Here is a 243,793-nt window from a genome sequence, read left to right as displayed (position 1 = left end):
AGCTCATTGGCTGCGTATGCAACATGAACCAATCAGCTTGTCAAGTCGTTTAACACTGTGAATATCATCAGTTATGTTAATACCGTCAGCCTGTGCCATCTAGAGTTTCATGACTGAACTATACATACATGAAGAGTTTATTTGCAAAAACCGATAAAAAAAAAAGCTGATTGCCATGCATTATTCTCCACATATGGCGCGATCTGAACCCTAAACACGTTTTGTCTAAAAAGCCGGTATTGTCCACTTTCAAGGCATCGCGAGTTCACGTTTTACTGCAGAAGCCGACAAGCGCCATTGTAGTTTGTGAACAGAAGCCGATAAGTCCATTTTAGCGAATCAGCACGCTGTATTCAGGTCAGGTGACAAGGCTACTTTCACTTTGAAAGGACGTGCTAGCTGAGAGGAGTTTCGTCAAAGATGACTAAATCGACGAACTTGAACCTGTGATATCTTCTTCAGGGCATAAAAGGAAAATGAAAATAAAAGCTGAAACGTTTTCACGGAAGCTTGTAAACTCAGCGCGTTACAATGGTGAGGGAAAACTCCATGTATTGTGTGTAATCACATCCATACAGTCAATGATTACAATAACAACAACGTTTGTCAGGCATCTACATTGTCATCTGAGGAGATTGCAAAGATTAAACGAGTGTTTTTTTTAACTCTAAAGCATGAAATGTGGAGTTATCTGCTTTTGCTTTTTTCCATGTGGGTTTTTGATGGGCTGTCACTTGAGCCCTGCATGGGCAACCCAAGTGGGGCCCAGATAATTGTGGGGCTCCAATTGGGACCCATGTGTGTTAGCCCATAGGGGCACATGATGGGTCCGTAGTGGGACCATTTTTCATTATATGGGCCCACATGGGTCCCAAATGGCTTCTAATAATTGGGGCCAAGGTGGGCCACATGCAGAACCCTTATGGGGCCCAAATGGCCTATATATGGGGTTTTTGTGGGACCACAATGGGTGAGAATTGGGCCCCATTTATATTTCTTTATTAATTCCTCTGGATAAAGTTAATGTGCTAATATGCAAAATCAACTTTCAAACCACTCCAACTCTGTTACAATGTTTTTTGACCTAATATCAGTTGATTTTATATGGTGCTCAATACATCTTAAATTACACGATAAAACATTTCAACTGTGAAGAAAATGACTTCAACTCAAAGTCTCTAAATCACATTATTGGGAAAAACTAAATATAAAACAAAACAGGATAAAAATAGAATAGGATGAAATGGTATTATTCCTGGGTCTGTGCAGACTTCTCAGCTTCATACCTAAAAAAAACGGTAAAGAAAGAAAAACAGGAAAGGCAATTATTTTAAAATACTTCTAAAACATTCACAAGAGCAATAAAAAGCATGCGTGATTATAATTAAGCCGTGCCAGTACTTCATATTTTTGCCTAAGTAATAAAACTGTCACTTAAAGGGATAATACTAAATGTAATATGAACTAGTTAAAAGTGATTCTATTCAGTTTAGAAATGTAATTATGTGCTAGGAGCTATTTTTGTAGCAAGATAGCCTACACAACAATGCAACGCAGTTTTATTTCAAAAGGTTGTATAACTGTAAAATGTTTATCGTCAAATTAACCGTAACTTACTGGCAACAAGTATCCAGTAGTTGCTGTATTTCATACCACAGTAAAATGACTGTGAAACTAAGTACAGTAGTTTTAAGTGTACTGTACTGTTATTTACTTATTTATTTTTTTATATATTCAATAACACAAGTTATTGCTTTACACCAACAGCTTTATTCATGATTCATCTTTTATATTTCACAGCTGAACTTCAGTGACACAGAATTACCAGCATAATAACCATATTTCATCAATGAACATACATATAGCCAACAAGTAAAATCACAGATAACACATTGTGCCAGTGGAAAATAAATGGTGTAAATATAAAAATAAAAGTTTGAAGGGTTCATGTACTTAATTAGTAATAACAGTAATCAGAGAATGCATATCATCTGAAAACATTTAAAATGGTCTTCTTTATGGCGACGACTCTTCCCGCCTGCCTCACGGTGGTCCAGCTGGTCAGCCAGCGCGACTGCGGGAGGGAAATGCTAGTTAGCACGGCTTAATTGATAAAACAAATGAGAAGACTGCAAGTGTTTTAAAGTATACCTACCTGTACCTATTTAAAGGGATAGTTCACCCAAAAATTAAAATTATGTCATTAATTACTCACTCTCATGTCGTTCTAAACCTGTACGACGTCTGTTCATCTTCGGAACACAAATTAAGATATTTTTGATGCATTCTGAGAGCTCTCTGACCCTCCCATAGACAGAAATGTAATTTACAGACACTTATAATACATGGATCTGGAAACACGGCAGAGGCTGCGCCCACGTCCTCAACCGCCAACTCTCTCTCAAGCCCCATTCGTTGACCAAATAGCTGTCTGACTTACACATCCAACACGTTTGCCCACAAAGATAGCATTTTGAATCTATTATGAAGCAGACGTGCCTGTATGCGCTCACTTTAAAAGCTTGAAGTGGAAACATTAAATATGGGTGATTGCTTTTCATGCAGAAGCATTCAAGAGCATTGAAACTTGTTTTCAGCTTCTGCCCCGTGAATTGTATAAATAAAACATCCTACTGAAAGTTTGCTGGTTAACTGCCAACATTTTCATTTTTTATATAACTGTTTAGCTACGATAGTTCAATTGCGACTGGCTTCGTTAAGTTTCATTAGTGTCAACTCTGCCATTACAGTTACTGAATTTTCAAATTTAAAAAAAATATATATAATATAAAAGCAGCAGTAATTCGGCTAATATAAAATGAAATATAAATATCTTACCTTGATAGATTAGAGATTTTCTTCAAATGAGAAGGGGCGAGAAGACATGCACACCAATCATCCCATGACGCAAGTGCTTTTAGATTATTAAAAAAAAATACCCTTTGAGATGCTTATAAATAAATAAAATGAGATTATTCATAAAGTAAATGTTATTGGATTGTTAATTATAAATAATTATATGTGTGTGTGTATATGTTTGTGTGTGTGTGTGTATGTATACATGTGTGTATACAGTTGTGTTCAGAATAATAGCAGTGTGTTTAAAAAAGCGAGTAAAGCTCAAAATCCTTAATAACTTTTACTTCAATACACACAAATGCATTGGGAACATTGCACATTCTATTCTAAATCAAAATATGAAGAAAAAATTTGCAAATGTGTTTACAGAAGTTTACTTTACAGAAAGTGAAGAAAAATGAATATTAGGCTGTTCAGAAAAATAACAGTGTCTGTATAAACTGTATAAACAAAAAAAATGCTTGAAGATCTTTCTTATGAATGACTGAACTAACATTAAGTTGTATATCCACGGTTTCTGAGAACTGCTTCACATCTGTGTTGCATGGAGTTTGGCACCTGTGAACAGGTATTCCAGGCCAGTACGATTGCACTACATACCACAATTCCTCTGCATTTCTTGGTTTTGCCTCAGAAACAGCATTTTGATGTCACCCCACACGTTTTCTATTGGATTAAAGGGATAGTTCACCCAAAAATGAAAATTTGATGTTTATCTGCGTACCCCCAGGGCATCCAAGATGTAGGTGACTTTGTTTCTTCAGTAACACACAACAAAGGTTTTTAACTCAAACCGTTGCAGTCTATCAGTCATATAATGCCCATCAATGGGCACACAATCTTTAGGAGAAAAATCACAAATTAAACCTTGCACACACAAATCCAAATTAAACCTTGCAGCTCGTGACGATACATTGATGTCCTAAGACACGAAACGACCGGTTTGTGAGAGAAACTGAACATCAATGGCTCAACAGTATTGAGCCATTGATGCGTCACACACCGGATGTTGTGGATGAGCTCAGGATGATTGGACATTGCGGTGTATCAGAGGTAAAAAATGATATAAATACTGTTTAGTTTCTCGCACAAACCGATCGTTTCTTGTCTTAGGACATCAATGTATCGTCACGAGCTGCAAGGTTTAATTTGGATTTGTGTGTACCTGTTTTTTTTTTCTCTCAAAATTGTGTGCCCATTGATTGGCATTATATGACTGACAGACTGCAACGGTTTGAGTTAAAAATCTTTGTTTGTGTTCTACTGAAGAAACAAAGTCACCTATATCTTGGATGCCCTGGGGGTAAGCAGATAAACATCAAATTTTCATTTTTGGGTGAACTATCCCTTTAAGGTCTGGAGATTGGGCTGCCCACTCCATAACGTTAATCTTGTTGGTCTGGAACTAAGATGCTGCTCGCTTACTGGTGTGTTTGGGGTTGTTGTCTTGTTGAAACACCCATTTCAAGGGCATTTCCTCTTTGGCATAAGGCAACATGACTTCTTTAAGTATTTTAATGTACTCAAACTGATCCACGATCCCTGGAATGCAATAAATAGGCCCAACACATAGTATGAGAAACATCCCCATATTATGATGCTTGCGCCACCATGCTTTACTGTCTTCACAGTGTACTGTGGCTTGAATTCAGTGTTTGGGGTTATCTGACAAACTGTCTGTGGACCCTAGATCCAAAAAGAACAAGCTTGCTTCATCAGTCCATAACATATTGTGCCATTTCTCTTTAAGCCAGTCAATGTGTTCTTGGACAAAAGTGTAACCTCTTCATTTTTTCAACAATGGGACTTTGCAGGGGCTTCTTGCCGATAGCTTGGCTTCACATAGGCATCTTGTAATTGTTACAGTACTCGCAGGTAACTTTAGACTTTCTTTGATCACCCTGGAGCTGATCATTTGCTGAGTCTTTGCCATTTTGGCTATTCTTCGATCCATTCGAATGGTAGTTTTCCGTTTTCTTCTACATCTGTCTGGTTTTGGTTGCCATTTTAAATCATTTGATATAATTTTAGCTGAGCAGCCTGTCATTTTCTGCACTTCTTTATGTTTTCCCCTCACAACTTTTTAATCAAAGTATGCTATTCTTTTGAACAATGTCTGGAATGACCCATTTTACTCAGATTTTCAGCGAGAAATGCACTGTACAACATTTGCTGCCTTCATCCTTAAATAAGGGCTTGTTTGACACCTGTTTTTTTCACAGAATGATTTACCTCTCTAATTAAACTCCACACTGCTATTATTTTGAACACACTCTTTTCAATTAATGATTCAGTTACACAGAATCAACAGCATGCATGTCATGACTGTTGGGTCTGTTGGTTTTCTATTTCTCTACCACACCTACTAGTAAAATTTTTGCCATGTAGAAATATAATTTCTACCAAAAACAGTGATTGATCTGGTTAGTGATATTGGACTGCTATTATTTTGAACACAACTGTATATACATGTAAGGTCCACATGATTGGTCCAAGGAAGGTGTCCAATGGTGGCTGAAGTTTCCCTGCGTGTTTGTTCTTTTCAATGCTCAAAGTTCTTTAAGTTAAACTCTAATCTGACTCCATTTCATTACGATCTCAAATTTAAGGCTGAAATGCCAATCGGTTGTTTGTTCATTTCTAATTATTATTATTATTCAGATATTTTATTATTCTATTTCACTCTTTAATCGTATTGAATCACATTAATTTTATTCCTATAACACTGAATCAAGTACCGGCCTGTGTACGGATCTCATATTCACAAACTCGTCAGTCTTGGTTATTAGACAGAGGCGATTGCCTAATATTCTGGATGGCTCGTGCAATACTTAGCTCATTCTAGAATACTTGTATTAGTCCCCATAGATCTGTAAACACTTAATTAAGGTAAGACTATATCTAACCAGAGGTCATGGCCATTACTATAGAACCAAGTTGAGAAACTTAAATTCTTCTAAATAACTTTATATAATCATGTCGTGATTTCTCACGTACACTTAGTTAGAATAATTTTACAATAATCAGAGGTTGAGGCTGACCCGAATTTAGGTTGGTCAACAACACACTGCCTCTACAGTCTAAGTATGCATAACTAATACCAATGTGTTAGCTGGAGCTCTAAAACATTTTAGTCCGTTACTAACCTGAGCGCAGATTTGCAGTGTTATAGACTTGGCACAATTAATTAGAGTCAATTATCTCAGAGTAAGTCAGAATAAATTAAAATGTAACCATTTATTATCAGTCAGGTAGATATGTATTATGCCAATTACATAGCAAATTCAGAGATATCAAATCATATCAATACAAAACATCAAATTCTGAAAGATTAATCTAAGAGTAACAGATGCATACCTGACCTTAGAAAAATACATAGTATGGAGTGTAGAGAGACACACCACACTATGGGCTTTCTGGCTACAGAAATCACTCTGATCTTCTTGCAAGATTTCCTTAAGTATTCTGACCAAGATAAACATTCCCCAAAATGGAGACAGAAACTAACAATTGGAATTTGCATTGATCAAATAGAGTTATCACCTTTTGGGACAGAAGGTAATTTGCATCAAAGACACTGGGAGTAGTCTGTTTTCAGAGTTTTCTAATCTTGATGGCTGCCTGTCCTATTGTTTAAGAGAATGAGACCTTTTACCAGACACACAGAGACCTTTCAAATGACATCAAAACACGAACAGTTGCATTGTTATAAACTCTGATTAAGAAAAGTAGTTTCGCTGATCTCTGTAGTGTAATCATTCATAAGGTGTGAAACTTTTGTCTCTCACAGTTGTGGGTGTGTTGTCTTGAATGAGGATGTGAGGCTTGTTAGACAGTGTTTAAACGTTGATTCTCGCAAGAGTTCTTTGTCTTTTCAGACTGCGGCCCTCCTCTGGTCCAGACAAATGGCATCAGCTTTACAGTTTATCAAAGTGTGAGTATATCTCAGATGATCAACGTGTTTGATCAAAGTGTCTGAGTTTTTATGAGTCAGCAGTAAAGACTTTTACATTAAAAAGTTATAAACACTATAAATGGGAATTATTGTTAGTTTCAACAACAGCTTGAAGCAGCGAACAATTGCACTAAGCAGCAAAATCACCCTTAACAGATGAAAGGATATTAATGTTACAACAAAAATTCTGTATCAGATGCAGGTAATCACACTCACCCAGTCCATCTCTCTCTCATATACTCTACATAATATAGTGAGCTTTTAATACAGTAATACAATAAGCTTTCAATGAAGCAACTCAACGTTCCTTCGTTACTAGTTCTAAAGTGACATTTTAAATTAGTAATGGAGGCTTGGGCTCAGCTGTTAAACTGTCAACTTTAGATTTGAATCCATGGCGGAAGGAAGTAGTTCTGCACAAAAGAGGGCTTTTAAAGACACTGTTATTTTGTTTATGTATTTACACACTTGTGCCGTCGAACTGTTGTATAAACGCAATATCATACCTGTAGACGTGAGATATGGCTGTAAATTGGCACACTGTGATTACCTGCGGCTTCATGCATACGGCCAAATCACAGCTGTGCCAATATACAGCCATATCTCACGTCTACTCGTGTGATATTGCTTACATATATACTGTCACTCAAAAGTTTGGGATCAGTAAGATTTTTTATGTTTTTTAAGGGAGTCTCTTCTGCTCATCAAGGCTGTATTTATTCTATCAATGATACAGAAAAAAAAGCGATTTGTAATATTGGTTTCCTATTTTAATATACTTCAAAATAGAATTTATTTATGTGGCGCAGTGCTGAATTTTCAGCATCATTACTCCAGTCTTCAGTATCTATCTATCTATTTTTTATTTCTGTATTACTTTTGCTACTATGTTCTCAACTACAACAATTATTTAGTAATCCTCGTGTGGTGTCATTATCTGTTTTCTTTTGTTTGCTTACAAAGAATTAATTCTTGACAGTTCTCTCTGAAGTGGTACAATTGTTGTCAGCATAAGTCTGAGAATAAATGTCAGGAAATAGTCCTATTTAAATTCTTTGGTTCACCTCACCTGTTGATAAAAAAATTCTTTATTTATTTTCTGGACAGTCATCTTTGCAACAATATTTTAGCTCTTTGATAAAATCTTTAATAATTTTACTATTTTTCCTATTAATATAGACTTTTTGGTAACTCGATTGCTGGATATTTTCAAGGAACATAATGCCTTTTATGTAAAGAGAAATAACTGGATTTGTTAAATTTCAGTACTTATTTATTCATAAATGCTGTACTGTATGCGCGTATGACGTAAAGGTGTCACCTTTGTGACGATTCATCATCTATGAACTCTTTTGTCCTAACGTGAATTTCAGGGGTATTAAAACGCGCATTATTACTCCTCCCACAACAATGCTGTAGTACGACTCAAACCGGCACGAAGCCACGAAGCCAGAACAGGTTTTTCTTCATGTCCTACTTAGCGTCGCGGTGTTCCTGATAACCCACCAGAAAATAAACCTCACACAGCCACACTGGATTGTCAAACGACGAACAATTGGAGCATAACACGCTTTCAATACGAAACTATTTGTTAATAATAAAAACCGCAAGCATATAAAGGATGAATTCAATACGACAGGTGCCTTCGCGGGTTAAAAGCAAAAGGACAGAAACGATTTTAGGAGCCGAGAGGGAGCATTTCGAAAAACAGCAGGTATGGTAACCTGAATAGTTGATTTGTTTTGCTGCGATGCTAATGGTTAGCGTTCCCATGTGTATACTGTGCTAGCACTGACTACGTTTTACGACATAATGGTGTAAGTTACACTCGCAGAATACGTTATTGTGGACATTATTGCACTATTATTAACACAGCTGCATAGCCACTGTAAGCTACATTACTGCAGTAACTGCGTATTTCCAGAAATGCTGATCTTAAAACGTAAAGGCATTGACGTAAGACAGAATTAATTTATTTAACGATTATTTTTTTAAGTACTAAACTTATTGTCGAAACGAAACAATTGGTTTTCAAACAACTGGCAAGACCAGTTTATATTGACATAACGTCATCCGGGAACTCGCCGAACCTGTCCATACAACTACATTGCGTACATGATAAGAAATCCGGTGTTCAGCGCGTAATGTTAACATTTTTCTGTCTGCAATGATTATCGTTCATTTTATACCAGCACCATTTTAGACCATCTAGCATCTGACAGGCTTACATTTGTGATGCTCATATGCCCTGTAAAAGTAAAAATAAATGGTGCGATGCGATGTAAACTATATCAAAGTAAAATGCAAAAGACGTTTGTCCTGGCCATTTGATTTGTCATAGTTATTTGCAGCTCTTTTAGAGATGTAGGTTAAACCACCGTCATCTTTGTAAAACCAACCAAGCAAAATAACAACTTATGTTTACACAGACAAATGTTTATCTTCCTATTCCAAAAAAAAAAAAGGCATAATGTATTTATGTATTAGGCCTATATTTAGAATCTTGAGCCAGTCAAGATAATTAATTAGAAATCCCTTAAGACCCAATTGAATAAACAAACAAAAAAAGAATCATTATACATACATACATACAGTCATGGCCAAAAGTATTGGCACCCTTGGTAAATATGATCAAGAAAGGCTGTGAAAATTAATCTGCATTGTTAATCCTTTTAATCTTTTATTAAAAAAAAAAAAAAAAATCTAACCTTTCATTGGAGAATAAGAATTTTAAATGGGGGTAAATATCATTATGAAATAAATGTTTTTCTCTAAAACACATTGGCCACAATTAATGGTACCCTTTTATTCAGTACTTTTTGAAACCTCCATTTGCCAGTTTAACAGCTCTAAATTTTCTCCTATAATGCCTGATGAGGTTAGAAAACACCTGACGAGATCAGAGACCATTTTTGTCATCCAGAATCACTCCAGACCCTTTAGATTCCCAGCTCCTTGTTGGTGCTTCTTCTCTTCAGCAGTTCACCCCACTCATTTTCTGCAGGGTTCAGGACAGAGGACTGGAATGGCCATAGCAGAAGCATGGATTTGTGCCCAGTGACCCATTTTTTTGTTGATTTTGAGGTTTGTGTTTGGATTATTGTACGGTTGGAAGATCCAAACATGGCCCATTATAAGATTTCTAACAGAGTCAGTCACTTTTTGATTTTTTTTATCTGTTGGTATTTGATAGAATCAGTGATGCCGTGTGTCTAAACAAGATGTCAAGGACCTTTAGCAGAAATAAAGGCCCACAACAGCAGTATATTTCATTGTACACGTAGGGTACTTTATTTCCCCTGTGTGCACCAAACCCATCTTGAGTGTAAAAAACTCATTTTTTAGTTTCTTCTGACCATAGAAGCCAGTGCCATTTGAAGTTCCAGTTGTGTTTGACAACTGAATATGCTGGAGTTTGTTTTTGGATGAGCTAGGAGGATTATTCTTGAAACCCTCTCGAATAACATGTGGTGATGTAGGGGCTGTTTGACTTTTTGTAAGGTTTTCTGACCCCGAAACTCAACCTTTTTCTGCAATTCTCCAGCTGTGATTCTTGAAGAGTCTTTGGCCACTCAAACTCTCCTTCTCACCGTGCATTATGGATGATATAGACACGTCCACTTCCAGGCAGATTCATTACATTTTCTGTTGATTGGAACTTCTTAATTATTGCCCTGATGGTGGAAATGGGAATTTTCACTGCTCTAGCTCTTTTCTTAAAGCCACTTTCTAATTTGTGAAGCTCAATTATCTTTTGCGTCACATCAGAAATATATTATCTGGTTTTTCTCATTGTGATGGATGATTAATTTGGAATTTGGCCTTTGTTTTCCCTCCTATTTATATTTCTGTGAAACAGGAAGCCATAGCTGGATAATTTCATGTTCATAATCACGCTGGTGTGCTCAAAATTGTGAATATGAATGGGAATATATTTCAGATATATTATACTCATAAGAATTTCTAGGGGTACCAGTAATTGTGTCCAACATGTATTTGAGAGAAAAAACAACAACATTTATTTCATAATGATATTTCCCCCCATTTTAAATTATTATTCTCCAATGAAAGCTTAGAATTTTTTTATTTATTTTTTTTAAATAAAAGATCAAAAGAATTAACAATGCACATTTATTTTCACAGCCTTCTTTGATCATATTTACCAAGGGTACCAACAATTCTGACCACGTGTATATCAATATATATTTTGTCATGCACCTGTTCTGTACATTCTAATGCAAAAATGTACTGATATTGCCACGTTGTTTGTACATATGGCTAATTGCTTAATAATAATTTAAAAAATGCATAGGTCCTCCCTGAACTTCCTTCTGCTCTGTATCTTGCACTCTTATTGGCTGTAGGTCATCGCCGATGTATGTTTCAGAACTCATTTCACACAGCAGGATTGTGAATCGCCGACAGGTCCAGATATTTAGCATGCCAAATATTTCACGGGCGTTGACGATTCTCTCAGATCGCCTCTTTGATAATTCACACTGTGTGACTGTCACTCGCGTGAACGAGCTCCGATTTGCCTCCGATTTCGGGCATTTGTTGGCGATTTCGCAAAACCTGTCGGTGAGTGAAAATCAGGGCAAAAATCGTGCAGTGTGAACTCGGCATAAAGGGGTTGGGACGCTTTCACGCTACAGCCTCATGTGAGAGCCACATCTCTTGAGTGTAACCGGTGTAAACTAGTAGGTGTGTTCAACTTGACACGGCGCTGTGAAGGACCGAGAGAGCTATAGAGAGCAGACTGCTTCGCAGAGCTGGGTAGTAACTGATTACATGTAATCTGGATTATGTAATCAGATTCCAAAAATTAAGTACTTGTAATTAGAGTAAGTTACATTTTAAAATACTTGTAACCAGACTACAGTTACTTTTTTATGGATTACATGATTACATATTTACACAATAGCAATAAATTATTCATAATTAATTGATTCTCCCTAATTTCTCTTTTTCATCTTTTAAATTTTCCTTTCTACAATAGCCTACCGATTATATACATTCAGAAAGTCCAGTTTTGTGGACATTCACACAGTCATTAGTCGGGTGGCGATACAGCATTTGACCACTGGATTTATGAAAATCATTTCAGGTTTATGTTATGTCTTTGGAAGGCTTTTGCCTTTCAAATTCATTAAAATGCACATATTCTTAAAATGCATACAAATTCATTAAAATGCATACAAGTCATGTGGGGAAGTCTTGATCTAATGGTTAGAGAGTCGGACTCATAACCCAAAGGTCGCGGGTTCGAGTCTCGGTACCTGCAGGGATTATAGGTGGGGGGAGTGAATGTACAGCGCTCTCTCCACCCTCAAAACCACGACTGAAGTGACCTTGAGCAAGAACAGAACCCCCAACTGCTCCCCGGCAGCCACCGCAAAAAAATGGCTGCCCAATTCTCCGTGTGTGTATGTGTGTTCACTGCTGTGTGTGCACTTAGGATGGGATAAATGCAGAGCACTAATTCCGAGTATGGGTTACCATACTTGGCCACATGTCACTTTCACTTCACATTATTTCTTATTTACATGTAATGCAGGCATTCCAAAACTTTTTGTCATCTAAAACTTATTCGTCAAATATACTTTAAGTATATAATTTAAGTACCCCTGAAATTTTAAAATAAATATATATTTTTTAAATAGGGCTGTTAAAGACACAATTTTTATGCATTTACACACTCATTCCGTCGAACTGTTGTATACATGCAATATCACACTGAGATATGGCTGTATATACGGCCAAAACACAGCCGTGCCGATATACAGCCATATCTCACTTCTACGAGTGTGAAATTTATATACATATACATATATTCTGTTCAGGTCCTTAAATTAGGCAATCTGGATTTTATATCAAACTTTTGAGGCCACAAATGTCAGTAACTTTGGGGCTGGCCTTTTTGAGGTCTTTTGTATGTGACATGACAGGTTCTTCCTGTTCTATTGTCTTTTTGTTTATTTACTATTTTTACCTCCATCATGTTCAGTGTGTTTATTTATTTACTTAATAGGTAAATACTAGTCTATAGTAAGTAATGGCAGTTTGTGATTTGATTTTGTGAGTCATTTTGAACAGTTCCACCAAATAATGCATTTTTGCTCTAGAAGTAATAGTATATGTCTATAAGTAATTAAGTGAAATAAATAAATGAATGAATGAATGACTGACTGACTGAATGTTTATTGAGGTAAGTCCAGCAATTTTGTTTTGATATTTTAAATAGTTATTTCATGTTAGTCTCTGTATAACAGCTATAATTTCCACGTTAGTTATTCATTTGTTATTACAGGAGAGGGGTAGAATTTGTGTGTGACAAGGCATCATACATTTGGTTAATTATAGGGGGAAAACACAAACACACACAAGATGCTGGAAGGGTGCAATTTTTTATTGAGTTATGCAGACCCGAAAACCTGGTTTGGCAGGTTCTTCTTCCCTTTATTGTGATTTGTACTCCACACATAAGTGTTGTTGCTGGTTGAAAATGGTGAGGAACACAGTCAGTACTAAATGTATGTAAGCAGAGAAAATAAACTTAAGAGCTGACAGTTAGATGGTAGTTTTGTGTTTCTTTTTCAAAAAAGAAAAATAAGCATTAAATATTTTTTTAGAATGTGCTTCCAGTAAGATATGTAAGTTGAAGGGATAGTTCACCACAATTTAAATCATGTCATTATTTATTCACCTTCCCAACTTGTAGAATGTCCTTCTTCCATGAAATAGATGTTAGGCAGAAAGCTAAATGACTGACAGCCTCAGTTATCATCCAATTTATCCACTTTCACTTTTGTTAGTGAATGGTGACAAAGGCTGTCATTCTGTCTAACATTGCCTTCAGCAAATTAAAGTCATACAGGTTTTGAACAACACAAGGGTGAGGGTGTTATCAGATCTTTTTAATAAAACTATTAATTTAAATACACAAAACATCAAAACTTATCTGACACTCAAAAAACTCCATTTTCTTTTCTCACTGACAAGTCAAATATGCCACATAGTTCTGTCTGTTTACTTCACAGCTCTGTGTGTTTTGTGTCAGTTTGCTGTAAGCTCTCACGTGAGCCGCCCTGCATTGACAAATGTTTACAAGCAACATAGTGCCTTTTTGTTACCTCTCTGTTAAGCAGCTATACAGAGGTTGTGAATATATGTAGGCCTCTCGTAGGGATGTCCTTGCACGTGTTATTGTACTCTCAGTGCAGTCTCAGTGTAGGTTGTGTCAGGAGGGGTGTCGAGCATAAAACGTGCCAAATAAATATGCAGTTAATCCACTGTGATGTCCTCTAATGGGAGCAGCAGAAAGTGAGTGAGAGATTGTATGGATATTCTTTTTTCAGGTGGATTAGATGCTGCACATGCAGAGGAAGTTACCTAGAGAAAACAAGGTGTATTTTACACTTCTGAGATAATGCTAACGCAGGGCCTGAATTTCGTTTTTAAAAATGTTAAAGCATGCTGGCAACCTGCTCAAGCATGTTAGCAATATGCTAAGCTAAATCATGTTATTAACATATTATATCAACATGTTAAATCATGAAATGTGTTAAAAATGCTAGCAATGTGTTAAACCATGTTATAGTGTTGTCAAAAGACCCGGTACTTCGGTACCAGTCGGTACTAAAAAAAATGAAAACGTCACGGTACTAGGTTTTTTTAAGTACCGGTGGTACCGAGTAGCCGGTCAACCCGGTTCTTGACGCGATGATTTCCGCGATGCAGAAAACGCGGACGGAATCTCGGAACCTAGTTTAAAAACGGAATTTACAGTTTAACACGGAATGTCATGAAATTTGTCAAAGTAGGTCATTACACTTAAATCAAATCGCGATATGGACTAGTATCTGTAAATATTAAGCCGCAAAAGTCGATTCAAATATGAATCCCACAGTGTGAATGAATGAATGGCAGAGACGTGCGGTTTTGTTACATATGCTGTCGAGGTGATTTCAGCGTCTGCCGTCTAAATGAGGACATAAATACATAAACAACATCTCCAGAACTGCTCTGAGAGTCACTTCACGAGCATTTTACCGTTTCATTTTACTAAACCCAGCGTCATATCATATACACACAAAAAGGTAAAGGTATTCACGGCAACCCGTCAAAATAAAAGTTCGGTTTAGACATTGTGCCAGAAATATATTAGGCTACTATTTAGTAGAATGTATGTCATACTACTACTACTACTACTACTACTGTTTAAAAAATTAATAAAACGTAATTTTTTAAATAAATAATCACACAATATTTCTTCCATATTTTTATTTTAATAGTAAACCCCTTTATTTAGGCCTACCAAAAAATTGAATGTTTAAATTTCATTAATTAAAAGACAAATTAAATTTGGGTGAATCTTGTTTACAGTTTTCCGTACTTTTATTACTTGTGGAAAAACTTGAAACACAATTTTAAATAAGCATAAAGAATGGCATTGATTTTTGTACATTTTATTTTTGTTTGACTTATAGTGTGAAATAGTGTGTTTTTTAATTAGCATGTTTTTGTGTATTGCTTTGGTACCAAAATTGGTACAGAGAACCGTGGATTTTCACTGGTATTGGTACCGAATACAGACATTTTTCTTAAAATGCTAACACATTTTGTCCAATGTAACCTTTGTTTTTATATTGTATAGGCTATTTATATTTGGCAACACACATTTTGTTCTTCTCCATTTCTATCCACATTTTTCCTAACGAGCCTGCTGCAGTTTAAATTATGGGAAGCACTTCCGGTTTTGGGGATGTTTCACTCAAAAAGACTACAACAAATAATTTCAAATCATAAGATTGCGCAACAAATAATCCTTATCCATCATTTTGACTGAATGGACTGTACATTTTCATTCATTTTATATTTTCAGAAATCAGGAAAATAACCTTACGTTTCAGATATTAATGGCATGATACAAAAACAATATAGCTCTTTTTAGCCCACTGCATTATTTTCCTCCTGATTATTTTTATGTTTCCCTTGCATTCTGCTGTAAGTAAATGAAAAAAGACAACATATACTGTGCATTTGTGGTCTGCTCTCCCGATTTAATTCACAATATAAACCTGGAATGCACTAAGACTCCTTTCATTTTTCTCCCCAAATCCTCATGTCTCTTTCCAGGTTTGTTTTCACACGGATGCTGTAAAATGTCATTGTTACAAAATTGTAACAAAGACATATATTACTGTAATGATATTTAACACGTGCGTAATATTGCTGTGGCTAGAAGGAGGATCTTTAAGAGTTATTGGTATGTTGAAAGTAATTTGTTTATGCTTTTACACTTTTAAATTTGCTTTTAATGCTCGATGGTTGAAGGGTGAGTAAAATAATGTCACCTCATTGTACCCAATGTTTTTGAAAATGCTTATTGTGTTCATAGAGCGAACCTTTTGCTGATTGTTTACAGTGTAAACGGAATTTACTCCCATAATTTGGGCAAAGCATCATGGGGCATAAGAAAAAGGTGGATACACTATATGATGTTATTTTCACATGTTTGCACAATTGAATTATCAGTAATTAGAATTAATTTTGAGCAGGAGGATAGAGTATATAAAACTGCAAAATAAATAAATATTCATCAATCAGTAGTTTTGATTTTAGTACTTAAGTACATTAAACATTTATTACTTTTGTACTTTTACCTAAGTAAATTTGAAAAGGAGTACTTAATACTTTTACTGGAGTAATATTTTATTAGGGCAGGAGTGCCCAATCCTGCTCCTGGCGATTGACTGTCCTGCAAAGTTCAGCTCCAACTCTAATCAAACACACCTGCCTTTAATTTTCAAGTGATCCTGAAGATCTTAATTAGTTGCTTCAGGTGTGTTTGATTACAGTTGGAGCTGAACTTTGCAGGACAGTCTATCGCCAGGAGCAGGATTGGGCACCCCTGTATTAGGGTATCTGGGTACTTTTACTCAAGTACTTGATTTGTGTACTTCATCCACCTCTTCATACAAGTGCTAAAACATAACAACAAATGGTAGCATTCACAGTAAAACAATAAAAGGCCCCAAGGACCATGCATTACAGCACTTTTACCAGATAAGAGGTGTTCCTAAACAACACGAAACAGATTGCAATATGATAACTAAGTATAAGTCTAACTGTTGGTTTATACTGTCGGTTTATAATTACCAAACAACATTTAAAATAGATTGCAATCAGGTGTGCGTATATAGTTTTGAAATGGTTTTGAAATATGGCTAAACAAACCATTTGAAAATGAAATGTAGGGGAAACTCTATGGAGTCTTCTGTGAGTATGCAGTGTTCTTGGCAGTTCTTTTCTCTTTCTTTTTTCTTTTCCATAAAGTAGGTTAAAGTATGCCATTCCTTTTACTGAGAACAGTACTGAGACAAACACAGTACTGGCTCAGGTTTCCTTCAGTGTTGGGTGACTGGTGCCTGTTGTTACTATCTGTTTAGTGACCCAAAAAGACAGTAGGCAAAATGAGAAGCATGTGAAACATTTTAGTGGTGTTTGCAAAGCACAGCATCACTATTCTACCGTGCAAAGGCAAAAGACTGTAACTTCGATTTTGGTTATTGATATTTTTGGGACATTCAAGACATCCTTTATCATGTGCATAAGTATCCCCTGCTAAAAACAACAATAGAAGCCCAATAGAAACCATCACAGAAATTCCAATGGTTTCCATTTAAAATACCATTATAAACCATTAGCTTTTTCCAGTAAAACCATTACAAAATTCCTTTTTGTAGTGTTTTGGGCATTTTTCCAATAGGATTTAACATCCCACCAATAGAATTCATCACATACCAGTAGGCACTATTATAATTTCCATTAAAACCAATACAATTCCCATTATAACCATTAAAACCATTACATTTGCTATTGTGTTTTGGGCAGGGTTCTATTGTTTTTTCAGCAGGGTCTTGAGTCAATTTCTTTGTTTTTTCGAGAAAATAATGGGTGGTCTTAACCGTAACTTCGAAAAGCCCCGGAGAAACCAAGGCAGAACACCATATAACACCAGTTACGGCTCTTTGGCTTTGTTTGGAGCGCTCAAAATGAGTTACGGCATTCTTTGTTTAACTGCGCGTCAAAATGAAGTTACGGTTACGGCTTGGAGTTATATGATGTTCTGATAGCACACGTACGTTTGCAAGATGTCTGTTAAAGTAGTTCTACATCCCACTTGAGACCTCGCTCCCACATTTCTTGGAACAGACATTTTACACGGATAGTGTAGGGTGTTAGGAAACCTATTGGATCAAATATACGTGATGAGATTTGAAGTACACTCCTCTTAGTACTCTCTTTCCTTTCCAGAACATCCAGCACTTGTCGCAAGTTAAACACAAAATCATCATGGTCATGCCTCCATATCAATCCCAACACTTTCAATGGAGTGTTGTGCGTCTCTGAATCTGCTGGGCTTTCAATCTGGCCTTTTATCCATCTCGTTCTTAGGTCAGAGGAATTGGCTGTCCATTTCCGTAGCTCCATTCCTGCAGCAGACAAGATGGCCTTTGCTTGTGCTGAGATAAAACAAGTTTCATCCACATCAGGCAAGCTCACAATGAGATCATCCACATACAGTCATTCCTGGAGTAGTGCTACAGTTGTTGGCTGTTCAGACTCATACGGTTTAAGATGAGTTCTAATTGTTGCTGCCAACAGAAAGGGGCTGGATGCAACTCCAAACATAACTCTGTTCATTCTCATGATGCAAGGCTCCCCTTTAGAGTTCTGTGATGAGGGATCGTAGTTCCATAAGAACCTCACAACATCTCTATCCTTTTCTTTCAATCCTATTTGTAGAAAAGCCTTTGCAATATCAGCTGTGAAGGTGACCTTGTGAAGGCGGAATTTAATAAGCACATGAAGTAAGTCTGGGTTCAAGTTAGGCCCGATAAGTAAACCGTCATTGAGGGAGGGTGAACCCTCTTCGTGTGAAAATGCATCAAACACAATTCTCAGTTTGGTTGTTTCCTTATCGTCTCGGATTACTGGATGGTGTGGCATGTAATACTTCACTGTGCTAGCCTGCTCTACAGTTGATGTGTCCTTTACCTCTTCACATATCTCTTGCTGCAGATATTCTTGAATCACATCATTGTATCTCTCATAGAGCACATTGTCAGTTCTAAATCTTTTCTTGAGAGCTTCAAACCTTTTTTCTTGCAACATTACAGTTGTCTTTAAGTTCTGATGTGTCTCTGTCATGTTTCCACGGCAACTCCACTAGGTAGCGCCCGTCTTTAAAGCTCACTGTCTGTTGAAAGGTCTCTAGTGCTTCAGCTTCTTCTACACTAGGTGTTTTGTCATGGACGATGCCGAGAGATTCAGCTTCCCAAAACGCGTGTAACTGCTTTGAGATCTGATTATCTTCTGCTACACTAATGTGCATACATGTTGTTTCCATTTCGCTTGAATTTGAAACAATACCTTGAATGGCCCAGCCAAAGGCGCTGTCCAGAGCCGCAAGGTAATCAGTTAATCTCTCGATCTTCCCAGAAAAAAACCTTCCAGTAGAAATCTGCTCCAATGAGCACTAGAAGTTCTGGGTCAGCACCCTCAAGCGGAAAATCTGCGAGCTGCAGTCCCCTCTCTCTCATCAGTCTTTGAATTTGATCATCAGGTACCTTCATGACAGCTGAGGACACTTGTGGGGTCTCAATAGCTTCAATCTCGATTTTCTGTTGTGTGTTCCACACATTTTCCAAGATCATTTTCACAGTGTTATGCTTGGTCATCACAGAATTGGGAGAGCCAAAGGTGTGGAGGTTCAATAGGTGCGTTTACATGGAGCACTGTAATCGGTTTAAAAGTCCAATCCGAATGAAAATGCTCCATATAAACACCTCAATTGGAATAAAAATGCCCAAACCGAATGAAATTGTAATCGGTTTGAGAGGGGTGGGATAAACCTTTCTATAAACCGAACAAAATTAAAATCCTGCCATGTAAACACTTTAAACCGATTACTTTGCGTCTACATCATCACGAACAGAGGTCGGGTCGTCGAAATAGAGGTCTGCGCGGGACTGTTTTTTAAGTCCCGCTCCCGCGAGGTTATATCCCGCACCCACCCGCTCCCGCGATATATTTACTCTTTGTTCACCCGCTGTCTGCTTTGAATAATTTTCTTCCCGACCCGACCGTTCCCGCTAAATTTAGATCTCGTTTCCAGAATCACACATTTAAATTTCCTCTACTGAAAGAAAGACAGATAGGCTAACAAATAAAAATTTAGTCTGCACAAAACTGTATTTGTTATTTTATTCGTTTCGTCAAGAGTCTTTTATTGACAGCAAAATGTTAAACGAATTTTGTGTCTTAAGACACGAAATTCGTTTAACATTTTGCTGCCAACACAGTACGAAAAAAAAGTGTCACAGAGAAAATAAAAATGTACAAAAATTGTATTCCTTATTTTTATTCGTCTTGTCAGGATACAATTCGTTTAACCTTTACAACACAATATAGGAACAAGTGTCCCAGAGAAAAAAAAAAGATGTAGGTTGTACAAAAATGGCCTATTATAATTTTATTCGTCTTCTCAAAATACTAAATTCGTTTAACATCTTGCTGTAAACACAGTAGCCTAGGAAAAGTGTCGCGGAAGAAAAATAAATAAATAAATTCGACATCTGTCATTTAAAATTATAGGCTAAGCAAAATATAAACAAAACCGAGTTGAGCGCTGAAGGACAGCGCATCCACATTTTGCTCCATCTTTATTCTGCTCTGTCACTCATGGACAACCTGCCTGTTCTGTGGTAGGCTACAGCCTGCTCTGAGCATCCTTATGCATATGCTGCGCACAGACACTCGCAAATAAAACGAAGCACTGTTTCATGCGTGCATAACAGTCCAGTGCAGGCTGTACCGGTGCTTGAATAAAGCACAGATATGCTGTTCTGAAAAGACGTCGGGAACTGGATATTGTTAGACCGCCCGCTCCCGTTCAAATTGCACCAGAGTTACCGACCGCAAACGCGTTTTATTCGTTAATTTAATCCCGCCTTGCAAGAAATCTGAACGGGTCCCGCGGTTCCCGCGGGAATGCAGGCCTCTAGTCGGAAGGTGAACGTGAAGTCGGCAACGGTACATTATGTGATTTGGGGACACCGACACAACAGTAGAGACTGGGTAATAGTGGAGGTATAAAGTTAAAACTTCCATTATACAGTTAAAAACACATTAGAAAGGAGAACGCTTGCTGTGTGACGGACTATCTGCTCTCATGTCCGGAGTGAAAAACAGATCTGAAATGAAGCGCAATTTTCTGCTTTTCAGCTTAGAAACAACACAGTGATGATAGTGAAAGTAGCTCAATGAAAATAAACAACTTGACCAAAAGTTGCCTTTGTCATTTGTATTTGTATAGATGACAGATTCATAATTTCCGATCTGCTTGAATTTATACTTGCTCACGCCATGAATGTTGTACGAAACACGATAGTGATAAAGCAATGCTCCTTTGATTCATTGTTCAGCAACTCTTGGTAAGAAATCGTGTATTTGTTCCATTTAAGTACAGTACAACTTTGTAGTATCAGAGTACAACTCAGAGCTGCATTACAGAGGGGCGTATGATTTCTATGATCGCGTTCTGGCCATATGACTGAGCGCTCGAATGAACGCAAGGGATTCAAATATTAACCGTTTATTCTAAGAAAGTGCAAACAGATATTAAAAATATTAACGTAAATATGGGCGTTTTTTCCTCTGACTTGTTTTTGTTGTCACTGTAGGCTATTAGCATATCCTAAAATCGAAAGCACAGGCACATGTAAACACCATATCGGATTAGATAACGTCTCATGTAAACAGTTCATCGAATCTTTCAATCGGAATGATTTTAATTGGAATGACAAAAAAGTGTACATGTAAACGCACCTAATGTCTCTTGTCTTAGTACTGGCAGCTGCAAACTTCTCACCAGCCTTTTATGAACAAAACTTTGTTGACTACCTCCGTCTGTCAAACACCGTACAATCTTTCTCCTTCCTGGACCCTCAGTCCATGCTTTCACTGTCTGCAACAACACTGTGTTTGGTTCTCTTGATTTGATATTTACTGTACTTGATACAGATGAAACCACAGTGTCTGTCATGCTAGAAGTTTCTGTTTTTTCTTCATATTGTTCGCACACAGACTGATGATGGCAACGACTACAGAGCAGACATGTAACTCCCTGAAAGGTGCTGTATGTAGGATTGACACCCAGTGGTTGAACTAGGTATTGCAGTCCAAATTCAAAATATTTGGAGACGGTTTTTTTCACCCGGCCCCTCCTCCTCAGACTTGACGCACACGCAGGTTGCCAGATTAACGACACAAACACCAATTTTTTTCAATTTATCTTTGCGTGCGGATACTGAGTAATCGGGACAACACTCTGACTTATGGGTTGCGCTGTCACAAAATACACAGATTGTTGGAACTGTAGGGCAAGCTGTGTGCAGCGCAGCAGCTGATGGAGTACTCAGTCTCTTCGGCCGTGATTCACTACCTGGCGCTATCTTGTTGAATGGTTTATGCACAGCATCCCTTTGTATGCAATTGGGTCTTGTGAGTTGCTGTGCTCTTTCTCTGCTCTGAACTTCAAGTTGCAAAAAAGCCATGAACTCAGGTACACTCCATACATCATTTGTGCCAGCCTTTTGTGTATAACTGAGTGCAATGTCATTTGGGATCAGCTGCATCAGAACCGGGCAAAGAAGGCTGCCATAAGAATCACAGTGAATGCCAGCAGACTCTAAGCTGCGAATCTGTATCTCACATTCATCATACAGCTGTCTTAATGCTGTGATGTCATATGATTTTTTTCACAGGAGTTAGGTTCAGCAATTTGGACATATGTGCATTCACTACAAGGTCCTTCCTTCCAAATCTGTCGTTAAGCAATGCAATTGCAGCATCATAGTTACTATCACTCAATGTAAGTCCTGCCACCGCCTTAGCTGCGGCTCCAGGTAAGTAGGATTTTAAGTAGGTGAGCTTTTCTCTCTTACACAGTGCATCATTTAAGTGAATGGCAGTCTCATATTGGTTCCAAAATTCTTGCCAAGCACTTATTTCTCCATCAAATTTGTCAATTATCAACATTGGCAGTTTAACTGACTGTCTATTTTGCGATCTGTCAGCACTGGCACTTACGTCACTTTGACGAGCAGTTGAATCTTTGCTGCACTGAATCAGCCGGGTGGCACATCTTTTCCACAGCACAATACAGTCCTGATATTCCTGCGTGCTTCCAACCTCGTCCTCGAGTTCATCTGTTGGCGTTTCATCCTCTATCCCCTTGTCAAGTTCTGATAAGCTTTCCTCTCTCGTACTCAGCAATGACAACAATTCACGTAATTTCTCACAATCCGAGTCATCCTTGTTGATCTCCTCTTCTATACGAATCAAAATCTTTGTAGTGGAAGCTCTAATTGTTCTGCGTTTCCGCTCGTAGTGTTCAGTCATTTTCACAAGCGTAACCGCGAGCTAATGCCAAACTTCCTTTTAAAGTTTGGTAATAAAGTCAAACTCTCGGGTTTCGGCACCATTATATAGTTTGGAGCGAAAAGATGAGACGGGAACCTTTCTGCTTTGCGGGAACCTTTACTGAACAAAGTTTGTGAGAAAACAAATGTCGATTAAAAAAATTAACAAACATAGATGGCTCGCAGCAGGCCAACGATCCCAGCATACTCCACCCTTCGCCGTCTCTCGCACAGGTGCTCATGGGAAATGTAGTTCGTTTGAATATATTGTGAAGGTTAACAACAATCACAAACAAACTTATACTTATTATTGTTCAGTGTTAATTAACTGCAACTAATAAATTGCAACATGGCGATCAGCAACCAAATATTGATAATGTGGAAGTTACTGCCTTTTGCCTTGGTGTGACTTCTCAATTTTTGCAGACAATGCAAAGACAGAGTACATTAACTTCAAAATAGGGGTTAAAAACTAGTTTGAGCCCACAATTTTTTAATGTAGATAATTTTCATTACTAAAACATCTAATTGCCAAATTTCCAGTGTCCTACCTATAATTAATTTGCCTGGACAAATAAAAAACTTTAAAGTCGTTTGTCTCAGTTTCACACTCTAGCGAGTTAAGGTCTTTTGCCTTTGTAGGGCAGTATTATTATCTCACATTTTATTATTATTTCGCATTCTTATGGAAAATAGTCTTTACATATCACTCTGTAAACTGTAGCTACAGCCTATCAACTATTTAGAATACACTAGTAACTGTGCAATGCTGGGAAGTTAGCCTAAACTTTTGTACAGAGAACTCAAAACATGTTATGGCCAGGGTTGTATGGAACAAGGTTTTTCCATAACAGCCGTTGCTTAAAGTCCCTATTATCACGTGACATAGCAGTGTCAATTACAGCACTTTACTGCCATTCACAAATCTTCTCCTGTGGCTGCCGCGATTGTCTCTAGTGTGTGTGCCATATGCGGGAAAAAGCCATGCTCAGAATCGATTCTGAACATGTTTTTTTTGCTTTTGCATTTGATTGGACAGAAAGTTTGATGAGAAGCTGAAGTGCAGGGTGATGCATAGGCGTAAATCCCATCTGAGGGTTGTCCCCCCTAAAAATATCATTACAAGCGACTCTGTGTATTAAAAATAATATAATGTTCATATACTTAAAATAATTGCGTGAGTAGTAAAACAAAATATATGCAAAAAAACATTTTAAGTTCAGAAATGTTTTGATTCCCCCCTGCCTCACAGTAGTTTGGTCCACTGCCTGCTTTCCTCTTTTACCGATACACACACACGAGTCCGGTGGGAGAGAGCAAGTTCCTTAGTAACAGTTAGTTATGTGTAAGTAACTTAGGCTGTCAAAGCTATTTTATTCTCTTTAAACATCAGGTGAAATGATTCTTTCTCTTTAATACAGATGATGCTGGATCATTAATAAATTAGTCATGACAAAAAAATTATGATATCCGATGTTTTTTCTATGAGCGATTATGAGGTTAACAAGCTTAATACGGTAGCTTGTCACCCACTACAACTAACACGGCGATAAGCCTGTGTGTGAACTGATATTAGGCTAATATTGTAGACCTACCTATGTGTTGGGTTTTGCTCAATATGATGTTAAGTGGCAGATCAGTGGGCTTAATGCAGTTCAATATCTAAAGAGATATAGTCTAAGGCTTTTCACACTTGAAATTGTTAACCCTGGGTCATCCTAAACCCCGGATAAGCGAATCCTGGGTTATCTGTAATCACGTTTCACACTGCTCATACTATGCCTGGGGTTAACTGTCAACCCTGGGTATTCATTAACAGACGTTTCACACTGTACATTCCTAAACCCCGGTTAAAGTTCTTATTTGCATATTTGCGGTGTCACTGTCTCTGATTGGACGAACAGCAGGCAACCTGTTTACACGGCTTTTCCCGCAGGTCATGGTTGCTTGGCAACGGCAGACGCCATGGGAGCGCAAGCTAAAGCGCTTTGGAAAGAAGGAGAAAGTGGCGCGCTTAGCGTTTTAAAACATAGACATGTTTTAAACCCGTTTTTAGGCGCGACGTGAACGGCCTTATGACGCACAAAGGCGAGAAAACAAAGACAAAAGTACAAAAGAAAGAAAACAAGGAGCAAAGTATGTGAATATTTCTTTGAATTTCTTTTAAGTGTGGAGAGACTAACGTTATTGTTTACTTGTACAGTAAGAATAATACCGTCTCCTATTCACTCCAGTTCACAAGCTTTCTCACCGGCTGCAGTTTACATGACGCGCGTTTCCTGTTACTGATGTGGGATGAGCCTCGCTGCTCAATTTCTGATTGGCTGTCTGTTGCCAAGCATCCAGCAGCAACAAGCAAACACCGCTCCGTTTCACACTGAACAAACTTAGCACCGCAATGCGGGGTTAATACCACAAATGCGGTGCTAACCCTGCTCCGGAGCAGGGTTTCATAACCCCGGGTAAAATGCGGTGCTGACACCGCTTTCAAATTACAGGTGTGAAACGTGTCTTTACCCGGGGTTAAAAGCGGTGTTTAGAACGACAATAACCCGGGGTTAAGCGCAGTGTGAAAAGCCTTTCTGTTTCAGATGAAACCTAAAATACTATGGATGACGCAAAATAATAATTATAATATGACCGCGTGGTGAACCATATGAACAGAACTCATATTTAAACACGGTCCATGCTATGTACACATGCTGTGTACGCATAGCTATCCTTACAAGTACAATTTTGGCTGTATTATTTGTGTCCCCTTCAAAAATTGCTCTTGAGAAATTTTATGTTTATTGTCCCCCCCTACTGTTAGATGAAATTTACGCCCCTGGGGTGATGTCATCAAAATCGTTGATCCATATTTGCAAAAGTAAGAGACTGCATGTTTTGAATGCCAATTTTGTCATTGTTTTGGATTACACTATCTTACAGATAACTTTAAGGCTTACATATTCATACTAAAAGCCAGAAAACTTCAATTTGGATTTCACTGGGACTTTAATGCATTGATATACTATATACAAATAGTGTGTTCTTCATTCATTGTCACTGTAATTAACCAAATTATTATTTTTTAATTAGCTCATATGTAAAGAGTTATATAATGCTTTGTTAACAACTTAACCATAAATAGTAACTTTAGACTAGGTCATGAAAAATAGGAAAATGTCATTATGTGCTTTAAACAAGAGATTGACCTTGACCAATTTTACCTATATTTTTCCCGATATTTAAGCGCTTTGCCATTATCATTAAACCTGTTTTTTGGCTCAGGAAGAAAAAGGACAAAAATATGAGCCGAAAATATATGAATGAATGAGGCATTTATATAGTGCTTTATTGTGTATTGCTGTACACCCAAAGCGCTTTACAATCATATGGGGAATCTCTCCTCAAACACCACCAGTGTGCAGCCACAGTACAATGGCGCCAGTGCGCTCACCACACATCAGCCACAGGTGGAGAGGAGAGAGAGAGAGAGCCAATTCAGAGGACGGGGATTGTTAGGAGGCCATGATTGGTAAGGGCCAATGGAGGGAATTTGGCCAGGACACTGGGGATACACCCCTGTTCTTCACGAGAAGTGCCATGGGATTTTTAATGACCACAGAGAGTCAAGGCATTGGCTTAACATCTCATCTGCAGGGTGGTGCTTTTTACAGTATAATGTCCCCGTCACTATACTGGGACTTAAGGACCCACACAGACCACAGGGTGAGCACCCCCTGCTGGTCTCACTAACACCTCTTCCAAAGGCAACCTAGTATTCCCAGGAGGTCTCCCATCCAGGTACTGACCAGGCTCAACCCTGCTTAGCTTCAATGGGCACCCAGTCTTGGGCTGCAGGGTGATATGGCTGTGGCCTAAATTAAAAATAAACATGTTACTGTGATCTATTAAGCATCATAAATTACATAGTTTTGTGTCATATATTGTTGAAAAGGTCTCAACTAGCAGAAGACAACAAGTGTAATTGTTTCAGGTAGAGACCAAACAATTCAAACAAAATTGCAAGTACATGCAAATAGTATACACATGTCTTTTAGGCCATGTTTGTTCCGAAACAGGGCCCTGTATTGTTACAATAGCTGATTTTCCACTGGCGGGCCCGTGTGAGCCAGGGATAACAACAAGCCGGGCAGATACAATAGCCTTAGACTTCAAGCTGTGTTTCCACTGTTTGACCAGTGCTACTCTAAAACCTGCCCTTAACACATCTCCCTGAAACAAACATCACTCAACATTTCAGATGTTCTGAAGAGACAGAACAAATTTGGAAATGGCTATCATACATAAAGTCTCAAATGTGGATGTTAGCTGAGAGCTTGATATGAAAACATGGTCATCACTGCTGCTCATTTCCCATCTCCAAACTCTGATAAAACTCCACCTTTGTTCATCTAAACATCTCCAGTGAGCCTGCTTTAGATCAAGGTATTTGACGGGCAGAAAATCCCTGGCCATTGGCCCAGAGGACACCCCAAGGAGGCCCAATCAATCCCCGGAAGTGAAAACACAACTGGCCCTGGAACGCACAGTAGAAATGGATCGGTTCCTACCAAAATGTGCTTGTGCAGGTCACATATGAATAAAACTATCATCTTATTGGTTGGATATCACTTGTTTATGTTCTGGAATTTCGCTCACAGCGGTTATCCATTAAAATGGATTGTCAAGTCTGCTCCATGGACTACATGTTGTTAGACACACACACACACACACACACACACACACACATGTTGGTATTTGTGGTTTACCGGGACTCAGGCATAATGGTTTTTTATACTGTATTTTCTTCCCACTTTTTGGCGTGTTCGCACTGCAGGAACTAGGAACAGTTTTAGTTCTAGGAACTCTGTTTGGGGGAACTAAATTAGCTCCTACTTCAGAGTAGGGTCTAAAACAGTTATTTAGGAACTACCAACGATTGGCTAAACACATATGAAACACCGGCTACCTGACAATTTTAATAAGCAGAGTAAAAATATTTACTCCACGAACATGGACAAAAGCGATAATAACGTGGTGATAAAGTGATAATTTAGCTACCTGTTATCTGCACATAACAAAAAAACTTAAGATCACAGCGTCCTCCATTCACAGGTTGTTGACATAAATGCCACAAATAAAGATGTCGCTGTCGGCCACTGCAGAGTTCCTGCTACCGGTGTGACTGCAACCAGGAAAACGGCCCGATGGGGAAATTGGTTCTCTAGGAACCACCATGCTGGCAATTTCCTTGAACTGAATTTTTATAACTACGCGATGCGAAAGTGCCTATTATAAAACTTTGTGTCCTGCAACGTGATCTCATGATAATTTGTATGTATTTTACTTAAAATGTGGTTCTACAAAATGTACATTTACTTACGTTTTCACAGACATTAAAACGTGCAATACTGACGTATTTGCAGCATCTAAAAGTACAAATACTTACATATTTTCAACATTTAAACGTACAAAACTGATGTATTGACGACACCTAAAAATGAATAACGTACTTATGAATATTGAAATCATGGCTTTAATTGTATTATTGTCGTTTTTAGCTGAGATATCAATGGCCTTATGTTTTCAATTAAATTAATAAATTGTTTACTTAATGAGATGATAACATTTCGTTCTGTTCTTTGTGATTTCTGCTGCCAGCTCGTTTCGAAGAATACATAATGTTAAACAAGACTACACTAAACCCTTAAAATGAATAACATTTCTGCAATCATTTAACCATTACTTATCCTGTAATATTTACTTTGTTTGCCATGGCACACAAAAGGCGCCTCACACAAATCTACTATATTCCAGGACAGATTTGAAAGCCCCGCCTTAAATGGCCTGACTAATGCAATAAAAGAAATTGTTGTTCTTCACATTGCATGAGATTGGCTATTTGCCTAATTTATATTGAATGTAATAGCACTGTTTAAACCTGATTACTGATGATGCACTGAAATTTCGGCAACCAGAAATATACGATGAAACAATTTTGGAGAGCTGAATTCATTGACTGATAAGGTGATGTTTAATTTGAACTTCTCCAGTGGTGCCTGCTAACTGTCAGCATCTATATTATGAGTAGAACGAATTTTTGTGTAAATTGTTCGTAAAGACATTCTGATGTAAACTTTCGACTTCATGAAAATGTTTGTATTTTCAAGATGTTAAATACGAAAGAAATGCACACCTGCTAGAATATTTCACAAGTTTGTTTGCCCTGACTTTATTTATTTATTAATTTTATTTATTTATTTTTTGTAGCTGAGAGTTGAAAACTGTTAAACTTTGGGTAAAACACAGTGCTTGTAACTGTCACCTTTTACCCAGCTGTAAAATAAATGGAAGAGGGGCAGGACTAATACTACACTGACAAACTATCCTACTTGTACAATGACTGAACAACAATGGAGAAGTTAATATTGCTGGTGACTGCATTTTTATATTTAGTAATATTCTTCAAAATGAGATACTAGTCTCAGTTGGAAAAACGCTGTGCCACCAAAGCGTTCTCAAGTGTCACCAGCTGTCCGTTTTCAGAAAAGAGCCTGGCATAACTAGCTAAAAACGCTTTGGTGGACAAACCAAATATTAATTGAGTATTTATTGTTAGGCGTATGGCCTATTAGTCTTTTTTGCATTTATGCAATATACAGGAGCGAAACCTGAGAAGGTAGTCCTGAAGACTCCACAGTGTTCTCGGACACGTAACTTGCATAGTTGTAATTCATAGGCCGGGATTATGCATACAAGCCCTATTTACGAATGATTGGAACTCATTAACATACATATGTTTAACTATCAAATGTTTATGAAGCATTCGTGAATCCAGAGTTTTCAAGAAGGTCTGTTTTATGTGCAAATTACTTATTACTCACTAATTTACTCATATATATATGTAAGTTTCATGAATGAGCCCAATGTGGATAAGCTACAATATGCAAATATATCAGCTGTGTGGATGCTAGGGCTTGGTTGACAGTATTGATTTCTTGTTTTTATTCAGTCTTCATTTTGATCAACTGAGATCTTTGGGTATTTTTCAGTTAATGTGCAAACACAATTTAGCATTATTTGTAGTGTATCCATCATTCAGTAATCGCAATGCTCTGTTACTTTTGACATGTGAAACACAGTCTGAGCTTTGAAATTCTGTATATTTTATAATGAAATTCAAACAATAAATGTGGTTTTGACACTTTCATTTGGCATGACAGATCGCTGTAGTCACCTCAGTTCAAGCAGCAGTGCTTAGTGCACATGGACCAATCGTCTCTTCCTCTTTACTACAAGTTATATCACAAATAATCATAAATGAACATTAGAAGATGTTGAAAGAAACAGTACAACTTGCTGAAATGTATCATACCTCAAGTAACTGCTTAGTGTTTCAACCATGAAAGATGTCAGTAAAACAGCTTGTAAGCAATATGCTATGTAATGATGTCTCTAGAGAGGAGCATTTTTCTTCCTTTCTTTAAAAATGCAATGTATTAGGGTAAGCGTACCTATTAAGCTCACCAAAATCTACATTGAGTCATTTTTACTGCACAAGATATTGGTTTCAGTACAAGAAGTTGTTAAAATATTAATCTCTCACACAAAAATATTTAATTTTATTTTAAATGACAAAAAGCATTTCAATTAAGATATACATCATTAAATGCAAAAAGTCTGGCTGTGCTTAATGGGTACATTATTGTACCCTTTAAGCACACCCCTGTTTCCATTAAGCTCACATCATGTTTTATTAAAAAATCTTATTTATTTTAAGCAACTTTTTTTAAAGAATAATTGAAAAAAAAATTAAATAAAAAAGTTTTATTTGAAGGTACAAAGTCAATCACAAAAAAAAAAAACACTAAAATCAAGCAACGAGGCATTCAATTTGATCAGTTATATGCTCATAGTGAAGTGTCATTTAAGCACACTGCAACATCTAGACTAGTCCATCTTCAGTGAGGTAACATATTCAAAAAACAAACTATTTACAAAGTAGGTAAGTGTATGAAGCCTAGTTTTTTAAAAATCTGTTCACATTTTAAAAGTCGTGTAGTGTATTCCAGACTTTAGTTGCTTTTGTCCTGGACAGATACGACCTGTTTCTGTTGACTCCTCCTTTGAATGGAAGACATGCCTCTTTCATCTTTGGGCATAAACTATAGTTATGTCTCTATTTTGTCATCTTAAATCTGTTAAAATAAGTTATTAAGCATTTTATTAAGATTGACTTAAATATTTAAAGTCTGTTTATGAAGTATTTACATAGACGTTCAATGTGGAAGAACTTAAAGACTGCACTCTGAGCTTAATGGGAGCAGCAACATTTTTTTAATAAATTTCATGTAATATTTATTAAAATGACAATTTTGCTAAAGAAATAAGCTAGGTCATGTATTAAGTTCACACATTTTAATATGAACAACTATTATTTACAATATCTATGAAATTATAGTTTTTCTTATTGATATCACACTAAAGCTGTGTGATTTTCATAGTAGTGCACCCTTTAAGCTCAGCTTAAAATAATATGCAGTGTAAAACCACAGACCAGCAATAAACTGTCAATTTATAATATTATGGATTTAAAAGTACAAGCCAGTAATGCCTGTGAAGTAATATATTAGCGCAGCACACAATCTTATACAGCTAGTCAGCTAACTGTGTTCTGTAGCATCTGTGCTATGTTGCTAAAATTATCTTTTGGATCTAACTGTAATTATTTCCCACATCCAAGTTCCAGGTTATAATATGCAAAAGTCTAAACATTAATCTCTTAATTGTATAGTAAATAGTGAAACTTACCCAAAATAAAGGCTTAAACATCTAAAAAATGCACATTTAAAGGGCAGCTTAATAGGAACGTTTACCCTACATATTAATTATGTTTTTAATGAACCTGTTGTCTTCATTATTTTGGTTTTCAAATTAATTAAAATTTACATTTGCTTTCAGTGTTTAGGTTAAAAAATTAGTTCTGGGCATCTCTACTTACCACTCACGCAGTGTCTCAACTGTTAGGGAACCTTGTTATCATATCTTTCATAATTATTAGCTGTTTTTAATAAATATAACTAAACCAGGATAATTTCACATAAACACTGCTTTTTATTAAGTTTTAGTTTACAGTTTTAATGGTCATGAAGAAAGATTTATTTATTAAATGTCATACTTACTCAGGCAGTATGTGATTCAGATGGAGAAAAAAACCCTGCAAGAAGTGGCCCTCAAGGGACACAATTCACTAGACCTCCCCCATAGGGCCTTTTATAAAAGTTAGCCAATAGGAAGATCATCTGTCTAAGATTGCGTGCCAGCATTCGGCATCTAACCAACCTAATTCCTCAGGCTGACATGTTTTGTTCTGCACAATCTGCTCTTTGTGCTGTGTATTGCATTCATTTAGTTCTCACAGTTTTGGTGGCAAACTACACAGTCGCACTAGAACTAGATTCGCTCGGAGACCAACATTAAAAGAAATCCACCTTAAATTCTGTGCCTTTTTGTTTTGTGATTTTGTAAAAGATTTGTCAACAACTTAACAATCAGTTGAAAGAAACCAAACTGAAGCAGGGAGATAGAAAACTGATTAGGCAGCAGCCCAGAGTAGTAAAAACACAGTGGTTAAATCTGCCACCGCAACAAGGCCCCAGGTGCACATAAACCACGCCCCATCACATCAACCCACCCTCAAAGAAAACACACATACACACACAGACACAAAAGCAGATTTAATTGGACCTGTTGTAGTCAACAAAATGTAGTTGTTTCATTTAATCTTCATAAAGATTTATGAAGATTTTAAACATAAGACTTTAAATTGTGTGTGTGTGTATGTGTGTATATATATATATATATATATATATATATATATATATATATATATACACACACATACATACAGTAGGGAAAAAAATATTTTATCCCCTACTGATTTTGTACGTTTGCCCACTGACAAAGAAATGATCAGTCTGTAATTTTAATGGTAGGTTTATTTTGACAGTGAGAGACAAAAAAAAAATCCAGAAAAACGCATTTCAAAAAAAGTTATAAATTGATTTGCATTTTAATGAGTCAAATTAGTATTTGACCCCTTCGCAAAACATGACTTGGTACTTGGTGGCAAAACCCTTGTTGGCAATCACAGAGGTCAGACGTTACTTGTAGTTGGCCACCAGGTTTTCACATCTCAGGAAGGATTTTGTCCCACTCCTCTTTGCAGATCCTCTCATTTATGTATATATTACATTATATTCTATGATTCTATATATTGCTTAAAGGGATAGTTCACCCAAAACTGAAAATTACCCCATGATCCCCTCCCCTCCTTTAAGCCATCCTAGGTGTATATGACTTTCTTCTTTCAAATGAATACAATTGGAGTGACATTAAAAGTTAATGGGTGATATTCAATAGTCCAATAAACTGCATCCATCCATCATAAAAAAGTGCTCCAGATGGCTCCAGGGGGTTAATAAAGGCCTCCTGAAGCGAATCAATGCACTTTTGTAAGAACAATATCCAAATTTAAAACTTTATAAACCATAATCTCTAGCTTCTACTATCTGTCGTACTTGCGTTCACGAGAGAGTGGCGTTCCAGCAGATGACGTAGAACGTAGACATAGCGTAAGCACTGGTGAGAATATGCTAGTCTCGCGAGAACCAAGTTTTGTTTACAGCAAAGGAAAACCAATCTCTTCTTGGTTACATCGAAATCCTTTGACATTTTTCTTTACAAATACACATTTTATACTTCTAATTCGTGACCGGTATTTTGTTTTGCTCCTCCTCCTCTTCTCTACGCTTCCGTTCACCCATTCACTGCCATTATAATGCTTGGAAGAGCCAGGACATTTTTTTAATATAATGCTGGTAGTATTCGTCTGAAAGAAGAAAGTCATATGCACTCATACTCATAAGGTGAGTAAATCAGTTGGTAATTTTCATTCTTGGGTGAACTATCGCTTTAAGATTTCAAGTGAATTTTTCGACCTTCCCTAACTGTTTCGAACCGAAGTGCACAGAGTACACATGTGCATCGCAGAGCTAGACAAGACGAGCATTTGAGGTTAAAAAGTATATAAATTGTACTTTATTTATTTATTTTTTTTTAGAAAATAACAGATCGTTTCGCTAGATAAGAACCTTATTCCTCTGCTGCATGTTTAACCTTAATCCGTTGAGCACCATTGAAGGCCATTATACGGAGAAAAATCCTCGAATGTTTTCCTCAAAAAACTTAATTTCTTTGCAATTGAAGAAAGAAAGACATGAACATCTTGAATAACATGGGGGTGAGTAAATTATCAGGATTTTTTTTTTTTTTTTTTTTTGGAAGTGGAGTAATCCTTTAAAGCTAAACATTTCAAAAACACTAATGTTGTGCAACATAATTATTTTATCCTAGGCTTACAAAGCTTTAATAATAAAGTTGTAGATAAAGAACCACTTTCTCAAAAAAAAAAAAAGTTAAACACTTGAAAATTGTTTCAAATAGTAGGTTAGTTTATATTACGTCTTTAATCAGCATCATAAACTAGTGATATTTGACTAAATTGGCCCCTAACTGAAAGGCTTGTAATAGGAGTCAAAAGGTGTATTTAAAATCAAATTTGACAGGCATTATCATGGACACCTATGCAAGTACATGGCCTCGGTGGGAATATTTCAAATGTAATTTTTAAAGTTAATACTCATATTTATAATAATGATGAATTATCAATGTATTCCTGAGGTCATACCATTTGACATATATACCTAAGAATACCTGACCATACCCTAAAAATGTCAAATTATCTCACATTTTAAAGAGAGTTACTAACCTTTGCATGCAGCAGTTAGTATCACCAGAGTTCCTTTTCTGTGATATAATTTCCTGTCATATGATCTTCTTGCTAAATATTAACAAAATGGTTAATTGAATGGTGGTTACACCACCTTGACACTCAAGGAAATTTGACATGACTCACATAATTCCCCAAATTACTTATAATATTTAGAACAATGGTGCTCCATTTACTTTTATTTGCTATTAAATAGTACTAACGTAAGATTATGCCAAACCAGCTGATCTAGTGTTTTATTGAGAATTTCACCTTTTTTAAAGGAGATCAGTTATTTGGTACAAAGTTTTTACGGTTACACCACATTGACATTTTTGCAATCATCCCCCAAATATTATCTCAAAATGAATAAAAACCAGAAAGTTTAGACTTGGCCCGCAAAAAAAAAAAAGAGAATGTATGCAATTAATTTGCACATTTATTTTGAAATTTTAACCCTTTTAAATTTAATTAAACCATATGGACACAAAAAAATTTGCGTCACGTTATTGTTTATATTATTTTATATAGTATAATTTCAAAAGTATTTGAGCGTGTCCTTGTGGATAGGCTCAAATAATATTTGATAACCATGGATAATCAGTTTGACTTTAAAAGGAATCATGGCACTGATATGTGTATATATTCATTAAAGGAAGTGGTTAGTAAATATAATAAGCAAAATTCTACAGTATTTCTGTGTTTTTTAGATGCTTTGAAGGTGTTTGATCAAATTAATCATACTAACCTGTTCATAAAATTACAAGAAAGAGGGGTTCCCCGTTACTTGATAAGGGTTTTACATTACTGGTATCAATCAATGCGAGTAAGATGGGGTGGGAGTGTATCAGCACCTTTTTATATGATGAATGGGGCTCGTCAAGGTGGAATACTGTCTCCTCTTCTTTTTAACTTGTATATGGATGATCTTTCTTTAAAGATAAACGATTGTAAAACTGGATGTGTAATAGGGGATTGTCTTATAAATCATCTGATGTACGCTGATGATTTAGTTATTCTGTCCCCTTGCATTGCGGGATTGCAAGAGTTGCTTCGTATATGTTCAAGCTATGGTGTGCAGTTTGATATAAAATTTAATAGCAAAAAGAGTGTGGTTATGATTGTCAAAACCAAAGAGGACCTTCTAGGTGATCAAGTATTAAATGTGGTGAATAAAATAAAATATTTGGGTCACATTATCAAAGATGATTTGAATGATGACAATGATGTGCAACACCAGTGTTGTAAGTTATATGGACAAGCAAATATGTTGGTTCGTAAATTTCTTGTGTACAGATGAGGTTAAAATAGCTCTTTTTAGAGCTTATTGTACTTCATTGTATACAGCGCACTTGTCATGTAATTATAGTAAAGCTAAAATGAAAAAGCTTCGGGTGGCATTTAACGATGCACTGAGAATTTTGCTTAAGAGTGCAAGTCAGATGTTTGTATATAATAATATTCCTACTCTTCATGCTGTTAAGGAAATATGTGTATAATTTTATGTGTCGATTGAGTAATTCAAGAAATTCAATTATAATGGTTCTAAGTGATCCTACATTAAGTGATGCTAAGTACTCCTCCTCGTATTGGAAGTGCTGGAATGAATGTTTTGTATTATCTTGCATTTTGTTACTTTTGTGGATATGGACCTAAGAGTCTGAAATACAGGAATAATGAAAGCAATAGTGACCACATAATAAAAACAGTTACTCACACTTGTGTGGTGTGACTTTACTGTTGGATCCAATGTAGTCGGCACAGCATTGTCTTTTAGTTTCAATCTTTTTGAAAACCCTCCGTCAAATTGTGCCTTGTTTGTAAATGAAGCGGTAAAATGAAGTGATCAAAGGACCAAGTTCTTACTGGTGCAATCTGGCACTTCATTAAAAATAAAGATCAACAAAAATAAAGTTTATTTTTTATTTTCTGCATAGACCGACGTTTGCCGCTCTTGTCATTTAACTACCATATGTGTGAATTGGTGGGTGGGGCTAAACAGGCAGTGATGTAGAAGCAGGCATTGATCTTCTTCTGCTGATTGGCTTAAATATAAGCTGTTTTTAGACTAACGAGAAAGTTTTGAGTTCCGAAACTTACATGATTTTTTTTTATAGTACAATGACCTCTTAAATGTCAAAAGATCAAGGAAATTTAAGATTATTTCTAACATGGCAATAATAAGTACTGCAGGCTTTCTCCAGGTCTTAATCACTTTATTAAACCAAAATGACAAATGTTTACTTCCAGGAGCCGTGACATACTTCAAAGCTTACAGGTTTTCCATATGTTGTTTGGCCACAACTTATGGAAGTTTGAGTCTCTCAAGTCTGAGCCTCTCAAAGTATTGTAGTGATATCAGATGTTAGATAGCCTAACACGGGGCACCACTAAATTCAGTGATTATAGATTTAAGTAGCACCACCAGTGTAAATATATTAACATTTAGTTTTGGTCATACTATTTTACGGGGGAACCAGCCAAGGAATTGCACCTTGACAATAAAGAACAATCATGGAAGATAACTTTCCACGTGTTGTGCGGAAAAGAGTCTTGCCCTCTTGCCGTTGTTCACTACAGTATACTCAACAGTATGTGGGAATGCAGGTGTTTGGGACGTGCTCTAGAATGTTTCATCTTTGTCCAGTGTCTATGCTATTTTTCTCCAGATGTTATGACCAATAAAAATTGTGTAAATTCTGCACCTTTACATCCTGTGTGGCTGCCCAGGACTATGACAGGTTTGGAAAGACAGAATAAATTAATAACAGAAATTAATTTGTGGGGGGTACTATTCATTTAACAAAACAAAGAAAGACACATTCAATCTCAAGTCACAATGAAAAAAAAAAAATGTTTTTTTTTTCATATTTTTTTTTTCTGTTTCTCTTTTCCTTTTCTCTTCAGCTTAGCAGTATCAGTAAGGCCATAAATTCCACAGAGACGCCACTGAAGGAGAAACATGCACGCAGTATCCTTAATTTAGACATCCATTTATTATTGTTTATTCAACTATTCTCCAACCATGTAGGTCAAATGATGTATGATGAGTATGTTGTGTATACACTGTGCTTGAGATCTTCTCCTTAAATGCATGAACAGGAATTATTTTGGGAACCCACAGAGAGAAGGGGGCCTATACCTTCTGGTCATATGCTGTTGGTCTGCCCCTGCCAAGCAGTGCTATCCTTAGCTGGAAGTTCTTCCATGTATTACACAAAATCTTGCGTGATGGTCACAGAAATGTAAGCATGCTTCCATTTGAATTTTGGAATTATCTATCTCAATCAATTTTTAATTTTATATGTATGTATCTCTCTCTCTCTCTCTCTCTCTCTCTCTCTCTTTTTTTTCCTTTTAACAGTGTCTGCTTGTTTCAGAGACCTAGTGCAAAACACACTGTTAACAGTTATTTGATTTAGATTTTTCATGACAACCAAATATAAGCTGGATATACTGTTCTCCCCAAGGATATCTAATTTACTTAATAGCAGATTATTATTATTTAAATTATTACTTAATCTTAAACTAGCCTAATGACTCTTTTTTTGAGCAGATTGTCTTGTTAATTGTATGATTTGTCTTACCAGACTTTACAAGACTGCATGAGACACTACAGCAGCATTGCTGAGACAGGGTTACTATGGGTAAGTCAAAGTTCATTCACAAATTTCAGAATTCAGAACAAACAAAACTCTTTTTGCCTGGTTTGGCAGAAAATTTGTAATGATTTGTTGTCATTAATTTCGATTGTCAGAGTAACACACGGGACAGACATGGGTATGGACAGCTGGTTTCTCTACATTCCAAACTCCTCTGCACCAAGATAGAGTTTCACACTAAGGTAGATTTCAATACATTTCTTGTGCCCATAATAGGGAAGTTCTAAGCGGCCATGCATTATTATTTTTTTCCTTCTTGTTTTCTCGTGATCTTGACATAACAAAAGTTGTTTTCTCGTTATCACGACTTATTTTTCTCGTGATCTCGACATAACAAAAGTTGTTTTCTTGTTATCACGACTTATTTTTCTTGTGATCTCGACATAACAAAAGTTGTTTTCTCATTATCACAACTTATTTTTTCTCGTCCAGGATGCGAACGTAACCCATTTTTCTTATATCGGTTTTCTATAGGTAAAACGCTTAACGCGTTTAATGCATTGCGTTCTTGTTATGGGCTAATTTGCTTGTTTTTTTTTTTATTATTTGAATGTTTTATTAATGATGTGTTTACTGAGTTTGGTCCTTTAAAAACACTGCCTTTTAAGCCACGTTAAGTGTTGTCCGTACGGTAGCCTATTCTATGAGAGGAAAGCACTCAACGCGTAATTAAACACATTGTGTTCTTATTATGGGCTCATCTTGTGTGTACATAATGAATTACTAATAATGTGTATACTTAGTTTGGTCTTTTAAAAACACTCTCAATATATGCACTCAAGATAGACTAGACTACTTACCCTTCAATGACCTGTCAATAGTCCCATCCCACTGCACCGCAACCCAGTTCTGATGGGGCTTTACAGTAGCCCTCCTTCACATCAAATAAATGTCACTCCCTGATATTTTGTGATGTAAATGTAATATTAAAACATTTATTTCATATTATTATATACAATCCCTTATGAAAATTAACAATGGTATTACTATAGTAAATGTAGGCTATAGTAGGCTAACCGTGGTTTTCATTACCAGTTGTAGCCTATAACCCCAGTTTTACTACAAATACCATGATTAAACTATGGTTAGTGTAACAAAACATGTTTAATTTGTTTTTACCATGGTTTACCTATAATAAAATCTTTTTTTTTTTTGGTTGTAACCACGGTTAATTTTCGTAAGGGATATTTTCATGTTATTTTATATCTTTTTATTTTACGGTGTGTATTTGTGAAAATGATTAGGCTATACGTTTAGCACACACCACATAATGCTGTGCATTTCAAGGCACTTCAGTAGGCCTTTAATGTTACCTATGTTTTGTCAATGTTAAAATTATTTTTAATATATAAATAAAAAAGTATGACAGGCTTTTACTCTAGTCTTTATCACTTTATTAAGATTAAGCAAAACAAAACGACAAACGTTTACTTTCACAAGCCATCACAAATAGGCTTGTAGTAAGCTGTCTCTTGCCTGGAGACTCAATCAGGTAACAAAAAGTATCGGGAAACGACACCTCTGGCCATTCCGTTGAGTCGTTTGTCCAGTCACAGATACCGTACAGACAGTCCGACCCAATATGGCTCAGTTTTTTGACGTATCGTGCTCTGTCGAGCAGCAGAAATGATTTTATGTACACCATTCTGGGTCAACACCATGCTTTTCCAATGAGGGGGAAAGGTTCGTTTTCCCCCACGCTGACTCCGCCCACACAGCTATGACATGACACCGACAAAGTCTATTGTTAAGCATTAATAATTAATTAAGTTTGTTTTGTTCCACATTTCTTTTTTTTACAAAAGTTATTATAACAGTTTACCTCTTTGTTACTGTTAGAGTACATTTATTTGTTTTTCTTAAGTTTCTTTATTACCTTTAATTACCAAATGGTTTAGTCCAAGTAGGAGGGGCTTTGTTTTTTTAAGATGGCCTCTCAGATTAGTTTTTTTTGTGTTTTTGAATTTTCATTGTAAATATATTTGACACACTAGAGGGAAACCTTCATTCGAAACTTTTTTTTTTTAAGGAACGCGTGAAGGTCCACCCTTAAGCAGATCATACAAAAAAAAAGAAAAAAAAAAAGAAGTATGCATGAGATCATACAAATTCATATGAATCAGCCACTAATTCACCAAAATGTAAAACAGTTATGAATTGCCATGAGAGTGTGTTGGGCTCTCCTGTCTAAGCTGATGTGTACATTTGGATACTTTTGTTGCAATAAAACAAAAAAAACTTTTGTTTATTTGATCAAAAAAATATATATATATATGATTTAATGTTTAATGTTGTATATACAGTGGGGCAAAAAAGTATTTAGTCAGCCACCAATTGTGCAAGTTCTCCCACATAAAAAGATGAGAGAGGCCTGTAATTTTCATCATAGGTATACCTCAACTATGAGAGACAAAATGAGAAAAAAAAATCCAGAAAATCACATTGTAGGATTTTTAAAGAATTTATTTGCAAATTATGGTGGAAAATAAGTATTTGGTCAATAACAAAATTTCATCTCAATACTTTGTTATATACCCTTTGTTGGCAATGACAGAGGTCAAACATTTTCTGTAAGTCTTCACAAGGTTTTCACACACTGTTGCTGGTATTTTGGCCCATTCCTCCATGCAGATCTCCTCTAGAGCAGTAATGTTTTGGGGCTGTTGCTGGGCAACACGGACTCAAAAGATTTTCGATGGGGTTGAGATCTGAAGACTGGCTAGGCCACTCCAGGATCTTGAAATGCTTCTTACGAAGCCACTCCTTCGTTGCCCGGGTGGTGTGTTTGGGATCATTGTCATGCTGAAAGACCCAGCCACGTTTCATCTTCAATGCCCTTGCTGATGGAAGGAGGTTTTCACTCAAAATCTCACGATACATGGCCCCATTCATTCTTTCGTTTACACGGATCAGTCGTCCTGGTCCCTTTGCAGAAAAACAGCCCCAAAGCATGATGTTTCCACCCCCATGCTTCACAGTAGGTATGGTGTTCTTTGGATGCAACTCAGCATTCTTTCTCCTCCAAACACGACAAGTTGAGTTTTTACCAAAAAGTTCTATTTTGGTTTCATCTGACCATATGACATTCTCCCAATCCTCTTCTGGATCATCCAAATGCTCTCTAGCAAACTTCAGACGGGCCCGGACATGTACTGGCTTAAGCAGGGGGACACGTCTGGCACTGCAGGATTTGAGGCCTTTGTTACTTTGGTCCCAGCTCTCTGCAGGTCATTCACTATGTCCCCACGTGTGGTTCTGGGATTTTTGCTCACAGTTCTTGTGATCATTTTGACCCCACGGGGTGAGATCTTGCGTGGAGTCCCAGATCGATAGAGATTATCAGTGGTCTTGTATGTCTTCCATTTTCTAATAATTGCTCCCACAGTTGATTTCTTCACACCAAGCTGCTTACCTATTGCAGATTCAGTCTTCCCAGCCTGGTGCAGGTCTACAATTTTGTTTCTGGTGTTCTTTGACAGCTCTTTGGTCTTGGCCTTGGCCATGGTGGAGTTTGGAGTTGGACTGTTTGAGGTTGTGGACAGGTGTCTTTTATACTGATAACAAGTTCAAACAGATGACATTAATACAGGTAACGAGTGGAGGACAGAGGAGCCTCTTAAAGAAGAAGTTACAGGTCTGTGAGAGCCAGAAATCTTGTTTGTTTGTAGGTGACCAAATACTTATTTTACCGAGGAATTTACCAATTAATTCTTTAAAAATTCTACAATGTGATTTTCTGGATTTTTTATTCTCATTTTGTCTCTCATAGTTGAGGTATACCTATGATGAAAATTACAGGCCTCTCTCATCTTTTTAAGTGGGAGAACTTGCACAATTGGTGGCTGACTAAATACTTTTTTGCCCCACTGTATATAAAGTGACCAAAACCATGCACGTGCACCCTCAGATTTTTGAGCCAAGTGGATTTTGAATGCAGGCGAATATTTTTTTGTTTCATACAAGCACACCGGTGTGATTAGAATGTGCAGTGCGGCACAGCATCAGCTACTAAATTCAAATCTGCGTTCGCTGGCTGGCGCTGAGACAGAGACAGAAGTGTTTTTACAGCGCTGCACATTGTAACAATCACACACAATTCTGTTGAGCGTATGAATGCAATGAGCAATCAGAGGCATTCATATGAGTCATCGCTGAAACGCCGGTGTTTTGTTCACTCGCTGGCTAAATGAATTCTGCTCTCTGACAAATTCTCTCATCAGAAACAACAAAGTGCAGATGTGCGTACGATGTAAGTAGGATATTCATTTCAGTGTAAACGGCTTCAGTGGTTATAATGAGAGTTTGAGAGTGCTTGAAAATGTTCTTTGATGTAAATGTTCTTTGCTTTATTTTCTGTACAATGAAAGTGTTATAATTATTAAATTACAAAAATTTTTATCAAATTCACATTAAATATCAAGTCAGTCGTATTAAAAATATTTTATGGCATAACACCCATATCTGGTATTTAAGTAAAAAGTTGGGTTTTTATTAGTGCTGTCAATCGATTAAAAAATGTAATCGCATTAATCACAGTCATGGACTGTGATTAATCATGATTAATCACAATTTTAAAATACTAGGATTTACCTGTAAATGGTGTTGAAAAAGAAATGCATGACAAACTAGTTTAAGGAAGCAGAATCTTTCACACTTCCGCCAGGTATGAGACATAATCCTTATTATTCTTTTATTGTTATTCTTTTGTTTTTATTCTGTCATTATCAGCCTTTTAACTGGCAATAAAACGTTTACCAAGCCACATCGCTTCAATCCCATTATACATTTACCCAACTATTATCAAAAGTATTTCTAAATAAATACAGCAAAACATTTCTTGCGACCTTACGTGAAGTGTTATGACAAAATGCATTATAAAGAAGAATTGGACCTGTTCTGCAGGTGCATTAGAGCTAACATTAGCATCATGCTACATAAGACAATTTATGAGATTAATAGTGCACTTTTACTCAGAACTCACTTGAAACCACCATCGAGTGTTTGTAATAATTTCCTTTTGCGATCACATGTGGAATTTGGTCGTTTACTGTTGTTAAAATATGCTATTTGTAGCCTTTTACAGGTGCATCTCAATAAATTAGAATGTCGTGGAAAAGTTCATTTATTTCAGTAATTCAACTTAAATTGTGAAACTTGTGTATTAAATAAATTCAGTGCACACAGACTGAAGTAGTTTAAGTCTTTGGTTCTTTTAATTGTGATGATTTTGGCTCACATTTAACAAAAACCCACCAATTCACTATCTCAACAAATTAGAATACTTCATAAGACCAATAAAAAAATTAAAATTAGTGAATTGTCGGCCTTCTGGAAAGTATGTTCATTTACTGTATATGTACTCAATACTTGGTAGGGGCTCCTTTTGCTTTAATTACTGCCTCAATTCGGCGTGACGTGGAGGTGATCAGTTTGTGGCACTGCTGAGGTGGTATGGAAGCCCAGCTTTCTTTGACAGTGGCCTTCAGCTCATCTGCATTTTTTGGTCTCTTGTTTCTCATTTTCCTCTTGACAATACCCCATAGATTCTCTATAGGGTTCAGGTCTGGTGAGTTTGCTGGCCAGTCAAGCACACCAACACCATGGTCATTTAACCAACTTTTGGTGCTTTTGGCGGTGTGGGCAGGTGCCAAATCCTGCTGGAAAATGAAATCAGGATCTTTAAAAAGCTGGTCAGCAGAAGGAAGCATGAAGTGCTCCAAAATTTCTTGGTAAACGGGTGCAGTGATTTTGGTTTTCAAAAAACACAATGGACCAACACCAGCAGATGACACTGAACCCCAAATCATCACAGACTGTGGAAACTTAACACTGGACTTCAAGCAACTTGTGCTATGAGCTTCTCCACCCTTCCTCCAGACTCTAGGACCTTGGTTTCCAAATAAAATACAAAACTTGCTCTCATCTGAAAAGAGGACTTTGGACCAGTTCTTCTTCTCCTTAGCCCAGGTAAGATGCCTCTGACGTTGTCTGTGGTTCAGGAGTGGCTTAACAAGAGGAATACGACAACTGTAGCCAAATTCCTTGAGACTTCTGTGTGTGGTGGCTCTTGATGCCTTGACCCCAGCCTCAGACCATTCCTTGTGAAGTTCACCCAAATTCTTGAATCGATGTTGCTTGACAATCCTCATAAGGCTACAGTTCTCTAGGTTGGTTGTGCATCTTTTTTCTTCCACACTTTTTCCTTCCACTCAACTTTCTGTTAACATGCTTGGATACAGCACTCTGTGAACAGCCAGCTTCTTTGACAATGGATATTTGTGGTTTACCCTCCTTGTGAAGAGTGTCAATGATTGTCTTCTGGACAACTGTCAGATCAGCAGTCTTCCATGATTGTGTAGCCTAGTGAACCAAACTGAGAGACCATTTTGAAGGTTCAGGAAACCTTTGCAGGTGTTTTGAGTTGATTAGCTGATTGACATGTCACCATATTCTAATTTGTTGAGATAGTGAATTGGTGGGTTTTTGTTAAATGTGAGCCAAAATCATCACAATTAAAAGAACCAAAGACTTAAACTACTTCAGTCTGTGTGCACTGAATTTATTTAATACACGAGTTTCACAATTTGAGTTGAATTACTGAAATAAATGAACTTTTCCACGACATTCTAATTTATTGAGATGCACCTGTATATCACTGCACAAAGTAGCATTTCAGTTGTACACATTGAAATCCAGAAAATCACATACAGACCATATCTATCGTAATCGTGTGTTTATTATCTAATATAATCTATAGTGGCTGTTGTCATGTTTATTTCTGCTGTGTAAAAGCCTTAACATGTATGCTCTGGCTAAAACTCACGTTGTTTGTGATGTTGCAACTGCCTCTCCGTTACATTCCAAGTATAATACACTTTAGTAAAAGGATATATTTTCATTTTTATTTGTCTATATACACTTTGGGCGGCTGCGGTACATTATAAAAGTAGCCCAAAAAACCACAACACACGACTCTGCCTGCGACTGTATTTTCAAAATAGCCCACTTGTGCCGCTACCCTGGCAACACTGGTTCGCTGTACCCTCATCACACAATGATAGATAACCTTTCGCGCTGCGATGACGGCAAGAAGTTGGGGTCAAACCTTATCAAACGATTAATTTGCATAAAAAAAATATTAACGTGTTAAAATTTTGGGATTAATCGCATGCGTTAACGTTGACACCCCTAGTTTTTTATGCATAGTTAATAGATTACACTATTAGGCTACTGTGCCCATCGCCCATTCTAGATCAACAAACATAAAACTAACTTTTATAATCTATAAAAGTGCAAAATGCATTTACTTACACATATTTGAGAATCAAGATTTCATGATACAGTCAACACGTTTGGGAATATTTTGAATAAAAAGAAGAAAATAAAACAAGCCAATATCAGTTATACAGTGCTATCGTGGCTGCTGTGTGTCACGCATGATGGCCCAAACTGTTTTATTGTGGTTTGTCATCAGACCATTAACTGTTTCATCACTAATTTCAATGCAGTATCTTCATATAATGCTCTGCTTGATTTTGATTTGTATAGTCCAAGTTCCGGTTTTTCTTCCGAGTGTTGCGCTGCATTCAACTTAACCTAGATGCAGGTGACACAAGGCAACACCACTGTTGGTTGTTGTGAGTTGGTTTGGTAGGTCTGAGCTGTTAAGCTACAAACACATTGCCAATAACAATCAGAAGTCTTAGGCAACAAACATATTGATGATAAGACCAGAAAACCTTGAGGCCTGCATAAAATCCTGTTTCTTTATTAATGCAAAGTGCTATTTTTTTAATAGATTTGCTTCCCCTTTGAAATGGCATTCCTTCTCTGATGACGGCAGTTGACTGCTCAGGCTTTAATGGTATAATATATAAGAATTTTGCATTAAAATCCCCCCCCCCCCCAAAAAAAAACAAAAAACAACACCTTTTGTACTTATATTAAATGTTTCCAACACTATTTAAATGAAGAGAAATCTACAGTTTTCACCAGTAAAATCGGTTGCCTTGGAATTATAAGGTTCTGCATTCTGAATGGTTTTGAGATATTGAGCTTCAAAGTTTTTGCATTCCATATAGCAAAAATGATATGGGGAACAAGTCTCTTTCCTAAGCCCCTTTCGCACCGCTTTAGTTCCAGAACTAAAAGTACAGTACTAAAGTACTGGGACGATTTTGCGTGAACTATTCCCGGTACCATTTAAAGGGTTGCATTCGCACCGACAGTGCGTACTAAGAAGTGACGTAAGCCGGTCGACAGCGACGTCATTTGTGCGCGGCGTTCAACAACGAAAACAAAGAAGAACAACGTTAACAACAGGAGGATGGAGGACGCTGTGATCGGAGCTGTGTTTTTGTTGTGTCTTGCGGGGTTCACAATAATGGACATGGAATGTCGACGTATTGAAAGATCAGAAAGGAGTTCAAAAGTGCCTGCACTTCAGAGTCCGTCCATCTATCGCTGTTCTCCATTCTTGCGAAATATAAGTTGATGCGATTTTTACACAGTATGTGTTTACACGCCGTTTCAAATCATGGTGGGTGAGGGCGTTTTCGTACGCGTTTAGCCAATCAGCGTACACATACGTCCTATGGAACTGTTTTAGACCCTACTCTGAAGTAGGAGCTAATTAGTTCCTCCAAACGGAGTTCCGGGAACTAAAACAGTTCCTAGTTCCCGCGGTGCGAACACGCTAAAAAGTGGGTAGTTCCACAATTAGTTCGGGTACTATGAAAAGGTTCCTGCGGTGCGAAAGGGCCTCTACATGAAAATGACAGAGACCCTAAATGTATTCTAAATGTATAATATCAAAATCCTCTCAAATTTTTAAATGCGGATTTTTGGAACAGGTCAAATGCAGATAGAACCTTCTAATTCTAAAAAGTCATTTTCCGCTTGGAATTATAAGGTTGCCTTGCAAAACATTAATTGAAGCAACAATATTCAAGAAATGCAAATAGTTTTTTTATAATTTGTTTTAAAACATAAAACTAGTGTTGTAACAATGTGTCAACATGTATGAGAAAGGTAAATTTAATGCTTGCTTTTATCACATTTATTCCATATTTTTGGACAAATAATTTTTTTCTAAGGTTAAGTTAGGCACAAAGGGCAATACTAAATATTTTGTTCAGTGTTAATGTTAATTTTAGCTAGGATTATAGTGGGTAATTAAACACATTATTGAGGGAACAGTTAAGGCACATACTCTAATCCATCTGTCTGACCAGGACTTTATTCCACAAAAAGCAGGACAGGGAAAATGGCTTTCTGTTTAGATCAGTATGGCTGAGATAACATGCTGACGTTTACTGTTGTAATTAAGACCCCATCATTTAAATTGTTTACTCTTTGATATTTAAGGCTTAATGTTATCAAATTTAAGACATTTTAAGACTTTAAACTGCATGAATATTTCGCCAATCATTACATATTCGGGTCTTTAGCGACCCAGACTTATATCCAGCACGGATGGATCTGTAATTGCTGCAATAGCAAACTCTCCTGATATTTTAAGAACATAAAATAAAATAAAAAAAATAATAATTAAATTAGCATACTTTCTTACCTTTTGAAACTTACAAGGGTTTGATTTGGGCAGATGATTTTACCATCACTGCCATCGTCAGAGCGCATTTCCCCAGTATACATTCAGCATCTGGCTCATATTCACAATCTCAATATATTCTCAAAACTATCATTTTCAGCATCTTCAAAAACAACATTTTGATCGCTATTCACCTCATTCACCATCAAACGACAGTGACTCTTATATTGCATTATGTACAGTAATTGCTCTGCAGTAAAACCATTGAAGCCAGTTCAATTTTTGCAGATGATTATTTGTTTTATGCATTCGCTAATTATGAGTGAAAAATCACGTCATTATTATGTTTTAAACAGTGCCACTTTGTGGAATAAAGGTGAATTGCACTTATTGATTATGCAGACACGTAATTATTGTTGTTTAATATTTAATCTTTCCTGTTGTTACGGAGCAGTCCGGCGACATGACAAAGAACGTTGATCCTGATTGGTCCTCTTGTGTGCATTCGAAGTGCTGATTGGCGGATTCACAGATATAACCTTATAGAACCAAGTTAGAGTTCGACTTTGTAGATAGAACCTTTTTGTTTTCTAAATAAAAAGTCCTAACATGTACAAAACTTAAAAAAAAAACATCACATAATGTAAATAAGTTGTCACAGAATAAGAATATGTGAATAACTCAATTTTGACAAAAATGTTAGATAGAACCTTATAATTCCAAGGCGACGAATTATCCGCGTCATTGCGTCACCTGTCATTGGCGGCATATCCTCCTTCAGCTGTTGGGTTTACAGTGCGCTGCCATGAACATGATTTGTGCCTGCATCCCATTGGATTTATTTCCACCAGCTATGGAGATGAAGATGATCTCAAATGATTCCACAAAGCATTATCAAGCTATGCCATTCCTAGTGTTTTGAATAAGCAACCTCTAGCTGCATAACCTACATTCTGTACATACAACCTTGTTTAAACAACAACCAGATAAGCCTTCAAAACAAACATGTTGCTGATAAGCTTAGCACAGAATTTGGCAATAATAACCACATAAGCCTATAGCAACATGCATGTTATTGCCTTAAGCAACAAGCATGGTACCAGTAACAACTAGATAGCAAGTTGCAGATACCCAGATAGGCTTAAGCACAGTATGCTCTCAATGATAACCAGACAAACCTAAAGCAACAAGCATGTTTCCAGTGACAAGTAACAAGCATGTTGCTGATACCAAGATACAAGCATGTTGCTGATACTGATTGCGACATTACTGGTGGATCCAAAATAGTCAGACTCAGCACGGCATCATCTTTTACTTTCAGTCTTCCTGAAGACCCTGCATCATACTGTCTTGTTTAAAAATGAATCTGTTTTAAAGTAAAACAAACAAACAAAGAGTGTTTCTCTGGCGTGATCTGGAGCTTTTTCATAATTTTACCCAGTGTTTACACCGGATGCGAGTGGTGCAACACGACTATAGACAACAAAACCCCATTATAGTCAGTGATTCTGTCTACACTGGATGTGACATGGATTGACACAACAAAGTAAACAGTAAACTGATGGCCCCTTCTATTTCTGACATACTCCAAGCATTCATGCTGCTTCTGACCTGAAAGGGAAATGGATTCACGACATGACACAACAGCGCTCGCGTCCGATATGGGTATGGTGTTAGGATCACAAGGAAGGCAATTCAAAGACTATTTTTCACAACTTGTCTTACACTACACAGTGTCTTGGAATCTTGTAATGACATCTGTATGGTTCTGTTGATATTCTGAATATTCCTCTCTAGTAAACCACTGAACTGTCTGGACTTCTTGTCCGATTCAAAATGAGATCGAAATGAGAGTAATATGATTATATTAATTCTTAACAATGTCACACTTTTTTTTTTTTTTTCTCAAAACAATTGCATAACACAGTTGTATTCTGATTATTATTATCTAGGTCTATTACAGACTAAACCATTTGCATGACATTTTTAGAAGACAAATTATTGCTTTAATTCAACTGAAAAAAATGGTTCATTTGAAAGGGGTATTCACATATGATCATGGCCATATGGTGAATGATATTGTATGGTATTAAACGATTTTGTGAAATTTGTTGATGATGGTTGATATGCCAGGGAAGAGTATCTTGATATAGGCCAAATGCAAAGCTCATGTGAATAAAAATACGTATTTTTAAGTACATAAAATAAAAAATATGCATTTTGGATTCTAGTGTGTAATCATGAGGATAGTCTCATTTATTTGAATTCAAAATTTCTCTGTGTTCTCTTTGCAGCATTCTGAAATCCCAGCCAGTCTAGAAGCCACAGATGAAGTCCTGGAGCGTACAGCAGGAACAGACATCAATAATGTGTATGTGAAATTCCATTTATTTTGTAATTATTTATTTTGTATTATATCTCAGCAGCAATAGATTTTTGGACTCTTTTTTTCTCATTCTCCTTCTGGACATTCATCGTGTCTTTTTGGTAGGTTTTTTTCCCCCTCACTCACATTCCGTAGTTCTGTGGTCTCCTTTCCAAAAGATTACTGGTTAGAATGAAATAAATAAAGAATCATAGAATTATTTTTATAATAAGTAAACCAACCTACTCCATGGTGGTCCTTCGAAGGCTTTGCTGGCTGCTCCATTGTGGTGGTCTCCTCCACCTGTACCATCATGGAGGTCACCTCATCTTCTTATTCATCCCTTCTGAGATCCATAATCCTCTCCTCTTTCCACTTATTCATTGTTGGGGCATGGGGTGGCTGGGTAATGTCACAAATCATATGTTCTAGGACTCTTGTTTTGATGATTATTGTATGTTCAGGACCTCACCATTATCCAAAATTCTATAATCCTTTTAGCGCTCTTTAGATTTGTTTATATATAATAATATATAATTATAAATTATATCAAGTATATTTGGACAGGCAGCTCAATTACACAACTGTAGCTCTATTTTTATTGCACCTGTAAATGTACTTAGTGTGTTATCTTACTATTGGCAGTGTATGTTCTACACAGCTAACAATAAGACATTAACTAAAATGGTTTCTTTACTTCCTGCTCCAGGTTCCAGCTCACAGTAGAAGTGTTTGATTACATGGATGCAGAGCTTCGATTAGCAGAAGCTGGTGAGTGTTCAGTTTTTATGATTTATATTTAATATGTCCACAACCCTTTTCAAAGCAATAGTTAAATATTGTAACAGTCAGTAGTGGAATACATAATTAATATGTATGAATTATAAAAAGATCATTCTATCTAATAATAATGAAAATAAGAATAATAATGATAATGATAATAATATACTGCTAGTATATTAAATTAAAATATGTCTGAAATGTTTTAGATTTTAATAATAATAAAAAAAAACATTTACATGTTACTTTGTTGCGTGAAATATTTAGTCATTAAATTAAAGACTTTTTGAATATCATTAGGCATCTTAATTTATTTATTTATTTATTTATTTTCTCTTTCCACCCTCGCCTTTGGCTTTGGCTCATCACTGAATTAGCAAATGTGGTTGTAAATGTTTCTGGCAAACCAAAATCAGCCTTATTTTTCTAAGCATATAACCGTGCAGTCATTTTTATTTTTTTCCCCCTCAAAATAATTTGTGTGATTTAGCAAATATACAAATCAGCAGGAAATCAAGTTTAAAAAAAGACATGCTAGATATTGAAGTTCCCTACTTTTAGTTTTCTGTGTGTGTGTGTGAGAGGGGGGGATAATCTTGCATTATCTGGTACTAAGTTAAATTATTCTTTATTATTTATATTTCTAGTGCTTCGCCAGCTCAATATGTCCATTGCTATCTCCACACTGACGTCAGGCCAGTGTAAACTAGCACCTCTTATCCAGGTCATCCAGGACTGCAGTCACCTCTACCACTACACCGTCAAACTGCTCTTCAAACTGCACGCCTGTAAGAGTTCTAGCTCCGTCATGGGCCTAAGATTCATTCCAGTAATAATATTAAAAACTGAATGTTGTTGAAGTTGTAAATGTCTTAATAATAATGAAGCATTGTAGACACTTTCTGGACCTGTTTGTTTACACTCTGGGATAATTAATGTTCTTGTTGATAGGTTTACCAGCAGACACACTTCAGGGACACCGTGAACGCTTCCATGAGCAGTTCCACAGGTACATTCAAGAATTTTCAAATTTGATTAAAGCAGAAATTTTATTTTGACTAGCTATTCTGCAATTACCATACAGAAGTGCTTGCAGGAAACAGAAATGCAGGGAATAGAAAACAAAATGTTACATGTGGATAAATTCATTCCTATAATTCTTGGTTGATTTAACTTTCTCTTTAAGTTCACCCCAAAAGGCTAATTTTCTGATAATTTTCTCACCCTCATGTTCCCTGCAAGAAATGTTATGTTCCCAGAATGTTCTGGTGTCAAGGACGTTGCCTAGACAGTCATGTTGTGGAGTTCTTTAAAGGGTTGGGGGACGTTATTTGACAGACCTTCAATGAACATTCAGGATGTTCTGGGAATGTTTAGGGGACCGTTATTATAGGTCCATTTGTGATCTCGTGTGGATTTTATGTTGTTGAAATATACTATTTATATAGTATATTATATTTAAGTGGGTTGTTTTTAACTTGTATGATTTTCTTTATTCTGTGGAACACCTAAGGAGAAATTCTAAAGACTGGTCACTCTTTTCTGTGTCATTACAATAAATGAGGACTAAAGATTTTCAAACCTAAAAAGGATGCAAATTGTCATAAAACTGGTCCAATATTCCAAGTATGCCAAAGCCATACAATAGCCTTGTGTAAGAAACAGACAAGAATTAAAATTATTATTCACAGAAAAGTTCATGCTCTGAAGAATATTATCAAAATTATTTCTGGTCTTTTTGAACAGAAGATTATCAGTGAATAACAATTTAAATGTATTATACAAAGAATGGTTTCAGAATATTGATATAGCGCCCTGAGCACCCCAACACACTTGTAGCCAATCAGCAATAGAGGGTATATACACTCATGATGGTGGAGGAGAGAGACTGAGCAAGTGGATGATTTCTAGAAAGGCAGATGGGTCATTACCAGGAATATAACTTGAAAAAGAAGGGTTAAGATCAGGCAAGAGTTAGGACCCACGTTAATATTGGAAAAGCTGTTAACACATTTGTTTCTGTTAACAGATGGGCTTCTCTTGTAATTTTGTCTAGCTCAATTAGTGAATGAGGATGAGTAAATAGGGTTGTTTTCTTTTTGTTTTTTTAACTGTCCCTATAAGTCCTTTTAACAAGTTATGAGAATGACTTATCTATGTGTAATACATTATAGATTATTTTTACTATTGTTACTACAAGTTTTTTTTTTTTTTTGCCTTTTTGTTTTCTGTTCTTATGCGCAATTTTTAATGATTAGTAATTATCATCTTTGAATATATATATATATATATATATATTTTTTTTTTTTGCTATGCTTATGCTGTTGTTGTAATATTAGCTATAGTAATAGGACTGATTCATCGATACTTGAGCAGTCTGATGTGCCAGCTCTTAGTCATTGCCTGTGTTGCATAGCGTGTTTGTGAGTTTGGGGGAGGAGCAATGAATGATAGGTGTGGGGTTTTTTAGGGTAGGGTTGTGTTTGTTTGAGTCTCAATTTCAAATATCAACAGTGTTTTTATTTTTTTTGAAATTGCTTACTTCACCTTTAAGTTAAAATATTGTTAGATGAAATATTGTTAGATGAAATGTATACTTGGTGGCAGATATTATTTGCGCCTCAGTTTATTATAGTACATTATAAAACTGCGACAGCGTTTTAGTGCCACTTTAAAAAATAATTAAAAATTAAGATTTCGAGATTAAAGTCATAATATTTTGAGAATAAATTAGAAATTACAAGAATGAAGTTGAAATATTACGAGAATAAAGTCGTAATATTTTGAGAATAAAACAGAAATAATGAGAATAAAATCAAAATATTTTGAAAATAAAGTTGTAGCAACTTTATTTGGACTGGACGGCTCTTTTGTGGGAAACATATGTCATTAATAACTGAGAAGATGTTAACGTATAAAGCATGTATAAAAGGGCCTATATAATTATGTTCACATCCAATCACTTTTCTCGCACCTCACTTAAGTGGAACCCACAGGTTGAAAACTCCATGTTTCGTGAACAGAGCTCGCACAAACTTTCACAAATTCAGCTCCGCTAACTTGACTAATACAAAATTCTGGCATTAAACTCTAGATGGTGCAATCTGATAGGTCTAACTCGGTCTGACTCAATGACATCGTTATTACATGGCACAGCTGATTGGTTCTCTCCTGTATTGGTAGCCAATGAGCTTGCCTCTCAGCATTTAAATATATGACTAGTGCTTGCTGTAGCAGTTGCAGCGTGCTTCAGAAACCCTCCACCTTCCCCAGCTCCACCTGTATAGATCTGCTACTGGGCAATTTATGTATGCTATGGGGGTTATTTCATGTATGTTATATGTGCAGCAACAGTATTTCTTACATGCTCACAGCAGCATGTTGTGGCTGTATTGGCAGTAGCAGCGGCGTAGCAGATCTATTCCGCCAAGGCCAAACATATTAACGCTGTCATGTACATTATCATGCCAATCCCTCCGAGAGTTGTCATGACATAACTAAATTTCACTGCCAGTGTTATCTCCTGATGAATGATATTTACTGTATATGCTCAGTTAAGATTAAGCATTAAAATGTAATACACTCGGTTTTAACTGCAATTCCATCGTATACCCTATCTATCCAATTCCATCAAACTACATTAACAAAATGTGTACTAAAAGATTTTTTAAGTAGTATTAAGCTTACCTTTTGAATGACCGTTGATGTTAGCAAGGCCTTCCGTAGAACTAAGAACTAACTCACTGGCGCAGATGACGTGCTTGCATAAAACATAACTTCAACTACGACATTCACGTAAAAGAAATACAATTTTATTTTCGTAATTTTGACTTTATTCTTAAAATATTTTTACTTTATTCTCATAATATTTTTACTTTATTCTCATAATTTAGACTTTATTCTCATAATTTAGACTTTATTTTCATAATATTTCAACTTTATTCTCATAATTTTTACTTATTATAAAATATAAAATTATAAAATATTATGACTTTAATATCGTAATCTTACATTTTTTTATTTTTTAACATGCCATTAAAACGGCATTGCATAAAACGATATGCAATAATATAAAAACATATTCAGTGTATATGATTATATTTATTAAAATCATAAATTATCTTATAAGGACCTTGCTAGTACCAGTCCTTTAAGCCCATTCCTACACTAGGGATGGGCAGATTGATACTGCAGAATCAATATATCGATACTTACAAGCTACTTACTTGGTATTGATACCTTTGAAAAATATCACAATTATGTGTTTCTGCACCACTTTTAAATGTTTTTTTTTGGCAGAAAGGAGATGTAGTTTGGTGGGGTGCTACTTTTTACCTTTAGAAAAAAAAAATCTAAATCTCAAAAAATTAGAATATCGTGAATAAGTTCTTTTTTTTGTAATTTATTTCAAAAAGTGAAACTTTCATATATTCTAGATTCATAACATGTAAAGTAAAACATTTCAAAAGTTTTTTGTTTTAATTTTGATGATTAGAGCTTACAGCTCTAGGGCTGTCGCGGTTAAGGAATTTCCCTTGCGGTAAGTTTGAGTGGCTCAATAGCGCGGTATGCGGTATTACCGCATATATATACATATATATATATATATATATATATATATATATATATATATATATAATCTGTGTGTGTATGTGTTACGATGTAAGGAGGTCATATTCAGAAACCAATCAAACTGAAACTAAATCACGTCGAAACAGGAAGTGAAGTAAACAGAAGAGAATGACAAAATAACGGTCGACATAACAAAACATAAACCTGACAATAAGATCATTAGTATATTGTTAGCCTATATACATACAGTTAGTTCTGATCCTCGAATCTGACTGACAAGATACTTTTTCTATTGATATTTCACCTGCGTGTTCTAGACGGGCCGTCAGTCAGTGCAGTTTCATTTTTATGCCACAAGGTGGCGTCAAGGAACTGTCTTTGAGTGAGTCTTTAAACCGTTCATTCAACTACACGTTCAAAAGTGCTGATTCATTCAGAGATTTGTAATGAAACACGCTGTTTAAATCATTTTAACTTTGAGCGCCACTTTTAAAGGCTCAGCTGACCAGCAGAGCATCGATGCTAAGACAGATTTCGCTTTCCTTGAACATGACAACCTGTTTTCACAAATATACATGACTCAGCCTGAAGGACAGACGCAGGTAATTGCACGCGATCAGTCGATCTATCTCTCATTCGCACGCAGTCTGTTTAGGCTTGTTAAGTGCAAATTTGCTGAGCCTCTGTGCAAATCAGCATGGTACACATTGTTATCATTACTAATATTCAGTACACATGCACGAAGTGTAAAACAAGAAGGGCGTAACCTCACGAAAAAGAAAACACTGAAATATCGCGGTTGTTGCATTCCTCTGCGGTTATGCTCGTCAATAGCGCGGTATTGCGATATTGCGGTTATCGTGACAGCCCCATACAGCTCATGAAAGTCAAAAATCCAATATCTCAAAATATTACAATATTTACATTTGAGTTTCATTAAATGACTATCCCTACAGTATAAATTCCGGGTAGCTCTTGTTCTTTGAAACCACAATAATGGGGAAGACTGCTGACTTGCCAATGGTCCAGAAGACAATCATTGACACCCTCCACAAAGAGGGTAAGTCACAGAAGGTCATTATTGAAAGGGGTGGCTGTTCACAGAGTACTGTATCAAAGCATATTAAATGCAAAGTTGACTGGAAGGAAGAAATTGGGTAGGAAAAGGTGTGCAAGTAACAGGGATGACAGCAAGCTTGAGAATACTGTCAAGCAAAGCCGATTCAAACACTTGGGAGAGCTTCACAAGGAGTGGACTGAAGCTGGAGTCAGTGCATCAAGAGTCACCAAGCTCAGACATCTTCAGGAAAAGGGCTACCAAGCCACTTCTGAAACAGAAACAACGTCAGAAGCATCTTACCTGGGCTGTGGAGAAAAAGAACTGGACTGTTGTTCAATGGTCCAAAGTCCTCTTTTCAGATAAAAGTAAATTTTGCATTTCATTTGGAAACCAAAGTCTGGAGTCTGGAGGAAGACTGGAAAGGCACAGAATCCAAGCTGCTTGAAGTCCAGTTTGAAGTTTCCGAATCAGTGATGATTTGGGGCCGTGACGTCTGCTGCTGATGCAGCCATCTACCAGGAGATTTTGGAGCACTTTATGCTTCCATCTGCTGACAAACTTTATGGAGATGCTGATTTCCTTTTCCAGCAGGACTTAAGCACCTGCCCACAGTGCCAAAACCACTTCCAAGCGGTTTGCAGACCATGATATTACTATGCTTGATTGGCCAGCCAACATGCCTGACCTGAACCCCATATGGATTCTACGGAATATTTTCAAGAGAAAGATGAGAAAAAGTCGATCCAACAATACAGACGAGCTGAAGGCTCAATAGTGCCTCGGCAGTGCCACAGGCTGGTCGCTTCCATGCCACACCTCACTGATGCTGTAATTTGTGCTAATGGAGCCCCGACCAAGTATTGAGTGCATAAATGAACATACTTTAAAAAACTTGAACGTTTCTGTTTGACAAATGCTTTTTTTGATTGATCTTAGGAAATATTATAATATTTTGAGATACTGGATTTTTGACATTCATGAGCTGTAAGCTCTAATCATCAAAATAAAAACAAAAACACCTTTACTTTACATGTAATGAATCTAGAATATATGAAAGTTTCACTTTTTGAAATAAGTTACCAAAAAAAGAACTTTTTCACGATATTCAAATTTTTTTAGATGCACCTGTACAGCAAGATTTGGTGATATATGATACATGGTATGTTAGTATTTTTATTCACATTTGTAAATTGAAAAATCACATACCATTTATAAACAGTATAGACCATTTCAAGGACGTAAACAATAACAAAGGCGTTGGAACTCTACTGTGCATGTCTGGTCCTGAAGCATTTCCGGTAGCGCCATTTTTAAATCTCAGATCTGTCAAAACAAGCACATACTATTTAAGTCTAGCAAAAACGTAATATTTAAGTTATTTAAAAAATAAATAAATAAACGGTGATTGGAATACCCTAAATATGACTGAGGCGCAAACCTACAAAGAGCATTAAAAGTAGTCTTCCGGACAGTTTAAAGCGGCTCTGACTGATGCTGCCTGTGCGTGTATGCGAGAGATGGCGGTAAATGTATCGCAGTCTGGATGCTTACAATTAACTCCATAGCAGAAAGTTTGGGATCATTTGTTCGTACAATGGATGACATCAGTCTTATGTTTGGTTAAACTGAAGCTAGACAAACGGTGTCACTTACGTGTACTTATCATGGTTTGTCGCCAAGATGTCCGGTGAGCTGATTAGTTGACATTTCACTTGCATTGCTGGGTCAGTCTGTATATCTATGCAAATATTCTTTTCCATATTTATTTGTATAGCGCTTTTCACAATACATATAGTTTCACTGCAGCTTTACAGAACATGCATGTATATTACAACTCTATATGAATGCTAATAAACTAATCACTACATGCCGTTTATTCGTTTTAAAATGTGTGCTTAGTTTGGTTAAGTTTGTTGCTGTGGAACAGTGCGAGAAAGAATTTGAATGCTCTATCAGCCATCATGTTGTCACAAATAAGATGAATGCAATTCAGTGCTGGCTACTGTGTTTTGCACACACCTTTTTATAATTTTTTTTTAAAAGATAAAAGTATAGCCTACATACAGATTAATAAATGCACACACACTAAATACAGTATATATGTGGGTATAAATGTTTTTTATGCACATTTACTGTAAACACGTGTGGGCACTATTACTATTTTTTATGTTTTTCCGAATCAGAATGAGCTTTATTGCCAGGTATGTTTACACATACGAGGAATTTGTTTTCGTGACAGAAGCTTCCACAGTGCAACAGAATGACAGTGACAGGACAAAAAACACAGATAATAAAAAGAAGAATTAAACAATAGAACAAGTAAATAAGGAATTACAATATACACATTGACAATTGCATGTACAGGTATATTATGTGCAATTGAAATGTAGACTAAGTATGTGTGTTAGATAAATAAGTGTATAAATAGTGTATGTTCCACAATTATTGTCAGGTGTTCATGAGATGGATTGTCTGAGGGAAGAAACTGTTTCTGTGCTGGCCGTTCTGGTGCTCAGAGCTCTGTAGCGTCGACCAGACGAGAAAAACAAAACAAAACAGACTTTTTGAAAGAAGTCTCCAATGCTCATCAAGCCTGCATTTAATTGATCAAAAACAGAGACAAAAAGAATCATATTTTGAAATATTATTACAATTTAAAATAACGGTTTTCTATTTTAATGTGCTTTAAAATATAATTTATTTCTGTGATCAAATCTGAATTTACAGCATAATTACTCCAGTTATCAGTGTCACATGATCCTTCAGAAATCATTCTAATATGCTTATTATCGGTGTTTGTGCTGCTTAATATTTTTTATAACCTGTGATAATTTTAGGATTCTTTGAAGAATAAAAGAACAGTATTTATTTAAAATATAAATATTTTGTAACAACATGCTACTACTGTTCAAAAGTTTGGGGTCAGTATTTTTAATTTATTTATTTTTTGAAAGAATATTAATACATGTATTCAGCAAGGATTTAAAATTGATTAAAAAAAGTGATAGTAAGGACATACTGTTAGGAAAGATTTCTATATTTTGAAAATCCCTGCCAGGATTCAATCAATCAATTCTGTATAAAGCATCACAGGTTCCAGAAAAATATTAAGCAGCACAATTTTTTCCAACACTGACAATAACCAAATATCAAATCTGCACATAAGAATGATCTCTGAAGGATCATGTGACAAGACGAGTAAAGGCTGATGAAAATTCAGCTTTGCATCACAGAAATAAATATAAAGAATATTAAAACAAAACCATTATTTTAAAATGTAATAATATTTCACAATATTACTGTTTTTGTCTGTATTTTTGATCAGATAAAATGGAGGCTTGATGAGCATAAGAGACGTCTTTTAAAAACATTAAAAATAGTAATGTGTCTAATAGTAATAAATCTAATACTAATAGTAATGTATAGTGTGACTTTGACCAATACTGCATATAAACAAAAGACATCCTCTCACTTTCAACTGTTTCCACCAAATTTATTAATATGTGATCAATATCAAAAGAAGCAGTCAGTATCTGGCCTGGCCATGAGCAGCTTTAAGTACTACATTGCATTTCATCCTCAAGTTCTCAAACACATCTGGGTGTTCATATGGTCACATGTGGTTTGGCATTGTCCTGTCTCCCTGTAGCACTCAGTGACATTACAGATGATGGCTTTCCTAAAGACAAAAGTAGAAAAACAATTATTTAATTTAATGCACAATATTTAAAAATAATGCTATTATTGTTTAATACATCAGTACATGTTGGAATTAACATTAGACAAGCTTAATAAGTGATGAATTTTTTTTTTTTACCGTTATCTTTTGTAAACTACTGCAGTTAACTGTTGCAACATTCAAGTTTACAGTATACATTTCTATAATGTGTTACGCACTGCATTTATCTGCTGACAAGATAGCTGGACAACTAATGTTAACTCATATTTAATTATAGCCCTCATAATGCTTGCAATAAAACGGAAATAAAAGCTTGGCCTTTTTCACTAAAAAAGAATCAAAATGCTAGGCGCATATGTAAACAATGATGGAAATGCAACGCTGCATCATACTTGAAGAGTTAACGTAAAGAAATACAAATAATCAAATAGGGGGAAAACAATATTTCCTTACCTGAATGGAAATGTTACCTGAGCTGCTAGTTGCTATTCTGCTTCTCGCTTCATTGCTGCAATCCAGGCGCGTTTCTCGCAAATCTAAACCATTTAATTTCCAATTATTTATAAATGAATGTTAGTTCCAGCCCAGAGGGAGCACCCAACCACTGAGCAACAAGGATCTCAATTTTAATTTTGACAATTTAAACAGCACGATTAAATAAATTATCGCAATCCTACTGTGTATCAAGCGCCTGCCGCCATTGTTTTGAATGTGCTCAAACACTAACCGGAAACATCCAAGGACCAAAGACGTCACTTTCTTAAACAGCCAAATAGCCGTTGAAATGGTCTATAGTATCTTATCGATAAAACTGTAACAAAAAGTATCGGTATCATAGAAAAAAGGCACGGTATCACACATCCCTATCCTGCAGCTACCACTTACCCAAACCATATTGAACTTGCTGATCAGTAAAGGTTTCCTTAAAGGTCCAGGAAGGGGTTTAAGCATGGCAACAATATGAGCTAAATGTGTCAAAAGTTAATGTTCCAGTCCCTCCTATCAGTGTGAGGAAACCATGGTTGTATTAAAATCTAAATTCACTATCTTTAGAGTCCACACATTTGCTTCTGTTAAAGGATAAGTTTCTTTTGTAATTTTGTCTAGCTCAATCAGTGAATGAGGATGAGTAAATTATAAGGTTTTTGTCCCTATAAGTCCCTTTAACAAGTTATGAGGGACTTATCTATGTGTTACACATTTTCCTTGATAGAGTAATAGATTATTTACTATTGTTACGACCAGGGCTTGACATTAACACCCGCCAACCCACCAAATGCGGGTGGATTTCAGCTGTGGCAGGTAACGCAGTCACTCCCACTAGTTGAATTCCAATGTTGAATTCTATATAGGCTACAGTAACAGAGCTCGACATTAATGCTCGTCTGGGACAAGTGGATGTTTTGAAGGGGAAAGTGAAAGAAGAGAATTTTACTTGCTCGTCCGGACAACTAATCTGATTAAAACATTTAATTAGGGAAGCACTGAAATTTCGGTGAGAATGATTCGGAATTTATTACATTCAGTGTAAACTGCAATTGATAATGGATAATCAACAGTAAGAACACAGTCGTGCCAGTTAACTTACGCAGCCTGTCTGTGAGAGAATCTCGTGGAGAAATTAAAACAAATGAACACAACTGCACACAGAATAAACATAAAAATGTAACTTAGTTTTTATATTTATAACATACAGCCTAGTTAAGCAAAATTACACAACCAAGAGAGTGAAGTTTTCCCTGAAAACCAAAATTGCAAATTTTACATTTTATGCAAGAGTTAAAACGAGTAGTTAATATTCATTTTAGTTCAACATTTCAATTTGAATTTATTGAAAGGATATATTATCAACATTAACTGTTTTTGCTCAGTTTGGTTAATGAAAATAGTTCTGAACAAAGATCACAGCAGAACAGCATCTCTGAGCAAAACACAGCAGTGTTTCGTTACTAAATGATTCGCGTTTTTGAATCATTTAAGTCAATGATTCAGTGGTCCATTTATAAAGACAGGCACTTGCTTCATTCTTGAACAAATCAGCCATCTGAACGAATTGTTTGAAGGCATGCTTCAATGACTCATATACACATTATTTATGCAGTGTAAATACATTCGTGCTACATTTCTGCTACATTGTACTGTCTGTGTAAATGCATCTGAATGCCTCTCCAGTCACACAGTTTTTTCTGCAGTGAAAAGATCGGTTTTGTAGATACTGATTTCATTTGATTGGTAACAGCCCTATATTGTCTTATTTCATTAAGTGACATTATTAATAAAATGTAAGAATTTGATATGAAAGATGATGCAATGCATTTAATACCTTTAAATAGGCCAAAAAGACCTGGAATTCAACTTAAAAAAAAAAAAAATTGTATGTAGTATTAAGTCATATAAAGCGTAATTTCCCAACAACAAAACTGTGGCCAGTGAAAATGCTGAGTGGCTAGTAAATTTGGAAAACCACTAGCCACAGTGGCTGGTGAGCAAAAAGGTTAATGTTAAGCCTTGTTTCTTTTCTTTTTTCTTTTTCTTTTCTTATGTGCAATTTATAATGATTATTAATTATCATTATGATGTTGAATATATTTATATATTTTTTTTTTAAGCCTCAAAACATTCCTCAATAAAGCTCGAGACATGCTATACTTCAAGAGGCTCATCCAGATACCTAGATTGCCTGATGTAAGGAAATTATCTTTGATTATTATATATTTGTGGCGAGTGGGGCGGGGCCGAGAGCCGTGGGAACGGAGCGAGGCCGGTGGAGTTAATGATAATGAGCGACACCTGCGCCACTCGCCGGTCTCGAATCACGGAGGAGCTCGGAAGGATAAAGGAGGAGTGACGACAGTGGAAGACGAGAGAGGACCAGGTCTTCCACTGTCGTCACTCCTCCTTTTATCCTTCCGGAGCTCCTCCGTGGGACTCGAGACCGGCGAGTGGCGCAGGTGTCGCTCATTATCATTAACTCCACCGGCCTCACTCCGTTCCCACGGCTCTCGGCCCCGCCCCACTCGCCACAATATTGATCTTATATATTGATCTTATTAACAGATACTGCATATGGATCACACTTTACATCCAAGCATTTTTTTGATTATGTATTTTCAAAACCCTTTTTTCTGTTTAAGTCTCCACCCAACTTCCTTCGCGCCTCTGCTCTAGCAGAGCATGTTAAACCCATGGTTGTCATCCCAGATGAAGAAGAGCTTGAGGAGCAGGAAGAGGATGAACCCGAGCCTCTGGTAGATGTTAGGGAGGCGCAGCCTAGCATGGCCTCTCAGCCGCAGGTAATTGCAAGAAACCAATAAGATGTTATACATCTTCATTGTGTTGGCACATTGACATTTTTAGAGGCTGGAGCTTTCTTGAATTTCTTGGCTCTTATTTATGCAGCAACTTGTCCTGTTTTCTTTTTTAAGGGTGATATATTTGATCAAGCATTTGGACCACCAAATGATGGATTTGATGACAGGCAAGTCATATTTGATAATCGTACCATACATAATTTGTTTAATTATGAAGGTGACATTTTGTGATATTTATGGAAAGTTTATACTTTGAAGACATTCTGTATTTCTACAAGTATGTACCTGAAATTTACTCTGTACTTTCTTTGTAACACAGAGACCTCCAAATCGAACATCTGAAACGAGAAATTGAACTTCTGAAATCTGAGCTTGAGAAGATCAAAGGAGAGGTGAGACACTGGCCGTACTATTTTCAAGTACAATATTTAAGCCACAGTCTTTGAGATGAAACAGGACTCTAGACTACCACCTAGACTTTCCAGAATTACACAATTTTCATACACCAGTATCTACGTTCAAACTGGTAATGCCCTAATTAGTGCTGGTTGGATGCTGGGTTGTGTTGTAGGGTAAGTTTTGCTTGCTACACAATAATGTAAGACAGTTTGACTCAAAACATTTTTTTTTAGAAACTAAAAAGTTAAAAAGTTGTATGTGTCACAATCTTTCTGGGAAGAACGTGGAACGAGGAGACGCAGGAGAATACTTTAACAGAGACTTTAATCAAACAAAACGAAGGGATACAACCACTGGAACTCAGGGATGACATATAACACTGGATGCTGGAGACAAGGAAACACAGGGTTTAAGTAATTTAGAACTTAACGAGGAGATTACGGGACACAGATGAAACAAATGGAACTAAATGGGGACCAAACGAGAACAGGAACACTAAATATGGACATGGAGGGAGAAACTAGGTCAGGGAAGGACCAAGGGGAGCAAAACACAAAACAAGACAGGAACACAAGTCTGACAGTATGAAATTAAAAAGTAAAAGAAATTACTTATACTCTTAAAGGGTTAGTTTAAAATTACTGTTGTATTTCATAAATAAGTGCAATAATGTTACATTTTGGCCTAAACACATTTACAGTAGTATAAATACAAATGCTAAAAATAGTTTCATAACCAAAATTACTGTAATTATATTCCATTATACAAAATACATTGTTAATAATATAATAGCATTCAATATGAATATACCACATTACTGCCAAAATACCAGAGTTACAGATAGTGTTCGTACTATAGTAAAGCCATAGTACAATTTTGTAATTTGTGGATTGAAAGTCTTTTTAACTTTTTTTTTTGTTGTTTTTTTTTTACTTTTTATTTATTTATTTTGTAGCTTTTTTATGGCACGTTTATTTTTATTTTTTACTTTCCTGTTTACTTGTTGAGAATGTCAGTGCTGATTAATGTTGTTTTAAACTAGTTTAAATCACAGATACATTTTTGAGAATTCGGTACCAAATTCAAGGCTTATCACTAGAGATACTGTCTATGAGTACGTGCACCTGTAAACTCTAAATTTGCCCTACGTTGTGTGTAAATGGCCCCTGTGATATGGTTCAAATGAGTAGTTCTTTTGTTCTGCTTTTGGAGAGTTTGCTGCTTTGATATTTCTCATAGGCAACACAAATAGCAGAAAGCGAACCACTATTCCACTGCCATTGCACTAGAAAATGTAACCAGAACATTGATAAAAAAAAAATATATGCACTGCACTTATGTATGCACTAAGATCTCACCATTATGGTCTATTGTTTCACCTCTGCCCTGTGTTCAGGCTCAACGCTATATCACACAGCTCAAGTCACAGATCAACAATCTTGAGACAGAACTGGAGGAGCAGCGTGTGCAGAAGCAGCGTGCCCTGGTGGAGAATGAGCAGCTACGCATGGAGTTAGAGGCCCACCGACGCCGCAACACTGAACATGAGAGTATGCAGACCAACTTTGTTGAGGCTGAAAGTAAGTCTGGGCTGCATGTATATAGATATTCTTAATTAAACAAAAATGTGGCAGCTGATTCTAATGACTTTCTCGTATACAGAAAGAGCCCAAGCGACAGAGTTGCGTTATAATAAACTGAAGGAAAAGCATGCTGAACTTGTTGCCAATCATGCTGAACTCCTCCGAAAGGTATGACAAAGAATGCACTGGTTTAAATAAACAATATGCCTCTATATATAAAAAATGTGTTCAAATGATATAGTTGTGAATGTGTCCTTTTTCTTTTGTAGAGTGCAGACACAGTGAAGATGCTGTCAGCCACACAACAGACTCAAGAGGAAATTGAACGAACTAAGCATCAGTTATCCTTTGAGGTAGAAAGAGTCAGACAAGAATCAGACATGAAGGTAAGTGTGCACAAGTCTTTCATCCCTTGAACTGAAACAGCCCTCAAAGACTGATTGTAACATGTTATCCTGCTGCTTTAGGTTGAAGAACAGAGGTTTGATATGGATAAGCTGAGGAGGGAGCTTGAAGGGAAGAATGCAGAGATCCAGAAAGTCAAGAGTTTATTACAGACCTCTAAGAAGGTATAGTATATCTTCCATGTTAATATAACTTTAAAGATGCATTAGCTCTGTTCCAAAACCTAGTGAACTGCCTACATAAACAGCATTTTAAGGCATCACAGGTTTGTTGTACCATTAAGTACCATTAGGCCTGCTTTATATGAGACTGATCTGGTGGTGGGTGAACAGTTGAGGAATTCGACAGATGCCTCATCAGCAGATTGAGGTGCAGTTTATGAAGGTTGTCCAGCCTACAAAGTCTGGAATTGCAATCATCTCACATGACAAATAAATTGCCTGGAGGTGATGTCGGTCTTTCTAGCCTTAAGCTGTTTCCTTCCAGACGTTTGAGACTGTCATATGTAACCCTGGACCACAAAACCAGTCTTAAGTCGCACAGGTATATTTGTAGCAATAGCCAACCATAGATTGTATGGGTCAAAATTATCAATATTTTTTTAATGCCAAAAATCATTAGGATATTAAGTAAAGATCATGTTCCATGAAGATATTTTGTAAATTTCCTATCGTTAATATATCAAAACGTAATTTTTGGTTATTAATATGTATTGTTAAGAACTTCGTTTGGACAACTTTAAAGGCGATTTTCTAAATATTTTATTTATTTTTTGGCACCCTCAGATTTCAGATTTTTTTTTCTTTCTCGGATTTTTCTTGCATCTCAGCCAAATATTGTCCTATCCTAACAAACCATACATCAATGGAAAGCTTTTTTATTCAGCTTTTAGATTATGTATACATCTCAATTTAAAAAAAAAAGACCCTTAAGACTGGTTTTGTGGTCCAGGGTCACATACTGTATGGTCATAAGGACGAACAACATGTTGGTAGTCTCTTACATAAGTCGTCAGAGTGCAATAAATTTTTACCCCATATGGAAGTTAGCACAGAGTATTCTTCTCTGGGCTCAGAACAAAGTCTGAGGGAAAACTACAAATCTGGGAGAAAATCCCAAGGTACAGGTTGAGGCCAGAGAATGGAGGTTACATTTACATTTAGTCATTTAGCAGATGCTTTTATCCAAAGCGACTTACAAATGAGGACAATGGAAGCAATCAAAATCAACAAAAGAGCAATGATATGGAATTCAAGTCGAGTCTCAGTTACCTTAATGTAGTACACGTAGCAAGGTTTTTTTTTTTTTTATATATATAAAGTACGGTGTCCGGGAGGGGCCGTCTTCGGTTCACTTAGTTTTGTCGTGGCCATGGGAACATAAGAAGTCTTTTAATGCCTAAACAAACCTACGTGACTGTTACGTCTCCCTAATTATTTGGCGTCTAGGGATTTTAGGAGGTAACACAAAACAATCAATAAATAAAATATATTAAGCGAAGACACTTTTCCCTGCTATGGAGGTGCGGTGTGTGCAATTAGGAAACAGGCAGAGGCAAAAACGGAGTTAGCATTCTGCATTTAGTTGAAGAATCCATTCAATATTACAGAGTTCCCAATAATGATAATAATATAAACCAATAACCCAACATACCTTCAAAACCAACAAATATCTATTTACAAATAATGAATTAAAGACAACAAAAGTGAGGGACAAGAGCGATGCTAAAGAAAAGAAAATAATAAAACAATCACTCTAACTAGCAGCGATCAAAACTAAGCTAAACCATAAGAATTAAAAGAAAGTAACATCTTCAGCGTAGAACGCCACTAACTACGCTGACTCACAAACATAAATACAAAATTTGGCATCCGCTCATAAACTAGTGTGTTTAGACAACTTTACCCTGCGTGCAATAAGATGTAAGTCACGTGACATGCTGAGCTGGTCCCATCACTATGTGTCGAAGCAGGACGTAGATAAACTCGGAAAACACCGAGAGTCGAGTCACAGCGTAAACGCAGTTAAATAACCAATGAACAGTAAAGTTTCACAAAAGAAAACTCAAACACACAATAACTCAAATTCAGAAAACAACAACAAAACAGGGAGCAAGCACACAAAAGTAAACTTAGGAGAGCAAACAAATGAAAAGCAAACACCCCTCCCGTACTCCCTTCACATCCGGGTCTTTATATGCGCCCACTGACGTCTGATTGGTCCTCAAAGAGTGACGTAGAATTGATGACTGACGGAAGCATGGTCCAATCACAGGTCCTATGAGGTAAGAGGGAAACGAGAGAAAGACAAAGGAGAAAACACCCCTCCCAGAACAATACAGGACGTAACAGTGACCATAGCAACCCGGGATTATCAAAGATGGATCAAACATTTTTATTAACATTAAACATTTCATTTAATATTTGTATATTATTATTAGGTTATATTAACTTGTTAGGGCTATATTTTTATATTTATTTCATATAAATATAATATTTTATTCTTTCCCCTTTCAATTCGTGTATCGCCATAATTACCTAATTAATGTTATGTATAATTATGCTAATTACTACCATATATTTTGCAAATACTGTAAACGCCTGACAATTATGCCAATACTTTATGATTGTAGGCTATTTATGCCAGTGCGTGATTATAAATGAGCGTGTTGTGTTCAACCTTTAAACTGCATTTCCAATAGGCTAGAAATTCCAGTCAACATAATCAAAGCTTTATGTCGAGCATTTATAGTAGGCTTATTTACAAAACTAGTCAGAGCGTTATGTAAAGAGATCAAAATGAAGGGAAAAAACTTCAATAATATAAAAATATAATAGGCTAATAATAGTAATGATGATGATAATAATAGCTAATAATAATATACAAATATTACGGAAAAAGACGATCAGTTAATGGACACACACAGCTAGCAAGACTGGGATGGATAAAAATGTTTTCATGCAGGTCTATTTTATTTTATGTACTTTATGTAACATTTAGCCTATTCATGATAAACTTAATTCGAATGCTGTTTACATCGCGTGCAATTGCCTACAGTCCGGTAGCCAGAGCTGGGTAGTAACTGATTACATGTAATCTGGATTATGTAATCAGAATCCAAAAATTAAGTACTTGTAATTAGAGTAAGTTACATTTTAAAATACTCGTAATCAGACTGCAGTTACTTTTTTATGGATTACATGATTACATATTATTCACACAATAGCAATAAATTATTCATATTTAATTGATTCTCCCTAATTTCTCTTTTTCATCTTTTAAATTTTCCTTTCTAAAATAGTCCAGTTTTGTGGACATTCACACAAAAATCAGTCATTAGTCAGGTGGTGACAGCATTGGACCACTGGATTTACAAAAATCATTTCAGGTTTAAGAAGTGTTTCAACATTGCATCAACTACTGATTAATACATTCATTTTTGTTTGAATTATTACTCTTGAAAGTTTTTTTAACCATGTATTATTAATTATAACTAATTAAAATGCACATCTTCATGTTATTTCATTAGTTACATGTAATGAAGGCATTCCAAAACTTTTTGTCATCTAAACCTTATTCACCGAATATATTTGCTTTAAGTACCCCTGAGATTTTAAAATAAATATTTCAATAATTAAGTATCACATTTGCATGTTCACGGTTTCTTTGATGTTGATTAATGATAACATGGCATGCAGGTAAATAAAATGTTTTAGTAAGTGTTTTATTTAAAACAAAGACTATAGAAATACAAATTTCGCTCCTATACTTATGAATGGGAGAAACTGCAACGTGCAATATGGAGGAATAGTCCCACCTTCTAAATGAAAGAGCCAAATTTCCCATAGAAACCTGACTAGACCAGCCAATTGCGCAGTATAAGCTGGTCTAGCCTGAAAAATAAGCTTTTTAAATGCTATTTGAGCACCAGAAACAACATTCATGAGGCAATTAATTTCAGATTTTTGTTGCTGATTTGACATATGTAATTTAATTGTGAGTTCAGTGAGCAGTTTTTGAGATTTCAAGATTCCCCCATTCATTTAGATAGGTCTTGTACGAGCTGTCTGGAGGCGTTGCAAATATGGCCACCGAGTGAAGAGACTTTCCTCGAAAGGGAGTTTGTTTTAAAATGATTTATTTTTATTTTTTATGATGTAATTAATTGCCAGCTTTTCATTAAACTCACAACCCCCCTGCAGTTCCTTTACGAACCCTAGTTTGGGAAACCTTGATGTAATATAATGTTTAATGCACTTCATGTTGTAAATTACAATGGATGGAACAAGTTTTCTTACTCTTTGCAATTTTTACATCATTACGGTACAAGATAATGCTATTTAAATCAATGTGATAAATGAGTTAAATCAGTAGTAATCTAAAAGTAATCTGATTATATTACCTAAAATGTGTAATGTAACTGATTACGTTACTGACTACAATTTTTGTCATGTAATCTGTAATCAGTAACGGATTACAATTCGTAAGCAATCTACCCAGCTCTGCCGGTAGCCTATGGTCAATATAATAATTTAATCATGTAATAATTTCTATAATAATTAATATAATAATTTCTTAATTCAAAATAAAATATTAATGAATCCCTGATAATCCCGGCTATGGTTTGTTTACACATTAAACTCGTGGCCTCAAAATATGTCGTTCCCACAAATTAATATCTCGTGGCCACGACAAAACTAAGTGAACCGAAGATGGCCCCTCCCGGGCACCGTAAAAAAGGAAACAGATAGAATAGAAAAAGAATAAGCAAGCTAGTGTTAGTTCTTTTTTTGCTTTTTGTTAATTGCATAATAAATAAAAAGAATACAAAAAGAATAAAAAGAATAGAGAAGCTAGTGTTAGTTTTTATTTTTTATTTTTTATTCTTTTTAAGAAAAACAAGCAATTAGTAAATGAATAGAGTGCAAGCCTAAAAGGGGCAAGTTTTTTTTTTTTTTTAAGAATAAAATTAGAATAGAGAGCGCTGGAGTTAGAGGGTCAAATAAAGATGGAAGAGATGTGTTTAGCCAATTCTTGAAGATTAATTCAAATTGAGTTGGGCAGGTCATTCCACCAGGATGGAACATTTAATGTAAAAAGGTTTACTTCCTCAGACCACTGATCCAATGTGGTAATGTTGCTGTGCAAAAGGCAACTAACAGCTACTAAGTCGTGGTGCATTTATTTATGGTTTTTGTTTTAATGTGAGTTTTCAGTGATTTTGTGATGCATAAATTTATGCCATGTGATATCACACAGAAAATGTAAAAGTCAACGTAAAATGGATATTTTGATTTTATGCTTGCATGAATCACCCCAGGAACACTCACTCAATCACTGAAACCGTGGGTTACAAAATCACTGAAATAGGAGTGTCACAAGACCCTTCTATAAGAAAGAAATAGAGCTTGTAAAGAGGGCTGTATAGTCGAGTATCATAGATTAAGAAGTAAAATGAAATGGCAAAGTAAGAGGGCCAAATCAGTTTTATTACTTAGGCTTATTACTGTTTAAATAAAACGGTAAACAGCCAAAGGACATAACTTACACTGAACACAATTATAAACGCAACACTTTTGTTTTTGCCCCTATTTTTCATGAGCTGAACTCAAAGATCTAAGACCTATTTCGCTGTCTAAATCTGTGTTAGTGAGCACTTCTCCTTTGCCGAGAATCCATCCACCTCACAGGTGTGGCATATCAAGATGCTGATTAGACAGCATGATTATTGCACAGGTGTGCCTTAGGTTGGCCACAATAAAAGGTCACTCTAAAAATGGTGTAACAATGCTGTGGTAGTGACAAAACACTGTTCATCACTGGTGGAGTTTATGGTTGTGAAGTGTTGACCGTTCTACCTGCCGCGGGAGTTCACTGCCATTGTTATTGTCGCGGTCTACATTCCACCATGTGCAAACGCTAAGGACGCGCTTCGTGAACTGTACAGCGCCATCAGCGAACAACAAACAAATAACCCCCGATAGCTTTTTCATCATAGCCGGTGACTTCAACCACGCAAACTTAAAGACAATTTTGCCAAAGTTCTACCAACATGTGAACTTTGCAACAAGGGGAAATAACACACTGGACTTTGTTTACACAACAGAAAAGAACGCATACAAAGCCGAACCCCGCCCCCACCTCGGGTACTCGGACCACATCTCTGTTATGCTAATCCCAGCATACAGACCACTTCTCAAACTTGCCAAACCGGTTCTAAAGCAGATCATGGTATGGCCAGAAAATGCTACCTCAGCACTGCAGGACCAGCCTCCCCAACACACTCAATCCGCTCCAGTTTGCATACCACCCAAACCGCTCTACGGACGATGCAATTTCCTCCACCCTCCACCTGGCTCTTACCCACCTAGAAAACAAAGATTCTTATGTTAGAATGCTGTTCATTGACTTCAGCTCAGCATTCAACACAATAATCCCACAACAGCTCATAAATAAACTAAACCTACTGGGCCTTAACAACTCCCTCTGTAATTGGATTCTGGATTTTCTAACCGGAAGACCTCAGTCAGTCCGTGTCGGCCACAACACCTCGAGCACTACCACACTGAGCACAGGTGCCCCACAAGGCTGTGTGCTCAGCCCGCTGCTCTTCACGCTGCTGACCCACGACTGCACTGCCAAGTCCAGCTCCAACCACATCATCAAGTTTGCTGATGACACAACAGTGGTAGGTCTCATCAGCAACAATGATGAAACGCACTAAAGAGAGGAAGTGGCACAGCTGGCGAAATGGTGTGGCACTAACAACCTGTCCCTCAATGTGAGTAAGACAAAGGAGGTTGTGATGGACTTCAGAAGAAACTCCGGTGATCACCCCCCACAGCTCGCCTGTGGAGAGAGTCAGCAGCACTAAATTCCTGGGGGTGCACATCACAGAGGATCTCACCTGGACCACCAACACCATGTCACTCTCCAAGAAGGCACAACAGCGCCTACACTTTCTCCGCCGGCTGAAAAGAGAAAGTCTCCCTCCACCCATCCTCACCACTTTCTACAGGGGCACAATTGAGAGTGTGATGACCAGCTGCATCACTGTCTGGTACGGGAACTGTACTGCAGCAGACCGCAAGACCCTCCAGCGGATAGTGAACACAGCTGCAAGGATCATCGGTGCCCCTCTCCCCTCCATCCTGGACATTTTCCTCACACGATACTCCAGCAAAGCCAACAGTATCGTGAAGGACACACACCCCTCCCACAGTCTCTTCCAGCTCCTACCATCAGGAAGACGGTACCGAAGCATCAGAGCCCGCTCTGCCAGACTGCTCAACAGCTTTTTCCCCCAGGCTGTGGGAACCCTGAACTCAAATCCACAGATACGCCACAGCCATATCACCCTGCAGCCCAAGACTGGTTGCCCACTGAAGCTAAGCAGGGTTGAGCCTGGTCAGTACCTGGATGGGAGACCTCCTGGGAAAGCTAGGTTGCTGTTGGAAGAGGTGTTAGTGAGACCAGCAGGGGGTGCTCACCCTGTGGTCTGTGTGGGTCCTAATGCCCCAGTATAGTGACGGGGACACTATACTGGCAAAAAGCACCGTCTTTCGGATGAGACGTTAAACCGAGGTCCTGACTCTCTGTGGTCACTAAAAATCCCAAATCTCAAATATTGTTCACAAATATGTCTAAATCTGTGTTAGTGAGCACTTCTCCTTTGCCGAGATAATCAATCCACCTCACAGGTGTGGCATATCAAGATGCTGATTAGACAGCATGATTATTGCACAGGTGTGCCTTAGGCCCCATGTAAGCCCCATGAAGGAACTGCCTTAGTCTCCCTCAAACTTATCATTTGTGGAAGGATAAGGATGTCAGCATTTCATGGATCAAAGACTGATCCAATCACCATGTGGTCTTTCATTGATCACAGTTCTTCATTCTTGAGACCTAAGTGTGAACAATCACTCGCTACCTCAGACTGACAAAACCAGTTTTACCTTGTGGAGAGGGAGGTTAACATTATCATACTGTAACCCCCACCCAGGAACTGCTTTGTTCTCCCTAACTCTTATCAAAGTGTGAATGATCATAAATTCCCCTCACAGTTTTGCCATGTGACCAAAGCCACAGGAGGAAAGACACGTCTTCACATGCATTCACACAAAATTGACTAAACCTTCCTCATATCAATTTACAGAACTGTATATACTCAAAGAGTGCTGTGTGTGATACAACAAGGTATGCAACATTACCTATTAATGTATATAGTGTATATATGAATGCAGGAGTCAATGCTCAGCATTACCCATTGGTGTTTGGTCTTCATATTTTCAGCACAATGTGTAGGTTAATCTGGAATTGGTTTGGAAAGTGAATTATGCCAGAGGCATACCTGCCATACCATGGCCACCTCGGACAGCATCAGCCAATCAGAATGCTGGATCTGAAAGGTGCCAACTTGCAATCCCTACCTTCTCAGGGAAGGAATAAAAGGTTCTCTCCAAGACAAAGAGTGTGCTAAGTGGTGTAGTCGACCTGTTGCTAAGACCTTGTGCAAAGATGTTGTTGCACAATTAGGTTCTAAGGAGAAACAAGGAAGTTCTGCAAGAAGCAGAATAGTGCCCCCCAATATTCTGCAACGACCTCAGAATCTTCTCTTCAGCGATCCTCTGCTTGCGAGTTCCAAGTTGCCAGGGTCTTCTCCAACGACTTCAGAAAGTCAACGTCAATGATCCTCCCTCCTGCGTGTTCCAGGTAGTTTGGATCTTCTGTACAGACTTCAGAACCTTCACCTTCAAGGCTCCGGTTTGCGTGTTCCAGACCAAAGAGCCTTCTCGGTGCTTAGGAGTTCATCGTCTGCCAGCGCTTCGTGTTCAAGACTATGAAACGGATCCAACTCCTTTCCTTCCACTGCAATGTCACTTGCATTAATCAATCTTTTTCACTTTATCGATTCACTGTATACATTTAGTCGTTGTTAGTTACTCGTCTATCCCTTTTGTTAATAAAACCCCTTTTATTACACTTGTGTCTTCCTTGTTTTGATAATACAGTGAAAAGGCTCTACAAGTTAACGATATCTCACAAATCCATCAGATTGGTCAGACTACAGCTTCCTATAATTGAAATGTAATTTTTATTTATTCAACATTCTTCCATTATTGTTTTTTATTGTCAAGGTGCAATTCCTTGGCTGGTGCCCTGTAAAAAAATAGTATGACCAAACTAAATATTAATATTAATATTTAAGCACAAAGCCATTACACTGGTGGTGCTACTTAAATCTAAAATCACTGCATTTAGTGGTGCCCCGTGTTAGGCTATCTAACATCTGATTTCGCTACACACATCATATAGCCTACAGGTACATGCTTATAATTCTTCATAAATGAAAAGAACATATTCAAAGCCTTTGCTGTTAAATGTGATTGCCTTTCCTGAAACCTGCAGTGTATATGTAGCTTTTGGTCCTTTTGTAGAAGCATTAAAAATAAAACGCATAGCGTGAACATAAATAAGCACGGGAATGTTCGAAGGCAGCTATCAGCAGATATCGAATTGTATAAGTGAAGAAAATCTATGTAATACAAATAGAAGTGAGGTAAATTGCCTCACTTCTATTTGGGGGAGAAACCTTTCTTGTGCCTGGCTGTTCTGGCATGGCATAGAGAGTCGACTGCCCTGTTGGTTCAGTGGTGGCATTCTGTCAAGAGTGCTTTCCTGTGGGTATGGTCCCAGCCACGTTCAAGGTGTATATTTCAGCATTGCAAAATGTGCTCTCTGTATGAAATGTGCTCCACTGTATGAAATTCTACATTTGTTTTTCACCATCTCAACAGGGTAGGTTTTAGGTAAAAACGAAACATTAAAATAATGCTAATTAATCCCTGTTTTTCGTCCCCGCTGCTGGAGCAGTTTCTGTATGTTAGCATAGCGTTCTTAATTTAAAAAAAAAAATTACAACACATATATACATACATACATACATACATTTATTTATTTATTTGCTTTATTTCCTTTAGGAAGGAGAGCAGCTGAACAGCTCTGTGGCTACACTTCAGACAGAAAAGGATAGACTGTCGCAGTCTATAAGTAAGAAAGATGCTGAGCTCTCCTCCCTGATGAAGGAAGCTCAGCTGAAAGAGTATTCCTTACAGCAGGAGCGAGACAGGACCATCAAGGAGCTTGGAGAACTACAAGGCAAACTCAAAGAGAAGGTACGGACAGATCTAAATCTCTAAACAAAAGTGTGGAAAAAGCATGAAATAAATGAAGCCTTTTTTTTTATTATTTGAGTGCCTATCTAAGATATTTTTGTATTTTTTCTTGCTTATGCTAATAAAGCGATGGATTGATCTGTATTGTGCTAAATTCACTGCATTTGTTTTTAAAATAAATTAAACAGTTATCAAAGTCACAGTTCATATTGTATACAGCTTAAAAACCTACTCAAAACAACCTAGCAACGCCTTAGCAGTCATCCATACACGCTTGAAACCGTCTAGCAACCACCCAGAAAACCTTGACAACCGTATCTATCAATCTATCTGTTTCATTGAATAGAGTTGAAACAATGACCCATAGTTGCATCCTGATTCTTTCTTTAACAATTCAATTCTAAATTGACCCATCAAACAACAGGAGTTTAACGCCATGTATATGCGTTGTTGGCTAAGGGGAGACCCGGGTTCAATTTCGACCTGCATTCCTATCACTCTACACTGTCCTGTAAAAAAAAAAAAAAAATGTTTTTATTGCAAACAGTTATAATTGCTAATTATTATTTGTATTGAACGTAAGTGTTCTTAAAATCTTATGAAAAATATATCCATAATAATACTACATATGTTAGTACTACATGCGTTACATGTGTTTCTTTACGATGTATGGCACACCTTTTTAATATGATAACAGATATAATCAATACGATCAAAAGGAGGAACCATACTCCTCCTCTGGCATAATTTGATGATTGTCCTGTAACTCCTTGCCATGGCAATTATCACACACAAAGTTTGTTCTCCATATGTGTAAGCATTGCATAAATATGCCATCACAATCAGTTTGGCATTATGTTATCAAATTTGTTGATGTGTTAAATGATACCGTTTGTGTCAATGCAAAATGTATCCCTTTTTGCTTGTGTATACCTGACTCATCATGGACTATGATGGTAAATCAGACAAAAACACTGCATCAATCTGTCAGTCGGACTAATGGTTCAGTTTCCTAGAGTCAGTTTCATGTGTTGTATTATATTGCCATCAATTGGCCAGTCTCTTGATTTTTGGACATACTTTATAGAAGTTATAAGCAAGAAATGTAGTCATTGGGCCTCATTCATGAAACACAAGCAGAAATAATTTTTGTGTAAATCGTTCGTAAAGCTGTTCTGATGTAAATTTTCGTATTCATGAAAGTGTTCGTATTTTCAAAATGTTAGTTGGTACGAAAGAAATGTACATCTGCTCCCTACCACATATAAATGGCGCTTAAAACGTTCTGTGTTCTTTTTGGCAAACTGATGACACTAAATTTTGATGCACTGCCATCATATTTTACAAGTTCGTTTGCTCTGGGTTTTTTTATTTTTTTTTATTTTTTTTTTTTATTTTTTTTTGTAACTGAGAGTTGATAAACTGTTTAGCTTTGGGTAAACACAGTGCTTGTCACTGTCACTTTTTACCCAGCCGTCTAATCAATGGAGGAGGGGCGAGACAAATAGCCTACTACACTGACCAATCATCCTACTTTTACAACAACTGAACAACAATAGGGAAGTTAATATTGCTGGTTACTGCATTTTTATATTCAGTAATATTCTTCAAAAATACTAGTAATACGTTACTGCCGTGGATATTCCACATCATAGCAACCAAAGCATCTTAGCTGGAAAAACGCTGTGCCACCAAAGCGTTTTCAAGCGCCACCAGCTGGTCGTTTTAATATACTGGAGCCAAACCTGAGAAAGTAGACCAAAATATTCCACTGCGTTCCTGGGCACGCAATTTGCATAGCGGCAATCATAGGCGGGGATTATGATAATTGTAAATGAGCGTGCACTAGCGCACTATTTACGAATGATTGGATTTCATTAACATACGCATGTTTAACTATCAAATCGGAAGTTTACGAAGCGTTTGTGAATCCGGAGGAGAGTTTTCAGGAAGCTCCGTTTTACGCGCAAATTACTCCAAATTTACTCCTATATTTACGAATTTTTCATGAATGAGGCCCATTTTGTGTACCATACCAAAAGCCCTTTATCCATTTTTTTCGGTGCACAGATAACATGTATTGTTGCAGCCATTGCTATTACTTGGATATGACATTTTATCCACATGCATATTGCGGTATTACTGTTAACGTTAATTTGAATGAAAATAGATTTTTGGAATTCCTGAAAAATGGCATCCCTATTTTGGGTCTACTGTAGCATTATACCCATGTACTAGCATTGTGATCAGGTAGCTTTGTTCAATGTGTTTGTAGTTAAGTCATGAAGAGCAGCTGCAGCAGAAGTTGCTGGATGAGCAGTTTGCACTGCTGCAGGCGACAGTCACCGAGGCTGAGAACATCATTCAGGATGCTGTTGCTACACTAGATGACCCCCTGCACATCAGCTGTTCCAGCTCCCCAGGTAGTGCCACTCATCAAAATAAAACTTTATTTAACAATTGTTTACATGTTATTAACTGAATGGTCTGATTTTAGTTAAATATCAGCTTGATGGTCTGATTTGAGTTAAATATCAACTTGACTGTCACTAGATTACCTCATTAACCGAGCAGAGGCTACGCTCAACTCCATTGATAAGGTGCAAGTGGGCCACTCTGAATATGTGAAGAGTATGAGGGGTATGTTCTGTCTCTTCCTCCCTCTTTCGTTCAGCAATTTGTTTTTGTGTATGTTTGCATTGTCTTTTTATGCTTGCATGTTATTTCTAGTTTCCTTTGTTTTTGGTTCAGATGCTGGGAGTCTTGTTAGGGCTCTTACTAAGTTTTCGCATCTTACTGCTGACACAATAATCAGTGGAAGTGCAACGGCAAACATGGCCCCTACTGACGACGCTGACCGTAAGAGCACACACTTTTACACAAAATTACACTTTGTTGAAAACACTTGCATATGCACAAACCCACAGCTCTGTTGCCATAGACTATGGATAGTGTTTTGTTATGTGTGTATTATGTGGTGGTGGGGGGGTGAATCTCACAAAACCTGTTAAGAACATGTTCAGGTGACATTTTACTCCAAAGTGAAAAGAAATATATATATATATATATATATATATATATATATATATATATATATATATATATATATTATTATTTTTATTTTTATTATTTTTATTTTACTTTATTTTATTTGATAAAAGAATATAATTAATATTAATTATTTAATATATTAAATAAAATAATAGCAATTTTTAACATTAAGAGGACCTTTAATACTTTTTGCAGCATGGCATTATTTCATGACGATTAAGCTCTTAAACTCATTACTGTATTGCGGACATTACATAATTCTCATTGTTTGTAAAGCAAAAATGATAAATTTCATTTAAATTGTACATTATTTTATTAGGGCCTTGCTGATACAATCACATAAATATTTTAAGGTATTTTTTTCACAATATTACATTATATCAGTATTTGAATTAATTTATATGTTCATTTATATAATTTCCTACACATTTGCCATCAGTATGGATTTAATTATGTTTTTGTAAGGCATGAAGATGTACTGAATCATGCTGGATGTATAATTTGTGAGGTAGTTTGCCTTTTTATTTTAATTATTTGGAAAGAAGTGTAGACTTGAAAGTATGGTTGAAAGAGGTGGAGTGGGTCAGGACATGAGGTCAAGTGCAGAACTGGTTCGCAATGACAGCTTCTATGTGTCAACAACAGCTCCTATGTGTCATAAGCATGTGCACAACAGTTCTGACAAGCTTAATTTTCTTTATGATGTGTATGTGTATGTGTGTGTTTTTTTTTTTTTTTATCTTTCTTTTGGGGTTAAATGTGAACCTGAACATATTTTCATGAAATTTCCTCTTATAGAACTTCCAAGGTGTATATTTGTGTCAACATACTGTATGTGTATATGCATGTCTATCTATAGGTTTGACAGAGCACTGTAAGAGTTGTGCCACCCAGAGCCTGCAGTATCTTAGGAATCTTAAATCAAAAGCGTCTCTAAAGGGGGCTGATCCTACATCGATTCAAGCAGTGGTGCAGAAGATTCTTAGAATAGGACAGGTGAGAAATTGCAAGCAGACACACAAGCTCCATTCCAAAACTTAGTAAGCTGTTTTGCTGTCTACTGTCTATATAGGCATCTACTTTAGGCTGCATTTTGTTGCTGTTTTGCTTAGGGTTGTAACGATATCAAAATCTCACGATATGATAATATTGCGATAAGAAGTCCACGATACGATATTTATTGTGCTTATTAAAAAAAAAAGACTGTCCCACTTTATATCAGGTGGCCTTAATTACTATGTACTTACATTTAAATTAATCATTTGGTACAATGCACTTATTGTGTACATACATGTTCTTACATTGTACTTATATTGTTTATAATACCTTTATGTAATTACATCTGTAATTAATTTCTGCAATTGCATTTATAATTACACTGTTGACCCATCCCTTACACCTAAACCCACCCTTAAACCTACCCATACCACTTAACCTGTCCCTAACCTTACCCATATCCCACCTTAATAGCAGCAAAAGTGTTTTGAAATACAATATGAATACAATAAGTACATTGTACTTATTTTAGTACATAGTAGTTAAGGCCACCTAATATAAAGTGTGACCAAAAATACAAATGAAGAATTGGAAAAAAAAAATGAAAATGTTGTACATTTTAAAGTTCAATTCTTCTATTTAATGCACTTTGAGATATCAAAATTAAGAGCTCCAACCCATGTTATTAACTAAGAAAACTTGAGTCAGAAAAAAAGTCAGTGAATTGATTTGTACCTGAACTCAACCCTCCTTTTATTTGTGATATACTGTCTTAGTCTAAATTACATTCACACTGGAGTTTTAGAAAGCAAAATAAATTAGAATATAATAATAACAATAATTACAACAATGACAGTAATAGCTGTATATTGTAAAACAATTGCACTGTAAATTACAATACTTCTTTCCTAGCTTCTACACTTGAAAGAGATATTTTGAAATTGGACTGCAGTAACGTTAGCCATTTAAACTGCTAGCTGTCAGAAATTCATACTGCACTTTTAACACTGCAAAAAATGCTTTTCTTACTTATATTTTTAATCTGGTTTCCAGCCAAAATATCTAAAAATTCTTAAATCAAGACGGATTTTCTAGAGAAGTAAAAATTATTGTCTTGTTTTCAGAAAAAACATGTCAAAATTAAGTGAGTTTTGCTTGAAACAAGCTAAATAATCTGCCAATGGGGTAAAAAATTTAATCTTATATCAAACAGAAAACAAGATTATATTTCTTACCCCTTTGGCAGATTATTTTGCTTGTTTTAAGCAAAAACTCACTTAATTTTAACATGTTTTTTCTGAAAACAAGACAATTATTTTTACTTCTCTAGAAAATCCTTCTTGATTTAAGAATTGTTTTTTGATATTTTGGCTGGAAACAAGACTAAAAATATAAGTAAGAAGAGCACTTTTTGCAGTGAAGCTATTATTTTGACAGAAACGGCAGTAGAGCTTTTATTTTGAAGGAAAACTCCAGCTTCATTGCTTAAAAACACATCTCACTATAAATCTAGTGAAATGCTTTAATCACCTGCAGCAAAAATAAAGTCTAATTGGTGGCTGTTGTGTTCTCAAACGCTCGTTAAACTCACAGCACATGCAATAAACGAGTTCACTATATTCACTGTGAACGGAGCCGTTCTGAGGCGCGGAAAACATTGGATTACGAGCTTAATCACCTAAACCAGGGCTGCCCAACCTTGTTCCTGGAGATCTACCATCCTGCAAAGTTCAACCCCAACCCTGATCAAACACACCTGAACTGGCTAATTAATCTCTTAAGCAGCACTTAATAATTACAGACAGCTGTGTTGGAGCAGGGCTGGAACTGAAGTCTGCAGGATGGTAGATCTCCAGGAACAGGGTTGGGCAGCCCTGACCTAAACAATGTGTGCGCTTCGTTTTAAAACACGCAGCAAGAATACACTTGATAAAGGGATTAAGCCATATTGTGCTTTCGGTTTTAGTTCGTTTGACAGATACTGTGCCAAAGCATAATGGTCCAAAACACAACTTTAAATACCTTTTATGTAAGAATAAGAAGTTTAAATATATTTTAAAAACTACACTTTTTGCCCGGAAGACCTATCGTTTCATTATCGTCATGTGATCCCGGTAATATCAAGACCGTTTTGCTATCGCGATATCACAATATTGATAATATCGTTACATCCCTAGTTTTGCTTTGTCACTGGCTCTTCTGATTGAGAAAAAGAAATGGTAACACTTTATAATAACTACACGCTATGAATCATTAGGTAAGCATTAGTAAATAGTCAGTTCATCCTTTATAAAGCATTGTTCAAACATTAATAGTCATTAGTAAGCAGTTTATAAATACAGCTATAAATGCCTTGTTCTTGATTTAGAAGCACATCTATTACAAAGGAGATTTAAAGGCTCAGTTATTTTCCTAACAGAAAAAAAATAAACAAACACAACACAGAAGGATACAGAACTCAGAAATATTTATTTCAAGATGCAAAAAAATTTAACTGTACAACTGTACACTTTTTTTTATCAAGTGTACAGTTGTACGGTTTCATTTTTTGCATCTTGAAAAAATATTTCTGTGTTCTGTATCCCTCTGTGTTGTGTTTAACTGTTCTGTTTGGAAGATGAATGAGCCTTTAAATCTCCTTTGTAAATGCTTTACAAGGTATAAATAGTCCTCACTTTAGATGAGCTCACAAAAACAGATGGCTGGCCAACTACTAAATGTTTTATAACTACCTGACTTAATCATGAATTACAGCAGGAATATGTGTTAATAAAGCATTTATTAACACACTGAGCAACTATTATCATGTGTCTACATAATAAAATGTATATACTGTATGTACTGTATGTACATTTAAATAGTTTATTAATCATTTCCTGACACTTTCTAAATGATGTTATGAACCACTGACAACTCCTAAATAACTGGTTTGTAAATAACGTAATTTAGAAATGATAAATTAATCATTAATAAAGTATGAAAATACAATTATTAAACATTATAGATATGCTCAAGAACAAAACATGTATAGCTGTATTTGTAAACTGCTTACTAATGCCTATTAATGTTGGAACAATGCTTTATAAAGGATGAATTGACTATTTACTAATGCTTAACTAATGATTCATAGTGTGCAGTTATTATAAAGTGTTACCAAAGAAATAAACCATTTCAGAGTACATACATTTTAAGTGTTATTTGCTGTGCAATACAAGCACACAACGCAGGACAAATTAAATGAAATAGTCTTTAATAATAAATCCACACAGAATAACAGAAAGAATCCAGGAGCAGGGGGTAGCAAAACACAATGATAGTGAAATATCATCAACGCAGTAACCAGCAAGGAACAGAACAGGGAGTACTTATACAAAAGCAAGAGAGGGACTAATGACTTAATTAATGAACACAGGTGAACAGAATGAACTAATCAAGACAACAGGGGAAACTAGGTCAAAGGAACAAAACAGGACAGGAGAACAGAAACACAAATAAAAGTCCATGAGCATTACATTACAGTTCTCCTGGGAGGCGTGTCCTCATGCCGCATAGAGTCCTATGGGGGTGGGGTTATAAAGGAGAGTGAGGAACTAGAGAGGGACAGAAGCAAAAACAGTTCCAAATAATAAGTCCATGGGGGAGTGGAGGATGGGAGGAGCCAGGACGAGGCCAGGAGCAGGAGGAGCCAGATGTTGGTCGAGAGACCAGCCAGGACGAGGCCCCAGGGCAGAGTCAAGGGAGGGAGGAGCCATGGTGGAAAGATGGCAGACGACACCATGGGGATGAGTGATGGATGCAGAGCCATTGGAGGTGGAGACCCAGGTGGAGCAGAGCAGGCGGAGAGCCAGGGTGACAACTGAGACGGGGACCCGGAAGACCATGGCGGGGACCAGACTGAGGACGAAGGCGGAGCTGGAGGGAAGGAGGAGCCTGACATAGCCAGAGGGACAGAGTGAGGAGGAGAAGCCAGAGGAGTCCTGAGGAGGCGGATAGTCAACAACTGACCAAGGTGGAGCCGGAATGACGAAGGAAACAGTCTATTAAATCATCTAAGTTTACATATGTAACCATGGTTCCTTAAGAAGGGAACAAGACACTGCGTCCTCTAGAGGTCGCTATGGGGACACCTTCGGCGTGACCGGTGTGTGAAGCATACATCTAAACACGACAATAACATTGGCCGGCGACAGCCTATGATGCCATTACCAGCACAATCAAAGTATAAAAGGGCATTGGAAGAACGCATCATCCGTTTCTTCATCTGAAGCTCGTGTCCTAAGCATGGCGAGGCATCTAGAGGACGCAGTGTCTCGTTCCCTTCTCAGGGAACCATGGTTACATACTTAACCTAAGATGTTCCCTTCCGAGGGAACTTCGAACCGCATCCTCTAGAGGTCGCCATGGGGAACGGTATACCCACGCTGCCATGCTGAGGGGGGAGTGTATGCCATGCATCAAGGTGAGCACTAAGTGCCAACTCTACCAAAGCTATGGGAGTTGCCCCAAGGACACCCTGACGTCTGTCAGTGACATTATCCCCTACGGCCAAAGGCCTGAGCTGCATACCCCAAAGAACTTGCCTGTTAAGGGCTGGGCTTGAGGAAGCCTGAACCCAGGGCAGAGCTCAAGGCTTGGAATCAGACACAAAGAGATTCCTTTAAGGGGATATGGCCAAGCATCTAAGACCATAATCTAGACCTTGGCCTGTCACCCAGGGGGCTACTATCAGCTCTGGGTTAGCTTGCTCAAAGGAACTGACTCGACAGATCCCTGGTAGCAACAAGGTATCACCATGATACATAAGTGGAGTGGGGCCCAAGGTGAAACCGGGGCCTGAACCAACTCAGAGAAAGGGTACCAGGCTGACAGCGCGTAACCCATACCATACAGGATTTTAGAAAAGTGCGCAAGGTGCCTAGCGTGCACACATACCACAATGTGGATTTCAGAAAGTGCATGGTAACACTTTCTATGAAGCCCATATTTATAATATATTATAAAGGTATTCTTAAGGCATTATAATGAATGCATAATGCATTATAAATAACTCTATAATATGTTGTATCATCTCATGAATATTCATAAGAACTGTTTTAAAGTATTATAATAGTGACTTATTTGTGGTTATAGCTTTTAAGAGTATGATGATTTATAACACACAATGGACACGATCCATCCACTTAAGTTACAATGGATTATATTTCTCATAGTTATAATGTATTATAAGTCTCATATCTTGCCACGTTACTTATGTTACTTTACTTAAAGCAGACAAAGACTACTTATAAGTAATAATAACAATATATATTTTTTCTCAAACAGCCATAAGATCAGATATCAGAACAGATGAATGTGTAATATGACACATTTACTTTGAATTATTATATATTTTTTTTATAATATCAGTTTGATTATTTTGATGGCACCCTTTAGACAGCTGTTGATAAGGAACTCTGCAACTACATGTCAACTAGCAGTCATGAGAGTATTAGTAGTGTGTCTGCTGAATATACTGTATGCTAACACTTTATTTTGATGGTTCCTCAACAGACATACTGAGTATAGGATACTTTCCAAGTATGTGAACATTCTACCTACCCTACCTAAGTCTACTAATACAGTTAGTTTTACATATATATACAGTATATAAACATTGCACTCGAGATGTAGTAAGGTACTGTGCAAATCTTAAATAAACAATGTCAAGCTATGATATAGCCCATTATAAATGAAGTAGATTTAATATGGTGTTCATTGTGTGTTATAAATACTCATACTCTTAAAAGTTATAACCACAAATATGTTTGTATTATAATTATGATTATTCATGAGATTTTATAACACATTATAAGTTTTTTTCTTTTTTTTTCTTAATGCCTTAAGAATACCCTTATATGTATTATAAATATGGGCTTCATAGAAAGTGTTACCAAGTGCACAGAAGCTCAGTGTGTGCACTTACCATAACATGGATTTCAGAACACTGTTACTTAAGGGGAGAGCCTAGCCTAGGAACTGCCTCGACAGGTCCTCGGTAGCAGATGCCCTGCTCAGAAGCATCATCAAGGATACATAAGTAGAGTGGGGCCCGAGGTGAAAAACCGGGGCCTGAGCCAAATCAGAGAAAAGGGTACAAGGCTGGCAGCGCGTAACCCATACCATACAGGATTTTAGAAAAGTGTGCAGAATGCTTAGCGTGCACACTTACCACAATGTGGGTTTTAGAAAGTGCACAGAAGCTCAGCATGTGCACTTACCATAACATGTATTCTAGAAAAACCGTTACTAAGGGTTCGCCGAGGCTGTTTCTTAGACAGGCCTAGAAACCCTATGTGACTATGGCATACTCAGGGAGCAGTTACTTAATTCAGCGGGAGTCCGCATACTCAGAGCGCATGTGGATTGAAAATGGTGTACCTCATAGAAAAAACTCTCCATATGAGGGGAGCATTGCCAACTCAACCATAATTGTTGAGTCACAGGACAGGCTCCGTAGCATTGTGCTCATACATAACTTGAAGGAGCGTAGCACCCAGCTCTCAAACAAAGAGTGGGACACAAATGCTCGACTTGCAATGTGCTCATAGATAACCCTCTAGAGTGAGGGGAGCACTACAAGCTTAATCATAAGAGCAGCATATCGGGGTCAGAAGGCAGCCCAAAAACCTGGCATGACTGCCAACTGGAGCTCTAGAGAGCAGAGGCCCAACTCTCAAAATAGGAGAGCAACTCAGACACTCGGTCTGGGAGCGGTGTGCTCATAGGTGACCCTCTAGGGTGAGGGGAGCACTGCTAAGCTCAACCAACAAAGAGAGAAGCCTAACAGGGAGGCAGAGAGAGGCCGAGAGACAACCTGAAGCTGCAGCTCAATGGAGCTCCAAGGAGCAGAGGACCCAATGATAGCAGACCTCAGATGCTCAATCGGGAGCGGCATGCTCAAAGGTAACCTTCTAAGGTGAGGGGAGCACTGCTAGGCTCGACCAAATAGGGGCAACTCATCAGGGAGGCAGCAAGCCAAACTACCTGATGTCGCTGCCACGGAGCTCAACCTTAGCAAAGAGAGAAGAACCCAGCTCAACCGAAGCAATCAATAACCCAGGGGCAAAGTACCTAGCTCTCAAGTCAAGAGGAGGACTCACATGATCTGCCCAGGAGCGGCAAGCTCATAAAAGAACCTCCTGCAGTGAGGGGAACACTGCCATGTCCGGGGAGCAGATTGACTGCAATGGGACATCAGAAATGGGATCCAGCTTAGAAGGGATGCTTTACACATTCCAACAGGGAGCAACAGGGTCCCACCATTGAGGCAACTGGCCAAGGAGGCAACAAGGATGGGCCTATCAACTCGGTATGGTTGCATATGGAGTTCTCGGGAGCGGTGCTCTCAGCTCTCGAGCTGAGGCGGGCCCTCATAGCTCAAACTGGGAGCGATAGGCTCATAGCTAGCCCTCACAGTGAGGGGAGCACATCCTAGCTCAACCAGAAGGCAGCGCTGAGAGATGAGAGATCGTCAACTGTTACAATCGAACATAGTCTTATGCTCTCTATCTCGATAGAGAGCGTGGGTCCCATTTAACCAGATCCAAAAGAACCTGTAGAAACAACGGGACCAATAACCCATTCATGCATAAAGAGCTACCGCTCCTCAGAACCAAAGCACTGAGGAAGGGTTTCCGAAGAAACACATCTCTCTCATACCTCAGGGAAAGCAGTGTACTTAACCACAGAGGGGTGATTCACTGGTTCAACCATAAGGGCAGTGTCACAGGGAGGTCCAAGTGGGCCTAACCATCTATTAAAACTGCAGAGTGGAGTTAAGGAGTGAAGCCACTCGACGCCTCAGAGAGAGGAACTCTAACTCAGAAAATGTGCATGATGGTTGAGTGGATGACTCAAATCTCAGGAGGCCCCTTGGGGCGAGACATGAGTAGCACATCCTGGCCGGGGCAGCTTCTCGAAGCAAACACCGAGCAATACGTCAGGGAGCACATCACGAAGCATTACAATGCGAAAATGCTCAATCTGAATGGAGGAACCACGAGTCCTGAAGTTGCAGCGCTATACTGGGGACCTGATGACCAAGGAGGCTCCCGCAGAAGCCTAGCGACTTGGCTGCATTAACCCTATAAATCCGACGGGAGCGCCCACGCTCACGTTGCGTGTCTCTGTTTTACAACGAGGAATTCTCCAACTGCTCATCTGCTCCAGATTCCGTTTCTAGTGGGGTTTATTTTTGTTTATTTATGTTTCATGTATTTTTTTTTATTTTATTTTTTTTATACAAGAATAACTGAGATGGTCTTTATGTATTTATTTATTTATTTTTCAATCAACATTGCTCTCAAAAGCAAAATGTTATCTTTTTTACCCCACACTTCAAATGCACTCCATTCATCTGAGGCATGCCACATGCCCCTCTGCATTATTCTAGTCAGGAATTGTCACAAGTGTTATCACAGCCTTTCTGAATTTTTAATTCTGATAAATTACAGATTTTAGAGTAGTGTAACTGATTTATTTGACATTGTCTTTTTTAGTTGTTCAATCAACAATGGAAGCTCTTTTAACATGTCCATTAGTTCCTCATAATATAGTCCAGTGGCCAGTTGCAGCTCTCCCTCAGCGGCAGGAGTGTGGGCAGGCTTCCCTCCAAGCACTCAATCTCCATTAAAACTCCCTCGGGGATGGGCGATGTTGAAGGTTCGTGCACCTGGTCAGACAAATCTAGAGGCTCGGGCTCCAGGGCGATGAACGGCTCAGTCGTGGGTTTTTGTGCTGGCTCTCATGTTGCGACAGGCTTGGGCTCTCCATCTGCGGTGGGCTCTAGCATGTGCAGCGGGATGATGGTTGGCTGGTCTCTGGTTTGGAAGTGCGGCTGGAGATGTCCTCTTCAGCGGGGCAGATGGAGCAATACAGTCAATTTTTCTCCAGCACCTACTCCACGAAAGTGGCGAAGCTCCCTCGAGGACCACACCTGGACAGCTTAGCCTCTGTGGTGGTGTTAAGTCCCACATAATAAAACGTGCATAGACAGCTGTCCAGGTAATGCATCAGGTGAGCGAGGTCTAAGAAATCCCTTGTGTGGTCCTCAAGGGAGCGATCCTCCTGCTTGAGCAGGAGGAACTGGACAGTGGGGACCATGAAACAAAAAAGCAAAAGGAAACAAAAGGGAAAGTGCTGCTAAACTTATTGTTTTGGCCGGTTATTCTGTTACGTGCTGTGCAATATAAACGCACATCACAGGAGAAATCCAATTAAATAGTCTTTAATAATAAGTCCACACAGAATAGCAGAAAGAATCCAGGAGCAGGGAGTAGCACAACACAATGATAGCAAAACAACATCAGCTCAATAACCGGCAAGGAACAGAACACAACAGCGAGTATATATATAAAAGCAAGAGGGGGACTAATGACTTAATGAACACAGGTGAACAGAATAAACTAATCAAGACAACACTAGGAACTAGGAACACTGAGAAACTAGGTCAAAGGAACTAAACAATACAGGAGAACAGGAACAGAAAGAAACACAAATAAAAGTCCATGACCGTTACAATTAAGACATAAGATATATTATATACCATCTGAGGGCTGACAAATATTGGACATTTTTTGTAGCTCTACTGTACCATCTAACCTAATATGCAGTAATTTATATACGCATTTAATTTTTCATACAATTATCACAATTGTTTTTGTTTTTAAATTCTCTTTTTTCCTTCTTTATTTTGTATCATTTTTTTTTCCTTGTACAGGATCTGAAGCCAAAAGGCATAGATGTTGGTAAGGAAGAGCTGGGTGACATGGTGGATAAAGAGATGGCTGCTACCTCTGCTGCTATTGAGGAGGCTGTTAGGAGAATTGATGTGAGTAGAAAGGTTACAACATGATTTATTAGCTGTTTAAAACCTTTTTTATTGCAGCATATTGTGCAGATTTACTCATATTACATTGAAACTTCAAACTATAGACATATTCACAAATCTCTGCTGTACAGTCCAAGTAAAGTTTTGTCACTGGTCAAGTCTCTAGTCTTAAGGCCAAGTTGAGTCTTATGTTCCATTCTTTTGTCACAAGTTCAAGTTAACAATGAAATCCTTTTTGGTAAGAGTTTTCATTATATTGCAGAGTATTTTTTTATACTGTCACAAAATGTAAAGATTTTCTTGTTCATTAAGTCATGAAAGTATATGAGCCCTGAGGGATGCTAGATTTAAAATAGGTCAGTAGCTATTTAAATTATCCAAGTCTTAAGTTTTGCCTCTCAAGTACAGAGGCAACAGCAGTAATTGTTATGGCAGCTGGAACAATACCAGGACCAGGACCAGTTGTGCTAAACTCAAATGCTCAAAACAAGACTTAAACATGCCTGTAGGTAGGGGATCAAGCATGAAAGTGGTAGTTGTCATACCTGAAACCACTGTAACAAGTCAAGCAAAGTCAGGTTGCACAAAATTTAAAAATTAACTACCCCAAAAATTGGACAAACTGGAATAAGTAGTAGGAGAAGATTATGGATGGTATTAAAATTTTTCTAAAAACTCATTACACAGCTGAAAAGAGGCTGTCAACATAATATCATTATTAGCTTTGATCAGACCAGTAGTTTAAAAAAAAAAAGATGTCTGGGATTGTGTTGATGTTCCTGAATAAAACATGCAAAATAAGAAGATCTAACAGATTTAATTTAGCTATAAGGAGCTCCTTCTAAGCAAGATGGTGACTATTTAAGCCTGAAATACACCACTTTCTCACCATTTTTTGTCAATCGTCCTTCTTTAATTGAAGATTGTTGTTACACCAAGGAGCAGAATGGGTATACTTGATTTCACAAATCTTGAGAGGGGCAAATAAATCCAGGTTTGTAGACTGCACATTATTTAGCTGTGATGTTTTATCATCCAAGGACGTTAAGCTCAGTTCAGTGAAAGATGAAACAACAGGAGTTTCAGGAGCAAATCCAGTCTGATCAATTGATTTTCACCCTTGAAACTTAACAGTGCATGATATAGGTACACATGAAAATAATAAATCCAGGTTGAAAAATTCAGCAAAATGGTCAGAAATACCAATATCACTGAAGAAGGCTGAGACACAAACAACTCATTTGCAATCACCAGGGGCCCGTTTCAATAAGGAGGGTCAACCAACTCTTGAGTTTAAACTTGAAAACTGAGTTGATTTACCATGAGATGGGAAACTCAGAGTTTTCGGGTTTCAGAACGGCTGAATTGTGTTAGTTCATTCAACTCTGAGTACGTTGACTCTTGAGTTTAGCGTGTGCACCACGACTATGAAAAGTCATGATTAGTGGAGCTCCGAAATTACGATTCACCACGGCAACAGCACCCGACAAAAAGACGTACTTCCGAGTCAATGCGTAACTTTAATTCTTAATAACTGTTTATAACTTAATAACTGTTATATTATCAGAGGTGAAAACTGTAAATTATTGAACTAATATTCATTTTAATGGTATTCCATGGCAAAAAAAAGGAAAAAGACAGACAAAAGAAACGAGAACGTGGCAGCAGCTAAAAATTAAGTATAAAAACACAATTCAATCAAGGTAAAGCTTTAAGCATGAAAGATTCATGGGTGTAGGCTAAATGACTTTACAAACATTTGACATTAAATATCATTCAGTGTCTATTTCAGTGCGCTGCAACTTTTTCCACATAGTCTAACACTCTTTTCACATAATTAAATATTCTCTAATCCAACCTGTTACATTTCTTAATTAGAGTAGCCGAATAAAATTAACTACTGACTTGTACTCAGTCAACAGCAAGAAGGTAGAGGCTCCCAAAAAGGGGGGAGAACCTGCACCAGCACCACTGACAGATGAAGTATTGGACTATGAAGTATGAAGTATGGTCAAGTATTGGAAGAATTTTAAAATCCAAAAGTAAAAAGAATAACTTTTTGCATTTGTAGGAAATATAGATGACCAAAAAAAAATTGTGAATAATTTGTGTTGATTTAATAGCTGTGTTTACGGCATCTCGTAGCTACCACCCCTTCATCTGGCATCCTTCCATTCCATACAGTAATCAGTTTCATTTTCAGAAGGTGCGATGGTGAAGATATGCTTGTCATCAATGCATCCAACCACATTGGAAATCCTGAATGAAATTCTGATTATTGGGTTACGTCCAGAGGTTACAGAAAGATGTTATCAAGTGAATGTCATTTATCAGATTAGCCTCATTTAACCCGATTTTTACACCACTGACTTACAGTCCTGTGAAACTCCTCTTTGAAGGAAACAATTCTCAGAATGAGTGTGAGAGGGATGAACATTTTCCTTAAAATCTGCATACAGCGGAATTATAATGTGCTCTGCATCTCCAATGTTTTAAAGTGCATTTTTCTAATTTTGCAAATTATCTACCAATGGGGTGAGAAATTAAAAATATTCTTGTTTCTGTTTGCATTAAGATTATTTTTCTTACCCTATGGTGGACAATTTCACATGTTTTACGTAAAATGCACTTTAAAGGAAAATCCCCCAGGAAACAAGATTAAATATCTTAGACCATTTTTCATCTATAGAAAATGCATCTTAAGAATTTTTAGATATTTGTACTTGAAATAACACAAAAATACTCAGTAAGAAAAGGAATTTTGCAGTGTGAATAAATGAATGAGGCATTTAAACATCGCTAACACTTTAAAAAGGGGGAGGAGATGGAAATAAACTGTGGCTCCAGACCAGGTTAGGTTCAGAGTAAGTTACCACGGTAACTGGTAACTCTCTTTCAGAAAGTGACTTGACTTACCCTGCTTTCTCGGGTTTGACAAACCTCCCATTTTGAAATGGAAAACCCAGAGTTTCCCTCATTTCAGGGTTTACATTCTCAGAGTTTTCACTTAACCTCTTTTCTGAAATGGGCCCCTGGTCTAATATCTGACCTTTGCTATGAGTAGAGCCGTTTCTATCCGAGTAAGATTGGAACATTCCAATAGTCCTAAAAAAGTCTTTGGTTATCATGGAATTAGTTTGATGACTGTGTATATTGAATGTGTATATACAGACATCAGTGCTTCCTTAAACTTTGAAGGATTGTTGCAACAATGGTAGATGAGGCAGTGATACTCAAAATAAGACATTTAAAGGACATAATCATTGGTGTAGACACATTGCTGAAGCTAATTTTCAAATTATATGGCATAATAAACAGTCCATGCCTAGGGGGAGCAATGATATTAAAACAAAGTCTGTCATTTTGTTTATGCCAAGTTTCTGATAAAAACAATAAGTCCAGGTTGTTTTTTGTAACAGTATCAGGTGAGATGCCTTATTTATTTATTTATTTATTTACTTGTCATAACACTTGCATGTTGTTGCTCTTTTGTTTGTTTTGATTGCTTCTATTGTCCTCATTTGTAAGTCGCTTTGGATAAAAGCGTCTTCTAAATTACTAAATGTAAATGTAAATTTATAGATTTGATGTAAAATAATGCTGCGTTTAAAGGGCTAGACACTGATAAGGGAGAGTTAGAATCCAAACGGGAAAATTCAACAAAAATTTGTTTTACACTTTTTTTTATTATTATTATTATTTTACTTACCGACTTAATATGAAAATATTTCTCCTTGTAGACCTAAGAACTTTGTTGTTTATGAGTATCTAATCTGAAGTCCAAATCGATTTTTCGATTTGAATCCAGGCCTCAAATTTAAATCTCCATCTGTAATGAACTGGACCTCATTAACCCTACATGGTGTTTTCCAAAACTGTTATGATTAAGCCATGTTTAGCAGTTGTCCACAGGCATTGTGAGTTATAAAGCCTTCTAGATTTGCAAAACAAGGTGAAATTAGACTTTATTATGAATGTACCATTTGGTCAAAAATTCATATTATGATTATTTTGACAAACATTGCAATTGCAGTTTTGACTGTGATTTAATGAACTTTTTTTTATTTTTTATATTATATCACATGGGTATTTTAGCTTTAAAGCAAGGATGATAGGGAAAGTGACAATAAAAATAGAGAGCAGATAGATTTGCAAGTATCAACATTGTCGCTAGCTTTGACAAGTAATTGAGAGAGAGAAAAAAACAAAAACAAAGATTCAAATGTGGTATTTAAGAAAAAAAAATTACAATTACAAAGTTTCAAGTGGTGTCATGGTTATTAGAAATTTTTAACAGGTGATGGAAGAGAGGCCTCCAAGAAGCTTCAGATCTATATTTCCATATTTCTATATTTCAAAGCCTTTCTACATGAAGGGTGGAAGATATTTAAGACAACCAGATCTTGAATAGTGGCCTCGACTTTTTCTTCCAAATGCACAGAATGGATTTATTTATTTTTTTTGCAATCATCATACCATACTGTATAGGCACTCGGAAAACGTGGTTAAGATGCTGCAAGGAGGCTGACCAGCCAAGAACAGCAGTTGCAGGATTAGGGATGCACCGATACCACTTTTTCCAGTACTCGCCCGATACCGATACTTTTATTTTTGGTACTTGTTGATACCGAGTGCCGATACCGATATTTTCATTGCATTTGTAAATTTTTTAAATATTGGGTACAGAAACCAAAAGAGTATGTATAATGTTAGTTGGTTAACTTAATTTATCAAATAGATACAGTCAAACCAAAATTTATTCAGACACTTCAACATTTCTCACATTATCATAGTTTATTTGCTATAGTTTATGGTAGTAAAATATGACAAGAACTCAGAGTTAAACTGTGTCAGAACAAATTCAGCTCAATAATATCAGATAACTTTGATAGAAAGGTATGTGATGGATTACAATCAACCAAAATTATTCAGACAGCTGTTAGTATGACCATATTTACACAACTATCAATACTTTGTCAGGCAACCCTTAGCCTTAATGACAGCCTGTAGTCTCCTGGGCATGCTGTCAACCAGGTTCATGCAAACCTGCATAATTTTTGGTTCCAAATTTGTATCAATTTTATTGGTAGTCCACTGTATGAAGAATTTTTGGATATAATATGTCACAGTTTACTTTATTTTGCTATCCTCACTTACATAAATGAACTATAGTGTCCTGCACCCACTAGTAAAAAATATCAAAAATTATATTTGGTCTCTGAATAATTTTTGGTTTGACTGTATATCCTTCGGTTATTTTCACACTTAATTATGCACATTAAAATGTATTTTACAAGTTTTTGTTACTTTCACTGTTTTTTTTTGCTCTATGGTACATCATCTTTAATTCAATTGCATTAGAGCTGCTAAAATCATGCGTTTTGCTGTAATAATGCAGGGAACCACTTGTTATAAATCTCCTAACTGTGATATTTTCAGAAATAGAAGTCGCGTTTTTCTTTGCTTTTCTTTCTGATGCAGAAACACTCATGAAGCAAGCAAAACATGCATAACGCGCGCACGTATTTGTACTGGTGCAGAATGAGAGGGACAGTACAGCCTAGCGCATTTCACACAGGCTGCTAGTTTCACTTTCGCCAGAAAGTCGTGTATGCTTAAGGTTGAAAATAAATAATTTATTTTATAGTGAATGCCCCTATAAATTGTCTTATATTTACGATTCAGTTTCAATCCAAGTGATGCATGCTATGTGAGCGAACATCAATAAAGATCACAGAAGTGTGCGCGCGCTCTATCTCTCTCTCCCTCCCTCCCTCCATTCTTTCAAAGAGGGGAAGCTCATTTTCGGCCTACATCATAAAAATTGTCCATTTATTTATAGGTAAATTCTGCCCTACGTTCCTTTTCAAGAAAATGCTCTGTGACCCTGTCGTACCAACTAGGTGTCTTTTCCAGTGACGCTAGCCTAGCCTGCTGTATGAATGAATCAATGAACAAACAATCTAAAAAAAAAAGATACTAAACTCGACGGAGGAAATGTGGGAATTAGGTTAAACTGAAACAAGGAATGTGGTGTATAATACGGTTATCACGATACCATAAAAATGTGTTAAGATACTATACCAGCTTAATTTATAATTCAATACTGCAAAATGAATCAAAATTTAATAAATAAATAGATGTAAGTGAAAACAGATAATATTCTCTGAATACTTAATTAATGTGAATGAATGACTGGCTATTGTTATCCATGAAATGATCTAAACAAAACTCATCTTAGCACTGCACAGAAGCTGCATGAAGTGACATTTAGATGTGGCATTTATTCATTTAGACTGTGTTTATAATTGTATAAATAATGTTATGAGATTAATGTTTTAAATACTAAATTCTGAATATAGAAATATGTTGGAAAATAATGTAATATGCCTACTTTTAGACGGGAAACTTAAAAACGGCCAGCAGGTGGCAGAAGTTCGTGATTGAATCACTGAGTCATTCAAACAAGTCTTTCAAAACAGCTGAATCCTTCAGGAGCGAATCAAATGACTGTTTTTATGAATGGCTCAGTGAATCAGTGATTCGCCCAAACCAACACGGATTTGGATTCGAACACAAACAAAACAAAAACAGCACTCTTGCTCATGTCGTATTGCCTAAGTGTCAGGAGCATTTTTTGCTCGCATATCTTGAAATTTCAGAGTTAGCAGCATGTATATTAAAACATAACATTATAAATGAATAAAAACAAAATATAATGACTGATAAGAACCAAGTGCAAAGCCGCTATATGACTGAGCTCGAATATCTTCAGCGTCAGCGACTTTTTATAGTACAAAATCCCTGTCAATCAAACGGAGATGCAGTCTTTCGACAGACCCTCCAATCATCACGCAGAAGCCTGGAGTCCAGGCCAACCCACTCCTCCATTCACCCCCAGAGACACTGAGCATCCGTGGGCGGGACATAATCGCAGCATTTATCCAATGACCATCTAGTTTCGAAGCACTGAAAAAAACTGTTCAAAGCAGCTCCATTGAAGGCAATGGACGCTAGGCTTCAACAGGGAAATGCACTGACGTAAATCGAGTCAGCCGACCTGCTATATGTAGCTGATTCTGAACGAACTCTTCTTTGAGATGAACGTGTTCTAACGCATTTTTAGTCAATAAAATGTTAACACAATAGCACATATTTGACCATTATTTTTTTTACATTATAGGGGAAGCCGAGCTTACCTTGCAGTCTTAAAGAAATCCCCACTGCTCCCTACCTACCGTTAAGTAACTTGTGCATTGTTTTGCTTACTTGTTTTTGACATATCCGACCGAACTACAAATGTTCCAGTGATGTCTGTGAGAAAAGTATATTCACTCGACAAGCTCGCACATCTGTGCCGGCGCCCGCTCAATCCACTCAGCGCTTTGCTTTTCAGTTCGCGCACATCAGCTATAAAGGCATTAATACTGAATGTTTAACATGATTCATTGCATACATCTGCTTCGTAGACATCCTTAATCTCAAATAACTCCATTCTGCTACATGTTGTCCTGTTTGTCTGAATATGGCACTTATCACATGCTGTGAGGTATTGGCGCTTGGTAACGGGGCATTTTAACGAGTACGAGTACAGGAGCTCAGTATCGGGCCCGATACCCAATACCAGTATCGATATCGGTGCATCCCTATGCAGGATCCTAAGGGAAGCTCACATGCATAAGCTGATTTAATAAACATTTAACATTCTTATTTAGCAACTGCTTGGACATCAATGCTACAAAACAAAAAGTCATAAATCACTTACATACAAGTGAAAAAAAAAAAAAAGGGATTGGCCTGAAAAAGTAACAAATAAACGATTGATTGATTGATGGATGGATGGATGGATGGATGAAAGTCATGGAATTATTTATAGCATTATTCATGTTATGTCCTAAAATGCTTTTTTTAATCTTTCCTATTATATATCTTGGATTTTGCTGTTTTTTTGATCATGATTACTGTATAATTGTTTGGATGTATAGGAAATGATGAGTCAAACCAGAAAGGACACAACAGGAGTCCAACTGGAGGTCAATGAGAGGTAACCAGTTGAATTTTTAAAACCAATTGTTATTTTTTTAACTGTGTCACTCATTTAATATACAGAATGCTTTCATGTTTTCGTTTATATGCATTTTGTCTTGTAATTTTTTTTTTCAAGAATCCTAAATAGCTGCACTGATCTTATGAAGGTAAGATTAAAACTTATGGAAATATAGATGATAGAATTTTCTGTTCTATTTACTTCAGTGACATGTTTATTCAGTGAATAATACAAACATCTTCTGTCTGCATCAGGCTACATTTTATTTTAAACATTATGTGTAGCTTTATTTGTCAGTATTACATTGTAATTGCACAAATATGTACTGAGTAATATCACTTAAAAATATGTACTTACTACTTATTTTATTGTTAATACCCTGCAGGCCATCCGTCTTCTGGTGTTGGCATCCACAGACCTGCAGAAGGAGATTGTGGAGAGTGGAAGAGTAAAGTGTTGTTAAAATTACTAATATTATCCTTGTTATTCTTGTTTTATCTTTGTTATCCTTGGTGACCTAAATTTGCACTTTAAAGTCAGTATGAGTGTGTATTTGTCTGTTTCTGATATGCATTTTATGCATGTGTAATTTCTAAAGACAAATCTTCAGGGAGTTTTATTTGAATCTTGTGATGTCACCTGAGTGATACCTCAACATGCATTTCTGATATTTATCTTTCTAGGGTGGAGCTTCGTTGAAAGAATTTTATGCTCGTAACTCGCGCTGGACAGAGGGTCTTATTTCTGCCTCCAAAGCTGTGGGATGGGGTGCAACACAGATGGTGTATGTATCTTTGCTACTGTTTATCAGGGTCAGTTCATCTTGAGTGGCCTATAATTAGTAAAATGGAACTTTAAGCAATCTTTATCATTACATTTTGACTTCTAACAGAAGTTCGAAATAAGAATGTCCAATGTGCCCTAAAGATGGCCACTATGCTTAAACAAAAAAAACAAACAAAACAAAAAACCTGGGTGGTTTTGCAAAAGTTTTGTAGTTAACACAAATACCAGTTAAACAGTGCTGCTATAGCAACAACACTACCATTTTTTTCTTGCTGAGCAGAACCATTCTCTATTGGGCAGATGTTTCAGCCACCTGAATAAAACATTATTTCAGGGATCCATCATTTCAGGCCATTTGAACACCTACAGTAGTTTAAGAACGTCAAGCTATCTCAGGCTGATATAACGTGCATACGTGAACAACCAAAATGACCTCAGACCCCATAACAATCCCACAAGTAGGTCTTTGTCCAGATCTTTGTTTATTTGTTTTTGTTTGTTTTTTAATATCTATCTAATATCATTAATTGTTCATTTGTCATTATATTTTTGGGGATTTGATGCACCACATGACATTAAACTAACTTCTCTTGTAATAAAAAGGTCAAATTATCTAATATTTCAGGACCTTATTGACAGGAGTTGAGAAAAGGGGCTGCCTGTAGACATTTACTTGGCTTTATTAATGTTTGAGCTTTTTATTAGTTGGTCTAGTAGTTTGCTGTGGCATCAACATTGAAATTTAAGAATTGTGAAATTACCATAACCATTTATTAGAAGGTTGCAAAAAAAACTTAATATATATATATATATATATATACAGTCATGGCCAAAAATATCTGCACCCTTGGTAAATATGATCAAAGAAGGCTGTGAAAATTAATCTGCATTTTTAATCCTTTTGATCTTCACAAAAATCTAACCTTTCATTGGATAATAAGAAATTAAAATGGGAAGAAATATCATTATGAAATAAATGTGTTTCTCTAATACACATTGGACACAATTATTGGTACCCCTAGAAATTCTTATGAGTAAAATATCTCTGAAGTATATTCCCATTCATATTCACAATTTTGAGCACTCCAGGGTGATTATGAACATGAAATTATCCAGCCATGGCTTCCTGATTCACAGAAATATAAATAGGAGGGAAAACAAAGCCCAAATTCCCTTAATCATCCATCACAATGAGAAAAACCAAAGAATATATTTCTGATGTGCAGCAAAAGATAATTGAGCTTCACAAATTAGTGAAGTGGCTTTAAGAAAAGAGCTAGAGCAGTGAAAATTCCCATTTCCACCATCAGGGCAATAATTAAGAATTTCCAATCAACATAAAATGTTACGAAACCTGGAAGAGGACGTGTGTCTATATCATCCTAATGCATGGTGAGAAGGAGAGTTTGAGTGGCTAAAGACTCTGCAAGGACCACAGCTGGAGAATTGCAGAAAATAGTTGAGTCTCAGGATCAGAAAACCTTAAAGAAAACACATCACCACATGTTGTTTGGGAGGGTTTCAAGAAAAATTCTCCTAGCTCATCCAAAAACAAACTCCAGCATATTCAGTTATCATACACAACTGGAACTTCAATTGGGACTGGCTTCTATGGTGAGATGAAACAAAAAAATGAGCTTTTTAGCAGCAAACACTCAAGATGGGTTTGGTGAACACAGGGATAAAAAGTACCCCATGTGTACAATGAAATATACTGCTGTATTTTTGATGTTGTGGGCCTATATTTCTGCTGGAGGTCCTGGACATCTTGTTTAGACATATGGCATCATGGATTCTATCAAATACCAACAGATAAAAAATAAATAAGTGACTGACTCTGTTAGAAATCATATAATGGGCCATGTTTGGATCTTCCAACCGTAAAATAATAAAAAAACACAAACCTCAAAAACAACACACAAATGGGTCACTGAGCACAAAACCAAGCTCTGCTATGGCCATTCCAGTCCTCTGACCTGAACCCTACAGAAAATGAGTGGGGTGAACTGAAGAGAAGAAGCACCAACATGGAGCTGGGAATCTAAAGGGTCTGGAGTGATTCTGGATAAAGGAATGGTCTCTGATCTCTTGTCAGGTGTTCTCTAACCTCATCAGGCACTATAGGAGAAAATTTAAAGCTGTTAAACTGGCAAATGGAGGTTTCAAAAAGTATTGAATAAAAGGGTGCCGTTAATTGTGGCCAATGTGTATTAGAGAAAAAAACATTTATTTCATAATGATATTCCCCCCCACCCCCCACCCCCCATTTTAAATCTTATTATCCAATGAAAGGTTAGATTTTTGTGAATTTTTTAAATAAAAAATCAAAAGGATTAACAATGCAGATTAATTTTCACAGCCTTCTTTGATCATATTTACCAAGGGTGCCGATATTTTTGGCCATGACTGTATACTTTATATATAGTTTAGTATATATAATTTAGTTAGTTAGTTGTCCTTAGTCCTAGTTGTCCTTGGTTGTCCACTGTCCTCAAACAGTTTTTATTTTCTCCCACCATGTTGGTTGGACCACAGAACTTTGAGAGAGGATTTGAGATTTTTTTTGAGGGGCAAAAGGGGGTAAAAGTTTATGCCAAGGTGGCCCAAACAAGAATTTCATTCTTCATTATGATATCTGGACATTTGCATTAAGTACAGTATTTGATATGTGTTGTCTTTGTTGAGGATCATAACTTAATAATCAATAACTGAACCAATATGTTTTAGTCACTTCCAGACAGACAGACAGACAGACAGGAGGTGTTTTACAATGGGTATTTTTGTTTTTATTTTTATTAATGAATCTGTGCTTTCCCTTTTTAACAGTGATTCTGCTGATAAAGTGGTGTTGCACACTGGGAAGTATGAGGAGTTGATCGTCTGCTCTCACGAGATTGCTGCTAGTACTGCACAGCTTGTTGCAGCCTCCAAGGTTTCACTTTTATACCAAAATATAATGAGCTATGAATTACAAATCAGTAAATTCCTCTTTCTGTCATTTCAATTTAGATTTCCTATGGGGTATGTTTAATTAATTTCAGATGTCAACTCATAAACTGAAAGGGAGCAAATTCTTTGTGAACTGAAAATCTCTCTAACATGTTCATGTACAGTATATTGTTTTGTTGTTTTCCACCTTAAGTGCTGTATAGAATGGTGGTTTCATATGGAGATGTAAATAAAGATTCGTAAGTAGCCACTAATCTGATCTCATTACCCATTAACATAAGTTAAGTTGAACTCTTGATTGGTTTAAACTAGTTCAATCATTTGGATTTTGTAATCGAATTCTGCCAAAATTCAAATTGTGAATTCTTGCAGCTTCCACCGTGCATCAGTAATTTTGGCAGTGTTGTTTAACCGAGTCTTTTTACACACTGTGATGACATATTACTGGAAAAATTATCATCATACAAAATAATTACAAAATAATTGTAAATTTATATAAATAAATAAAGTGTACATTGGAGCTGCACCATTATTTTTTTTAAAAGATGCTTTTCATCCACATATTGGGCCTCATTCATGAAACACGAGCAGAACGAATTTTTGTGTAAATCGTTCGTAAATCCGTTCAGACGTAAATTTTCAGATTCATGAAAGAGTTCTTATTTTCGAAATGTTAGTTGGTACGAAAGAAATGTACACCTGCTCCGTACCATGTGTAAAACATGCCTAAAACGTTCTGTGTTCTTTTTGGCAAACTGATGACACTGAATTTTGAGGCACTGCCATCATAATATTTTACAAGTTCATTTTCTATGTTTTATTTATTTATTTATTTTATTTTTTTCATGGTTGAGAGTCTATAAACTGTTTAGCTTTGGGTTAAACACAGCGCTTGTCACTGTCACATTTTACCCAGTCATCTAATCAATGGAGGAGGGGCGGGACAAATAGCCTACTACACCGACAAATCATCCTATTTGTACAACAACTGAACAACAATAGAGAAGTTAATATTGCTGGTTACTGCATTTTTATATTCAGTAATATTCTTCAAAATGAGATACTTGTAATACGTTACTGCTGTGGATATTCCACATCATAGCAACCAAAGCGTCTCAGCTGGAAAAATGCTGTGCCACCAAAGCATTTTCAAGCGCCACCAGCTGGCCGTTTTAAGAAGACTTTTTTTCAGGTGGCTAAAAACACTTTGGTGGGCACACGTTATTGAATATTTATTGTTAGGCATATGGCCTATTAGTCTTTTTTGCATTTATGCAATGTACTGGAGCCATACCTGAGAAAGGATTCCAGAATATTCCACTGCGTTCCTGGACACGCAATTTGCGTAGCTGTAATTCATAGGTGGGGATTATACTAATCTTGAATGAGTGTGGATGAGCACCCTATTTACGAATGATTGGAATTCATTAACATGCACACGTTTAACTATCAAATCAGACATTTACGATGCGTTTGTGAATCCGGAGGAGAGTGTTCGGGAAGGTCAGTTTTACGCACAAATTACTCAGAATTTACTCCTATATTTACAAATGTTTCATGAATGAGGCACATTATCTTTATTGATGTTAACTTTCTGTTCCTGCGTTCCTCTGTATTATTATCGTTCTGAAACCGGTTTCTGTAGAAAAAATACCAGTTAATAACTTTATTTTTTAAACTTTTTTTCTTTGCCTATAACAATAATAAAGTACAGTTTTATTATGCCATTTCACCTGAACGGGCAGGGCACACCCTGTGCCTGATAAGCCAGTGTGATGGCATCCACTATCCAGTGGGCCATCCTCTGCTTAGATACGGCATTCCCCTTCTGCCGGCCTCCGAAACAGACAAAGAGCTGATCTGAGGTCCTGAAGCTTTGTGTCCGGTCTACGTACCATCTCAAAGCTCAGACGGGACAAAGCAAAGCTAAGGCTGGGTCTGCCTCCTCCAGGGGCAGCGCTTGCAGGTTCACCACCTGATCCCTGAAGGGAGTAGTGGGAACCTTGGGCGCCTCTTGGCTGGGGCCTCGGTATTACCTGGGAGTCAGACGGCCCAAACTATGGGCACGATTCGTAGACCGAAAAATGTGTGCAGGTCCCCTACCCTCTTGATGGAGGCCAATGCAATCAGTAGCAGAGTTTTCATTGAAAGAAACTTTAGCTCGACTGACTGCAAGGGCTCAAATGGACCCTGCTGTAGTGCTCTGAGCACTAGAGACAGGTCCCAGGAGGGTATAGAGGGAGGCCAAAGAGGATTCAACCTTCTTGCCCCCCTAAGGAACCTGATGACCAGGTCATGCTTCCCTACCGACTTCCCTTCCATGGGGTCGTGGTTAGCAGCAATCGCAGCAACAGACTTTAATGGTGGAGGGAGACAGCATTTGCTCCAACCCTTGCTGCAAATAGGAAAGCACGACTCTGATCGGGCATCTCTGGGGTGGTTCTTGGTGAGAAGAACACCACCACTCGATGAACAGGTTCCACTCTTTCTTCCCTGCCTTAGTCACATTCATATTGATGGCCCATTATGGGAGGCCTTTTGTCTCTTAGGTGTGAATCACTAAATATTCATGGCCATTGTCACTCCCTCGCATAAGGGCATTCTATCACAAAACAGGTTTTACAAATGTTAAATCAATATATTGTTTTCTGTGAACGAGTGAACAGGATAATAAATAATCACATCATTTTGTAGCAAAAACTCTAGGCTACCACATCCAGTTCTCAAAAGTCTTGTGAACAAATATTTTGTATGTGTTTTATAGCCTTATTTCAGTGACTTAAAATTTTTTTTTTTTTCACTAACCACGCATAAACATTTTCTCAAAAACACAAACATGTACTTTCATGCTGCTCACATATCACATATTCTAGCCCAGTTTGTGCTGAATACAGTGTTATCAGACTTTAGCCATTAATATATATTTTTTAAGATACTGAAAAAAAAACACAAATGTCAGGGCATATCAAAACTTCTCCAGGGCCCCAAAACACCCTCAGACCCCAGAGGGTTAATAAAATTAAAATTAAAATACAAAAATACAAAAACTTCTAAATAAATAGGCTAAAGCAGTTATTTTTATTTAGTTAAAAATGGGCCAAAAGAGACCTCCAAACTAGTAGGTTACCAGAAAAAAAAAAAAAAAAAAGACCTTAACGTTTTTGCTCAGAAAATCCCTGCACGATTATAGTAATACATGATAAATATCAAATATGTTATAGCTTGACTACAATTTTTAATACAATGCTACAATAATCAAGGAAATTAAACTTATCATCATGAAATGTGTCTAGGCGATAATGCCAAAAAGAAAGAGAAATATCGAAAAATAGGCATATTTTATTCAAGACATTACTAATAATTATAATAATAATTTGTTACATTTATATAGCGCTTTTCTAGGCACTCAAAGCGCTTTACATAGAAAAGGGGGAATCTCCTCATCCACCTGGATGATGCGATGGCAGCCATATTGCGCCAGAACGTCCACCACACACCAGCTTATTGGTGGAGAGGAGACAGTGATGAAGCCAATCAGTATATGGGGATGATTAGGAGTCCATGATGATCAGAGGCCAATGGGCAAATTTGGCCAGGATGCCAGGGTTACACCCCTACTCTTTTCGAAAGATATCCTGGGATTTTTCTAATGACCACAGAGAGTCAGGACCTCAGTTTAACGTCTCATCCGAAGGACAATGCTTTTTACAGTATAGTGTCCCCGTCACCGCAGGATGAGCACCCCCCTGCTGGTCTCACTAACACCTCTTCCAACAGCAACCTGGTTTTCCCAGGAGGTCTCCCATCCAGATACTGACCAGGCTAAACCCTGCTTAGCTTCAGTGGGCAACCAGACTTGGGCTACAGGGTCATATGGCTACTAGGCTATATGACAACAACATGCATTTATCATTCTTACTACCACCACCAGAATGTCCAACTTAAAGTCCTGCATATAATCAAAATTTTCAATATTAATTTTGTAATTGCACATTGTTAGTGTTAAAGGTGGGGTATGTAATTTTTCAAAAACGCTTTAGAAAACTGAGTTGGGGCCGAGTACCAAAACAAACTTGTAGCCTATCAGCAGTAAGGGGTGTGTCTACTCGTGATGTGGAGGAGAGAGCGCTCATCAATGCACAGGACGGACATGAGCCGAGCCGAGCGACGACAGAAAGATAGAGATGGCGAATAAAAAACAAAACAGGAAATGTCTGCGGAACGATAAGGCAAGAAGTAGGACCCGTGTAAATATTGGACCAGCTTTCTAGCGCTGGAGAGAACTCACAGAGCACAAGGCCTGTGATCGGACACCGAGGTTGCTTTGTTTCTTCTCGATAGGTGAGTAACACAGTGTCTACACTGGACGCACCGCAACAGCTAAAGTCTGCCTACACTGGACGCGACAAAGCAGCCGTAAAAAAAAACCATTTGAAATTTGTGTCAGCACGTCATAAACGGAACGCGACAACAGTTTTCTGTCGGAGATTTGTCGCGTCGCACAGCATCCAGTGTAGACAGCTTCACTTATTATAATGACTTCTATAGTATTTAGCCGCACCACTTGCGTCCGGTGTAGACACGGTGTAACATTGGTTTTGCTTTGTTTCACAGAACTAATCGTTGCATAGGCTACGTATGTGTGGGGCGGAACTATCAAAATAGCGGCGAGACCCTTTTGGGGTAGGGGCGTGTTTGTTTAGGTGATTTCAAATATCAACATTGGCTACCAGAAATCGCTTACCCCATCTTTAAGGTGAACAATTAATCCGTGCAAGGTAATCCTCTGAAAAAAAAAAAATAGTTTGTCCTGGTAATCTTTAATCAAAATCTGATCATCTGTTTCTGCTGTGGAATGGCATTTCTTCTCTGATGACGTCAGATTGATGGCTTGGGCGAACCACGCCCCTTCAGCCATTAGTTAGAGATGGGGAGGAGGAGTGCTAAAATAAAACCTCGCCCTCTATTCAATATTTCTTTTCAGCTGGAAATACATCACTACACTGAAATAATGTCAGCAGTAACTTCCGGTTCATGTGGACTTTAAAATGGGGTTCTATTATTTTTCCTCAACAGTTGTCCTCACAAAACGAAATTCATTTCAAACACAAATTTGATAAGAGTGGAAATTATTAGCAACACCAACATAACAGCAAAGCTGATGTTTTCTGTTAGTTTAAGCACAAACAAAGAAAAGTAAAACTAAAATTTAATGTGGCAATAATTAAGACAAAATTGAACATGGTGTGTGTTTATGGTGCATGCCAGCACGTGCTTGCCCCGTAAGCGCCCTCTGAGACGGTTCAAGGCAAGGCGTATTGCTAACAACTCTAGGCAGGTGATGTACCAGTGCAGTTGGGGGCCCGTCCAAACCCCCGACACTGCATGCCCATCGTATGTGGCCGCTCAGCCGGTGGTAGAGGCATCCGTGTAAACCACAGCATGCCTGGAGACCTGTTCCAGGGGCATTCCTGCATTCCTTCATGAGGTGAAGGTTTGGTGGCAGGCCGGTGTGACTTGGACCCAGTGAGTGCCACGTTGCCACGCCCACCTCGGGACTCGGCCATGGAGCCAGTGTTGAAGCGGTCTCATATGAAGCAGCCCCAGTGGCGTGACTGCCGCTGCAGCTGCCATATGCCCCAGGAGCCTCTGAAACTGTTTCAGTGGGACCGCCGTCCTGCTCTTGAACATATTCAGGCAGTAGTTGAGAATGCGGATGCCATGCTCTTTCAGGGGAACAAGGGCTGCCTCCGCAACTTTCGTGAAGACAAGGGGCGACAGGGACAGCCCGAAGGGCAGGACCTTGTACTGAAATGCTCGTCCTTCGAACGCAAACTGCAAGAATGGTCTGTGGCGCGGAAGGATTGAAACATGAAAGTACGCGTCCTTAAGGTCCATCGCTGCAAACCAATCTCAGGGACGGATACATCCGAAGATGCATTTCTGTATAAGCAACTTGAAGGGTAGCTTGTGAAGGGCCCGGTTTAAGACACGCAGGTCCAAGATTGGTTGAAATCCACCGCCCTTCTTGGGTACAATGAAGTAAGGGCTGTAAAACCCCGTCTTCATATCAAATTTAGGGACCGGCTCTATCGTATCCTTTGCCAGTAGGACTGAGCATTTGTGCTATCTCTGATGTGAAGTGGATGCCCTTGAACTTGGGGGGATGCCGGGCGAACTGAATCGCATAGCCGAGTCTGATGGTCCACAGGAGCCAGCAAGACGGGTTGGGTAGCGCTAGCCAGGCACCCAGATAACGTACAAGCGGGACAAGCGGAAACACAGACGTACCCACAGTAAGGGGCAGCAAGGTGGAACACAGGGACCCAGCTTGGGCAGCTCGTAGGTGGACCGAAGAGGGTTCTACATGTGCGGTGCAATGCTTACCTGGTTCCACGGTTGAGCAGAGGGTATGTGAGTAGGACCTTTGACGACGCTCTCGAACCGCCCTTTGCTGCCTGCTGGCGACAGAGTAGGATGAGTTGGTCGGTCCGCGACTCTCCGTGTCCACCTGGGACCCAGAAATAGAGAAAACTGCTCTAATGTCGAGATTTTTGGAAACAAAAGATCCTCCACCTCACCCTCCTCCAGGAGAGGTGTGTTCAACATCTCCCGAAGAGCAGTTCCCTCCCTCTCTTGGTCGCCCAACCCAGGGCCTCTTGCTATTCTGCTTACCGCCAGGTTTGAAGGGGACCTACGCCCAGCTCCACGGCGCTGCTTGGCTGGAGGCGGATGCAGCACAGGATTGGGGAGGACGCAGGGGGCCGCCCTCGGCGACGAGCAGGGGCGGTGCAGCCGGTGGGACGGGTGGAGGCAGCAGTTGCCTGCCGGGGCAGGACATGTCGGATCACCTCAGTCTGCTCCTTTGCAGCTGAGAACAGCTGGGCAAAGCTCTCGACTGCATCGCCGAAGAGGCTGGTCTGGGACACTGGGGACTTTAGGAACCAAACTTTGTCAGCGTCCCTCATGTCGACCAGACACAGCCAGATGGTGGCGCTCCTGGACATCGCATGACCCAGAGAACTCGCGGTGACCTTTGTCGCTTGGAGCGCGAGGTCAGTTGCGGTTCAGAGCTCTTTCAGAACTTCCAGATCGTGACCACCCTCATGCAGGTCCCTCAGTGCCTTAGTCTTTTTAGGGAAAAAAGCTATTTTAGTGTGCTGAAGTGCACAGGGGAGATGGCTGCCTGCAGCACAAACAGGGGGTAGTGCACTCGACACAGGAAACCACCACCGCTGACGCCCTGTACCGCCAACACCAAGAGCTCCAAAGAGTGCGCTGAACTCGTTCAGCCTCCTTCTCTCAGTAGTGTAGTCAGGAGCAAAACGATGTGATCGCTGGGCTCCGAAGCAAAAAGCTGAGTATGCGTTGCACCTGCTGCCTAATTATACACGCGCTGCGATCAGTCGCATGCCAATGTGCATTGGCTCGTTTAGTTTACACTCGAAGTGGATTGGTCTCTCTAAGTGAGATCCCAATTCGTCGGTCACTGACGTGACTCAAAGTGACTGACTGAAAGGGAACTGTAAAATAAGACGCGGCGCGTCTTGGACGGTGAGGGCGTCGAGGAGAGTTGAAGTCAGGTCAACTTTATGGTAATGAGCTATGACGCAGTTGGGCGGCAACCAATCGGAATGTAGAAGTCCTCCGCTTGAGAGGAGTCCAGAGAACGCAGTCCTGTAAACTTTGGTTCCGACTACATTAGTTCCTAAGCATTTTCACGCTAGAACGCTTGTTTTTCAGCGGGAATGCAATTCATTTGCTCAAAACAACACCGATTTGACCAATTGCATTTAGACTATCACTTAACCACGAACACAAAAAACACACCACACAAATGGCTTTTATAGGTTTATTTCTTTAGCAAACATGCAACTATAATAAAGTTATTTCCATCGATCAATTTCTTACTTTCACAATTAAAATATTTCATGAGGTTAATTTATACCCTACTTGTGGTCAGTCTGCACAAGATCAACATGCTTGTTTCCTTTTCGGCTCCTTTAAATACAAGACTAAACGTTCGATCGTCAGAGCGTCAACGGATCTTTCTACAGCGTCGTTGGCAGGGCGGCCAGAGCGAATTTTGATGCTCTCGCCGGCGGCGGTGTGAACGCACAGTTAGCCGTACTACTTGAATTCGTGATTGGTTGACTGCAAAATTTAAATAATAAATGTAACGAAAAAATAACATTATTAACCGGTTAATGGACATTTTAAATGTTCAATTCTGTTCATTCAGGTTTTCTCCCTTTCTTGTCTCTCTCTCTCTCTCTCTCTCTTTTAAATATATATGTATATTGTACACCCCAGTAGGGCTGTCGCAATAGCCGCAATATCGCAATACCGCACTACTGACAAGCATAACCGCAATGGAATGCGACAACTGCAGCAACCGCGATATTTGAGTGTTTTCTTTTTTCGTAAGGTTATGCCCTTCTCATTTCGTACATGTGTACTAAATATTTAAGTAAGTAATAATAAACATTTTTACCATGCTGATTTGGCTCCGTAGATTTGCACTTAACAAGCCTAAACAGACAGCGAATGAGAGAGAGATCGACTGCGCATGTGCGATTACGTGTGTCTATCCTTCAGTCCGAGCCATGTGTTTGTGAAAATAAGTTGTCATGTCCAAGGAAAGCGAAATCTCTGTATTAGCATTGACGCATTTCTGGACAGCTGAGCCTTTAAAAGTGGCCTTTAAAAATTATTCCAACAGTGTTTCATTACGTTTCTCTTTGAATGAATCAGCGTTTTTGAACGTGTAGTTGAATGAACGGTTTAAACACTCACTGAAAGACATTCCCTTGCCACCACCTTGTGGCGTAATAATGAAACTGCACTCACCAACAGCCCGTCTAGAAAGCACAGGTGAGATATCAACTGAAACTCTCACGTCCAGTCAGATTCGAGGATCAGCACTAACTGTTATACATATAGGCTAACAATAGCCTTACAATCTTATTGTCAGGTTTATGTGCTGTTATGTGTACTGTTATTTTGTCATTCTCTTCTGTTTACTTCACTTCCTGTTTCAATGCTGTTTAGTTTTGGTTTCCTTGATTTCTGAATATGACCTTGTTACATCGTAACACATACACACAAAAAGATATGTATTAAGGGTGTCAATGTTAACTCATTAAACGCAGGCGATTAATCAAACATTTTTAACACATTATTTTTTTACGCAAATTAATCGTTTGATAAGGTTTGACCCCAACTTCTTCCCGTCATCGCAGCGTGGAAGGTTATCTATCATTGTGTAATAAGGGTACAGTGAACCAGTGTTGCCAGGGTAGCGGCACAAGTGGGCTATTTTGAAAATACAGTCGCGGGAAAAATTACAGAGCCGTGGGTTGCGTTTTTTTTGGGCTACTTTTATAATGTACCAAGGTGTATATAGACAAATAAAAATTAAATAAATCCTTTTACTAATATGTATTAAACTTGGAATGTATACCTGGCAACTTAAGAACGGAGAGGCGGTTGTAACATCACAAACAACGTGAGTTTCAGCCAGAGCAAACATGTTAAGGCTTTTACACAGTAGAAATAAACTTGACAACAGCCAAATAGATTATATAAGATAATAAACACACGATTACGATAGGATATTTGGGTAACACTTTATTTAGTTGCTTATTAGCATGCATATTACTAAAATATTAGCCATTTATTAGTACTAATTAAGCACATATTAATGCCTTATTCTACATGACCTTATTCTACATCCATAATCCTACCCAATACCTAAACTTAACAACTACCTTACTATCTATTAATAAGCAGCAAATTAGGAATTTATTGAGGGATAAGTCATAGTTAATAGTGAATAAGTATTCCCTATTCTAAAGTGTTAAAGATATTAGTATGTGATTTTGAGATGAATGTCTACATCTGAAATGCTAATTTGTGCAGTGATATAAAAGGCTATGTAGCATATTTTAACAACAGTAAATGACCAAATTCCACATATGATTGCAAAAGGAAATGATTACAAATACTCGATGGTGGTGAACCATGGAACTTGATGGAGTTCTGAGTAAAAGTGTACTATTAATCTCATAAATTGTCTTATGAAGCATGATGCTAATATTAGCTCTAATGCACCTGCAGAACAGGTCCAATTCTTCTTTATAATGCATTTTGTCATAATACCTAATGTAAGGTCGCAAGAAAATGTTTTGTTGTATTTATTTAGAAATACTTTTGATAATATTTGGGTAAATAATGATAATGGCTGAATAAAAAACAAAAGAATAATGATAAAAGAATAATAATGATTATGTCTCATACCTGGCGGAAGTGTGAAAGGTTCTGTTTCCTTAAACTAGTTTGTCATGCATTTCTTTTTCAACACATTTACAGGTAAATCCTAGTATTTTAAATTTGTGATTAATCATGATTAATCACAGTCCATGACAGTCCATGACTGAGTCACATACACATACATGACTGTGATTTAACGAGATTACATTTTTAATCGATTGACAGCACTAATATATATATATATATATATATATATATATATATATATATATATATATATATGTGTGTGTGTGTGTGTGTGTGTGTGTGTGTGTGTGTGTGTGTGTGCGTGCGCGTTTGTGTGGCGATAATACCGCATATGGCGCTATTGAGCCGCTCAAAATTACTGCAAGGGAAATTCCTTCACTGCGAAAGCCCTACACCCCAATCACCACAAAAAAAAGAGCAAGTAAGTTTCGCTTCAGGGTTGGGCCAAAATAACTATAAAACTATATTCTTTTCCCAAAAAGAATTAATTGTCCTAACTAACTAAATTAATTAATTAATTAATTAAAAAAAAAAAAAATAGTAATAATAATAATACAGGGTCTGAAAAACATGCACACATACAACAGTGTCTCTTGACATAACTTTCTTCTGACTGCAGTAATTCATCTGTCATTTTTCCTCTTGTACATAGTACTAATGAAATGCTTTTTCCTTTTTCTTTTTTTTTTTTTCTCTTTTGCTTCATATCTTTGCCTTTCCATTTACAGGTGAAAGCTGACCGTGGCAGTAAGAAGCTCAGCGTTCTTCAGCAGGCCTCACGCCATGTTAATGAGATGGCTGCTAATGTGGTGGGATCCACCAAGACCGGGCAGGACCAGATCGAGGATAAGGGTCAGTGTGATGTTACAGGGGCTTTTGGGTCATGGTTCCTCATGCTTTTCTTCAATAAGAAATTTATAGTGATGCTATTTATTCACATTGCTTTGTTTTGTTTTTTTTCTCTCATTTCCATATTAAGACACTATGGACTTCTCTGGCATGTCTCTAATTAAGCTCAAAAAAGAAGAAATGGAATCACAGGTTTGTTTAGATTTTTTTCCCCCTGTGGTCACATCACATTCAATTTGGGTAACACTTTATAATAGCTGTACGCTATAAATCATTAGGTAAGCATTAGTAAATAGTCAGTTCATCCTTTATAAAGCATTGTCCCAACATTAATAGTCATTATTAAGCAGTTTATAAATTCAGTTATAAATGCCTTGTTCTTGATTTATAAGCATATCTATTACAAAGGAGATTTAAAGGCCCAGTTATCTTCCGAACAGAAAAAAATAAACACAACACAGAGGGATACAGAACTCAGAAATATTTATTTCAAGATGCAAAAAATAAATAAATAAGTGTACAACTGTACACTTGAATTTTTATTTTATTTTATTTTTTCTATGAAATTGCAGAGGTTTATTTTTCATTTTTTATCAAATGTACAGTTGTACAGTTTCATTTTTTGCATCTTGAAAAAATATTTCTGTGTTCTGTATCCCTCTGTGTTGTGTTTGTTTAACTTTTCTGTTTGGAAGATGGTAACACTATAGAACAAGGAACACTTGTTCACTATTAACTACGACTTTTCCCTCAATAAATTCCTAATTTGCTGCTTATTAATAGTTAGTAAGGTAGTTGTTAAATTTAGGTATTGGGTTGGATTAGGGATGTAGAATAAGGTCATGTAGAATAAGGCATTGATATGTGCTTAATTATTACTAATAAATGGCTAATATTCTAGTAATATGCATGCTAATAAGCAACTAGTTAAGAGACCCTAAAATAAAGTGTTACCTGAAAGATAAATGAGCCTTTAAATCCCCTTTGTAAATGCTTTACCAGGTATAAATAGTCCTCACTTTAGATGAGCTCATAAAAATAGATGGCTGGCACCTACTAAATGTTTTATAACATATTTAGATCTGTGCATTAGTGTGAATGCAGCCTTTTAAAGCTGCAACTAGGGCTGAAACGATTAGTCGACATTATCGACAACGTCGACGATAAAAAATTGTTTTTCTTGTCGAGTAGCCGTTTGATCTCACATGACCTAATGTAAGAGCCTGCAATACTGCGGTTTCGACCAGTGTGGCGCAAGAATGTAATTCATCCCTCCTGGATGCAATTCAAGAGAAGACGACACACCCGAACCGTTTGATGAATATGTAAATATATATTGCGCGTTTTCCTCTCAGTAACAAAATAAACACAACAAAAACTGACAGCAGTGTGAAAGCAGCAGTTAAAAATGCATCTGATTACAACGATGTGGATGTTTGCATGAGCTCTGCAGTTCAGTACTCAAGTAAAGTCCGTTCACATCATGTTTATTTATATAGTACTTTATGCAATAGATAGCTTTAAATCAAGCAGCTTTACGGTATTAAACATGAAAACCCAGAGTCAGTGTCACTTTCAGTTAGAATTACAACTTGATTTTCTGAAATAAAGCAGCTCTCCAGTGTGGAGCTAGCTAATGATAAAATGTTTTTATTAGTGGGGAAAAAATATTTAATTAAAGTGATAGTTTGTTTTACAGAAATCATTATCATAACCCTATACGGTAGGCTATTTTAAGACATTATGTTTTGAATAAAATAGTTTATCCAAAGCATCTCATCAATTACCTTTATTTTGATTCTTATCACTTACAAAAGGAGATGTTAGGCAGAATGATGTGTTACTTTTCCATGTAGCTAATTAAATGGTGAGATAGTGTCTCTGTCTGTCATCTCATTTTGTGTGCCAAATACATCTATTTGTATAATGAATTGGTAACACTTTAACAAATGATACCTTATTGTAATGTATTAATTAACATGAATGAACAATGAACAATACATTTATTAAATTCATGTATTAATCTTTGCTAATGTTGGTTAATAAAAATATAGTTATTCATTGTTTGTTCATGTTAGTTCACAGTGCATTTACCAATGTTAAAAAACACAACTTGTGATTTGTATAAATGCATTAGTAAATACTGAAATTAACATTAACCAAGATTAATAAATGCTGTAGAAGTATTGTTCATTCTTAGTTCATGTTAACTAATGTTAACCAATGAACCTTATTGTAAAGTGTTACCAATTAATTATATAATAATTGTAATTACATAATATGCTTTTCTAAAGCTGAATTGACCTTTATGTTAGAATATGTATAACTTAATATTTTAACTAATTGCAAAAGCTGAATAATCAAAGTCTACTGATTAATCAGTGAAATAATCGACGATTAGTCGATTAATCTGTCTAATAATCGTTAGATTAATCGATTATCAAAATAATCGTTTGTTGCAGCCCTAGCTGCAACTGTGTACGATGTCATCAGTAATAATCAAAACAAACAGCAATAATGCTGAGGAAAAAAGAAAAACCCATAACAATGATTGGCTTTAAACTTTTGTATACTTAAAACACTTTCAGATACTGAAAGTACTTTTTGTTTATCACTTGTCTTTTCCCCCCTTTATTACTTTATATTTTCTTGCATGTTTTGAGGCTATATTTAGTTGGTTAAATTCTTAACAGTTGTTCTTAACAGTTCATTTGTAATTATTTTAAAAAGTAGCCTGCTTATGTAATTTAATAAAAATGCACAAAATAAATTTGATATAAATTTAATATGAAAATGTAGCCCTGTGCCGTAATACTCAAAATTGAGGATAAGACGCATCGTGATATCGAATCAAATCGAATCGTTGACATAAGCGTAATCGAATCGTGAAACCAGTGACGATTGACACCCCTATTGCCCATCCACTTCTTAAAAATTTCAGATGATTGGCATCACAGAGTTTACCAGTATTTTTGTCAACATAATAAGCTTAATAGTATAACTGATTGTTGGCTTTAAGCCAACATATTTATAATGAATAACATTAAAGTCCTTTGTTATGGCCATATGAGCGATTTCCTTGATGTAATTCCGACTGAAGCATATAATACATGATTCCCTTATTTAGGAACGATTGAAAAGGGGCTAATATTTTTCATTAAGTAATACCACTGTTTATAATGAACATTTCCTCTGCTTTTAAGAATCACCAGCTGCCACTGCTTGAAAGTGCTGCAAAAGTACTTGAATTTTACTCTTAAATATTTGTATGAAACTTTATGAACTGTATGAAACTCTTACACCTCAGTAGTTTGGCACATTTGTGAATGCTATTGTTGAAGAAGTTCCTGAAACCAAGCAGTTCTGTGGGTAATCTTGATATAGTGCATATAATGTAACCTATGTTTTTATTTCCTCTCCCAGGTGAAGGTTCTAGAGCTTGAAACCATGTTGGATAATGAACGTCTGCGTTTGGGTGAACTCAGGAAGAAACACTATGAGATAGCAGGTGTCCCTCTAGAGCACTTTGCTCAGGACAACGGTCTGAGAGCCTCTCCACATGTGACTGCTGCCCCGTCTTCTCCCAAACCCTCTAAACCCACTCTAATGAAGAAACCAGCTCTTACACAAAAACCCAACATTCCACCCAAAAGCATGGTAACACTTTTTTTGTAAATGTTGCACTCTTTTCCATCTGTTTACAGTCACTTATTGACTTTGAGGTCTTTTCACATGTTACAGTGAGATGTCGCTGCTAACATGATTAGTATGTCTTTTATGGCTATACTATAAAATTCTATAAAAATTAATTATCTTTAATAGTCATTTTGCAACAAGCAAAGCCATGTATAGAATCATTACAGGCATTCTACTTTGTTTAATTTTCTATATACTTGTACATTTATGAAGGAGTTCCAGATTTGTTGGTCATTTATGTGCATTACACTTCCAATCACGGCCACATAGCTCACCATGTCAAAACAACTAAGACTTTTTTTTCTTTTTTTAAATTTCCAAAAATGTATTATCTGTGGAAAGTACGCTCTTCTTCTTGTTCTCTCACTCACACACACACAGAGACAGTTTTGCCATTTAGAAGCTTTATTGCTTCAAAAATATTAATTAGCCACTGCAACATATACCAATTAACAGCTTCTGTAGAGCTGATACTGCCCAACACTGATAGCCAGGGGAGACACAGGTAATACCACACATAACACACAAAACTTTGTTATTCCAAAATTTTTGTCTGACACACAAAACCAGTTAACAAGTCTTATCTTATAATCAGATAACAAAACTGTATTAGCTAAAAAAAAAAAACCTTATATCAGCCTGAGAGGTTTACACAGAGGTAGCCATGAAATAGTGTGAAGCAAGAGGCAAAAAATGTATTATGTTAGCTGTGTATTATTTTAGCTGTGAATGTTTCAGTGCTCAGACTTACTACTGTACTTCATTCCTACTTCACTTAGACTTCATCTGAACTTTGCCTGAACTGGATTCCATTCTGTACTTTGTCTGACCAGCACAAATTCAACAAGTATTATTATACCAAAGAAAAAAAAAACTATGGAAAATTACTGCTTCACAACATTGTCCTATGACAATAAAAACTGAAATGAAGCCATTCTCTTATCTTTACCTTGTGAACACAAATATTCCTTGAAACAACAGAAAAGTAAATGACATAAAAAGCACTACAAAAGAAAAATCATATAAAATATACAATGTTATTAAAATTACATGAATAAATTATTAAATAATAAATAAATAATAAAAGAAAGAAAGATACACAACACACATATATGGCCAACATGAATGCACACTCAATAAGTAATAAATATTTTCTATTTTTCTTTTCTTTTCTGTTATTGTGTATTTTTGGTCTGCCAAAAGACTTAAACAGTGGAAACTTGTGAAAAAACAAACAAACAAAAAAAACACATTTATATATATATTACTCTATACTAAAGTTTTCTGTTCTTTTCTTACAGTTGAGGTGAGCACATCTGGATGAAGATATTTGAAGACTCGCTGAATCTCAAATCCTCATGCATCCAAAACTTTTGTTAAATCTCCCTATTATCTTTCTTTTTTCCACTTTCTATGTCTGTACACGCAAATGTTTTTCCATATCTTCCATGTAAGACCTTTGCCTTTTTTCCATTTCAGAGTGCCTTAGAGGCTACAGATTATTTTTTATCTTAGATATAGAGCTATAGTACTGGGTGTTCATCATTTAAACAAATTCAAATAATTTAGTTTTTTTTAAATTGCAGATAGTTTGTTTTATTTACATTACACATAGTACGTTATAGGGCAGAATAATGAATAACATCTGGCTTCAAGGGATAATTCACCGAAAATTCTAACATAAACTTAAAAAAAAGTGCCTCTACCTAAATTTTTGCAAAACTCCAAAAATGTATCTATACATTAGTGATGCGCGGATGGAGGTTATATCCACGGGCGCTGCAGATAATCCACAGGTAGGGTAATAAAAAAAAATGCATTCTGATTATTTGCGGGTGGGTGGATAGGATAAATCATTAATGATGCATATATTAACTACATTTTTCTAACATATGAATGTGTTTTAAATATGCTACAGAAATTCAATAAACTGTAAATTAACGTATTAAAATTATTCAACACATTATTTAGTCAGGAGCAGTGAGGGATTTTCTCTGTCTTTTGTTATTTGATTAACATTAATGACAGATGGCACAGCTTTATTAGGCTGCTGTCACAAGACCTATTTCACGGATCCAATACTGATACAAATGCGTTTTCTTTTGCAACTGTTTACATTAACTTAAGACAAAACCAACAGTGCTTATGAGGATACTCGCCAGGATGACCATTTTGACATCTTTTTTTGTGTATTTGGCCACTTAAGCGCAACAAGCTTTGCTTGAAAATAATACATTTTTGTGACGATGCAACAATGACCGATTAGGCAATTGACAATTCTGTCAACTACCGAAACACGAGCTAAAGTCTTGTATCGCAGCGTGCAGCAGCTCTAGATGCACCGATGTGCAGAGAAGGTCAAAGAGAAAGGAACGCGGTACAGCTGAATCACTCACGCTGTTTTCATGAGACTAATTTGATCTGATGGTTTGTGTGGATTTGTTTACTCATCTAACCTACACGCTATATTGAATAAATGTTTTGCAGGAATTTCCCTCATATTAAAGTCGAAAGCTGCGGGAATGAGTAATCCGAAATTCAGGACCTGATTAAACATAATTCTATTATACAGAGATAGATAAAATAGATTTCCATGTCTTTTCCAAAACTTTCTGGGTTTATTTATTTTTCCAAAACTTTCCAGGCCTGGAAATTGCTGTTTTAAAAGTCCATGACTTTTCCAGGTTTTTCATGACTGTACAAACGATCGGGTGCAGTTATCTAAATCAGACAAAAATATAGGTGCAGGCGGGTGGATAATTTATTTGAAGCTGCGGATTCGGGTGATGTTTTAGCATCTGCACATCACTACTATACATACAGTTTGCTGTAGTTTCCAGCTGAAATGAACACTAGAGGCATTAAAACCAGTAATCAATAAAGTGGATCAATAAAATATCATATTCATGCAGTTCCTTGCACAACACTATGTTACTACCTCAAAACACTTTTACAAGTAGTAATATAGTTAACAATTATATTTAAGTGAACTATCCCTTTAAGGTAAGAGATAATGTTATTGTAATGGATTTTTTCCTGTGCATTCACAAACATTATTTTATGGGTAACACTTTACAATAAGGTTAATTCGTTAACAACATTAGTAATCATGAACTAAGAATGAACAATACCTCTACAGCATTTATTAATCTCAATGTTAATTTCAGCATTTAATAATGCATTATTAAAATCACAAGTTGTGTTTGTTAACATTAGTTAATGCACTGTGAACTAACATGAATAAACAATGAACAACTGTATTTTCATTAACTAACATTAACAAAGATTAATAAATAGTGTAATAAATGCATTGCTCATTGTTTGTTCATGTTAGTTAATACATTAACTAATGTTAACAAATGACACATTTTTGTAAAGTGTTACCATTTTATGTGTGATTCTTATAAAATATATTTAAAATGAACTCCATTTTATGATAAACAAAAGGGTATTACTATGTTGGAAAATATTTCTGCAATGTTGTGCATATCTACAAAGTACTGTATAAGCAGAATATTTAATTTGGATTTTTTCCTTTAAATTAGGGTCTTAAAAAAATTATTTTGCTTTTTTGGTCTATTTTAAAATGTGTCAGTGTCTTTACGCATCAGCATCTATATATTAATAACATATTTTAGTCATGTTTGACTCTCCCTTGTGATAAATATAAAATGAACAATAAATATTTTAAAGAAAAATATTTGAAATGGACTAAGTTAAATTAAATTACATTTGTGATCATTTATGTATCCTCCACTACCCTCCACTAATATTGGCACCCTTGGTAAATATGAGCAAAGGTGAAAATAAATCTGCTTCGTTTATTGTGGTGGTAAAGCCGGACCAGAATGTTTGAAAAAGTTTGAAAAGTTTTAAGTTTGATGGTGTTCAGTCTGAAATTGTTTGAAGTTTAAAGCGTTCCAAAGCTTAAATATGATAGATAGATAGACAGACAGACAGACAGACAGACAGACAGACAGATAGATAGATAGATAGATAGATAGGGGTGGTTACTAAAGTGTTGCTATGCGGTTGCTAGGGTACCTGAGGTGGTTGCTAGGGTTTTGATTTGCGGTTGCTAGGGCACTTGAGGTGGTTGCTAGGGTGGTTGCTATGGTACTTGGAGTTGTTGCTAAGTTGTTGCTATGTGGTTTGCTAAGGTGCTCTGGGTGGTTGCTAAGTACAATCAGATGACTGACTTTTAAGCCGACTCCGGTTCGAACATATAAGGCTGAACACTGCTACTGAGAGTTTCTGACATTTTCAGTGTGTGAGATTGTCCTGTTTTGCTGGCTCTTAATGCTCTGCCCCCTTCTGAAAAGGGGGCCGGGAGCATCAGCTCATTTGCATTTAAAGGGCCTAACACAAAAACGGTGTGTTTTGGCTCATACCTTAAAAGTGGCAATTGTAGCAAACTATAAAAAATTATCTGTCAGCTATTTTGAGCTAAATCTTCACATACACACTCTGGGGACATCAGAGACTTATTTTACATCTTATAAAAAGGGGCAAAATAGGTCACCTTTAAAATCCAAAGTTAGAATCTCAGTTAGGGGGTAGGGTTGTGACAGTAAGGAAATTTTCCCGCCGGGGGGAGGGTAGGGGGTTTCCCTCTTTGTCTTGCTTTCCTTCGCTTTTAAATAGGTTGTAAAAGTGGCATGCACATTTTACTTTCACTTTTGAATAAGCGGCAATTCAGCATCAGTTGCTGGAATGCAATTCAAGCAATAACAAAATACAACGTCAAACTCACTCAACCTATATATAAATCATAGATCTTTTATTAACAAAACAAATAAAAATGCACCATGCTATAGGTTATGCTTTATATAAAATAACAAATAACGTACACAAAGTTTAAATAGGTATACAACACTGAAAATAGTAAACACTGTGGAACCAAATAAATAAGAAATGTAAAATGTTTATTAGCAAAATGAATAAGAAAGCTTGGAGGCACAGCATACACATTGATGTCAAATCAAATAAATGACACGAAGTTTAAATAAGGTAAGAATCAGCAAACTAATTCCCACCCCTGTCCAGTTAGTGGTGAGTGCGCTCCAGTGTGACAACAGAGCGCGGGATCATCAGCCTCCAGAACAAAAATAAAACTGTCACAAGTCTTTTGCAATGTGTTTGATTACACACTGGCAAGTACCCACTAGTAGTAAAGCGAAAGAGATGATCAGTTCACATGCACTGCCGCTTCGCTTGATCTGAGGTGTCTAGACAGGGATCTATCACGCCACATAAAAGAGCACCAAAACGGTATTGGACAGAATTTGAAATCTGGACTTTGTTTCATATCAAAAGTAACAACGCACAAAGCTTAGCCTATTGTGATTTATAGGATGGGAGGTGCACTATACGGTTCATTCATCAACTGAAAACAGAAACGATTGGGATTTAAGAATCAATATTGGTTCATAAAAACGAGAAGCTATTAAAATCGAGAAATTTCTTTTTTTTTTACCCAGCCCTAGCATATTTTGTTGTTTTTAGTGGCCTCCGCTGTCACAAAAAATACAAGTAATAGTAATAATAGATTATGATGGAATTTTTACGACCCTGTCCGTCAAAATGACGCAACCTCAGGGTTAACCAAAAACTATTTAAACATCAAAATCATGATACCCTTCAATAATATAATAGAACATAGGCTACAATTAGGTTTATGCATTCCCCATGCATGAAGAAAATAAGGATGCATCCCAGGAGCTCTAAAAGAATGTTATAGAGTGATGAATGCAGCCAAGGAAAACATGAAGAAAAGAAAGTGGAAAATAAAACAGGTAAAAAAAATAAATAAATTATTTACATTTACATATTAAATTGTTGGTAAGCCGACAAGAAAAGTTATTTAGGAAAATTATTATTTTAGTTATTGCATTTAAGACTGCTATACCACGTGCAGCTCAAAAAAAAAAAATATAGCCGCTTTGGGAGACAGGCTACAAGCAAGTGTCGATCAAAAGAGCATATGATCAAATTACATCACTTTAGGGCACACTGCATGTATGCATGGCAACGCTCAGCTGCATAGTGACAGTTAACGGTTCGCCTGGTGATTTCCTCAGACACGGCCTTGAGTTTTAGCTTTCGTCGGCCGAAAAGGTATTTATACTTTTATATTTGTAGACATTAGCTACTGTAACCAATGTGTATCTCGTAATGCTTACATTTTATGAAAAGTTTACCTTTTTAAACGTTTGCTGAAGTTGTCCGTTGTCTAATGTTACATCTCCTTATGTGAACACCTTCGAAGCTAACATTAGCCTGTAAAGCTGAAATGATTAAACGTAAATAATATTGACAGATATTGAACTTAAATATTGAATTTCCATATGGTAAAAATACACACTGAGACGCCTATGAGCAAAAAGCCCATTTGGGACAGCCTATCCTCATATGTGCACTAAATTTCGGACCGCTTGGTCTAAATCCAAATTGACAACAACAACTTTACAAATCTTTTTTCAGTGGATAAATGGTAGTCCTAGACATATTAAATCAATCATAACACTACTGAATGTGTTCATTTTGTTATTTTAGGTTATAAGACAACGGGAATAATTGCCATCGGACTAACCCCACAGCTGACAACCAGACACACACACATACACGGAAAGAGTACTGCAACTTTACAATTGTTCAATTAAAATAAACGTATTTTGTTCCATACGTGTCTGTTGTCTTTGATTAGCCTAAAAGTAAAATAAAATGACATTCAGAGGACTTAAAGTGAAAGTCCCCTAAACGTCCCGAATAGCCGCTGCACGTCCTGTGAACGCCCTCGTGAATGTCCGGAGGACGTCTTCGTGGACGTCCGCTCCATAGATATATATATAAACACTAGATACCTCGTACGCGCTGTTGGCCAATGGAGGTCGACGTCCGCACACGGCGGCCATCTTGCCACAGGGTGCTCGCTCACTCGTAACATTGTGTTGTATGAAGCATGTACTTTTTAAATAACCATAACTTGCTCAATTATCTACCGATTTTCAAACGGTTTGATTTGTTATCAACGTCAGAGATGTAGTTATGACACTGCATACATATGAATAATTATAACAATAGACTTCCATATGAAAATATCCTTGCACCGAACCAGTTAGGTGCAATGAATATTACACACATAAAGTATAAGTTAAATAAATATATAGGCTAATAAAACTAAGTGTACAGAATGGCGACATGACTTATATACACACACACACACTTTTGTAACATGAATATTACTATTATAATAAAACTATTATAATTAAATTATTACGTTTTCTCTTTCTGCCGGATAACAAGCATCTCTGAACTGACCACATTTCAGCCCTCTAAGTTACTTGATATGACTTTAGAAACACAACTGAGCCCTAGTACCAGGTCTTGTAAAGCTGTGTGCAAAAGCAGATCAATACAGAATGAAAATGAGTACTTTAGACCATTATTTGCCAAGGAATGGTCATGCGTATTGTAAAATGCCCAATGGAAACTCCCCATATAGGACTTTTGGTTACCCAAAATGCATACTGACAATAAAAGGCTTACTGTTTGGCAACCTCTTCGTGTAGAATCATAATGAAATTAAATCAAAGGTAACACTCTGATGTTACTTGTACACTATTTGGATTGTATCTAAGGGGTTCTGATATATAAAATAGAATGAATACACAAAATATGGAATAATTGCACAAAAGTCTCTATTTGTAAACCATTATAAAAAGTGTAATTTAGTTGCAAAATATTTACAAATATACAAAAAAGAAATACTGTAGAGAGAACTACACTACTGTTAAAGTGGACAGTAACTTTGAAAACACACTGGCTAATGCCCTTTAAAAAGGACAGTTTTATTATGTTTCTGTCGCATGTTGTTGCTCTGCAATCTGAGGTTTGTAACTTTGGCGATATGGTGCAGCCTTAGCTTCAAAAACAGGGACACAATTAATTTTAAAAGCATATGGTGGTGGCTGTCTATCCCATACTGTGTCTCGCCAATGTGCTCCCCTAGCACAAACACATCCTCTAGACCGATCCTTTTTCGGACAATGTAAACGACCTCAAGCAGTTTGATGGGCTGTGATCGTTTGGTACTGCCTGATGCCTGCCGAATGACCCACTCTGCTGCCCTGACAACCTTCACGGTTCCCTCTGAAGGAATCACCAGACCTCCATTGTTTTTCAAAGCAAGCAGGTGGTAGCTCTGGTCCTTGATGGCAGATGAAGCATGTGTCACCAGGCTGGCACGGCAGACATCGCAGGACAGCTTCTTCAGAGCCCGTCGCACAACAAATCCTGAAATTTGAGTTAATATAGTAATATCATAACTTATAAATATAATCATTAATAAGCATGGGGAAATTAAGGGAAGACTTTTTGGACTATTATGAGATTGTTTCCCCCCAGATTTTGACTATTGGCACTTTCGGTTATAGGGAAAATTTACTTTCAGTTAGCCTTTACCTGAAATGTACACTAGAGCGTTGTCCACAAGACCATCGAAGCGGACAGGAAGGTAGCTGTGGTCATGTACAAGGGCAGGAATGTCTGCAAACGGGGACGGAAGATCTTCTTCTCCTGCTGCAGAGGACATTTCTACAGTTGACAGGCTTGTAGAGGTGGTGTCGATGACAGCTGGTAGGGACTCGGTGTCATCCTGCGCCGTCACATTGCCTCTGCATGGTTTAACAACCCCACACCGGGCCATCAGCTTCCTGAAGATGTACTTGAACTGGCTGGCATTAGGGTTGTTATTCCAGCCACCTTAAAAAAAATAAAAGATATGAGTATAGTACACAGATATTCAATACATGCTTTAAAATGTTTTATGCTTAAAATAAAAATAAATTAGAACTAGCCACCCCTGAATGATCTTTAAACATAAAATAAGTTTAATGGCATTATCATACAATTCAGACTGTATCAGTGATAAATTCTACAAATAGTCAAACACACATGCATTTTACTAAATACTCAAAATGGTTTGTGACACTTCCAGGTACTGTGTATGTCTTCAGAAAACACATTTTACCCAAATATATAATATAAATTATGAACCCTACCAGATGCTCTGATGGAGTTGAAGAGAAGCTCCAAGTGGTCCTGGCTGAACCTGTAGGTTAGGACATATTGCTGTCCTTCAAGCAGCACAGGAACCATCGACATCAAAGTGTCAATGTTTATGATAAAGCCCAGGACAGAGAGGAACCTTCAAAAGCAGATACTGTATTACTATGATGATCCTGCCAAAACAGGAATGCAAACTAATGGTATAGGGTGACTAGTAAAGCTGACTAGTTTGCATCCCTGACCTTACAAGTATAATCAGTGTGAGGTTTAGGATCCTTAAAATTACTTTTAGGACACTAAACCTACTTGAATCAATTGACAACATAACATGCAGAACATCCAATACATACCATTTTGACACCGGCATCTGGGGAGAAAAAAAACTGAATACAAGAGAATTGGAACTGAAACAAATTTGCAGACAGCAAACAAATTGGAGCAAGGGAGTATCATAATAATACGTACCACACCATGAACTTGGCGTAGACAGAAAAGAGCATCTTATGAACTCGATGCAGACAGAACCGAACATCTTACAGGAAAGAGCATCTTATGAACTTGATGCAGATAGGAGGACAGCGCATCTGAACTCGATGCAGAAAATAGATAAACAAAGAGAACAGAGCATCTTATGAACTTATATTATGAACTTGAGGGATGCACTGAAACCAAAGAGTTTTACCTTAGATAATAAAGATTTGTAAATTGACTACTTGTATACATCTAACAAAGAATAAAATAAACCTATGTTTTATAAATCAGCAGTCTCATTCTGATTAATTATAATAAAGAATTTGTACTGGGTATTGGCAACTACAAATGGTGTCACTGCATCACTAATAAAAACAGTCACTATTTTAAAAGACCTCTTTGTTCGGTAAAGGGGTTTGCCATCTTCCATCTTCAAAGTGAGCAAGTACCCCCTGGCTTTTGACAAGAACTCCCTGGTGCTTGTCCAATTCCTAGAACCAAGGGGAGCTTTGAACCCTTTGGCTCTGGGATTGCGACTGTTCAAGATGTCAAACAGCCTGTCTGTCATCTATAAACAAATATCTAAATTAACTGGAAGCATTTAAATCATCACTATAACAGTGTCAACAGGTATCAGATAGTAAACACCAAGTATGAGACAAAGGTTGATTTCTCTCCATTTCCTCTGTGGCTATGCTTTTTAAAATGAAATTGCTGCACTGCTTTAAACCTGAAAATTTGAGATGTGACAATAAGGGTGCTTCTAAGGCAAGAATCTGGTAGGTATAAACAGTTTTATCAAAGTTCTTGCATACTGTTGAATAACTCCTGATTGCCCAAATTGAAAAAAAGAAAAGAAAAAGATAAAGGGTTAATCCTGGTGGCATTCACATTTTAACATTTTAATGTTAAAGGGGTTAAAGCAAATAATCACTCAAATGTTGGAAATGATTTTCGTCAATAATGCAAATCCCTAGCTGCATTACCTCAATGAATTCTGAAGTAGCCTCACAATCGTTGAACTCTGCATAGCCCAACTCTTGCAACGTGCGGAGCGCCACTGCCACAGAGCTACTCAAAGTCTGAGCAGCCAGGGAGACCTTGATTGAGTTAAGGAGAAATGAAGTGCACACTAGTGTTACAAGATACAACAAACATCATAAAAAAAGTAAAAAAAATAAATTAAAAAAAACACAATAAAGCCCTAGAACTATTCCATTACTATTGCAACCTCTACATTAATCATCATACAAACATACCTTCATCTTCTGATTAGCAAAGTTCACATGCTTATCTGTGACTCTGTTGGCAGCATGTAGTCCACTTCTCTTTTGTACATTGTTCAGATGAACTATGTACTTCCAATTGATACTGCCCATTATGCTTCTAATTGGGCTGTATGCCTGCAGAATCAGATTAATTTTTTTCACTGCACATGTCAAAAATGTAAAGCACCATATTCTAGACAATTATATAAATACAAATCAAAATGTATAAAAAGCAGAACAGAGTCCTGAGCAAATATGCACATAAATCTAAGCAACAATGAGCATGTACCTGCAACATATTGCGTGTCAGCTTCAGCATGTGGCAAGCGTCCATCATGACAAAAACATCTTCATGGGTTACTGGATGTGGGAAATGGGTCTTCAAGGGCTCACATGGGTCTGCTTTTAGATCACACCCAAGTTGAGTGCACATACTGAGATTTGATGCATGACCATCCATTGTCATGCACACCACTTTTATCTGTCGACGATGAAGCTCTTCTAATGCATGCTCTACTAAGACTTTCTGTGATTGTGGTGTGAAGGACCTGGTCAAATAATATGCAATTGGAGCTTTCCAATAACCTTGAAGCCCAACCACCATAAACACAAGAACTTCGGAAGCCACGTCAGTCTCATTTAATCGATCCCCCATGTCCACATATCCGAACATGGTTTGTGTCTGAGGATCATACTGGACGTGATTTTTGATGGACATGGCATCCAGCATCAGAGTGACACATCCGTACTTGACCTCATCTTCCTGACGCCGTCTTTCCAGCATGTCCAACATCATTTTATTGAGACCAGGTCTGGCATCAAGAGAGCTCAGCCACCTTAGTAAAATTAAAAAGTAGACATTTAACCACTAACCCAAGCATCCCTATTGTGGACCCTGGACATACAAAAAATAGCTAAAATATCAACATGTATCAGCATGAGACATGAGCTGTTAGATCAGTAAGTTTAACCATTCAGGATAATATTGTCTGGAGTGCTTAATGTAATTCAGTATAAAATTAGACATCATGTAGAATACCTTTGCAATGAACTGGGATGTGGCAATTGAATATGCAAGGTATCTCTCAGGTAATGATATGCCTTTGGACCATGCAGATGGAGCGTAAGGGCAAAATCTCTCTGGGCCTTGGTGTACTCTACACCCTGCCTTGACAGGAGATGAACCGGAAGATCTGAAATTCAATTAGCAAAAGTGAGTCAGTAGGTATCCTAGGAAGTCAACAAAGAACATAAAATACACAAAATATTCAATATAATATTTTTATTTTACCTGAGTAGCATTCAAGGTTGTCTTTCAGCTCTTCATTGATGAGATTTTTCTCCTTCAGTTCTTCCAGAAGAGCCCGCATGCTCATCTTGGCCCTCTTTTCTCTCCTCAAGGCATTACTCTTCTACCGCTGCAGTTTCCTCACTCTCACCGAGGCTTTTTCAAGTTTGGCCTTTATAGCCTTAGGGCAAGCAGGCAATGAATACAAGTGGTCAGTGGCCTGCCGCTTGCGGTTCAAACTCCTCTCTCCCTGTTGTTTTTCCAAAAATACAAATTATATATGGAAATTAATAAGTTACTTTAACAATTCAATCTTCACTTTTAGATGATGTGAGCCTTAATACATGTTTAGGTTCTCCAATTCCCCAACAGAAAACACAACAGCATACATTTAAGAAATTAAATGTTGAAGCGACAAAGCAAGTGAGATAGCCATTAGTTCTCAAACTTTTTACACAGAGTACCACCTCAAATAATATTGGGCTCTTAGACTACTAACAACATATGTCTTTCTGGGTACCACCAAGATAATGGATTTATTAAAAAAAGACACATGATGTTCTCACTTGTTTGCAACAAGCCATATGAGGATCTCATTTGTTTGACATTCCACATGCAAACACTCACAACATCAGGTTGAGGTACATCCTGAGACAAGTCCATTGGCAGGTTGTCTTCCGCTCTTCTAGAGGTGGTTGTGCTTCTTGTTGCCACCAGCTGAAATAAAGTAAAGAAGTTTTGAGTGTCTAAAATGTGTTGTAATAAACTACACATTATATAAAAAAACTAAAGTGACATTTAAACACATATTGATATATCAATCTTATACACCTTGAATTATTGTTGGCCAATGATACACATACCCTTTGAAGATGAGCTGGAAAATCGAAAATACTTGGCACAACACCACCTTTAAGCCGGACAGTCTGCCCCGTCCTGTCAAAGTCCTCGCTCCTGAAGTGTTCACTGCAGAGCAGTGTCCTCTTAGAGGCAACAAATCCGTCCCTTCTCAGGGCAAGTTCCCATTGCCTCCTTATCTGTCCAGTTTTGGGAAACCTTAAAACGTGAGAAATGTACCCAGAAATATAAATTATTGTCTACATTTCCAACCCTTTTTCCTTCTTTCAACATTAAGGGTAAGGACAAAAATACACACCTAACTTATCATACGTTTAGGGTAATTGTATGTAGTCTATGTATGTGTGCGTGTATGTAACTTACTTAAGAATAAGAAAACCACACTAAACAAGTTATAAAAAGATGTGCAAAAGAAACATTCAGCGATTGTGTAAACAAACTTTAAAAAGTTTTGGGTCAAAAACAAAACTATTATGTCATAGCCCTGATGTTACTGTGTAACAGGACCTGTATTGTACATACATACACTAAGTAAATAACGATTATCTCAAATATAATCATAATATTGTCATATCTTACAGGTGAAAGGTGATCCCACGGGCTCTCGTTTCGATACCGCGCTCATTGGAGCATCCGTAGGCTGCACAAAAGTCTGGCATCTTCTCTAATAATCCTGTATCATAATGCAAGATGTTTTTAACTAACCAACCTGATTGAAAATCATGTGCAACTTGAGTTATATTTAAAAGAAAACGTTAGCTAAGCTTATTGTTATTGGCCAGCAACTAACTACAAACACATCAACAAATATTGTACTTTTGACAAAAGAGATTAGTAAAATCATTATTGGTGTCAGTAAATACTTTATAATCAAATAGCACGATTGTGATCTCTGCCTTGATAACTTGCGCGCAAGTAACGTTAGCCGTGATACACAACTATGCTGCACGATTAAGTCGTTTTTCGAAAAGAAAATCTGCAATTTCAACATGTTACAGCATTCAGAATTATAGCCACGTTAATAACGTTTGTAAGAAACCAAACCGTTTGTAAATCCGTCAAGATTTCAGCGAGATAAGAAGATTTATGTTCGTGCTGATCACTCATCTTACCTCAGATACCTCAGAACTTGCCAGAAAGCTTCCCTGTGGCAAGATGGCCGCCCTATGATGCCGGAAGTGACTCCGCCTTAAGAGATCTAGTGTTTATATATATATCTATGGTCCGCTCGACGTCAAGGGGACCCTACATGCTGACATCCGGGGGATATTCGCAGAGGCTGTTTAGAGGACGTCCTGGGGACCTTTTTTGTTAGCTGGGTATCGACCAATTCATAGTTGAGAAAACCAATGTATCTAAACCAATATATACTTGAATAAACCAATATATACTAAACAATACATAATTGAGGAAACCAATATATCTAAACCAATATATACTTGAAGAAAACAATAGATACAGACCAGATACTTGAAGAAACCAATATATAATAACCAATACATAGTTGAGGAAACCGATGTATCTAAACCAATATATAATTGAAAAAAACAAAACAATATAAGCTTAAGTAAGCTGATGTATCTAAGCCAATATACAGTTGAACAAACCAATGTATACCTGAGCCAACTAATGTATCTAAACCCTAATATACTTGAAGAAAATAATATATATACAAACCAATGTATACTTGAAGAAACCAGTGTATACTTGAGGAAACTAGGGCTGTCAAAAAAAAAAATTGAATTTCGAATATTCGTCGAATTTAAAATAAAAATCCACATTCGAATGCAAAACGTTGCATTCGAATTGTTGGGGTGCGTCAGGCAGCCTTATCTGGTGCACGAGATGCGATGGAGATGTAGGTAGGTATCATTGCATTTTAATGCTTCTTATTTAGCCTATCCAGTTGAACCCACTGGATACGTTGTTCATTTAAAATACTGCGGAAAAAGAGAACATCAATGCGGAGATTATGCTGTTTATGTCAAAATTGGAGCCAAGCCATTCACACAGAACGCATATTTATTGCATTTTCTAGTGGGACATCTATCACCGTTGCACTCGTGTCTCGCAAAAGAGAGTCGGATATTTAGAAAGCCATTTAAAATTATTGTAAGTTCAACTTTGAAAAAACATCTCAAAACTTTATGGCACTACCGTTTGCATTTTCGCTTTCGTGAACGCACAGTGACTGCCACATTTCAAATGAAAAGGCAAAGTCCATTTGCAATTGTATTTCCCATGTCTTACAAGTTATGAGCCTGTCATATTTAAATAGCAATATTAATTACCTTCATATCATATTTAAAACCAAATGTGGTAATTAATATTGCTATTTAAATATGACAGGCTCATAACTTGTAAGACATGGGAAATACAATTGCAAATGGACTTTGCCTTTTCATTTGAAATGTGGCAGTCACTGTGCGTTCACGAAAGCGAAAATGCAAACGGTAATTCAAGGTTTGCAATTGCATTTGGATTATGTCACAATTTATGCGCCCACATGTGGAAAACGCAATTGAAAATACAATTTGCAATTGCTTTTGAAAATAGTCCGGAAAATCCTTCCATATTATGCCTTTTAAATTCGAATATAATTCGAATTTTGATCATATTTAAGTACAAAATTCTAATTTAGTTTTTCAGCCATTTTGACAGCCTTAGAGGAAACTGATTTATCTCAACCAATATAGTTGAAACCAATGCATATTTGAGGAGCCCAATGTTTACTTGAACAAACCAATGTATACAGGAGCAAACCCATGTGCATGTGATCAGAACGATGTATCTAAACCAATATATGTCTGGTTATACCTATGTATTATAAACAAATGCGTTTGTCATTAAACCATACATTCAACCAGTGAACCAATCCATATTCACACAATACACATATAGTATTTTCTGAACGGCTTGCCATAGCAAAGGCTATGTTATATTTCTATCTATTTTATCGGTCTTTTTATTTAGCAGTCACTAAAAAAAGTGCACAATAAACACTACAGACCAAATTAAATTGTCCCACTTTTCTGGAAATTTATTCATTTAAGTTGTTAAATGAGTTTTATATTGTAATTTCATGTAATTCATCAATCTATCCTGTAATTTCATAATAATTCATCTATCAGCTACCTCTTGAAGTGGTTGAAAGTGGACAATCTCAAAATGTTTTAGACCCTGCTTACAGCTGTAGTGTTGCCTACTTGCAATGAAATCAATGAAAATGGATCATTATACCAGGTGTAAACAGGGCCTTTGATAGTTAATGCATTTATTAACAGTTAGGGACAAACTAAATCAAATATGCTCAATATAAGAATAAATAGCAGTTACTCTGACTTTGAATTAAACATGAATGATTTAATATTCAATAATTTAAGATCTGCAGCTTTGTGACAAATAATTGGATTATGCATGTTTAATCATGTAATAAGCCACAGGAAGTCATAGTTTACATAGTTACAGCTGATATTAAAACAGCTAAGGGGGTTTTACACACTTTTTACACACTCCGCATCATGCCTAACAACAGCCCTTTTCTGTTCTAAAATGGGGCCATGGGGCTTATTGTTTTTATAAAACAGAAACTAACCACACATCAAATAAAATCTAATAAATTTGTTGATAAATAATTCTTCCTCCAAGCAATGTACTGTAGTTCTTCAGCAATTTTTAGCAGAATGGTTGCCAAGCAACACAGAGACATAGCAACGTGGCAACTGCAGTGGTGCAGTTATACTGATGTAATGAGGTCACAGTTGTGTATTTATAGATTATTTTACAACGTCTTTCAAAGTGGCTCAACCAATAATAATCAAGGACTGGATCTTTTGATTTTTATTGTTTATTTATAAGGTTTAGTCATTGCTACTTTTCTTTTTCGGGACTACAGTATGTAGAGCAGGGGTGCCCAGTCTTGTTCCTAGAGATCTACTATACTTTCCTGCAGAGTTTAGTTTCAAGCCTGCTCCAACACACCTGTCTGTAATTACAAAGTGTTTCTAAAGACCTTATTTGTCTGGTTCAGATATGTTTGATTAGGGTTTGAGCTGAATATTTGTTTATGGTGGGACACTTAACAAATGTTGGTTGTTTTGGTAAACCCAATTAATAATTCTCACTTAGCATCCAATGAAAAGGGATGTTCCATATTTTATATGCAAACTTGCTTTATTTGCTTGTTTTGTATTTACAGTTATGTTTGGGCTCTTTTATGAATCCTTATATGGGGCATTGTAAGTGCATGTTTATTAATATTTTAGTTAATGATTAGTAAACGCATCATTGTGTCATAATCATATTAACTTACTAAAATCTGTTCATGTTCATTATTAAGTTACTATCAAATAAGCATTTATTAGTAATCAATATTCAGCCCAGTTAAGTGACATCATGCAGTGCTAATAAATCACACAGATAACTGATAACTACCATTTGGAGGAGCAAACAAACAGGAGATGCAGGGTGAATGGAAGACACAGCTCGATTGCATTGGTGTTGGTGAGGTTCACCAGTGGAAGTGACCCCCTCCATGCCTGTCTCAGTGGTTCTATGAAACTGGTTGGTCTTGTCTTCTGTTACAGGTGGTTGTTATTTATTATTTATTGACAGAGTCACAGGTGAACACAAACAGGGAAAGTTTCATAATGAAGTGGAGTAGATAGCAATAAACAGGCATAGTTCCAAAAAACAATAACACTTTCTCTTACTGGAAGTCCACAAATGAAAAGCAGAGAATGTGTAGTGTGTAAAGGTTCTGTCAAGGTTGTGGGGTGAGGGGATGGAGCACAGACTCAGTGGTGCAGGAGAATGGGCTTTTTATTAGTAATATAATAAAATAAAACAAACAAACAAACAAACAAAAACTACCCTGTAGTGGAAAACAAGCAGGCAACCAGGCTTGGCAAGGCTGGACAGGACAAGGCAGACAGGACACAACAGGATACATGCGATGACAAACTGGCATAGGACTGCAAACACAAGGAGAATAAATAGAGAGCAAATGAGAATTGGAGTTATCCAATAATCAGGTAACAAGATGGGTGGGGTCAAGACAATTGACATGAGAGCACATGGCACACAGAAAACAAAGACAAAAGCCATGTGCTTACACAAAACTAAAACACAAGCACATGGCCAGCAAAACAAATCACCAGCCATGTGCAAAACAGGACACGAACATGCAGCTAATGAGAATACTCATTGCAGCCGATAAAAACACAAACTGCATGCAACACATGGACACCGCATGCTCACACAACAAGACACGCAGACGAGAGAGCGCATGGCTCGAACACACTCGAAGCCGCGCACTCACATGAAAACGGAACATGACGGGAGTGTCAGGGCTCTGTCACAAAACCGTGAATAACACTAGACCGAAGTGACAGAACCATGGGCGTCGCTAGGCCATTTTTAGGGGGGCTTTAGCACCCCTAAATTTCTGCTCAGCCCCCCTAAAAATCTTGCGATTCTTCCCCTTTAAATTTTAAATGAAATTCGGCTCCTCCCCATCTTTCTGCGCGTTCTTCAATCCACAGACTGCGGTGGCGCAGAGGAGAGGACAAGGTGTGTGTTTATCGATAGATTGTTATAAAACACATCTATGCAGTTCTTTGTCATGAATACAGTTTACAAAAAATCATGGGAGAGCAATCGGTTTCCAATCTACTGTAAAGTTTTCGCTGCATTCACCACTCATCACACCACAGCTGTTTCCTTCAGCGAAAGCCCTTAACACATATGAACACATACTTCATAAAACGATCACGTTATTGCTATTTTCTTTTGAAAATTTAGCTTTCAATATAGAACATAATATTACAGTGCATGTGGCATTAACTACCATACAGTTATGCATAGAAATGATTAAAGACAGTGACCGACAGCACTCAGCCAGTGCACTCATTTTAATTGCATATCAGAGTGATTGACAGAGATTGAAACATTGTGTGTGTGTGTGTGTGTGTTTTGTATTAATTTAAAAAATATATATTTTTATTGTTTGAATTGAATTTATGTAGAACGGTTCTACATTTTTTTTGTAAAAATTTTCAATCAATTTTTTTGTAAATATTTATTTTTTATTATTATACCCTCATTGGGGGCTGAGCCCCCCTAACATGAACATCCTAGAATCGTCCCTGGACAGAACCCTGACAGGTTCACACTCAGATAAGACAAGACAATAATGGTAAGTTGAAGGTGAGTATAAATAGTGTCTGTGGTTAGAGATGTGATGGAAAATAGGTGATGATGATTAATACTCTAATGAATGAGATGGTACTGGCAGAGGAGAACCAGGCAGAGACATGACAGGTACAAGCCACAGTGGGAAGAGAATCACACAAAACAGGTTGAGATCAAATTACTGGTGGCAGTAATTAATGTGTAAAGTATTTGGATCAATAATGGCAAACCATACTTGTGCCATCCAATGGCTGCAGATGGCAAAAGTTTAAATATGACAATATTTAATTATTTACATTTAATTCAACATCAAAATAGTTCATTATTTGCACTAATTACAAGTACTTATCAAGGACAGGAAATTGTCACTGTTTTTCAAAGCAAAAATGTGTTCTGCGTGAATGTCCCTTTAGAAATAAAAATATCATTAGCATTTTAACAGCAGCCTTTGTGCATGAAGGTTTGAAGTCAGTACAAACTTTCATTAGGTCTTGTGTGTTTCATTAGTGATGTGCCATTTTGAGAGCTATGAATTAACCTAACCTTTTTCCTGAGAAAGAGCATTGTATGTGTGTTTTTGGGTCTTGAAGTGACTTTTATTTAGGCGCTAACCTTTGCTGATACCATGCCTTAAAAATGAAGACGACAGAAAGAGATACAGGAGTATTTGGAAAGGAGGAGCAAGAAAGCGATAGGAAAAGCTTCTGATGAGGAAATCATAACATTGATGACTTATAAAGAGAGAGGCAGGATGAGCTTTTAAATGATCCCATGCTGCACTAGCAGCTAAGCATGGAAACAGAGCATCATCAAAAATGCACAAGCACACACGCATAAAGGCACAGAGACACTCACAATTAAACAACACTTGCACATACGCACATGAAGATAGATGCTGTTCACACATCTGAACTGGACATAACTTGCTTGCCCTGCCATCTGCCTACTCTCCTTCTTGTTTACGTATCCTATCTCCAGGTCTGATTTGTTAGCATAATTGCCATTCCACACTCTTTCACAGCTGTCTACCCTCATACAGACTGTCACATGTGTGTGTGTGTGTGTGTGTGTCTGTATATAATTAATGGTGCTTCCTAAGGCAATGAATATTATGCCATGAACATGAGGTCTGTAGAAAGTGGACACCATAGGAAACAGAATATGGCTCTAATGGACATGAATGATCAAATCATTGATCATCAATGATCAAATCTCAAATTGTGTGACTTAAGGAAAAGGAGGAAAGTTTACTGTTTTATTTATTTATTTTTAATGATCATCAATAAATTATTATTTTTGACAGCTGGATGGTAAATGAGCAAAGAATCATTTATTTACATGTAAAGAAGGACCCAACCCATCTTGGGGAAAGTAAACAACTATTACTGGATCATTCCTGGGATTCTGTAATATTTCAGTCCCCCACAGTTTCTAAAGTGGTGGTTCAACAAATTTAATTGTTAGAAGCTTTTCACAAAACTTTGGGATGCCCATTATAATGAATACAAATAATTATTGCATTTTACTATTTTCTGGTATAAAATAATGTCTTATATCTATCTTAAACCAAGCATTTTGTCATGTCCCTGAGGCACATCTCTGAGTTTGTACTTAGAAAATTATTAACAAAATGTGCATAGTGTCTGTGATTTTTGGCAACAATGTAAGCATTTATTTGTGTACCTTTCCTAAAAAAAAAGAAAAATATTTTATAAAAAAACAGACTTTAAAGTTACGTCCCTCAGTCTGAACTCAACCCCGTCACACTAACCATTCTATGCCCAAAATATCCAGGTGTAAATGCCCTCCAAAACGCATTCGAGACGGATATAAATCCGCTCAAACCACTTCAGTAGGTGGTCTGGGCCGCATTCCAGAAGAATCTGTACAAGTGTAAATGCATCTGGTTGTTGAAACCACATATGCTAATTTTAATCCTCCTAAAATATTAAAATAATGAACGTGTGAGAGCGTTTCCCTGCTGAAAAAAACAATAGAACCCTGCCCAAAACACAATAGAAAATGTAATGGTTTTAATGGAAACTATAATGGTGTCTACTGGTATGTGATGGATTCTATTGGTGGGATGTTAAATCCTATTGGAAAAATGAAAAAATAAATGGTTTTACTGAAAAAAGCTAATGGTTTATAATGGTATTTTAATGGAAACCATTAGAATTTCTGTGATGGTTTCTATTGGGCTTCTATTGTTTTGTTTTGTTTTTAGCAGGGTTTATAGGGCAGGCTATATGGTATGTTATAGTCAGATATGACAGCGCTAATGCAACAAGCGTCACCGCGGATGAGTAGCTGAGTACACTTATTTTATTGCTGCCATATATGGTCTACTCTCCTACAAGTCAAGTCAAGTCACCTTTATTTATATAGCGCTTTTAACAATACAGATTGTGTCAAAGCACTTAACAGTATCAAATTGGAGGATAGAGTGTCAGTAATGTATAATGATAAGATTAAACACTCAATTTTCAGTTAAAGGCATTTCTTTATTGAATTCAGAGATGTCATTGTCTAGCTCAGTTTAATTTAAATAGTATCTGTGCAATCAAATCGGTGATAATCGCTAGAAATTAAGAGTCCCCAACTGAGCAAGCCAGAGGCGACAGCGGCAAGGAACCAAAACTCCCTCAGTGACAGAATGGAGAAAAAAACCTTGGGAGAAACCAGGCTCAGTCGAGGGGCCAGTTCTCCTCTATACTATGAGGAGCAGTGGCCATTTTGAGTGAAAAACCACAACCCCGTCACAAATATATGTATTTCTCTTTGTTACGGGGTTGTAAACTTGTGACATAGAAAATAGTAAAATAGACTCGTAACTTGTAAAATAGTCATGGTTTCAGTAAATATATATACTCCAAAATCATGACAACTCATATTTTTGTTTTAAATAGAATTTGTGATGTAATATGTCCACTTAAATGTTGACAAGCATCATACATCAGAAATGTCTCCCACATTTGCAGCAGAAAGACAATGCTGGTCATGCAGATATGTTGACCAAGAAACAAGGGGACAATAAGATAGGGAAAGAAAACCAAAAATTTTAATTTAAGACAATGTATCCCTTCAAATGTGTTACAGTCTTCAACCCCGTCACACCTTGTCACATTAATATTTTTAGAAAAATATAGGGAAGACAATTAAGAACAAAAGTATTTCTTGCTGATTACATCTGACATGTTAAGGGCTAAAACAATACAATTGTGGTTTTAGTTAAAATTTTAAAGAGACTGTAGACACACAATTTGTATATTTTTAGCTTCATTCCTATAAAATTTTGAAATTCATGATATATGTTACATTTGTTATCATTAAATTGCTATGAGGGACATATGAGCAGTGTTTGTTTTATAACAATTTCTGTGTAAAATTCTTTTTAAACCAATCCCAATTTGTCCGTTACGGGGTTGAGAAAAAAAGGTGTCTAAAGCTGAAAAAACTGAAAACAATAAAATGTATTTAATGCCTGAGGTGGGAAAATAAGATTTTTTTGGAGGTTTGATATGTGCCTAATGATGTGGGATATTTAGAAGTTGAATCATATGTAGTTGAAAAAAATGATTATTCCAAGTTGAAATGTTACCGAATCCCAGGAATGATTTAGAACACCCAACAAATCACTTAGCAAAACATGCTACCAATCACACTGCAATTTTTGAATAGAACACCTTAGCAACTGTGTAGCAAATCCAGAGCATCATGATGAACTAACATTTTCTGTTGCCAACAAAATCCTTTACTCAAAGAGAAACAAAATCAGCATTGACTATAACACCACTATAAGCCTTTATAATGCACAGCTTTTTAGTTGGAGCGCAGATAAAATAAGAATCGTATGCCATACATCATACAGATGACGTTTCCTTGGGCTGATAGTCGTGATCGAGGTGCACATGACTTTTAATTCTCTCTTATTTAATTAATTTTATTTATTTGTTTGTTTATTTATTTATGTATTGATTGATTGATTGATTGTTTTTTGATGCCTTTGTTTTCACAATTGATAGAAACAATTGCAGTTGGCAGTATAGAGGTATTGACAAGGTGCTTTATTCTGGCAAGGAAATAAGAAGCTAAGACCATATTTCCTTAAAAAAAAACATGCTTATCTGCCCAAGCTCACCTTGGCAAATACAGTTTGATTAAATCTTCTTTGAGAGTGAAGGAAATGTCATATAAGAAACCCAGAGGGAATTTAGGATATAAACTGACATTTATTTGCAATGCAATACAAAAGAAAAGCCTTAAACTTTAGGATAAATCACAATATAGATATGTAGCTGTCAGATGTTCTGTCAGTTTATATTATATTATCTATCTATCTATCTATCTATCTATCTATCTATCTATCTATCTCCTATATTAGCATATCTAAAATCACCACAATCCTGTATTGACCATAATCTAGTAAGGATTATAGAAAAGGTTGATAATTAAAACTTTAGATTTTCACAGTGCGTGAAGCACATGCCGTATGAAAAGCGATTTAGGAGATGATTGCTATCAGAAAGCAACAGCATTCGCATTATACGAGCACATTCTTCGGTTAATAGATTTCTAATATAACCAGCTGAGGTTCAAGGAAATATTTAGCGGTATGTATCAGTGTGATTCAATTGATTGGAGGCTTTGAGGGACACTAGGCTGTCTTTAATGAAGATGCAGGCTATAACAACCCTGCTGGATCACCAACACACGCAAGGTCATCACTGACATCAAACGGTGTCGTGTCTTCCGTTCTTGAATTTTTCAACGTTTGTGAGACTACCAGAGAAAGGCGCGGTTTAAAAACGACAGTTCACTTAGGCTAATTATTGTTAAAATAAACTGAAATTGCGTAAATAACGTTTTGCTGCTTGTACATCGAATCCGCTGTGAAGATTCAGGCGCTGCCACTCTCGCGCAACACTCACGACGTGAGACGTAGGCTACATCTGTGTTTTCTTCCTGGATACTCCAAGATGATTAAATCGACATCTGCAAGTTATGCTGCTATCGTGCAGAACTGCATTTGTTGTACAACACCATTGGGAGACGATAATTGAGTAGTGCCGGTTTCATTTCATTAGCCTAATACTACAAACGGACTATCCTTCTTTCATCATGATAGATGAGCGAATCATTTGGAGGAACTTTTTCACGCCTACACCCGACGATTTGTCTAGACTTTTGCAAAATGGATCAACCGAGGAACTGATTTGGACCACCACCGTAGCGCACGTAGGACGTCCGGACCCCAGATTTCCGAGTTTATCCACATATCTTGGACTTTTTGTGTGTTTGCTGCTGTTTCTTCTGGCCCTAATGATTGTGATGCTTTACCGGATGAAACACACTATCGCTCCGTTACCGTCAGACGTGGAGAGCGCGGGGCAAACAGAGATGTTTCCTGAGGTAGAGTTACGCGCTGTCTGATGATGTGGATCCAGACGCCTCGCTATCTTTTTTATTTTTTCTATAATAATAATAATAATAATAATAATAATCGATAATGTAACTGTTGACTGCTGGCACCGGTTAGGCTACACAGATTTCGACATTTCATATACAAATCAAAAAAGAAAAGAAAAAGTAATGACCTAGCTGTGAAATTGTTTTGATCGCGGCATATACATTAGCTATCTTAGGAAGACCATTTGATTAATGAGAACCAATGAGCTAATGAGATGCTTAGGACGTAGGCCTATGGTGAGTGTTTGATATGGTAAACGTATATTATTATTATATCATATTTTGCATTGATATTTTGTAGCTTTCAACTTTTAATATTCTAACTTTGCTGTCAATCGTTCAGTTGATACATATGTGTTTACAAAAATAATAATAATAATACAAAAAAAAAAAAAATGTCAGGGTGACAAACCTAAATAAATAATACAATTGTGATTAATGTCTAAAAATGAAAATAAGAAGAAAAAGAAGAATGTGTTGTTGTTTTCGAAATCACTTACTGCCTGAGTAGTTGCTAGTAACTATGTCCAAATTCCATGAAGCCACGGATTTTGTTAATGCCATTTGTTAATGACAGTGAAGTGCTGGTAGGTCACATCATGACAATGACAACATGGCGAATATTGTACGTCTTGATTAAATTCATACTACACTCATACTATATAAAACTGTTTTAATGGTCACAAGTAGCCTAATTACTTATTCAAAAGAAGTACCTACTCAGAGAGCATGCAATTTCAGATGCAGCCTTACTGAATGTGCAGTACAGTAGGCTACATGTGCAGTACAAACGCAATCCAGATGTAATACATGTTAGCTTTTGTCATGTGACCTGTGGCATCAGTTGCAACTCTTACACGCCTCTCCTGTTGCCTCGTCGGATAGTAAAGTGTCCATCGAATGTATATTTAAGAGTATGGTCAAAACTAGTTGGTCATCTGGTTACTCTTCGCCTACTATTTTTTTTTTTGAATGCTATCTATTAGTAATATTACTCTTTTTACATATATAATAGAGAAGTATGCATATTTGGGTGCAGCATGTAATTTATTTATTTGTTTTCCCTCCCAAACCAGTTAAGCACAAACTTCACCCTGTAGACAATTGTATTGGTCAACTTAATCATGCCGTCAAAAAAATCTATCAGGATGTGCTATTAATGCTATACTAAGTTTGTGCTTAATTTCTTTGAAGAAAATGTTTAGACAATATGACCTGCTGAACAGACTACAGACCTATACAAAATTGCTGAAATAGAACATTTTATTTATAATATTTGAAAAGTCAAAAGGGCATTAATATTAATTATATTAGATAATTTAATTTATTGAATCAAATACCCACCCAGCTAATACACAATTTGCAAGTGTGAAATGTAAAGATTTTTATTGTTTCAGGCTTATTAATTCCTATAATATCTTGAAAAATCTCACAAAGTAGTATGCAAATTGAATGGGGAGAAACTGGATATGCTCCAATAGAGAGAAAAGGCAAAACAAATCCAGACTGTCAAACTAGTGCCCATCCAAAGACATATGCTGATGGGCAGGACAGAAGAGGTAAATGAGCACAAATGTCCTCTGGCAACCAACGAAGTAATGCTCATTATTGGCTGATCTCCTGGGGCATTTGTGGTCAAATATCGAGTCAATACTTTATTAGTTGATTTTATGCTAATATGAGATGACAATTGCAGCGTCTCTGTTCAATTTAAGGATACATTGGGCAGGGACGTTAGGGGCTGTTTACACCTGGTCACTTCATGCGTTTTTTCTGATCGGATAGTTATCCGATCCTGAAAAGGCCAGGGCCGGGTTTCCCGATAACGATTGATCTTAGCGCATAAGAGTGTTTTCTACGAGTCATTTTACGAACGTTATTGTTTCACGTGCGTTTCCCAAAAATGCACTTAACACAATCGCAAGTAGCCATGCTTTAAGTGCTACTTAGGAGTCACTATCCGTTGGTCAATTGCTGAAATGTCAATTTATAGAATGGCTCGCAATTGTAATACACGCTCGTTAATTGATATGTTAACCTAATGCTGCGTTCCAGACAGCTCGGATATAATATAATATAATATAATATAATATAATATAATATAATAAATATAATATAATATAATATAATATAATATAATATAATATAATATGTGTAAAAAAAGTACAATATTAATATACTATATATATATATATATATATACTATTGTATATATCTGTAGAGACATCATTTGGTTTTTGTGCATATCAGCAAGCCATTGACAAATTTTTTATGAGTTTATATCCTATTTTTCCCAGTCTTTTAAGCATTTCCTACATTACTTCTTTTAATCTTTTTGTGTGTGTTGTTGTTGTTGTTCAGTCATTTAATTTAGATGCGTTGTTTTTTTTGTTTAGTTTTTTTGGTTATCTGCCCTTTTTAATTATTTAGCCTAATTTCATTTTATATTAAAAAAAAAAAAAAAAAAAAACGATTATAAAATGTGCAATAAAGTACAATCAAAAGCTTTAATTATAATCATATTGCACTTGAATAAAGTTAAAAGTGTAATCTGCCGATTGTCCTGCAGGTGACCTCCTAATTCTGTCTTCTTACGATGCACGTAGGGCTTTACGATTACTCCAGAGTACTTGTAGATCTATGATGATTTTCAAGTGCTATAAGTTACGATGCTTTTGGGAAACGGACTGTAATATTAAGATCAGTCGTACGATTGTTTTTACGAACTTCTTAGGCTTAGGATGCGATCTGTGTAAATGCCCTCTGAAACGCTTTCGACGCATTTAAATCCGATCACTCAAACCACTTCAGGAGGTGGTCTGGGCCGCATTCCAGACGAAACTGGACAAGTGGTTGTTGAAACCACATTTGCTAATTTTACTCCTCCCAAAATATTAAAACAATAAACGTGTGAGAGCGTTTCATAGGCTATATGGCATGTTATGGCACTTTTCCACTGCGACTCGGCTCGGCACGGTTCATAACGTTTCCACTGCAGTTTAGTACCGCTTTAGAGTGGGCGGGATTATTCACGTGTCGTTATAGTTGCGCCGCCCAGCTGCCACGACTCCTGAAAAACTTTTTAAGGGGCCGTTCACATATCGCGTCTTTTGCGCGCTCAAGTTCGTTATTTCAAATGTAGACGCGCGGTATGCGCGCTCATAATGGAAGCGACGCGGTCGCGACGCGCACGCGGTGCGACGCGCTCATTTTTTCCAGGCGCGTCCGCGCCGCATCGAGATAAAACACTCTCAACTTTTCAGAATGCCGCAAGCGCACCGCGGGTCATGTGACAAGAACCAACCAATCAGCTTCCTCACCTTTGCCGTTAATTTGAAACCTCAACAGAAAAATGGAGGAGCAGCTACACCCAAACAATGCGGCGTTTTACTTTTCTTCAGTAAATAAATCTTGTAACAGAGTTACAGCAAGGGTTTTTCGGTGGTGGAAATCCATTGCTGAAATTTCCTTGTTGTAACGGAGAGTGCAGCTGATGGTTGCTTAGCAACGACAGACGCCTCCGGAGTGCAACCGCCAGAGCGCTTTGGAAAAAAGGAGAAAGCGGCGCGCCTAGCGTTTTCCACGCGTTTTTAGGCGCGATATGTGAATGGCCCCTAATTCCGCATCGCTTCATCACGCTCTCGCTGGATCCGCTCCTCAGCTATCAACGAGAGGACAGTCTGTATTTCCTCAACAGACAACCAAACAGCCATGTTTTGGTTGTTAAAAGAAAAGTGCGCTCATTCAAAACAGTTGCGTACGATCCTTCGTTGGCTTTGCTGATTTAAATCTAGCGGGTCTGTTGTGTCTCGTGCCGCAAGTTCAATGACGCAGGCAGTGACGTTTTTCTCCGGGTTGATATTGTTTGAGATGTGCCTCGCCTCGCCTGAAATGTAGGCGCCTGCAGTGAGGGGAGGAGTGAAATAAGCGCAGTCAAGACGGAGAGTTCTGCCCTCTCGAAGTGGAACAGATACCATCAAAGGCAGATATCGCGTTATTCTCACTCATGCACTGTGCTGCTGATAAACATGATATAATTTCAGTTCTGTTGCTTTAATATGAATATAAATATGATGGACACTCAAAGTGCTTGCTATTTAATTCCATACGAAAGGCGTATTTATCATCCATTTTTATTTTAATTCAAACATGTATTTTAGATTTTTATAGAAAATATGACAACAATCACATATCTCACACAGAGATCGCACTGTCATTGTTTGAGAATATTCATGCACAATTTAAATACATAATTGCATGAAATCAGATTTGAAAAAATAAAACATTTTAGAAGAGAATGCAGCATCACGGTTGTCTGAACCAATGAGCATTAAGCTGTGTCCTCGTTTCCCATCATGCTTTTGATCAGCGCAGTCGGTGGAGAGCAACTGCAGGACTGCTCAATCCGACACAGCCGCCTCGCCTCGAGAGTTTTTTGGCACGTCAGCATGACATCAGAGCATAGCTCGGACACTTTTCCAACCGGCATGCATCTCGCGCTGACCACCGGTGATCGGTTCTGCGCAGATTTTGCTCATCTCAAACAAGCCAATTTAAATTAGCTGATAATAAATAAAATGCAGCACCTGCGTATTGCTGTCATTGACGTGAACTCCGTTAAATTTGCATATAGCGCGGGAATTGAAGAACGTTTATGTAGCTAAGTGTAAATGGAAACGTTTTAACAAATCAGATAGATATCCGATCAGAGAAAATGCATTGACCAGATGCAAACAGGCCCTTAGTCTAAAGTAATTTTGAGAATCTGAACAGTATCCTGAATATTTACAAGAAAGCACTGGTTGTGTGTTTAAACACAAGAGGCTTGTTCAGACATTATTTCCAGCACAATTGTGGTTCTTTGCTTTTTTTAATTATTTATATTAAACTCTCAATGCAACAGTCTTTTCTATAGAACATTCCCCCCTTAATTGATTAAGCATTCTTTCATTCATTAAGTAAGGGATAATCAACGGCTAGTTGTGCATTAAACGATTTGAATGCACGACGTGGAGGCGAAGAACCGCCCGACGCGCAGCCTCCCGTTTATGCCATGGTCATTTGCCAGCATTCACATATCAAAGATGTTAATAATATTTGCGCTGCAATATTTGACCAGAACGATAAAAATGACGGTTATTTTCGTCTGTATTACTATTTAACTGTAACTGTATGTTACTATGGTTACCGATGTTTATAGGAAGCGCATTAATATAGAACGTGATTAAACTGACCTGGAACTACCTGTGCGGTTCAACAAATTTAATCAACACCTGCCAGCCAATCAGAATCGAGTATTCAGACAGACCATGGCATAAAACATTAATACATGAATCTGGTTTTAAATAAAATTATATTTATCATTATGAATCAAGTCAACCTAGCTACAATGGGTTTTATAAGTGAAAATGACTTTAAGGGTCAGATCAGAAAACAATTTTACATTGTGACATTTTCTGAATTTTAAGCATTAAACCAGTGATCCTCAAATCTGGCTTACGAGATCCACTTTCCTGCAGAGTTTAGCTCCAACCCTGATCCCCTGATCCCTGCCTTAAACCAATCACTAATATATAAGGTTTGAAGCAAATAGTGCAAAAATGATACTCAGTTTATTATCCTACACAAGCTTGCAAAATCTGACAGCCATTGGGAACACAGGTGTACTCCTGTATCATATTGAATCTCCCTGTATCTTATGTGCTAATGAAATGCTTAATTAATGTGAGCCTGTTTGAAATTAATATTCAAACAACAGTGTTGTTATAGGAGAGTGGGTGGCATGTTTGTGGGGGTATAAGTGCTTCTGAGCTAATGGAACTGCCCTTTGTGTTCTCTAGAGCATGAAAGATAATTGATTGAGAGTGTGCCTGGTTTAGCATCCCTCTTTTTTCTCTTTTCTCAGGATGGGAGTGAAGTATCCATCTATTCTGCTGACTGATCTCATCCAACCCTCATTTGCCACTAACATGTATGGAAGACGGTCATTTTGTGTGCTTGACAGAATATTCGATTGCAAAACAAATGTAAAGATACTGGAGTATATTAATTTATATCAAATGTAATATTGCAATTATCTACTATTTGTCCAGTTCTGAGTGGAGAATGTGAATATGAGTGTGTATATGGGTGAATCTAATGAAGAAGGGAAAAAAAAAGAAAAAAAAGAAATATCTGGGTTGTCTTTCATCCCATAATGAAAAAAGAAAATAAATTATATTTTGCATAAACAAAATTAAGCTGATTTAGGAGCATCAATGTGAAAAAAATGTCAGTACACTTTTTTTTAACTATGATACAGTAGTTAAAACCATCATATGCAGACATAAGTATTTTTAGTAAAATTAGCATAATTTCAATTCAATACAAGCAAAAACTGCCACTACCAATATGTATAATTACTATTGTACTTTACAAATGTTCTTATCTTGACACAATAGACATGATTATCATGACACAATATAATGTTCTTTCTTCTTTTCCTGACCTACCGAAACTGGTGGGTGTGGTTGTTTAATTGTAATGAAAATGACGTCACAGACTAAACTGCTGCCAGTGCCACAGCAGTATCATATAATATTCCAACCACAACAGTACATCAGAGGCAAATCTAAAAGACACTTGTTTTCTAATGTTTAAGTCGGCATTGTTTAAACTGTTTAGTCTTAATTATATTTGAATGCTGAAGTGTCTGAGCATCAGACTTTTCATCTGTGACAACCGATCATATTTTCATTAATAGATTGAGAATAGTTTAATCTTGCTTAGAAGAAAATTGGCCAATATTTAAATCTCTTAATAGAACATTACCGACCAATAAGTCTATTAATTGTATTTGAACACTCAGATGTATGACAACAATATAAATATAGTATAGCTAGATATAAATCCGGAAGAGAATTTGTACTTACATATTGTGATATTGCCCAGTCCTAAAACTTGCTCTTAGACATAACAGTATGACTTTCTGTAAAACTGCTGTAAGGGAAACAGGTCAATTTAGCTCAAAGGGAATAATTTATGATTTTATAGGGAATTTGAACAAAATCACTGTTTTGCAGCTGATCACTGAGCCGGCCAGCGATTCATTGAATGAGCCGTATAACATCAACTCTGCACTGGATATTAAAACCCAAAATATAGTGAAAACACTATTAAATAGCACAGTAACAAGATCGGCAGTTTAAGGCATTAACTTGTAAGCACAAAACACAAGATACTTCTCTTTTCAATATAAATAAGACTTTATTGGATAAATCTAAGTCATGTGAACTAATCTAACACATGAACACATGAACACACGCATTCACACGTTGCAGAAAGAGAGAAAGTGAGGCAAGGATGAGATTAAGAGAATGACAATGTGAAATCCCAAGTTTATAGCAATATGTGCTATTGCATAGACCTGAACAACCATCAATCACTTATTTAACCCTCGCATTGAGTTGCTCAATGAGGCTCAAATTTACATTAAATGCACCAGTTCAGCCCGGAAGTTTGTACTTGTCAATACACAATCATGCAGTGTGTTAGAATAGAATAGAATATACTTTATTGTCCCATTCCTGGGAAATTTGGCTTGGACACCATAAAAGATGGGATCTGAGAGAGGCACTGATTTTTTGCCGATGCCTGTGATATATTTAGCATATTAAATATCTGAACCTGTCTCACAGACCTGGGGTCCATTCTTTGTACGTGAATTACTCAGATAGCTAAATGTTATTGATAGTGGTTTGACATGATCCAGGATTGTTAGGTTCATAGAAACGTTTTTATTTTTTTTATTTTTTAGCTCAAGCCAGTGCTGTAACCACCACAGACATTGAGAGGGACAAGTCCACCCCCAGTAATTAGAAATGGCCAAATTGGTTTACTCAGTTGTTACTCAACTGGATTTTGTTGTTGGCGATTTGATATGATCCAGGATTATTAGGTTTTTCGAAGCTCATCCCAGAGTTGCTGTCATAGCAAGGGGTCCGTAAGCTCAAACCTGCTCGGGAGCAAGCTTACTTCATGTAAATATTATTGTATTATTTTAAGTGAAGGTGATACTGAAAGTCTGTCCCAGCCACTGCTACTTTCTTACTAAGTAGCTTATTAAACCAGGGAAAATAATTTTAAAAGATAATAATTTAAAAAATATTTTTTAAATAATTAAAAATCATGGGTGTCAAAAAAAAAAAAAAAAAAAAAAAAATGTAATTAAAAAAGGTAAGGTAAAGGTAAAGTTTCATTTAAACGTATTAATAGCCATAGAAATGTAGTTCAGGGAACGTAGCCTACATACATTACAATGAAACAAAATATTATATCAAACAGTATTGTCTCTTTTCATTTTCATTTTAACATATTAATAGATTAATAGAATAAAGACCAAAGATTACCTGTAAGATTTACCCAAAACAAATTATACATTATGTTTATCCACTACAGAGACATCAGAGGCAGCGGCAAATGTCAGAAGGACTAGCCGAGTTGAGGTACTCGTCGAGTACTGGGCCAAAGTCCTGAGTTCCTGAGGAAAGTTCCTGTGGTGGAAACGTGTGGTTAAAATGTGGAATGGAGTTTAATCTCCCTCTCCGGGCCCTTGTAATCGTCCTAACCGGTGTGCGGTGTGCATCCACTCATTCAGATTTATGCTGAGGAGCTGAGAAGTATCCCCTCATTCAGCGCAGTTCAAGGTTGTGACATGTAGGATGTTACGTCTCCATTTCCTCCTTCAGGGAACAAGGGTTACATACATAACTTAGATGTTCCCTTCCAGTCAGTCACGTTCGACGTTATGTCGACATAACTGACGGTAGGGGTCCCTATGGAAAATTCCACAACCCGACCTGTGTTACATAAAATTGAAGATGCAATTGCTGACAAGCAAATGTGTCAGAACAGATGCATCTCAATTCGTAACCTTCCCAATGCTCTATAAGCCAGATAAAGCGGGCCTACCAGGAAGCTGAAAGAAAAGTTCTGCATTCTCAAAAATTCTGCTTCCAGCAACCTGACGTGAGAGTGCATCGGCTGCACAATTAAGCTCTACCAGAACGTGAACGGGACGCAGCCATTTGAGCCATGTCTGACTCCAGAGGAGGAGATGGTGGGCAAGTTGCGACATGCAACGAGAGCGAAATCCCCCTTGATGTACACTACCATCACTGTGTTGTCCATACGAATGAGTTCATTCCCTGTAGCAGCGGATGAAGCCGGTGAAGGGCAAGCAGTATTGCCAGCAACTCGAGGCAATTGATATGCCACTGCAGTTGAGGTCTGGTCCAGAAGCCAAATGTTGTGTGCCTGTTGCATACAGCGCCCCAGCCCGTTCTGGAGGCATCTGTCGTGACAACAACATGCCTCGACACCTGTTCTAAGGGCACTCCTGCCCGTAGAAATGCAGGGTCTGACCAAGGGCTGAAGAGGCGTGGACAAACCGGGGTAATACTGACCCAGAGAGTGCCACAGTGCCATGCCCAAATCGGTATCCGACTGTGCAGCCAGTCTCATATGTAACAGCCACAGCAGCGTCACCACAGCTGCAGCTGCCATATGCCCCAGGAGTCTCTGAAATTGTTTTAGAGGAACCGCTGTTCTGCCCCTGAAGGAATTTAGGCAGTTTAGCACTGACTGAGCATGCTTGTTCGTGAGACTCGCTGTCATGTTGACCGAATCCAGCTCCATACCAAGAAAAGAGATGCTCTGCTCAGGGGAGAGTTTGCTCTTTTCCCATTTGTCCCGAAGCACCAGATGACTGAGGTGCTGAAGCACCACATCCCTGTGCTTGCACAACAGATCTCGCAAGTGAGCTCATATAAGCCAGTCATCGAGAGAGGACTTGGATGCCCTTCTCCCAAAGTGGGCACAGGGCACCCTCTGTGACCTTCGTAAAAATGCTCTGACCCTGATATGCTCGGCCCTTGAAAGCAAACCGTAGAAACGGCCTGTATCGAGGCAGAATCGAAACATGAAAGTATGCGTCCTTCAGATCGATAGCTGCAAACCAATCATGATTTCGAACGCATGAAAGAATGAATTTCTGCGTCAACATCTTGAACGGAAGCCTGTAAAAGGACCGGTTCAAGACTCGCAGATCCAGGATAAGTTGTAACTCACGGCTCTTCTTGGGTATGATGAAATAGGGACTGTAGAATCCCGAATTCATCTCGGCCAGAGGGACAGGCTCTATTGCGTCTGTCGCCAACAAGACCGCAACTTCCACAAAGACAGGAGCATCCTTGTCCGTGACAGATGTAAAGAGGCTTGGTGAACTGAATTGTATAGCCGAGTTGGATAAGCCAGCGAGACGGGTTGGGAAGGGCTAACCAAGTTCCCAACTTCTGAACAAGCAGCATCAACGGAATGACTGCCGACGGACCCACGGCGGGGCAGCTGCGCAAAGAAATAGGGCTCAACCCGGGAAACGCAGGGTCCCGAAGTAGAGGCAAGCTGCTTGGAGCAGCACTTACCTGATCCTCCCGATCCCGCAGAGAAGTAACAAGTGGTGTGCGAGGAAGCAAAGCGTCCTGCAACCGCAACCTTTTGTGTGGCAAAATCACGTGCTGAGACTAATTGTGAGGAAGCAACATAAACAGAATTCGGCGTGACAAACCCAGAGATGAAGGAAATTGCTCTTTTACTGAGAATGTGGGTACCAGCGACCCGAAGGTCAGCAGTGGAACTGGAGAAAGCCCCCGACCCTCCCCCGGGGGTGGGGGCTCAGTTATAACATTCCTGACTGTAATCCTCAGGTCTCCCTGGTCTCTAACCAATGCAGTGCCGGAGTCTTTACGACCTGTGGAACTGGACTGGGTAGAGCCTGAGGGAAGTCTCATAATGAATAAGAGCTGCCACCTCAGCATAGCCATGGACATGCGCTCGCAATGCAGGCATGAACCATCCAAGAACGCAATCTCAGCATGCTTATGGCCTAGACATGTAAGACAGCGATCGTGCCCATCCTCGGAGGTAAGGAAACTACCACACCCATAAGCACATGGTCAGAAAGATATCTCAAAAGACACTCACGACTGTGCAAGCTGTAGGAAATTGCTCTTTTAGTTAGAGTGTGCAGGGGAGGACCACAGCACTTACCTGTGCTTTGCAGGACGATGTCTCTGCTGAATGCACAGTTTTCTCTTGGAGAACGCAGCCGAAAACTCCTGCAGCTTCTTCTTTATCCATGTAGAAGTCGAGAGATGCGCTCAAGAAGCGATTGGCTCCGAATCAAAAATCTGAATGAGTGGATGCACACCACCATCTTATATACGCGTATGTACGAGGAGTGGTTTGGCATGCAAATTCCACTCGCCAATTGTCATTGGCCTTTTCTTGTAATGTTCAGATGTGATTGGGGCTCCCAAGTGAGACCCCTAACGTCAGTTATGTCAACATAACGTTGAATGTGACTGGCTGAAAGGAAACACAACTTTAACGCGAAGCCAATCTGATTGACAGATAAACGGCACACTTATTTCAGAGTTGTTTTATATTTTGTGGATATTTCAGCAAACAATTAAGTTTTTTACATTAAGTTAAAGCTAAAGTGTTGGAAATCCCTCTGACATAGTGACTGTACCCTATTGTGACTTAAATTAGTGGCCTTTAAGAATTGTTTGCTTTTTGTTTGTTTGCTGCTCTGGACTTTTCTTATGGTGTTGTGGCTGTGTACAGATGTAAGTTATTTTATGTTTGATCATTTGTATTGTTTGAATTTTGTTATGCAATTTGTTGATTGTTTAACTTAAATTTATTCGTATTTTTGTGTATTTAAGTTTAGAAATCAGTCTGATACACCTATGGAATGACTTATGCGCTGGCATTGGTGAAAATAAAACATGAAAATGGATGTTGTCTCAAGGTGTTTTAACTGACACCCCTTTGTAATACCCGCGTAATACACCAGGTGATGTGTAGAACCTTGTCGAAAAGGACACACAAATATAATCTCATCTCAGCACATTCCAAGAGGAGAATCTTTCGTTTCCCCCTCCACGCTGAGGTCGTAAAATGAATGAATGATCAGCACCACGCTCAAGTGTCTGACCAGCGTCCTGCCATGCGTTCCTTATCATCTCATAAGACCCATTAAAATGATGATAGGTTTGAGGAAGACATCTGGAAGTGTTTAAGAACAGGACCTCACTGTTCCTTCTTATCACGTAGACATAATTCGACTAAACAGCAGTACAAAGAACTTGTATCTGGACACGCTCCAGCACAGACACTCCCGGAACCTCCTGGCTGTTTAACGCATAATTCAATGATGGTATCAACAAGGGAAGACTGTTTTACGACGAGACGTCTGAGCTAAGAAAATCACCAGATTTACACAACGTGACATTCTCATGACCCCCTCGGACATATATACAATAGATATTAAGGTTGTATTTTATGTCATTTATAAACTTGCTGTGTATTGGAACCTATGGTATTTTCTTAACCTGTGACGTATAACTTTTCCTTGTAAAAAGATCACTAGTGTTTAGTATCATATGCTTGGTGTGATTATTCAGAATTTAGGATATCTTAATCTATGCCTTAACCCGTTTAAGTAGACAAAATTAGTATATGTATTCGGTATGCCAAATACATTGTGCTTGATATTGAATGAACGCTTGTTTTGATAGAAATAATGTGGTGTGGGTGAATGTTGACTTTTAGCATCATAAGGCATGATTATAATACTTTATAGAAATCTGCTAGGATATTTCCTACATGTGACATATTTACTAGCAGATAATATATGCACGGAAAGAAGCCGTGTGGGGCGGGGCTCCGCCCTACAGGAACCATCGGATTGGGACAGTCACCCGTGGGTGGACCCAAATCGGGCTGGTTAAAAATAAACACAAAAGCTTTGCTTGCTGCTCGCTGCCTGCTAAAAACTTTGGTCTCGGCTCACTGATCGTGCTGTGAAGCACCTACAGACTTAACATCAGGTCGATCATCCAAGACTTCAACGCTCCGACAAACTTCTGACCGAATAAACTTTCAAAGCCTGAAGCCACGCAAGAACTTCAAAGCATTACAGACAGGCTTCCCCAGTGACGTCACGCAACAGCGACACATCAGCAGCCAATCAGCCTTCGGGGTTCCCTCAAGCAGCTTTCCAGGAACGAACCAGCTGTTCAACTCAACTTACGCAAGTAAACAAACAAACAAACAATCTTCATGTCTTGCTGAGCTGGTTGAATTCATCTTTAAAAGTAAAGGTAAGGTTCTCTGCTTGTGATCTGCCCCGGGTAGATCTTTCTGAAATAGCAAAAGAGTGCTCGACTTGAACTTTCTTCAAATCGCAATGACTAATATATGTGTGTGTGTGTGTGTGAGTATTTTGTTTTGCGTTATCTAGTTTAGTTCATGTATCCTAGATTAGTAGAATAGCAAATAAACTCTCGTTTCATTTATAAAGAATGGTCTGGTGCTGTGATTTTCAAGTTTGAAACTATTTGCCAAAGATCGCGTTACCTGTGCTCAAAATTTACCCAACCAATTCTGTATTATTATCGTGGCCACGAAATAAACAGAAATGCTAGGATATACTGGTTTAATGCTCGCTGGACGAGTCGTTAATAAAGTATAAATTATATGTTTTGATTAATATCAATTAATCAAATCGATATCGAATCTCTATGATTCGATTTCCTAAAGCTAAAATTCTAAATAAAAGCTTAAATGAAGAAGCTAATCCTTACAGTAATGGTGGAGAATAGAAAGCTGGCATAAGTTTGATTTGAAAATTCATAACACCAGAAGCATATTGTTGTATCTTGTCTATTTTTAACCAGAAGAAATAGTGTAGATACAGAGAGACAGTGTTTGTTTGTTTGTTTGTGGCACTGTATGCTTACTTGTGGCACACAAGGTGTTTGAATGAAATAGCAACTTTAGTTGTTTAAAAGAAAATTAACTGCAGTAATTAATATTTGTCTGCTGAGACAAAAAGAAATTGCTCCAAAAGCGCAAAAGAGACAAATGAGCGAATTTCCTCATTCTCTCCTTTATAAGGCCTTTTTATAGTTTTGATTTGCATTGCGTATTCCAATGTTGAAATAATTAAACTATGCTATCTCCCTGGTGTGAGAATATCAGAATAGCTAACTGTTATTTCTCTGCCCTTTGATTCACTAATGTTACAGCTAGTGAACACAACGCGGCGCTCAGAAGGAGTGGCCAAACTCATTCTGTGGGAGAATCATTGATCTTGATCAAATGAAAATTGTGTGATGATAAATCCACTGTGTTTTGGTCTGTCAGAATCGACTGACAGAGGGATTGGGTCCACCGAGGCCTCGATAGCGTTATTGTATTCATTGCAGTACATCTGTACATTAATTTACCTCATTCAAACGAGTGAGAGTGTTCAGAGCCATAAAGATAGAAAATCGAAATAGTGCTTTGTGGTTTTTCAAGTGTGAGATGCACTCACACCTCTGTGTTGTATTGAAACTGTGTATAACTCACATCCGGGTGTGTGTCACCATAGTGACGGCCTAACCCAGGAAGTCCTCAGAGACTCTCTGCGAAAAATTTCTAGTGCGCAGGCTCAGTCCCCGCGCCATTTTGAGCTTTTGTAAACAATAGCATAGCACGAAGCTAAGCTAACTGAAGCCTATGCAGAGCTAGTAGCATTGAGGGCTAGCGATTAGCATATAGCATTTGGTAGCTTGTGGGTTTAAATGCGGTGTGTTTTGCAGTGTGTTTCGAAGTGTTGATGCGACTTATCCATGTGCACCTGAACTTTAACTCATTTTCATATAACTCAGATTTTCATATAATTTATTTTTCTCTTTTGCATTTACTCATTCTATCCATCTCCTCCCATTTAAAAGGACTTTAACGAATTCAAACTTAAACCATTGCGGTGCACTGCAGCTAATTATCATAGGAAGTTATTTAGCGATCTCACCAGTGGGTTAATAAGCATTTGTTTAAGATTTTTAGCGGATATTAGCTTTAATAGCTGTTGGTTTTTATTAGAAATTAATTCTGGGCCTTGGCCTCATTACATTTGATAATACGGTGATGGATTCAATTATAACTACTCTCATGATTTTAAGGACATCAGTGATAAGTTGCTATTGTTAGGTACTTGAAATTGTTAATTTAATTTCATAATTAATCCCAAATTTGAAATTAATTAATTTCATTTCATAGAATAATTTCAGTTCCTGCTTCCACTTAGCAACAATAATCACTGATTCATCTAATCATGAGTGCTATTATAATTTGCCAACATCATTAAGATCTTAATCATTACCTATCAAGAGAAATTTTTAATTTAATTCATAAGTAATTAGGGTGGCACAGATTAATTTGTTCTTTCATGACACAAGGAGGAATTAGTAACTTGTTATGCTTAGGGATACGAAATTAGGAATGTGGAATTTGTAATTTAATTTCATGATTAATTACGAATTGGAAAATTCTAATTTCATTTAATAATTAATTACAGTTCCTGTTTCCATATTGCAATAATATTTGCTAATCAATTTAATGGTAATTGCCCTTCCAATTTTAATGACAGACATAATTAAGTTAGATAATTAACTATCATTATTGCTCTGAAATTTTAAATTCAGCATTGAATTAGGGAAGCTTAAACCCTAATTAACCAATGTATTATTGATTAATTGAATCCTAATCAATCCTATCAATTTAAATGATAACATCATTAAATTGTAATTAGGAACCACAATTTCTAATTTGGAATTTTAATTCAATTCGCAATCAAGTTGGTTCCACCTGTTAGGTCTCGCTCCTTCCGTTATTTAATTAACTATTAATTAAAATTTTATAGGTTTTACCCTTGGCTTATGCCTGATAGTAGATAGCGCCCCCTGGTGCTTGGTTGGTGAAGTGACATTGCCTCCACGGTGGGCCCCGGCCACGGGATTCCGCTGGACTAATTTAATTTCTCACCAAGCCTAGGGCATAAGAACCTTAACCTTCCAATTAGCAGAACCCCAAAAGGAAATTAGGGTTTCCTCAAACTTAGGTCAGTTGTTTTATCCTTTTAAAACAGTAAAACCAATAACCTAAGTGTATTGACTCAACAGCGCCACCACGCTGCCACCCTTGTTACTAGTCCTAGCATTGGGAGCAAACCCTCGCTCTTCTTCTTTTTCTCCCTGCTGCTATTTTCTAATTTGACTAATGCTACTGTTTGTTGGGATTTTGCTTGTAGGAAGATCATGAGCAGAGAACTTCATTAACCCTCTGGGGTCGACAAACGCGTATACGCGTTTTGAGGCAGATTTCCCTGATAAGGCTGAAATGAGCTTGAATTACTCTGCCATTTTTGATCGTACAGATAAGAGCAATACACCATTCGAATCTGTAAGGGGTCTACTTTTATTTGTATACACTCATAATAACAACTAAACTTTGTGCTTTTGAAGAATAAAGAAAACAAACAGGGTGCGCTCTCTGTCTTCTCCGTCTCCGCGAACTGCTTCTTGTAACTCAGCAAATACTTCACACAGAGACATGAGAAATATATCTATAGAAAGCTTGACATGTCTACTCTTAAATGAAGTACGTCTTACCAAAAACAAATATTCTTTGATAAAGTAATCCGTATGAAACCAAGGACATGTCCAGTTTTTCCATCTGGTCTCATTATCTCTAATTAGGTCACGCCCACGCGCTGCTCGCGCTATTATTATTACAAAACTCCACACGAGCCACGCGGCATGTAAATGCCCACACCACCCTAAACAAAGCAGCAACGCGTTCATCCCGGATACTTTTCAGTTTTGGAAGAACACGCTGTGAGGAATAAGCCTTGTATTTACCTCAGAAATGCGCTGAGAGGAAAAAGCCTTGTATTTACCCCCAGAAGACACGCTGAGAGGAAAAAGTTTTGTTTACCTCACAAACAGAACGCAGCTGGAGCCGGCGGCGGAGGGGATCTTTTATACCGAGTAAGTAATGTTTCTTATTGGCATTCGATAATGTGTTGTTGTGACAAAGTTGAACGCATTTACTAGTCTAACTTTTCCCAAACTATAACTCCAGAATAAAATGTGTGAAATCGAGTGCAATTATAAATCATTGCATTTAAATGTTGCACGATGTGAGGATAGTTATATGTTCTATAAACAATGATATAAAAGTAATGTCTAAGAAAGTTTAGACCAATCTTTACTGTGAAGTAGCCTTCTCTGTTTGCAAATACCTGCTCAAACATGTTTATAATAAGCTTAACAATAATAATTTAGTTTCTCAGTTATAAAATGTTGTTTTTGCATTGTATGATAATACATGCAAAGCATGTGCGCATCTATGTTGTAAAATCACGTGGGCAATATTGGTGATTGCTAATGTAATAATATAGTTGCTCCTGATAAGCCTATCAACATGCTCACTAATTTATTTATTAATTTTAGTGTGTGTGTGTGGGGGGCGTTATTTATTTTGAATAGTAACAATATGTAGGCCTATATATTATAATAAATATAATGTACTGTTTTTGCTGTACTTTGGATCAAATAAATGCAGGCTTGCTGAGCTGAAGACACTTAAAAAACAAAACAAAAAACATTACAAATCTTACTGTTTAAATAAATCTTACTGTTTAAATAATTTGACTGGTAGTGTATGTATTGTCACCATGTTTGCTTTGTCTTTGTCCGTTCATTGTGTTGCTTACGTCTGTTTTGTGTTTTCTCATGCAGTTTCTGCTGTCTCCTGTTTTCCTGGGTTCCAGTTTCCTGCCACTATTTTGGATATTGCACCCACGATGTCTTGACTCTTCTGTTGTTTATTTGTTTGTTTGTTCCTAATAAACTGTTTAACTGCGCTCGCAAGTGAATCTCAAGTTATTTTATGTGATAGTTATATGTATACACATTTCTTTTTTCCTCACATTCTTTCTTGTAACTCTTCCCTCTCAGTCACACACCTGACTCAATGGCTCATTATGGAGCTCATTATGTAGGCTTTTGTTTTCTCAGGTGTGAGTCACAGCATTATCCAGGATAGTTCACGCCCTCTCGCATAGACCTTTTCTACTCAAAAAGTGACTTAGAAAATTTAAATCAATATATTGTTTTCTCTGAATGAGTGAGTAAGATTATTTTCAGATCATTTTGAAGTAAAGATTCTAGGCTACAAGATCCAGTTCTCAAAAGTCTTGTGAACAAATGTTCTGTATGTGTTTTATGGCCTTATTTCACTTACTTTAAAATTTTAGTTTTTTTCTAACCACGCATAAACGTTGTTTTCTCAAAAACACAATCACGTACGTACATGCTGCTCACATATTATTACTGTTTAAATTTAGACTTAGACTTTCAAGGGACATTTGCACGCACATCATATTTGATTTGCAAAGCTCCCTGCTGCGAGCTCATTATCATACGAACCAATCAGAGACATTCAATGGCTCTGGAACCAACCAGGTTTAGTCTGTGTTGTTTGAATTTAAACACAAATAAACGTTTTTTTTGTTTTTTCTCATTTCAGATATGATGTTGAAATCCTTGTGGGAATTTCAGAAATATATATTAGAAAATAAAGGCGTCAAGCTTGAACAAATTAATAAACACCTAGCTTATTACAATTAATGTATCATGTAATGAACAACAACCTAATCAACCAAAGTAGCATAACCCATATTAAACAACATATTTTAAATAATGCAACGGTTGATAATATTTGACAAAGGTTTGTACATTGTAAATGTTAAAAATATTTTTTCAAAATATCGTACTTTTCCAAATATTAAAATTATAAATACAAATATTTAAAATATAACCATGTGTAGGCCTACTGCAATATAAAGTACATTAAAAACCTACTAAAAGTGTAATCATTTTGTTATTTTCTTATACAAAGTACACACAAAATATATTTGAAGTAAGAGTAACATAAGTGTGTTTTTTTGTAAATACACTAAAACGTCACTAAAAGTATGCTTGTGTTTAGTATATTCCTTAAAAGTGTAACTAAGAATATATTTATTAACTTAGTAGTTCTACTATACTTTTTAGAAATATAGTAATAGTGTGCTTGTGTTTAGCATATTCCTTAAAAGTGTAATTAAGCATATATTTATTACCAAAGTATTTCTAGTATACTGTTTATAAATACATTAATATATGCTTCTGTTTAGCATATTTCTTAGAAGTATAACTAAGCATATATTTAATACAAAAGTACTTGTAGTATACTTTTTAGAAATATATTAAAATGCAATTCAATATATTTTTAATGCACTTGAAATAAGCATGCTGGGAATACAAATGAACAAATCTTTTTTCGAGTCATTTCGTTCATTTCGTTCATTTTAGCAAAATATAATTCAAATGTTACGTGCTACTTCCCTAAAACATCTACTACTTATGCAAACGTTGATCACACTACACACAATACAAAACTAACTCTATAAGAAACAGAAAAGATTAATTCATTGTTTACCTGGGTCTTCTATTATTAGCTCACCTCACCTCTTATCTGACAAGTCTTCGGGTTTGAGTCGTTCGTTCATCACGTGACAGCCTCATAAGCTAAACCTATGCAGTCAGAGCCGGAAAGAGAATTGATTAGTTGGTCTCCCGAGTCTTTCAAGTCGTTCGTTCTTTTGTCACGTGACGTGACAGCATTGGACAGATAAATTAGTTAATTTACAAGCTTCCTTACAAACGGGTGCATAGTTATTATTATTATTATTTACTCTTACAGTTACGTGATGCGTTTCTGGTCTCAAATTGTAGCTTTTTAATTACAGTTTATAAATGTGAATTTCTTTTCATGATGGTTCTTTTCCATAACACTGAATGTGGTAACAAAGGTAATAAACTAAAGAGTTGGTTATTATTATTATTATTAAGTATTTTTCCCTCAGACTGAATAGGTTTAGCTTATGGGGCTGTCACATGATGAACGAACGACTCAAATCCGAAGACTCGAAACAGGTGAACTAATTCAGTGCAGAACCTATAGGATGTTGCGCATGCGCGACTGAACAAATCACTCTCCGAGATGACTCGTTCTTCCCAAGTCACATTAAAGATTCGTTCAAAAAGAACAAATCGTTCAAAAAGAACAAATCGTTCAAGAACGACCCATCACTAGCTCGCAGCAGAGAGCTTAGTAAATCAGATATGATGTGTGTGCAAATGTCCTTTGAATGTGTATATAAGTCTAAATTTATACAGTATTATATAGAGTGATCGTGTCTCTTTAGGGCGCTTGGAGGAAACCACGCAATTCATATAGATTACTTTGGCGATGTTTTTTTGCGATTAACTTTTTGAAACGTGAACATCTTTGATGAATCTTTTCATCGGAGGAACATAAATCTCTCAGATTTCATTAAAATATCTCCTCTTTTCTTTCGAAGATGTACGAAAGTCTTAGATGGTTTGGAGCATCTTAAGGGTGAGTGATGACATAATTAAAATTGTTTTGGGGGAACTATGAAATTAATTAGAACATATAGCGGTATGTTCTTATTTTTACCAGCTTCTGCAAGCGTGTATGGCGTCTGGCTGTTGGAACTTCACTGTGACTTCAGGTAAGATTTGTATTTAATTAACGTTATTTGTCTGTACCAGTCGTCTTTTTGACAAATTCATTGGCAGAAAAAAATTTATTAAATAAAATTATTCATTATAACATGTACAACATTAACAGTTTTTATTTGCAACATGAAGTGTATTTATTTCTGATTTCCTGAACAATTTGGCTTCATTGTAATGAGGTTAATGATCTTTGAAAAACCATGATTATGAACATACAGTTACTTTGTCTTGAGCTGATCACCCAACTGTGGTAGTGTTGGTTGATTGGTGTTTATATTTGTTCAAGCCTGACAACCTTATCGACTTTATTTTCTAATATATATTTCTCATTACAGATAAGAACAAAGATTAAATTGTAAGAAGGGCTGCTTGTAAGAGCATACAGTACATCTGAAACTGCTGAGGCTGGGAAGGTTTTTGACTATATTTCCGACCAGGTACATTGTTCTGTCATTCTTAAATAGAAAACAAATCACCAATCATCATTTGCCTTTTTTTGTGCGTGTGAGAAATATTAACATTTGTTGTTTTTCAGATCAGCTGTGTAGAACCTGGTCGAAAAGAACGCACACGCATAATCTTAACTCAAGAACATTCCTGAGTCCTTCCTCCATACTGTGTCGTAAAAGTTACAAATGACCAACACAACGCCTAAAGTATCTGACTAAGCTTCCTGTCTGTTCTCCTTATCATCTCATGAAGCTGGGAGGAGAACATCTGGCCATCCTTTGAAGAACAGAATCTTCAATGTTGTTCCTGACCCGTTTACAATAAATAAAGTCGAATAAACAGACAGTACGAAGCACGTGGGATCTGGACATGCTCCAGCACAGACCCTCCCTGAATCCCCTGACTGCTTTTGACCATAATTCAATGATGGTATCAACAAGGAAAGACAGATATACGTTGACCAGACCCAGAGGTGGACAGTAACGAAGTAAATTTACTTGAGTATTGTACTTAAGTACACTTTTTGAGTATCTGTACTTTACTCGAGTATTATTTTTTCTGGAAACTTGCGACTTTAACTTCACTGCATTTGAAAGACAAATATCGTACTTTTTACTCAACTACATTTATATCAAGGTCCCCAAGTAGAAAGTCGTTATATGTAGCAGTTTTTACAATGAATGCATTTTCAGATTCACTTAACTCTTTTTTTTCCTGCGAAAATCCGGCCTGCGATCTGCCAGGACCTTCCTGTGTTGCCAAGTCTTACAGTATTTCTAAGCCTGCAGTTTTCCACCTAGCTTTGAATGGACATTTGGCTGATACTTGTTACGCAAATCTGGCAACCTCGGGATCTTCCCCGCTAAACTAATGTAAACGTCTGCGCTACTGCACAGCTAAAAGCGCTCTAAAAAGGCATGTGTTAACTCATTAAAGCCCTTTGGAAAATTAACCATGTTTTTACTATAGTAACCATAACTATGGTATTTGCAGTAAAATCACAGTATCCACAAATTTACTATTATCTCACTATAGTAACCTATAGTTTGTTTTCTTTTCAATGTTTGCTTTGTTTGTCTAAAATGAACCATATCATAGACTTTAATATCTCTTTGAAAAAGAACTTTGTAACTTTTAAACAAGTATTATAATGAGTTCAATGTAGCTGTAGGAGTGTTAGATAAAAATAAAGATGATTATCTTCATTCAGTTGTTCCATTTTAATATGTTTTGTAACATAAACGCTCTTAATTCCAAAGATAATACAAGCTAATCAGTGTATTCAGTAGGTTGCATTAGTAGCATAAGGTATTGTAAATATACAACAATGCGACAATAAAAAAATGCATTTACTTTTCACTTTTGATACTTAAGTACTTTTAAAAACATGTACTTCCGTACTTTCACTTAAGTAAAAATCTGTCTTTACAACTTTCACTTGTAGTGGAGTAGTATTTGACCAGTGGTATCTGTACTTTCACTCAAGTAAGGAAGTTGTGTACTTTGTCCGCCTCTGACCAGACCTCAACAAACCTACAGCACGGTCATCCCCATGACCTCATAACAAACCCCTTTTCTTCACTGCATTCCAGGAGAATGCTGCCTTTTTTTCTCTTACAATAAAAGAAACTCTATTTACACAGTTTCGTTCAAAAGGACAATTAAGAAAAGACTTCTGCTATTAAAGCAATATACTCAAGAGACAATATATATATGAATGTGGTATTTTATGTTTTGTTTATCTTGCTGTGGTTATTAGAACTTAGGATATTTTAATCTATGACTTAACCTGTTTAGTAGGTAAAATTATAGGTGTTCAATATGACAAATACCCCATGTGTGGTATTGAATGAAACGTTATTTTGATTGCAATAAGGTGAAAAGGATGAATGTTGACTTTTAGGATCATAAGGTATGATTATAAAACTTTATAGAAATCTGCTAGGATATTTCCTCCATGTGACATATTTATTAGCAGATAATGTATGCACGAAAAAGAAGTCGTGCTGGGCGGGGCTCCGCCCTACAGAGACAATGTGATTGGACCACACAGTAAATGGGATGGACTCACATCTGTCCGATAAAAACAGATACCCAACTTTACAAAGTGGTGGGTTGAACAACTGGGGAACAACGGGTGAAACTGCAAGGAAACTTGGCTGAATGCTTGGGCGTTGCCCCCCCTGATCGCACTGCGAAACATCTAGCTGATCATCTCAAAGGACTTCAACACCCTGTCCACGTCTGACCAAAGAAACTTGCAAAGCCGCCGCGTAAGAACTTCAAACTTGCCATTCGCGCGCTGCCAGGAAGCCATCAAATCCAAAAGGAGGAATCCCGAGTGACGTGACTCTACAACAACACATCAGCGCGAAAGTCCAGGACTTCCTTCCAACAACCCCCCTCAAGAAGAACAGCCTTCAACTTCAACTCAAAGCAAGTAAAACAAACAAATCTCTAATTCGCTGAGTTGAATTGAATGAATCTTAAAAGATAACGATAAGTCGAGTTTTCTGTTTGTGACGTCTCAAGAGAATAGCTTAACTTTCTTCAAACTGCTTTTATCTTGCCATAACTTGTGTATGTGTGTGTATGTGTTTTGTTTTGTATGGTATCCTAGAATAGTAAATAAACTCTCGATTCATTTTTAATGAATAGTCTGGTGCCTTGATTTTCAAATCTTAAATTATTTGCCATAGATCGTGTTACCTGTTGCTCAAAAATTTCCCAATCAATTCTGTATTATTATCAACAATAAGCCGAATTGCTAAAATATACTGTATTAATACTCGCTGGTCGAGTCGTTAATAAGGTATAAATTATACAATTTTGATTAATATCAATTAATCAGATCAAAACCGAATTTCTACGATTTGGTTCCCTAAAGCTAAAATTTATATATGAAGGATAAAACCTTACATTATAGCTGCTATAGATGACAAACTGAAATCTGAGTGCAGAGACAAGCAAAGGAATAGTAAGTATATATCGTATCACCTCTGTTATAGAGATTTTTGAATCAGGCCTAATGGAGGATGATTCGGTCAATCTTGGAAGAAAAATGTTAGCAGTGTGTCCATTCCAGGTGGCTAATTTGTGCTTCCTTTCAGTCATTCATGTAAAAATCCATTATCTAATTTTGTTTCTGTTTTGTTTTTTTCTAAAGCTGCAAGGCACTTGTGCAAAATATTGTACGCCAGGACGACTAGGCTGTGCCCAGGTCTCCGGAACCTGCGATGATGCTCAGCTCCATCGGCCCTCCGTCTGCGCCTTCGGATCCACCAGCTCTGTCTCCATCAGTCGGCCCCCAGATGTCGGCAGCCACACCATCTACATCTTGGCTCCTCCCTCCCTCGACTCCGCCGTGTATTGTCAGCATTGGGATGCTCTGGGTCTGTGCCATGTGCCAAACTCCATCTAAGCCGCCAGGGCATCATCGTCATCCTCCCACCACCATCCCTTCACCACATCCTCGTCCACCTCCAAAACCCCCTCCATCCCTCCTTATTCTGTTGCTTGAACTTTATCATCTTCAGTCTTTGCACACACATCTATTTACTTCTGCACAGTTATTTTAACTCATAAAAATAATTTAATCAATTTCAACTTTTTTATATAAGTTATAATAGATTCAACTTGATTTTTTAAGTCAGTTTAATGTTATTGAAATTCAAGGAGACCAATTTAATTCAATGAACTTAACATTTTAAGTTCTAACTTATTGGCACTAACCGGCCAGATCTCTGAATGGATTAATGCGCAAGAGTCAAATTTGTACATGAAATTCAATATCAGAGTCCTTTCCACCAAGAAAAAACTTATTCAGCAAATCTAGACATTAGACTCATGTTTAATACATATAGACATCGCAGTGCAACATCAAACAAGGAGACACGGGCAGAATAAACAGCGAACTAACTAAATCGCGGAGGAATTTCAGATGAACAACTCGTGAACTTGAACCTGTCTGTTGGGCTGGCGTGAAGAAGCAGCAAGCATATCAACGTGTTGTGGATGAGGTGAGTGAATGCTTGTGTTGTGTAACATGATTTTGGAGAGATTATTGTTCCTTCTAGCAGAGCAGAGTATTAGTTATGTTCTGTCATATTTTTCCGAAGTGTGTTTACCTTTCAAGTTTTACATTTAATAAGGTGGCCGGTCTGCTGTGCTGCATTAGCGCTGGTGTTGTAATGTAACAAGTCCCATTTGAAACATTTTGAAACAATTGGCGATTTGAGCGTTTATAGGTGTATTTTACCGTTAAAGTCCGTATCAGTTGGCTTTGCTGATCAGGCTCGGCATTTTAGCGCCCACTGCAAGTTTATCCTAACGTTAACGTTAATGTTAATGTTAGTCAGTCAGGCCTCGCCTCGCATGAGATGGTATTCGTTACGTTACGTAGTAAGTTAAAGTAAGCGTATTTTTAACATTTTTATCAACCGTGCATACAAACTAGGATAATATAAGTGAGCTATCTAGAGGTAGACGGCAGCAGAGCTGTTTTCTATTACGTTACGCATGAATTAAACGTATAGTTTTGTCAGTAAAATTTACAGTGAGGATCACCATCCATCTTAATTTTTTTAGGCAGCTCAAATCATTAATGTGTTATGAGGCTGTTGTGTAGGAAATATCGTGTGTGTTGTTTACAAGTAAATTTAAGTTACATAATTGTTTGTCTCTTTTTACAAGCACACGTTTGTCTGCGAGTGAGACTTGATGAAGGGTAAGTTTTGCATTTCTGTACCAATTTAATAGTATAAACTATATCTTAAGATAAGTCAAAATTTGAACCACTTTAAAGGGATTTTTCTCTACATAATTATTTTTCTCTTTTTACAGGCACACATTGTTTGACTGGGAGTCTGAGACTTGATGAAGGGTAAGTTTTGCATTTCTATAAATAAAGTGTATAAACTATATCTTATTAAGATGAACCAATGTTGAATGACTTTAAAGGTTTTTTTTCCTACATTTCATATATCATAAAAAGGCTGAGTTCGATTGGTCTCCGGTCATGGGCTGGAAGATGTAGGAGCGAGGAAACGAGGAAGCATTTGTCGCTGTGATTGGAGCTGCAGATCCACCAGTCAGTGTGGTTTGGCCTGTTAAAGAGATGAGAATTCAAAAATGAAAATTCTGTCATTAATTACTCACTCATGTCGTTCCACACCTGTAAGACCTTCATTGATTCTCAGAGCACAAATGAAAATATTTTTGATGAAATCCGATGGCTTTCTGTCCCCCTGTTGGCAGCAACTTAACTACCATGTTCAAGGTCCAGAACGGTAGAAAAGAGATCATTAAAGTAATGCATGTGACTCCAGCGGTTTAACCTCAGTTTTATGAAGCAACTTAAAGGGATAGTTCACCCAAAAATGAAAATTCTGTCATCGTTTACTCACCCTCAAGTAGTTCCAAACCTGTATGAATGTCTTCGTTCTGCCGCACACAAAGGAAGATATTTTGAAGAAAGTTTGTAACCAGGCTGTTTTGGGGCACCATTGACTTCCATAGTAGGGAAAAAAATACTATTGAATTGAATGGTGCCCCAGAACTGCTCTGTTTCCCACATTCTTCAGAATATCTTCCTTTGTGTTCAGCAGAACAAAGACATTCATACAGGATTGGAACTACTTGAGGGTGAGTAAACAATGACACAATTTTCATTTTTGGGTAAACTATCCCTTTAAGTGTTTTGTTTGAGCAAAAAACATACTTTACCAATTTATTTACAAAAATATTGATCTGCAACACACACTCACCACGGCACATACGTGTTCACGCAAGAGTTGACATTGTAGCGTGAACAAGCTTTAGATAATATTGTAAATAAAGTGGTAAATATTTTTTATTTTATTTATTTATATTTTTTTTGGGTAAACAAAGCACTTGCGTTGCTTCATAAAATTGAGGTTAAACCACAGGAGTCACATGGATTACGTTAATGATGTCTTTATACTGTTCTGGACCTTGAATGTGTAAGTTACGTTGCTGCCAATGGAGGGTCAGAAAGCTCTCAGATTTCATCAAAAATATGAAATTTGAAATTATATGAGGGTAAGTAATTAATGACAGAATTTAAATTTTAGGTTGAACTATTAACCATTTAATAACATTGTACATGTAACTCCACACAGTTTTTGTTTTGTCTGCTTCCACCTCATCGCTTTCATTTACAGTTGTCGGAAATCCAAACCGTTACCATACCTCTGATTTGACTGGTCAACAACAATCTACCCTGCCGCTCCAGCAGCCGTTGCTGTTTAAAATGTGTATCGTGATTTGTGTAACGTCTCAATTGACTTGAATCATCACACATTTGCATCGGTTTTCAGCAGAGTACAAACTTTAAACCAGAGATGTCCAAACTCGGTCCTGGAGGGCTGGTGTCCTGCAGAGTTTAGCTACAACTTGCCGCAACTCACCTGCCTTGGGTGCCCAGTAAGACCTTAGTTAACTGATTCAGATGTGCAGGACAGTGACCCTCAGAGCAGGTTTGGACACTCCTGCTTTAAACCATCACTTTTTTGTTATTCAAAATATTGAATGTGTTTTTGAATCAAAGTATTTGTGTATATTGAAGTTTATCAGTGTATAGAGTATATAGAATAACCAACTGTTAGTAATTTTTACTTTACCTATTTTCTGATTTTAAAGGCTCATGGTGAGATACTTCATACACTCAAGAAGGGCATGCAAGCTGGCCTCCTAATATGAAGACTACGATGGTGCACTGCAGGACACCTTTCTCCTTTTAAATGATTAAAAAAAAGGACTGTAATGGACATGTTTTTTTCCAAGCTTGTCTCTGTGGTTATTTCCAATTAGGTATGAGTATATTTTCAACTTTGTTTGACAGTTTCTTGGCAGTTTTTTGCTACTTTTGTGCCCTTGTTGTATTCAGTACATCTACTGGCATTCACACATTAGCATGCACAAGCAGGTTGTTTTAATATTAAAAACCTGTTTGTAAACACTGCAAGAAAAATAAATAAATAAATAAATGTTTCAAACAAATATAGTATTTTTTTTTTTTTATCTGTGTTTAAAATAAAGCTTCCATTATCATAACTTGAACATTTTTAAACTTAATTTAACTTTTTTAACTTAATTTAATAAGTTGAAACGGCAAATATTGGAAAGTCAAATGAACTTAAATAAAGCAAGATTTAAAATCATGAGTTTGTTGATATAACATAAAATTTTAAGGCAGCCACAAAACTTAAGTTTTTAAGTTGAAATGGGTGAGCACTTTTTACAGTGTAGTTTTTCTGTAAATTTCTATGTTTTTTCATCAGAAAATTGCATTGTAATTTTTTTTTTATTCATTGATGTAAAATTCTTAACTTTTCAGTAATACAGGTATAACTGAAATGTTCTACAAATGGATAAGATAGCTTTTCCATAGCATTTGTCTTTTTTTTTTCATTTATTATAATGTTTTTTGTATAATGTTTTAAAATGTACTTGAGTATGTTTGTAGTAATACAAATATACTATAAACATTTCAAGTACATTTTTAATACATTTAATAGTATGTTTTTTGTTTTTCACCAGAGTATTGTTACAGAAGCAGGCTTAAGCCGGGAATCAGATTAATAACAGATGTTTATTTTAGATTGAGCAGAGCAATATGGACTGAAAGTGGTGAGTATGATATCCAGTTGACCAGGTGACTGCTGATGAGAAGTTGATTGGAGATATTTGTCTTGACAGGAATACTAGAAACACGGTTCAGAGCACACACCTCACACCGGCGGAGTAACAGACTTCGGGAACAGATCACTGGAGCAGACAGACTGGGGTACACCGGAGACACAAGGCTGGAGAGAACACTGGAGGTAAGTACACAAGGAGGTAAGTAGCAGGTAAGTTGCTGTGATAGCATAAGGAGTCTACTTCGTATGAACGAGACCAGACAATGAGATGTTGTGAGGTGTGTGCTTATATGTCAGTGTTGATTGGTGACCAAATGTTGTTCAGGTGTGGCTGATTAGAACTCGGGTGAGAGAGTGTGTTGTGACTGGCTGGTGACAGAGCCTGGTTGATCTGTAACAAGTATATATGCTGCTGTACTTTTTTTTAATGTACTTATGAATGTATGAATAATGTACTTATGAATTTGTAATGTACACAATATGTTATACATTAAAGTTTTCTAGATATCAAAGTGTACGTGTGTGTATATACTGAAAAATATAATACTAATTAATATAATATACAAGTAGTGTAATGCTAATGCATTTCTAATGAGCTGAAATACAATTGAAATGTACTTGAAGCAGGAACAAATGGCTAATGCACTATTAACATTGTAGTAACTACTATTAACAAACAAGAAACTCTGATTAACGGTTTATTAAGTAATAGTGCTAAGTTGAAACTGGTAGTTCACTATTAGCTAACCAATAACTACTATTTTTTTCATATATCCTGAGAACTCCTAAGAACTCCTCTCTGATTTAGCATCCAAGAGCTGCTTCTTCAATTTACTCCTGGTACTGATGGCCTGCAAGGTGTCTGTTGTGATCCATTCTTTTATTTTTATTTTTTTATTTTCTTTGGTACCCAAGCATACTTCGCTGGTCTGGAGATATGCAGCTTTGACATGTTCCCACCTGGCGTTAACATCTTGTTGTTCAGGCTGTGTGTAGTCTTCCATATCTGCAAGGGCTTGGTATTTGTTCGTCAGCTGAAGAACAAAAGTAGTTTTAATTTTGGGGTTTTGTAGTTTCTCCACATCTAATTGTTGCCTTCCAGGTCTTTTGCACCCTGTCTTCCTCAGCTTTACTTTCACTGTTGCTACAACCATTTGGTGATCTCTGCCAATGTCGGCTCAACTTTTAACTATCGAGGAGTGACCTTCGCCAGGTACCATTAATCATGAAGTGGTCTATCTGATTTTTGTCTCTTCCATTAGGAGAGTACCAGGTCATCTTATGGATCTCTCTGTGAGGAAAGAGAGTCCCTCCAACGACGAGATCATAGGTGGTACAGAGTTATATCAGTCTCTCTCCATTTTCATTCATGGTACCACAGCCCTCTCTTCCCATGGTTCTTTCGTAGTTTTTGTTGTCATTTCCAATTTTCGCATTCATGTCTCTCATCACAATCTTCATGTCATGTCTTGGTGTTTCCTCCAACACAGCTTGTAACTGCTCATAAAATTTGTCTTTTATATCTTCATCATTGTCGTTTGTAGGGGCATAACACTGTTTGATAGTCGTGTTAATTTGTTCCCTCTCAGTCTGATCTTAATGAGTCTGTTGTTGACAGGTTTCCACACTATCAAACATTTCTCTAAACCCTTCTTAAGGATAATAGCTACTCCCTTAAAGTGCTGATTGTCATCTCTTAATGAGTATAACACTGTTTCTTGTAACAAATGTAGCTCAAAAGGGAAATGTATATAAATAATTACAATTAATTATGATTAATTACAATTATTTATATCGGCTGACAGTAATAACTGTAGCAGAATTAAATTGCCATCAACTGATCTGTTCATCCAGCGAACATTAAGTGTAAGTTCATATCAACTCTAAGAAAGGATATTTCCTTGGCCACAGAAAATACTTTCGTATTAATGCATTAGAGCATATAGCGAGGGTCAAAATCTTAAAGAGACATTAATTTGCAAGGCAGAATCAGAAACTGATGTAATTTGTGCACACAACTTTTATTAACTAAACGCTAACACACATAACTAATCTAAACAAACAAACAAATAAACATACACTCACGCACACATACAAAGGGAAGCTAAAGTGGATGAATGAAGCCATTAGAGAAACCAGAGAATGCAGTTATGGACAGAGTCAGTTAACCACCTGAGTAAAACCATCAGTGCCGTTTATAACGGGGTCTATAACTTATACTAAGTTTCGTTTAGTTAAATGTACGATACTTGCATTGCCTTTGTTCGTTGAACGAGTGTCTGGATGCAGTCTCAGATGAAAGTTCTGATGGTTTCAAGGTTTGGTGGTGTTGGAGTTCTTCAAGTTCTTCCGGGTTTGAAGGGTGATGAACTCCAAAAGATGTTATTCTGGCTCTGTGGTAATTGGGAGTTTCTTCCCAGGTAGAAAGGGAAAAAGAGCTAAGAAAGAGATCTGGTGAGATCCGAGGATCCTTGGTTGAATGGAAAGTCAAGGCCACATGACCTGGCACAAAATGCAACCAAATAATCCATTTGTAATCGGACTGACGGCTCAATCGGACTGAAAAGGCTTCATGTAAACACCTTAATCGATCCGATTGAGCTCAATCGGATTGAAGGGGGTGGTTTATTCCTTTTCTAATCCGATTGTTCATGCATGTAAACACTCGATCGGATTGAAAACCGAAACTGAAAGGACAGCGCATGTGCAATGACACAGAAATAGTGTAATGACATATAACGCGCGGAACGAGCGGTTCATCCTTTTGAATAAAGTGTTGTGTAAATGCGTGTCCTTTCATTATAAAACTCTCCTTTCACTCGGCAACTGTGAAGTGGAGCAGGACAACCTCCCACTAGTCCTTGTCCATTTTTCTGCGTGATAAATATGAGCAGCACGACACTGCGGTTTATATTTATATCCAGAAATGGATAAATATTAATTCCGCTGTTAAAAAAAATAAAGAAAGTGTAGGAGAGAGGTTATTATGTGAAAACAGTGAGAAACTCCATATTTGTGCAGTGCGTGCATGTAAAAAAAAAATCTATTCCGATTTGAAGCTTGTTACATATAAACGCGCACATCAACTCAATCATTTTATTTAACGTTCATGTAAACACTAAATTCAGATTAATCAATCAGAATGAATTCAGTCTGATTGAACCAAAAATTGTGCATGTAAACATAGCCACTGTCTCCCAGGATATGTAAATTGTAGCGTCTCATTTCTGATGTTACATTGTCCTCACATTCCAAAATCCTATTTTGGTCTTGGTTTTGGTGCTCAGGACTTTCACCATCCTGGCAGTAGCTTCCCTCAAGCTTTCACCACTGCCATTCATCTGCGTTTCTTGCGATGACTCTGAAAGTCCATTACGTCCAGGGGTTTTAGATTCTTCTGTTTCTGGAACATTTATCTTTTTACGGAACTGGGTTGTTAGCCCAGTGTCCAATCCCCAACCTGGAGGGCCAGTGATCATTTGAACAATAAGCAATGGCTAAAAATTCCTGAGTATAACTATCAAGAGATCGTCTGCCCTGTTTAAGGGTTAATAGTAACCTGATGGTGTCCATACCTAGTCATTGTCCATTTCCATTGGAAAAGCTGCTGGATCCTTGTGGGGCTGAGTATTCTGTTACGGAGCTGACGAGACGTGAGGCATGCGGATCCATTTGCAAAGCTTTATTATTAAACACAGGCAAGGGTCGGACAAATAATAATAATGATAATCCAGGCGTGGTATGAACAGAGTTCAAACGACAAGACGAGAGAGCAATCCAAGGCAGGCTATAAACTACAGGGCAGGCGGAGATTACTCAGAAACGAGATACACAGGCTAGAATAAAGACACGAATGACTCAGGCAATAAATAGGATAAACTAGATTAAACTCAGACAATAAACTGGCTCCGTAAAAAGTGCTATCACTTGGAGAGCTATAAACGCAGACAATACTCGGCCGTTTGAGAAGGATCTGAGTGGGTGTAGTGTGTGGTTACAGCTGTGTGTAATCAGTGCAATAGATGATGGGAAACGCAGTCCAGAGTGACATGCAACAGTCTGTGTAATGTGAAAGTCAATATAATGGGAGAGCGACCTCTGGTGGCAATCGGATGGAAGGCCACGGACCGGATTCGTGACACTACCCAATCATTAGTCTCAGCCTCAGACATCACGCCCACGGAACGTTGGCTAAACGTCTGATGCATATGGCACACTTATCTGGAAACACTTCAGGAGTGTCGAAGTCGTCGTCGGATTGTTTGAATTATACAGGATTTTTGGGAGACGTATGTGTCGCGTTCTTTAACGTTCCGCCTGGAAACAAAAATCCTGTGGCGCCAAACCCCCTCACGAAAGAAGAAAGCTGTTGTGTTTACAGATGTGACGACCAATGCTTATCAGGGTCAACTAAACGCTGGATTTTCAAAAGTATGTGAAATATTTAAAGTTTGCGGAATAGAATCTTTAAAATACGTCCAAGAGTTTCACACACCAGTCTGTTATTGTTGGTGACATTTCCACGTCCCGAAACGTGACGCTGAACGAAACGAACTGTGATTGGTTGTTTGACATGTCGGTCAAACATCCTCATGGGTGAGTTTCTCTACACTGAAACTTGTAAAAACTCACTTGCGCTCCACTTTGTCAGACAGTTGACTAAGTAATTTAGCAATACTTAGAATTAAGTCTGAGCATTCAAAAGCTCTAGACATGGATGCTTTCATAGAACTGTTTTCTGCTCAGCATGGTAACCGCTGAATTCAGCTATTCTGATTTATTGTATAGAGAGTGAGTTAACAGCTACTGCTTTCCATATTTGACTATTTGTGTGACTTATGTAAGTAGGTTCACTTGATTTTCAGTTACAACTGTATATATCTATTGCATTGTGTCATTGTGGCATTGTATTTTTATCTTACACACTTCATGTATTTCTTTTGGGGTGCGGCATTTCCTGGAATTTTTCCAAAAAGGTATTGTTTAATGTTTTTTAGTAATCAGTACCTATGTTACTGATTCCTTATCTTACTTTCGAAGAAATATGAACTAAAAAAATAAATCTGTACACTAAAACAAACAAAAAGAAAATGTTGAATTTCTGTACAAATTTAGTAAACAAGTAATTTTAATTGTGTAGTGCTCTTTCAAAAATAAATAAATAAATAAAAACTATAGCAGAGGAAAATTGAGAGGAGCCAAGAGGATTCTACTCTCTATGTACAGTGCATTGAGTGTGAGAAAAGCTCCATTACAGTATATCTTTAAAAAATTATATATTTATATTTATATATATACACACACATTAATAAATAACAACAAATACAAATAAGGCTCATTTTATTGATATAAAATTTCAAACTTGTATTGTCTCTCATGACAGCTATAACTGGTTTTACGTGACAAGTCTACTTGCCACCACTCATTCTGCTCTTGCCCCCCTTTGCCACCCCAATTATAAAGTCCTGGACACACCCGTGTGCCAACCGTCATATAATCCAAGAAGAAGAAGAGTAGGAGAAAGAATTTCATTTTGAAATGAAGCTCACCAGAAATGCACAGTGACCATGCAGTCACAGTTATAATAGACGGTGCGTTCCAAACGGGATATATCACCCTCCGAAGGGCACTTCGGAGTGAAAACAATCATGGCCGCCATATTGAAGGGTCGTTCCAAACCAAGTGCTCAAAACTAGCCACTTCAAAGGGCCATTCGAAATTAAGGATTTTGAAGGGTACACCTGATGGACACTTGGGGCTCCCATGATCCTTTGCGCAGATTCTTTGCATGATGACGGCGCCTCCATGTGGGCACGGCATGATGATGCAGAAGGGCACTTCAAGAAACAGTTGTTTGGTCCTCTACACCCTTCAACCCTTCGAAGCTTTCACTTCAGAGGGTAAACCCTTTGAAGGGATTAGGGCATAGGGATGAGCCCTTCCGAACAGAACACAGGGAGAGTGTTAAAGGCAGTTTCAAAGTAAGTCAAGGACATTTAGTTGCTGTTTGTTGTTTATTTTTTTAAGTTTACTTCGGCTGTTTTAGTACCTGGCTAGGTAAGTTACGTATATTTATGCATTTATATGACATATTTTGTTTTTATGCTTATTTTTATGCTTAGCTTATGTATTTGCATAATTATCTTAAGTTGTTTATTACGGAAGTTCTAAGCGACCATGCATTATTATTTTTTTCCTTCTTGTTTTTTTCCTTCTTGTTTTCTCTTGATAACAAAAGTTGTTTTGTCGTTATCACAACTTATTTTTCTCATGATCTCGACATAACAAGAGTTGTTCTCAAATTACACAACTGCGCCAACAGGTGGCAGTATAGAACTACGATTGGGGAGTTGTATATAAATGTTAAATGCTTGAATAAATATCATACGTTACTGCTGAACGACTCAATCACTGTTTCTCATTTACAACGACGTAGCCCATTTCTAATGTGCATCTTTCTTATTTTTAATCTTTATTGTTAATAAATGTATATTAATAAGATTTACATATGTGTATAATTTAGTTCAGTGATGTTATACAGTGTTGTAGCCTACTCTTTTGTATTTTCTACATTTGTTTGTAAAACACACACACACAGCAGCAGCATTAAGCTTGTTCCGCACATGATATCCTACATGACTAATAAAAATCACAAACAAATGATTATAATATATTATTATATATAATTTTATTATATATACTAATTTTATTTCATTATATATAATTTTAAACGAATGAGGAAAATGAAGTGAGTTTAATCCAAGCAGTTTAAGATTTTTAGAATAGTTCTTCTCTGCATTATTCTAAGGCTCTCCACCTGTGCTTGCGGCATTAAATGCTTTGTTGTTGGACCATTTAAACATGTTAATTACACAAATAAAATGTTTAACGTAGCTTAACTCTGGACAAAATCAGCAGTGTTTGATTAGCTTATTTATTTTATTGTAGACGTCATTTCTATATCCACAAGATACAGTATAAGAGTGCACGGTTATCTGTCAATCATTTGCGCCTCAAAGGGGGCATTCCAAAATGCTTAACATTGCTCAATGCATGTGTTTAAGAGTGTTTTTAAAAGACCAAACTTAGTAAACACATTTTTTATAAATTATAATAGCCTATGTACAGACAAGCAGATGAGTTTTTGTTCGTTGGCTGACTAAGTTTTCTCAGTGTGTTCCTTACCGTCGGCTGAAGTTGGTCCTTGTCGGCTCTTTTTCAGCCGATTCGACATGTTGAATTGGTGTCGGAGCTCATCGGTCAGTCGGGCCATCTGATCATTCTGATTGGCTGTTCAGCTGGTGAACCAGTGCACGAGAAAAGCGCAGTGCTACTTGGACGTGCTCATGTGTTTGCCACAAAACGGGCAAAACATCCCTCGGACGCAGTCCATGTTCGGTCACCATAAACTTTATTTACGCCATTTACTCCACAACCACAACACGAATTTACCGCGCTCACCAACAACAACAACACTTTTCACCGCGTCACTTCCGGTGTGTGGTACATTCCCTTTCCGTGAAGAATCTGTCATTGTAAATTTGTTTCGGGACTGGTAAAAGTGTTTTGCGTCTTGTTCATTTGTTTTCTAAAATGTTAATTTGTTTTCGTCCTTGGTAAAAGTGTTTTTCCCATGTAATTGTGTTTTATGATTGGTAAAAATGTTTTCCAAAATGTAAATTTGTCTCGAGCTTCGTAAAAGTGTTTCACACTTTGTAATGTTGTTTTGCACTTCCCGGCCACCGTACTTATAGGTATAAATACTCAATTTTTTGATCTGGTTTTATCTAAATAATTTTTTAACAATATTGGGTTGTAAATTACATAATTTTAGTAAAAGTTAATGACTGGGAGACTTGAATGTTTTGTTGAAAATCTGTTATGTACATTTGAAAAACATTTAAATGTAAATTTAAAATTTACCCCGTGGCGGTTCTAGTGTTAAGCCTACGCTTAACGCGGAATTAAACGAATTGCATTCTTATTATGGGCTCATCTTCTTGTCTGTATGAATTACTATGTGTATATACTGAGTTTTGTCTTTTAAAAACACTCTCAATTAACGCATTAAGGCAGGTTAAGTATTTTAGAATTTTCCTGTCAAGGTTGCATTCGTTACTATAGCAATAGTAAAGTCGAAATCACAAGAAAATTAAATCGTGATAACGAAAAAACAACATAAATTATGTCGAGATCACGAGAAAACAAGAAAGATAAAAATAATAATGCATGGCTGCTTAGAACTTCTGTAGTTTATCACTGATGTTAGTCGTATTTTTTGTAATTTTGTACAGTCAATTGATTCTTTTCATTTCTTTGAATTCTTTGCAAATACCAATATTGTTTTATTTGTTTGTTGCAGCTCACAGTGTTGTGGAGTCAAACATGGATAATAAATAGAAAAAGGGACAACACAGACATCAGTGCAAGAACCAATTTTTTTATTTTATTTCAACTGGGCTGCTACATTCATTAGCAGCCACATGCTTTCATGTTATCTAAATTCTATGCAACATGTGGCTGGTGTTTTTCATCGAATGCATGCTTTTATGTCATGTTATTTGTGGACATGCAGTCGGTGGGATTTCTCATTGGGTGCGTGTTCTTGTGTCATACTATGTGAGCTCCAGTCAGGGGTGGACTGAGACAAAATTTCAGGCCGGGAAATCTCACACTCATCCAGGCCATCCCATACACCCACAACAAATTCTGAAACATGGACAAACCTGTTTTTTTGTATGGCCATCACATAAAAAAATGTTTAAATCCTTAGACTGGGGACATGCAAAATAATTAAAAGTTCTCTCCTGAACTTCACCTTCACTTCCATTTTCATTTTCAGTCTCTTTATTTTGCCCTGATATCTCTCACATGACTTTAATACTCAAGGTTTTACAAAACTAAACTTTCTAAATTGCCTAAATGTCAAAATTAGTACTATAATAACTACATCGTTACATTTTCTTTATAGAAAAATCCTAATACTGAACATGAGTCTTTTTTTTTTTTTTACTTTTGCCATGATTTTACTATAGTAAAATACAGTAACTGTTTTTTTTTTTGGCAAATGGATTACCATTTGTATTTAGTATTTAGTAAAGAAGCATGCATATATTTTAACATAATGACCTTTTTTTCTAGGAAATTATGTTTGGTCATATTAAAGTAAATACGTTACTTGTGTAAGGATCCACCCGCTAGTCCAAACAACGGAATCCAGCGGCCTGGTCGAAGGTTTAATGCATGTTCGGTCTTTTACTTGCGCTTCTGAATTTATCAGGATCTAGTTTCAATTTTAGTCTAACTCCGTGCTTGATCTGACTCCAATTTCAAGTGATCATTAAATTTAGACAATATTTATAATTAAACTGATCACAGATATCGATTGTACATTAATTTAGATATTTGATTATTCTGAAAATCCCACACTTTCAATTGTTTGTTCATTAGGGACTAGGTATCGCATAGGAATTACACTTCGGCCGATTTTTTAGTGAATCCACGACACAAACTCGTCAGTTCTGAACTTACTCAGAGGGGGCAGAGCGGTTATAATACCTTTAAGTGAGCTGCGCCTGCATACTCATAACAAAAAGTGTATTTTTCCCTATAACCACGAGAGCTACACCGTGTTAAGCCAGCGACAGTCAGAAATCCAGATTCTCCTTCATGGTGCCCCCCATGGTTCATCCATTAGTGCTTTGGTGTGATCTGTCCTGAACGCAGATTTGCGGAAATACCCCTACACATTAATCTACTGGAAAAAATGATTTCAGAAGAGATCAGAATAAATCAAATGTAACAATTTATTATTACTCAGGTAAACGTATCTTGCCAATTACATAATAAAACAATAAGAAGCCAATTCAAAAATAAGAAAATACATAACAACAGTTGTTCAAAGATGAATCTAAGAACAAAATGTTTACCTGGCTTCGAGAAGAAGATACATAGTATGGAACATATTAAATACCCTTCACACTACGGGCTGATCTGGCTACAAATCGCCCTGACTGATTTGCAACTTTCCCTTAAATACTACCAGAACAAAAGACCCATAAACATTTATTCTCTGCCCCAAAACAGATTAGATCTGTGTATGGGGGATGAGAAGCCTCAGTAGGAGCTGTTCTCGTGCCCCAAATGGTCACACCTGTAGAGCAATGTTTATCAAGTTTTGAAAGGAGACCGCCCACAACAGAGGTACAGAATTCACTTAAGTTTCCAATATTTCCCATAATATAAGTGACTACTGTGAAATTGAGACCAGTTTACCCATTACCCTTTAAAATGATACCAAACATGGAAGGGTTAAGATCATTAATTCTTAAGATATAGTAAATATTTATGTAAGAGTAGCAACTTGAGTTCTTTCAGTGACCAGTACCATGAGTCCAGGGGGGAAGGATGGGTGAGTGGACCAATGATCAAATGGTCTTTCTCTCAGATCTTCTTGTCTGATTAGAGAGTTTATTATCTTGCGGCATGACATTTGCATTATAAGGGTTTCTGGGTGTTTGCCTTCACAAAGAGATCAAAGCCTGATTGAAGAGTTTGTTTTGTGGCCTAACATTTGCATTGTAAGAGTTCCTAAGTTTTGGCTTCACAAGGAGTTATTTTCATAAAGGAAATAATTTCACTCCCTACACTTGATAAGGCTACTAATTATAATAAAATCTCATTCATGATTTATTGCAGCACATTATGAGGAAACTACTTCAAAAATTCCTAGAGCAGAAGCAGATAGTGAAGATGAGAGGATGAGAAAACTATGTCTGGAGCAGTTGTTTGCCTCACTGGATGCAAACTTTCAGACAGGCAGTTACACTAAGGGGTTAGATGATAATAATAATAGATAATTAGATAATAGCTTCTGTCTTCAAGAATCTGTAACACAATGGAACAAACAGGATAAGGGCAGGGTGACAAGGGCTGATGACAGTGAGGATGAGGATGATGATGATGAGAGAGATGCTACCTATGTACCAGAGGATGAGGCTGATAGTGATGAAGATGGTGATGATGTCAATAGCGGGCAAATTGTTTTTCAGGAGCAGCCTGCAGCTAGCGAACAAAGTAAATTCCCACAGATGGGGAAGCCTTGTGGTCCAGTGTGTAGGAAGAAATGCATGAAAAAAATAACAGAGGGTCAAAGGAGATGGACATTTACAGCATACTGGAATATGTCCTACAGTGAGAAAAAGAGCTTTATTTTTCATATGGTTTCACAGCGCCAGACCATGCGCCACACCTCAGCTGTTTCTAGCAGACGAACCAGGTCACTCATTTACCATCTGAATGATGACCTCGGCCAGCAACAGGAAGTCTGTAAAACAACATTTTTAACAACCTTGGGCTATCATCCAAAAAATGATAGACTGATAGTCACTGTCATTGGAAATACAATCTCCTCAAGTCTAACACCACCACAAGAATGCAGAGGAAGGCACACTCCCATCAATAAAATTGACATGGCTCCAATATTTGAACACATTGAATCATTTAATCCCACTTCCAGCCATTACAGACGTGAGCATGCCCCACATAGGAGGTACCTGCCGAGTGATGTCAGCATTCAGTTGATGTTCAAAGATTACAAGGAAAAAAAGTCTCTCAAATGTTCCTATGAAACATATAGGAAGGCCGTGAAGGATAGGAACATTAGCTTCACTAAGCTGGGTGAAGAAGAGTGTGAAAATTGCTTGAGGCAAGATGTCCACGTCAGAGCAGAGCACCAGAATGAAACCAGCATTCAGGAATGTCACCACTGTAAAAAGTGGGATGAGCACAAGAGGAGAGCAGAGAGAGAGAGGAAGGCATCACTACAGGTTGGATGCAGTAAGGGAAGAGCTTGATGACCTCTCAATTCGCAGTGTTGACCTCCAGAAAGTCATCATGCTGCCCCAAATGCCTGGGGTGAAGACTGCAGTCTTTACCAAACGCATCTCGCCCTTCCATGAAACCTTTGCCAGTGTGGGGAAAAAGTCATCTTCCAAGAAGAATAGCATTTCAGTAATATGGCACGAAGGCATTGCTGGAAGGAAGGCAGAAGAGGTGGCATCCGCTTTTGTCACAGCACTTAATAAGGAGCGGGATGTGAAACATGTCATTTACTGGGTTGACAATTGCACAGCACAGAACAAGAACTGGTGCCTCCTTACAACTTTAGTTACTGTGGTAAATGACCCTACGACCCCACTTGAGGATATAACCTTAAAGTACTTTGAACCAGGACACACCTTCATGAGTGCAGATAGTTTCCACCATGGCGTGGAGAAAGAGATGAGGAAGCGGCCTGGAGGTGCTGTCCTGGATTTTGAGGATTTCAAGAGTCTCATTGCCTCTTCCAACTCTGGGAAAGTCAAAGTGGTGGAGATCCAGAGTAGAAACATCTTGGCATGGAGGGCTGGCCACTCACTGGCTAAGCTAAAGAACGCTCCAAATCTGTCTAACATGACTGTTATTCAGCTGAGGAGGGGATCAAGAGAGATGTTTTTCAAACTCTCCCATGATGAAGAGTTCACACAACTGGACTTCCTCATGAAGAAGGTAAGAGAATAAGAGTAAGAGTAAGAGTAAAATTTATTTGTCACATGCAGAGTTATAACAGTGTACACCTTGCAGTAAAATGTAAATTCTGGATTACTCTAGGTGACTCTGGAGCATCCAAAACAACTGTGACCTGGAGACAAGGGGATAGAGAGGGAGAAGAAGTCAGACATAATTTCCAAACTCTGCCCAATGATGCCCCTCAACCGCCGTCAGTTTTGGGAGAAACTGGCTGAGGAGGAGTGAAGATTTGGGAGAACTGAACAAACCACACACACACACACACACACACACAAACCACACTTTTGCACTCTCACATGCAGTGGCGTGCACAAGGGGGGCCAGGGGGGCTCTATACTGTACAACGCAACATACATTCAGTGTTAACTCAGCGGTAGAGTTACTCTCACGGGACACTGCACTTATTCGCAGTCACAAAAGTACATTATCTGCATCTGCTTCAAAGACTTACTGGTTAAATGATTCATTCGTGTGCTGTTCTGACGAGCGCCTTTTCTGAGCACATACACCAAAAAGCCTGTCGAACAGCGCCTGATTACTGAACTAAGTTATGTTTTGTGCTAATACTGTCAAAGCACACAAGGTTTATGTATAGACTCAGTTGGTTATGTCTAAAATGAAAGTAAACAGCTGAGAGAAACGGATGCGTGTCTGTATATTAGATGCGTGCAGGTCTTAAAGGGACAGTACTAAACATGCTGCCGACTGTAATTAAAGGGATAGTTCACCCTAAAATTGTAATTCTGTCATTATTTGCTCACTCACATGTTGTCCCAAACCTGTAATAATTTCTTTCTTGTGCTGAACACAAAAGAAGATATTTTGAAGAATGTGGCTAACCAAACAGTTGCTGGTCCACATTGACTTTAACAGTAGGAAAAAAAAATACTATGGAAGTTACTGTAGACCAGCAACTGTTTGGTTTTCCACATTCTTCAAAATATCATTTATTTTCAGCAGAAGAAACTCGTTCAGGTTTAAAACAACTTTTGAGTGAGTAAATGAAGGTATAAAAATAAAACACTAGCCTATTTTAATTTTGGGGTGAATTATTCCTTTAATGTTAATAAAATACCAAACACAAAGAGAAAAATCTCTCACTACTCTTGACTGAAAAACTTTAATACAGTTGCTTTAATAGGAATCAATCTATATAGTGTTTTATTTTTATATTTGTTCATTCAATTTCTTGAATGCTCCTGCTAAATATGCCTATTGTAGACTATCTGAAAATAAATCACTGTTTATTTGTATATTATGTGTATTTGTAATGTGTATCTTTGCTCTCATTTTTTAATAACAAAGATAAAATAATGACAACGATTTTTATCTTCACCCACTTTGGCTTAAATATCCGCCATACTTTTTTATATTTTGTTACCTTGAAAGGCTTTGTCTTTATAATAAGGAAATTAGTTTGGCTGTAATGCTCAAACAACTTGCAAAATAGAAAATCCAACATGACAAAGAATTGTGATAATATTGTGAATCGTGATATTTCCAAAAAAATCGTGATATTTTTGCCATATCGCCCACCCCTAGCCGAGGGGGACCAAACCCATACCCCCCCCCCCCATTTTTCCCCTGCCCCTCCGGAGGTCTGTGCACGCCACTGCATGCACACACTCACACACACACACACACACACAAACACAAGCTTGCACACACAACCACTCACACAAGTGAACGCTCACTCACATGTATACCTACATTACCTAGTAGTTGTTCTGTTGTTTTTTTTTATGAATGGTTAAAACCAATGTTCTTAAAACACATGATTTTAAAGCATTCTTGGTCTGCAGAAACTGACATAACTCTGCCCATTGAATCCATCGTTAGTTTGGGAGAACCTGGCCAAGGAGGAATTAAAAAAACTGCCTTTGGGACAAACACACACACACACACACTTGTTTGTTGTTGTTATTTTGTTTAAATTGTGTTACTTTGTAATTTTGTAACTGTTTTTAAAGCAACCTTGGTCTGTAATGAATTACTTTGTAAATAAAATGAGAAAAACAGTCTTTGTGGTGAAAGGAGCATTGCGATAAGATGACTCTTAATCTTGAAGCTTACTATTGAGCAATTTTAACACTCCCAACGAGCAAACATCAATAAAATTATTAAAGTTATTTAAAACAATCAACATGTAGCAAGAAACACAACAAGAAAGCTGGACACATTTAGTTTGTAGATACTGCACTTTGCTTTTGCAATAATGTTTTAGTTGTGTAGGGTCATCCAAAGGCAGAGTGCAGTATCTGCATTTTGGTGGTCAAAGGTCACATCAGTGGTCATGGTTTTTATCTGTAAAAAATTTCTGTCTAATAAGGCATTACATAAATGCATAACCACTAATCTATCCACAACATGTTTGACTGGCTGGTGTAAAAACTTTAAAGGCATTTTTCTCAGTTTCAGTGTTTGCGTAGTTACTGCACTTTGCCTTTGTAGGGCAGTATAAACAATGATATAAAAGTAATGTCTAAGAAAGTTTAGACCAATCTTTACTGTGAAGTAGCCTTCTCTGTTTGCAAATACCTGCTCAAACATGTTTATGAGCTTAACAATAATAATATAGTTTCTCAGTTATAAAATGTTGTTTTTGTATTGTATGATAATACATGCAAAGCATGTGTGCATTTATGTTATAAAATCACGTGGGCAATATTGTTGATTGCTAATGTAATAATATAGTTGCTTCTGATAAGCCTATCAACACGCTCACTAATTTATTTATTTATTAATTTTAGTGTGTGTGTGTGTGGGGGGGGGGGTGCTTTATTTATTTTGAATAGTAAAAATATGTAGGCCTATACATTATAATAAATATAATGTACTGTTTTTGCTGTACTTTGGATTAAATAAATGCAGGCTTGGTGAGCTTAAGACACTTCATAAAAAAAACAAATCTTGAAATTACAAATCTTACTGTTTAAAAAATTTGACTGGTAGTGTATGTATTGTCACCATGTTTGCTTTGTCTTTGTCTGTTCATTGTGTTGCTCACGTCTGTTTTGTGTTTTCTCGTGCAGTTTCTGCTGTCTCCTGTTTTCCTGGTTTCCAGTTTCCTGGCACTGTTTTGGATATTGCACCCACGATGTCTTGACTCTTCTGTTGTTTGTTTGTTCCTAATAAACTGTTTAACGGCACTCACAAGTGAATCTCAAGTTATTTTATGTGATATATATATATATATATATATATATATATATATACGCACATTTCTTTTTTCCTCACATTCTTTCTTGTAGCAATTCCCTCTCAGTCACATACCTGACTCAATGGCTCATTATGGAGCTCATTATGCGGGTCTTTCAGCTGTGAATCACAGCATTATCCAGGATAGTTAATGCCCTCTCGCATAGACCCTTTCTACTCAAAAAGTAACTTAGAAAATTTAAATCAATATATTGTTGTCTCTGAATGAGTAAGATTATTTTCAGATCATTTTGAAGCAAAAAAAAAAAGTCTTGTGAACTAGGGGTCGACCGATATGTGTTTTTCAGGGCCGATGCCAATAACGATTATTACAGACCACGTGGATCGATAACCGATATTTTTAACCGATATATTATGTCTAATGTAAAAATGAAAATTAATGTCAAAATTAAGAATAACAAGGGCTCTGACAAAAACTGCCTTCCCTGGTGTTGATTGCACTTCTTACTCTTGTCATCCTCCATGCATCCATCTACAATAAGGGTAATATAAAGAGAGAGTTAAAAGTGGGGCCACTGCACGCTTCATGATTAAGCCTATGAATACTGTACTACAGCTAAACAGCTTGGGGAAATGTAAGTATTTGGCTTCAATAATTTACATGTTAGAAATGTATGTGGAATAGCATAACCTCTCATAATTATAATATAAAAGTGTAAATAATTTAATTGTCTTCATAGCTCCATTGTAGAAGTTGTGAAGAACTGCAACTATTTTAATTAAACTATAACACTAATAGCCTGTTATAGGCACACTTGGTTCAATAGCCTATTGAAATGTCACAATTTATGTCGTCATAATCTTGGCCTGTGTGACAGTATCTTAATCTTGGCCTATGTGACAGTAATTTCGATTACTTTTAATTTACAGTGCAGTGCAAATGAAGCCATAAAACATTAATTTCAGTTATCTTTTATTCAAATGAGAGTTAAACTCAATTTTTTGGCAAACAAATGGGTTTACCATTAAAATTAAAACATGGAATAAATAGCGTATTGTGTGATTTATTCTTTTAAACAAAAGTTGTTGTAGTAGTAGTAGTAGTAGTAGTAGATAAACCGAACTTTTATTTTGATGGGTTGCCATGAGGACCTCTTAAGTTTCTGTATAGCCTATGTATGTGATATGACGATCGTTTTACTCAAATGAAACGGTCAAATGCTCATGAAGCAACTCTCAGAGCAGTTCTGGGGATGTTGGTCATGTATTTATGTCCTCATTTAGTGAGACGGCAGATGCTGAAAACACCGCGAGCGTCGCGCACTTCAGTGTGTGTGTGTCTGTGCCATTCACACATACAGAGACACGCAGAACATACAGAATTCATATTTAAATAAGTCTTTTTGCAGCTTAATATTTACAGATACTAGTCCATAGCGCGAGTCGATTTAAGTGTACTGACCTACTTTTGATTAATTCATCCAAACTTTGACGAACTCTGTGACTCCGCGTTATACAGTAAATTCCCTTTATATGACTGGATTCCGCGATTCCGTCTGTGTTTTCCCCATCGCGGAAACCATAAATAGATAATATTGAGGTGTTTTGCAACTTCAGTGTAGTGGATTGTGATTCATTGCAACTTGAGCAACGTCTGCTGCTGCCTTTGAGAGACAACTGATGCGTGATGATCACTGAAACTGTAGCAACCGCTTTCAGTGAGAGAGTGCCTTAGTCTTCCACATTGATTGGTCAGACTCGTGACTCCCAACAAATCAGATGCACGGTGGGTGGAGACTGCTTATCATTAGGAGATAACCTGAAAGGCGCTTACTTTCACATCCAGATAGCCTCCCATAATTCTTGAGATTTGCCTTCGACGGCCCTTCCCTTTGGACTGTCTCTCTCTGGCTCCTCGCACTTTCAGGAAGTGAAATATCTGCCCAGTCAGAGGCAGAGCTGCTATCTCACAGATCCCTCCTCCTCAGCCACTTAGAATACCTGGGACTCAGGGTCAATTTCGTTCCTAGGAGCAACAAATCCCTCCTCCTCAGCCACTTAGAATACCTGGGATTCAGGGTCAATTTCGTCCCTAGGAGCTAACGAATTTCGTTCCTTGGAGCAGTTTTTGATTCAGCCCAAATAAGGGCAGTAGCCACGCCTGAACATGCTCTGGCCATACAGTGGCTCACGGCCTCCTTCAAAATCAGAGCCTCTCGCCCCCTCAAAATGTTTCAGAAAGTGCTGGGCCTAATGGCCTCAGAGTCTCCGATACTACAAATGGGCCTGCTTTGTATGCGGCCCCTTCAGTACTGGCTGAAACCATGCATGACGTCACGGATGCTTATGTATCAAGGTAGACCAGGCCTGTGTAACAGCTTTTGCCCCTTGGAAAAACTCTCAGTGGATGGAGCAGTGTGTGGCCCTGGGGATGGTATGCCGGAGGAAGGTTGTCTCGACAGACGCTTCCAACGTGGGTTGGGGAGCTCTGTGCGACAGCAAACCAACTTTCGGCTATTGGTTGAAAACAGAGGAAGGGCTACGCATCAACTGCCTGGAAATGCTGGCAGAGTGTCAGGCCCTTCAGATCTTCTTGCTGGACCTAAGGAGACTCCATGTTCTGGTCTGCTCGGACAGCATGACTGTGGTGTCCTACATAAATCGCCAGGGAGGGCTCTCCTCGAAGCGCCTCTTCATTCTGGTAGAGCGCCTCTTGGAATGGGCTCAGCTCAGCTTGCGTTCTCTGAGAGCAACGCAAGTACCGGGCAAATTGAAGCGTGGAGCAGACATACTGTCACGGAGCAATGTCCCATCAGAGGAGTGGATGCTCCATCCGCAGATGGTTCAGAAAATCTGGGAGATCTTTGGCAAGGAAGAGATCAACCTCTTCCCCTCAGAAGACAACTCTCATTGCCCAACTTATTATTCGAAGGATAGGGACGCGTTGGCCCGTGACTGGCCCAACCTCCTCCTTTACGCTTTTCCCTCAGGTAATCAGGCGGGTCAAGGAACAAGAACACAAGGTGGTGGCCCCACTCTGGAAAAACCAGCAGGTTCTCAAAGCTGTCTCAGCTGCTCGTAGCAGCTCCGTGGCCCATTCCCCTGATGTGGGATCTCCTCTCTCAGACGAACAGGACAATATGGCACCCCCAGCCCGAGCTGTGGGCTCTGCACCCCTGGCATCTCGGTGGGAGCCTGCAAAACTCCCTGAGCGTGTTCTAAACACTATTTCTCAGGATAGAGCTCCATCTACAAGACACCTCTATGACCTCAAATGGTCTGTTTTCTCTGCCTGGTGATCAACTCGCGGCGAAGACCCAACCTCCTTCTGGTATGTTCAATAATTAAATGTAACTTCCTATCGACTATGATAAGCACCCCCTTAGTTTTATTAGGGGCACAAGAGAAGGCTGCCAGTTTGTAATACTTGTTTTGAAAATGTGCCACATCACATTGTTTTAAGTGAGACTCTTGTATCAGGGCACAGGAAATCGATTTACGGTGCAAATATTCTAATATCCGGGTACGCTTAATAGGAGAATTTAGGCCATTCACATTCAATGATAAGATATTCAGAACATATCTGTGTGCTCGCAATGCCAAGATGCTTTCTAAATGAAGAGAAACAAAAGCAATGTCATACTGCCAGTGACATGTAAACATTAGTATGTATCCTAGATACCAATCCACCTAGACGCATAGTTCTTTTAAAAGAAAGCAGAATAAATAAAAGTATTGATGTCTGCTGAGGGGCATAGAAAAAAGAAGCAAAAACGACAAATAACTGTGTATAAAAACCAAAGCAGACCACACATTACCAAGAGTGTAGGTCTGCATAAACAACAGAAACAAATGTTGATGCATGACCAGTCCACTTCAATGCAAGACATGTCCTCAAAGACCCACTGAGCCAAAAGCTTAGTGACTGAACCTGCTCTCCATCAGCCTGAATAATAATAATAATAATAAATAAAAATAAAGAAAATAAATCATTATTATTTACCAATCAGCAGACGAACGTACAGGGCAGGGGCAAGATTACAAAAATAAATTAACAAGTGTCCATGGCCACCTTGTTATTGTCCTCTTCATGGCAGTTAGGATCACTACAGACCTCATCGTTAATTTTCCCTCGTTGTGCTGAGAGGATCGAGATGGTAGCCGACGCCTTCCCGCTGCTTTGTACCGCTGCAGAATACGTCTTCAGTGACAGTGAAGTAACAAAATCATCCGCCTTTTGAGGAGAGTCGAATATCATCTGCTCGCCTTTGTGCTGTAGTTTAACCCTCTGGGGTCTGAGGGTGTTTTGGGGCCCCGGAGAAGTTTTGACATGCCCTGACATTTGTTTTGTTTTTTCAGTTGCTTATAAACATTTTAATGGCTAAAGTCTAAAAAGACTGTATTCAGCACAAACTGGGCTACAATAATATGTGAGCAGCTTGTACGTACGTGATTGTGTTTTTGAGAAAACAACGTTTATGCGTGGTTAGAAAAAACTAAAATTTTAAAGTAAGTGAAATAAGGCCATAAAACACACACAGAACATTTGTTCACAAGACTTTTGAGAACTGGATCTTGTAGCCTAGAATATTTGCTTCAAAATTATCTGAAAATAATCTAACTCACTCATTCAGAGAAAACAATATATTGATTTAAATTTTCTAAGTCACTTTTTGAGTAGAAAGGGTCTATGCGAGAGGGCGTGAACAATCCTGGATAATGCTGTGACTCACACCTGAGAAGACAAAGGCCCGCATAATGAGCTCCATAATGAGTCATTGAGTCAGGTATGTGAAAGAGGGAATTGCTACAAGAAAGAATGTGAGGAAAAAAAAAATGTGTATACATATAACTATCACATAAAATAACTTGAGATTCACTTGCGAATGCAGTTAAACAGCTTATTAGGAACAAACAAACAAATAAACAACAGAAGAGTCAAGACATCGTGGGTGCAATATCCAAAATATGCAAAACAGTTGCAGGAAACTGGAAACCAGGAAAACGGGAGACAGCAGAAACTGCATTAGAAAACACAAAACAGACGTGAGCAACACAATGAACGGACAAAGACAAAGCAAACATGGTGACAATACATACACTACCAGTCAACTTATTTAAACATTAAGCATTTTTTTTTTTAAGAAGTCAAGTCAAGTCACCTTTATTTATATAGCGCTTTTACAATACAGATTGTGTCAAAGCACTTAACAGTATCAAATTGGAGGATAGAGTGTCAGTAATGTATAATGATAAGATTAAACACTCAATTTTCAGTTAAAGGCATTTCATTATTGAATTCAGAGATGTCATTGTCTAGCTCAGTTTAGTTTAAATAGTATCTGTGCAATCAAATCGGCGATAATCGCTAGAAATTAAGTGTCCCCAACTGAGCAAGCCAGAGGCGACAGCGGCAAGGAACCAAAACTCCTCTGAGACATAATGGAGAAAAAAACCTTGGGAGAAACCAGGCTCAGTCGGGGGGCCAGTTCTCCTCTGACCAGACGAAACCCGCAGTTCAAAAGTTTCTATTTCTATTTTAATTTTGTTGCAATTTCTAACAATAGTAGTATTATGTAGTTAGGTATTTTATTATATTTTAGTTATTTTGTTATTATAAGAAGTGTCTTCAGCTCACCAACCTTGCATTTATTTGATCCAAAGTACAGCAAAAACAGTACATTATATGTATTATAATATATAGGCCTATATATTGTTACTATTCAAAATAAATAAAGCACCCCCCACTCCCACACTAAAATTAATAAATAAATTAGTGAGCATGTTGATAGGCTTATCAGGAGCAACTATATTATTATATTAGCAATCACCAATATTGCCCACGTGATTTTATAACATAGATGCACACATGCTTTGCATGTATTATCATACAATACAAAAACAACATTTTATAACTGAGAAACTAAATTATTATTGTTAAGCTTATTATACACATGTTTGAGCAGGTATTTGCAAACAGAATAGGCTACTTCACAGTAAAGATTGGTCTAAACTTTCTTAGACATTACTTTTATATCGTTTATAGAACATATAACTATCCTCACGTCATGCAACATTTAAATACAATGAAAGGTTGCCTATTATATTTCAAAATGTTGCACTCGATTTCACACATTTTATTCTGGAGTTATAGTTTGGGAAAAGTTCAACTAGTAAATGCGTTCAACTTTGTCACAACAACACATTATCGAATGCCAATAAGAAACATTACTTACTCTGTATAAAATATCTCCTCATCCGCCGGCTCCAGCTGCACTTGCGTTCTGTTTGTGAGGTAAACAAAGCTTTTTCCTCTCAGCGCGTCTTCTGGGGGTAAATACAAGGCTTTTTCCTCTCAGCGTGTTTCTGAGGTAAATACAAGGCTTATTCCTCACAGCGTGTTCTTCCAAAACTGAAAAGTATCCAAGATGAATGCGTTGCTGCTTTGTTTACGGTGGTGTGGGCGTTTACATGCCGCGTGTCTCACGTGGAGATTTGTAATAACAATAGCGCGAGCAGCACGTGGGCGTGACCTAATTAGAGATAATGAGACCAGACGGAAAAACTGGACCTGCCGTTGGTTTCATACGGATTACTTTATCACAGAATATTTGTTTTCGGTAAGACTTGCTTCATTTAAGAGTAGACATGTCAAGCTTTCTATAGATATATTTCTCATGTCTCTGTTTGAAGTATTTGCTGAGTTACAGTTCATTTTAGTGACGTGTTTCAAAAAGCAGTTCGCGGAGAGAGTGAAGACTGAGAACGCACCCTGTTTGTTTTCTTTATTCTTCAAAAGCACAAAGTTTAGTTGTTATTATGAGTGTATACAAATAAAAGTAGACCCCTTACAGATTTGAATGGTGTATTGCTCTTATCTGTACGATCAAAAATGGCAGAGTAATTCAAGCTCATTTCGGCCTTATCAGGAAAATCTGCCTCAAAACGCGTATACGCGCTTGTCGACCCCAGAGGGTTAATTACCGCCGGATAGGTGAGGAAGGGCTGGAGACTAAGTGCTGTCATCTTCTTCAAGACTGGATTAAAGCTCTTTCTCTTGCTAGTTGTGGCTGGACTAAAGTTGGGAAAAAATAGTAGCGTGCCATTGTCCTGCGTATATTTAACCGGATACGCCTGCCGAGCACCCTTCAGGATCACCGATTTGTCATGCCATCTTAGTACACGGAAGATGAGATTATGCGGCCGATCAGAGTTTTTCCTTCCGTCATACACGCGATGGGCCCGGTCAATCTCGATGTCACAGCCTTTCAGGGAAGGGATCCACTTGGAAAGATTAGTTCTGAGAACGCCAGCTGCATCGGAGCCATCTGCCCCCTCCGGCAACCCCACCAGTTACACGTTATTTCTCCTGCTCCTATCTTCAATGTTCATCTTTTTTCGGTGAGTTGCTCCAGCTGATTTCTTAATTATGTGACTGTCATCCTATCCTCATGTGCAGCTGCTTGAATGGAATCGACCCGGTCGCGTGTCTGTTTCGCTGTGATGGCTAGCTTTTCAACTTCTGCTTTTAGCTCTTTTACAGTATCGTTGGTCGTTTGTATATCCAAATGTAGATCATGGAGTGCTGGGGTCAGTACAGAGTCTATCGCTTCTCTTACAGTCGAAGCCACTACCGAATCAAGAGTACTTTGTTGCTCTTTAAGCGCTAGCTTGATACCGTTAGCTATAGCAGCGTTGAGATCCCATCTGGAGATGGTGGAATCTTTGAATTTTTTCTTCATTGTCCACCACTCTCTCTTTTCCGCCTGTCTTTGACTGCTGGGGCACTCATAGTGAACTAAATAAAGAGTGGTTCAAAATTTACTGACGGGATATATACAATTTCTGACAAAATGAGCAGAGCGAAGGACTATTCCTCCCTCAGAAGACCAGGAGTTGAATTTACTCTGCCCCATCAGGCCGCTGAGAATTTACATTGAGCGTTCTGCCCCATTTAGGCAGTTGGAACAACTCTTTGTTTGCTTCGGTGGCCACACCAAAGGGCATTCGGTCAGGAAGCAGAGACTTTCTAGATGGATAGTTGACACTATTATGCTAGCTTACTCTTCCTTGGGCCTGCAATGCCCCATTGGAGTACGAGTCCACTCCACCAGAGGCGTCACCTCTTCTTGGGCATGGTCTAGTGGTTTGTACATCGCAGAGATTTGTGTAGCGGCTGGCTGGGCCTCACCATCCACATTTGCTAGGTTTTATAACCTGGACATCCCTGCCTTACAGGCAAGGGTCCTTTCTGCATAGTTGATACGCACTGAGCCATTGGTTAGTTTTTAAATATACTGCATGAATCAATGGCCGTGCAGTTACACTGCGTTATAGAAAAAAGGCTTCAGCTAAGGAGAAAAAAAGGACTTTTTCCCATAGCGTCTTAGCGACACAGTACTTGTTCCTGTATCTCAATGAACCGAGGTTACATTAGTAACCGAGTATGTTTTTCTTTTGCTATTTGAGCAAATGGGAATGCAAAAAATATATATGTGTTGCTCTCCCATTCACTGCTCTTCAAGTTAACCCAACTATGATGACTTCCGCTGCTGAGAAACACGGAAATGTGAAAAAGGTCCATTCATTGCTCTTGAAGTTGACCCAACTATGATGACTTTCGCTGCTGAGAAACCCAGAAATGTGCAAAAAGGTTCATGGTAACCATTGTATTTGGATTTATAGTAAAACCATCATTAATTTTATGAGTAATGGGCTGCTACTGGTTTACTAAGTAAACAAAGACAAACTGCAATAGCCTATTTACAGATGAAACTGACCTGCACTTGAAATCCTGAACAGTAATTTTGCTTCTCTGCTTCACCTGGACGCTTCCACTCCTTTCTCAAATCTCTCGCATTGATTACTCTGTTCGAAACAGTTTTGCGAGGCATGGAGCGTGTGCGAGCCGAAGCTTAGCATTGCCAGTCACGACTAACCAATTCATGATTTATTAGAGATTTATTATTCTTTATTATTTATTATTCTTTGGATTTATTATTCTTTGGATCCAAGATGGCGGCGCGATCAGACGCAGCGGCTGCTCCAGGTCCCAAAGACGGTGCTTTTTTGTCTTTTAATGTCGTCTGTTCGTCTCCAAATAGTGTAAATTTACCGCTAGTTCATAAGGAAATCACTCCTAAACTCAAATATGTTCGCCAAAGACTTTTGGATATCGGCAACGCATACAAAGACCAACTCTCGCCGGCGGCTACTGAGAAGCTACGAGGCCTCTGTTTACTGCTGAAGCCGGACCCGCACAAGGCGGCATCGCAAGCGGTGTGAGAGAGGACGGAAGCGCGGTAAGCGCGGAGGTATACGAGCTAGGCTGAGGGAAAACCCCACAAGACCGGCTCTTCCAACACTCATGCTCTCAAACGTTCGCTCTCTGGAAAACAAACTGGACTTAATTCAACTCAGTCGATCTACACAGCATGAGACAAGGGATTGTTGTGTGTTTGTTTTCACTGAAACATGGCTGAACGACAACATCCCGGACTCCGCCATTCAGCTGCACGGACTAACTTGCTACCGCGCGGACAGAGATTCATCACTGTCTGGTAAGACTCGCGGCGGTGGCTTGTGTGTGTACGTCAACAAAGAATGGTGTAACAATGCTGGGGTAGTGACAAAACACTGTTCATCGCTGGTGGAGTTTATGTTTGTGAAGTGTCGACCGTTCTATCTGCCGCGGAGTTCACGGCCATTGTTATTGTCGCGGTATACATCCCACTGTGCGCAAACGGAAAGGACGCGCCATGAGCTGTACAGCGCCATCAGCGAACAACAAACAAATAACCCCGACGGCTTTTTCATCATAGCCGGTGACTTCAACCACGCAAACTTAAAGACAGTTTTGCCAAAGTTCTACCAACATGTGAACTTTGCAACAAGGGGAAATAACACACTGGACTTTGTTTAGACAACAGTTAAGAGCGCATACAAAGCTGAACCCGCCCCCACCTCGGGTACTGGACCACATCTCTGTTATGCTAATCCCAGCATACAGACCACTTCTGAAACTGGCCAAACCGGTTCACAAACAGATCAAGGTATGGCCAAACAATGCCACCTCAGCACTGCAGGACTGCTTCCAGGACACAGACTGGAACATGTTCAAAGAGGCGGCCACCTACAACAACCACACAGACCTGCAGGAGTACACTGAAACAGTGACTGCTTACATCCAAAAGTGCACTGATGATGTGACAGTCACTAAGACCATCACCACACGCGCCAACCAGAAGCCATGGATGACAGCAGAGGTTCGTGGGCTGCTAAAGACCAGAGATGAAGCATTCAGATCAGGAGATAAAGCAGCCCTCAAAACAGCAAGAGCCAATCTGTCCCGCAGCATCAAAAATGCAAAACGGTCATATGCTCAAAAAATCAACAATCACTTCACAGACAGCAGTGACACACGGAGCCTGTGGCAAGCTATTCAGACCATCACAGACTACAAGCCCCCGCCACAGGCCTGTGATGACGACACATCCCTCCCAGATACACTCAACCACTTTTACTCACGGTTTGTAATGCAGAATGACACACCTGCACAAAAACTGCCCACACCTCCCAACGACCAGGCGCTCTGTCTGTCTCCAGCCGACGTAAGGAAGTCCCTATCTAGGATCAACCCACGCAAGGCTGCGGGTCCCGACAACATACCTGGCCGTGTACTGAAAGACTGTGCTGCACAGCTGACAGATGTCCTAACAGATATCTTCAACACCTCGCTGAGCCAGGCAGTCGTCCCCACATGTCTCAAATCCACAACAATCATACCGGTACCAAAGAAATCACCTGTGTCCTGTCTAAATGACTACCGTCCCATAGCACTGACTCCAATCATAATGAAGTGCTTTGAGAGGTTAGTCATGCACAACATCAAAACCAGCCTCCCAACACACTCGATCCGCTCCAGTTTGCATACCGTCCGAACCGCTCTACGGACGATGCAATTTCCTCCACTCTCCACCTGGCTCTTACCCACCTAGAAAATAAAGACTCCTACGTTAGAATGCTGTTCATTGACTTCAGCTCAGCATTCAACACAATAATCCCACAACAGCTCATAAATAAACTCAACCTGCTGGGCCTTAACAATTCCCTCTGCAATTGGATCCTGGACTTTCTAACCGGAAGACCTCAGTCAGTCCGTGTCGGCCACAACACCTCGAGCACTACCACACTGAACACAGGTGCCCCACAAGGCTGTGTGCTCAGCCCGCTGCTCTTCACGCTGCTGACCCACGACTGCACTGCCAAGTCCAGCTCCAACCACATCATCAAGTTCGCTGATGACACAACAGTGGTAGGCCTCATCAGCAACAACGATGAAACGCACTACAGAGAGGAAGTGGCACAGCTGGCTGAATGGTGTGGCACTAACAACCTGTCCCTCAATGTGAGTAAGACAAAGGAGGTTGTGATGGACTTCAGGAGAAACTCCGGTGATCACCCCCCACTGACCATCGACAGCTCGACTGTGGAGAGTCAGCAGCACTAAATTCCTGGGGTGCACATCACAGAGGATCTCACCTGGTCCACCAACACCATGTCACTCTCCAAGAAGGCACAACAGCGCCTACACTTCCTCCGCCGGCTGAAAAGAGCAAGTCTCCCTCCACCCATCCTCACCACTTTCTACAGGGGCACCATTGAGAGTGTGCTGAGCAGCTGCATCACTGTCTGGTACGGGAACTGTACTGCAGCAGACCGCAAGACCCTCCAGCGGACAGTGAACACAGCTGCAAGGATCATCGGTGCCCCTCTCCCCTCCATCCTGGATATTTTCCTCACACGATGTTCCAGCAAAGCAAATAGTATCGTGAAGGACTCCACACACCCCTCCCACAGTCTCTTCCAGCTCCTACCATCAGGAAGACGGTACCGGAGCATCAGAGCCCACTCTGCCAGACTGCTCAACAGCTTTTTCCCCCAGGCTGTGAGAGCCCTGAACTCAAATCACCCCGCCTCTCTGAACCCCCATACAAACCCCCTACCTCCTGTAACATGTAACGTGCAATTCGAAGTGTGCTACACACAGGTGAGTGGGCCTGTACAAACCACCTGTAGTAACACACTCTCCTCCTCTATGCGCACTAGCCACTTTTCACACACACTGCTGTGTGTACACAAATCCCACAAAAAGAACTCAGTAATACATGTATGTTTACATGCTCATGCACTACAAATCATCCTGCACTGTTCCCCAGCCAGCTGCTTGAACTCAATGTTTCTCCTTGCACATGTACAGTATTTATCTGAAGCATTCGTATAGTTTGTATAGTTTGTATTTTTTAGTTTGTATAGGTACTTTTTTATAGATAGTATATTTATATTTATAGTCAAAATCTATCAGTAGGATAGTTGTGTATAGGTTTATATTGTCTTACTCCATTGTTGTATGCCTGTATTTATGTAGCACCGTGGTCCTGTGAGGCACGACATTTCGTTCCACTGTATGCCCCCGCATGTAGCGGAATGACAATAAAGCTCAACTTGACTTGACTTGACTTGACTTGACTTGAATGGCGGATTTGGAAATAATCGCTTTAGTACATTCAGCAGACAGTTATATAATAACAATAATGTTAAATAAATAAAACAAACAAACAGACAAAACAAAACAAAACAAAAAACAAACAAACAGGGCAGCGGGCCAAATCGGCTGCCAGGCCACGGGGAATTGTCCCAGGTCTCCCGATGGCCAGTCCACGCCAGGCTCCAGTCCTGCCACTGCTTGTACTGTGTTTTGGTGGTGGTTTTTGTTTGTGTTTTGTTTGTTTATTTTTGAAGTCTAATAAAAAGCCAATTAACCTACTAACCCTTGAGTCCTTCATCCCTTGCCTCACCTGACAATTAAAAACATATCTGCATTATTATTTTTATATAAAATTATTTTTATATATCAGATTTAATTATCAAAAACATATTTTACATTTCATTTGTTTTGCATACTAAGACTCTATGACATATCAGTGACGTGTATTTTGTATATTACACATACAAAGACATATATGTTGTATTAATAATTATAAATGAGACAAATATTTTAAAATATGTATTAGGCTATACATACATGAACATATATAATATATGGGACAAAGTTATATATCAATATATGGAATTGTTCCAATTTCTAACAGGTTTCATATAGCTGTGCATTATATGTGCATTTATGTTTTTGATCTATATGAGCATATTAGGACATTTCCTACATGAGACATATATGTCAATGTGTATTACACATACTGTACATAAACATATATAATATATGGGATAAATGTTTATGTCCATATATGGAATTGTTCCAATTTCTAATAGGTTCCATATACCTGTATACTATGTGCATATAGTGGTGGCCGAAATTATTAAAACACTAGTATGTTCACCAGCTAAAAATGGTTTTAAGTCAGTTATTTCTATCTTTTGCTTTAATGTGTCAGTAGGAAATATCAGTTTGCATTTCCAAATATTCACTTTGCCATTAATTGTAATAATCCAGTGAAATTTTTGTTTTCACAAGGAGTCGGACAACAGCCAGTGTTCCACACAGAGGTCTGATCTCATCATCATCCAGTCTGTCTGGAATGACATGAAGAAACAGAACAAACTAAGACAGACTAAATCCAGAAGAACTGTGGAAACGCCTCCAAGATGTTTCAAGAAACCTACCTACAAAGCTACAGTACTGTTAAAGGTTTTAGGCATTTTTGTGTAAATATGCTGTAAAATGAGGATACTGTCAAAAATAATGTCATAAATACATTTTCTTTCTCAATTAACTTTTATTAACTAAATTAAATCAACATTTTGTGTGACTATCCGACTGGACAGATAGATAAAACAGAATTAGAATAGAGAGTGCTAGAGTTATAGGGTCAAATAAAGATGGAAGAGATGTGTTTTTAGCCGTTTCTTGAAGATGATTAAGGACTCAGCTGCTTGGATTAAGTTGGTCAGGCCATTCCACCAGGAGTGGACAGTTAATGAAAAAGTCTGTGAAAGTGATTTTGTGCCTCTTTGGGATGGAACAATAATGTGTCGTTCACTTGCAGAATGCAAGTTTCTAGAGGGCACATAGGTCTGAAGTAGTGCATTTAGGTAAAGGGGTGCAGAGCCAGTGGTGGTTTTGTAGGTAAACATTAATGCCTTGAATTTTATTCGAGCAGCTATTGGTAGCCAGTGCAAATTGATGAACAGAGGTTGCGTTCTTTTCGGCTCACTAAAGATTAATCTTGCAGCTGCATTTTGGATTAATTGTAGAGGTTTGATGGAACTGGCTGGAAGACCTGCCAAGAGAGCATTGCAATAGTCCAGTCAGGACAGAACAAAAGCTTGAACAAGGAGTTGTGTTGCATGTTCCGAAAGAAAGGGCCTGATCTTCCTAATGTTATGTAAAGCAAATCTGCAGGACCGGGCAGTTTTAGCAATGTGATCTGAGAAATTCAGCTTATCATCAATTACATCTCCAAGGTTTCTGGCTGTTTTTGAAGGAGTTATGGTTGATGAGCCTAACTGGAAGGTGAAATTGTGATGGGTTTGTTGAAACCACAAGCAGTTCTGTCTTAGCCAGGTTGAGTTGAAGGTGATGGTCCTTCATCCAGCAAGAAATGTCTGTTAGACATGCTGAGATGCGAGCAGCTATCGTCGGATCATCAGCATGGAATGAGAGATAGAGTTGAGTGTCATCAGCATAGTAGTGATATGAAAAGCCATGTTTCTGAATGACAGAACCTAGTGATGCCTTGTAGACAGAGAAGTGAAGTAGTTCAAGAACTGAGCCCTGAAGCACCCCAGTAGCTAGATGTTGCGACTTGGATACCTCACCTCTCCAAGATACCTTGAAGGACCTATTTGAGAGGTAAGACTCAAACCACTGGAGTGCGGTTCTTGAGATGCCCTTTCCCAATAGGGTTGACAGGAGGATCTGGTGGTTGACCATATCAAAAGCAGCGGACAGATCCAGCAAGATAAGTAATGAAGACTTGGAAGCCGCTCTTGCAAGTCTTAGGGCTTCAACAACTGAGAGCAAGGAAGTTTCAGTTGAGTGTACTTCTGAAGCCAGATTGGTTGCTGTCCAGGAGGTTGTTCTGTGTGAGAAAGGCAATGAAAGGTAGAAGGGAAACCAGTCTGTAGTTCCCTAAAAGAGTTGGGTTAAGAGTGGGTTTCTTAAGAAGTGGGGTTATACGAGTCTGTTTAAATGCTGTGGGAAAAACTCCAGTGTGAAGCGATGTGTTAACGATGTGAGTGAGTGTAGGTACAACTGCAGGAGAAATGGCTTGAAGGAGATGAGATAGAATAGGATCAAGCGGACAAGTAGTAGGATGACTGGAAAGGATGAGTTTAGAGACTTCTGCCTCAGAGAGTGGAGAGAAGGATGTGAACGAATGTATATTTGTTGGTAAGATGTTTTTGACAGTTTGTTGTATGGAGAATTGTGCTGTGAGGTTTGTGATTTTATTAATGAAGAATGTGGCAAAGTCATCAGCTGTTAGAGTTGATGAAGGAGGGGGAGGAGGAGGACAAAGGAGGGAGGAACATGTTTTAAAGAGCATGCAAGAGTTAGGAGAATTGTTGATTTTGTCGTGATAGTATGTCCTTTTAGCAGTGGAGACATTAGCAGAGAAGTCAGAGAGGAGTGATCGATATAAATTAAAGTCAGTAGGATTTTGTGATTTGCGCCATACCCTTTCTGCAGCCCTGAGCTTAGAACGATGTTTGTGGAGAACATCAGATAGCCAAGGGGCAGAAGGGGTAGTACGGGCTGGCCTGGAAGATAAGGGGCAGAAAGTGTCTAAACAAGATGTCAGAGTGGAGCAGAAAGTATCAGTAGCACTGTTAGCATCAAGAGATAATAACTGTTTAGGGGAGGAAGCGAAGATGAAGGGTGAGAGAGAGCTTAGGTTATGTCGAAAAGTGACATGTGGAGGGGTATGTGTTGTGTACGGAATCATGTTGAGGTTAAGAGTGAGTAGGAAGTGATCCGAGGTGTGCAGTGGAGTAACCAGCACATGATCAGTGGAGCAGTGTCGTGTGTAAATAAGGTCCAGTTGGTTGCCTGATTTGTGAGTAGCCGTAGTTGACAATCGTTTGATATCAAAAGAAGTAAGCAGAGTGTGGAAGTCTGCAGCCTGAGGTTTATCTAGGTGGATGTTGAAGTCTCCAAGTATAACTAAGGGAGTACATCCTCAGGAAAGGTTGAGAGCAACACATCTAATTCTTCCACGAAGTTACCTAGTGGTCCTGGAGGTTCGATAAGCAACTATAAAATGGATTTTAAGAGGGTAGGTAATAGTAACCAAATGTGATTCAAAGTAACTGTTGATACTGAGAAATGGTAAATGAGTAAATTTCCAATTATTAGAGATGAGCAAACCAGTACCTCCACCTCTTCCAGCCAAACGGGGATTGTGGGAAATGGAGAAATTATTTGAGCGTGCTGCAGTTGTAGCATTGTCCTCTGGTTTGATCTAGGTCTCTCTCAGGGCCATGAGGTTTAGGCTTGAATGACTGATAAAGGAAGTAATGAAATCTGCTTTGTTGACAGCAGACTGACAATTCCAGAGACCAATAGAAAAAGAAAGTAGTGTTTTAGTAGACATTGGCAAAGTGCGCAGGTTGTTAGGACTGCACTGCCTACAGTGTGTGATGCATGGTCGATGGTCTTTACACTCTTCGGTCTTCACGCGAGGAGGGCTTCACATGATGGCTGCTACAGTATACTAAGTTTTTTTATACCCGTCTAACAACACACTAATTGAATTCAGCTGGACACACTTTCCTGTTTATCACAACAAATGGCCAAGCAAGTGCACGACACTGACAAGTTATGCAATACAGTACGAGACCAAACACGATTTCAGCAAGTCTTAACACAGTAAACAAAACAAGTGTTTCCTAGCAACGACAACTGCGCTAAACACTAATGAGACAAGTAAATACACTTACTTATATATGAGACATATATGTCAAAATATGTATTATACATACAGTACGTAAACATATACATTTATCCCATATATTATTATATACGTCAATATATGGAATTGTTCAAATTTCTAATAGATTTCATATGTATTTTTACATTATATGAGCATATTTTGCATTTATTTATATTTCATATATGCAAATATATTAGATTTCCATGTGGGAAGCAGACTGTTTGCTGAAATACTCAGAATGAACAAAAACACTGATAAGGCATCAGTTAGATGCATGTGAAAGGTGTGTTTGGTGATTTTATAATGCCCTTTTTACTTGATATTGCAATATCAAGAAAAGTATAGTGCATTGACAGAAAGCCCTAAAAGTACATACCAATTCTGTCCACATGGGGTCATGTGTGATTTACAGTTGTGAAGTAAAATAAGGAGTTCCTCGTGGAATGGAATCCTCACAATTTTGTCTTATTCTCAGAATATGATGTATTCTGAGGTTAAGCACTTCTCTAAATAACAGAGTAATGATTTATAAAACTCCAGATCACATAGTCAAGAAATCTAAACTTGGAATCAATCTTAAAGATTCATACTGGCATTTTTCTACACTGCAAAAGTACATATATCTAAACATTCTTAAATCAAGATAAATTTACTTGAGACGCAAAATGACTTCAGATATATAGTCTTGTTTTCAGAAAGAAAAAATTAATTAATTAATAATTTTTTTTTTTTTTTAATTTAATTTTTAGCTTAAAACAAAAAAAAATATCTGCCAGTGGGGTAAGAAAAATAAGGGAACAAGATTATTGTTCTTGCTCCATTGGCTTTTTTTTGCTTTTTGCTTTCTCATTTAAAGAAAAAATTATATGGTTTATGTTTTTCAGTAATTTTTAAAAGTATTTTTGCTATGTGTCGTGATTTAAGAATGTTTAGATATTTGTAATGAAAAACCAGAAAATAATTCTAAGTAATCTTTCTTTCTTTCTTTCTTTTTTCTCTCTCTCTCAGTGTAACAGGATTTGAAGGAAGAAAAATTCTGTCTAGTAAATATAGTTTTCAAAAGAACTACTGTGATTCCCAATAGGACAAATGCTCCTTTAGGATGTCAGAGGAAAGCTTATCTTTTATGATTTTAAAACTATAATATCTCTAATACAGTACAGGTAGAATTCTGATAAACCTTAAACAATATCTAATAGGACTAGCATAAGAATAATTAAAAATAATAATAATAATAATAAATCTGTAGCCATTTCACTGTATCCAGTATTTATTTATTTATTTATTTACTTACTCACTTAATTATTTATTACTAACTTACTAACTATACTAGAAATTCCAGTAGGAATCCTTTACACAGTATATTGCATCAGGTGGTTCATCCTGCCAGGAACTAAACCTCCAACATTTGCATCATGCAGAGGCAGAGACCACAAGTTACCCACTCAGGAAATGAGACTATCATAATTATATGATAGTCAAAAGGGCTTTAATAAAAGGCAAACATAATGTGTACACATTATGTTTGAACACATAAATGAATGGGCGAATGAAGTCTGGTACAGTTAACTTGTGGTCTTTTTGATCTTGAATGTTTAAATAATACCACAGACCACAAATACTCGTCAACTTTTTTTTTTTTTTATACAGGACTTCAAAGTAACTGTATGACCAAGTCAAGTTTAGTGTCTCTGAAGTTTCAAATGCTCAAAACATGTTTGTGTATGATGAGGTCAGACAATGTTTTCTTAGTGTTCTCTCATGCATTTTGTCGTGTGTGTATGTGTATTTACTTGACTTTACACTGAAAATGGGAATGTCATTGTCTGTAAAGATCATTCTATTTCAGAACACTTTGAAGTATTTTTGAATGAATTACTTAAAAAAAAAAAAAAAAAAAGTGATGTCTGTACATCACAGAGACCATACAGACAGATAGACAAACACAGAGGGACCCAGGCATTTCCCAGATATACTACTCAGTGGTAGCATAACCATTAAAAGTAATAGTGCTTTAGAGATTTGAACTAATTCCTTTACCTAAATATTTAACCTGAGTTTAACTTTTGACTTGGGTCAGTAAGAAACCGTAGCAACAACTCACAACACTTTATCAAAAAAATAAATTAAAATAAAATAAAATATGGTAGCAATATTTGAGGTTTTACAGATAATTGTGTTTACATAATAATAATAATAAACAAACAAACAAATAACCATTTTCAATTAACTAATACAATGATAAAATACCAATCTACTTAAGTACTAAAATCTGTTTTGAACCTTTACAGTAAACTTACAGCCACCCCAAAACACAGGAGGTAATAATAAAGCCACATGTAGAATCAAAGTTCATCAAGTAGCTGTCCCACAAGCTTTCCCACAAGTAAATACTAATATATTGAAGGTACACAGTGTCTTACACACAAACAAAGACTAAAATGTAACATGAAACCCTAATGTAGATAAATGATAAGAAAACACTATAAGAAAAGGTTATTTAAATGAAAAACCATTAAACGTGAAGTGTCAGATAGGGAATTCTAGGAATTTTTACGGGTTTTCACTGTAAATTAGGAGATGACTTCCAAAAACTGTAAATGAATTGTAATTGTAACTGTAATTCACCAGTATTTTACAGTAAAATGAAAAAAAAAAAAAGGACTTTCCATTAAGCAATTAACAGGTTTTTACCATAGCGTTTTTACAGTCTTTTATCAAAAATGTAAATTATAAGTATTCTTTTACAGTGCAGAATTTTAACGGTACACAAAGAGAGTGCTTTTATTATTTATTAATTTTTTTAATTTTATTTTATTTTTTCACAGAAATTACACTACAAAGTTTAAGAATATAAATATATCATTTTAAAACACTCTGAGAGAAGGTTTAAGTTTTTAATTTACTTTAGAAGTAAATTAATTTTTAATCACTGAGAGCAACAATACACCTGAGCAGACCGAATCTGTCTCTAGATGCGTTTGAAACATTTTAAAACATGCAAAGGCCAAAAAAATTGGCATCCATAAAATGAAACTGTAATGGTATGGTGTAGTACAAATCTAATTTAAGTGCATGATTTAATAGTTAAGATTAAGTATTTAATAGTTAATGATTAAGTTTTAATAGTTTTAATAAACAAGGGAATAAGAGCAATACACTACACATTTACCACAGACAAGATTGAACAAAGAACTCAGGAAACACTGGGCTTAAATAGCAAGGAGAACTAATGACATGATTAACAGAACAGTTGAACAGAATCAGAAGCTGAGGAAACAAACTAGGAAACCAGATCAACTCATGACCAGGAGACAGAACAGAACTAAATCAAAACACAGAGATGTGACAGAACTCCCCCCTCCTGGAAGCTGCGTCCTCGTACTAACAATATTCTAGTTAATACTCTTGCATATAAAAAGCTTAAAAGCAAACAGACTTGAACTAAAAGCCACAAAACTCAATTTTATGGAATCTGTTTTCTGCCATCATCCTTCAGCGTCCAGGCAACCATGCCTCTGGTACTTTCATTAATTTACATCCTCTTATATGTTTATACATTTTTGCAAACATGCTCATCTTCAAGTAAAATGAGAGCTTAAAGCTGTGCATGTCTAATGAGTCTGGTAAACAACTGCTTTAACAATAGCAATGAGTTTAAGTGAAGGACAGTTTCCTTTGCTGTGTTAATTGCCTTTAATCTTCAAAGATAAGTTTTTATTCCTTGCAAAATTAGAGTCTTTCAGGCAGACCTGACATGCCCCCCATGCTTTTACTATTTTGGGATTTTTTTTTTTTTTTTTTGGAAATACTATGGTATCCATTTAAGTACTTTGTAGTACCATGTACATGAAAAAAAAAAAAGGAAAAGAGTAAAGAAGGGTAAGAGTCTATGAATATTGAATCTATGCTTTGAGTTTTGTCATGGCTTTCCAGAAATCTCTCATTAAGCAGTTGCTCTATCCTGCAAACCTTTATTCCGATCCACACAAAAGACAATTTGCGTCCCGTAACCATGACAATGGAACAGCAGATAAAATAAATCCAGGTCATGTCTTTCGGTTAACCTCCCCCTCTGTGCCTTCATCCCTCTCCTGTTCTCATTTTTTATTATTCCCTCCCTGTCCCACTGTTGTACACCACACCCCTTTATTAGCTAATAGATAATAGTGCATATCGTTCTTAATAAAAAACAAAAAGCTTTCATAATATTTTAGCAAAATATATTAACTTTAATATTATACAATATAAGGGCCTAATAATAATAATAATAATAATAATAATAATTCCATTTCACTCAAAAATATAAAGTAGGCAAAATAAATGTAGGTAATGTCATCGTTTTGATTACATTTAATGTATTACCTAAATATATTATTATTATTATCATTATTATTATTAAAAGGATATACCTTTAAATAGAAAATCAGAGGATACACAGAGAACTAGAGAAAGAGCAGCTGACAGCAGAGGGTGTGTATTCACACACAGTGATCAGACAATAATGTGTGATGGGACTATATTCCCCTCTGTCTAGCTCTATCAAATGTACAAGCACATGTAAACAGAGTAGATACAGCTGTTTTTGTTTGTTTTTTTTTTTTTCTGAACACCCATTTATTGGTCAGAGTCTTGTAATGGTTGGTATTTTGCCCTCTATCTCATCCATATGACCTGAGTTTCCTTTCCAGGAAATATGACTCCGCATCCTCATATGTGTGCTTATTTGTTTGTGCAAATTGTACACACACACACACACACAAATGAATATTAGTTCCAGGTATTATGTACTTAGTTAGGATAATTTTTAAGCACATGATGAACTTAAAACTTAACATACATATTTTTGGTTAAAAGTTGAACTAACAATGAGCAACATGACAAACAAGTTTAACCCTCTGGCCCTCTTCGTTTAGGAGTCACACTTGCCTCCTTTGTGGTCAAAAGTGACCGAAGCCTTGAAATGTAACTTTTTTTTTCAGGAAAATCAATTTAATATATTTTTTGTTCAATAATATTATTTGATTATTATTTATGATTTTGAGGGAATTTTATGATACTATGCAATATTTATACAATTTTAATGAGCTATTTTCTCCAATAGAATTAATATATATATATTTTTTCTTTATTTAGTTACTATTTTTTTAATAAATGCAATATTTCACATTAAAATAGAGTGAAGGCATTTAAAATCTTTTTTCTTTTTTTAAACTGAGAATTGGGCCATCTGGAGGCATTAAAAAATAAAAACGTATAATTTTGCGTAACCTCTTGTATTAGCAACCTATATAGATATATACAGAAGCTTTTAGATTCCTGTTTTTTAGACATATATATCTAGACATTCTAAAAGACTACTTTTTGTCAAGGTTTAAATATTTTTGGTTAGATAAGTATCAGGTTGTACATTATGATTACATTAAAACATTATAATGTTGTTAGAAAGGGAACACATAGAAAGCATTTGTGTTACTCAGTATTTGATAATTAACAACAAAATAAGGAATATATAGTGATAATTCAAAACACTTTATACAAACATTTTGTAACTAATTAATATTTTATTCAATGTAATTCAATAAATGTTGACATATTTTCAAAATTTGCTCTGTTGCAATCTTAACAGTTCATTTCTGTGTATATATGTACAGGTGCATCTCAATAAATTAGAATGTCGTGGAAAAGTTAATTTATTTCAGTAATTCAACTCAAATTGTGAAACTCGTGTATTAAATAAATTCAGTGCAGTCTTTGGTTCTTTTAATTGTGATGATTTTGGCTCACATTTAACAAAAACCCATCAATTCACTATCTCAACAAATTAGAATATGGTGACATGCCAATCAGCTAATCAACTCAAAACACCTGCAAAGGTTTCCTGAGCCTTCAAAATGTTCTCTCAGTTTGGTTCACTAGGCTACACAATCATGGGGAAGACTGCTGATCGGACAGTTGTCCAGAAGACAATCATTGACACCCTTCACAAGGAGGGTAAGCCACAAACATTCATTGCCAAAGAAGCTGGCTGTTCACAGAGTGCTGTATCCAAGCATGTTAACAGAAAGTTGAGTGGAAGGAAAAAGTGTGGAAGAAAAAGATGCACAACCAACCGAGAGAACCGCAGCCTTATGAGGATCGAATTTGGGTGAACTTCACAAGGAATGGACTGAAGCTGGGGTCAAGGCATCAAGAGCCACCACGCACAGACGTGTCAAGGAATTTGGCTACAGTTGTCCTCTCCTGAACCACAGACAACGTCAGAGGCGTCTTACCTGGGCTAAGGAGAAGAAGAACTGGACTGTTGCCCAGTGGTCCAAAGTCCTCTTTTCAGATGAGAGCAAGTTTTGTATTTCATTTGGAAACCAAGGTCCTAGAGTCTGGAGGAAGGGTGGAGCTCATAGCCCAAGTTGCTTGAAGTCCAGTGTTAAGTTTCCACAGTCTGTGATGATTTGGGGTGCAATGTTATCTGCTGGTGTCGGTCCATTGTGTTTTTTGAAAACCAAAGTCACTGCACCCATTTACCAAGAAATTTTGGAGCACTTCATGCTTCCTTCTGCTGATCAGCTTTTTAAAGATGCTGATTTCATTTTCCAGCAGGATTTGGCACCTGCCCACACTGCCAAAAGCACCAAAAGTTGGTTAAATGACCATGGTGTTGGTGTGCTTGACTGGCCAGCAAACTCACCTGACCTGAACCCCATAGAGAATCTATGGGGTATTGTCAAGAGGAAAATGAGAAACAAGAGACCAAAAAAATGCAGATGAGCTGAAGGCCACTGTCAAAGAAACCTGGGCTTCCATACCACCTCAGCAGTGCCACAAACTGATCACCTCCATGCCACGCCGAATTGAGTACATATACAGTAAATGAACATAATTTCCAGAAGGCCAGCAATTCATTAAAAATGTTTTTTTTTTATTGGTCTCATGAAGTATTCTAATTTGTTGAGATAGTGAATTGGTGGGTTTTTGTTAAATGTGAGTCAAAATCATCACAATTAAAAGAACCAAAGACTTAAACTACTTCAGTCTGTGCATTGAATTTATTTAATACACGAGTTTCACAATTTGAGTTGAATTACTGAAATAAATGAACTTTTCCACGACATTCTAATTCATTGAGATGCACTTGTATATGTGTGTGCATGTGCATGTGTGTGGGTTTCTATTTTGCACTCCTAATATTCTAGAGAGTCACCCCTTGATTGCTGCACACTTTTTTCTGACCAGTGCCTGATTTGTAGTTTGTACCACCAAAAGATTCACTGAGTTTTCACATTTTTTCATATTTCCCATTCATTTCCTATGTTGGTAATTTTTGAGCGAGAAGAAGTCAAGTGTGACTATTTTTTTTTGGACCCTTTAACATAATTATCCGAATCATGTCCATTATTTTTTTTTGTGTTCATATTGGTAATGTGCGAGAGCCAGAGGGTTAAATTACATTAAAGTAGTTTACCATAAATGCTTGTTAGTACATGCATTCCACAATATAGTCTGACAAATATCTGTGCGTGCCAAAAATGACAGTCTGCATTTGTTTGAACTGACACTTCGCATTAAAAATCACTTCCCTTTGCACCATATGGGCTGTGAAACGTCCTTATAACTTTGTAGTAGGATCTTTCCACTTGTGCTCAAATTTGCCATTTAATTTTTGAGGGAAATATTTGCATGTTTCACATACAGTACTGCTTGAAAGTTTGTGAACCCTTTAGAATTTTCTATATTTCTGCATAAATATGACCCAAAACATCATCATATATTCATATAAGTCCTGAAAGTAGACAAAGAGAACCCAATCAAACAAGTGAGAGAAAAATATTTTCTTTGTCATTTATTTATTGAGAAAAATGATCCAGTGTTACATATCTGTGCATTGCAAAAGTACAGTGGGGCAAAAAAGTATTTAGTCAGCCACCAATTGTGCAAGTTCTCCCACTTAAAAAGATGAGAGAGGCCTGTAATTTTCATCATAGGTATACCTCAACTATGAGAGACAAAATGAGAAAAAAAATCCAGAAAATCACATTGTAGGATTTTTAAAGAATTAATTGGTAAATTCCTCGGTAAAATAAGTATTTGGTCACCTACAAACAAGCAAGATTTCTGGCTCTCACAGACCTGTAACTTCTTCTTTAAGAGGCTCCTCTGTCCTCCACTCGTTACCTGTATTAATGGCATCTGTTTGAACTCGTTATCAGTATAAAAGACACCTGTCCACAACCTCAAACAGTCCAACTTCAAACTCCACCATGGCCAAGACCAAAGAGCTGTCAAACGACACCAGAAACAAAATTGTAGACCTGCACCAGGCTGGGAAGACTGAATCTGCAATAGCTAAGCAGCTTGGTGTGAAGAAATCAACTGTGGGAGCAATTATTAGAAAATGGAAGACATACAAGACCACTGATAATCTCCCTCGATCTGGGGCTCCATAAGATCTCACCCGTGGGGTCAAAATGATCACAAGAACTGTGAGCAAAATCCCAGAACCACACGGGGGACCTAGTGAATGACCTGCAGAGAGCTGGGACCAAAGTAACAAAGGCTACCATCAGTAACACACTGCGCCGCCAGGGACTCAAATCCTGCAGTGCCAGACGTATCCCCCTGCTTAAGCCAGTACATGTCCGGGCCCGTCTGAAGTTTGCTAGAGAGCATTTGGATGATCCAGAAGAGGATTGGGAGAATCAGATGAAACCAAAATAGAACTTTTTGGTAAAAACTCAACTTGTCGTGTTTGGAGGAGAAAGAATGCTGAGTTGCATCCAAAGAACACCATACCTACTGTGCAGCATGGGGGTGGAAACATCATGCTTTGGGGCTGTTTTTCTGCAAAGAGACCAGGACGACTGATCCGTGAAACGAAAGAATGAATGGGGCCATGTATCGTGAGATTTTGAGTGAAAACCTCCTTCCATCAGCAAGGGCATTGAAGATGAAACGTGGCTGGGTCTTTCAGCATGACAATGATCCCAAACACACCGCCCGGCAAGCGAAGGAGTGGCTTCGTAGAAGCATTTCAAGGTCCTGGAGTGGCCTAGCCAGTCTCCAGATCTCAACCCCATCGAAAATCTTTGGAGTCCATGTTGCCCAGCGACAGCCCCAAAACATTACTGCTCTAGAGGAGATCTGCATGGAGGAATGGGCCAAAATACCAGCAACAGTGTGTGAAAACCTTGTGAAGACTTACAGAAAACTTTGACCTCTGTCATTGCCAACAAAGGTTATATAACAAAGTATTGAGATGAAATTTTGTTATTGACCAAATACTTATTTTCCTCCATAATTTGCAAATAAATTCTTTAAAAATCCTACAATGTGATTTTCTGGATTTTTTTTCTCATTTTGTCTCTCATAGTTGAGGTATACCTATGATGAAAATTACAGGCCTCTCTCATCTTTTTAAGTCGGAGAACTTGCACAATTGGTGGCTGACTAAATACTTTTTTGCCCCACTGTATGTGAATCTTTGCTTTCAGTATCTGGTATGACCCCCTTTTGCTGCTTAGAGTCCATCTGTGCAGAGGTGTTTTCAGTCAGTGCAATGACTATCAAATGTCAGTATGTGGCAAGTTTTTTTCAAAGAACAGGGATCTATCAAAGTCTGATCATGTTTGTGGAAGTGAATCATGTCACGAACAAAGGAGATTACTGAGGACCTCGGAAAAAGAGTTGATGTTGCTCATCAGGCTAGAAAAGGTTACGAAAGTCAGAGTCAGACAGATTGTGTACAAATGGAGGAAATTCAAGACCACTGTTACCTTCCCGAGAAGTGGTGGATCAACAAAGATCACTCCAAAGCAGAATGTGTAATAGTCTGCGAGGTTGCAAAAGTTCCCAGGATAACTTCTAAGCAACTAAAGGCCTTTCTCACATTGGCTAATGTTAATGTTCATGAGCCCACCATCAGGAGAACGCTGAGCAACCATGGTGTGCATGGCAGAGTTGCAAGAAGAAAGCCACTGTTCTCTTAAAAGAAAATTGCTTGCTAAAGATCATGTGGACAAGCCAGAGGACTATTGGAGAAAGGTTTAATGGATGGATGTGTCATGAATTTGGATTATGAACTTCCGTTTATTCACCACAAGAGGTCGCTCTTCCATCATATTGACGCTTACACTACACTAACTGTTGCACTTCACCCCAGACTAAAGTTCCCATCATCCATTGCACTGATGACACACACACACACACACATCTGAATGCACTGATTACACAGATGATTCCCATCATACATGCTACATAAACCGAGTATTGTTTAACGTTTATCGCAGTCATAGCTTATAGCTACTTTACTGAGCCACTCCTAGTTTCATAGTCTTAGTCTTGCCTAGCCTGTTTACCTGTGTTTTGATTCTTGCTTTTGTATTTTTGGATTGCCCTATCGTCTTGCCGTTTGGACTCTGTTCGCCCCTGCCTGGACAATTGCTCTTGTACTCGGATTACCCCTCTTGTCAAGCCCTTTGGATATTGTTCGCCGATCGACGACCCACGTATGCTCTCTGAATACTCTTGTGTCTTGCCCTCAACATATCTGTTTACTGATGTTTGACCCTGCATGTGTTTGACTATGTTTCTAAATAAAAGCTTGCACATGAATCAGCACGCCTCACGTCTCGTCGGCTCGTGCTTTGTTGTGTGTTGGCTCTTCATTCACTGTGGGTGTCGCGGAGGAGGAACGCAACACCGCACTCACTCATGTAATGGCAGCCGCACTAAAGCACGAGCACAAAATGGCGGCAACAGTGGAGTTGGCCAATAATGAACCTTCCTTTGCTCATTTCACGGCTTATGAACTGTTGTCCTGCCCTGAATCAGCCGAGGTGGCTGGTTATGAACTCTCGTCCTGTCCTGAGCTGGCCATGGAGGCCAATTGTGAAGCATTGTCCTGTCCTGACCCAGCAGAAGAGGCTGTCTTTGAACTGTTAGTCCCATCAGTCACACCCAAGGAGGTTATTGGTGAACTTCTTGACCGTTGTGTTGCGTCTATAGGGGCCATTCATGGATCCTCATCCCTGTCTGTCACAACCATGGAAGCTGTAAATTAACTTTCTGTAAACCTTGCTAACCCTGTCATGACCCCAGAGACCACAAACGAATTTCTTGTATGCCCTAGTCACCATATCATGCCCAAAGAGGTCACCCAGGAACCCTTAACCCTGTCTGTCATAGCCCAAAGGTCTGCTTTGGAACTTTTAATCCTGTGTAGGATCAGAACGAGTCGAAACATCAGAAAATCTAAACATGAGGAGCCAAAATCCCAGAGAGGCCCCAAGAAAACAGGACAACGACATAAATCAGATTCCAAGCTCCAACCTCTGAAGGAAGCCTAACCAACAAGCCTCTTCCAGAACAGCTTGCAACATTAAGACAAAAGAACACTTATTGATAAGTCCAACGCAGGAAGGAGATCGTCAAATTTGGGGTAAATAATCAAGATTAATGGTCAAAGAGATGGCCATCACATATGTTCCATGCTGGAAATCACGAGCTTCCTTAGATTGACTTTTTCCCCGCAAGACAAAGATTGAGACTGAAATTCTTTAGGAGACCTTTTAACCTCTCTCTGGTCTTCACCGAACGTGTCCATATGTCCTACATAGAACAACACAGATACTTTCTTTTTCATATGCACATTAAAATCATCCTAAAAGGACATTGCTAGGCATAACACTATATTATGTATGTAACCACACATTAGACTATCATGTTTTAAGAACATATTATGTATGTATTTTTAATAACTATTGAATGACTTTAAGGTTTATTCGTGTTTGGTATGTATGAGTTTGACAATTCTAGCTTGAAACGTTTCTTCCAACTGATTCTGTGTCAAATGTATCATATTCTGGTTATAGAAATCACATCCAAAAGTATACTTTGCAAGAGTGTGTAAAATTTGGACCATGTGACTGATAACATGCTGATTTATGATGGAAGGAACAACCCTATCTAAGATAATAGCCTATCTAATTGGTCAAGACACCAGATGGGATGTGTCCAGAAGCCGAGTTTAAAAACTCAGGACACCATCAAACCTTCCCTTCTCCCTTCTGGCCCTTCTCTCTTCTATCTTTTTGCCACTGCATTTTGATGCTGCTTTTTAGCGCTCTTTCAGCGTGCTCTGGTCTACAGGCCAGTTGCTACTTAACACCACGATGAGAAGAAAAACCACCTAGTCTCGTTACACCCTTTCTTTCTTTTATTTTAGTTTATTTTCCGTTGCGAGTTTCGTGTTCTCAGTTTAAGTTTTGCCGCCACGCCTTGTCTCCGAGTTCAACTCGAGCCTGTGACCGCCTCAAAACTTCAACCAGACCAACTCCGCATCCTCAGCCAACGCCCAAGACATCACTTCAACGACTACTGAACTTCCAGCCAATCAGCACTTGGGAAACCCCTTTTCCTGCAACGACGACGACGACGACAAAAGGGAATCCCTGTAACACAAAGGCAACGCAAGCAAGTAACCTCCAGGTCTAACTGAGCTGGTGCATTTAATATAAATTTTAGCCTCATTGAGAAACTCAATGCGAGGGTTAATTAAGTGATTGATGGTTGTTCAGGTCTATGCAATAGCACGTATTGCTGTAAACTTGGGATTTCACATTCTCATTCTCTAAACTCATCCTTTCTCTCTTTCTGCAATGTTTGAATGTGTGAATGTGTGAATGCGTGAATGCGTGTGTTCATGTGTTAGATTAGTTTATGTCTTAGGTTTATATAAATAAAGTCTTATTTATATTGAAAAGAGAAGTATCTTGTGTTTTGTGCTTACAAGTCAATGTCTTAATCTGCCGATCTTGTTACTGTGCTTATTAATAGTGTTTTCACTATATTTTGGATTTTAATATCCAGTGCAGAATGTTAATGTTATATGGCTTGTTCAGTGAATCGCTGCCGACTCAGTGATCAGCCGCTAAACAGTGATTCTGTTCAAATTCCCTATAAAATCATAAATGATTCCCTTTGAGCTAAATTAAATTATTTACATATTAAACCCTACACCTGCCTGTCATGAACACCCGGGATGAAACAACCACTCAATGTCTGCCCCGTTAACCCTGTCACTGACAATATAACCACTCATGGACTATCTGCCTGTTATGTTTCTCCAAACGTGTCTGATGTTGAGCCATTTGTTTGTTCCATTCCAAGTAATGTGTCTGATGAACTTTCTGTCAGTCATGTCTCAATCATCGAGTCTATTGTTGTATCATCCACCTGTCCAGCTTATATTAATAGGTCAAATTATGAATTGTCTGTCTTGCCAGTTTCTGTCACTGAACTGTCTACTCCAGCTGTGGTGGTCTTTTACTCTGGTCTGGTGGTCCTCTGCTCCGTCTGCTCAAGTCTGGTGGTCTTCTGCTCCGTCTGTCACGAATCCGGTTTATGAACTTCCGTTCTTTCACCACAAGAGGTCGCTCTTCCATCATATTGACTCTTGCACTACACTAACTGTTGCACTTCACCCCGGACTACAGTTCCCATCATCAATTGCACTGATGACACACACACAGCTGAATGCACTGATTACACAGCTGATTCACATAAGACATGCTACATAAACCATGGACTTCCTCTTTCTCACTGCCAAGTACTGTTTAACGTTTAACGCAGCCATAGCTGATAGCTACTTTACGGAGCCACTCCTAGTTTCGTAGTCTTAGTCTTGCCTAGCCTGTTTACCTGTGTTTTGATTCTTGCTTTTGTATTTTTGTATTGCCCTGTCATCTTGCCGTTTGGACTCTGTTTGCCCTTGCCTGGACTATTGCTCATGTACTCGGATTACCCCTCTTGTCAAGCCCTTTGGATATTGTTCGCCGATCGACAACCCACACATGCTCTCGGAATACTCTTGTATCTTGCCCTCAACATATCTTTTTACTGATGTTTGACCCTGCCTGTGTTTGACTATGTTTCTAAATAAAAGCTTGCACATGTATCCGCACGCCTCACGTCTCGTCGGCTCCGTCACAGGATGAAACCAAAATAGAACTTATTGGTTTAAATGAGAAGCTATTATGTTCGGAGAAAAGAACACACTGCATTCCAGCTTAAGAATCTTATCCCTGTGAAACATGGTGGTGGTATCATGACTTGGGCCTGTTTTGCTGCATCTTGGCCAGGACAGCCTGCCATCATTGATGGAACAATGAATTCTAAATTATATCAGCAAATTCTAAAGGAAAATGTCAGGACATCTGTTTAAAAACAGAGTCTCAAGAGAACGTGGTTCATGCAGCAAGACAACAACCCCAAGCACACAAGTCATTCTACCAAAGAATGGTTAAAGAAGAACAAAGTTAATGTTTTGGAATGGCTGAGTCAAAGTCCAGACCTTAATCCAATTAAAATGTTGTAGAAGGACCTAAGCAAGCAGTTCATAGGAGGAAACTCACCAACATCACAGAGTTTAAGTGGGTCTGCACTAAGGAATGGGCTAAAAATGGGACTGATCTGCATTTACAAGAAACTTTACCTTCAGTTACTGCAGCAAAAGGGGGTCATACCAGATACTGAAAGCAAAGATTCACATACTTTTGCAACACACAGATATGTAACACTGGATCAATTTTCTCAATAAATAAATGACAAAGAAAATATTTTTCTCTCACTTGTTTGACTCTGTTCTCTTTGCCTACTTTCAGGACTTATATGAAAATCTGATGATGTTTTGGGTCATATTTATGCAGAAATATAGAATATTCTAAAGGGTTCACCAACTTTCAAGCAGCACTGTATATATTTTGTAATATATTTATACAATGCCATGTACAGATGGATTATTAAATTGATTTTAAGTGGCATAACTTGTCCTGTCTGCCATATGGGGGCTCCACAGCTCCTGTAGTGAGCACTGTGCACACCTGACTGAGCGCCACTGCATTTGGGTCATCTGCTTCATACACAGATGGGAGTTTTACTTAAACATGTTCTGAAGGCAGAAAGTGACAAATTTGAATGTGTGGAGGTGTTACAATATATTCAGTTCCTGAAATATTTGGTTCCACTGGGTGGCGCTTACGTGAATATTCATCAGGATAACGTCGTGGGCGGGGCCATCCAAAATGGGATGAGTGGAACTGAAATTATTAGCGTGAGCGCCTCAGATCGCGTTTTGTCTTACGGATTATTTCAAACAGGTAGTAAAATTGAACGAAGTTAAGCGTAAACTACTCATGTGATTGTTCACATTTTGTAAATAATTAATTGTTTCTGTAACGTGTTTCTTAGTATTCTGTTTACCTTCGTCCTATATCAGAACTGATCACTATTTAGGTAGTGTTGAAATACAACTACAATAAAAAGCATATTTCTCCGAAGTTCTCCAAGATTACTTGTTGACTGTTGACGTTGTTCATGAATGTCTGAGATTAAGCGTTTTCAGTGTTTAAATAAATATTTACAAATATATTCTTGTGTTTTTATTCTGTCTCCCAATGTTGTCTAAAAATAGCCTTTAAATTATATGCTGATAGCTCAAGACTACACAAGAACTTGGAATTGATGTTTGCGTGCTCGAATGTTGCTCTACACTCAACTCAACATCATTTTGATACACAACCCTCATGCTTTCTTTATCAACAGTTAACATAAATGTTAAGCTTCAGTGGCATTAACTGTTGTATTCTGTAAGAATGCTTTAGAATTTTGGGCAAGTTAAGTGATAGTAATGACTAACTATTTATTTTTAAAAAGTAGGCTTATATCTTATCAGTTTAGTATGTAATCATTCTTATGTAATGTTTTTGTAAATAACTGAACACGAAAACAATACTGGTCTACAAGGTACAGAAAAAGGTATATCACAAAAATTAAGGAAATGTTCACTTATAAATACATATTTGAATAAGTATTTTATTAGTCTTGCTGTAGTAATTTGGTCCTTAATCCCATGATTTTTCTCGACAAACATTCTCATTTTTACAGATAAATATAAATAAAATGCCACTTTTGTCTAACTATTAAAGAAATTTCCACTTAATGAATGCATCGAAAAATCTCAATACGTTTTACACAGAAATTTGTTAATGGTTATCAAATTTAAACATACCTAATGCTATCTAAATATCATATATACTATTTAGGCTATCACATTATATTATTAACATGGCTTTATTCTCTTCTTTTAAATGACACTATTTTTATTTATGTTGTTGATCCACCACACCTGGCGATTTACATTTGCTGTTGTACACAGTTCTGGCCAAGAAATAATTGGTTACATATGTGTGTGATACATTCAATTTGTGAAACATTCAACATCCAATAAGCTGTGGTGATGTGTTAAAAGAATAACGAGTCTCATTCCCACAATTCATATTAATAAACCTATCCATCTTTGTTGAATTTGACATTTTGGCTGTCAATATGGACAAGGAAAAGTTTCAAACTTTGTTTGAACTAAAAAAAATTGGGAAAGTTTCCTCTTGGTCTTTCTAAGAATGAAAAATACATCCTTCTCAAAGGTGAGTTAAGTCACATTTAGTGATTCCTTTGATAGTCTCTTCATGATCTAAAACGTACTACTTTTAGATGAGGTTTTATACTATATCCGGCGAGGAGGAGAGGGAGCACTGGCCAGAATTTTGATTTCAATAGAGGAGGCCAAACGGGTTTTTCATGAGTTTCACAGCAGTCCCATTGGTGCACACTGTGTTGTTCAAAAAACAACAGATGCCATAAGTAAAAGGTTTTACTGGCCTGCCATGACTGTTGATATTAAAACCTGGGTGAGTGCAATTAAATGGCATTCATGTGTTAATACTTTCAAAGCGTTATCAAACTGAAATAAACAACAAAATGTTTTGGTTATGCACTGTGCAGCATGCCAGAAAAAACAAGCTGAAATTAAAAACAAAGCAGAATACATCCCTATTGAGGTAAGTTGTGTATTTGTGTGAGGAACAATATTCTCATTTTTACAAAAGGAATTATGCATCTTGAGTATGTGTTTGTTTTTTGTCAGGTGGCTGAGCCTTGGGACATTGTAGGCATGGATTAAGTGGGAAAGCTCACACCAACTAAAGAGGGCTACCAGTACATTTGTGTAATGGTAGACTACTTTACAAAGTGGTGTGAGGCTTTCCCACTAAAGACCAAGAATGCTGAGGAGATAACAGCCTGCATCGTGAAACTCTTTCACAAATTTGGAGCCCCAAAAAGGTTTTTGACGGTTCAAGGGAGAGAATTTGTGAACAAGGTTATATATTTACCCCTTTAATATTTGAATAGTTGTGGAAAATATTAATAGCTAAATCTCTTGTGTTTGTTTGTATATACAGATCAATATGGGTGTCTGCCAAATTCTTGGTATTAAAAGAAGCTCATGTGCACTGTACCATCCCCAGACCAATGGACTGGTTGAAAAATTAAATGGCACAATTCAGAAGTAAGAAATAAGCTATTCAAATATGATACAACTTAAAATCACTATAGGTGAATAACCATAAGATTTGTTTTACAGGTCTTTAAGCAAGCTGGTTGGAAAATGGCCAGACATATGGGCAGATTATTTGGAGGCTACAATGTTCGGTCTCCAAACTAAAAAACAAATTACCACACAGTTCTCAGCCTACTTTTTAATGTTTGGCCGTGAGGCAAGGTATCCATGTGAGGTGCCAGACAATTATGAGGTAATCAAACACTTAACGTATTTTCAGTCCTCCCCCTACTTTCCCCTCTGCAATTGGCAATAAAATCCAGTGTCTTAATATAGATCAATGAAGGTGTGGAGCACATTGTTGCTGAGGAATGCATTTCAGAATGCATCAAACGGCAGGACAGCATTTTTAAAACCGTGCAGGAAAATTAGAATAAGGTGCAATGCAGAGTTAAAAAACGGAAACTGGAGAAAGTTTTCCACTCCTGTGCATTCAGACCCTCATGTCCCTCCAGATCCTCCCTATTCCCTGCTCTGCAAGCACCGCTTAGAATCATGTCTTTCCTCCATCCTGTTACCCTGCCCTATACACATCTTTCCTTGCAGCATATACCAATATCTCTCACTGTGCATTTTTCCGTGCCCATCCCTCATGTCGTAAACCATCCTGGACCACAGTGTTCTGTTCTTTTTAATCAAATGCCTGCTGGTCCACCATCTTCAAAATCCATTTCTGCTGCCTGCCTTGACCCCCAGTTTACCTCAAGTCCTGCCACCCAGTCTGCGCCACCCGTACCTGAGCCTGCACTTCAGCCTGCCTCCAGTCCTGCCACCCAATCGATCATACAGCCCCCAAATACAGTGTTCTTCAGAGATGTGTTGTATGTATTCTCCTTCATAATTTATATATCATACATGTAAATAACATTAGTTTGAAATTTACTCCTCTCAGTAGTGCTGCAAGACATATGGGCAGGGAAAATGGGTGGAAAACTTTGCAGTAAAGTTGGCCCATACAAGCTTTTTACCTGGGATTTAGAACGCCTCAAACCTTGGAAGAAACTTGAAAGTGAGGTTTGTGCTGCAGCTTCTTTAGTTTCTATTCTGTAAGCATTGTTACAGTTTAAAAAAATATTTAAATAATATATTTATTTTATTTTTACACAGGTCATTAATGCACACCTGACCTGCCTTGTGAGACATTATTCAGGCAGAGCATTTGTCCTGGATTCCTTTCAAGCCACAAATATTTGGAAGAGGAAGGCCAGTTCAAAGAAAAGGGTAAAAAAAACCCTGATTCCATACAATTCACTTTTATGTTCTCAGATAATTTGGTAATCTGTTATTGAAAGACCATATTTATACCTGTATGCTGTAGATTAATCCAGAGGCATATGATGTTCTGGTGGGGTCAGTTAATGAGAATGACCACTGGACACTCCTGGTTTGTTCCTTTTTTACCCCTCCATCCTTCTCTACAAAGGCTTAAATCTGAGTCATTAATTCATGACCCTATCTTGACAGATGATATATCCCAAGGAAAGAAGAATTTTGTATTTAAACTCCCTTGGTGAAAGCGAAGCCAAACTGCGTCACTGCAAAAAGGTTGTAAGGTAAGGAAAAATGTATGAAGTATTTCAAAATGTTGGTATGGTTGTTTTTATGAATATTCTTAATTCTTAATTTCTGTTCTACTCGTCCCGTTTTGGATGGCCCCGCCCACGGCGTTATCCTGATGAATATTCATGTAACGCCACCCAGTGGAACCAAATATTTCAGGAACTGAATATATTGTAACAGAGGGAATACTTAAAAGACAGATACATTACTGATGCTTCGTGGGAGGCATTTATAACAAGGTAAGTGAATTTACCATGTATTTTAATGAAAAAAAATAAACATCTCTAACGTTTAGTGTTGTAGTGTTCTCGTGCAGTGTGTTGAAACTCTGACTAAACACCAAGTTAAACCGTAGCCAATGAAGACAGAGTCGTAGTAAGGTTGATAATTTACTGTCACTCTTCCTCATTAACATTTGCGGTGAAAACTGTAATGAAACAATACAACAATCTTCAGAATCCAGTGTCTTGACTAACATCGCATCATGAATGACTGTAACATAAGCATAAACTACTGTTCTCACTGTAGCAGCAGTTACAATGTCTATTAGTATCACTGAACGCTTGTACACAATAGTACACAACTGTTTTAGCAACTTATCAAACATATTTTTAACAAAATCATTACTAATATATGATCTTTTACATGTCTAATGTAATATCAATGAACTTACAGCATTGCCTCTGTGATGCTTTTAGAGGATGCAATGGATTATTAGAGAGAGCACGCTATGTCTGTCTCATTGTTTTCATGAAGAACGGAGCACTCACAGGAAGTGACTAAACAGGAAGTGATGTCATCACATGAAACAAATAATATAATTTCTTTACAAACGAGGTAGATAAAGGAAAAGTAATTATGAACTTCGCATATTCACTTGAGAATATGTACTAAAAAATATTTAAAGAACTATTTGAAAGTTACATTCCTTAAAGGGCAACACACTCCCCGCCTGACCAATGTGAGGTCACTATGAACCAGTGAGCGTGCTAAACCTTAGTCTCTAGATCAGTCTTTGGGTAGAAGTAGAACAACTTCTGCAATTGGCCTTAGAAAGGTTTTAATATTGCCTTGGTCAGTTGTTGTGACCTCAACCTTTCTTACATGCCCATCCTTTCCAGGGAATACGGCAGAGATTCTGGCCATGGGCCAACAGTTGCGGCTATCTGCTTGTCTCTGAGCAGAACTAGATCTCCCACTTGAAGGTTTCTGCGAGGTACTGTCCACTTTTGTCTGTGTTGCAAGCAAGGTAAGTATTCGCGGCTCTAGCGGGTCCAGAACTGGTTTGCAAGAGCCTGAACTTGTCTCCATTGCTTTGTGTACAGGTCCTTGTCCGAGAAGTCTCCGGGAGGAGGCGGCACTCCTGTCTTCTGTGTAAGGAGTATTGACGGTGAAAGTATGAATGGTTGTTCTGGATCTGCAGACACAGGTAGGAGTGGTCGTGCATTAATGATAGCAGTCACTTCTGCCATTAGTGTGCAAAGGACTTCATGGGTTAAGCGAGTATTCAGCTGCAGAAACATTGAATCTAGGATTCTTCTGGCAATGCCGATCAGGCGCTCCCACGAGCCTCCCATGTGAGAACTGTGTGGTGGGTTGAATTCCCAGCTGCATCCTTGCTCACTGAGGTACCTTTGCACTGTTTTGTCCATTCCAAGCTCCTTGCACGCTCCGATGAAATTGGTACCGCAATCGGAACGGAGCTGTTTCGCAGGGCCTCTGAGTGCAAAAAAGCGCCTGAGAGCATTTATGCAACTTGACGTGTCCATAGACTCAATGATCTCGATGTGCACAGCTCTCGAACTCATACAGCAGAACATGATGGCCCACCGCTTGCTCTCCGCCTGTCCTCCTCTGGTGCGTCTGCTTGTGACAGACCAGGGTCCAAATACATCGAGCCCCACATATGTAAAGGGAGGGCAGACTTTGAGACGCTCAAATGGCAGGTCCGCCATGTATTGTTCTTCGAGCTTTCCACGCAGCTTGCGACAGGTTATGCATTTGTGGAGTACTGAATTGATTAGTGACTTGCCTCCCAAGATCCACAGTCCTGCTGCCCTGATTGCTCCTTCTGTCAGGTGACGCCTTGATGTTTCACTTGCTCATGGTGATGTCGAATGAGCAATAGGGATATGTGGCTATCTTTGGGGAGAATTATTGGGATTTTTTTCCGCAGTTGCAACCTCAGAGTACTTTAGTCGTCCTCCAACACAAATGAAATTGTCCTCCATGATCGGACTGAGTTTCCGCAAGCAGCTACTTTTGGATACAGCTTGGTTAGCTTGGAGGGCTGACAGTTCTTTTGCAAATGCAGCCTTTTGTGTTGCTTTAAGGATAACATTCCTTGCATGGTCAATTTCGTCTGGAGCACGAGGTAAGTCACATCTGTGCCAACCTTTGCATTTGCTGTTTTGGTTCGTGTGCTTAAAGGATTTTGCTATGTGAACTAGAAATGCTACTCCTCTTACTAGGGAGGTGAAGGTAGAGAACCGTTGGAATCGGTTAGAGGTAAGCTTTGGTTCTTCCAGGTTAGTAGCACATGTTTGTACTTGTGGTCGGATTTCTGAATCATTTTCAGGTTCAATTAGTTCAAACGTCTCAGTTATTTGTGTTTTTTCTGAAGGTGGCTGACGCAAGAAGGAGGGGCCGGTGAACCAAGAAGTCTGTGCCAGGCAAGATGCAGGTAAAGATCGCGACGCATGATCTGCAGGGTTTTCTTCCGTACGTACGTAGTGCCACTGCTCAGGTCTCGAGGACTGACGGATGCGTTGGACTCTATTGTGAACATACACATAGAATCGTTTTGACTCGTTATAAATGTAACCGAGCACCACTTTGCTGTCGGTAAAAAACTTTATGTCATTTAACTCAAGATCTAGCTCATCCGCAATGAGATCTGCCATCTCTACTGCTAAGACAGCAGCACACAGCTCGAGCCTTGGGATTGTAGGCTCGGACAGGGGTACTAGTTTTGCCTTGCCCATAACAAATCCTACTGACTGGCCCATCTTTCTGAATTACTTTCAGATATGCCACGGCACCTATGGCCTTAGTCGATGCATCTGAGAATACACACAATTCTGTGTGCGCTGCTTCAATTAGTGAGGTTGTTGTGTATGTACGTGGAACATGAAGCTGTTCTAGGTCTTGGAGAGAATCTCTCCAGGCTTCCCATTTACTTAGTTTGTCCTCCGGGAGTAATGTGTCCCAGTCTGACTGTTCAGAGGTAAGTTCTCTGAGAAGGGCTCTTCCCTGGATCGTGACAGGTGCCAATAGACCCAGAGGATCAAAAACACTGTTGACAATGGAGAGGACTCCACGACGGGTGAATGGTTTGGCAATAGTCGATGCGGAGTAGGTGAATGTGTCGGTCGTGATCTCCCATAGCAGACCTAAACTCCGTTGTGTGGGTGAAGTTTCTCCACTCAGATCTAGGTCCTTGATTACTGGAGCACAATCTTCCAGTGGAAAAGCTTCCATGACTGTTTGAGAGTTCGAAGCAAACTTGTGCAAACGGAGGTTTGACTCAGCTAGTGAAGCCTGTGTTCGTTGGAGCAAATCGATTGCCTCAGCTTCGGATGGTACGGATACCAAACCATCATCAACATAGAAATGTCTTTCCACAAACTTGATGGTATCAGCATCATGCTCCTGTGCACCTTCTCTGATGGCTCTTCGCAACCCATAAATGGCCACAGCAGGAGATGGCCGATTGTCAAGACGTGGACCTTCATTCGATACTCAATAATTTCCTTGTTGACATCGTTGTCCTTGTGCCATAGGAATCGGAGGAAGTTACGATGGTCATCACGCACCAAGAAACAATGGAACATCTGCTGAATGTCTGCTAGGATTGCAACCTCTCTTTCCTAAAGCGTAGCAGGACGCCGACAAGGGAGTTATTGAGGTCGGGACCTGTGAGGAGCACATCATTGAGAGAGATGCCTGAGTAACGAGCACTGGAATCAAAGACCACCCTGATCTGATTGGGTTTTGTGGATGGTAGACCCCAAATGTAGGAAGATACCAGCATTCATCCCCTTCTCTCAGTGGCAGCGCAACCTCAGCATGTCCGTTGGTAAAGATCTTTTCCATGAATGCCACATACTGTTGCTGCATCTCAGGTTTTCTTCAGGGTTCGTTGCAGGCATGTGAATCGATTAACAACTTGCTCCTTATTGTTTGGCAAGCGCTGGCGTGGTTCTCTGAACGGTAGAGGAGCTACCCAGCTGTTAGCATCGTTTCTGTAGACGTTTGTGTCCATTATTTTTAGGAAAGCTGTGTCTTCCACGGATGGAGCAGGTTTGTTGTCATGCTCAGTTCTGCTGAACACTGTCTGTCCAAGCGTCTTCTCAGTTGCTTTGGTAGATGTGCTACCACTTTGCTGCATCTCCTTGACCTGCATAAAGCTCGTACAGGGTTGAAAAATTGAATTGCGGCCGCCTTCCAGCACGTTGGTCTTGAAAGTGTTGACCGTTGGCCTATGTACATTACCCAGGCACACTTCTCCTATTACTACCCAGCCCAGGTCCAGTCGTTGGGCAAAGGGGGCGTTGATTGGTCCATTGACCTGCTGCCTGACCTTGTGTGCCCTAATTACATCTCTTCCGAGTAGCAAAAGTATTTCTGCTTCCGGTTCTAGTTCTGGGATGTGCTTGGCAATGTGTCGGAGATGAGGCTGGCAAAGGACTGCACTTGGTGTTGGAATCTCAGAGCGATTGTTCATGATCTCATGACACTCAATGAGTGGTGGAAGAGAGATGAGAACTTTTCCATCCAGGGATTCAATCTGGAATCCTTCTGTTTTCTTGCCAGATGTTTCTATGATGCCAGAGCAAGTTCTGAGATGATATGAGAATTGTTCGCTCTCCACATTGAACAGCTTGAAGAATTCAGGTCTGGCTAATGACCGATTGCTCTGGTCGTCCAGAATTACGTAGGCTTTGATAGCCATGTCCTTGGAACCCTTTGGGTACAGCTTTACAAGGCAGATTTTTGAGCACGAGCGCCCCACTGACCTGGACCACAAACTTCTGTACAGCTTGTATTGACAACAGCCATATTAGAGTGATCTTCTCCCTCCCCGCCATCCTCTTGTGACAGTGAAGGAGCCTTGACTACTTGTGGCAATGGGCCAGGGTGCATGGCTGCATCATGATTGGTGCTACTGCATTCAGAGCATTTTACGGAAGACTTGCATTCCCTGGCGAGGTGAGAAACCGAAGAACAGCATTTGTAACATATTCCTTTCTCCTTGAGGAAGGCCTTTCTGTCGTCGAGGAGTTTGTTTCTGAATGTTCTGCATTTTTTCAAGGGTGCGGTTTATTGTGTAATGGACAGATTTTGTTAGGGTCATCACTGACTGCACACACGTCTGTTTTGTGAACTGAGATGGGTTTGTTGGTTTGGAAACTCTTCACAATGGATCTGTCTGGTTTCACAGTTGTTGTAGCACTGCTTTGATGCATAAAGCTAGGATCATTTCGCTTCTTTGCTTCACGGCACACAAAGTTACAGAAATACTCAAAGGGAGGAAAGCGACCGTGATTTTCTTCTTTGTACCATGACCCAGAAGTCACCCACTTGTCTTGAAGCCCATATGGAAGCTTATCTACAATTGGTGCGATTCCACGTGAAGTGTCAAGGTATGACAGACCTGTGAGATAACCATCTTCTTTAGCACCTTGGATTTCCATAAGCAAATCCCCGAGTTCACGTAATTTGGTGTGGTCTTTAGCTGAAAACCTAGGAAAACTGTCTAATCGCTGAAACAGTGACCTTTCGATGATTTCTGCTGCAGCATAGCACTCATGTAGTCTTTCCCATGCTTTGTGTAAAGCAAGATTGGGGTTACTGACATGCACTGAGCGGATCCGTTTCACCATTTCGCCAGATTCCTTACCCAGCCATTTCGTCATGAGGTCCAATTCCTGGGTTGCTGTGAGGTGAACTTCACGAGCTGCACTGGTGAATGAGGAATACCATGACCGATAATTTTCAGGCTTATCGTCAAATTGGTACAGTCCTGAACTAACGAGGTCTCGCCGGGCTAAATACTGTGCCAAAGGCTCTGCCTGAGGTGGTGTGCTAGCTGGAGGAATGTATTGAACAATGTAAGGCTTAGCAGGTGCATTCATGATGGGGCTGGTCCTCCCAACTTCAGACTTAATCACACCTTCAGACAGATCAGATAGGTTAGTTGCAGGTAAGTGCATACTATCAGCTTTCTCAGACCTTGGCTTGTTTTTGATAGACTGTGCGTGTGAAGTGTCTTTCGCAGCTGGACTCCATGTTATGAAGCTGTTATGCGAGTCAGCATGAAATGGAGGAGCGACGGGCAAAGCTGAAAAGAGTGGAGGGGGAGAATGATTCTGAAGGTTGATTTGAGAATTGACATATTCACTGGTACGTTCAATTTTAACTTTCTCTGACTCAGATCCTCCTCTTTCCATTGCAGCATGTGTTGCTAATTCAGCATCTTCCAGCACTTGTGCCTCCACAGCGGCTGCATCAGCTTCTCGTTGTAGCGTTAACACTTCCAACTCAGTGTCTATTCTTACTGTTTCCAGCTGATTTTGAGCTTCTCTTGTGGCCTTTTCCATTTTCAGTTTAGCCTCTTGGCTGGCATATGATGCTCTCACTTTGGCGGCTTCAGCTCTGGCCCGGCACGGCTGCACTCGACGATGATGTGGATGACTTGCCACTTTTTGTGCTGCACACAGACGCCTTGCTGCTTGTGGCCATCTTATCCACTTTAACATCAAATAATGCTTTTTCAATGAAGACAGAGTCGTAGTAAGGTTGATAATTTACTGTCACTCTTCCTCATTAACATTTGCGGTGAAAACTGTAATGAAACAATACAACAATCTTCAGAATCCAGTGTCTTGACTAACATCGCATCATGAATGACTGTAACATAAGCATAAACTACTGTTCTCACTGTAGCAGCAGTTACAATGTCTATTAGTATCACTGAACGCTTGTACACAATAGTACACAACTGTTTTAGCAACTTATCAAACATATTTTTAACAAAATCATTACTAATATATGATCTTTTACATGTCTAATGTAATATCAATGAACTTACAGCATTGCCTCTGTGATGCTTTTTAGAGGATGCAATGGATTATTAGAGAGAGCACGCTATGTCTGTCTCATTGTTTTCATGAAGAACGGAGCACTCACAGGAAGTGACTAAACAGGAAGTGATGTCATCACATGAAACAAATAATATAATTTCTTTACAAACGAGGTAGATAAAGGAAAAGTAATTATGAACTTCGCATATTCACTTGAGAATATGTACTAAAAAATATTTAAAGAACTATTTGAAAGTTACATTCCTTAAAGGGCAACACAAGTGTGATAATTAGCGAACAAAGATGCACAGAACAATTAATCATTAACTAAATATATCATATACTGTAGTATGCATTTTCATTAGACTGCTTCATCAGTTGATCGCACCAAAGTAATTAATGAGGTAACTAGAGTAAAACATGCTTTTCCAATGCTACCACACTGTCTGTGAAACCGATATAAGCGACAACAGGTTCAAATCTCTGCCGTGACATTTCATCAGTCAGTTAGCGTTAGCATTAGCATTAGCATTAGTACTGCTCTAGGGGCAGGAGTACTCAATATTCATATTACTGTTATTTTTACTTAAATATGCGCTGCTCTCGGGGCAGGAGTATTCAATATTCATATTACTGTTATTTTTCAGGGCAGGAGTACTCAATAAGTCTGTATTACTATTATTTTTGCTGAACTATGCGCTGCTCTCAGGGCAGGAGTACTCAATATTCATATTACTGTTATTTTTACTGAACTATGCGCTGCTCTCGTGGCAGGAGTACTCAATATTCATATTACTGTTATTTTTACTGAACTATGCGCTAGAGGTCTGCAACCGCGGGACCCGACCAGATTTCTTGCGACGCGGGATTCAATTCCCGAATAAAACGCAGTTGCGGTCGGTAACTCTGGTGCAATTTGAACGGGAGTGGGCGGTCTAACAATATCCCATCCCGACGTCTTTTCAGAACAGCATATCTGCACTTTATTCAAGCACCGGTACAGCCTGCACTGGACTTTTATGCACGCACTGCACGCATGAAACAGTGCTTCGTTTTATTTGCGAGTGTCTGTGCGCAGCATATGCATAACGATGCTCAGAGCAGGCTACCAGTAGTGAATATACGGCCCGCAGACAGAACAGGCAGGTTGTCGATGAGTGACAGAGCAGAATAAAGATGGAGCAAAGTGTGGATGCACTGTCCTTGAAGAACGCTCAACTCGGTTTTGTTTATATTTTGCTTAGCCTATAATTTTAAATGACAGATGTCAAATTTATTTATTTATTTATTTTTCTTCCGCGACACTTTTCCTTGGCTACTGTGTTTACAGCAAGATGTTAAACGAATTTAGTATTTTGACAAGACGAATAAAATTATAATAGGCCATTTTTGTACAACCTACTTTTTTTCTCTGCGACACTTGTTCCTATTGTGTTGTAAAGATTAAACGAGTTGTATCCTGACAAGACAAATAAAAATAAGGAATACAATTTTTGTACATTTTTATTTTCTCTGTGACACTTTTTTTCCCTAAAATATTAAAAGAATTTCATGTTTTAAGACACAAAATTCGTTTAACATTTTGGTGTCAATAAAAGACTCTTGACAAGACGAATAAAATAACAAATACAATTTTGTGCAGACTACACTTTTATTTGTTAGCATATCTGTCTTTCTTTCAGTAGAGGAAATTTAAATGTGTGATTCTGAAAACGAGATCTAAATTTAGCGGGAACGGTCGGGTCGGGAAGAAAATTATTCAAAGCGGACAGCGGGTGAACAAAGAGTAAATATATCGCGGGAGCGGGCGTGTGCGGGATATAACCTCGCGGGAGCGGGGTTAAAAAACAGTCCCGCGCAGACCTCAACTATGCGCTGCTCTCAGCGCAGGAGTACTCAATATTAATATTACGGTTATTTGTACTGAACTATGCACTGCTCTCAGGGCAGGAGTACTCAATAGGTCCGTATTACTATTATTTGTACTGAACTATGCGCTGCTCTCAGGGCAGGAGTACTTTTCTGTATGACTATACTTTGCTTGGGCATTTAAGAATGACCTTAACTACATTTCAGATGCTGTGCAATAAGATTGGTCTGCTGGTTAGGTAGGTTATGCTGCCCTGTCGCACAAAGTTACATGTCTTTTTTGATGTTCATAGAGGAGTTTCTATGACAATTGCATTTCCATCTCACATTATTTGCATTTACTCTTAATCACAAAAGCCAAAAACCACCTCAAGCATTTTATTATTTTTTTATTTTTTTCCTGGAGCCTCCCCAGTCGACAGCATTGTACATTTTGAATGTTTTCCTTATTCCTTGGTTTCCTTGAGAGACTTTAGGAACAATTTTAAAACCCTTGGTTTAAACTAATCCTGTTCCTAGATAACTACCTTCCTGCAAAGTTCAGCTTCAGCCTCATGCCCTAAACACACTGCACGATTTTCGGCTGTCCCAGACGAAATAATGGCATTGTGAAACAATCATGGCCAATCAGAAATTGCCACGATTGCTTCACGAAGGTGGTCTTTCGTCTGGGACAGCCGAAAATCGTGCAGTGTGTTTCAGGCTTTAATCAAACAAACAAGAACCAGCTAATTAAGATCTTCAAGAGCACTTTACAGACAGGTGTGTTTGATCAGGATTGGAGCTGAACTCTGCAGGAAGGTAGATCTCCAGGAACAGGACTGGGCACTCCTGGTTTAAACTGTATGTAGCTAAAAATACAGTAGTCTAAGAAAAGATGATTATAACTGATTTGTTGAATATAACTTGCCTGCAAATAATAATAATAATAATAATAATAATAATAATAATAATAATAATGCTCTGTACCATGGGTCATCAAACTTGATCCTGGAGGGCCGGTGTCCTGCAGAGTTTAGCTTCAACTTGCCTCAACACACCTGCCTGGAAGTTTCAAGTATAGCTAGTAAGAGCCTGATTAGCTGCTTCAGGTGTGTTTGATTAGGGTTGGAGCTAAACTCTGCAGGGAGACCGGCCGTCCAGGACCAAACTTGGTGACCCCTGCTCTGTACCCATACATTTTTTTTATTTATTTTTTAATATTTCAGGACAGTGAGACCAGAATTGGGAAGAAGAAAAAATCTGGGCCATATTCCCTTTGTATCAGCAGCTTCTTGATGAGGTCAAGTAACCCAGCGCTGGAGGAACAGGAAAGATGGCGCCAGTGTGGAGTTTGGCAAGCCGTCGCCTGGTGTCTGTGTTATCTCTATTGAGTATTTTTGTCTTGTTTGTCTGCACGTCTGCTCAAAAAGTTACTACAGTGCTTGCCTATGATCGCTCGTTTCTTCTTAATCTACGATGGACCGTAGAAACTGTTTCTGATTCAAACCACGGAGGGTACAAGATTCCTGATCCCCCGTTCCTATCTATGTTGCCATCTGAATTACGTCGCTTACCGGACTGTGAATATCATCAGAGGAAGAAACGCTATAGAAGATGGGGAACACGCGGTGGTGTGTTGGTTCGCGTGAGGAGGTACCTCCGCGCGTCGTCGCTTGGAGGCCTGAGTCATACGGACTCTTGGAGTCTGGTTTCTAGCTGTGACCATGGCCGGATCTCGTATTCGTCGTCCCTCAAGCGCGGTGCCGTGTCTGTTTATCTGGAGCAACTAGGATCGGTGCTCTCGTCAAGGAGTACTTCTCCAAGACTACGGGTCTGTAGACGAGGAGTAAATCCCCACAACCTTCGTTCATTGGATTATTCCCCGTCGTCGGAGCAACAACAACAACAATTCTACAACATATCAATCCACTCATCAGGAAATGGACTCCACTGAAGTGAGGATGGCGCTGCTAAACGTAAGACATTTGCAATTAATGAACAAATTGTATCTAATGAGTTGGACTTCCTGTTTATGACTGAGACGTGGCTAAAGGCTGGTGAACTTGGTCCACTCTCTGAAGTTTGTCCCAAAGATTATAACTTTTTTAACACCATAAGGTCAGTCGCTCGTGGTGGGGGCTTAGCTACTATCTTTAGAAATAATTTAAAATGCCGTCTACTCCCCTCAGAATCGTTTTCTAGCTTTGAAGTTCAGTTATTTAAGATGGATGGCTGTAATCCACTATTATGTATACTTGTTTATAGACCCCCCAAGTACAATAAGGATTTTATAAGTGAGTTCTCAGATTTCTTATCCTCTGTGGTGCCCAATGCAGATAGGCTCTTGGTATTGGGCGATTTTAACATACATGTTTGCTGTCCCTCGAAGCCTATGGTTAAAGAGTTTCTACAAATTATTGACACCTTCAATCTCATACAATCTGTTGTTGGTCCTACTCATAACCAAGGGCACACACTTGATTTAATTTTATCTTATGGCCTTTTAGTTAGTGATGTAGGTATTGAGGAATCCTTTTTGTCTGATCATAAGTCTATTACTTTTAACACAGCTGTCCCTAGTCCTGTACTACACCGTGCCTCGGCATACCGGTGTACTCGCTTTTTTAACTCATCCACATCTAAACAATTTTCTGATGCTTATATTACTTCCCCTATATCTTACGAATTAGAGTCTAACTGTCTTGGAGGTAATCCTGACGAGCTGGTTAATAAGTTTAATGGACTATGTTCAAATATACTTGATGTTGTTGCCCCTTTTAAATTGAAAAAAACTAAAAGTCGTGTTCATCCCTGGTTTAATGATGAAACTAGGGCGATTAGACAGAAATGGAGAAAAGCGGAAAGGAAGTGGAAGAGGGATAAATTACAAATATCATATGATTGCGTCAAAGAGTGTATGATTCACTATCAAAAAACTGTTAAGATTGCAAAGGCAAATTATTTTTCTGATCTCATTGCTAAAAATGCTTATAGTCCAAAAATATTATTTAATACCATTAATAGTGTGTTAAATCCGATGTCTAATTTATATCCAGATCCGTCTCCTATGGCCTGTGAAAACTTTAAGTTTTTTACTGAAAAGATCGATGATATAAGATCATGTATTGTTCCCTCCTCTCTGGACCTTCCTCAGTCCACATCAATTTCTACATATTTATCTGAATTTACTCCAGTGTCTCATAGTTACTTGGTACAAATTATTCATAAAATGAAGCCCACCTTTTGTTCCTTGGATGTTGTCCCCCCTTGTCTCTTATTAGAGACACTTGACGCTATTACTCCTAGTTTACTGTCAATAATTAATAACAGTTTAATCAGTGGAAAAGTCCCATCTTATTTTAAGCATGCCATTGTGCAGCCGCTACTCAAAAAAACAAATCTTGATCCAACAGTTTTAAGAATTACCGTCCCATCTCTAAATTACCGTTTCTATCAAAAGTTTTGGAGAAGGTTGTTTTTAATCAACTTTCCTCTTTCCTACAGGAAAATGGTAATTTTGATAAATATCAGTCTGGTTTTAGACCTCAACACAGTACAGAATCTGCATTGCTAAAAGTTTTAAATGACTTGTTGTTGATCGTCGATTCTGGCAATTATGCGGTTTTAATTTTGCTGGATCTTAGCGCGGCATTCGACACTCTCGATCATGGCATTCTTTTAAATCGCTTACAGCAAATCGGGATCCAAGGTTGTGTTTTAAGTTGGTTTGTATCCTATTTAAAGGATCGAACCTTCTCGGTAGAGACTGGCAGATATTCTTCATCTTGTGCACCGGTTTTGTATGGGGTTCCACAGGGCTCAATTTTGGGTCCTGTTCTATTTTCTCTGTACATGCTCCCTCTGTATGCTATATTTAGGAAGCACAATGTCTCATACCATTGTTATGCAGATGATACTCAGTGTTATGTTCCCTTGCACCCAAAGGATGTCTCCAGTCTACAGTGTTTATTTGATTGTCTGAGAGATGTTAAACAGTGGATGTCTGCCAACTTCCTCCAGTTAAATGAGTCTAAGACTGAGGTCCTACTCTTTGGCTCCCCTGCTTCTACAGAGGTTGTGGCCAGTATAATGGGGCCTCTATCTGGTAATCTTCATTCACATGTCAGAAACTTAGGCGTTACTTTTGACTCTGCTTTGACTTTTGATAAACCGATCAATGCTGTGGTTAGAAGTTGTTTTTATCAGCTAAAGAATATTGCAAAGATGAAGTCATTCTTAACATTAAGAGACATGGAGTCTGTAATACATGCTTTTATCTCATCCAGATTAGACTATTGTAATGGATTGTACTCGGGTATTTCACAGTCCCTACTTTCACGTCTTCAACTTGTTCAAAATGCTGCTGCTAGATTGTTAACTGGAACAAGAAAGAGGAACATATTTCGCCAGTGCTGATCTCTCTTCACTGGCTCCCAGTTAAATATCGTATCCATTTTAAAACATTACTGTTTGTATACAAAGGTTTGCATGGACTGGCTCCGTCATATATCTCCGATCTCCTGTTTTACTGTAGTGCTTATAGGAACTTGATCAACCAGTAGTCTTCAGTTGACTGTTCCAAGGACACGCCTGAAATTGAAAGGTGACCGTGCCTTTTCAGTGGCTGCCCCACAGCTTTGGAACAATTTGCCATTTTATATAAGATCTGCTCCAACATACGCTGATTTTAAGTCTCTTCTTAAAACGTACTTATTTACTGTTGCACATGGTCTCAAGTGAGCACAGTGGCATAACTGTAGTGTACTATCTGTTGCTGTGTTTTGTTTATTCTTGTATTTTGGTATATGTTTTAATTTTGTACAGCACTTTGGCCAACAGCTGTTGTTTTTAAATGTGCTTTATAAATAAATATGACTGACTGACTAAAAAAAAGAAAGACAAAGAATTGGTTTCTATTCATATTTGTACAACTTCATTGACTTGCCAAGGTACTTTTTCCATGTTGTACGTTTTATGTTTTCTAGTAGTATTTCTTAGTAGATGTATAGAGAGTAGTATGGTAGTTCTATTGCAATAAAGTGCAGATGGTTTACCAAAAACTAAAATGTACTGTATATTTGTTATCTTATTCAATATGCACTGGTAACTACACACAGATAAGGTATCTGTTTTCTGTATATTATTCATAATTGTTTCTGTCTATAGTCCTGGAGAACTGACATATGCACTGTACACTGTAAAAGATGACTGTGATTTTAACGGTAAAAAAACTGTGAAAAAGCTACGGTAAAAACCTGTTAAATGGTTAACGGTAAGCAGTGGCGCCTCCAGGATTTTTTTTATAGGGTGGCCGAAAAGGGCCAGTATAAAATGTTAGGGTGGCACAATTCAAAAAAGTGTTGCATGCCTAATCTAATGGCAGACAATAATTCTAGGTGCATATAAAGTTCAGTAGGCTATTACTATACAGAGCAAAATGTAAAAAATCTGTATAGAGCAAAACAGAAAAAAAGTCGCTCTGCAATTCAACTGCAAGTACCCTCATATTTATTTGGAGTGCAAATTCATTTCAAATGAGAGTAAAAGTAAACAAGAAGCATAGATGTTTAACCCATCACTTCATCAAAACAATTGGTACAATGACTGTTGCAGTAAATTAAGCCCTAAATGTTCTCAGAATTGACAGACCTTTTGCTGAAGAAGGTGGATGTTGACTGCTTTCCTCTTCATTTCGATTATTTATCATAAACCCTACATTTTTGTGGAAATATGCTGTCAGTGCTTAATTTAAATATTTTCTGTTTCTGTTGTCAGACATAAATTAATAAAATACTACTTGTCTGTCTGGGTAACAAAAACTGTTCTACATATGTGACTTTAAGAGCCAAAAATGTTGCCCAAATCTGCAATAATTTACATATCAACTCATGGAGTAACAGGGCTCTACACTTACTTTTCTTTTTACGAGTACGGTCAAAACTTCAGGAGCACCTTCTAATCAATAATTAAAATCCCATTACGAGGTGATATTTGACTCCTTAAAGTGATTTACAGGAATTTTGTTTTACCTTTGTAATGGCATTTTTCTAACTTTATTAAAAGTATGTCATCTTCAAAAATGTATAAGCTTTTTAACATTTTTAATTAAAACAACAGAATAAAAAGTAGAATAACAATAAGTTATCAATCAAATGCAATCAGTATTTAAGGAATAAATTTGTACTACAGAGGTGGCACAGAAGACCACACAAGTGGCTTGTAGGTGTATTTTCAAATGTTTAATGAAGCTGAGAGTGCAATTAAATTCATAAATTCATGTTGAGGTTAATGTTTTAAATATACAATTTTGAATATAGAAATATTAAATTATTTAAATAACAGGAAATACACTTTAAAAATTAAACTAAAACTGCCAGCAGGTGGCGGCATGTCACTGATTTTATCACTGAATCATTCATTTATTTGATTCGTTTGAACTGCTGATTCATTCAGGAACGAAGTACATGACTGTCTTTATTGACACTAGATTCGTTTAAAAACGCAGCTCATGCATAAACAAAACAGCTGTGTTTTAATGGAGATGCGCAGCGGCTCAGCTGTTACTTTGTCGGAAACTATTTTCGTTGACCAAATAGAGCAAAATAAGGCAATACTGTTGTAGTCAGAAAATATAAGTCACTTAAATTAATATTAACTTCTTGTTTAATGAACTGTTGTATTAAATCCATCACATTTGCAAACTCCCTTAATAATCATTAAAAGCTGTCACTCATCTTAGTTTGCAATCTCACAAAACTCTATTATAATCAGCTCCTGCACAGTGAATCTAATTTACAGTCTGTCTTCGCGTTGTTTGTTATAATGAGTGGATAGGTCAGTAAGTGATAGGCTACATTACTCAACGCAGCCACTGAGTATGTTAGAAACCTTTGAAGCTCCTTCAGCGCAAACTCAAATATGCTGATTTGAGTCAGTCGCACGTTTCTCCTAAATATTTTTTTCATAGTCGCACTCAGTAGCCTAGTTTTCAGCCTCAAATGCAACTGAAATGGTCGCACTGTAGAGCCCCCGAGTAATATTAATCTAATAAAAACTTAGATCAGTTCGTAATTAATGCTTGACGCCTAATCTATAGCCAAACAGTATTGTATTATGTGAGTTTGACAGAATAAACTAAGTTTTATATAACATACGAAAACGAAGTTTTACTTGTAAGTTTCTCCCGCGTTGATTGCATCTCTCAAACTTGAACAGACTATGTGCTGCAGTATGCTTCGATAGTGCGGCTGTGTGAGCGTGTGAAGTCTCTCGCCTCAACGCAGGTAAAGAGGGGGAGGGGTTGAGAGCGAATTCTACGGTACACATAATATATTTATATTTATTTTTAATGTAGTGTTTCGTCAATGTCCGTGTTAATTTATGTAAAAAAAATATATTATTCTAAAAAAAACTCCACTCTTTCTGTTTGGGGGGGCCAGTGGGGTGGCCAGTGTCATTTTAGGGGTGGCCGTGGCCCCCCCTTGGAGGCGCCACTGACAGGTAAGTTCCCCTAATATATACGGTGAAAAACTGTAATAGACATTTCAGACAATTTTACGGTGAAATACCATTTTTGGAAGTGAAAAAGATTGTAAAATTTACAGGGAAAAAAACGTAAATTGACGTTCCCAGAATTCCCTGCATTGCATTTCAAATTTTGTTTGAATTTGATGTTTTTTCTTTGAAATAACTAGGTTTCTTCTTAGTTTTTTTTCTTATCAGTTATGTTTATTAGGGTTGTATGTTACATCTAATGTTGTTAAATTAATGTTTATTGCATATTTCAGTTTAATGAGTCTCACCATGATGGTGTTTAGTGTTTGTGTGAATAACACTGTGCACCTTCTATATATGTTATTATTTAAAATCTGCTTGTGATGGGCTTTGTTTCATCATGTGACTTTCTCATCACCACCTGCATTTGGTGGTTATCAGTGTAATTCAAAGGTACAAAACAGATTTCAGTACTTCAATAGGTTGGTATATTAACATTATATCAGTTAATGAAATTATGGTATTTAACTGTTAATTTAAGTTAAAACCGTAAAACCTAAAACGTTGCTTGAAAAAGCAGAAGCAATCACTGGTGCGTACTTGGAGTAAGGGAATCGTCCCGGGTTACTTGACTGTAACCCTGTTCCCCGAAAAAGCGGGAACGAGATGCTGCGCTGAAAGCGCTATGGGAACATTCTTTGTTCGACCGGTTGTTGAAGCACGTGTGTCAAACACGCCAAACTTGGCTTAAATAACCTCGGTTAGGTGACATCACTCGATTACGAGCACCTGGAGGTTATAAATAGATGTGACGCAGAAACATCCTCAGGTCAAAATTTTGTCTGAAAGGACGTCCAGTCACGCTTACAGTGCGGCATTGAGGCGCAGCATCTCGTTCCCGCTGGGAACAGGGTTACAGTCAAGTAACCGGACGTTCCCCTATCAAAAGCTACTCGATGCTGCGCTGAAAGCGCTATGGGAACGAGAATACCAACGCCGCCGCACTGGAAGTGTCTGGACCCCCAATGTTGTGTAGTGTGCGCACAAACATGAAAGAGGTCTCAGACATGACTCTGGGATGTCGACTCAAGGACATGCGAGCCGGAGTAACATGAACATCCAAACTATAGAATCTAACAAATGTGTGCGGAGAGGACCAACCTGCCGCATCACAAACTTGCTGCAAGGGGACACCACTTGCCAAAGCCATGGAAGATGCAATCCCCCTGGTTGAATGGGCCCTTACACCTAGAGGCGAAGCTTGACCACGCGCCTCATAGGCTAGGGCAATAGCAATAGCACTGGCTAGTGCGGTGGACGTAAATCTGGAGAGCACGTACTGGACACAGTAAGTGAAGTTTCTCCTGCTCCGGTGTCGTGAACGGCGGAGGGCAGAAGGCTTCGAGAACGACCGGATTTATGGTCGAGAATGGAACCTTCGGAAGATAACTAGGGTGAGGATGCAAAATAGCTTTGACCAGCCCAGGGGCAAAATCTAGGCAGGATGGCGAGACTGACAGAGCCTGCAAATCCCCAATTCTCTTCAGAGAAGTAATAGCTGTTAGAAAAACCATGTTTAGTGTCAGAAGCCTGACAGGCGCTGACTCTAGTGGTTCGAAAGGGGTGTCCACTAAGCCCTCAAGCACTATAGCTAGGTCCCATGAAGGAACTGTCACTCTAGTGGGCGGCCTCAACCGCTTAGCTCCTCGAATGAAGCAGGCAACTAGAGGGTGTTTCCCCACCGAAACCCCATCAATCAGAGTGTGGCAAGCCGAGATGGCGGCCACGTACGTTCTGGGAGTATTAGGACATGTTCCTGAGGACAGTTTCTCTTGCAGAAACTCCAGTACTGAAACAATCTGGCAGTGAGCTGGATCTGCATGGTGTGTCGTACACCAACTTTCGAAAACGCGCCATTTACTGGCATAAGTTCTTCTAGTGGAGGGAGCCTTAGCGCTCAGAATAGTCTCTATTACATCGTCTGGAAGGCCAGCATGTCTCAGTTGGTCCCCCTCAGGGGCCAGACATGAAGGTTCCAGAGCTCGGGCCGGGGATGAAATATTGTCCCCTGTGCCTGAGAGAGAAGGTCCCTCCTCACCGGAATCGCCCACGGCGAGCCGTCGAGGAGAGATATTAGATCTGAGAACCATATTCTGGTCGGCCAACGGGGCGCTATCAGTAAGAGGCGAGACCCCTTTTGACGGACCTTGGCCAGGACTCCTGGGAGCAGAGCGACCGGGGGAAATGCGTAAAGACGCAGTCTGGGCCACACATGGGCCATCGCGTCCAGACCCAGGGGAGCTGGATGAGTCAGAGAGAAGTAGAGGGGACATTGTGCTGTCTCCTGTGAAGCAAAGAGGTCCACCTCTGCTTCGTAAAATCTTTCCCAGATTTGACTGACTACTTCGGGGTGGAGTTTCCATTCCCCGTGTATCACAGCTTGTCTGGACAGCAAGTCTGCTCCCACATTCATATGTCCGGGGATGTAAATCGCCCTGAGGGACAGGAACTTGTCCTGTGCCCAAAGCAGAACCTGGTGCGCTAGCTCGTTCAAGCGGCGCGACCGCAGTCCACCCTGACGATTTATGTAAGAGACTACCGCCGTGTTGTCCACCCGCACTAGGACATGGTAGCCTCTTAACTGCTGGAGGAAGTATTTCAGGGCCAGAAATACAGCCTTCATTTCGAGGCAATTGATGTGCCATTCGAGAAGATGACCTCTCCAGATCCCTTGGGCTGCACGGCCATCTAAGACCGCTCCCCAGCCCGTGAGGGATGCGTCTGTCGTTAGCATCTTGCGACGACAACACGGACCTAGAGTGGGACCCAAAGTCAGAAACCGGGGTCTGAACCACATAGAAAGGGTACGAAGCCCCTGGCACGTAACCCTTATTTGCCACTGGGGATTGGCCCTTGGATGAAATCCCCTGGCTCTGAGCCACAACTGAAACGATCTCATGTGCAGGAGACCTAAGGGTATCACCGTAGATGCAGCTGCCATGAGACCTAGAACCCTCTGAAGGTAATGAAGAGTAATCTTCTGGCCTAGCTTGATGCTCTTTAGGGCGTCTAGAATGGATTCGACGCGTGCAGGAGACAGCTGTGCCCGCATCGTGATCGAATTCCATACGACCCCCAAATACGTTGTCCTCTGAGCAGGAGAGAGAACGCTTTTCTTGGCGTTGAGTCTCAACCCCAGAGATTCGAGATGAGCTGGGGCGACATCCCGATGTCGAGCGCTAGCTCCTGAGACTGAGCCAGAATCAGCCAGTCGTCTATGTAGTTTAAAATGCGGATGCCCTGGAGTTGTAGAGGAGCCAGAGCTGCATCCATGCATTTGGTGTAAGTGCGGGGTGACAAGGCTAGGCCGAATGGAAGAACCCGATACTGGTAGGCTTTGCCCCCGAAAGCGAACCTCAGGAACCTCCTGTGTTGTGGCAATATTTCTATATGAAAATAAGCGTCCTTTAGATCGATAGTCACAAACCAATCCTTCGATTGGATGTGAAACAATCATCTTGATTGTCAGCATTTTGAACTTGTATGTTCTGAGGTAGCGGTTCAACCCGCGAAGATCTAAAATCGGACGCAACCCCCCATCTTTCTTGGGAACAAGAAAATACCGGCTGTAATAGCCTGACTGTCTGTCTGGCAGGGGAACACGTTCTATGGCCCCTTTGTCCAGCAGAGTTTGCAACTCCTGTGTCAACAAATGCGCTCGTTCCGGTTTCACGGAAGTGGAGACCACGCCGTTGAAACGCGGAGGCCGATACGTAAACTGAATCCTGTAGCCTCTCTCTGCAGTCCTTTGTACCCACAGAGAGATATTTGGCAGAAGCTTCCACGCTGCCAGCTTCTCTGAAAGGGGCACTAGTTTTGACACTTCGCTTTGATGGGGGGATGTTAGATGTCTGGCATCCTGAAACGTGGCAGGAGGAAACGAACACCTAACATTTCGCTGGAGACCGCTGGTCCCGGAAACGCCAGTGGCGGCGGAGATTGTACAGCGGCCCCCTGAGGGTGCCAGGAAGGAGCCTCTACTCTCTGTTGGAATTGTACGCGCCCCTCCCTGGGGGGACACACCCCCACGGTCCTGGGCGCACCAGCCTCAGGACTTCTTTTTGGCGGAGATGATGCTCCGCAGGTCCGGTCTCTTTGAGGCGGTGATGCCCAGTCTCTACGAGGGGGTGCTCGGCTCGCCACACTCTCTTTCTGCGCTTCACGCCTCAAAGGAACCGGACCTGGTCAGGACCGGGTGGTCGACGGTCCCGACTCTTGAGCACGGCGGGGAAGAAACCTCACAAACGCTTCCTCATAGCGCTTCGCCTCCCGAAACCTAGTGGCGACGGTGTTGACGGCGTCGCCAAATAGGCCGGAAGGCGAGACGGGGGCATCAAGGAGGAAAGCGCGGTCTTTGTCCTTGATGCCCGTGAGGTCGAGCCACAGATGTCTCTCCGTGGAAACCATTGCAGCCATAGAACGGCCGATGGCACGGGCCGTCTGCTTGGTCTCACGGAGAGACAAATCTGTGGCCCGGCGAAGCTCTAAATACGCCTCCTCGTCAATTGACCCGCCAGTGCTCAAGTCTTTCAGCAGGTCAGCCTGGTATGCCTGCAAAACCGCCATAGTGTGCAAAGCAGTACCAGCCTGACCCGCTGCCTGAAAGGCTTTCCCCACCAATGAAGATGTTACTCTGCATGGCTTGGTGCAGGCCCGGAGTGGCCATCGGGAGAACCGGGAGAATTCCCGGTGGGCCGCTCTGCCCGCTCATAAATTGGGCCGAGCTTTTTATTTTATTTTTATTTTAATTTTTTTACATACACAGAATAACGTCTATGTGTTTAAGTTACTGTGTGGCTGATAACTAAGCTAATATCACTATATTTGAATTTAACATTAAAATGTGACGTTTTCTGTTGTCAGAGCGCGCGCACCCTCTCTCTACCTCTACACAAGCGCTCCCAGGTCGTTGCCATGGAGACAAACCGAAACCATTAATGCTGTGGTGTAGCGAGAGTGTGCTAATCGCGGGAAGAATAAAATGGATAGTAAAAAAAAAAAAGCCAGGTTAAAAAAAAAAAAAAGAAAGGCATTGGAGGATGACGCGGCCAAATGTGCCAAACTGACAAATATTTTTCAAGAAGACAAACGAGCACACGTGAACTGGCGACTCAAGCAAGGTACACTAGCAACATTTACAGTTATGCATTTGGCAAACGCT

General features: G+C 38.0%; 1 protein-coding gene and 1 long non-coding RNA gene across 3 annotated transcripts; both read left to right on the top strand.

Annotated features, from left to right (window-relative positions):
• Positions 1 to 8,211: 8,211 nt before the first annotated feature.
• On the top strand, positions 8,212 to 120,902 carry hip1rb (huntingtin interacting protein 1 related b). Of its 2 annotated transcripts, XM_058774995.1 has the most exons (32): positions 8,213 to 8,528; positions 38,030 to 38,093; positions 38,225 to 38,367; positions 38,713 to 38,769; positions 38,880 to 38,966; positions 50,629 to 50,705; positions 51,409 to 51,470; positions 52,127 to 52,267; positions 52,431 to 52,488; positions 63,400 to 63,475; positions 63,925 to 64,083; positions 64,216 to 64,268; positions 64,421 to 64,493; positions 65,897 to 66,080; positions 66,163 to 66,251; positions 66,353 to 66,469; positions 66,551 to 66,652; positions 76,469 to 76,663; positions 78,939 to 79,086; positions 79,217 to 79,303; positions 79,415 to 79,522; positions 80,574 to 80,710; positions 90,468 to 90,578; positions 98,564 to 98,622; positions 98,743 to 98,773; positions 99,011 to 99,073; positions 99,309 to 99,409; positions 102,238 to 102,343; positions 113,388 to 113,511; positions 113,639 to 113,700; positions 116,932 to 117,165; positions 118,506 to 120,902. In XM_058774995.1, the coding sequence occupies exons 1-32, from the start codon at positions 8,436 to 8,438 to the stop codon at positions 118,512 to 118,514; spliced, it is 3,210 nt and encodes a 1,069-aa protein (XP_058630978.1). In that variant the 5' UTR covers positions 8,213 to 8,435; the 3' UTR covers positions 118,515 to 120,902. The 2 variants fall into 2 exon arrangements, with proteins under 2 accessions (XP_058630979.1, XP_058630978.1); XM_058774996.1 differs by lacking the exons at positions 113,639 to 113,700; positions 118,506 to 120,902 and having other exon boundaries at positions 8,212 to 8,528; positions 116,932 to 117,086.
• Positions 120,903 to 166,022: 45,120 nt separating this feature from the next.
• On the top strand, positions 166,023 to 169,617 carry LOC131541615 (uncharacterized). The gene is made up of 5 exons (XR_009271546.1): positions 166,023 to 166,810; positions 167,484 to 167,517; positions 167,634 to 167,673; positions 167,785 to 167,880; positions 169,452 to 169,617. It is a non-coding gene; the product is annotated as an uncharacterized LOC131541615 (long non-coding RNA).
• Positions 169,618 to 243,793: the final 74,176 nt, after the last annotated feature.

Source organism: Onychostoma macrolepis, chromosome 05, assembly GCF_012432095.1.
Source record: "Onychostoma macrolepis isolate SWU-2019 chromosome 05, ASM1243209v1, whole genome shotgun sequence".
Classification (NCBI taxonomy): Eukaryota; Metazoa; Chordata; class Actinopteri; order Cypriniformes; family Cyprinidae; genus Onychostoma; species Onychostoma macrolepis.
This window is presented reverse-complemented; position numbering and strand designations above follow the sequence as displayed.

What these genes read in the sequence shown, in the direction of transcription:
- hip1rb (XM_058774995.1), top strand. Translation starts at nt 8,436, where the DNA reads ATGAATTCAATACGACAGGTGCCTTCGCGGGTTAAAAGCAAAAGGACA. An exon ending in TATTACAGACCTCTAAGAAG is followed by an intron (nt 66,653 to 76,468) that starts GTATAGTATATC and finishes TATTTCCTTTAG; the next exon opens with GAAGGAGAGCAGCTGAACAG. An exon ending in AGCTTGTTGCAGCCTCCAAG is followed by an intron (nt 102,344 to 113,387) that starts GTTTCACTTTTA and finishes TTCCATTTACAG; the next exon opens with GTGAAAGCTGACCGTGGCAG.